General features: G+C 41.9%; 21 protein-coding genes and 1 pseudogene across 22 annotated transcripts; 12 read left to right on the forward strand and 10 right to left on the reverse strand.

Annotated features, from left to right (window-relative positions):
- Positions 1-12,399: 12,399 nt before the first annotated feature.
- Positions 12,400-100,845, reverse strand: LOC128713834 (uncharacterized). The gene is made up of 5 exons (XM_053808704.1): positions 100,345-100,845; positions 95,693-95,812; positions 21,156-21,368; positions 17,190-17,635; positions 12,400-13,774 (listed from the first exon to the last, which is right to left on the reverse strand). Exons 1-5 carry the CDS (start codon positions 100,843-100,845, stop codon positions 12,400-12,402), a joined length of 2,655 nt encoding a protein of 884 aa, XP_053664679.1.
- Positions 100,846-103,309: 2,464 nt separating this feature from the next.
- LOC128713791 (uncharacterized) lies at positions 103,310-109,778 on the forward strand. The gene is made up of 7 exons (XM_053808660.1): positions 103,310-103,606; positions 103,732-103,791; positions 106,018-106,700; positions 106,927-107,219; positions 107,290-107,519; positions 107,596-108,454; positions 109,138-109,778. Exons 1-7 carry the CDS (start codon positions 103,310-103,312, stop codon positions 109,776-109,778), a joined length of 3,063 nt encoding a protein of 1,020 aa, XP_053664635.1.
- A 679-nt stretch (positions 109,779-110,457) lies between these two features.
- LOC128714231 (U3 small nucleolar ribonucleoprotein protein IMP3) lies at positions 110,458-111,003 on the reverse strand. The gene has a single exon (XM_053809107.1). The coding sequence runs from the start codon at positions 111,001-111,003 to the stop codon at positions 110,458-110,460; it is 546 nt and encodes a 181-aa protein (XP_053665082.1).
- A 641-nt stretch (positions 111,004-111,644) lies between these two features.
- LOC128712846 (alpha-amylase A-like) lies at positions 111,645-113,947 on the forward strand (annotated as a pseudogene).
- Positions 113,948-114,041: 94 nt separating this feature from the next.
- On the reverse strand, positions 114,042-116,859 carry LOC128712847 (uncharacterized transmembrane protein DDB_G0289901-like). Its single transcript, XM_053807716.1, has 5 exons — positions 116,613-116,859; positions 116,382-116,564; positions 116,199-116,318; positions 115,324-116,143; positions 114,042-115,260 (listed from the first exon to the last, which is right to left on the reverse strand). The coding sequence occupies exons 1-5, from the start codon at positions 116,857-116,859 to the stop codon at positions 114,042-114,044; spliced, it is 2,589 nt and encodes an 862-aa protein (XP_053663691.1).
- A 2,016-nt stretch (positions 116,860-118,875) lies between these two features.
- LOC128712134 (uncharacterized) lies at positions 118,876-122,080 on the reverse strand. Its single transcript, XM_053807030.1, has 4 exons — positions 121,974-122,080; positions 121,716-121,856; positions 120,080-120,463; positions 118,876-120,010 (listed from the first exon to the last, which is right to left on the reverse strand). The coding sequence occupies exons 1-4, from the start codon at positions 122,078-122,080 to the stop codon at positions 118,876-118,878; spliced, it is 1,767 nt and encodes a 588-aa protein (XP_053663005.1).
- A 7,034-nt stretch (positions 122,081-129,114) lies between these two features.
- Positions 129,115-133,399, reverse strand: LOC128712117 (general odorant-binding protein 70). The gene is made up of 4 exons (XM_053807013.1): positions 133,292-133,399; positions 129,568-129,786; positions 129,290-129,482; positions 129,115-129,212 (listed from the first exon to the last, which is right to left on the reverse strand). The coding sequence occupies exons 1-4, from the start codon at positions 133,397-133,399 to the stop codon at positions 129,115-129,117; spliced, it is 618 nt and encodes a 205-aa protein (XP_053662988.1).
- A 10,526-nt stretch (positions 133,400-143,925) lies between these two features.
- LOC128714723 (2-oxoglutarate dehydrogenase complex component E1) lies at positions 143,926-156,401 on the forward strand. 2 transcript variants are annotated; one of them, XM_053809603.1, is made up of 9 exons: positions 143,926-144,015; positions 144,086-144,226; positions 144,292-144,495; positions 145,462-145,579; positions 149,630-150,120; positions 150,189-151,804; positions 151,865-152,009; positions 152,077-152,231; positions 156,302-156,401. In XM_053809603.1, exons 1-9 carry the CDS (start codon positions 143,926-143,928, stop codon positions 156,399-156,401), a joined length of 3,060 nt encoding a protein of 1,019 aa, XP_053665578.1. The 2 variants fall into 2 exon arrangements, with proteins under 2 accessions (XP_053665578.1, XP_053665579.1); XM_053809604.1 differs by lacking the exon at positions 145,462-145,579 and adding an exon at positions 147,035-147,137.
- Positions 156,402-159,202: 2,801 nt separating this feature from the next.
- Positions 159,203-159,697, reverse strand: LOC128711557 (RNA-binding protein 8A). Its single transcript, XM_053806438.1, has one exon. The coding sequence runs from the start codon at positions 159,695-159,697 to the stop codon at positions 159,203-159,205; it is 495 nt and encodes a 164-aa protein (XP_053662413.1).
- A 508-nt stretch (positions 159,698-160,205) lies between these two features.
- On the reverse strand, positions 160,206-166,188 carry LOC128715866 (iron-sulfur clusters transporter ABCB7, mitochondrial). Its single transcript, XM_053810784.1, has 7 exons — positions 166,060-166,188; positions 164,005-164,179; positions 162,236-162,644; positions 162,009-162,163; positions 161,762-161,928; positions 160,510-161,691; positions 160,206-160,445 (listed from the first exon to the last, which is right to left on the reverse strand). The coding sequence occupies exons 1-7, from the start codon at positions 166,186-166,188 to the stop codon at positions 160,206-160,208; spliced, it is 2,457 nt and encodes an 818-aa protein (XP_053666759.1).
- A 17,265-nt stretch (positions 166,189-183,453) lies between these two features.
- On the forward strand, positions 183,454-188,158 carry LOC128711957 (uncharacterized). The gene is made up of 4 exons (XM_053806847.1): positions 183,454-183,588; positions 187,470-187,544; positions 187,613-187,866; positions 187,963-188,158. Exons 1-4 carry the CDS (start codon positions 183,454-183,456, stop codon positions 188,156-188,158), a joined length of 660 nt encoding a protein of 219 aa, XP_053662822.1.
- Positions 188,159-189,756: 1,598 nt separating this feature from the next.
- LOC128713971 (protein bangles and beads) lies at positions 189,757-193,207 on the reverse strand. Its single transcript, XM_053808845.1, has 3 exons — positions 193,130-193,207; positions 191,619-191,750; positions 189,757-191,190 (listed from the first exon to the last, which is right to left on the reverse strand). Exons 1-3 carry the CDS (start codon positions 193,205-193,207, stop codon positions 189,757-189,759), a joined length of 1,644 nt encoding a protein of 547 aa, XP_053664820.1.
- Positions 193,208-196,627: 3,420 nt separating this feature from the next.
- LOC128712848 (collagenase-like) lies at positions 196,628-197,461 on the forward strand. Its single transcript, XM_053807717.1, has one exon. It carries the CDS (start codon positions 196,628-196,630, stop codon positions 197,459-197,461), a length of 834 nt encoding a protein of 277 aa, XP_053663692.1.
- A 2,087-nt stretch (positions 197,462-199,548) lies between these two features.
- LOC128715311 (collagenase-like) lies at positions 199,549-200,370 on the forward strand. Its single transcript, XM_053810194.1, has one exon. The coding sequence runs from the start codon at positions 199,549-199,551 to the stop codon at positions 200,368-200,370; it is 822 nt and encodes a 273-aa protein (XP_053666169.1).
- A 679-nt stretch (positions 200,371-201,049) lies between these two features.
- LOC128712850 (brachyurin-like) lies at positions 201,050-201,898 on the forward strand. Its single transcript, XM_053807719.1, has one exon. It carries the CDS (start codon positions 201,050-201,052, stop codon positions 201,896-201,898), a length of 849 nt encoding a protein of 282 aa, XP_053663694.1.
- Positions 201,899-209,927: 8,029 nt separating this feature from the next.
- Positions 209,928-210,767, forward strand: LOC128715300 (collagenase-like). The gene has a single exon (XM_053810182.1). The coding sequence runs from the start codon at positions 209,928-209,930 to the stop codon at positions 210,765-210,767; it is 840 nt and encodes a 279-aa protein (XP_053666157.1).
- Positions 210,768-214,304: 3,537 nt separating this feature from the next.
- LOC128715307 (collagenase-like) lies at positions 214,305-215,126 on the forward strand. Its single transcript, XM_053810190.1, has one exon. It carries the CDS (start codon positions 214,305-214,307, stop codon positions 215,124-215,126), a length of 822 nt encoding a protein of 273 aa, XP_053666165.1.
- A 1,624-nt stretch (positions 215,127-216,750) lies between these two features.
- LOC128712851 (collagenase-like) lies at positions 216,751-217,569 on the forward strand. Its single transcript, XM_053807720.1, has one exon. The coding sequence runs from the start codon at positions 216,751-216,753 to the stop codon at positions 217,567-217,569; it is 819 nt and encodes a 272-aa protein (XP_053663695.1).
- A 3,407-nt stretch (positions 217,570-220,976) lies between these two features.
- LOC128712853 (brachyurin-like) lies at positions 220,977-221,825 on the forward strand. Its single transcript, XM_053807721.1, has one exon. The coding sequence runs from the start codon at positions 220,977-220,979 to the stop codon at positions 221,823-221,825; it is 849 nt and encodes a 282-aa protein (XP_053663696.1).
- A 918-nt stretch (positions 221,826-222,743) lies between these two features.
- Positions 222,744-223,565, forward strand: LOC128712854 (collagenase-like). Its single transcript, XM_053807722.1, has one exon. The coding sequence runs from the start codon at positions 222,744-222,746 to the stop codon at positions 223,563-223,565; it is 822 nt and encodes a 273-aa protein (XP_053663697.1).
- Positions 223,566-229,046: 5,481 nt separating this feature from the next.
- On the reverse strand, positions 229,047-239,680 carry LOC128714795 (uncharacterized). The gene is made up of 6 exons (XM_053809675.1): positions 239,557-239,680; positions 236,200-236,340; positions 232,495-232,642; positions 231,873-232,420; positions 229,525-229,724; positions 229,047-229,304 (listed from the first exon to the last, which is right to left on the reverse strand). The coding sequence occupies exons 1-6, from the start codon at positions 239,678-239,680 to the stop codon at positions 229,047-229,049; spliced, it is 1,419 nt and encodes a 472-aa protein (XP_053665650.1).
- A 9,491-nt stretch (positions 239,681-249,171) lies between these two features.
- Positions 249,172-249,938, reverse strand: LOC128712855 (uncharacterized). The gene is made up of 2 exons (XM_053807723.1): positions 249,812-249,938; positions 249,172-249,731 (listed from the first exon to the last, which is right to left on the reverse strand). Exons 1-2 carry the CDS (start codon positions 249,936-249,938, stop codon positions 249,172-249,174), a joined length of 687 nt encoding a protein of 228 aa, XP_053663698.1.
- Positions 249,939-288,358: the final 38,420 nt, after the last annotated feature.

A 288,358-nucleotide genomic window follows, 5' to 3' on the forward strand; every position in this document is an offset into this window, starting at 1 on the left:
GCAGTTAGTAACTGTTCGAATGGGTATCGTCAGCCGTGTGTGTACCGATGGGCGCGAGTTGCTGAAGTGAAATGTTCAGTCAACTACGGACAACTTTTCCGAGCTCACGCACTCACGCTCTCGCACAACTTTTCTCACCCTCTTTCTCTCTTTCGCTCTCGCTCCCGCTTTTTTCTCTGTGTTTGTGAATTTTACAGAGCTCTCAGGGCAACATTAGAGATTAGATTAGAAATGGGAGATCTTGAATCTCGGTCGTCGATGTGTGGAATGATTGGTAATGGTAGTAGTGCTATAGAACACGGTCCTCATCAGCCACTACTCTCATCCCACATGGTGGTGTTAATGAAGAGTATAAGAAAAAAAAAACTAAACAAGCAAAAACATTTTATAGCAATAACAACAAACTGTTACAATGTAATTGCTTATATGGAAAGATGAAAAGTAAACGCATACACGCACACAGCATTTGATTTTGTTTTACAAATCTTAATCGTACGAAGCACAATAAACACTTTTCAAGAAAGTTATCCTCAAACCTACTCTTACTGTATCTCTAACGGAAAGAAGGAATAAAAGTTTTCCCTTTGTAAAACGAGCTCGTATCAGCTCACGTGTCCCTCATGCAAACATAAACATTCCACATTTCCTAGGAAATGTAAGGGATGTTAGTGGCTGAGAGTATTTTTTTCCTCCCCCTCCAATCACCCTCTAAACTTTCTCTCTCACTCTCTCACACTGTAGCAGTTTGAAGTCCTTCCTACAGGACACACAGGACCTTCAGAATCAACCAGAACCCTTAGTGACGGCGGATGGAAGGTAGGAAGTAGAGTGGGAGTGGGATACATTAATGCCACTTCCTCCCTTCATCGATTCTTGCCGTCTTCTTGAGGCTCAAAGTTTCGGGTTGTAATTACTTTTTTCGATTAGAACTTTTTGGATTCCCTTTTCCCCATTCCATGATGGGGAGCAATGATTATACGGATCATGCCGAGGGTTCGATTCTTGCTTTTCGCTCATTCGCGATTCGGAGAAATGGAACGGACGCATTTTTTATCGTTTTCCCACTTTCCACACACAAATACACACGCTCAGTGGAAAACTTCACTTCCAACATCACGTTCACCACGCGATATGCACGATTGCTTTTTGGAAAGTGTCATAAAAATGGGTCCCTTCGGGACATTTCTACAACATTCCCGCAGAAGCACAAAACATTGCTCCATTCCCTGTCCGATTGTAGGAACTTACACTTTGTGTTGGACACATTCACTCACAAACTTCGTCCTGCCAACATTTCCCACTGTGAAGCACATCACACACTTCATTCGAATTCCAGGCTCAGTACACTTTTCATGCATTTAACGAAAGTCATTTTCATTCCATTTCAATCTGATCAGTGTGCTGGGAAAAACTGTATCACTTTAATATCCCTTCCTTTTTTTTGGTTCTGCCCCAACAAGAACTGTTCGTGTCCCTAGCTCGCTAGTGCCCGTGCCAGTATGCTCGGAGTAAAGCTCACTCGCAAAAAAACTCAGCGCGAGTCACTCTCACGTCACGAGTGGCGAGTAAAGCGCGCTCACACCATCACCCGACAACGAGGCCATTAGGTCGCGCGAATGCATTTGTCTCTTGCCACCGATTGTTGGGGAGGGATTGGAGTTGGCAAAAGCAAGAAACGCGAGTATCCTTTTTTTTCTATTGACACGGTACACTGAGTGAATGTCCCTCCCACGATTGAGTTCTTACTTATCGCCATCGTACAAAATGCTTTTTGCCTGTAAGAACTCGTCACACTACCGTTCTAGTACTGTATATACCGATGATTATTTTTAATCCAAGTAAGCTTCTTTTTGAGGATGTAAACTTTCGCCCAATTGGAACTCACATCACAACAATCATCACATCTCAAAATTCACCAAACCCTGACACCAAGCGTGATTCTACCCAACAAAGTCTTCCTTGCTTCTGTAAGCAATTGTCTAGCAAACACACAGAGTTCGCTGGTTTTAGTGAACGGTGAACCAGCCCCGTGAGAGTGCTCGATTCACGCACACTAGCGCCACCATTTGCGCACGCGGTCTGTGCGCCCCCATCCATTTAGACCGGCAATCCACCGGTGTGCACGTGAGCCAGCAACGCTGGTCTCGCTCTCGGAGAGACCACAAAAACATAAAAAGAGAACAGGAAAGAGAAGAGTAAAGAGAAGGAGAGTGTCTAGAATGAGCGAGATATAACGCGGTTCCATCAGGTTCTAGAGCACGGTGAGACATTTCTTCACCACGGTCCGAAGCAGTTAGCACCACACACCAATGAATCCGGACGGCAAACAAACACAACACACCAGCTAACACAGTGCACTTAATAAGCAAACCAACACGTGAGCAACACGAAACCGCGCAAAAACAATAGTGAACGGTGCAGTACCACTGTGCATGCCACGAGCTGCCAAACCGGCCGCTATAGTGATACCAGCCTACTATGCCAAAACAGCGACGCTGGTACCAGTATGGAGATGCGTGTAGTGTGCGTGTGGCGGTTACCGGGACACTAACGTCACCTTGACGCTGATGGTTGCCGCGAACCGTTTTGAATGCCGGTGAGCCCGTACGCGTGTTTGATTGTGTTAGACAGTGATCATGTGGCCTACCGGAGTCGGGCAATGCGGTCGCACATACGCGATGTGTAAGACTGTTGGTAATAAGACTATTGCTCAATTAGCAAATGGTTTCTTCAAATGTTTTGTGTATATTGGCGAATAAAATAGTTAGATTTGTTTATATTGTTTGTAATTTATGTCACACAAAAGGTTACTCAAAATAAGGGTTTCCAATACGTTTACAATGTTTTAAATTGTTTTAAATCTAGAATCATTCTACAAATTGTGTACACGCGCTTAAGTAAACAAAACGTCGCATGACAACTTCGGCACCACGCGGACAGTTTTGGAAGCGGGAAATAAAAAACCCAGATTAGACTGGTTGTGTTTGTGTGTGTATAAGTGAGAAGATCGCGGACCCAGACCAGTCCGGTAATTGTGCTATCCTAAGCAAAAAAAAAAAACCCCTCCGCAACTCCATCCCGCTACTGTCTCACGACCTCACAAAACATGAAGATAACGACCCGGGCGGCCAACGTGGATTCTCCCGCACCGCCTTCAAGACACACACGCGCGCGCCCTTATCTGCCACTCCGCTGGAACCGAACGTTCTTCCAAGCGTGTTTTTTCTTTGCTTATGTTGAACAGTTGCTCTTTCACGGTCTCTTCTGGCTGCCTTTCGGTTGTTTTCGGTCACACACTTCAAACGGTCGCTATTAACCTTATTCAAATTTCGTCACCTAAAATAGGCAATAATAACAACAACAACAACAGCACCACACATAAGACGTGCCCTTTCCTTGGCCCATCGATAACCACCACCATATGCGCACACCCATGTCGGTAGTTCCTAAAGTCATGCGTGCCATGGCGTCTAAATTGATGCGGCTTAGAAAACTACTTTGCTTTGCTTCTTTTAAATAATAAAATATTGAGTTAAAAATAGCCTGTAGAAGGATTTTAACTTATATTAATGCTATTAATTATTATATTACATAATTATACTATTAAAACATATCGATGAGTAATAATATTGCTAATATTATTATTTAATAATTAAAACATTTGTCAATAAATAACCAAGAACGCAACAAAAAAAACAATACAACTGTGATGCATCTTTAACTAATACAAGCGAAAATTATACGAATAACATTATTCTTTGAAAATAACAAAAGTAAACCATAAATTGGCATGGAATGAAAACAGAAATAAGGCAGTTGAAAGTGCTTGTCTCCAATGATTAAATTAACAATTAAGCAGTTTTATTCTTACAGCTTATTTATTATTTATATTGTTAATGTATTTGTTTAAAATTTTTGGAGAAAAAGTATAAAAATGAACAATCAATACGCTTAAAATAATAATAATAACAATAATAATATCCAATATCCAGGATCTAATAATAAATAATAAAAGGCATTGTGCTGTTGATATGAAAGAATTGTTAAACAAATAAGTTCATTTTTATTGATTTCTGTCATATGTGTATATTAATAATTAGTAAATATTACCAAAAAACTAAATAAAAACCCCAAGAAGGAAACAAACAAAATTCATTATAACCCGCGTTATTTCAGATTAAAAAACGAAACAATTTTTTTTTAAATCAACGGATTATGAACCATATGCGTTCATTTTTACAGCTTCTTTTTCAATTTTATACTTTTGTCAAAAATCTTGTTAGAACGTTATAGCAAAACAAGTATATATTCGTACTCCGTGTATAAAAATCCATATGATTAACACTAAACTGTTATCAAAATTGGAAAAAATACTTTTTTTCTTAAAAAGAATGAATTGTTAACCTATTAAATGATTTATTTTTATGTGTTGTTGTGTTGTATAACACGTTACACTCGTTTATGATACATTCTTTCTTCCATAATTTTTTATTCTTTTTTTCAAAACATCACTTCAAAGCATAGTTTTTAAAATTGTCTTCTTTCTTCTTCTCTCTTTTCTGATTTGTTTTCCACCTATCCATCAAACCATCTCATAGTTTCTACTTTGATTCTCTCCTTCCTTCCCTTTTCCTTTAATTTAGTTTTGCATGAGAGTTGTACTTGTTCTAGTTTGATGTTTCGTTTCTTCTTTCTGTTCGTGTTTTGTTTTCTATTACCAACGCACTAAACACGTTGGCAATAAATCATACTTCTGGTTTGACACCTTCTTTCATGTGGCTGCTCTGTTCAGTTCTTTTTCCGGCAGCGGATGAACTGAAAAAAAATCCATTTTAATATCCTCAAGTAAACTGTAATAGTATTTTTAATATGGCAAAAAACACAATTTTTCGAGAAGTTTCCGGCAGTTGCATACATATACGAACGTAACATTAAGTAACAATTTTTCATTCCCTATCGAATGCATCCCGAATGCGCATACCATTTCCATACGCAAGTGATGAACGTTCGAGGCAACTAGTGCATCGAGCATCTTTCTTCCCATTTGCTTCACAGCTTTTCAATGTCTTTTGCATGCTATTTATTTTTTATTTTTGCTAAGTGTATGCAACTGGTAGTAAGTTACCTCGTCGATGACTTAATAGTGTCGCCATCGAAAATAAAGGCTGAACTGTAACGAATGCATCCTCGTGGAGGTTGGATTTTTCATTTTCTAGAACAATTCTTTGTAAGTTATGTAAAAAAAGGGAGAAGATTCAAAGCCAAATAAAGACCATTGAAATGAAAGGACAACTAAACCGTGAGTTGAAAGAAAAGAAAAAAAAGTGATTTGTTAACCTCTTTATCATGAAGGTTGGTTGAAATGTTAATTTTTTATACAAATTTGTTGATGTTTCCAATGTTTGACCTTTACCATTTGTGTCTTTTGGAGCTAATCTTTTTTTATGCAAAAAAAAACACATAAAAAGGTGTTCGTATACACACACAGAAAAAAAAACTTATCATACAAAACCCCCATCAAATCAATGATCCTCGGTACAATCGACACATTACCGGTACGTTTGGCTGCACATGCGATAAACTTCTCCATCTTTGGCGTGGCAATAAAAACAAAACCCCCTTCCGTTCCATTCCCAAGTGCCTTTTCCCCCTTAACACCATCCCTAATCCGCAACGGCATTACGGAATGCGCACCGTTCGGAAGTTTTTGTAGAGTAAAACAGTTACAACAGCAACAAAAAACCGGCCAATCGTTACCGGCTGCCCACCGAAAACATGATGCCCTTGTTGTGGTTGCATTTTTTCCACCCTTCCACCCGGGCATCGTTCAGGCTGGTGTGACGCAAGAAGCGTTACGTTGCAATTTCCAACCAGAACCTCCGAGACCCAGACCCAGCCGGATCGTGTCCAACAGTGCTGTAGGTTAGGAAAACAGTCGACAATACGATAAGCGTAGCACCTCCATCTCGCACCGGGTTGGATGTGGCGGTTAGTTATTTGGTAGACAAAAAAACTATTTTGCCACACACTAATGAATGATGATTGGCGATCATTAGCCGTTGAGCCGGTGGTTGTACTGAGCGTAACAATAGAGCAGTATCATGTGTTATTTCATTGCATTGGATGTGCGATTGTGTGGCACTATTCTAAGCATTTGTTTGTTTATTTTTGAACATAAAACCAGAGGAAACACAATCACAACCTCAACTAGAGCAATGTTTTATCTCTAATTCTTTAGCTCTTTTAATAACATACTTTTATGAAATTTCGCTTTAATTCTACTGAGAAAAGTAAGATCATTCGTGCATGAAAACGCTATAATCATTGCCAAATACGAAATACTGCCTAACTGCGTTGCAATACGCATAAACATTCTCTAGTTCACAGACCGGTTGTCTAATGATGAACGTTGACAGCAAGAGCTCTGTTTCTAACCGCTTCTTTAGTATCGACAATGTCAGGGATGCGCAACCATAAATTATTCATTCCGACAGTTTTTCATGCTGTGGTGGAAAAATATTATATCACAGCATCATTATCAACCTTAGTTGATCCTTATAAACTTCAAACTAGAGATATGATGTCAATCACAACCGCAAGTTCCGGCATCGAGCATGCATCTTAACAATTTCGGTCCGTCAACGTGTTCGACACTTCGTGAAGTATACTATGGCATTTTCGAAAATGGTTTTAATGTTCATTCCTTGCAAAATATGAGAGGGCGATACAATTATTGCGCATTAATAGAAAATATCACATGCAATGTTACCTAGTCACTTAAGGCACAAAGTCTCTATAAAACTCTCTATATAATTATGCGGTTCACCACAGGTTATAATAAAAAAATAATTTTCATTGATTATTAGTGGCAACTCGCGGGACCACTTCCTACCAGTACAAAATTAAGTGTGAAATGAATCGCCTAATTCTATGTTCCCTGTTCTTTTATACCTTTCGGGAACTGATTGCTATCTATTGCGAAACGAGGGAATCGCGCATGAAGAGGATGTGTTGGCTTCCGGAGTGTCGGGCTGCAAGAATGCGTCTTCTTCCGCAGGGGACCTGCGTTGAACGATGACTGGTGTCGTGTTGTATGGGGCTAGCCTTCTGACGAACAGATGAGAGCCAAGCGATAAAGAGTGCAACCGTTTCCGTAGGGGAAAAGTTCCAACGATCGGCGATAATGTCGTCTAGCTCCACTGATCGGATGACATGCAGACGAACGGATGTGAGTCAAGAAATGTTGATACGATCACACGTGCAACGTAATTATATATTGTTATTGAAGTAAAGGGATTCCAGCTGACAAGTTTGTTAACCGGATTTGACCGAAACTGACGTTTCTCTACAAGGATTCCTGAAACGAATTGACTTGCTCTAAAATCACTCTTTATCCTGAAATACGCAAAAAAAATGTCGATGCCGATAATGTCGATAAATGTATTGTAAAGTGTGTGACATTTAAAGGATCATATTTCGCACTTTATTTTTCAAACGATTCAATTTCAATACCAAAAAAACGTGGACGAATTGCGTCGATTCTAGATAAGTTTGACAGCTCGTGCAGTGTATTTTGAGCATGTCAATTTTGAATTGATTGAATTGAATTAAACAAAATTTTCAAATCATCCGAACAAGAAATATGATTTTATATATTGTTTTATAGCATTATAAAAAAATATCGACGATATATTATGAAATTTCAAAATCAATAACAACATAAACGAACAAATTGGATAAAACCTTTAATATAATAAGTTTATGGTGGATTCCGCCCTATCCCATTTATTTTTGTTATTTTTTAGGAAATTTCATAATAAAATATGTAATAAATAGTGTTATTGAACTATCGTAGGTACGTTCTACCTTAACAGATAACTGCTAAACAAAAGCCTATTTTAAGAACATTTAAACAAAAAAAGAAACATTCCACGACCTCGCAAAACATCGAATTAAATTAAATTCCAAAAAATCATTACATTAAACAGCAAAACTTTACGTAATTAATGTCGTTTCATGACTAAAAACAAAAAACAAACAAGAACAAAATAAAATGCATTGTATCTAAATCAAGTTGTTCTTCCCTGCTTGTAGCATTTTGGCACGAACGATTTATCAAAAAAAAGGTTAAAAGAATGTGTGTAAGCATTAGAAATGTGAAAAAGAAACAGAAAAACAAACCAAGAAACGAGCGAACGAATAGAGACCGCAACCAAAGCGACCATATTTTTGACCACCGTCTACCGACTGTCACGTGAGACTCGTCCGTCATTATCATCCCCCAGGCCTACGGTACCGGCACGACATGTCCCCTCGATATCTTCCTCTCGGGAAAACCACCCAGTTCCACGAAGTCAAACGGGAGATCAGCTCAGCCTGTTGCTCTCCCTCTTGCTTTATCTCTTTTGGAGAGAGAATGACGAACTTTTTTTTTTTTGGTCCGTTGATCAACAGGACCACTTAAGCCAATAACTTAAGCCAACCGAACAAACAACGCAACCGTCTCAGTGCGACGCGCGTTTCATTTGCGTATGCGCCGCCGAGCATGGAAGAGACTTGCGCATCATCGCATATCGCGTGCGTTTTCGGTTTCGCCTGCCGAAAAGATTGATGCATCATCGGTCTGCTATTAGGATGCCGGTGCGAGATCATACTTTTAAAAATAATATTTTTAACAATTCCCTGCGTGTGTGACGTCATTGGCGTTGGTTTTGGGTTTTCTTAGGGTTCTTAAAACTTTTTTTCCTGTACGCGTATATTGCATCAAATTCTGTTTTACATACACTCCCGCATCCGTACACACAGTTTGTTTGCTTTGGTACGGGCTAACGTTTGCGTTACCTTGCGGCACATGGAAAATACCCTTACACGGGGGATTTTCTTACCCCGATTGCCGATTGGAATACAATTTTAAGCCGAACAAAAAATGGAACCCCCTGCGCTGGTAAGGCAACCACAGCCACTCAACGTAGATCGCGATCATTAGCGCTGGAGAGTGACAAAAACACATCAACGACCACGTGGTTCGCTGTTGGTTGCCGTTACCAACATCATCGTCTAACTGACGGCGCCCTTCGAACGACCTTCGATCCCGGTTAATGCTGGTTGCGCGTTCATTAGCCACGGATTCGGGGCCTGCGTGTGCGTTAAAAGGTCTCTCGTTATTTATACTCTCGCGTTGTGCATATCACTTCACGGCTTGTCTTCACGGGTTGTCCGCGGGTCTGTGCAGCTTATGTGCCCTTACTGGTCAAACGTCATCTTACGGGTTTCCTGCAAGCGAACCGGGATAACCGGGCGTTATTTGTTTCATTCAATATTCCACACGAACCCGCGGAGCACTATCCGACAGCAGTAGCGCCACCGGTTTTGATAAATTATTCAGCAGCACGTGGTTCGCGGTAGTACAAACGCAACATTCGATGGCAGCTATTACCAATACATTCCGCTCTGTATCGAACGCACACATTCGCTTTTGCGACGTTGAAGGCGGGAAGAAGATAAGGAGTGTTTCTTAACGCGATGCACGCGCTCGTCATTTATTCGATGATGGATTGTCAGTGAGGGTTAACCCTTACCTATACCACGGTAAATGGTATTTGATTATCGCAATGTTAACAACCAGATTACTAATATAGCTACAAAATGGAAACTAATATTCATTCCTTCGCTGCACATTTCATAATGGCTTTACAATTTAAATAGCAAACGCACATATCAACTACAACAACCCGTGGCATGCAGGGGTTGAAATCATTCAAAGCGTTAGTGTTGAAATATTTCACTCACGTGTAACGCTTGCTAACGCTTCACATCGAAGTTCGCTTCCCAAGTTCACAACCAAAAAGGAATGTTTTCGACTAGAGAAATACAGAGCTAAGCAAACTCGAGGAGTTAGAAAATAGAAGGAATTTCAAATAATCTAGATAACGATTTTATACATAGTAAGCGATTTAATATAATAGTTAGACTTTTAGATATACAAACATTTACTTGAGAAACAATTGTCATCTGTTGCTGATTTATACGAGCAAAATTGTACAACAAATGCGAAATTGCTTTACGTTAAAAATTAAAAACCAACAATTATAAATATCTTTTACGTGTTTTAGGTATTTTCCTTTATTTTAGTGTTTGAGAGTAGTGGTTGTGTTAGCGGCAGATGGTAAGTAAAGTTTTTTTTTATCGTACGTTGGATACCAGACGCTGCCCATATGTACCCCAACGATTGTAATATAATAGAGTAGCTGTGATAAAAAGTTAGATGTGTTTGAAATTATGAACATCGGAATAGTGTTGCTGCCCCAACACTATAAGTTTGTATCAGTTTTTTTTCAAAATGTTAGAAAATAGCGCATTCGTTAAAAGTTACCCTTCAGTACAGAGCATCCTTTCATAACGTCAGATTATTGTGTATCTCACACAAATGCGCAAACCGCTACACGGAAGCCGTACTAATTTTCTTGATTTTACAAAACACTGCTTAACATGACAATGTTATGGCTGTAGAAAGAATTTATCTTCAAAAAAGAAGGAGCAACATAAAACTTGTATCAAATGGGAAATAAAAATCTATAGTTTTGTACCATAAAATATGGAAAGATCGTTTGCTAGAAGGATGCACAGGCGTTTAGTTTACTCCCCTGGTTCTGGTTTGATTATCGAAACAATCATGTAGTATACCTTCTTTTCTATCGACTTTACTTAGAATTTTTGCATTGGTGTTCTTTAATTGTTTGGTTTCCTAATTCGCAATTTTATCAATTTGTCCACTTGTTTCCTGTGTTTCCGCCTTGTCACTTTTTTATGTTACTTTGCATCACATTTTAGCATTATGTTGCCGCGTTTGATTGGTGCATTTTTATAAGTTAAATAGCTATTGTCCTCTACGTTCGGTAGCTGGTGTTATAATTTGCATCGAAACAAACTGTTATGCTGCTTGTTCATTCACGTTTTTAAATGCTGGACGTATTCGTATATTGGTATACCGACGATCATCTACATCTAACACTACCGCGCGTTACGCATTTTTCGCCATTTTGTCTATTTCTACAGTTATTTTTATATTTTTTGCTGGTTAGAAAACTATTTTACTACTTTTTCCATTCTCCACCATTACTGCGGTAGCGAATTACGACAATTAATACAAACGCGCTTCAATAATTGCAAGTTTAAAATTATCGCTTATGATGCTTACGAATGTACTTTAGAAAACTCATAATTTAAAAGCAGGAATCTTACATTGGAAACGAATTAACACTCTTATTTGCGATATAAGAACATAAGAAAAATCAATGAGTGGTGATCTCACCTTCGACCTATAAATCGACCATATTTTGGAAGCCATGTTGTGTTAATAAGTATATCCGTCTGCTTCTTTCCTTTTTTCTCTTCAGCGTTCAATTTTTTATCTTGCATTCACATCAGCTTTGGTTGTGTTGTGTATCAAACAAAAACGAAACGATATCCTGCGCTTAACGGACACGTTTATCCATATTTCATACAACTCTTACTTTATTTATCTTCCATCAAAATCTTACGTTGGTTGATATTACTTCGCTACTATATTCGCGTCATACTCAGAATACTTTACGTATCAAGTATAAGGGAGCATATCGTACCAAGGGAGGTATGTGTGAACCTCACGCAGTTAATTTCCCTAAATGTACATTTGCATATGCTAGAGCTTGCAACTCCATCCACTAGTAGTATCCTGCATGTATAAATGCGGAGAAATAAACAAACCAAATTATAACTCGATTTACTGTTTTCATCGCTTTCAAATGTCTCCATTGCGATAGCTCACTCAATGCGATCTTCATTTAGCAATTATGACGGGTAAAACGAATTTAAACTGTCGTGTAGAAATATAGTTCATTTGCAATTTTACAACTCCTCTGTAAAAACAGTCCTCTATATTTAATAAGGATATATTTACGGGATAGCGGTTGTTGATATCAGGTTTAATTAAATGCAATGGATAATCATCCTACGTTCGGGTATAGATACAATATTATTGTTAAGTATGTGCCGACTGTCTCTTTCGCATTTGTTCTTTGGAAAGTATTTAAAACATTCAAAGGTCAGATATGAAGGACCTCTAAAAAACAACAAGCGCAAAGTGCAGTCCACGTTGTAAATTATATACAGAAAAGAAGGAAAACTGTACTACTAAACAGGGCAACGTACAAACTGAACTGAATGGTACAGGGTACAGGCAAATAGACCAAAAAACTTACAAAACTACAAACAGAAAAAGACATTCCGCCTCCTAACCACGACGCGCTCGGAAGAGATCCGAATTCACAGTGCACAAATGCAGTGGGAAAGAAATGCGAGGAAACCTACGGGGCGACGGCGTTCGGTGACTACACCACCTTCCGGTCGCTTCTATCTCTGCTACACCCAGAGAACCCGGGACACGGTATCGGTTTCGCTGGCGTGAATCTTCAGCTTCGGTGGCACAACCGGTGCCGAATCCCAACGACGATGGTTGATAAAATGCGTATGATGCTCGTAGCTGGCCGTTTGCGTAGCACGCAACGGGGATCCACTGGATGCACCGGTGGTAGTAGTACTGGCACCAGCAGAAGAATTGCTGCCACTCGATGGAGTCGTCGTCGCTTTGACGGAAGGTGAAGACGGAATACCCAGCTTGTTGGCACTGCCGTTAGCGTTCGTCGCTGCTCCGTTCATGGCCGCTGTTGGGATGACAGTGTTTTCTCGCAACTCGGATGAATCTTCGGACACTCCGTAGCCACTGTTGATGCCACCGCTGCTTCCACCATTGCTGCTGTTCGTGCCACCCTCGTTCGAGGACGTGGAACCATCGCCAAGCGATCCATTACTAACACCGTGATTGCTTCCCACCGAGGACAGCATCGTCGAGTTGATCAACGGCAGCCCAATTTCCTGGAACGAGTTCATCGAGCTGAAACCACTCTCATCCTCCGCCGAGCTGGATATCATCATCTCCTTAATCCGCTCAATGTTGGCACTGTACCGATGGGCCGGATTGTGATGATGGTGGTGGTGATGATGATGATGGTGGTGCCCATTACCACTGATGCTACCATTTCCAGAGGTACTACTACTACAGCTGCTACTACTGCTACCACCTCCACCAGTTCCTCCGCCACCTGAACCGCCACCACCAACTCCTCCGTTGCTACCACCATTAACACCACCATTCGTTTGGTGGTGCAGAAGATGATGGTGATGCGCCAACAGGAGCGGCGGCGACGGACGATCCGTATTGTCCTCATCCGTTTCCGTCTTCGTGGAGGACGATGTCGAATGTACCGAGTCGGCTGTACTGCTCCGTACCGATAGCCGACTGCCGCGCAAGTTTAGCTTCCGATTGAAGCCTACCGTACTTCGGGTGTTCACCAACGGATGGTTTCCTACCCCACCTCCACCACCGCCTCCCCCTCCTACTCCACCGTGTCCATTCGAGACTCCCACGGTTCTACCACCTCCTCCATCACCTAGTCCGCCGCCGGTTCCGGTAAGTGTCGGTGTGCTGCCGAGCATCGCGCCGGAAGCGGATAGACCGACACCGGTGAGCGTGGTGCTGCTGCCGCAGCTGGATGCCGCCGTTGATGCCGAGATCAGGCTGTCCAGTGCGTTCGTTGATTGGGCCAGCGTCGGCTCCTGTGTATTGAGCAGATTCTGCACCGTCCGCAGCAAACGGAACGCCTCCTGGGCCAGCTTCTCCGGGTCAACTTCGTTGCTGGAAATTGGCAGAGTCTGGGTTCGTTTCGGTGAGCGTCGCCTAAAAGTAGAAAAACAAGCCGGTGCAACAGGGCACAAGCGCAAGACACAGAGACAAGACAGAGATACATTAGTACATTGCTACGAGACAAATAATAGCTTTCGACACCATCGCTCGAAGGAATCTCCCTCCGCCAGTGCCGCCAGTGGTTGCAATTGGATAATCTGCTACTTATGGGAATGGCGGGCTCGAACGAGGAGGGGGGGTTGATTTATATTTGAACTGATTTGCTAAAGATATACGACGATCGTCACCATCGTTCTCGCTTGACACTCATTCCCGTCGCGGTCATTGCAGTTACGCACGTATCGGTTACCAACGGGCCCGAAGAGTATCACATTTCTGACACACGGACACTCTTCTTCAGAGAGCGAAAGTGTTGGTCGTAAAATTACCAGCCGCCGACATCTCCTCGGGTACTAAGAGGGTTACCACCTTCCGGCAGCAGTTCAGACCAGTTGACAGACGACTCAATTGGAGCGCGTAAATGTGTGTTAAAAATAAGAACTGCACCAGGGCGAAAAGACCATTCCACTTACTGTCCAGCCCAACCGCAACTGGATTGTATTGCCAATCGAATTAATTGCATATCGGTCACTGAAATACGAACCTCTGGCAAAATTCTTCGCTTTCAAAAACAAAACTCTACTCAAAATAGCATTACGTCTAGTAATATTGCTCATTTCACAAAACAAAACGTATCATAATAAACATGAGTTAGTTTCACCGTTGCTCTGCCTCAACTGTGACACACTCGCACAAAGCCCATTAATGTCGCGCGGGAAAGATGTTATTCATGTTGGAGGTGTAAATAAACAGCTGATTCTATGGAGCAAAAGCGCGCGAGGAATAATTCAATCCGATCGTCAACATAATTCCAACCGGCAGGAGTTTGTCAACAAACGAAAATTATGTGCCCGGTGCATCGTTTGTGGGTCATTTATCGCAACGCTTACGAAACTTCTGTCGCTGCTGTTCCAACGATCCACAGCGCACGTATGTGGGGAGGAATGAGATATTCCACATACGGACGGATAAAAGCGCTCGGGCCCCCACAAACCAATGTTTGCTTACATTTCACGACGATCTTCTCAACGTCGTGGAACGAAACTACCCTATATACATAGTTTACGATACAAACAAAACGGCCAAATCGCCCATGTCCGGTAGCATCCGGTAGATAGCGAGCCGAGGAAGAATGTCTGGAAAAATCTTCCCTCGGATCATCTTGGCGACCTGCTGAGGGGATATAGTGGATAGGGGAGCTTTATTATTGACGATCAAGTGAAATTTATCACCGACCGACCAGCTAAAACACGTAAATATATGGACCAGCATCTGTGCCGCACCCTTGTCGTTTACTGACCACGGGATGTTCCCTTCCAACACAACTAGCATTACTGTAAGAAGCAAAAACAATCGAATAGGGTAAGAAATCAAACAACATCTATTTGAATCACAGCAAATACCGATATGCCACGCGACTGTTCTGTTTGTGTGAATGGAATAACACCCCAACGCTCATATCTTCATTTTTCATTCGCATAGCGTTCCACAGTTTTTCTTCTGGAAGAGTGGCAAAAGATGATTTATGTTAAACATCTCAAAACATGCAAACGCATACGGAACCGACTCGCCGGTTCCAGGTAATCATGAAACATTGGACGATGGCGGCGCACGTACTGTCAACCTTTGGCGCATCGAAATTGCTCAGATTAACACCGCGTTAATGGCGGAGGCGGCATACTACCGCGGACTGAATCATCGATGCGTACACGGCAAACGCATTCCGATTGCGTTCGGGAACGCGAATGCATGGTTCGCAATTCCTATACACACACACACACCCGCTGCCAGAGAGTAGTGTTGATCTTCTTAAATCCTTCCCTGCTCAACTGGCGTTTCCTGCGTGGGTAAGCGCATGGATGATATAAGGGCGCACAACTCCATGATTGATGATGACAAATCGATTCGCACGCAAATGGTCTGCCACCGTACGGACACCGAGCCGTCATGCGGTGGGTTGTGGTAGATGTGAAGATAATTTGGTCATCCATCCCGGGGCCCAAGATTTTAGCGGCTCGCGATGCAATGCCCCTATTTCTGGTTGCCTTATGCATCGGGGTTCCGGCAGGTTTTTGGTCCGGATGTCGTGGATTTAATGGTTTGTAATGGATTTGACACAGTGACCTGCGCGTTCGGACTGGTCGCAATTTTTATGTTTGGGAGACTGAGCAAAAGATCCTCCTGGATTTTGTAAACAATTGCTCATGTTCACACATCATGACTATATTGCACAGATTAGACCATTCCATGACCAACAGGATCGGAAGTCCTGGTCTTTTATTGATATTGAACTTGTAACCCTGCAGTACTTATATTGGCAGCATGTACTTATCAACTTCTTCATAACAATCGCAAAGTGCACCAAAAGCGATGCCTCAACTGAAACTCACAGCTAATGAAGACACACCAAAAACCAGTTGCATTAACAACCGTTAATCATGTGTGTGTTTTAACGTCACCGCGTTCAAAACAAACCTTAATCCGTCGTTTAAAAACAAAACCATTGTAACACAACGCGACGGAAGATATCTTCCCGTTTCGATTGCTGCCACGTCATCGTCTCGCGCGAGAAACGGGCACCGATATTTGGGATCCATGGCATTGTCCCACATGCACATTACAGGAAGATGAATGCATCTACACAACGGAAAATAATCCAACAATTTCTCCTAGCGTGGTGATAGTTTCCCTCCGTGGAATTTCTCGACCCATCAGCAAGTGCCGAATTTCTAGGCGTCAACGACAGCGACGACGGCGACGACAGGCAATTAACGTATGTGTCCAATAAATTAGCACCCGATTTATGTATTGAGACGTTAACGGTCGAACCAGGCGTATTGCATGCATCCCACCCCAAGCAGTTCAGAGCCTTGGTTCGGTTGCCCACCGTGCATAGTGAGAACTCCAAACAATCTGACGTGCTTAAGAAGAAGCTCGCGGGATATTGGGGCCAAGTGGTCTATATCGTTTTTCCTTGATTTTCGGTGAGATATACCTTTGCATCTTTCGATCAAACCGAACTTCTGCGTGCAATCTTCAGGAATTTAATGTTTTGATTCTTACAGATATTGGTTGTTTTGTAGGCTTTTCACATATGCGAAACGTGATTCATTTGGAACACGAGGTGTCAAGTGTCACATTCATACCGTTGGAAGAGATCGGTAGTGATTATGGTAGCTTATTGGTTTTAACGACTAGAACTAAATCTATATATAGTTTCGAATAAAAATTCCCCGTTGAATCTTCAAGCAACTAATAATCGAACTGTAATCTGGCTGCTCCTTTTCTTAGCGATTACACCTGATAGTGTTTAAAAATGATCGAACGATCGGTTGCTCAGGATGCTTACCAGGTAAAATCTCTAAAGGTGCTATAGGAGCTGGCAGGTGATGGCGGAACGATACAATCGTCCTCGTGAAGAGTTGACGGTACGGCATGCTGATTCGCTGCCGCCGTTGCACTGTTGATCAACGTCAGCGATGACGGTTGGTGTTGTTGATGGTCTAGGCGCCCATTATGGCCCGTCGTTCCTCCCGCTTTGGTGTACGGCTTCTGTTGAACATCGACCAGGTTGGTGCTGCTGCGGGCCCGCGGACTACTCGCACTGCTACTGTCGGAGTCGTGCTGGTGGTGCTGATGATGGTGTTGCACACCGCTCGTTTTCGACACCTGTAGCACGCTCTTCGATCGACCGATCTGTCCGCTCTGCAGCGCATCCAGGGAGCGGTAACAGCGATCCAGAAACCGTACAACTTCTTCCATTACGGCCCGGTACATGTGTCGGCTGGAGTCGACCTGAATTGAAGTAGGAAATGGGGAGGATGTTAGTGCATAAGTCACGTTTTAAGGAAGTTGATTGTGGTTAACCTAACATCTATTCCGGCGCGATTCACAATAACTGAACGGCTAAGTGACGAACCATGTTCCTCATTTAATCGAGATCAACTGTGGGCTTGCAGCGCACAATCCGGAATAGCGTTCTGCCCTTTTGACAAGATTTATGAATGTTCTAGAATAATAGCATCAAGATACACTTTGCCACTGAAACATGTCTTGTGTTTTGAGGAATAAACATAAACATGGTTCTAATAACCAATTTTTTTTAATTCCAATTTGTAGAAGCTATGGTAAGAAAAGCGCTGTGCACAGAAACGTCTATATTAGATTTATTTTCCTTCGATTTTACGGTATTACACACGCAACCATTCTCCATTTAACTTCTTGTACATGTTTGTTTCCAATTCCATTCTCTCACTGCTGCAACCATCATTCTCACCGGCCTTACCCTGCGTTAACCTAACACCATTACCACCATTTTCCAAACAAATTGGTAAACTTTCGAGGATTTGTATATGGGATAGAAGATTTGTTTTCCGACTACTTCAATGGACTGTTCCATTTTTTTCTGTGTCTCTTAAAGCGGTTGGACATGCCATTGTAGCGTATTGGGTGGGGGATGAAGCTAAACATCGGATAGGATCAAAGTCAGAAGACGGAGACTCATAATGTCGTCGTCGCCGTCGTCGAGCAGCAAACACCAAGAATAGATCCAAACAACCAAAAACATCAGACCAAGCGCATCATAAATATGACGCGTGGTGGTAATGCCCAAGAAGCCATTACACACGCCCCGGTACTGTTAGCAAGCGCTACCGGAATAATGTTTGCATGGGTGAAGAACGTCTCGATTTTACAATGACTCGTACCGGGTGTTTTATGGTCGGGAACAAGTTTCTTACACCAAACAGAGATATCTCTTTGTTTGGCCTAGTTAGGAAGATGACGAGATGCGATGTTAATGAGTTATTTTGGTGCTATCGTTTCACCTACCACAAATAATACAGTTTCCTATTACATTGTTTTAGTAACCAGCTTTATCTGGCTAACACAGCTTCCTCATAACCGTCGAATCATTGATTCTGGAACCTGCTACACACTGTCACCGGTATGTTACTCTTCCGACCGAGAGCTCCAAAATGTCTTTTCGACATTATTAACGACATCTTGCCAGCATTTTACCACCTCCCCATGCTTAATGTCTACACACGCGCATATCCCCCGTCGCATACGCTCTCTATCATACTGTCGCAATAGCTACCGATCAGTAATTAAGCATAAATGGAGCAGAGAATCGGGAGCACATTTTTCCAACGGTGTCGCCGTCTGCCGCGCAGCATCGCGTCTCCATCAGTCACGGCTAACGACGTCGAGTCTATCAAGGTAATGGAGGCAAAAGTGTGATTCGTGTGACGGCATGGTGTGCACACTTGTGCACACAGGCGGTTCAACTCTGGAACAAGGATACAATCACCGCCGAGACAGTCGACAGGTTCAGCTGCCAAGCTTCAAATACCAGCAGCACTTCCCCAAACAAGCAAATACAAGCATTGCGCGGGTGGATAGTGAACTTGCCAGACCGTGTAGATGAACCTCAAACCCTTCGGAAGAAGTAAGAATCATTTCCTCCCGCACGACTGTTTGTTAGAAACCATCTGTTCCACCAAATCAAACACTAACTGTATATCAACCTTACCGCAAATCGCACTGCACCACGGCCACATTCCGGTGATTTACGAACTTGCAAAAACACTCGATGTGAAGTTGTTCTCCGTCCCGGGGTGAGGTTGGCAAGTGAAAAATTGACACAAATGCCCTTTGATACAGAGCGTAACGCCGTAGCGCAACATTGCGCTCCAGCAACGATTTTGTGCGATTGATGTGCAGCTACTGATACCACTTTTGCAGCTTCGAAACCTATGGATGAGATCATGCGATCTCGGAGCTACGCACTGCCGGAGAAGTTACATTCGATTTGAATGCACATGCAAAACACCTGATGTAATGAAAATCGTACAAAATAACATCGAGAGTACATTTGCCTCTGTCATCAAAGAATTCCAGCCTCAGCAGAGGATACCGGTAGTGTACTTCTTGAGATACATAAACACAGCTGAGTAGATTATGATCTGATCGTTACGTTTGCATATTTTTGGATTGTAATGAAATATCGCATATTTGATGAAAGAAATACGATTGATCCTAACATTCGGCTAGCATTTAATTGTTTCCCCTAACATGTTAGTCATAAATATTAGCACTAAACATATGGTAGACCAGCAGTAAATTTACTGCGGTAATAGATCTTTTTAAAATATAGAACGTATATACGTAGAAAAAGAGTTAAATGGAATTTTTAAATAGCCATTTTTGAACATGATGTGAGCCATTAAAGCCATTAAACTAATAAAAATCCAAATTAACTAGATGGAAGCGATAATGGATGGCAATGGTAAAAACGCAAATCCAGCTAACCTCTAAAATTGTCCCTCGATGAATTACCTCCCTTCATATGCAGATGAAGAACGGTAAACAGTGCAGTGCTAATACCCTTAGACCAGGTTTGTACCTACAAACAGATGCCGATGCTGACCGAGATGGCCAACCGACCGTTGAATCACTGAACCGCGCGCACTACAACAAATGCCGCATCACGCTACTCCGGGGGCGACCATATTCCCATCGTTCAACCACCCTCTGTTACGTACTAATGTCACCGGTTTAAATAATAGAATCATTTACTGCTGATGCACAACAAAGCTACCTGCAGCTGCTGCCACCCTTGAATGCAATTGCGAGTTGTAGCATCGCTGGTCGAATATCTTAATCAGTGTATCGTGGCTTTGGCGCCCTTGGTAGAACGTTACAATCCCTTAACCGAAGGTTTCTAACCTCGCCAATTTTCCAAAAGCTAGCCCTACACAGCTACACAGCGTTAGTCTAATTAACTACGTCACTGCCTTACGATGGCATGATGGATTTTCTTTCCACGCATTTTGGTCATGATGAGGGGTCCCCGTCCGTCGGAGCTTAATTACGAAATCCTATGGCTGTGTTAAACTATGTCGTTGCATATCTCGTGACCAACACGACTGTTACAGATCGTTACTTAGGCTAACACCGGAGCTCCCCGGCTCTGCAGAAACATTGCACAAGGGCTTTAAAAGATGAACACGACGTTTTGTAATTCAAATCAATACCGAAGGGTTTGTGGGGTACTTGGACATGCCTCATTATTGATCGAAATCGTTTCGAAACAAGGCCCTACACAGTGTGCAATACGAAGATTGCCTGGTGACAGTATAAATTAGATTTGTGATGTAAATGTAGTTAATCAATCATTTTGATTCGAGTGCCAGCTTTTGTTTTACGCCAAATTTCCGTTTTTTCCAAGTTTTACGACTGCTATTTTACAATCTACAAGAATAAAAATAACACACAGAATGTTTTATCACCAAGAAACTGTATCATTACATACCTGCTTTAATTGCCATTGTAGCGTTTCGACTTGAGTTTGCAGGATCACAGATTCAACACTACTGTAACTTCCACCGTTCGGGACTCCCATGCCCAGCGTTGAGAGGCTTCCGGATCCACCACCGTTCAGTATGCCGTTGATCGCATAACCGCTACCGGCACCACTGGCTATGCTAACGAGCCGTCGATTTTCCTCAATCAGGTTCTGACATTCCTGCAACAAAAGCGAAAGATAAACGGGAAATTTAAGTTAGAAAAACTTTGGATCTATCAGATGGAAACAATTACGAAAACCACTTTTTACTTTATTTACCAAACAATGATTAATTCCTTTAGTAATGGTTAGAAGAAATACTACACACAACATGTGTGTATTGCAAAATTCAACAAAGCAGCAAGAAATAGATACAAAAGAGTCACTAAATCACAAACATGTCACGTTTCTCTTAAAACTGTCCCAATCTCAAAGATTGCCGAAATTAGCTAACGTTGCCAAAAAAAAAAACTAACTGATACCAAAAAGACAGCAAATAAATTTCCACCGTGGACACACACGCAACGGTATTCTTGCATAACAACTTCAAAGCAGAGACCTTAACCTCTAAGGCCACACAAGGCACATATGCTTAGCACACCGCTGATTAACCGTACCCCCGCCATGTGTGTGTCGTGTGTCATCGTTGTACCCGTGAATAATTGAAAACTCTTTGTTTGTCTAAGCATAACATCCCACACGCACGGTTCTCTACATGATGACGGAAAATTTAAAAAAAGGCGCACTAAACCTCTCATTTGTTCTACCTGCAAACGATGTGTTTCGCGTGAGAGCCTGTTTCGTGTGCTGCTTGCTTGCAATGGAACCAACCCAAAAACAAAAAATTCGCACAAATTCGAAATCATCCGGTGCACAAGGTGCCGTGTCGGTGGTCGAGCCATGGCAGACTTTGGCGACGGTCACGCTTGCCAACGGATACGACTGCAACAAATTTGCATCTAATGAGCGCAACACCGTAGCAGCGTACGATTGAAGTTGCTCCCTAAACTATCGCACCCGCATCTGTGAGATCAACCTGACGTTTAGAGAGAGGGCAGAGAGCAGAAGGAGAAGGATGGGATGTCAGGCGGGGCGATCAATCTGATTTGTCGCCTGGTCCGAATTCGGAGGTGCAACAAATCGGACACATGACAAACTTGCAGTGATCCGCAACTAGAGGTTAAATTGTGAAATTAGAAAAGGTCAGGAAAGGTCCATCGAATTCAAAATCGCATTGCGGACATTAAAAACAAATAAGTAACTATAAGAATGGAACAACATTGTTTGAGAAATGTATAACTTTCAATAAAAATTGTGAACAGTAAAGTAAAAGATAAAATAACAAAGGCGATCAAATGCAATATTAATTGAAATTCACACAAAACATGAAACTGTGCCTATTGAAGAATCGTTTTAGTATGAACAATTTAAAAAGAAACAAAATCATCGTCAACATCTGGCGACTGAACTGGCCTAGACTGCTGTCTATCATGTGTCTGTAGAGAAGAGCAAGTGTCAAGACTGCAAAAGTTCATGCATCGATAGTGATTAATTACAACAAATTAGAATATTTCCGCCAAAAGCAGCAGCGCAGTGCACCTACGAACGAACGGACGATGCTTCATTCTGTTCATCTTTTATGGAACCTTGCATGCAGGCGGAACGCTTTGCCCTGGGATGGGGGAATTTATTTTAAAATTTCCTTCCTTTAAATCAGCCAAAATTAATTAGCTCGTCTTCTGCAACTTGAACGCGGACATTCCATTCTTGAAGTTCATCACCAGCGGTTGCATAATCTTCTTCGGCGAATGCTTTTTTATTGCAGCGCGTTTCTTCCGCTTCGTTTGCTTCCTTCTACTTGAAGAATATGCTATCATTCCAAGCGATTCAGCAATTTGTCACCTCGTTGACAGTTGTCACTATCAGAAGGACTAACTAAGAAGCGCATGTTGCCTATGAACTATATTCTTAATGATTTAATATACTACGATCCAACAAGAATAGTGAAAATCCCAAGTATAACATGTATCCAATTATCTAACTGCCGATAAATGAATTAAATTTAAGTTGATGTTTATTCTTAAGCCATACACACGAAACAACAATCACAACCATTACGACCCAATTTGTTGCAGACACATTGCATAATTGCAATGTACCGTGACGCGTGCAAAGGAAAAGGAATTTTGAAGGAACAAGCAAAAGGAAGAAATCGTTGTTTTGCCCATTCTTTCTGCGACCTTTCTCCCACGGATAGTGCGAACAACCCACCGTTCAGCTCAAGCAAGCAATGCACATTTCTCATTCCTTCTCCGACGGGCTGGCTGAGAGAATCGTGTTTCGTTTGGATTTGTCCACGCACCATAAACTTGAAATTATTTCAATTATTTACCACAGGAATGTGAGCGCCCCCTCTCATTCTTCCCATTCGGTTTTCAGCCGATGTTCTAAAAAAGAAATAATTCCACCGGGTAAAAAAAAAAACGACAGGCCGCATGAGATATCGTGCCCCAATGTGGCGGGGAAACACCTTTCGAAACATGTAATTTCTTGATGACCTTCGATGGACTGAAACAATGAACCGTTCTTGTCAGTGTGCGGTGGACTTTCCCGCCGGTTTTCACGCGACTTTCACATATCATTTCATTTCCGTGAAGGCGATGGTCATACCGCGGATAAACACACAGTAATACACATCCCCTGGACAACCTAGCAATCTGTCCCGTCTATCCATCTATTTGTTCCACCTTCAATTCACTGCGGAAAGCGGCCGTAGCAAATTGAGGGGTCGGTTTTGTGACATTTCTCAACGTAGAATTGATTTTCTGACATACCCTGCGGCGTGCATCGCGACACACGTAACCCTGGGGATAGTGTGAATTGTCATGAAGTTCGATTATTATGATCAACACCGATACTAATACGATCGTTCCCGATGAATATAGGAAAAGGTTTGAGAGTAACGTGATAGCAATCGTCAACGGTCGTAACGTTAGATAAACTCCATTCCCGATTCAAAAGCAATACATCTGATAATAGCAACAAAAAAATCATCTCAACTTATCATCAAAGACATCTGGAAATGCTTCAATGGTTGGTTATATTTTATTGTAAAAGTGAAATACGATAATGGATCTAGCATTTATCCATTTCAAAGCGAATGGAATCAGATGACGTGAATTGTACAGAAACATTTATGAACATTGCGCGAGTCGCAAGTGAACGGTTCTTATTGTGTGTCACGATACAGGCGTTACTTAACTTCACTTCACGAATGGAAAATCTTCAACGATTGACACAATACGAGATTCAATTGTACTTCGAATATTAAATGACAATTGAATATATATGATCATGTGTATAGGCGAATTATTTGCTGTAAATGTTGTTTGCTCAAGATAGTCATAATTTTCATTGGAAATTCAAATAAAAGTAGATATAATCAATAAATTTATTAATCTTGATCATACTAGGGTTGAAAGTTGCATTATTCCTAACGATCGACCAAACGCAGAACCATTTTTTGTAAGTTGCAAGAATAAAGTCTGAAACATAGCATTGAATGGCTTAATTTATTTATCCTCCGAGATATTATAAAATCATCATCACTTTCGTTTGATGTTGTATTCCAGTGTAACTTTATACCACTCAACGAACGGGAGACGGCCGTAACTGAAATATTGGCGATCAACCAACACAAATATACTTCGAAAATTCACAGTCTTTCTAAATGCATGAATGAAAAAAATAAACCATCCAGCCCTTTTGCCGTGCACCTAAAACCGGAAGATGGTTTCTCTTGCCGGGGTAGGCCCAGGATATGGCAGCGGCGATCTCCCTGCCCGAAAGTGATATAGTACAGCTTGGCTGGCAATAAATTTTTCACCACCGTCGGTCATCTCACCTTCTTTCTTCAACGCGAAAGGTTTGCGGCGTTTGCCCCGTGTTTCGCGGTTCACGGGGCCGCCAATGCAATGGCCCCAAAAGCTGCCTACAGGGAGGGTAGCTAATGGGAAGCGAGGGGGAGGATTTTGCCACGCACTAATTTGCACGATCGCTGCTCAATATATCGGCGAAAATGGTTTGTTATTCTGTGCTCGTTTGGATACGATGCGGAAGCATACGTTATTCCGTAATTAGAAACGCGTTCGAATCTTCCTGGATCCATCCGGCGAATGAGCGGTTCAAACAACATCAATCTTCGATTGGTGTGGCTGCAGACTGAGTGGGTTTGATTATTTTAACGCTTTAAAATAACAAAACTAAAACAAGTAAAAAATAATCAACCGACTAAACCGATTGGATTCATTTAAATGCAAACTAAACCTTCTCAAAGAATAAAACCTAAGAGTAAAATTTGTTCGAAGTATTTCCAAATTGATTTTTTATACCTACATTTCGAACATTCCCATTGCATTTCTGGAGAATGCAAACTCTTCTCCATATTTCTACCAAAGGTCATGTTTTTAAAACACCTTTCACAGCCACAAAATGGCGTATGCGGTGTGTTGTTGGCAGCACTCAATCGGTCAACCAATCCACTGCCGGCAAAGCATGTGGAAGTGTGGAATTATCATGCGCGTATAAAGTATTTTGTAAACAATTTGGAGACTCCCTCTTGCAACGCACATCGACCGTAACGCAGTTCCATTGCATTGCAAAAATGTATTTCATGTGCCATTCCACCGTTGCTTAAACTTAATGCTCTTGCAGTAACGATAATTGTATTGCATTCCAACGCAACACCTCATACGTTTTACACCAATGCGAAAATTGTTGTGTTTATTTTGAAAATTTGTACAGCTAAGGAATGCCGAATTTATGTATTTAATTATTTTACACAAGAATTGTTAGGCATACTAATTTTTAGCAATGTAAACATATGTGTTTAAAAAGAAGCTCCATTTTGCGTAAATCAACAGCATCGTAAGAAGCACGATAACCCCTAGAATACGAATACGAAGAACAAAAATAGAAGGTTCTCATAAAATACACGTTTAACACCTCAAAAATGCACTTATGAAACCACCTCTTCGGCATTAACACGTACTATACCACACCATTCAGCATTAATCTCGCGCACCATAAGGAGTTAGGCGATTTATGTTCATCGATGAAAATGCACAACGACCATGCTGACAACAAGTCGGCAGCGTGACCATTCGGCCCCAACACCATGTCGGCCACAAATGCGATATGCTAAACTTGGCAAAGCGGTGCTATCATCGTCAAACAAATGCTCCAACACTAATGCTACTCCCTTGCAGAGAACAGAACAGGCGTGATAAAACGACGGTGATCTTACACCACCGACACTGATCCTCTCCGCCACTTCTGAAGATATTTCCCGAGCAGTTGTGGTGACGAAAAAAGGGCGCACACGGTGCAGTCGGCACCAAAAATAGTGTAACGAATCCGTGTTGAGTCAACCACTATTCGCGCATCAGGAAGGCGATGAGCTAACAACACATTACTAAAGACCAACAAACGCTTGAAACTCGATCCATGACCAAAAGAATATACACATTTGATAACAGTGGTAATAGCCAAACAACTAAAACGAGTTCCGTTACAATCTTAAGACAACACTGTACTAAACGAAACTAGAAGGATACCAATGTCTATGACAGTAGCGATAACAAAAGGCGCAAGATTTGCCCGCGTAACCACAGACGATGATGTAAATTTCAGGACTAAAATAGTACGACTAACTTGTTCTGTAATATGGTGTACTACTTTACTACACAACAATAGATTTAGGTCAGATCTCAACATCAACATCGTGCTCTGCTTCCAATGAGTAAATGACTGCTGTAAAAGGGGAAGTTGCTTGGCAAATGTGCACCTGCATAATGTATTTCAAATAAAGACCTTCAAAACTTTGAAAAGAAAATGTAGTTTGATAACTTATCGTCAATTCGAAAATCATCCTTTGATAGTGGGTTGAACATACCGACATACTGACGGACACAAGTTCAATGGTATTGAGTGACTAAGTGAGATCTTTTCCAATTTTTCCAATATATCTAGAACTTTCCAGTACGCTCAATATTTATATGGTTTATGAATCTCCAAAGCTAAATTGAAACCTCTACTGCATATTTTTAATCATTTTTTTAACCTGATGAAGTCATCACAGTGATTCATTAATTTTAAATGTTTCAGAAGCAAGCATACACCCTGTTCAACATTACTGTTGAGCCAACCCAAAATTACCACGGACTCCTCAGGTTCTCGCCACCATCCTGTACTACACTCGACCCAGTCGTTGTGCACGCGACCATTGAAGGAGTTTCGTCCACTGAAGAAAAACCCCCCGGGTGGGTTTGGCTACGAATCATCCAGCTGAGACAGCGGCCATTGCCAAAGGTATCACACACTACACTTCGACGAGGAGGTCAGTTTCTGCTTCACCGGTTTAGTAGGTCTCTCGGCAAAGCCACTCCGTTAGCTTCGAGTATACACGCCCAAACAAAAGGCGTTGGCGCTGCCCGCTGCCGGACGACGAAGTAATGCGCTTCGCCTCATCCTGATGGCACATGCTAAGCCTGGGCAACGAAACACGAGTGTAGGTCTCGTTGAATGTGACGCTTTTCCTTGGCCATGGACCGCACTTGGTCGTTAGGCTACTAGACTAGTTAGTTAGTAGCAAGTCTGCCTCCTTCTGCTTCTGTCTCACTACTGTGCAAGGTGATTGAAAACCTTTCGACCAGCGAAGGGGGTCTTCCTCCTCTTCTTCTAAACATCTTTCAATGCTGACGCATGCTCGTGTTGCGTAGCAGCAGTGGCACATCTTCAGCACCCAGGCAACGGAGGAGGAGCAGCCCGATTCACCACCCGCCATGATGTATTATGGAAATGGATCCAGCCTTCAATTGATTGAATTGACAATGGAGAAAAGCGAATATCTATCTGACTTTGGCATTGAGGAGTTGTTGGGTAATTAACGGACGCATTAACCTTCACTTCAAAATCGACAGTTCAACTTCGGTAAACGTGAAATTAACCCAATTGTTCACGTTTGCTACCAACTTCCCAGTCGTAGACGAGACAGTAAATATGTTTAAAGTATGCTTCCGAATAATTTTTGACTAGGTTGAAATATATTTGCCATCTTTTAATGTTAAGCCATGTTAAGTTTATGTTATTGTTGTCTAACTGATGAATCCCATGCATCACCAATGCTCGAAATCGAAAAGAACATTTTGCAATCCAAACAGAAGAAGACTTTGAACCATCATGGCGCAAGATATTAACACATCTTTACGTACTATCGCAAAAGGCGCCAACTGCTCCTGAGAAATGGATATCAATTAATAAATTCCACCTACGGATGACATCTTGCTATTTTTTCCAAACGGATTTATCTACGGAACCAGCGTGGAACACGTCAGGAGGCGTAAAGTGGTTTCCATTAAATAAAATAACATCGTATATGGGTCACGAGCAATATCATAACCTAGATTCGGTTGCATAAACGCTGGATCTTCTATGTGTCGCAACCAAGACAAAACACCTTTGCTGCAAGTATAAAAGGGCAAGAGGAAGGTTTTTTTTCGTAAAATTAAAAGCCAACAATTTTATCATCTTATCAAACTGAACCTAAAACATTACAGTAATATGAGGAACAAAAAGAAAAATGTTCATATAAAAAACACACACACAAGCAACGAAAATGGAAACAAAATTACGAAAGCGAAGGTGTTTTTCGAACCAAAATTGCGCACTCTCGAGTTGTGGTTTACAGCCGGTTTACTTACGATACACAGCATCACCTAACCACGGTGCGCCTATAAGCTGAGCTCAGCAGGAAATACTGCACCGTTTATTAATAGTGACAAACGATCATCCCTAATTTGTGTCATTTTCATTAGTCTGCATTGCGATGGGATGGGTGGTAAATTCCTGCAGCAGCGGCAAACCACAGAAACCGATGGGACGGGATCGAAGAACGACTCGGGCTGGCCGGCTGTTGCTATCTCGCCGCACGGAACCGGATGGGATGATGTTCTTGAGATGATGAAGAACATATGCGCGCTTACTTTGCGGTTATTCCATCTTTACACTAGGGCAGGAACGGTACAGCAAGAGTTAACCTAAATTCTTTGGCGATCCCTGACCCATCCAAAACGAGATTGCTGGGATGACATTTTAAAGCACGAAGAATGAACGCCAAGAAACACCTCTTTACTATGTGATCGTACATCGCGCGATCGTAATGAAAGTTTAGTAAACATCTATATAAAAAAGGTACATATTTTTTTTTTTATAAGAGTACAATCGCAACTGTATACTTTCACTCTTTGTAGGTCACGTTAAAGGTATCCTAGTGTTCATATTAGGCATTTAAACGCAATGATAACCGATCGAAAGAAGACGAAAATTACCTTCCCAAAAATACCGTAACTTCTTCGAAACAATTACGAAAATTGCGATCATTATCATGTAGAGGAAAAAAAAATCTCTTGTGCCTTCTTTCTTCCTCAACTTCCGCACATTTTCATGCTTGGTCTAGTTTTCCTCGCGGGCAGCAATGCGCAAGAATTTGCGTGAGCGGTGTAAGAAGAACGGCGGAAAAGCCAACCAGCACAACATTCGAAAGTGTCGTTGAACTTGAGAAGCTACAAGCTCGCAACGAATAGACATGAAGCTTCCCTTCCCCGGGTGCGGCGACAATAAGACAGGGCCAGTGTTAGAAGAAGCGCTAGACGGAGCGACAAAAAGCGGCGCGTGCAAAACTATACGAGAACTTGCACTTCACCCCATCCGCGCGAAACCGGGATGTGCCCCGGTCCGGAACAGCTATGACCCTTCCCCTTCCTTGGTTATGGTCTGTTTGTGGCAATTCAGCTTGACACGCAGCCCGTTTTAGAGGTAGTTAGAAGCATATGAGGGAGAACCTGCGTGCGGCCGTTCAAGTGGCAACCAGCCAGTACGCCTTAAGCCGTGATTTTTCGTCGGCACACGACGATCCAAATAATCACGGTCACGAATAGGTGAGTTCACAGCTATTCGTGGAGCGTTCTAGCCTTTCGTACAATCTTCTTTCATAATTGCAGTTAGTAGATGAATCTTTCTTTGTTATGCTAAAGGCTTCACCCGTTGGAAACACCTGATATATTATGCGCAGCTTTAGAACCGTGCCACACCTCCCGCGATTACCTTGAAAGTCGATGGCACACATATTGCTGGAAGCTTCAGATCACACGTCACGCTCTGTTGTGGATTATTTGTACATTACAATTTGGGCCTTCTCTCTACCCTCTGTTTGCGTTAGCGTGTTCAAAAGATGTTTCTCTCGGGTTTTATTGTTCTCATTATTGTTTACCATCCCTCCCCAAAACGGTACCTCTTTATAGCTTTGGTGTTTGCAAACCGAATTTAAGCTCTTCGACCATATCTTAACTCGTCCACCCATCATGCAACTGTACAAGGAAAGAAATATGATGTAGCGAGATAATCGTCACTAACCGGCAGCTATAAAGTAGCAGCACTACTGCCCCGAGTATGCCTCTCTACACAGGCACAGAGGTCGTTAGACGAGCCACACTGGTGAAACCCATCGATCGATATGTAAAGCGAACTTAAGATAATCGGCAGATAATTATATCAGGTTCTCGCGCGAAATATAATTAACAGATCAGCATAAAACGAGGTTGTGTGTGCATGCCGAATACACTAACAGCGGGCAAATTTCCTTATCCTTCCCCTATCCCCATCCCCTCCCCTCCAAACATCGCAACCCAATCGATCTAATTGGAAGAGGTTGGAAATCTATCTCGTTTGCAAGCTGCTCCTAAAACCCTAATCATCATCCGCCACCGATTGCACAACACAATACGCACTCTCGCAGTCCGTTGTGTTGAGCAGATTAAAATACGTTGAATAAGAGCACGTTGGTGGAGGTATATGTGGCACATTTTCGGTGCTGGCAAAATTTCTCCTCAATTATGAACCACCTTTGCTAGCTGTTGCGGGTACGAAAGGTAATATACACACCCCGGCAGGAAAGCAATACATTGCTGACCTCGATTCCTTCTTTTTTTCTGCCGGCCTCCGACAATTGTTCCGTCGCTCCAGGCCAAAAACGGCCAAGAAACACCAGATCAGACCACCGTCGAATCGAACAAATCCCTACAAATCGGCTTACAACGACTGGGAACACCGCCATCCTGCACCCAGTGCGCCAGAGCGCGCAAGTGCTCACGACGCTTTGAATAAATCAAGGTTCAAGAATGTCTTCCCAATCGCACATAACACACAATGGGTGAATAAATTTTCACTTCCAGCTCTGGAGCCACACAACGAGCGCGTCAAGCATCCGCTCGCGCGGTTAAGGATGATCAACTCATCTAGTTTAATTAATGTTCGCAGGCAACGGGCACGGTGAGAACTGGCGCAGTACACCAACCGTACCGACCCGGGGGGAGCATGATTTCGTGGCACATGATCGAAACTATGCGGAAAATCTCACAAATGAATGAATGAAACGGTGTGAGTATGGAAGGGCACACCGAAGACATACATCACACGCCCCAAAACAGAGACACACAAACACGCACCCGGCATGGGGCGATGGCAGACAGGCACATCAACTCACACGCGTTGGCGCCATACACCTAGGAAGTAGAACACCTTAGGGCACCTTCTTCTGGCGGGCGCACTCGCGCATGTGCACAAGGCACGCAAAAGGGGGGCACCAGAGTTTCGTGTACATAAATACCATAAACAGTCGAGGTCACAAACCAAAACTTTTAGGAGGGGAGTTTAAAGATTCTCAGTTCCCCCATCGCCTCTCACGCTGTAAATAATGCAGGTAATTTAGAACACTTCTAGACTAACACTGGGGAATGAGAAAAAAGGCTGTGAGAATCTGTTGGATTAATACGAACCTTGATCCGAAAGTGAAGAATCTTTTCCATTGAAGAACTCGTTAAGGTCATGCTTTAGAATTTCACAGATTTGAAACCATGTAAACAACACATAAGTTGAATTAATATTTTTAGGTTCATGTACACTAAAGAACCGGATAGAGCCGATACAATCACTACATTTTCAACATTTTCAACGGTTTCGAAATAGTAGGAACTTCGTTTAACTCATTGTAAGTAGACAAGACACAGTTATTCTCGCAGCTAAAGAAATTTAATTTCGCAACACAGCAAGCAAACAAACAACTCGGTTTCTCCTGTCTTTAATATCGATCATCACACATCTAACGCACACTTATTTCTCCACAAAATACGCGAAGATCGTCAGATCGCTCGAAAGGCTCGGGTAGAACTAGCATTCCACTAGCAAAACCTCAGATTGCTCGGTTGGTTGATGGCAAAAATAACCCTAACTATCCCTACCCGAAATTCTCGGGAAGAAATATGTACGTCTTCCCGGGTCCCGCATGACGTCCACCGTCCCAGCTCAGTTGACCACGACCGGGTTTGATGGCCAGCATGAAGTTTTATAACATTCCAGCAATCAAAAGAAGTGAGCGACAGAGAGAGAAGGCAACTTGACCAGCCATAAAAGACGTTTTGGAGATGTGGAGAAGAATGTTTTCTTCGATGGATGGATCATAAAGCAGAAACATTCGCATTTTTTTTGGCCGAGTAATCGTTACACGAAAGAAGATTTGTACATGCATTAAGCAGTAAACGGGAACACGAAAAGTCCTGCTATGACAACAGCGTATATAAAAGTAGCAATTACATCTTACACTGCACGAAATTGATTTATTTTTGCAGTAACAATTGTGAATCAGAAAATTTTAAACAATTCCACACGAATTTGTCCTAAAATGCGTAAAGACAAACTTAAAAAATAAAAAAAAATATCAGAATTGCTTAAAAAAAAAACAAACATCTACTGCTGAACTTAACACTAAAGATTCTAAAATTGCATTGCAGCACTTAACAACTTCTTCCAATTTTATTCGACGATGAAACTAAGTACAGTTAACGGAATTTAAATGGCTCAATCTTCTAAAATCAACAGTAACTCAATTGTTCCCACAATCTGCTGCCATGTCTAAAAGATACGGTTATGAACTAATCACACTCATATGACACACTCCGTTAAACGCACTTCATTTAAAAGCAGAACATTGCACACCTCAAACATATCATCAACCACTATGACATCTTTGCTACGCGATTAATGATGATACGGAGCGTAATGTCACCCAAATTTATCGATCGATCGAGGCTATTTTCTTTGACGTTAACAATTATTATGTTCGGTTTATTCACCGCATTAATACGTGCACGTTTATTAAACGTAAACCACCAAACAACACACACAGATATTAGAATTGGAGTTCATCTTTATGAATGCTTTGCAATAATCGTAGCACTAGGCAAGGATATTCTCACATTACTATTTTGAACAAACTACTCATTCAACTACATAAACTGTTAAAACCATGAACGGCATATACGGATAAAAACACAAATGTATGTTACTGCACCTCAAGGCACTACTGACCTACTGACGAAAAGAACTCCGACGGAGCTTACATTCGGACCTCACGAAATTGAAATGGTATTTATTATAACGTGCGACTCTGAAATATGCAAAACGCTCTCACCGTTGTTCACCTGCAGACCTCAGTATGTGCCCACTACACGCGCTACCAGAGATCACGATCCTTCGCTAATCTGGAACAAGTCCAGATCATCATCCCACTTCACGCCAATCTTGGGTGAAAGGTTGAAGCTATCTCCTTCTGGATCTCACCTATCTTTGCATACTGTTCCTTTCGTACTCTTTACTCTCAGGTATCTTTACTTTTTTCTTCTCCTTTCGATTATGGTCGTTTCTGTCTCTCACATCTTCCCAATGTCAATGGCACAAAATCACCCTATATCAATTAACCGTCGAGTTGTTTATGGACTTCGCGTGTCGTGAAGAGTTCCAGTGTTAAACTTCAATCCCCCAACCGAAGGCTAAACATGTAGGTAGCACACGAAAGCCACACCAACAGTACCCCAATGTCCGCGACCTGCGGTGTTGTCGGTCGATAATTTTTCAACGAGTAAATTACCCACCAATGATGGTAACTCGATGCGCTCCGTGTTTTTGCTCCACTGACCAAGATGGCAGAATCAGGCTGTACTTTGACGAAGGTCGTCCAGATTCTTCGTCTTTCCCGAGCGAATGCTGTGGGAGGCCCCGATCAGCGTGCTCGATCGGACGATCGAGAGAACTACACTTCTGTCCGTAACATCTTGCATCCCGCCGCCTATCTGGAGACCACCAAGATCTCGAGAGCAATCTAACCAACTTATGGCTTCTTTTAACGTCGCGCCGCATGGGTAATGCCCACATACGATTGGCTTCGGTGTTGTGCTTCTCAAGCGTTCACCCGCGGAGCTACCCCGGGTGCTGATGTGGTGATGGTGGCTTATGCTTGGGCCATCGCTTCTTCCACTCATTCGTAGCCCCAAAGCGGTCAGCAACTATCCGCTGCATCGGGTATCGACTGTCGACGATAAACAGCGCTGTTAATCGCGTGCCAGCAATTTACTGTAAAGCCACGGGTCAGATGGCCCCACGCGTTCGGCGAACGAATCTAATGACTTTATAAAGCGATTCTTTTCCAATTAGGTTTCCCAAAAAAAAAACTGAAAGGCCAGCCAGCTGACTAATATGGCCTTGCAGCTGTTGTTGGTTGCTCATTAGAATATGGTTAATATGATTCAACGTACATTAATCTCGTTTCTTGGAGTGGTGCACACGAAGCATTGAATGTGACGGGAATATATTAAAAAAAAATCTAATTACTAAAATTCATTCCTTCCATTTATAACCGTCGTTTTTTTATTGTGCACAAAGCTAATTTATGAAGCACAACGTCATTTTACTGTAGTTAGGTTTGATACATTCGCGCATTATTGCGCGATGACATTTGATGAAAACATTAACTTTACGATTTACCTTTACATTTCAGACGACTGGCTCGCCGAGTGTGCTGAAGCATAATTTATTTCTTCACACTTTTCTCACTGAACGAATAAAAAAAAACACCTTCGATAGCTATCCTTATGCAGCTCCGAGCGCATTGCTTTTTAACGCACACAAATTAATCATAATTAAATCCACACTCGTCACCTAGGCAATTTCTTCGATCCCTATGCACCAGACGCGTACCCTGAACTCAACCATCTATACCGACAGCAGCACCCAAGACCACCAGGCGCAGCAATTGAGCAGGAAAACAGTCCGCACTGCCGAGCAACCGAGACTAGAGCGCCGTTCACTACTGAGTTATAGGAAAATTATGAGGATAAATATTTACACCTCTAATTAGCGCTTGTGCCGGGGTTGCGTCGGTTCGGAAAAAGGCGAGTACCGCTATCATCAACAAGTCCATTACACTCGGCGCAGAGAAACACACGTGCGCGCACGCCATAGCTGCTGATGATTTTGCTGCCACACCAAACAAGACAACAAACGTACCGACCACGATCGGGTGATGTGCTAAGCGCACCCCAGCAGCAGTTGGATTTAGCCTCTACTCCTCTCAGATTGTGCAATTGGACCAGCAAAAGTGCAAAAGGAAGAAAGGCCACAGGTTTGCGCGTGCAATTCAACTATTTTAAAACGTGCGCTTTTTTTCTCGCCAATCATCATCATCCCGAGCGAGAGGAACCACTATGGCTTTTCCATCGGAATCAGCATACGCAATCAGGGGAGGGGTGGATTTCCTACTTTAATGAGGGAAAATATAAATCACACCCTGGGCTGGATGATTGATAATTTACGTTCGAAGGTGCTATGGAGTCCCTCGGTTTAGGGCGACACTGTTCATCATCAACTGTAAAAGCTTCCCGGGATTTCCGTCCTACACCGAAACTGTCACCAAGGGACATCAGGCTCATTGACATGCAATCGAATGGTTCCGGTTGAAGACATAGCATTCAAAAATGCTTACCAATTATGTTAAGAAAACGTTTAAAAAAAGATTATTCTTCTTTTTACATCTAAATTCCAGTTCTTTACCCTTGACTTTGCCACATACAAAGCAAAAGAAACGCATCGAATTTGCATACGAATTCCAAACCAACTGACGATGTTTTTTTTTTTGGCTAATTTTAGTTGTTGTTTTCCTTCTGACTTTTTTTTTGTCGTAGCGCACAATTTGTTTATTTTACACTTTCAATTTGTTTCATTCACCCTGAATTTCTTCAGGTAGCATGCAAACACCGCAAATCCTCTGGAACACAATGGTGTTCGGTGGTACTGCAACGACAGCATTTCGCCACCCCCGAATGAACATATGTACACGCATTGTCGCACATTCACCAAGCACGGTTAATCGGTGCCTTCAATAATTTAAACACATTTGCATACGTGTCTACGAGTACGACCTGTTTAATTGGCAAACAACCTCATAAACACTACGATTATTGGTAGACAAACGACGAATAAGGTATAATTGTGGCAATAGACTTTACCGGTTCTATTTTGAATTGCGTTTTTACTCAAATAACAATTCATATCCAAACTTTGATTCAAAAGCGTAATTCCAAACAATATTCTTGAAATTATTTGGCTTTAATAAAAACTTAATTAAAGCAATGTTTTGTAATAAGCGCATCGAACCTTCAATTTCAACTAGTAAGGCGTAGTACACTTTGAAAGTTTCGCAGAATGGAACAAAGACTTTTAGATTCCTCTTTATGATGAACTTCTCCTCAAATTTATGACATTCAAAAGACTATTCAAAAGTCATTAACGTTAAAGGAAAGTGGTGTCGCAGTAAGCTGAAGGTGTACGTACTTCAAAACTTTAAAGGCGAATATCTCGAATTCAATTTCAACGTCAAGTGGAATCCATAGACTCAAACATAGTTTATTCGATTTAGACCAAATGGCGAGTTACCATAAACCATCCAAAACCAGCATGACTTATCACGACAAGTCAAAGGATATAAAGGAACAAATATCGATTTTTAGAAAATAGTTGCCCAATACTACCCAGAAAATTTATTTTATTAACCGGAATACTACAGAATAAAATTCATTTCTGTCATATTTTTACAGTTTTTTATAAAAAAAAATCCTCAAAAAAAAATACAAAACCAGCTAAAGTGTACTACCCCCTTAAGTAACCTCACAGCAAAACTCGCCGGAAACCTCAAACATCTCAAACTGAGCAAGCCTACACCACCTGTCACAGTTACCGGTGTAAAATCATACACGGAATACCTCCGTAGGCTGAATAACCTGACCATCCGACGTGCGAAAAAGATAAATGAAGCAAATAAAACGCGAAATAAGCTTAACACTAGTGCCATTTTTGGAACGGTCAAGAACATCGCTCGCAAAAGCAAGGAAGACGACTTTTTTAAAATGCAACTGAACTGCGAGTGGAACTGAAGCATTAATAGGCCAGAAATCAACGTTGAAAAATAGCACACTGTGAACTGAAGATAGTATATTTATAGATCCAATTATAATTCTCCGGAACTTGTATTGTTAACGCATTTATGTTCGCGTAGTCTTGGTTTTCCATTTTAATATGCGTCATTCTTTTCGCTTTATGTTGAATAATTAACAATTAAACGATTTTTTATTAATTTCAACTATTGTGTAACGCAATATTTCAAACCATTACACAGGTGCTGCTGCTGAATGGTTGAATTTTAAACCATTTTTATTTACATTTCCAGTGCCAACAGTTTTGTTAAGGCATTGTGAGTTTGGCGCGGACACTCACAATAAGCACAATTGAAAACAGAAATCTATTTCGGTGGTACAACTGCACAAGACAAACGAAGGGAAAACTTTCGCTGATTCATTCAAAATAGTTCAAAAAAGAACCCACACACCCCCAAACACACACCGATCTACACTCTAATTCATGATTTTCACCCCCGGCACATGCCGAGTTCCGATTATCGTTACGTTACAATGCAACAAGCGTCATCATCAGTGAACACGGATACATTATTGCATCGTAAAACGAATTGTGTGCTTTTTCTCCCATGCGTGGGAGGTGCGCCTGATTTGTACGCGGTAAAAGTTCATGCCCTATTCGGGACCGCTGGTGGATGAATGGCAAACAAGAGAGACACAGAAGTGTATTTTTGCGGAAGAAGAAACCACAACCAAACAACAGTCATCCAAACATTCGTAACGTAAACAATAACAAAACCCCAACCAGCAAAAGCAAAACGAGGGAAGATAGCCAATTAATTTACCATTGCCAAATTGAGAACTTAAAAACCCATTAAAAATTGAATGAAACGCATTCGCCGGATGCATCCGCTTTGTCGAAGCAGATATATGATGGGTCGCAACAGCGAGAAGCTTCAAATATCCGAAGCAAAAATTAGCCGGTGCAAACATTGGCCAGTTGCACTTTTCCGGAACCTTTGCTTCCATTTTTTGTTTGCTGATTCTCGTTTATTGCTCTCGTTTTCATTGCAAATTGATGAAATAATCGTATGAATACATTTTGAGCAAACAATTACAAATGATCCGGCTGCTTCTTTAATGGCCATTAATAGTTAAATGTATTTCAACCAGAGATAACTTTAACAATAATTGATTCAAACACAAAAACGATTCATGTTACTCTCATGTCTTTACCGCCATTTAGTGTGTGTTAACGAATTCCGTCAACATGAAACATGCGTTTCCAAATGGTTTGGAATATGATCTTAAAGCTAGATAACTCTTGACATTATCTTGCTACTGGTACAGTAGGAACACGTTTCCTACGTCCACAGATTGCACTGATTCGAATTTTATAACTTCGAAAATTGGAATCCAAATGGTCATCCGATTAGGGGTGTCGGTTTAACGACCGAACATGTTTCGACCATCGTAAGTCAGCGGAGATCGACGTGAATATTTATGACTTTTTTATTGGTCACTGGCTAACACAGTGACATTCCCGCAAAAATTGAATGATGGACAAAAATATGGCAGCCTTTTTTGTCATCTGTAACAGATTTCGCCTGATTGGCGGATTTTTTTTTTTCGTTGTTACTCATGATATCTTTTGGCTTAATACATGTGAGACATTGTGCATGCAAAAACTCGTTCAACTTGATGTGATTGATTATGTTTTGAGAGTTCACACCTTTTTAAATTTCCTGCTGAAAGATCAAGCTCAAGGAGGTAGGTGTGCTTTAACCTAATAAATATATATTTATTATGCAACGTTTTGAGCTAGCAAAAAAAAAATATTTGCAACCCAAGAAATAACAACACAATAAAAATACATTTACATATTTTTGTGTGATTTGTGCAAGTTATCTGTTCAAAGATGGGAATTAAATAATAATAAAGAATTTCACCAGAAAATTATTAAATTTAAAAAATACTAATAAAACAAACTTTAAAAAACATGACGTGACATAATCATTACATTGAAAATAGAAAACGGACAACAGCAACTGGAACAAAGTAACAAAAGTGAAGCTATATTATTAGATGCCCCATCGCGTACACTCGTTTAGGTTTGATGCAGTTTTGACATGCAATGCTAAAAGTAAAGCTGTAAAATCAATACTCTGCACCGTACGACCTGTCCTAATGACCAAGAAACTGTCATGCGAATGGCAAAAATAAAACAACTGGGTCACCCAGTATTAAGGGTGCATCTTTCGAAGTACGTTAACTTTAACATATATGTATGCCCTCTCAAGAATAAGTTCTTAATGCATCTCAAACATAATTTCAGAATTCGTCTTTAAAATAAAGAAATATGACTAAACAAACAATTCAAAAATATATCAAACTTTGAAGCAAATAAACAAGAAAGATATAGCACACTGTCATACAATTCTTTTACATCTCTTGAGATGAAACCTAATTCCTCAAACACGATATACCGCATAATGCAACTGAATGCAACACCGACAGATCCATGTTACGCAACCTCCCAACGAGGAGACAAATATACGCCCGTCAACGGATCTGTTTGGTCGGTTACTTCCTAGACGGACAATACAACCCGTACCAACAGCACAATGCAGCACCTACTATCGCCACAATGTGTCAACGGATTGTTACCGGGCTGCGCCACTCGACCAGAAGGGGTATCCATTGGGGATATAATAGGGTGATTACAGCCGAACCGCAGGGCAGCCGCCGGAGGTATTACTAACACGGTTACACCTTTCCGTTGTTTGCAGCGATAAATTAAGCCCCCCTCATTACAAGGGTTGTAATTATTTGTTACATACTGGTTGATTTTCTTCTTTTCCTTCACTGTAAGGCGCAGCGCACCAATCTTCCTCAGCGTGACCAGGTCAGGGAGATGTAGCCGAAGTGCTCAATAAAGTGTACTACTATATTTAGCAGCGCCCTGGGGGTGCTCCTCCATCAACAACATCTATGGCCGGATTTTAACAGTCGGCATAACAATTGCAGCACCCTCACAACGCGTTGTGCGGATTGCAGGATTACGGAGAGAGCCCTACATTAGATACGGTCATTTGTTATAGTGCATGGTGCGCATTGCAGTTTTACAGCTTGGCATCGCAATCGAACAAATCGGTTTAGATGCGCAGATCATAGATTATGCTTACTTTTATAACAAGCCAACCCAAAGAGGATTTTTGAGCGAACCAAAGATGGACAAGGACATATCCTTTTTCAGCATTTCCAATATTAAATCCATTCCAGTCGGCTATTTACGAGTAGAGTTCCAATTTATCAAACTCCTCCACAACACAAAATTCAGTTCAAAAGTAATGAAAAACGCATATTTTATTCTGTCCAGAGAACAACCCAGTCATGAAATAAATCGATCTTTGGTGCACGGAGGACAGCAACTTACCAAAAGACGAGCCACTAAATCGTGGGCTCCATCACCACCAACGATACGCACTATTGCACAAACTCGCATACAACTCCTTCTCGAATATCCCTCTTCACCGTTTCCGTATGCGGGGTGATAGAAAAAGACTTTGCCGCTGCCGAATTAGACGCGGACAATTCATTAATTAACTGGCCATACCCTGTCGAAGCGGTCGCCAACACGAACACCTGCCGGTACAAAATGAGTACGGTTGGACAGGAGCAGCACAACCTCCTCCTACCGGCCGTACCACCATCATTCGATTGGCGTGAAGGTGGAAATCGATTAATAAACCCATTCGCCTATTAATTCTTACAACCACGTGCTTTCTGCGGCCTGACGCCACCCTAAGCGAGGGGAAGATGGAAGCGCCCGTCGGTGGGTAAACAAATTCACCGACAGGCCACAATCACAGCGAACTGCGAACAATTTATTACCGCCAACTGAGGCGGGGGGTTCCTCTCATTCAGCGCATTTCAGTCACTGTCTCAATCGAGGGTCGAAGGACGTGATAGTTTTTTGGAACTGAACTTACGGTCCCCGCTCGCTACAAATGTGTATTGCGGCTATTTAGACGCCTTAGACGTGGGTTGAACAAGCAGCGCCAGCTGACCTTGAGTACCGTTTTCCTCCTTTCACAAGAATGCACCACGGCGTCGAACACGCCTACACAGCTTAATTTGTACAAGTTACGCATTAATGAAAACTTATTCTTCCATCATATTGTCCGTTGCTCTGAACGTTATTCACTCAAGTAAGGTAGTAATAAATGACGAATAAGGTTTCATTTTTAACTAATTAGTCTACATTTTATAAAATAAGTGTATTTTTTAGTAATATGGTAGTAATATTATGTTTTTGTATTTAATTATGTGATATTTTTAAAAATATCATCCGAAATCGAAAAATTCCTACAAAAAAAAACAAGCATTATAAGGTTCTCTAAGAACTCCTTTATCTTAAGGGGCAGGATAGCAAAAGCATCGATGAAGCCGTTACGACAAAACTTTGACAAATTGCTCTCGATTAGTGTTTATACGTCGTGCCGCCTTAAAAGGGCAAGATTGCTTGGACGCTCGTTCAAATTTCAGTGATACTTCAGCTACCGAATCAATCCATATTTTACCGAACGACATGCTTTTTCATCACTTCCATCCAAGACCGCGCACACCAATAATCGACCGCATTGATCTATTCCGCTTCGTAAAGCGGATCGGATAGTAATCTTTCTCGGTTGTTTCATTTCGCCGTCCTCAAAAGCCGACATCATTTACAGGCTAGCAACGGGCGGGCCAACCAAATCGGCAGAAACATATCGTCAGATTAAGCACACTAACCTCATCGCGCCCACACGTACACAACCCATTCCCCGTTGGTATATGGACCCAATGCCGCACCTTCACTGACCTCCGTGTCTGTTGGTTAGCTGCAATCTCCGCTCGGTAGAGGGTTGTTGTTAGGGCCACAATTGAAAGCTGTATCCCGCTGAGAACCTGCCCGAAATGGACTACAACAAATTCGTCGACATCGAAACTGCTGCCGAAGAGCATACATGGTCTGTCTTGGGACATGGTCAGACAAGGGCATATGGTGACCCATATAATTTAATTATATTATTCGATATAAAAAATTGGATATTTTGCTTTCCAAAACCTTATAATTAAAAGAATTAGATGAGAAAAAATAATTTATTTCGAATAAATCGTTTTTCGTATTGTGATGTTTTATAGAACTTAATTGATGAAATATATAATTTATTTCTCTTCTTTGAATTTAGCATTGAAGTAATAAGTTTGTTAAATTAATAATGGTTTAATTATATAAAAATATTCTACCAAAGAGTGTTAATCCCATCCAGTTCAGTTTGCAAAAGTTCCAAAAAGTGATACTCATGTAGTTATTTTTAAACATGATGAATACTTTAGAGAAACCTTCAACAAAAAGTTTGAAAGCAATACGAGTTTGGTGACAAACGAAAAAAAAAATACACTCCGTAAAACACGTTGCAAATGGCAGCTCATTGCTTTCCGCCACATTTTGCATACTGCAATCGCGAACTGTTTTGCTTAAAATTTATCGCTAATGGCTTATTCCTCTATCCATTCGCTTCACTAATGTTTTCACGGTGCAGTAAAAATCTTTACGCAAAACTGCTTCGCCTTTTCGTATGAATAAGAAAAAAAACTAATGATTTATGTATGCCGTTTTTGCCCGCGATACTACTTTCTTCTACTGTGCACCGCACAGCTGAATCACTGAACCAATTGCGCGATGATGATCAATCGGAAGTTTCCCCGTTTGCAAGGGAACCAGGATTGCACAGAAGAAATGGAGAGTTAAAAACTAGTTTTGCCTTATATTAGCAGGTAAAAACACTTTCCGCACGGTGCAAATTCATGTAGCAACACCCCGGGGTGCCGTACACCAAAGCCTTTTGCCATTTCCGACACCTTTTCTTGCGCACTCTGCGCGATATGAAGATAGTGCCATCAAGAGCAATTTTATATTTTATAAAAAAGAAATTAATGCACAAGTGATACGAGGAGTTCGTATTCTACCCCATGAACGTAATGCGATACGCCACTCTTACTCTTTCAAGTGAAGCCGTATAGATGGTGCCGGCGGCAGACCCAAGGTCTATGGCAATGGTAACCATAGGTTTCACTTTCCTAGCTTATGATAACTGAGACATGGCCGGTGTGATAACTGACACGCGCTGCTCGAGCGTCACAAAATGGTTGGCACAATTTATGCACACGCCAACAAAATCAAAACACACGCGCGAGCTGCATACAAGCAAACCGAGAGCTTAGGTCGTCAGCCAGTGCAACTTTTACGCTTACATTTGCAGATACTTTAACGATTGCTATGCAAAATCGATTAGAACTGTACGCATCATCAGCAAGTATAAGACCAGAGGAGAGAATATTATCAACGAACAAAAGGTTCATGCCTTGTGTTTGATTGAATTGATGGATATGAAAATCTAACAGACATTATTATTCAAAAGTTCGCAAGATCTCAATTACATCTAACTTTTGGAAGATATAACGAACAAATTTACATAAGTAGTGTTTGTTCTAAAAATAAACAAGAATTCCACTTACTACTACTATGCATTAATGAAGCTGCCAACTAATCATACGCAGTGATGCATTCCCGTGAGAGTGAACCACTTCATTGTCCTAGAATGCGGAACGAGATTGAAAACACTTCAAAACATTTGCACTAAGAACCGATGGCCGGTTTGCAATATTCTTCCCGAGTATTTCATCAGCTCTATCAATGATGCACATTTCCAACTTTGCCGCTCAAGAACGTTTCATACATATTTTTTTATTACTTCTTGCGATGTCTTCCCATGGCCTTGAAGCGTGAACACACTAAGTGAAAGCGTGTTAGTGTTCACGGCTTGTGGCAAACCTAAGACGGCAAAAAAAGAGGCATCACAAACGACATTAATGCAGACGATAAAGTCGACAGGCGTTAGCGGCCACCGAGAGTTCTTTGTGCTGAAAATTGAAAGTCGCGATTTCGTTCCGGCATGGTTGTAAGTCGTTAAACGATATACATGGGAAACATGTACAAGCCGGCACAAAGAAAGGGCAAGAATCTTTTCCCGAAGTCTTTGTACAACCAGCATTTGCAATAGAAGCGTCTATGGTTGACGATAAATGTAGTTTGAAATGAAAAGCAGCTCGACACGATCAGAAGCAATTGACCAGGCATTTTGCCATCATTTGCTAGTACACCTCAGCGTTCCGCACATATCCTGCATATTCAGACTTTCCGAAATGGTGCAGCTATCGTTACCACCAGCATGATAACTTCGATGATTCCGGCAAACAATGTGCTTTTAATTTTGCATATAATGGAAACCATCTGCCTGTCGTTCTTCTTTCCACTAACGCCCGGCAAAGAAATTCCATCCCAGACTCATTACAGCACCCCTGCCTGAAGCCGTGCCACCTTCGATGATGCACATGTACGCCGGCCCGCTTCCCACAAATCATTATCGTGGGCACTTCATTTCGCTACTCTTTCCAGACCAATTTAATGAATTACTTCCATTCCTCGCACGATACTCTCATGCGTGAAATCATCATCAGCAACCTGAGCGAAAATATAACCACCGGATTGTGGGAGAACACGGAACTGGGCCTGATCTTGGAGGGTGTACAAGAACGGATCGGTGCGGTCATCGGTTAGTTCTATAAAATTGCTTTTGGATCCACGTCCACCGTGTCGACTCCACACCATTATCTGATGTTTTCGCTAGTATGTCCAATAGAAGAGAATTTCCCGGGGGTGCATTGTACTTGCTGGACGTGGATCATAAAAGCTGTAAAGGAATGAAAGAAGCTAGAATTGTTGGCCATCCTCGCATTCGCTAGGGTAATGCTCAGCTGCAAAAGAAGCGATCCGCAACGATTGTAACTATCGTAATCTTATTTGTAAGCGTAACGGTCCTCCCACCCTGCTGGTGATGTTCCCCGAAATATAAAATATTGCAGAACTTTTTTTGGTTTGCATTTAGCAAACGTAAAATTGAGAATCGTAGCGTGCAATCTCACCGATTGGTATACAAACAATTTGCCAACATCATTGCCGGTTACAGTACGCGCGGGTGTCTTCTACTTCTATAGACCAATGCCTTTACCAAACGGTAGGCGCATTTCCGACCCTCGGCAGCGGATATCAAATTGTTATGCATCGCAGGTCTTGCGTGAAGCCAATGTACACACAAACACGCACACATCGACGAAGCACGTTCACCTTTGCAGCGTTTGGGCACCTCACCATGGTGCAGTACTATACCCGGTGAGACCGGCAGGCTACTGCTTGCTAGTCGCTGCTGGTTGATGAGAATTAACACCCACCTACGAATCGACCACCTGCCAATCGGCGGTAGACAGTACGTCTTGCTTAAGTTCTCCCACGAACCACGGGAAATGGGCACCGGTAGATAATCTGGCTGTTGGCAAAATTTATTCTACCTTTTTACGGTTTAGCGTTTCTAGCCTATTACAGCAAACGTTTTTGAAATTGGTTCAAATATTCAATACGGGTTAGCTAGAACATAAAGCAAACATTAAACACCCGCATAAATAAATGCATTAAAACACACGGTAACGAGGGCTGAACTCCACCTCTCGTTGCACTGCTTTGTTCCCAACCAATTTCTCTTTGAACGCACACAGAGTTATTGGATTCATGGCAAATGTAGACAGTTAAACATTCAGTAGCTTATCGATAGAGTGCTCTAAATGTTTGATATCATACCGCATTACCGGTGCATTTCGTGCACCTGCACTACGACATTGCTCCAACGCTCCGAAGCCAGCGTTGGACAGATAGTGACCAATAAAAACTGCACTTTGCCACGATTTAATTACCATTTCCCGGCTGATTGCTTTGGCTAGCGTGTTGGCACATCGTATATACACCCCCATTTACCCTATCTTCATTGTCCAAAATATGTTACAGCAGTGGTCTTAAGGGATTTGCAGAACGCAGCTAGAATGTTTAAATCGTGCAATTTTCTAATCTACCCTCCGTCACTGTAAAGCGCACCAACGAGTGTAGAGGTACTAACAACCATTGCAGAAAATGAATATCCCCACCAGAAAGCATAATACATTCATGGGTTTACGACTATTGCAGTGAATTATCAAGGACATGCTGATGGAGTTACACTGGAATGTCAAGATAGAATTATTTATGGACTTTTATCAGGACACCTTAGAATAGATTAAATGACCAAGAGCGTGGTAGCGTTGTTCTAATAAGAACAATGAATGCGTTCGTCTGTGGAATGATTAAAGACAAATTTTCATTTTCATTCGTTTTTCCTAACGGGATAAAACCATTTTAACAAATTGAATATACCTACATAACATATAAAAATATATATTTTTAAATATATTACATATCAAACAAATTGGTTCGAATTTTGAAAAGTTAAAAAAATAATGCATACGCAATGTTAAAAAGTAGTAAACTATGAATCAAATCTAGGAACATCTGAACAATACAATACAGATACAGAGCTGATGAAACGTATTTGTGTGAACTAATGTAATTGCAGTTACAAATGCATCTTAATTGCTTTTTTATTTAGAATAGCCAGAGTAATCAAATAAAAAATCCTGGATGTAATTATTTATAAATGATTTATAAATGAAGCACATGAAAACACAAAATAATAACCAAACAGAGAAGTTATAACGTTATAAGTAGTGATGTACTGAATAATAATCCAATCGGCCAAACGACTATGAACACAGTCGTCGTCACGGTGTTATAAGCAACCCCAAAATGTAAGACCCTTCAACAACAGCTCTCGTTTAAAGCTGTTCTTAAAACGACAATGAAGATGACGTTGGGTACTTCAATGAAGACCGACCTTATATACACGAAGCATTACGATGCGTACTAATTAGAAATTACCCTAACAAAGACATCTTTAAACACCTGATGCAAAACCAAAACGATTAACCTTCACTAGATTATATGCTACACTTGAGCTAATGTGCGGTGGAGTGTGATGAATCATTGCCTCCAAAGCAATAGAAGACTGGAAAGCCCTAAAGAATGTAACATGAAGGCACTTTGGAGCGTATCCGGTAGAGTATCTGATAATCTGAACTATTGCCTAAGTGTAAGAGGCACAATTGGAAGCATTCAAAGCCGCATTGTTGAGCTACATTCTCTTTTAGAAAATATGTTGCATTAACTAACTATTAGCATATTGTTATGGAGTTTTTGCCGTATGATCAATTTCTTGACTATACGTCAAATGTATATGTTTCAAAGTTGCTAGAATCTTCTAAATTACACCATTGAAATGGCTTTTGCTAATAGTTTAATCTGTGGTAATCAACGTCGAAGGAAATTATGGTTTTAACTTCAAAAAAACAAAAATTACCACACCGAACACTACCGTTCACCAACCACCAAACGACCCGTTTGCTCCGAATAGATGCATGCAATTCGTACGCCGGTAATCTGATGATGCTGCAACATGGACTCTCACGTGCCGAAAATCGATGATCCAAGGCAGCTGTTGCAATGCCCGAAATTAACCCGTCACTGTTAGGCTACTGGGCGAGATATCGTTTACCCTAAATCGCCCCCTATCATCGAACACCACACCAAACCACCACGAATCAGGGAAGCAACAGAATTCCAACTGCACTGCTATAAATTCCAAACAACCGAGGCTAATTTTAAACTATCCCCCCGCAAACGGGAAGAATTCGCTTGCACCAGACGAATCAATCCCTAGGGAAAACCTGCACTAGTTCGATTGACTCGACTCGATCGAAACTCTTGTGCAAGAGAAACCAATACACTTAAGCTACCACACCAGACAGCTTCCTCCCATCATCATTATCGGGGATATTTGGGTTGGTATTGCAATATCATAATCGAACGATGGAGTCAATTTGATCAATTTCAACGGACGACCACTCTCTCTGTGATATGCAGGGACGTGAGATGAAATGTGTCGGGTTTCAGCTACTTAGCAAGTTTCATGAAATACTATGTTCTTCATCATTGAATAGCTATAGCTTGAATGTATTGAACCATCCACGGTATAACACAACCACAAGTCGGTCCCTGTTAGTATTGCACTATGCAGGAACCTGCACCCTTACCATTGATTATTAGCTTTATCTAAGGGTTTTGCGAAAGGCCAGTTAGACTATGATCGATTGTGATCGAATAAAACCACCACTCCGTAATGAAACAAGGAGCACACTATTCCAAACCTTCTCTTCTAAAACTTTTAGCCAGCCCCATCAAACGTTATACTAGCGCACATTCACCAGCCTCCACGTAACTTCTATTTCTGCCAAAGGGCTAGAGTTTGAAAAGCCATTCGAAAAGAATTGAGGAAATAATCAACACTAACAAAACAATACGACTGTAGCACAGGGCGCGCACTGGCCAGGTCAACTCCTGCTTTGGATCAAACGTATCGAGGTCGCCCAAATGGATGCACAAATGACGCTCGTCGTAATCATTTCCTGCCGACGAGACAATCACAGACAAGGCGGCGGTAGTAATACTGTATACCGCGTACAGCACGCCAGTTACTTCACCCAAAACTGCCGAGCGAGCGAGGAAAGCTGGAGAGAACAGACTATCAGAGGTCATCAGATGATCGGATAATTGCACAGTAGAATTGTTATGCAACGTCCCTTACTTTCAACCATACTAAGGGGACGTAATCTGAACTAGATAGATCGACAACTGTATGTTTCCGATGCCATCGCACTGGCCATAGCGTACACATTTCCACAAAGCACGTACCTGGAATTAGAAAAAATAAGAGAAAAATATATTACTAAAGTTAGCAAACATTGTGTCAGAAACATTAAATATTCAACAGCAAACCAGAACCAGTTTCGCGGCGATTACTCTTGAAGTAAGTGGCAGACAAACGCAAGTTTAATTTCCATCCACGTAACAAACACCCAACGATTATCCACTTATTTATCGATACAATTTAATTTAACGGGCGCGTTTGCGCAGTCGCATCGGCACTCCTATCATTTCGCACGCAAATCGTTCAGACAAACTTGACAGCTTTCCTGTACAGACACTGATAATGTGTATATGTGTAATGCCAACCGTTCAAAATATTGCTCCCAATTGGAAGTTGATGTAGCTTTACGATTTTTGAAGGGTAATAATTTTACAGATCCAAACACGCACGATCACCGGTCGTATTAAAAAAAAAACAACTTGGTAAGCATCGAGCGTGTTAAATCTCCCCGAGGTAAAGCACACAAACAAACTAGGGCAACCGATTTCCACGCGGTTCCGTCGTAACAGCTTTTCGAAAAGCTGCACATGCTGCAAAAACCGGCACATCGGTATTATTAGCACATCATAATCGAGCTCTGTTCCAATAGCCGTTTTTAGTGAAAAATGTGCGTAATACGATGAATGGCGTAGGAACAGCAGGAAGTTTGAAACATAGTTTTATGATAGCCTTTATCGCCGATAATGATGCAAATCGTAGCAAAATCATGTACAACTTCATCTGAGCGACGGAACTCAACTAGGAATCGAAGAAGAAGAAAACACCTTCAATTACAAACTTAAGCGTGATTTAATGAACTCAACGTCAGCAAACACCCAACTTACTCAACATGTCACACAATTACGCTCAAAATGTTTCAAGCGAAAACTGCAAAGTGTTTGGACCCTAATTTGGTGCAGCATAATTATAAGAGCAATTATTATCGATAAATGTCTAAGTTTACGGAAAATTGCTTTAAATGGCTTTAAACTGTAACTTAAGGTAGATTATAATTATGTTCCTAAAACATTAAACTATTATTTGTGCAACGTTTGACAGAAAAACGACGTCTTATCCACTACACCTTACTGTACGTCGAATAAATGTGACTGAATAGTTTATGCTGGACTTATGAAGACGTTTGTCGTTGTACAAGACATAAAGATAAAACACCGTTGTTGGATCATAAAACAGTGATAAATTTGCAATCATGAACCACTTACATGGCGAGCTCTCAGGTCCTAATGAATTCAATATTACAATCTCATGCGTTTTTTTTCATTCACCTTCACAAGCTGTATAAGAGGCGAATGAAATACACCTACTCATGAACCATCGTAAGCTCCAGTTTAAAACGGTATCTTCTTCTCCTGGATAGATATTCTGCTGCTTTCCGCCGGATTTTCGTGGGAGTCAAAAACCGTTGAGTTTTCACCGCCAGAAAACCCGTTTGAAATTAGACCAAATCACATGATAGCAGTTTGAGAGCGAGAGGGAGAAGCGTTCTGTTGTATATAATGATGGTTTTGCGAAACTGGGCAATCACGAGATCCACCAGATGGCACCACCAATTTTTAAATTCATATTTGAAACAAAAACACACAAGAACCTGCTTCAAAATAAATGTCACACAAGCAAGCCACGTGAACCCAGAAAAAGGGAAGAAAACATCACGTAAAATTTAACATGTATTCCAACAACAACCATTTACAGAATTCCCACATTCGACCGAAGAACTCATTAAAAGACAAAAACAGAAAACGATACCAAAAACCCGATTGTTTGTTTATCATGCAATGTTTTCCGTGCGTTTATATGGTCATAGTTACTTCGCCCTGTCGTTGGTAGTCATTTGAACAAACCTCCATCACCTTTTACCCTTATGTTTTGCAGTGCCCATAAGACAACAATAAGAAGGCAAGGTAGATTGCGACTATCAACAAACAGTCGGACATTAAAGACATCTTTTCCCCCCGCATGTTTGGTATCAATCAGCACTTAAAACGATGATGTCTAGTTACGGAGAAACAACAAACTTCTCCTTCCAGTTACAATCACGATGTATTCCATTTCCTTTCTGTGGGCCTCTGTTCCCGCCATCATGGATGCATAATTATGCGCTCAACATAATAATTGAAAAATAAGTCAATGGAGGGAAAACCAAGCATGCCGAGAGCTTGCTGACATGCTGACCTTCTCCGGTTGGCCCCCTCTTTTGTCACAGACAGAGGAAGGAACGATTTGTTGTCGTATTTTCCCACCCAATCAACAAACGTAATGTTTCTACCGCATGAGGGTTTTGTAAAGGGCTATATAGTTAGCCCTTAGCCTACTGCTTCACATTTTCTACCGACTGATCATCATTAGTCGTAGAAGATATTGGCCAGCACATCAAATTATTCGATCGTGTGTAGGTCGTGAGAATTTTTGTGTTAATTATTATTTTAAAAAATTCCCTCTCCCGTCCTTCTTTACTTCCATTTTATCCCTCTCACTTATCACAGGTGATAATGCTTAGTACAGTCAAATGTATTGCTTATCAACGAGTTGTCTAAGTTGTCCATATAAAACGTTAAAACACTCAAACAAATCGGGTCTGTATTTCATGTTCATCAATTAATGTTCCTCGTTCCTCGCAACTTTTTTTTACCCTTAAGAGAAAATATTTTAAAAAATGTTAAACGATCGTGTCGTTACAATTGGAACACTTTTTTCATACCTCTTGCAGTGATGACAGGGTAGATGTTTTACCCTTATGCGTTTTGGGCCCATACAGACAAACTCGATATGCCAAGGCCAGGTTGGGTTTAACTGGTATTCGCCATATATTGCAAAATGTCGAACAGGAAGCAATCGAATCTGGTCCGTAGGAACTGTTCTAAATATGGATCAGATGCAGACCCAGTGGGTAACTTTGGTAACATCTACTACAGAAGAAAAATAGGGTAAGTTGTTCAAATTTCCCAGTTATGTCACTATTTTAATATCTTTTTTTATATATTTAAACAATCCGCCTTCTTTCGATGCGCAGGTTTAAATAAGTTATGCAAGCGACCAAACTAACAAAATAAAGGTTAATAACATATCATCATGCACCATAAATCGAACCGTAGCATTGCAATCCATTTTACCTTTCGCTTTCGTTTCGCGTCATGTACAAACATCTAAATGCTTTGTTTGGTTTTAAGATTAAATTGATTCGCTCTTTCAATCAGTCTCAGACCACCGGAAAGGTCGTTCGGCTAATTGTTCGTATCCTTGGACGTCGGGTGAGGGGTGTAACCACAACCAACCGCCGTTTCACGGATGTTTGTACTGGTGGTGTATGGCACGAGTTTTCACATTTATCAAACCCCTGCTCAACCATTTTGGCGTATAGTGGGTAGCCACATAACTCACATCGACGTACACATATGGCAGCAGTGTGTTGTTGCAGCCATTTTACCGTTCGCTTTACGACCAATCCGTCATCGATTGTAACGATCACTGTAAACAAAACAAAAAATACAACCCACCAAAGTCAAGTTCGACCGTTGGACCTTTGCGTGAGGCAGGAAACTTTTTCCTCCAGCGGGCCAAACAAAATCTTAACTGGAGGCGTGTGGGGGTGGGGTTGGTAGGGAACCAAATGATTATCGACACAAAATATACAACACGCTTCACCGGGCAAACACACACACATACACGAGGTGCGAGAAGCTTAACGAAATTCGAACAAAAATGTAAACAAGTAACACATTAGTGACGATTGATAGAACGTTCCACACAAATTAGTGGACCTGATTATTCTTTGTTTTTGTCTCCCCCAATTGAATGTAATTATTTTTTTTCAATAATACTAAATTCTGCAGATATTATTTACCGATGAAGTGTCAGATTTTTCATCAACCAATTATATTTCCACTGCCTCACCAATGATACGTACGAGCTTGTTTTTTTTTTCTTCCATTCCTTCTTACGGAGTGTCGAAAATTGCATAACGGACGAACCTACACAACGGGTTCTCGAATTGGTGAGGCGAAACGCGATGGTAACGCATTACAAACCTTTAGCCATACCCGGCCGTCGAATGTTCTCAATTAAAGCCGTTCGATTGTTGAACGTTATTCAAAAATTTGGCGTGCAAGAAACTGTTACTTTTGTGAAATACAACCTGACCAAACAAGCCTATTTGAACAGCCTTTTCTAAGCGCTTGAAATGGTAGAGAGAAAAAAACAAAACTCGATCGCAATTTCGAGACGGGGAAAATTTATGAATACACTATACCTCAAAAATGTATTGCGATGCTTCTCGTGTACGAAAAAGATTGGCGAATTTTGAAAGTGGATTCTTCAGTTGACAGCTGAATTCGATTGTTTTCACATTGCAGACATGAAGCAGAGGCTGTCAGATCGAAACTCGCTAGACTATCCTATCTCAATCTTCATACGAATTGAAATGCAAACATTCGTTCACGAATGCAAATAATCAGCTACAAAAGATACTCGTTCCGATCGGTATCTATGACATGCACAAAAACAAACAGTTGAAAACTAGATCCAAATATTGGGTGTACAAGTAAGTTTTAAGCATTTTTCCTGCAGGCGCTTGAACTTTGCAATCAACAAATTTGCCATAAGCAATAGTTTTCAGGACAGGTTTACAGCCGGTAGCTGTTAGACGACAAGTTTCACAGGCTTCATTTAATGTTAACATTTTAAAACATGACTTTGGCGCATCCTGTTTGTTAGAAAAATATGTTTTTATTTGCACCGGAAAGAGTTCTTCGAACAAGAGGCACATTTAGGCTACCAAACATAAGCAACACTTACGGGAACATTGCAGCGAAAACCGCTATGTGTAAACTAATTTCAGCATTAGATAGTAAGAATATGTTCAATTAGATTAAAATCCGTTGAACAAAATACAATACAATAATATACAACAGAAAAAAAATGTTGTACAACATTCGGACAAATTTATGAATTCCATCCCAAAGCAAACCCAAGAACGAATCGAATCAATTCTCAATAATTTTCTCGACTGGAAACAGTGCATATGGTCAATGCATGAGTTTGAATCCGGCGAGATATAATTTACAAACCACTATTCTACAAATAATTTGAAGAAAATGTAGTCTGGAGTAGGTGCTGGTCCAGGGGTTGCTAAGTTTAGTCGATTGAGCTTGTTCTGCTTGGAATTGCCTGTTTTTTGCCCAACGAACTTGGCGACCCAAGTGGAGATGTCAAAGAAAATGAATGAATTTGCATTCATTAACCAATTCATTAATACAATAACATATTGAACTATTGGTTAAACCTAATCTAATAAGTCAATACTGTAGTACGAGAGTATACCTCGAACTTGAATAATCTGTTCAAATGGAAACGAATAATATAAAATATTTTTTTTTTTTTAATATCCATCTAAATCATGGCTCTAAAACGCGATCGAATGTTTCGATTGAAAATCTTTTCTTCGCGATGGATGGTGACCTAAATTGCGTCTCTCATATTTATTTACACTCTCTTTTCTGATCTGCGCCTTAGCAAATGATTTCAAAACACAATTCTTCATTAATAAAACAAACTTCAATCAACACTCCATCGTCAGAGTATCGATGAGCGGTGTGTATACCGGTACGTTTCATTTGCAATGACCCAAAAGCGTACGCTCCATTCGAACCACCCTTCCAAAAAAAAACGCACTAGTGCTTCACCAGAACGACGACCTCATGCGACACTAATCTTCGAATGTTCGCTGATTCATGAGCGATAGTATCGCCCGGCACGGCACTATAGAGATAATCCATGAGTTACGGGCGTAATTTTAACTTCTTTTTAAATCAAGACAACAATAACAAGAAAAAGTGTGTCCGGCTACATGGGTTTTGAAATGATCAACCCCTTTCAGTTTCATTTCAGTGGCGCTATAGAAGTGCCACCATCGATACGGGGTAAAATTCCCTTCCCAAACAGTGAAGGGTGCGAACACACCTGATCTCGTTGACAATTAGTTCTCCTTTTCACTAGAAGTAAACCTGCAAAATACGTCATTTGTCTAGATGCGAACATAATCGTACGTCCTTAATGTGTTTTTTTTTTTCAGTCGCCACGCTAAGCTATAGAGAAATTAAAGAGGTTTACGCTTGTGTCAAATGAACAATTCGTGAGTTTGTTGCTGCAGGAGATGAAACAAAGAGTAGAGACAAGATTCGTAACTTTGTGTTACAAAACGCTTGTGATTATAATATTGTAATTTTATGTTGCAATAACATATCAGGTGCGCAACAAATGCTCATTCACGCAAGAGTCATGGGAAAGAGAACATAAAACACCGTCCCTCTTTATCGCGCATCTATATATTCCTCGCTCGGGCCACATTGTCTGCTTGATCAGATCAGACGGAAAAACGTTAAGCTTGAAATTTACAACGGTGAGGAATTGCAAAAAAGAGTCCATCTTAAATTAAAACTCCATCTAATCGCTCATTCATCTGCTCCAGCATCATTAACCCGAGCGCTTCTATTCATGTGACATCAAGTTGCATCAGAGCCATTCCTTACTCCCTGAGCCGAACTGCTCCAACCAAAGATGATTCGCGCGATGTGAATCCATGGTACCCGTGGATATGTGTAACTTGCCGCCAATCTCTTGTTTGTCTGTCCAAAACATTCCTCGCCCAAATCCGTTCGCTCAGTACGCGCTTCATTTATCTTGTTTTTTCCTCCTTCAAAGTACATCTACATACGACGATGTACCCGAACAACACCCGGAGGTCGTTCGAGAGTCAAAATCAAACCACTTGCCTTGACAATCAGTTGACAGGAAAGGAAGATGAATGTTGGCTGTGGCATTTACGAGCGCAAACAATGAGTTGATCCGACCGATTGCCCATTTTTCTCTGGGTTGCTTTTCTTCGGTGGACACTTTTTTCGCACTGGAATGCTCTGAATACCAACCGCCCTCTATAACTTCGGTACCCTCATGGCTTCAATGGAGCCAACTGTCAACCGCACTGCTACAAGAAGTGTAGCCAATTGAACTGACGGAAGCACCTTCTCGCGAACGGGGCGCGCGCAATGCGAGTTACGTCGTCGACGAGTGGTGATACAAATTTCTTCCAGCTGTATTGTATACCAACGATACCCTCATCTCTACGTGCAGTGGAATCATTACCATTTTTTGACGAAAAAAAGAGAAAAATGAACCCCGACACGATACGTTTAATTTTGCAACCTGTCACCAAACCGTCGCACGATTTATCAGACAGCCGCCCTAAAGACAAAACAAACCAAACGGGGAAATGCAATCAGACAGAGGGAAAATTGTGGCGCTCTGTTGAAATATAAAACAAACTGCAGTAGGCAAAACGCAGGTACCCCGGCATGCATCCGGAGATTTCCACCGGAACACGGTGGAGGTCGTCGTCGTATGGAAAAAAACTGAAACACAACAGCGGCATAAATTAAGTAAACAAAATTGTTACAGCGTGTAAAAGAAAACAACGGCAATGCAAAACAGACAAAAACCAGTAACTAACGAAGCCCGACAGTGAAAGTTCACTAGTCCCCGGCGCTGGTTGCGGCCCGTGGGGCTTGGCAAGCAAACGACGGCAAGAACGTGAAAAACGGTACCGGAAAATTATGCATTTCCACCTGCGCGAATTCGACGACAGATGACGTCGCTGCTGATTAGAGGGGGGTGATGCCACTACCAGCCGGCGCGATGTAAGAAATGAAGCGGCATGCACTAAATGACGGTTGACGGCGGTGTTGACATTGACAAGAGACGGATCGGAATAACGCCAGATGCGGTAAAGGAAAGGTGGGAATGAAAACAATCGGTAGAAGATCGTTGCAGATGATGGACATGTGTAGAGAGCTTGGAAGATATCAAATTGTTTAATTTTTTCTTTTGAAGTTAAAAACAATTATATTTTTTTATTTGTTTTCGCAGCAACAAACTTATAAATTAAAGGGGTATTTACAGAAAAACTCAATTTCTTCAAATCGCCTGACTATCTATCCATTCAGCTACTTCGCTATGTCTATCGGCTAGCGAAATAGAAGAAAAATTTGAAATAATTTAAGTATGAATGCTAACAAAGGATGAAGTGCCTAAGTAAAATGAAACTTAAGTGGAATATTCAATATACAAGCTAGTAAACCAGATAACATCAGATCCGTTCAGTATGGTCCTGATCTTGAATATCTCGATTTTAATAATTTTTTAATTGATATCTCATAGATAAACCACTTCAGTAAAGATCAAATCATCGAGATTATCTGCAAAGTGAGTTGAAATATCTTTCCACTTGGAGTGCTCTCTGGATAATCTAAAGAAAGAATTCCACCCGACGTCCATTACAGAACCCCACTGGATGAATATTTGCCTTTGAACATTGCGTCAAGATATTCTACTAAATCCGTAGTGCAAAGTGCCAATCGTCATTGCGGCATGCACACACAGCTTGAAGGCTGGAACACTCAACGCACAACACTTCGGCTTTAAATAAGTACGGTTTAATTTTAGCTACATTTATTACCAAGATTTAGCGAATTCCTGACTGCTGCTACCTTCGGCTGCTACCGAAAGCACCCACCAAGCGCATCTGTTTGTATACCCCATGTTTTGGATGTGTTGTGTGCTATTATTGTGTTGTACATTTTATCGCCCTTAATTTTATGGTGGGGAATTTTCATTTCTGCCCAACTCTATCCAAACACTAGGTAAAATCAGTGTATCGATTGTTTCCAACAGACAGGCCTCATACCTCTTATGCGGGTCGTATATTTCAGAAAATAGAGTGCATGGTTTCACCTCAAGAAAGAGGTCACACAAAAACCATGCAGAAGCGACGTGTAGGCTGCGAGACGTCCAATAAACAACTTGCTGTAAGTTCATTCTTGGCACGGTTCTTGATATTTCTATCTCTTTATCACCAACTCTATCAAATGGGATAATTTTGGAAACGGAAGTCGTTAAAAATGGATTACAATAGTGCTATTAGAATTGTCTGAATGATTCATTCGTATAAATAAGTATTTCTTATTTCGGTTCCCTAGATTCCCCGCTTTCCCTTTGTCTGATCGCCAAATCTGTTCGCAGATATTGTGAAGCTGAAGATTCTCAATGTTTACGTTTTGAAAAGTTGCAATTAACACAATTATACAGTTCTGTGATTAACAGTACAGTGTTACGATACGAATTAATCAATACGACTAAACTTTGCAAAAACTTGTCTATTGCATAAGAGCACATTTTTCGTATAATCCAGTCATAACCATTTACGAACATCTACTTCAAAGGAAAATCAGTACTCAAACACAAGACCACCCAGCAGGTAAAGCAGTCAGATTAATGGCAAGAAGCCCTGTGGATAATTTAGTGCATTTTTTGTGGAATATTCTTATTTTCACTCAAACCATTTCGCATGTAGCGACACGTAAACGTTCATCTGTCGGAACGACCAAGGGAACGGTTTTTTCAACTTATCTCACAGACTCCAACAAGCAATTAAAGCATCACTCTGCCGAATATCTGCACCCCTAACGTCACGGTTCGTTTGGCTTCCCGGTAGATCTACAGCGTCCATTCGATGTGCTTTTATCTACACGTTACACCAAGACAAGTGCGTCAAGGCACAACTTCCACCACCTGCCGAACCCCAACCGATCATAGACAAACTTCACGCAGCGCACTGTCTCCAATAGCGCGGTGTGATCAGGTTTTCCAAATTATGGCAATTAAAAGGAACACTTCCCAAACGGGGGAGAAAAAAAACCAACGACGACGACTTTTTGCTGCGTGTATTTTCTATTACATCTTTACTTTTAGTTTCAAACCGTTCATTGGTGCGCCAATACTAGCGGGAAGTGGGAGGGTGTTAACCGAAGACATGCACTAACCATCTTCGAGGCAGTGGTGCAGCAGTGGTCCTCTCTAGATAGCAGATTTCGTAGCGACTCATTAGCAAACGATTTTGTCGCACCGAAATGCGTGAGAACTGCGGCACGTTAAATGTAACCCGACGATTGTTCCGAACTAAATTACGACAAATAGAAAAAAAAACACGCAGGTAAATCTTCATTTGTAGCAACGAAAAAGATCATTAACGTTAGCGGGTGAAGAAAAAAAATAAAGTAATGAATTACTCTCTCCAACATCCGGTTGTTTAAATAATCTCAGACTTCCCGAAAAAAAATGAAACGGAAGAACACCAACTTAAAATGTAACCTTACCGACAGATATTCAAACTGCATAAAAATCGAAAGGAAATTAATAATACAACCGATAGATGGCCCAATCAGATTGAACAGTAGAATCAGTAGTACGACATGATTATGTGCTACTTTGTCAGTAATCCCGAAAGATAACGTTCTCAAAATTTGATACTGTACAAAAACTTTCCAATTTGCTTCTCATTACATCTCGAATGAGCTATTTAAAAATGATGATGAGCACCGAGTGAGGGAGACACTTACTCAACTGCATAACACACTAGGCCCACAACACTAGACGATCCTCCAACGACATTTTTTTTATTTCTTCCCTTTCAAAGCTTCTTTTGCCACAAAGCCCTATGTGCCGATCATTATGTTTCACATTATGCTATACACATCGCACATGCTCTTTCACTCCCATCATCACAGACAACTCCTTTCGCAAAGAAACACTCTTTCACTTGTGTAGCAGTAGTGAGTGTATCTAGAAGGTGAAATGTGGCGCTGCGGAAAGGGCAAATCATTTCATCCCGAAGAACTGCCACAGCTTCGACCGCCTAGTATAGTGACTGAATGAAAATGAAAGTACGAGAAAAATGGATGCAAACCGGAAAATTAACCAGTCGCACAATTGGTTAGCGAAGCTTTGTAGTGACTTCCACCAACTTTTTTTTTCTATACCAACATGTATGGTATATTTTCTTCAAAATATTCCATCTACTTCTTGACGTTAACGAGCTATTAAAGTCTTGAATTGACTAAATTGAATTTGTATTTCTCCAGATTCGATTGTATTTCAGAACATTCGATCTACAGCTAAACTAAACTAGAGATCCGAATTTCAACTCCAATTTATCTCCAGATTCCATTGTTTGTTTTTGTCACTTTGTTTTTGTCCAACATTGTTTTTGTCACTTTTTTGTTTACGTAAATGGAAAAAAATATAAATATTTAAAACCGTATACTACTAATGATATAAATAAAATTATCGCTTTGTATCAAAATAGCTATTGATAATTCAAAGAGAACGAACATTAACAATAGTTTCATTCAAGCGGTGGAAACGTTGAACTTGACCGTGTTCAAACTTTCAATTCAATTTCCATGTAAAATGACACAAATTTCACCTTTTCTCCGTTCTTACTACCGTACGAAAGTTGCCTTCCGAAACACATCTGGCTTCTTCCCACGGAAGCAAGTGGTTACAACGTCCAAACAGACTACGTGTTTCACAAAACACGAACCGCTTAACATGCGTTAGCAGCATCGTAGATAGACATACAACGCGCGCTCAAGCCCGAACGAGGAAACCATATTTTTTTGGGAGGAAAACACTCGTTCCAAACCTTCCCAACCTTCAATGTCATTTTAAAGCTCAAATGAAACAAAACACAAAGACACAAAGAGAAATAACACAACATCACTCAAATGCAACGGATGCAAAAGGTAAAAAAAAAGCAAAGTTGCTTTGCTGAGAGTGGCAAAAAAGGGAATAATGAAGAAAGTATCAAGATGAAGCAAGAGTGCAATGAAATTAATGATTGAAATTAATAAATTGCTATGTTTATAGCGACTCCCTCTCTCACCTTGGGTTTTCCTAGAACTGTTGCAAAATCTATTTAAGGAACGACACATTTTAAAAAAAGTCCAAATAACTGAAACGTGTGTCATGACAACAATGCGTCCGATGTCTTACGGGTGAAACTCTCCGAGCCCTCAACCGATGAGACAATAACTAACCTTCCTTCGCACAGCACCAAATCGCTATTTGGCAATTGTAACGTGCTGCAAAACGAATTGATTCTATTTTAAATCACAAACCGCTAAACCGGGAAAATGAGCAAAACGCACTTTTCCAAGTGCAAGTTACACAATCCGATCGATGCGATGAATTGTGTCTGGAAAAAAAAGTGTGGTTTGTCTATTTTTACCAAACAAATCGGGTATATGTGCGTGTGCATTCAAGTCGGTTAACGACCTTAAGAATAAAACGCACAAACACGCAAATAAGCGTTAACAAATCAATGTGCATGCACTCCCAAAAAAAAAACATGCAGGTTTTCTCCGAAAAACACAGTACCTTTTATACACAGGCTTAAAAATACGTGAATTTCAATAACACGATGATTGACACATCCGTTATAGTTTATAGCATAAAACTCAAGCAAAGAACAATTTTAGCTTGAATGTTGGAAAATGCATGCTAATTTATGTTCAATAAATTTGTTATATGTGTTGTCAGTTGTCATACCAATGTTGTCTTTTAAAATAAGGACTGCTAATGATCATTATTATAAATTGAATAGCTTAATATTGTCAAAAAAAGTAAATCTTTACTTTAACTAATAAACTAAACCCTAAAAATATACGAAACAATAACAATTTAAAACATTATTCTGAACTTCAGTAATAAAAAAACCGACCAATAACACATAGCCCATTACAACCGGTTAACCACTTCGTCCGTGATGCAAGAATCAATAACCGAATTCGTGTGGCAAGTGTTGGTACACAATTCGTTTTTGCCACAGTTTCACCGCATGCCACCTAATGCTCCAAATATTGACGCACCTTCTTCTCTCAGCGGAATAATATAGTGCCACACACATCCGGATCACATTTCAGATGACGGAAAGGTAACGTGCATCAAATACCGTGATGACCTTCGTAGGGGATGTGGCACATTACCACACCGCCACATACCGTTGGAAAGAAAATGATCAAAATTCCTCAAGGGCTTTGATGTCTCTTTCTCATAATCCACATCGGGTTGAAAAACTTTTTCTTGCTAGCCATCGTGCGGCCGCGTAGAAAAAAAGGTGTTTGGAACAGCGGAATCACGAACAAAAGACACAACACACACCACCACGTGCGCTTTCCTTTATGATTTCGTCAAACACCGGACAGAGGATGACCAAAGACCCCACCCGGGAAGGAATGAAGAGGAAGGGGAGGCAAGATGATGGGGGGGGGGTCAAATATTACTCTTGACGAACATCACACGCATCTAAAAGCCATTATCAATCGTAAAGTGCTAACCACCAACAACAACAACAAAAAAACAACCCCAACAGGATATCTCAACGAAAACCGATAAGATCACTAGACACAAGGCACAACAACCAATGTGTTGGGGTGGGGTGGTGAAAAGGCATAATTTTGGCGGGTGCCCCATAACTCGTGGATAATCTTCTTTGACAGACTCATCAATGAAGGTGCATTATCGCGGAAGGTTGCGACATACCAGCTTCCTGTCCGGTAGTGTTGTACCTCCCTGCGGTCGTGTCGATTTTGTCCGAAGAATTCGTACCGGTGTTCGAGCTGAAGGAAGGTATGACGACTTTGTTCACACTGAATATATTAACGAAAGCTATTAAAAACGGTTTCCGTTGACACCTCCGCGGGCACTGGTATGTTAGAAATCATTCAGCAAATTGAAAACATGAAATTCAAACTACTTTAATGTACAACAACATGGTTCAACAATTTTTAAACGGCAAAAGGAAGCAATTTAATGACTCAGTGTCAAACTTGAATTAATTATATATTGAAGGGAATGATCTACATCAAATATATTATAAGCAGCTTATTTCATAAATACTCAGACAGCATGGTTGAAGAGTAAATTGAACAAGCCGATGAAAAATGATAAAAAAAAAACAAGAAACACAACCACAAACTGTTAAATTCAATTAAACAATGCGCTACTGTACTCGAAAACCAAAAAAAAACACATCGACATCGTCAACGCCATCAAATTGAGCCACCTCCAATCGATTTTGAACGGGTTTTGTGTTGCACTTTCAGTGCCAAATTTTCTTCACACCCCCGAAAGGGGCGCACGATCGAACGTTGTTTTACTCATTTGTTTTACTCCCTTTCGCTATGCATGGCATTTTATGCGCTTGGAAAAGCTGAATCTACAGTTCTTGCACTTACACGCACACACACCTCGGGTACACATTCCTGCAGGCCGCGTTTCGTCAAGGTAGAGCAGAAAAATGTACAACACACCCAACCGGAAGCAAACGAATCCCGGAACATTGGAACAAACCCCTCTCCTTTTGGCGATTTGTTTTGAAATTGGAAAAAACAGCCATGCTACCAAGAAAATAATTTGGTCATCTCACCATGGATGGAATTTATTTTTCGGTGTTAATGGGGCGCCAACATCATCACGGTTGGATGCACCGTCATCCGTCCCCTATGGGTGGCCCTTACACCTCCGAAGACAACATTCCAAGGGAAGGTGTTTACTCGAATGTCAGCACCCGCTAAGACGTGCTGAGATTGGGTACAACAGTATTAATGTTTACTAGTAACAACATAACAGAGAACATGACTTAAATATTAATTAAGTACTTTCTTTAATAAAGAAAAATAGATTCAACTGAATAAGAAACTAATATCAAATGAGCTTAATTATAAATATTGTCAAATACTATCCGACCTGTATAGAGCAAAGGTCTCATTCCTGACAAAATTTGTTTATGTATGCAATATTTAAGACGAGTAATACGAGTTTAGGCTGATAGTAAATACGAACATCCTGTCACAAATGGGCTCCTACACTGTGAAACGAAAAACAATAGCATCTTCTTCATCAAAAAGCATTAAAATATCAACCTTTAGCCATCCTTTCACAACAAACCACAACCTGATATGGGAACATGATACAAATTCCATGCACTGCTAACCTCAAATGATACATCACTCAACAACTTCCAACACACAGTATACGATACACGTCAAGATGACAGATGGTGCGACCCAAAAGACATGGGAACACACCCATTTCACATCGAAAATCACACCAATCACCACCTACTGACTACATGCGGAAATGGATCAATCCCACCGTACGACTCCGTTTCTTTTAATCTCATCTTCAGGGTTAACGTTGGGAACCGACCGAGCTGTGAAATGCAGCCGCAGCTTATGTTCCAGATTTTTGCCAACAGTTTCAGCTCTGTTTTTCCTATATGCATTATCTATTTTCTGACAGTTGCGTGGGATCGGACTACAACTAAAACACTCAAATGCATCCTAAATACCAAAACGATGGCCCGATGGTTGGGAGCGGCATTTATCGCGGCACCTGCAAAAGTGCAGAAAATGGGTTGAGAAAAATTCGTTCATCATCCATACCACACTTGGGTGAATGTACGTACGACCTCCGTACGTAGAGGGAGCAAGAGCCAGAGAGGGATGGCTCAATGTAATAAGCAGCTGGTAAAATGGTTTCGTGCTGTGTACGCCGATACCAGAAGCTGCATCAGCATTGATAAACACAATAGAACACAATGTGCAGCAACCCAGTACGGAGACCCATTTCTCAGCCCTGAAGATGATACGAGCCATATAACTGGATGTGGTGCATCTTGGATGACGATCGTTTTGCAATAATTATAACCTTACACACCACGGTAACTGCTGAAAGGTGAGAGCATGATACGCTAAATGCTTCCAAAATCCAGAACAATGCAAAACGGGTGCTTTTGCTGCACCAATTTCCCAGAGCCCTTCACCGAAAAAGCAGTGCATGAAAGCCTCGTCGACGTCACACACATTGACAGAGATAATGCATGGCTGAGAAGCAATCTGCCCGCCTCTTCTGTGCATGCCTGACCTGCTCACAGAACATTTACGACCAAAGGTGTGCTGCAGCAACAATACAGCATAAAATGTAGTTCATTGTTTCCAACCTGCAGACCAGCGGATTGATGGATTTAGAGCCGGCTATGGCACTTTAGCTTAAACTGAAACAATCGAACAGAAACGAACACTTCTTCCCAGCCGGCAGCAAAACACCACGCGACCGAGAACATCGCGCGCCTTTAGACGAATGGCTCTCGCTGGGTGAAATGGATCGTAAAGATCAAACCATTTTCAATTTACTGGCTGAAGAAACTGTTTAGCGTTTCGAAATGGCTCATTAAGCAAAGCGTAAGACGAGCGAGACACACACACGTTTCTCTTGCCATTGGATTCATTGCGAAGAGCCTAAGTCACACGCGTGCATCCACAATCCGAGATCAGCAAAAGAAAATAATACCGAGCCGCGAATCAAACACTCGTGCAACTATCAATTACAAGAGCTCCAAGTCTTTCTAACGGAAGAATGATTTTCTTTGCTATCGATAGAATACGAACGGACGAACGGTACAATTTTGCACTTTGCTCTTTTACGTCCCGGTTTACACTTCCCTTTTTTCCCCTAACCAAGCAATCCCATGTACGATTTATTTCACAATTGAATTTTTCCACCCAAAAACAATACGGAACAGCAAGAGCAACAGCGAATTGAAATGTGAGGCTTCTTCTCTCTAATGCACACCGCGACGATCATCTTCCCGAAACAAAACGGTAAATGTAATTCATCCACGCGTCCCGGGGCTGAAGATCAATACATCACCACCCAACCATTTCATTTTCGAACCGACGAAGACGGATTCCTTTTTCTTCCCAGTCTAAATAAATAAGAAAAAAACAAAGAACTGAATGTGTCTACAGATCTACGAGGAAATCGACAATCACGCTTGGAAAAATTACGTCGGGCAAAAATACAATTGAATTCGAAACAAAACCAAAAAAAAACAAGCACGAAAAGCTTTCCAAGCACGTCCCGCAGCTGAAGGAAAAGCCATCGTCATTCGGACACAACGTAAGATTTGTGTTTTATCTGTGTGCCACTCACTCTCCCAACTAAATCCTCCCTTACCCCTTACTTCGCATTCTTCTCTCTACGGGGTGCGCGAGCAAGTGGAGCATAACTGAAAGAGCGTCCCTTATGGATCTCGCTAATTTCTTTTCCCTCCAAAACTCGGCAGTGGCATGCCGGATTGCCACTCCGGGGGACTGCGAGATGATCCGACCGTAAGGGTGTGTGCTGTGTGCGGAATTGTATGGTGCGGTTACGTTTGCACTATTGTAGGCTGCGGACCAGCAGGTTAACAACAATAACCTTTCCTCTCTATTTCTGTTTTTCCTACGGCTTAGTGTTTTTCGCGGCCGGAAAAATGGCGGGAACTTCGAACATACAGTTATTGTTTCTCGGTCGTGATTGGGGTAGCATCATCACCACCGGTTGGGGGTTTTTTCTCTTGCAGTTTCCGCGATTGATTTTCGATTTATGATCGCTTACTACAATAACAACACTCCGACGGGTGGGAAAACCGAATGATGATGATGATGATGAGGCTCATCAGGTTGTTCCAGTAGAAAAGTTTGGATGTATTGGTATGAAGAAAATATATCTCATTACCTCTTAACATTTTTCCAATGCGATCATGTTTAAAATCTTTCTAACAGTCTAACCTTTCTCAGTGACAATAGTACGAAGACAACCATTAAAAAATACATTAAACAATTCACACCTATCTCAGCACTACACCAACGATTCACAATGCATGTCTCAGACGAATGTTTTCTTACTTGTGAAATGCACTTTGGCACTAAAATCCATTCCAAATGCACTATTTCTGCAACACTTGACTGCTACTAAACCACTTGGTTCACACTATCTGAATGTTGAAATCTTTGAGCACGTTTCAAGAGAATAGGAAGTACGACCTACACACCCAGGTGATGCGTTTTATTTTCACAGACGAATCCACTTGGCACGTGCTACCAAACAAAAAAAAGGACATGGTAAGCAATGAAGCCAACATGAAAACACACCAATTGTTATCACTGTTCCTATGTGAACTATTCAAAGCTTCAAAGCGGCCTTCAACGCTGGGGTAAGATGTTATTATGTGCCACGGGTCTATGAGTTTGTTTTAACAGTGCAAATAAGCCCTTAGTTATTTCCAGAAAGACGACCTGACCGTATTGCTACGGATAAGACTTGTTTGGACTGACTGTTCAGCTTCGGATAGATAAAGTCAAAGAAAATCAGAAATGACAGGTCTAGTCCACTTGAGGTTGTTATGCCGGTAATGAAAATGGTGATCATAAACTCTTGTAGAGTTAGCGAATTCAATATAATTTGCTCTGAATGCTTTTAGTATGCCAAAACTAACCTGAATCTAATCTAACTATTAGATAGCAGTTAATAACAATCAATATCTGGTAGACGTTCTAAATCTACTAAACACCAAATAACGAAGATACAGCTCAAAAAGTTAACTCTTGCCCATGTGGAACACCTACTTCTCGATGAACTTTTTTTTGCAAAAATTATTTTTGTCTATCGCTATTCGCATCGTAAATCTCCCCTTTGAACAATCACCAACAACAACGTTCCAAAATCTGGTAGTTCTAATGTTGATAGCTTAAGGACAGCGCTCTTTTTAACAGAAAATTATTCAAGATTAATGTAGTAAATAATGCCCCACACACGTTGATTGCCTACGTTGAAAAATAGGTCTAGAAATAGAGGCAAAGAACCTGGCCACTTTGCAATCGTCGAATCTTGTACCTCCATGCAATCATGGCGTATGTAAGCACAGACCAAGAAGCCGTTGCACCATTGGTAAGGCGATAGCTAGGATTAACAACATGAGTTAATCCACCGTTAAGCCACAAATAAAGCGCAATCAAATCGATCAACGAGCGAAGTAAATGTGCGGTACGCTTCTTTCCGAGCAAGTGGAGCCGCCGGGGGAGGGAATTTTGATTATGAAAACGTAAGTTATAGTGAAAAAAAAATATTAGAAGCGATTAATGAATGCACTTTTATGCATGAACATGCACCACACACACACACCACCGCAAACCGCGCATTCGCTTGTGCTCTTCTCCACGCATGTTGATTAATTGCAGAATGTGTACAGCATACCCAATCAAGATCACTTTTCCTTTCTGCAAGTTTTTATTTTCTTGCTTCAGGATCCCACCTGCCTTAGCTCGGAAGGTGGCGGGTTCGCATACACATGTATGCATGTAATGCATAAGCCTCGTGTGCGTTTAGATTGCCATCCAGCCTACACACAACGGTTGTTAGTGTCGATCGAATGATTGAACGGTTTCGTTGGCGCCATAGGATGGATGTACACGCCAAAGGCGTCGAATTTAATTGGCTATCTTAAACGAAGTACGATTAATCGTTCAAGTCAAGTATGACAAATCATTAGCTTGAGAGTCATATAGATAAATGTATCCGCCACTTCGATCCGTGTAGGAGAATTTAATTAAATGCATGGAAAATGAAACTACGATTGACTAAGGACAATATTCATTTCCCAGAAAAATTAAATTAAAAAAAAAACATTTAAACCTTAAACAATTTAAAACAATATTCGTAACATACACATTATGATGTAAATAACGTAACATAACCTTTCCTTCAATACTGGCGCACGACAAGAGTTTTAAAAGTTACCTCCATCCACATCATCAAATGCACCAACGTCATAACAAAAGTCCCAAAACACGCTATGATCTCCGCGTTCTACGGATTTGGCAACATCAAGAGCCTGCGCAGAACGATCCATTTGCAACACATCATGCAGACATTCGATTACTGACGAGAGACACGAATGTGCATTCAATTGAAAGAGTAAAGGCTGCACTTGCATCGGTCTACTGCAAAGCTTTCCGTCGAGTGGTCGGCCATATGACGAGGCTAATCGAGTTTTCGATCGGGAAAAAGCTATTACAGACCCAAAAAAAAAAGTTTTTCCAGGAATGTAATCTGGACAGGAAATGTTCATTCGATGGCTCTTTGCATCTCCTCTTTGGCAATTAACTTCATTTTTGGTTTGCTCATGATACGTTTTGGTAGGCATTCTAGTGCAGTTTCATTTAGTTTCACAGCAGTAATGTATGATAATCGTGCCGTACAGTTGATAAGTTCGTTCAAATGTAAACAATTTTACTCTGCCGTTGCACAGAAAACCATACAGAAACAATATTCAAAGGGAAATCATTATGCTTCATCCTACTTCCGCTTGGCTTTCTACGCATCGTGACTCGTGAAGGAAGTAAAACAACGTACACACATAGAATATGTCACGATCGGAAAAAAGGCATACCCCTCTAACGTTATAATAAAAAAGGTTCACCGTACGCGTGGAGCAAATGCATAGCGAGCGCAACAAAGGTTAGGCTTTTTAACGAGCGGACGAACAGCGTTCATAACCGGTGCGAGCAGCAGTAGCATATAATGAAGCATAGAATATTCACGGTGCATGAAAAAAAACGGTACACGTAAGCCTTTCCCCAAAACGATTGTCGCATCATGGCACACCCTTGCTGTCAACCTCTATTTAAATTTGAAGTTAGATCACCGATGAGGGAAAAGTTGACATTGACTGCATTTTAAAGCTACACAGTTATGCTGTTTGCCTTTTTTAATTCATATTGGTTAGTAACGATAATGAATCAGTTTCATAAAATTATTTATGTTTAAACAAAATTTATATTCTTGAAAAGTTATGATACTAATAATATTCTATTATCTCATTTTGTCGTTCATATGTCAAATTGCGACGAATTGGTTTACTTTTTTCAAAGTTTTCTTTTCAATATGGTAGTACAATTTGAGAAATAATTCTGGAATAATGTATTCGTTCGGCTAATGAGATTTTAGAAAATCAAAGTATCTATTGATGATCAATTTTGTGAAATTATTATGCGATGGGTTTTGTTTTATCACACGTTCTGTCAAGACCAATTTGAAAGACGAACGACAATAAAAAATCTCCTAAAGGGTCTAGAATTTGCTGAAAAGTATAAAATAAATTTAATAAAATATATAACCATCATAAGCAAAACCGATCCAGATCGTATTCTCAGCGTCCAGTTTCATGCCGCCATATACCATATGCTTTCGCAATGTCCGCTCGCAGCATAAAAAGTCAAAGGCACACGGATCCTTACGTTTCTAAAGCCAGATGTTGATTCTTACCTAAAAAGAGAAAGAAACAAAAGGAAATTTTATCAATCTCAATCAATTAAAAATATCTTGGATACTACAAGCAATCAATCAAGCAATGACAATGTTGAAATGTATAGCATTTAATCTGAGTTAATTACCAATCAATCATGAATGACCAATTTAAATAAAATGAAAAATAATTACTTCAAAACCTAGTTTATAGCTTTCCAAACACGCGAAAAAAAGCATGTCGTATTTATATTTTTTAATTTTAATAGCGACATAATCAAGGTTTTATCATACCATTATCTGGATAACGTTTAAACAGTACAGCACTTCATACCAAGTCAATTAACAAAATGTGTTTGATGATACCCACTGCCGATCCATACCGCATAAACATGGGATAAACCGCAACTGCAGGTGCTTAAGCTGCATCGTAAACAAGGATAACTACTTGCCCTTGCTTGACTGACTCCCGCCAAAAAGGCTGGCCCATTCGGGTTCGGCTGGCAAAACCCAGAACGTTATGGTTTGCAAATGAAAGCGTAAATTATTATTAACATTATTACCGTTTTGGAGATGCGCTCGTTCGCCGCACACTTCACTCTTCGTTGAAGTGCCAATGGGGCTGTCGTTAATGGCTTCCTCCAAACGGTAGCACTTTTACTCAACGAAGGAGAAAACTGTGTATCTGCATGCGCATATTAATGGCTTTAAGTTGGTGCATCTTATTCCAACATCAATTCAGTCCCTCGAAAGGTATCGGTACGATGAACATTTCATAAGACTTTGAGCTACATTAAGAGTCACTCTTTGCTTTGCTAATGAATCATAAATGCCCGTTTGCTACATTTCCCTTCTTGGTGTGGTTTATTTTCACCGAAACATAAAAGAAATTGAACATACTACCACCTATGAACCAATTAGCAGAAAATGACTTAAAATACTGCAAATGTTTCTTTTAAATAAACCTGAATGTTTGTTTAAGCAATCCGTTATATGCTGGTTCTTAACAAACAGAGTTGTTTCAGAAATAGGAAATATGGAACTTAAAAGCCTTTATCGTGATCTAACTGAATGGTTGGCTATAGCAAATCGTTTTATTCGATGTGAAATCCCACACTCAAAGCGACCTTCATCCTTAACACAAGCTCATTAAAATCGAATTACCAACAAACAAAAGCAATCCAGATTCCCCTACATCATGGATCGATTTTCCAACAGCTAAGCAAACCCGTGTTTGTTTGAGCCAAAGCTTTTCCGGAAGTGCGAAAATTTCTTTCCCCATTTCAAACCGCAACCGGAATGTACAAACGTAGCGCACTCCCACAGTAATGTGGCTAGAGTTTAACCCAATTTAGTAGAGGTCACGTGAAAAAAGTTGCACAGTACGAAGGCGAAAAATCAATACCTCACCACCAAGTGCAGCAAAAGCTAACCCAACACACGGTGACGTTAAATGCAGGGGCTTCATTCGAACTGGGCCAGCAAAAATCGGTCAATTTCACTCACCTTGCGAAGCGTACCCTACGAAATAGTACCAACATAATCATCTCTCCCTCTGCCTGGCAGTTTTCGGTGCAAAATAAAACTAGGAACCGCAACGTTGCACTTGACCTTTCATCAAAAACTGCGGAGAGCAAGTTGCAGCTTTCACCAAAGCTTCAGCACACTACCATTTTGATTTCTTATGGTGCAATAAGGGGGATTCTACGTTCCCAAACGATGCTAGATCACGAGTAAATGATTGGTGTGAATGATATTTTACCGTACATATATGTCTCTACATATGTTTCTCTCTTTCTTTCCCTCCACCATGCGGGGGCCGACCTTTAGTCAGTGATTGAAAAACGTGACTAATCAGTGTTGTGTTTTAATTTGTATCCTCCTGTAACAGGATAGGGGGAAGCCTTCAAGAAGCCTTATTAAGTCCGGCGGTACTCAGCTGCATCTTTAATGGGTATGGCCTCATACTATTGAAAGCCGGAAAGGATACCGACAGAGAAATTACCATTGAAGTTAAAGGCTAAAAATATAGACTTGAAGATACATAAATAGCAATACGTCCATCATGACATGTTAAATTATGCATAAATATTTGGAACACACTCACACTCCAAATCTCCAGTATTTTGACCACCACCAAGCATTACTAGTTTCAATTCTGCAATGCTTGATGTGTGTTCATAGCAACAGAAGCAAATTATTAACAACCAATAAATAAGAACATCTTATTCACCGAACTATTATTTCGTTTTACTTCTCCCATACTGACGGGAAAGACATGCTTAAATATAAGCTACAACACATCACTTTGATGCATGGTCACTGGAAGCCTGCAGGCACTGAATAACTTACCAACTATCGCCACTTAGTACGACTTACTGCTGAAGAATAGATGACCTCAAATTTGCCTATTGACCTAATTTAAACATTTTTCTCATTGCTTTCCATTTTTACAACGAATACCACATACACAACACTAAAAACAAATATTGAGCGGAAATTGTTTTACACATTCGAAAATTGGCTGAGAAATATGTGTTGGCAGTGGCGCTCAGCGCTAACGCCACAAACCGGCATCGAAACCAAAGCGATCGCATCTGAATTTATGTTCTTCCTCTTTCGACATTTGTTGAACGAGAGCACAAACGTCGTCGCAAACCGACCTCGAGGAGAAGAAAGAAAAATCTACCACCGGATGCATACGCGTATAACGTTTCGATTCCGCTCATCATCCATCGATCGTGCCCTCGACATGCAACTCTATCTGCATATCCAACTAGAAGAAGCTGTAATTTCTCAATTTCTTTCCTTTCTGAACCATCACACATCTTCCCATCTTCCGAACGAATAGAAAATTGGTGGACGAAGGGAAGAAAAAAAGAGAGTGTCCGCTACCGCATCAACATGTATTTTCCTCATCCCGTAGAAAGGGTCAGTTCTTCTCTCGGTCACGATGTAATTTACGATCGGCCCACACGAACGTCTGCTAAACGGAGGAGTGAAGAAGTTCCTCCCCTGGCGTGCGGAATAGACGGTTGTTCTTTGATTTACGCGATTTATACGAAACCTTCGCCAAAAACCTCCTCACAAACACCATCCCTTTGCCGTTCACCCTCTGTCACACACCCAACCCACGGCACGAAACATACCGATTTTGCTCCCAATTCCAACCTTGTGCCCCATCATCACACGACCGACCTCGCTTTCGCTTTTTCGATTCCATCGCAGCTCGCTAGATTCGGCCAAATTTGGCATGTCGAATGTGCAAAATCCAACCCCAAAAAGCAACAACCGGCAGTAGCGATTTATTGCACTGCCCCAGTAACATATCCACCCCATTCCCGGTGACGAAGAAAACACACGGTTTGGGCCAGATAAACCACTTATCTTCAAAGGAAGCATCGTTCGTCGTGTGCGTGTTTTGTCACTTTCCGATTAACCGCACACAACACACTCGACACTTTCAAATCATAGGAAGGATTCAAAAACACACATCCAATACATCAACGGAGAAGCTGACCCAAAAAAAAAGCGACCGGAGCGTATGGCATAAACTGCAGAGGCTTTAAAAGGCGACAGAGTCTTTGCAGCATCTTTGCGGACTTTTATGGTGCCAGAGATGCTAGGCACAGGTATCGGATGGCATCGTTGCTACTCGGTTTGCATTGCTACAACAACCGACAAACCGCTTGATTAGTTTTACCTTTTACGGAAAAAAGGTGAAGTGAAAACGAGGGAATAAAAAAAAACGTCTCGTACGGCTCATTTGCATTACATCATGTGCGCTCTCCGCTATGTGAAAGATTAGAGGTCGCGAGGCTTGATGTCATTTCGGAGCACCAAAAGTAGGTTGAAGAGATTTTATGACTTAACATGTGATTAAGGAAACTACACTGACACAGAAAGTACTAACAGAAAGAAAGCACAAGACATAAACATTGGAATGCCTGTATCTTCATTACAGGATGCAATATCAATTTCAGAATAAGGACACCTGTTAATTTCGGCAATTCTTTCGCCATAGAAGATAAGATAAAATTGAAACATTTAGCTTCGTAAACCAATTACTGTTTCAACGAGTTTAAAGATGTAACTAATTGGGTGCGTCGTACCCTATTTGAACGAGTTCCCCCCAACGGTCAACGAAATGAAATGAAATTACAAACTTTTAAATTTCAAATTTCAAATCATGTCCAAACCGAAATAAAAGACCAGAACCCACACAAACGGCTCAACAAAGCAATTTTGGTTTTATCACGATCACCGCTAGAAAAAATCCCTCTTAAAAAAACACCATTGTACGGCAGCAGCAGCAACATTCGTTGATTCATTGGATAACTTCATTCGCATTTTACGACTTCTAGACGTGACTTGTCACCTAAATGCAACCTAAATTCGAAACCGAAAACCGAGCGTGAAAGAGCGAGAGAGAGAAAGATACACAGCCATATCCTTTCGTGTTTCTATGCGGACAACCACAATTAATTGTTGTCTTCTAGATTTCAGCTTATTGCGGAACACCACACCATCATCCCAACATACACAACAGGTTCCACAACTACCAAGGTTCCGTACATTTCGAGTCTGGCCAGTAGGCTAAATACGAAGGAAGGTTAGAAAGGCAGGGGGGCCAGTTCTTCTCAGCACACGGTGGCATAGCATATTTTATGCATAGCGTGTATTTTACACGTTGCAGTATCGTCGTTCATAACCCGCCCGTTCTCTGCGGTTCGGAGCCACTCGTTTTCCCATGCTTGTATAACAACCCGCAGTCACCCCAAATTGTCCAGCGTTAAATTTCCCTTTTCTACGGGGGGAGAACTGGCCTATCGCACACCTAGCCGGTTGTGGGTGATTTTTTTGTTTTAGAATTCTAGCATAAAAAGTGAAACGGTACCATCAAAGACTTCCCTTTCTATAGAGTTCACAGGAGCGTTACTCTGTATGCATACCGGTAACACGAAGTCTACCCCCCCGATGGGTAGACAGTTCTCTGCATGATCGCTACAAACGATAGGAGTGATTCATTCTTTTTTATTGTAAAATAAATGTAGAAATGATTTATGACATTTACACAATTCTACTTATGTTATCATCGTCAAGTATCTCAGAGCAAAATTAAATTCATACAAAAATTTTGAGGTTTTTAATACATTCACATTCTAATCCTGCTAACTCTCGAGTTTCACCATCAGAAACCATGTGAGAGGCGTGGATAAAAAGTCAAATAAATGGATTCTGGAATTTGATGGTGAGATTAGCGCAAAAAATTTAAGAAAATCAGATATATCACTGGAACGTGGAAACGCTAATGCATTAGAAGCAACTAGATGAAGTTGGCTTCACAACTCCGAGCTGTAAAAGCTATTCCATCAGGACAAATGAAAAACATCGTGTTATGCGTATCTTCGAGGTCCGTTTCAATAGTGTACCGCAGGGACTTCCTGTAAAATACTGCAAATTATCCAAAGTGTAATTCTTCCTCGATGCAGCACAACACGCACGATGTGGTCGAAACAAATCTGCATAATTTATGTTAATTGATGGCCGATCAATCATGTTTGATCTCCAAACGCCATATATCTGGGCTCCGACACAGCGACCATCCCACCCCAGGGTTTGGTAGCAAAACAAAACCATTTCGGATACGAGGAAGAGACAGGATAGAAAATTACTCTCCCGAATCTATTGCCCACCCGAGCGTATAACAATGGTCGATTAAAGTAGACGCGGGAAGCACACATCGTCTAGGGTTTGTGTTCCTTTCCGCCCAGCGACAGATACACACACAAAAAAAAACGCTAAAAACCCTAATAAAATGAAATCATATCACATAAAAGGGCTCTTGCTGGTTGATGCACAACCGATTGCATCACACAACCGCATCATAACAGTAACTGATTCAACCCGCAACACGTTTTTTAATAACTATTATCTACCATCAGTTGTTACATTTTTATCTACAACCATGTTACGATCTGTTTTATTTCCCAAAATTGACCTTTGTGTGTGTTGATGTTGGAGTTTAGATGAAAAATATTATAAAACCTACCCTCTTGGTGAGGCACGCGAGTATCAACATTGATTACTTTTCTCTTCGGACAATCAATGTGTAAGTAAATCGTAAGGGAGCTCAGGCACCAACAGCAACAAAAACTGTCCATTTTACAGTAATCGATTCAATAAATTGCCGTCCGAAGGTATCATTAAAATAAATTGTTCAACATTATGCGACAACTGGAGAAGCCTTCCATGTTTAGCCATACTGTACAGAATAGCTTTGCAACACAAAAAAACCCAACACAAGCAGCGGATTGCCACAGACGGTAGGCAAAAAACACACACACACACTAATGTCAGCCCAGATGCATGTCTGCGTACATAAATCTTCACCAGCAAACGATTAATCAAATTTCAATTAAACCCCCATGCTGCAACTAATCCAGTGGACGCGGCCAGTACGTACCCCCAACAGGAAAGCTCTCATGTTGCAGCAGAAGAGAAATTGGCCAAACTTATAGCGTTCGCAGTCGGATCGGATGGAAATAGGAACGGAACATGTTTCGGTACATGATTTCCTACATTTCTTACCGAAACCGCCATCAAGCAGGGCGCCATTCCGCACCTTTGCCGCTCTCCAGGGGTACACAGCATCGGTGATAATGTCGCCAGAGGTCAAGAGATTAGGAAATACTTCTCTCTTCCACGAACACGGGAGGGTTGCAAGCGAGTAGTGTTAATGGGAAAAGTTTTTCCGCTCTGCGTGGTGTTGGAAGCGAAAAGACGATGCTACCGCGGTACGCTCACTGCAAGATGAGGCGCGCCTGCGATCTCGTGGACGAGAAGTTCAGCGGGGCAACTCGCCTGCCGATGCCACTTACTTTCCTATGGGAAGGCAACGATATCCCCCACCCCCCACTCACCAACTGACTTATGCTGTGTCTATCTATCCGCGCGTTGTGCTTAGTGTTGCCGTAATCATTCCACTACCGGGGAGTAACGGCAGAAGCACCATCGACGGTAGTGGCAATGATGACAACAACAAACACCCCTACCGAAACAGTGCGAGTGGCTAGAGCTGTTTACAGCGCGCCGCGATCGTTAGTTTGGTGTTGTAATACTTTGCTTACACCTCTCTACTAATCCTTTCCCAAACCCGCCGCAGTACCAAATCTAACTTTCACAAGACGCACGTTCTATTGTTCCGCCACACACAACACGCAGGAAATCGATATGCCGCCGACTCGTCTCCGGTACGCGTCCCTCGCTCATCCCCCCGCGACTCTTCTTTGGGGAAGTTTTTCCGCCATCGGTCGATCGTATCCCCCCCCCCCCCCTTGCCGACGGGGGTTTTACGGGTGTTTTGAAGAGAGCTGGCGTTCCGAGACCGAAGCGGATGTGAGCGGAAAATCTGGCAAAGCGCGCGTTAATCGTAACCTGTGAACTCCGGGAGCCCGTAAAGGATGGATGACCGCATCGAATTCGTGACACGATCGAAACGCCGTGCGCATCCAAAAATGTTGTGGATGATGATCCACCATTATCAAGCTTATTGTGGTATTGAAACGAGCGGTGTCCCGATTACATGATGGCCAGTTCCGGATGCTTCGGTGGTTTTTTAACACTTCCTCTCTTTGTACAAACAAACCAACGCGAAGGCTCGTCTGGTCGAGGCAAAAGCATCGAACATTTCTATTTAGAATGAATGTATCAATCCGAAAGGAAACTTTATTAAAAACCAACACAAAAAAAGGTAATTCCCCACAAAAATACGTTAAAGGCGCATGAAACTACTGCATTCTTCTCGCTTTATTTTGTAATTTTTTTATTTTTTGGCTCACCTTTTTGGCTTATTTAAATACTTCAAACATGAGCTCATAATTCAAACTAGACCACTGACGGGAACTGACTAAAAAGTGGCCGATCGATAATATTTTATATATTTAATATTAGACAAAATCTTTAAAAAAGAAATGAAAATTAAATGCCCTTAATGCCTTACAATGGTCATAACAATGGTCCTATAAAGACCGTATTTTCTGGTTCACACCTTTACTAATGGCTTTCTAGTTCGAACTTGTTATTTGTGAATATTTGTTATTGTGGTGTTCTAGCGAAGTTTTTACAAATATTTTTAACATATTATATATTTTCTTAAGTAATTTTAGACATAAACAATTATCCAACCATTGATCGTCTATGTTTAGAATAACTACTTTCTCATTTCTGCAACCTTAATAACTTCACTCTCTGGAGTTTTTGGTTCTACAATTTCTCGTTTTTCTTTTAATTTATTAACCCTGTATGCAGCTAGATTATTAAACATGCCATAATTCTAAATAAGATTAAGTTAAATATGTCTTGTGAAGCACCTCTACCATTAATTCCACGAGTGTACCATAAAGTAAGTTGTTCTACAGTGGAGTTGTTGTTCTTGAATTCCTTCACGTAATTAATTTGAAATTATGAAGATGAAATGTTTTACTAACGTAGAAAATAAACCTCAAAGAACAATTACATTCCTGTAAACCAAGCTATACATACGAGTTAGATGTATTTTTACAAGCATAAAGCATCATTGCTTAAAGCATACTTCACTTAAATCACTACATAATATCATCCGCTCCTTCAATAGACTTCATTCATAAGCCAAACGAGGATTTCTATGCATGAGCGGGGGTGTTTAGAGCGGTAACAAAACCCTCCGCTTTGCTGTGGCGCCGCAACGAAACCGGTGACAAACAGTCGGCCGGTCGTTCGTCTTCGCGGTCGGTGGCCGGATAGTTTATCTCGCGTTATGCTGCATTCAACTGTCGGAAGTCGGCGATTCCTGCCATCTCAGACATTACCCGCGCGAAGCCTTGCAAATGAATCGTAACCGTATAGCGTTCCACGCGCACTCCTTGCACTAGCACGCTAACCACAGGCGCCGTTGAATAGTTAACCGCAAAACAAGCTCCACAAGGCAACAAGAAATCGCCAAAGTTTGTAGAGCTAACCAAGGACTTACGGGAGGGTGGAGGTTGAATGGAGCTAGTTGATGCGGGTGTGTTATTAAATGATCGAAAGTGTACTTTAACGTTTCCCACTGCTGTGCCACCTTACCGACACAGCTGCCACGGCGGGTCGTTGCAAAGCGGGTGGAGAACTGTCGATGCTGCACCAGAGGGAGATTAAATCTTGGCGGCTTCTGTTGACCTGGCCCGTCCTGTTCAGGAGAAAGCATCAAGTGGCTCTGCTTGCCTAGGACGGCAGACAGTCCCCGTGCACGTTTGCATAACAACCGATCTATTGTTATTCAAATATGTTAAATAGCGTGTCGATGTCAGAAAAATTTAATAGCCCTTCAAGTGTAAAACTGTTCAAGAGGCTTATCTAATAATGTAACATGCGTCTCCGTGTTATAAAAAGTTTTATATAGCATACAACAAATTAATAAAACTAATTCAAAATTCTACAACACTTCAAGGTGACAAAAAAGGAATGAAATGTACATCTGAATCTCGTCAGACGAATCGGACACGCGAAACTAATTAAAACATTTTTTTCTAGAATACATCAGTACATTCTTCTACCACGCGAAACATATCACATTACATCCAAAACTAGTTGTATATCATATTTCACTAGAATTATATCACAAAATCAACACAGAGATCAGACTCAGAAAGCTTTTGTGGTTTACGATCTTCAAAAACCCAGAGTGTTGTAGCTCAATTTTCTACATCACACAGACCAGCCCCGTCTGCGGTGCATCGAAATCGGCGCCAGTACATTTCGTCGTCCTAGTAAAAGAATTCAATAAAAAGATGCTAAAAAGAAAGATGGAAAGTGGCATGGTAAACTCACCATGGCGACATTTAGACACGTGGAATAATCAGATCAAATATTTCCTCCCTTCAATTCGAAACCATCGCAGCATTAGCAACATCATCGTGGGTGGGTATACGACACCCCCTCCCCCTTTCTAACCGCCTCCATTTCAAGGTGCATGCGGTTGTTAATCAGCAACACTAAACACTGTCAACCGTGGCCCGGACGGCTATTGCCGCGCAGTGTTGTCTCTCACACGGGCCCTTCGGAAATCACTTCTCACAACAAGCCGCTGGTTGAGATGCGTTCTACTAACGCATTGAGATTTTATGCGATGCATTTCTCGCCCTGCATAACGACACCGTACCAGTGCCAGTCGCACCAACCGTTGCATGAAACGCGTCGGCACATCTTGTCTTGGCGCGGTGACAATAATGGCGCCGCATCTCATTTAAATTCTTTACAGCCCGCCGGATAAACGCCACTGACAGTGATCATCGTTCCGGGTTGTACACGCTAGATTGGGGCGGTTCTCGGCTTTCTGATCGGTGAATAGTCACTGTTTGTGCTGTAAAAGGATTTATATAATCCTTTCATATTTTTCTTTAATTTTTGATAACATACCCCACGGAAAGCTCGTTGATAAACGAATAAAAGGAAGGCGTGTCTTACAAATCCATTAGTTCATTCTGGCGCAAAACTTTATCATGAATAACATATTTTCCTTCAATGCTTATCGAAAACAGTTCACTATTACCCGGTGGTAATAGTGTTCGCGGTGGTTTAAGCGCATCGCATTATCGGAACAATTCAAACGTTTGCCATACAGCTGAACTCAAAAGTTGTGAGAACAGCAGTTGGAACCGCTTCAATGGTTCCAGCGAGATGTTGCAACACGTTTATCGAGTAGCATAACAAGGAAGCCCATTGTGTACCCACGGAACCGACGGTATTGTGGCGGGTATAGGTCATGACAAGCTGATGAGTTGCAACATTCAGTAACTGGCAGAGAGCTCTCGTCACACCGGCGAGTGTACGTGACTTCCGGCATCCACAGTAGCGCAACGGACAGAAAAGGCATCCACAGACGGTGGAACACGGTTCTAGACATCGACCAGACAGACCGCAGACGGATAAGGAGCAACCGGAAGAAAACTTCACCGAAAATATCATCCAGCAAAAGAAGGTGAGATGTGGCTCAGACGATGTGATGGCAAAGTTTTCCGACTATTCTTAGGCGAGACGGTGGGTGAAAGGAAGACACAACAACGCACGACCGACACAAATGGCACATAAAACATCATCCTTTGCGCTAAAATGCTGCTCTCACTTCCCATGGAACCGGGGGGCAGACACGTCCGAGAGAGAGAAAAAAAACACACACCCACTGAGACGAGTCTTTCTTCTCGGGAGGAAAATCAGACACGAAAAGTAGACTATCGCCCGAAAGGAGGAATGAAATGAACGAGTTCCCAATTTGCTGATTATCTGATTTAAAAGTTTGTTTGGCATGTTCTTCCACTGACGCGGTTATTACGTGCGAGAAATAGATAAATGATGTTCAATTTCCACCTGATACACAGGGGAATAATCTACTCAACTACCGTACACTATAAGAAAGTTTCACACACTGGTGATTAAGATTAAGAAGTGATATCTTCTTAAATTGAATGTCAAATATTGTAGGTACCTTCTTGGTCTATTGAAAATGTCTATTTTGGGAAAGTTGTCATATTTCTTAACTGTTCAATTTAATTACTGCAATAGTTAGCAATATTTAACAGTAGAAATTGTGAAATATAAATCATCTCGAGCGCAACATCTCTCTAAATTATCCGGAAGATACAGGGTTGGCAATAGATAGAATCTGACGAATGCAACTGTGACGAGTCTGTTCGTGTGATTCAGTAAGTTGGATTCGCCATATCCTATCTAATGTAAAACCCTGTAATGTGTAAGTGGCTCTTACGCTAGCATAGTTTCAATCAATGCGGCCCGCGGACTGAAAAGTTTGGAGACCCCTGGTCTAACCGAATGCCATGGCACGACACTATCGGAGCCATGGGACCAATAAGAGCTCTATCATAAACTTCTAATATAAAATGCTCGCAGCATAACAACTCATAAATTAACTAACGAAATTTAGAATTCACGACGAAAGAAACGTAACATCTGTAGAACAAATTATGAACTACAAAAATTACAAAAAAAAACAATGCACATTGGTACATTTCATATGAAGTCATTTCCAATAAAGCATCCCATAATATGCATCATAAAATTCCAGTGCAACAGCTTTCGCCAATATCAAACGGCCACCGAAACGAAACTACCATGCAAATAACGTCGGAGCGTGCAACATTGCTTCTTTCTATAATCCTTTTTTTTCATCCAGCGTCATAACTCCCCAACGAGTACCACACGAGTTGAAAAGTTAGTTTCGTTTGTTTTATAGAATCGATTTAACACAACGTTGTTTCCGTCGTGTGTTTTCCATAATATAGAACCAGCAGCTACAGCGAACCCAATTTTAGACGCTTCGCAGACCCACAAAACACATGCGAGACGTCGTGGGCTCTCTTGCACGTGGTTTAGTAGGCGCACGTGGCATTCAGCGTTTTATTTGTTCGTTAAAAACGGCTACAGATTAGCCAACACACCTCTACACCTCTATTCCCATTCCCACCTCCCCGCTGGACGTTGATGCGGTTCGATAGATTTTTTATTGCCCATCAAAAAGCGCAGCATTTGCTTCGCGTGTCGGGGTGGGTTCTGCTGCTGCATAGACGCATCCGCGTGTTCATGACAGCATCTTGACACATTGCCAACCTTTGGGAGCGAAAAGCCACGGTTACGGCCGTTTCGAGGCTTAAGTCGATATGCTTTCGATGTCTTTTCTACATTCTTTTTTTTTCCTCCACTTTAAGAGTGCTTGAACAAGACCAAAATTCCGGAAGATGGTTTTATAACACTCTCTGACGTATCTCATCTCGGTCGGTCATTCAATTTTTTAATACTTCTCCTAGGGGATGCATTCTTTCATTATATGTATAAAAAAAACACGAGACCATAAATCCATTCTAGATCTCTTGACTCGAAGGTTCTTGATCTATGCTCCACTGTGTCCAATAAACCATCCCCCTGGACAAGACATAACCGTTGCACTGGGCGAGACTCGTGCCATTCACACTTCAAGACACTGCTGCCTCGACGAACCCGAACCGACCTGTACACGCGTCCAAATCGGGTCGACTTGGGTATGAGATAAGCCAAAAATAGAGAGCTATCTGAGTTCGTGCTGACACTCCAACGTATACATCGGGCACACCGGTGCTTGCCCGAGCGCTACCCAAGTCCGGTACGTCCGGGAGGAACCTCTTGCGTACAATTCTTCCTTTAACGCAATGATGCTCTCGTTAGCGCGCCCCCTCCTATAAACTCGCGCGCAATCACGCACGCGATCATTCGGACGCAATGCGGCCACTAAAACAACATCTGAACGATGCGGCTCGACGGACTACTACTGCCGCGCGGAAAATCGACTACTGGCGGGATCATCCACCAGGAAGTGAGACGTTTCTTGGGAGGTGTTCCGGCGGCATGCGGGGGCATGGTACGGCGGAAATCGTACTCCCATACGCGGACATATACGCGCATGATCTCTTACTTTCGCCTTCCAAGAACGAAACCGGTCTTCGGACCAGCGGTCATCTTTCGCGTGCCGTGTGTGTCTGCGCGCGTGCGCTCACGCAATGAATATTTGCCGCGCTTAGATGCTTGCGCTTGGGTACCCCTCTCCCCGGTATGTCCAGCCGATTTGACTCCCTATATTCCTAGCGATGGATATTTTGTGGCGCTTGTGCAAGCGTGTGGCTGTCACAGCTGCAGCATGTAGGAAGCGGAGTTGTTGGGGCAAGATTTTATCTCATCGAATATTTCTTTTATTGCACTTCTTCGTCTGCAACACAAATACACACACCATGGCGCTTCCGGGGAATCAGCAGCCCACAGCTGATTGAGTGCGCTCCACAAAACCATCCCAAACAAATGTATTTATTTTTTTCCTCCCTATTCTCCACCAACTAAAGCATAAATATGAGCTGCCTGCGGAAATGAGGTGCGAAGGAGGCGTGTTTCATTCACGTACAGATATGCATCGAGCGTTGTTCTTCCGAAACCAGCTTTACTACGCACACACGACACGCACGTTGAGGCGGGGAGACCGTAGATCTCGTATCCACCACACACGCCATTTCATTGATTAATCCGCGAGATCTTGAACGGACGTTACTGCCTCTCTGTACCACTTTCGAGGCAATGCTCACGCAAGCATTGCCGATGTGTGTAAAATGTGTTGCCGAATCGGATGTAGAACAGGTTGATTGGCTGGAGGCTGAGCCACACACATAAGCAATGGTGATTTTGTTTCCTTCCTACACGCGTTCCTTCACTATCGAACATGACTAAGCTTGTAAGCGAAAGCTTGGCCGGACGTGCGGTGATGATATTTGTGGAGGTTGCATGAAAGTGTACAACTTTTACAGCACACGGTATTTTATGGCAATTTTTACATTTATTTTAATTTCCGGGACAAAATTTATCCACAATTCTAGAGAATTTTCGTATTTAACTCTTTGCAAATGGATTTATCATTAAGCATAACCACTATACTGGGTTTTATTGTTGTTGTCGTTCTTCAATTACAATCAATATTGCAACACTCTTCTGCTTTATCGGCAAAATAACCTCAAGAGGTCTAGGCCTCCCACATTCCTGACTTTCTTTGATTTTATTTACCCGAGGGAGGATTGTCAGTCCTGCGTACGGGGGATTGGTCCGGATAGGATTTTGGACCGGTCCTATTGTGTGAAGTCCGTTACCAATACACCGCCGGGTCGCCCCATATATTCAATAATATTGCAATAATATACATTTCAATATCCCTTTCGTCTAACAGAAGTGGTAGCATTTGAAGAAAATTCTTTTAACTTTTTTTAACCTTAGTAAAAGTTTAAATTTAGAAGCCATAAAAAACACATTGATTTTTCCCACAATGCAATGCCAATGCTCCAGATGATTCATTACCATAACCCCAAATAAATCCATTTCTGGTCCGTCTATATTTCCACTCCGGCACCTCCATACGGCATTATTTGAAGATTCAAAATGAAAATCGTACAAACTCAGACATCAGCAGACACACACACAATCATTAAACTCTAAAACAAGACACGGAAAGTTCATGTACAGAATTTATAATGTCCTGCGCATTGCAGATAACAGGCCGCGCGACAAATTCATGGCTCGGCCGAATGAAGGGAACGACAAAACGGAAGCAAACGAAGGTACATTTTTGGAACCACCGAGACACGTTTAACAATGCCAGAGAGCAAAAAAAAAGCCCACAATGTGACTTTGTGATTTTTATATAATTATAACAGGATTTCGATCTGTTACAGCACACACTTACACAAAAAAGGAAAAAGCATAAACGATGCCAAATGTGATAATTAAATCGTTAACGCCTAATAATGTCTAGCGTTAAAAGCGAAAAACGTCAATATCTTAGATAGCGCGAGAAAATATCCTGCTGGCTGTAGATCCCGGTTCGGCAGAAGTAGTAATTTCCTCTGATGAAAAGATAATCGTGCTCATTCGTTAATAAAATGACCTCCCCCCTCCTCCCTCCCCTTTTTTTTCTTGTGTGCGCCCGAATTCGCCTCCGTTTTACGTCACCTTCACCACATAAAGGCTGGCTGAAATAGGCCATCGTCGGTGAACCTAAATATTTCCCATTTTCCCATCCATAATAACCCAATCTCAATTCCCATTCATTTCTCCTCTAACTGTGCGTCCTTTCCCAAATGGCCATCAAAGCTTAAAGTGTGCATTTTTTGTGGCAAATTGAAAAGAAAACACAACATGATTGAACTAACCATCTGCAGATACATAAATAAAAAAGCGTCATAATAATTTAGAAAAAATATATATACAGACATGGGAAATGCTACTAGCACACCTGAGGTTGAAAAGATGTAGGAAATTGCGATCGAGATTAGCTTAACGATTGCTAATGAAAGACTATCTAGAGCGGTGCCCTAATCGAGGATCGCTAAACAGTGTGTGCTACTTTGCTCGGTGCGTCTTGGGGCGTGATTTATAAGGGTCTAAGGTGAATGTTGCCTTATTCACCTCCTGGAACCACCACCCCCATTGGTAAGAGTATTTTCAGTGGATAAGATAAAACGGATAGGAATATTTAATAATCGAAAATTTCATGATACGAGTAAAATATCGCCCAATTGCACTATGGTGCGGCGTAAAGTTCACTACCGCATACCAAAGATCGCGCCTAACCCAAACGTGCAGAACCCGACCCGGGAGAGGAAGTTCGAAAAAGATCGTCGATTTAGCAAAAGGCGGAAAGAAAGGAAGAAGAAGTCAGCCCCTGGTAGACCCCGAAACAGCTAAATGGTCATTAAGCAATCAATTTTCGGAACGCAGCGGACCAACGGTATGCCCCCATAACGCTCTAACAATCACTTCCTGATTGATGGAGGAAAAGATCGTTACCAGAAATGATGGCTCCTTTTAGGCCAAACCCGCCCTCAAATCACCTCCACGGCCATCAACGGTTTGCCCCCTCTTACGAGAGAGCCCAAACAGTGACCACCACCATAGGCCACAAAACTGGCGCGCGCGTTTGCCAATCAACTACAGCACACCTAGGACAAAGTATCCAACAGTACCCCCGTCTCTCTCATGCAGCAATGCAAAAATGCACCACCACTACCCCCTACCCTCCCTCTCTCCGCGTGCTTCTAAATCGATCAATCGATTTACGGGGTACTTTGCGGCCGTTTAAGCACAAAAATTGTTCCTTGGGACGCATTTAGATTGGGCTAGCGGGCCGGACCACGTGTGCACCCCACACCACCCCTTGGATGAGGATGGTGGTGATGATGATGATGGGCATGGAATCGAATTGTTTCACCGACACAACAATGGTTCAAATTGCAAACGACCATCAACGCCGGAGTTGCAGTGGACACGGGTTTAGGGGGGAGGGGGGGTCTGTGAAGTGTTCGGAATCGAGATCAAAGGTGCTGACCTTTCGTCCAATTTTCGATTGTTTCGCTCCATCATCTCCATACTTTAGGGTCCCTTTCTAATGGGATGGTGGTGTTTTTTTCTGTGCAGAATTGTTAAGACAAACTGAACAGTACACTGCGTTGCATGCAAAACTCCATGAATGAGCGAACCAACGTGTGTAGAGGACTGGCTTCACTGGAGTGGCATCCTCCTACTCGCACTCAATGTCATAAAACTTTACTACCTTTTTTGCAGCAAATGGAACATGAAGGTAAAATGGTTTACAACTGCTTTCTTCACACCATATTTCACGACTTCCTAACGTGACGGAGAGTCAGGCAGGGTTTTTAACCGTTTTACCGGTAAAATATCACTGTACTGGTGTATAATTCACTGCTTGCTTGCTGAAATTACATTAGTCTTATAGCAATAAATAAATGGATCAATCATTTTTATGGAATGCCTCAATAAACTCTTGTAGTGATGATAATCTTAAAATGGATTGTCTAACTCCATCACTGAAATCAATTTCTGGAGGGTTTTGAAGTTCTGAAAGATTACATAAAATCCTGGATGTTCAGAATTGCTCAGTAATAGCACGAAATGATCCAGATTGGTGGGACTCCGGACTCAGAAGTAACATCAATTCTTCGCATAACTCCAGTTCTCAAAATAACGCTTGTTAGCCAGAAAAATGCATTCAATAATTTGGAAGTTCGTTCGTGGTTGCCTCAGAATTCAGAGCTTCAAGCTCCAGAATTACAACAGACATGGTATCCTCCCATAAGCTGCGGGGCCACGAGCGTTGAGACTGCGTCTCAAACCTCCTCAGTCACTCATTTACCTCAAAAAGTCATTCAAAACCCAAAGTCTTCGTTGCCTCTTGAGGATTCCCTCAATTTCAATTCAGTGACGACCTTACTGGATTTGACGTTGACAACACATAGTGTGTGATGAGTAAAATGTTTTTCATGCATTTTTATTTCTTGTTTCTACTGTATTTTTGTTTCAATTTTATGGAAAATATGGTCAACAAAATTGTGGTTTGTTGATTAAAAACTAAATCATCATTTTCTTAATTACAGGAGCTTAATCCATCAATAATATTGCAGTTGAAAAGTATAAATCCAATTATAAAACATGTTCACAACTTTTGTCACACATTGTTCCAAAAAGTACGTTGCGGAGACATAAAAACATCATACCGTACGCCAAAACATAGTGCTTGTACAATCATAATTACGCATAAAACACTTTCAGAATGTAGTTACATTCATAATAGTACGCAAAAAGTGAACTTGCATATAAAAAATAAACCATTATTCTTTCGCCATACCATCGGCAGATACAACAGGTTTTGTTTACATTTTGAGCTGCTGACTGGCCGAATCTGTCAAAAAAGTATCAAAAATTTTTGAGACTTCTGTAGATGAGCCAGATTTTCCTCAAAACTCAAGTCACTCAATGTTTAGAGTTTTGAGGGAATCCTCATCGTTCGTGGCCCCGCAGTTATAGATTCTACACACAGTGAAAGGCGTCAATAGTTCCAGGAACTAGATATTAATTTTATATGTTTATAAAACTTGATCCCTTTAAAAATTCCTGTTGTAAAACGCAAGGTCAATGATAGTGTAATTGCAAGTCGTTAGCAGAATTTCCACTAATAGAACATTCCGGACGCGTGTAGCGTCGTATTATGCAACGAATTGGAGCAACAGATAGCGCCCAAACCTCAGGATAATAACTATTCGTGACGCGCATGGCGCGCGATACCTGCGATACGAAACATAAACTGCTGCACCCAACAACACACAACCACTGGCAGGTGTTGTCTTCGTGTAGACTCTCGATCACACGTACGTGCTTAGCCGTGTTTAAACAATCTGTATCACCCCAACACATCGATATGGAGCGACGATCTTGGTGCCCCTCAAAAAGCAGCGCGCGCGTCGCACGCAGTGTGCGTTTTCCTTTGCAGTAATATGGCGGTGCGCGCAAAGCTATTTCCAGTGGTAACAGCACAGGGAACGAGAGATAGAGAGAAAAGTGGCCACCCATGATTGTTGATGAAATTGGCGGTACTGCGCTTACACTACTCCCCCCCTTTCGGGGAGTCACTCAAGCGAAATTGTAATTCTGGCCACCACACTACTGTCAGCCCCGAACACAACACAGCTGGGCACTGTCGCGTTTTCGACACTTTGCGCGTCTCCGTCCCGGTAGTTTAGCGATCCGCGCACAAGCACACACAAACACGCACCCCACTTTTTCCACAACATATGCTCGGGCACCAACATTTACGCACATGAAATGCAATTTTATTAAATAAAGGAGAGAAAAAAAAAACATCCAAAAGAATCCACATGTGGCGGCCCTCCCCGTTGATGATTTTGGCCAGCGTAAGCGAACACTCATACAAATTCAAGAGGGGGGTGGGGTGTGGTGTGCATCCACACATACACAACATCGAGAAGCATTGGTATGATATCAGACCGCCACAAACCCATTCCCTTCCTGCACGCAATGCGGCGAACGTTCCGCTCGTTGTTTAACTAAGCCTATCTCGAAATCAAATTCGACACAGATCGATGCGCATCAGCGAACATTCACTGTCGTGAAACATTACCCCGCAACGGCGTGGGGGACCCGGACGATCGACGCTAGTGGCGGAAGGTGCAGCAAAAAGGCAGGTGTGAAGGGCAGTAGTAGCAGATCGGGAGGGTTGGAGGTTGGGCAGGGTTCACCTGGCCAGTGGCTGGCCAAGTGCAGAAGCTCAAACCCCAAACATCGAAATTCCGACGGGAGCACCCAATGTGGTTGAAAGAATTATTTTTTGTTTATTTTTTCTACCCTTGTTCTCCCTACATTCCATGGTCGGTCGGGTTCTCTCCCTTTAAATAAGTGAATGTGTTGTTTCATCGAGTATTACTATTTACAAATTAAATTTAGTAGTTTCCAGCATTTAGATTTTTTTAAAATAGATTTAGATAGATTTTTTTAGAGTGAGATTTAGTAGTTTTTAACATTTAGAACTGTAGAATAGTTTGATAAGGTTTCGAGGGTATTTTCATGATTTTAATGTTGTGCATCATAAATCAAATTTATTTTGAACAATCTGCGTTAGGAATAACATTTAATAATAAACGATATTGTTAGATATGTTTTTGTCAGAATGTAATTTTATATTTTTTATTTCGAGGTAATTGAGAACGCTTGGTCCGTGTTTCCGCGATATGTACCAAAAATGGAGTAACTCATATTCGCCGAGTCAAGTCCGATAAGTATGTAGTAAATAAACGATTTAAAATACATATCAACTCCAACTACCATACTACAATTCCAGCATTTTATGTCTTTATTCTTCTCGCTATTGCTCAAGATCTGTATATGTGTGCAGATTTCACCTGTGCTTTAAAGATGACAGACACAGGTACGCCATAGTCCAGCTGATACACACCCAGAAGCGGCGGCACATTGTTTATTTGAGCATTCACTCGTCGTAGCAGTCGTCGCTTCCTTGTACAGCACCAGAAGACACCCGAGCCGTAAGCACCCGCTGCAGTGGAGCGTGACCATACGCCAGAATCTTGAACCGCAACGATCAAGATCGTACCGGTCGGTGATGACGGGTGGTATAGAAGCATCTCCACCGATCCTTTGCTTCGCCAGTACTGCGCCATTCCCATATGTTTCGCAACCTCGAGGTTTTAATCGAAAGACCCAAGCGGTAACGGTGTAACCAGCCTAGAAATAATACATCATGACCCTAGCAGTGCACACCCAACATAGCCACTCGAAAGATGTCTTCTCCTTGTGCGCGAGATACAACCAGGTACACTACCACCGCAGGATGGAGGATGGACACCTCGCCTGCATCGATTACCACGACTTAATTACGAAATCATACACCCAAAACGGCATCTCTTTTCACGGAGATCTTTGCATGGGGAGGAGTACAGAGCGCGGGCGAACTTTGGCAACCGCCCTACCGCTAGCAGACATTCGAATTCCAGCGAACCTGGACGAAAACCTGCCAAACGGTAACTCCACTCCAGTTCCCGATCGCTCGTTTCGAAAATCCGTGGGCAGTGCAATTGGGTGTGCTATGGATGTTAAAGGGGTGTCTCTCTGCCACCGTCAAACGCTTCTAGCAATTTATCTTACGGCCTCGTAGCCCTTCGATCTCGGCGCAGATTGTCGGTGTTAGGTGTTTTCCTAACCACAACCCCGCGAACGTCCAATGCTATTGCACCATCAAAACAACAACAAGTGCACCCCCCGAGAGCAAGGATTCGTAAAGCTAATAAAAGCCCCCGGTGTCTCGGCAATACCGATGGCAACTCGAGACGACACGGGAGGTCATTTGCTACTTTCTAGTTTCCAGATTTAAGCGCTCATTGCATTCAAGCTAATCGTGCCACAACACCTCGGTGGGACAAGACTGATGGTACACGGGTTTCGTTACACGTTGTGTATCTGGGTGCAGTATTGAGGGCTTCACGACCTGAAAGTGGACTAGTCAACCCTTAGCCAAGGACATCGCAAAACGATCTCACTTTGTCAAGGGGGGCACGGGACGATTTGTTTGTCGACCAATACCGTGGGAACGCAAGCAAACGTTTCCGGGTCTTTATGGTTTAGAATTTATTCTAGGTTCCTGGTCCTGGTTGTTGGTTTATCTTTAACTTTCCTGTTTAAAATTTATGAATAAAAAATTCAATCCCCAAAAAAAATCTTGTTTTTATGGTTATTTCTAATTTTGCTTGCAACTATTGCCAAATAAACAACGTGACAAAGAAACACTGAGCACCAAAGTTTGCAGAGATTGTGACGCCAAGAAAACCAGGCTACGTCTACGGAACTTGGCAACCTTTAACCACAAGTTGGAATGTAACGCCCATTGACAATGCAGAAAGGATTCACCAACTCAACTTGAGCAAGAAATTCAATTGAACGCAATTTCTAGCCATTATAAAGAAACCGTGCCAAACCCTGTTGTGTGTGACCAAACTTTAAATTTGCTCCAATAATTTGCGACGGCTTCAAGTTGGCAAACGGTGCGTTGCCATTTACTTTGCTCAAAAAAACTGGACACAGCTAGTAACCGTGAGTTACGCGATATGAACGACGTGTTTGTATGGACAGTTTTATTAATATAAAAATCCATCCATCAAACCTCCCCAAAAAACCCGACAGGAAATCGTCGACTCTCGGTGGGCAATATTTTCCGCGTACGAACCTCTACACTCGAAGGCACCCTCTCTCTAGTTAGCGTTTGTTGAACCAGAACATCAATTCAATTATAAACGCACACGCACGGGCCCGGCGAACGGTGCCGCGAAATGGAACACTATCGATAGAACTTATTTTCGATTCAGCGATACGAAGGTTAAGCCTATTTCGGACTCCCCGTCGGAGCCACAACGCGCGTTGTCGGGGGCGAGGAAACATCTTTTTTTGTTGTCGCTGATCACAGCCAGTTCGGTTTTTTTTTTCGTAGGCTTCTTTTAATTAAAAGGCCTCTCGCAAAATAATGCTGCGCAATCATTTTTCGTTCATATCGCAAACTCATCCGGATCGTTGAAATTTTCCGCTTCCACTTCCTGGCCTGGCCTAAAACCGATGGTTAGTGTGGCCTCTGGCCTGTCAGTCACAATCTGATTTATTGCACTAACTAACAGCACACACACACACACACACACGAGCGGTATGGCATAAATTATCACCATTCCGATGTTTCACCCCACCCCCTAGAGTACGCAATGAAGGGTTTAATTTATGATAAATTTACAATGACCACTGGTCAAACAAAAAAGCCAACAACAACAACAAACCATAAATGGGCAAAAATTTCGAAAACGATTCGAAGCATACTGTCTAGGCAGGTGATATAGACCAATTATCTGTACGAATTGAATAATAACTAAAAAAAAGCTTTTCCTCACTGGGTTTTTTACCTTCAATCCCTTTGTAAGAAAAATCAGATCGAATTTGATTTATGGTCGTCCAATCGTGGGGCATTCATGATGCCTTAATAAATTGAACCCGAAACCTTTTTAGAGCCGGATGTTTATTGACCTTCAGAGCTCAGATCGTACAAGAATGTGCCTGTGCAGCTCCATTTACCATTCCCATCGTGGAAAGAGCTACTAATCAGCAATTAACTTATAAATGTGATTTCTATGTACGAAATAACGCTGGGAAAAATGCAGATGCCAGATAAGAAAATAATGATGCGGTGACTTGTAATTGAAGGTATTTAGGTGGGATTTTTAAAGATTAGCTAGCAATATATGACCAAAATAAAGTACACAAGTTAAATTTGCCGTTGTTCGGCTACGTTTTCGAGCAGTTCCTTTGAGTACTACAGCAGATGGAACTACCTCGGACCTGATCGATGGACATAAAAGAAACCACACAGTGGAAGCTAGGCATTAATGATTTCAACTATAGACATCATTACAAGCCATTGAATCCTCAGCGTATGAGGCTCCGATAACAGGCTTCAACTTCAAGAACTTGAAAAATGGAATGCCTCAAGAACTTCCAATAAGGTATGGTTATGACTGTACCGCTTCTCCGCCGAAACGGATTTAATGTGTATTAGAAATTAAAATATGCCACTTCCTTCGATTCAGAAATTAGATCCATGTTTAGGCACAGGTAAGTGGAACGACAGTCACCTGGTTTTTTTTTTCTTCTGTTCCGCAACGTGTCTTTAGTGGTGGGCGAAAAAAAAACTGCCCCCCGAAAATTACGAACAAACCAACGTACGAAAGCTTCCGAAAAAGGCGTGGTAAAATAAATCACCCGCAGATAATCGCAAACAACGGTACCCATACCCCTTATCAACCCTTCTCCACCGTACGAAAAAAGTGGGGGGGAGAAGGGGGGGAGGGTGTAAGAGGCGTGATTGCAAACCGCAGCTAAAAGGAAGATTTTAGCTTCTTTGACTATTTTCCTTTTACGCACGAAGCAAGGCAAAAACTCACAAGTTGGAAGACCAACCAAACCCAACAGAGAACAGTTTTTAAGTTAAGTTAAGAGTTTTAGTGGAACGGTGGGTGTTTTTTTTCTCTTTTAACAGCAAACGGCACCGAACGGTAGTGCGAAAAACAAAGATACGAAAAACAAAGATACGAATACTTCATTGCAGGTATGTGGGGCTCTTCAAAAATTACTTAATTGGTAGTTCATTACGCCCAACTGTGGTCTCGTTCATTCGCTCTCCTTCTCTCTACCCTTCTACCCCCTCGCTACGGTTACTAGTGGACCGTGAATCCGTGCATCGGGAAAATCGTCCACCCCGGGTGATTGTGGGCCCGCGCAGCCGGCGAGCGTTAATTTCGCGCTTTTCCAGCTCTCTTTTTCGTCTCACTTTACTACTTTGACATTGTTTTCTCGGATGCGGTGCTTCCTGTGCGCGCGATATCACAAGACCAACCCCCATCCATCAATCCTTTCCCACCCCGGCTAGCTTATGGGAAAAAAACCGGTGAAAAACAATACAATTAACGTACAAACAAACACGAGGCATAGCAGCACCCATACTGAACGATCGTGGAAAAATGATTCGGAGAGGGTGAAAATGACGCTTCGTAATCAATCGAACGACTCCAACGCGAAGACGCTTCAATACGTAACCTACAATACACGGTAGCACTCCTAAAACCTGATACACAAACTCAACGAATTGAAGGCGATCTTGAAAATCAAACACCAAACGTTGACCGAACCACTCAAAGCCACAAACGCCCAAAATAAGATAGTAAAGGATAAAAAAAACAAAATTTCTAAAAAACGGCGAATTACGTACGGAGCACACGCGTTGTCGATAAAGTAAAGTTGTCAAAGTGCAAAAAAAAAGGAAACGTTCCTCTGTTAAGAAATGTACAAAAACGGATAATTTATATCGAACAACAGTAGCAGGCGCCACACACATGATCAAAACAAAGAGCAAAACCAACAAAGAAGCAGGAGTAGCAAAACAAATAATTCGACAATTCGATATCGTGTCAAGGTTGGCGTGGCCACAGCAAGTATAATAACATAACACAAGCAACCCGAACATTATGCGCTCACACTTTGCTGAACATAGCTGTGTGCGGTTTGAGACGAAGCTATTTATCGCGGGTGCACGATCACTCAAAGCAACAAAAAAAAAACCGAAAAGAAATCGACCTACTGTGAGTTCGTGCGCTGAAAGATGCGATTACAATTAATTCGCGTCAGTTGTTATCATTAAATAATTTGTACATTGCATAAGCAGCACAAACCACCCACCCGCCCGGTTGTGGTCGGTGCGCTTTGCGATGCTTTTACGATAAAAGACCAAAGTGCTATTTTTCATGCTTGTTCGTGTGTATATGCGTGCGCGCTGGAAAATGCGCTGAACAGTAGTAACCGTTTTCCGAGTACCGGTGTGGGTATAACTTACCTTGCGCAGACGTAAAACTTCTATTTCGTTGGCTTCGATGGATTTTCGCGCACCGAGCGTACCGTTCGACTTTAACGTGATGGCTCGTTTGGCGGGGCTACTGTTGGCTGATTTAATGTCCTGCAAAGATATATTGGAAATGTTTATTGTTAATGAATATGAAATGGCTCAGGTATATATGATCTATATAATCAGTTTTAGAGATCGAAATCATAGTATTTTAACTACTTTTAGTAACACTAGGAGATTGAAGGGGGGCGGGGGAGGGGGGGGGGGGGGTTAACGAACCAGCTGAGGTTCATCTAATGATGACGAATGAGACAGTAGAACTCCAAACCCCCAAATAGATCCAAACTCCAAAACTCCAACAGAACCCCAAATATATACTCTTAGTTTGATTAACATTGACTTGATAATGATTACCAACCTTTATCGTCTAACGTGTAGCATGGATATTTCGAGAATGATCATTCATTTTCAATTGATTCATTAAAAGACTTTCAAAAGATTAATGAACCTTTAAACATTCAACAATTCTTGGAGATTAATAATTTGCCAGAAGTCCTCAAGAAATTCTAAAAAATCATGAAACTCCAAACATTTATTCACTCGTTTTTTGTAACTATCGATAAAACTATCATAATTCGTATTTCCTTAATAATTCCTTAACAAGCTAAAAAATTGAAATGAACATCTTGAACCTTTAAAGATTCATGGTTCTTCTTAATACAGTTTCAGAAGCATCAATTTAATGTTTGAGATAAATTCAGATTCTTCTGACTCAAATCATCTAATTCACACAAGGGGAAGTATTTCTTTGCGTTTTCCTTAACCATTAACAAGACATTATCAAGAGGATGAACTTCATTTGATGGGAACTTTTGTATCCTGTACGGGCAAAGTCCAAGGGTTATTCTGTTTGTCCGATTGCCTAAATTATGGTTAAACCCGCTTGACCCGCTCAGTTAAATCAGCACAGGTTGAATGAGAAAAATCTCACTATGAATGAATATGATCTCAACAATCTAAAGCATACCCTATTTCACCAAAAGAAGATCTTAGATCGGCCGATCGTAATCCCATTCAAGCAGAGTGTGATCCCAACCCTGTTGTTTCTCACTGAACTAAGCTTCAAACGCGATTATCTCGAAACCATATTTTCATAGTTGGTGGGCAGTTTAACTCAAAAACGATTTAACGCCATGTATGCAATCTAAGTCTGATTACCGACAGTATACGATCAAAATATTATTTTAACCATTTATGCCCATTTCAAGATAGTCTAAAAATCGCACATATTATGAAGAAAATTTGGGGAAATTTACGGAAAAATATTGATTTTGTTCTATTTCCAACGGTACGACCTCCATTATATGCATCTTTCAGGAGGTCGCTGTCGAAGGGGCCTGGTGCAAGAGCAAAAGGAGTTTCCATTTGCCAAAGGCAAATGTAAGCAAAAACATGTGTAGCCGGAAAACGTATTAAGATTTTAAGTAATCTTTAAAAAAAATTCAATCTTTTTTATTTTTTTCTTATGTACGTCAATTCCCTTTAACCTTGAGAACATATTGTGACATTCGTGAAGTATGTAGGAACATGGAATTAATGATTGCATTTTAACCCTGCCACAATATTAAGACACCCAAAGATAGAATAACTAAAACAAAAACAAATCTTTCGAACAAAATTAAATACAAAACCATGTGTTTTAGTATTTAACTGCCTTTCAAATTGCCTGTATAATTTAAACTATTATATGTTTATAAAATTTCGCAAATATTAACACTTTCTTGAATACTCAAATCATTCAACTTCAACTTCAAACGAATGGTCCGCTTTCAACCTTCCCCAAATTCTTTTTAACGATGTAAAGAATGATTCCACACGTGCTCCGGAGCACACACTATGCTCGGCAGTAATGGCGTGTGCGATATGCACAAGCCATCTTTTTCACCTCGCGGGTCTCTCTCTGTGACCGCGCGTGCACTCGGAAAAAGCGACACAAAATTGCGTTTCTATTTTTACTGCCGGTGCAACGTTGTGCGCCCTTTTACACACACACACACTACCAAAAGCAACCCCATCTAGCCGGTGGGTCTTCAGCCGTTCTACTCCCTAAGTCCCGCAGTCAATGTCCACTGTTAAGGAAATGGAAAATTGATGATGGGCACGCATTTGATGAAAGTGACCGAAAATAATGCGACCTCTGCTACGAAAACGACAACAACGAAACGTAGAGCAAAACAAAAACCTATAAAACGCTTATACAACGAGATTGCTATTCTAGATCGAGTGCATGCTTCGCATTCCTGCAGATGAACCGCTCATATTACCAAACAAAAACAAATCAAGCTGGTGAAGCTGCTGCAAACTGCACATTCTTGTTGCATCCTGCTAATGTTGCTTCTGCCTTTCCACGGACGATGTAAAACGATATGCCGCTTCTCTAAGAAGGCATTTTGATCACACCGTTGGTCATTCTTGCAGTACTGCGCTGAGAGTACTACTTCCAAATATAAAATTCTCACAGAGTTCATAGCTCTTAAGGCTTTTTTTCAATATCCAGCTAACCTGTCCATGATTTCAAGTGACCCTGGGAGAGTTAATGCTTGAAACACCACAGAACAAATTGGTACCAAGCTTTAAAGAATAAAAAAAACTAATTAGAATAATCCTTCCCTGCTCATCGGCACACAGACACACAATTAAATCTCCCCACAGCTGCAACATGAACGTTAACCCACCCGGGTCGCATGTCTTCCCCAAGAACAGGGCTGCAAGGAAAGCGATAATAACATTACTAAAATCGCAACATAAAAGAAAAGAAACATCTAAGAAGGGCTGTTGATATCAGATCAAGACACCATAATTACCACCGATACGGGTGCGCTGTGCTTGGCCTTTTTTTCCCACCGCAATAAAGGTGCTAATTGGCAGAGGGAACCCCCCAGAACAACATCACAAAAACGCATTTAAACGTTAAATACCTTCTCTTCTCTGGCGCTAGAGAAAGATTGAAACCCGATAGGTATGCTAAACAAATTGATCTAGCTAATAAGAATGTGTGAGGTTTGTTCGTTTCTTTTGGGTTTAGATGCTGAATGTGCAGCCTCTTCATTGCAGACATGGGGAGATGCCAATTATGTACGTAGAGTGTTTCTGCGCTAATTGTTTGTAATTCATTCATTCGTCGATGGGAGTCTTCATGTCTTCATGTCCCGGTGTAAGGTGCTCAGAGAACCAAAAAAATTGATAGGAAAAATTCAACCTGGCTTTTGCCAAAATTGCATAACTTTCCTACAGGTTAAGGAAAAGGCCCAAGAAACAGTCTGATACTAATGATGATATGATAATAATGCTAATACAGTTGGGATACTAAACAGTGATCTCAATGTCTCTGAGATCGAGCCTACAAGTAAATCCAGAAATTATCATATCCTGATGAAGATCGACAAGACACGACAGACACAGGAATCGGCACTGAACTCAAAAGCGTTTGAACTTGGCTACAATCCAGAATAAACACTAAATTCTACTCCAGTTTCATCGGGAATCGGGATCCGAGTAGAATCCGTCAATCGTGCATCTATTCGGGAAGTCCCATCACTGCTCCTCTCAGTCAGAATCCTGGAATTCTGAACTGCCAAGAACTGCCTTACGAAATAAGTCAGAAGAACTGCCCAGTAATCGCTACTTTTGGACTTCGTTACAGAAATTCTTTGTTTACCGCATGCGTTCTGGAATTCTAGCGGAATCTTCCTTAGTAAAGCTTTTAGACCAACCAAGAATTAATTCACTGGGAAGAAGTTATGACTTTTTATTTGATAAAAGATATCCCACGCGTGGTGTAGACGAAGATTCACAAAAATAAACTGCCCGATATCACGGAGACGAGATCTTGTGTTCTTTTACCAGAACTACCACAATGTCCCCTCGGGCCGTAAGAAATATCCCAATTACTGAATCTTTTTCGACAGTAATATCTTCCCAAAAAAAATAGTCATCAGGTGGAGTCCACAATCAATCCGCAGAATGTAGAATTAACGATATCAAAATAAAAGTTGTGGAATCTCTCTCGTTAGATTGGTCTCTGAAGTCTTCCCTGTTCAGAATTCTCAGGTCATGCTCGGGACTCAGAAGAATTCTCCGATGTATTTAGAATACACTTTGATGATCACACTTCGATCAACCTCCTCTAGTAGTTCAATTGTAAAATCTTCAATCAATAGGGATATCAACTTTAGTAGTAATGTAGAAACAAGGGCAGATGAAGGCTCCTAAACAAAAACGGAATCAATGTAACTAATTGCTCCGAGATCCAAGAAAATTATGTGCGGTAATCGAACTTCAATACTAAGCAATTGAAAATGAATATTTTACTTAAGTAACTAGCTTAACGGAGCAATAGGAGACAAATGCCAACGCCGATAGGCTAAATTGTAAACTGTTTGACAACAATAAATTTAAATTCTAAACATCCAAATTGAACGTTCGGAGTGTGCACATCCCCGATTGTAATGGACATGCAACATTCCAGTGCCTCCGAGAACGTTTAGCTACAGAACATAATTAAACCACCGCTTCTCTACAGCAAAGGCCAACCCTCCGGAGAATGTATACGCCACATTCCTTTCATGCCTGGTCCGACCTACCTGTCCCTTGGCGTAGTTCCAGAGCGTTTTAACAATGCCACCGTTGCTGGTCTCGATTCCATTCAGCCCGCCCAGCGACGCCGCGTCCGGATCGGGATCACTTTCACCGCGTGACACCGTCCCTTCGCCCTCCTCCTCATACACGGGCGAGGCGGAGGATGGCGTGCCCATCATCATCATCATTTGGTGCGCGCCACCACCCCCATCCATGTCGTTGCGATCGCCAACACCACCGATCGGATCGTAATTTACATCAAAATCCAGCGACCGGGTAAAGTGCTGTTCTGCGCCCCCGTAAGGTCCGCGCACACCACCGCCACCCGGCGGACCGCCCGGCCCTTGGCTGAACGATAGCGACCGGGCGAACGAACTCTTGAAGTACTGACACGGACCACCTCCGCCACCGCCGCCACCGGTTGACGTGGTCAGATCGAAGCCGTTCGATTTCTTCGGTATTCGCACCTCGTTGCTTTGCAGATGGGTTTCGATTGTTTTCGACATGTTGAATGTGTTTTGCCAGGAAACCCTGGGGATGCACTCCTTCAGAAACACAACGAACGGGGAACCCGCACACACACACACGCACGCACGCACGTTCTTCTCACAAATCACCACCTCGTTTTCTTACTTTTTTTCTTGTTTTCGCTAGGGAAGCTCTTTTCCAGCAACAGGGAGCGAAACAAATATCGCTCAACGGACACTCTTTCATACGCACACCACACGGAACAACGCTTTGCGACGCATCTTGACAACGAAAAAGAAGACCACACTTTCGCACACAATTGTACACAATACACACGATTGCGATCGAAAAACACGCACGCACTGTGTCACAACGGTGGAAAAACTGAACCAGTTACTACTAGACGACTACTACGCAACGGCGTACAACACACACACACTCAATTCCTGGGAAAACAAAACGAATCTACCCTGTGAGAAAGGAAAATATTAACAAATGCTGAAACCACCTGAGGTAATCGAAGGAATCGCAGGAACCTTTGGACGTGTATCTATGGAAATCACAACTTTACTTCACTGTAGGCAGAGGACGCCATAGTGCTAAACACTACTTCGACGGGCAAGCGATAACCATTTTGTTCGTTTTTTTAGACGTTGCACATTTTTTGCACATCGTTTAGGAACTTTTTCATCAAGTTTACACATTACGTGTCTACCATTACACAAAATAAAACCAAGAACAATACGATTGTTTGTTCAACGGCATGACGGTTGGGTTTTTTTTTAGCAGGAAACGGTTTAAAAGCCGGTTCTTTTGTCGGTCAGTTGTCACCACTACTTTTACAACCCGGCAAAGATGGTAATGTTGAGAAGGACACTGCGCTGCTGTCGCACACTATTGTACAATATCACTTCAATGCTTTTTTTTTTCAAATGACGTACGTGGTATTCCCTACAAACACACACTCTATAACAGTTGCTATTGCATATCTCTTCCCAGGAAAGCCCAATAACAGTTTGATCATTATTGTCAGTAATTGGGAGTGTATTTAAACATATTAATAAATTTACGATAAAAATCCTGTTTTACTCTTGTGAACACATATAAAAAGGTTCAGATATGATTGATTTCGATTAACAAGATTTCGCAAACGTCTGCTGCTTCCAAATCGATCGGAATGGGAAACCCAACACACGGCACACTTGATTGGCAAGACGGCGTTTGGGGCTAGTCGATCGCGTGTGTCCTTCGGTCAGAAGCATGCACGCGCACCGAACCATGGCCGTTTTGGCTACCGAAAATGCAACATCATCGTCTCATCAGTATCATCATCATCATCACTAGTCATCTGCATTTTTGGATGAACCGAAAGGATATTGCACACGCGACAATCGTTCACACTAGGCGTTTGGAAATCACACACACTCGCACCGTTCAACATACACGAACGATAGTTTTTGTTACTTTTGCCCACAAAAAAAAAATCACCACTACGAAAATTTCCTCACAACTAGCAAACAACTCGCTTCCAGGAAAATGTTTTATTTGGCCGCACTTTCGCTTACCGGCTTCGCTGCAATCACGCACGTACGGTGCATTGGTGTGATTCCTCGCAAGTCAGATGTTGTTGTTTGAATGCTGTGTGCTGAGCAAATCGCGAACAGCGGGCCCCCTCTGTCTGAATTCTGGCTACTACCCAGGGAGCAATCCCGTTGTGCGAGAGCGCTTCCATCGCCGCTGTCGCGAGAGAGCGTTTGTGAAGAGAATGAACATCGGAAACCCGAACGGCCCCTTCCTCACACTTCGCTCTATTCGAACACTTCAATCCTACTCTTGGGCCTCGTTCCGTACAAAATATTATTGGTAAATATGACGTGTACAAACGTATAAATGTGTTTAAAAATAAAACAATATGAAATTATTGCGTTTTATGGATTTTTTTCATTCATTTTACTTGTGGATTGCTTCAAAATTTCAATTTTCCCCTTCACGCCGGTTCGTTCAAAGCCCATCTGTCATTTGGGACTGGGCTGTCAAAATGCATTCCCCGAACCAACCTGCCAAATAACCATATTCGAGAACGTGAAAAAAATCTTTCACCGTGCCCATTCTGCGTTTACAAGATTTTACCTACAGAAAATACGTGTTGCAAGACAATTTACCGCAAGAAAGAAGTAGTATTTGCCGAAGCTTAGTGCATCCGCTTAATTTCCACTAGTGGAGCGTGTTAATTCATCAGGTAATTGGCGTTTGGTGCAAACTTTTCATTCGCCTTGGCGGCGTCTATAGCACCGGTGTTCCGCCATATTAGAATTGTGAATTTCTACGATTTGCAATTTGTTGTGAGCTTAGAAGAAGAAAAAAAGCACTTCGGAACATTTTATCTGTAAATCGTATATAATTGAACATGTTTCTTTTTCTTAACGTCTAGCGTACTGTTTACTTCATTCTGCGAGGAGTGTGAAACGAGAAGGAAGAAAGTGAAAAAGGAAGCCTCCAAAAATGGTTATACGTGGTGTGCGGGGTGGTTACCACTCGCGGGGTGGAGGCTCACGGGGAGCTGGACGCAGCACGTACCATGGCGGAAGTGGATACCATGGTTCGAACCATCATAACAGCAGCAGCTATGACAACCGGAACGATAACCGAAACAGTCGGTATAGTAGCAGTGGTGGTAGCGGTGGCGGTGGCGGTGGATACGATTCCCGGAACTCGTCCCGGTACGAATCAGATTCAAGGTACTCTCGGCACGAGAGTCGCAACGATAACTACAAGCGTTCGAACTCTTCCAAGTACGAGGTAAGTGGCTGTCTGACACCGGACAGTTTGTTAAAAATAATAAACCGTGCCCCAACCGAAACGGTTGACATTGTGACAGCACAATAATGAATATTGTATCTTTTTCCCCGTCGTTCCATCGCCAGGATAATCGCGACCGTCGTTCACCGGATCGGAAGCGTCCTCGCAGCGATCACAACACTCAGGTAATTGTGGGCGCAAAGTATTGATAATAGCAAATCGACTTGGCTATAATGTTGCGAATGTAAGGACCGCGTTGTATAAGCGAAATGCGAACGCAAATCAATGCTCAATCTCAATCTGCCTCGAATTGTTAGCCTTCTGCAAACATAGTTTTCGGTACGTCTGGAAAGGTTAAACGCCATACTTATAGCGACAGTATTAGTGACATACACATAAAGCACTAGCTTTTTTCCAATTGCGGGAAAAAAGTACCTTTTCAATCGTAATTTTAGTTTACCATAGCCACTCAACCCCCTGCGTAATGTATTAGAAGGCTTGTTTAACCGATACCTTTTTTGTACACAAATGCCTATTTCCTGTCGTGATACATATTAATTGATGATACTTTTCTTTATTTCGCGTTTAACATCAAATCCGTAAAGTTATTTCCAATGAAGAAGAGACACGACGTTAAGCTGCTACAGCTGATGATCATTTGAACATAGCAAGCAAAAAACGGGGAATGGATTTGTCTGTAGTGGATCCTTCCTAGAGAACGAGGTTCTGATCAAGCTAAATAACCCGGGCATGCAACCGGAGCAAAAGGTACGACCCCTTTGACGGTCGCATATGCCTATTCGTGGACGATACCGTACCGTAATATCGTGTGTACCGTTTAGAGCGGAAATGAACATTCATCTAATGGCGGTAGGTTCCCGGGCTGACGAGTCGGTTTTGATAATGCTGCACGTTGCTATTGGGAAGCAGAATGAAAAGAGACCAAGTGGAAAAGATTGTTTTCGTTATTACAAACAGCGAAAGCTTCTTGGTGCAAAACGCGCATTCAAGAAAGCGAACGATATATCAAGATGTATGCAGTATCAAAGGTTGAATCCACACAGTGTGTGAGAGCGACAGAATAATGGCCGCTATTGCTGCAGGGGAGCATCGAGCATCTTTGGCAGGAAGGAACTGATCACAAACGCATCCTTTCCCGTCGTAATCGTTGTAATCGATATCGAAATTAATTTCAACGTAAAAAGCAAAGGAGCGTTGTATGTCGAGTGTTTCTCCTTGAGTTTATCTTGCATTCATCTATTTTCCCAGTTCAACATTATAAACAGGCGGCGTGTAGAGAACAGAAAGAACCGTGCTAAAGAATGCCGCAGTAAAGGCCAATGATCCCCGATCGCCCATCGATCGGTTGTTGCACGAGTTGCTCCACGGAGAAGAAAATCGCCCAACTCTGCAGTTGTTCTCGCCGTGCATATTTTTTCTTTGTACCCTATGTTCCGATCCGATGTAACGTGTCTTGTATCTACAGATTTTTCTTTCCGTGAAATTGTTCACTCACACACCAGCAAGTAGAGCATATCTTCATGATAGCAGGTGGTTAATGCACATTTATCGATGCAACAAGTACAGAAGGATATGGAAAATGGTGACACGAGAAAACTGGTAAACGATACAACACAGTTATTCATTAGTAGGACCTTCGCATGCTCCTTGATAGTCTAATGCAGCCGGTGATACAGGAAACTTGTTGTAGCTATGTGCAATGCTGTTCGCGATGGTGCTGCATGTGTTAAATAACAGGAGGAAATGAACGTTGAAGCGTAATGATGGCGAAGGTGCAAAAAATTCACTGTTTGAAAGGACAACCATAACATGAGACGTGGAAAAATATGTGGGAGATAGAGCAAAACAGTGAGTCATTGGTGATCGTAACATCGATAAGCAACACACGTAGTAGAACACATGGCCATAATAACAAAACTGACTAGCTCTCTTGAGGTACGTTTGGTGCAAGCTTTTTTTACGAATGTATTAAGCCAAATGGCATGAATGTCGGCAAAAAAGCTCACGCGTCGCAGCAAAACCAGATCACTTGCGAAGCTAGCCCCCATGGCTAGTTAATTCTCTATCGCTTATACCTCTCGAATAACCAACGAATTGGTGGGTTTTTTTCGTCCGTAACAGTATTGCATAAACAAACCCAACACCAAAATGGGGCCCATTTTAATCAAATCAAAGATCAACTTCCCTTAATCTGACATGAACTGATATTCTAATGCCAAATCTCTTCAACCAATTCACGAAATTATCCATCACATGAATGTACTGTTTGTGTGTGTCGTGGTTTAATGCACGCAACGGAATGCACAAACTGGGAACAAATCACTTCGTCGATGAACGGGATGCCATATGATGCAACGGTGCGCGGGGTATCCTGATGGTGTGTATAGCAGGGAGGAAGCTCGCGACGCGATTATGGTAGCAGCGGCAGCGGTGCTGTTGGTGGACGTGGTGGTGGTTCGTCTAGCCGGTACCACGAGGGAGGCAGTTCCAGCTCATCGTACGATAAGCGTGGCAGCAACGAGCACCACTCGTCGTCGTCCGGTGCCGCCGACAGTTCGAACCGTAGCAAGTTCGATCATCATCGCAGCAGCAGCAGTGCCAGCCGTAGCCATGGTGGTGGCGGTGGTAGCGGCGGGGGCGGTGGTGGCGGCGATTCCGGTAGTTCTTACAGGTCACGGGACAACAGCTCTACCAGCATGGGGCCGCCACGTTCGGTGGCGATGCGGAGCAACCACAGCAGCAGCAGCGGCGGTCGTTCGATGATGCGCCCACCGATGGGAGGCGGCCATCGGTCACACATTGGCGGTAGCTCACTCATGGGCGGTGGTGGAATGCATCGCCGGGGAAGTGGTATGATGCGGGGACGGATTTCGCACTACCGCTCCGATGGCCGGCGGGGCATGCTGACGTCACGCATCATGGGTGGGCATCACCGGCCGACGGATATGCGTCCAATACCGATGCACAACCGACGCTTCCCATCGATAAGAGGTCGTGGTGACATGCGAAGCCGTATTATGGGTGGCAGCGATGTGATGTCCAAACGGACGTTTGATATGAGGATATCGAAAAAGTACGTACTGCCTTACATATCGAGGGGCACCATAATTCTAGACCAGTGATGTCAAGTTCCTTTTGTTTGCTTATAAAATATGAACAATTTTATTGGCTAGCAAGTGGTAAAAACAGACGAATTTCTCGATATTCCTTCGATTTTGAGAAGTCCTTATGTTTGTCATTACTGGTCTAGATATAGGAGTGAGATTTGATCATTAATACACGTTATGAAGGTCCCACAGAGTTCTCTACAAGCGTGCGCTTCAGGCCGCAAAGGACGGATACGATGAGTCGGCGTCCGAAAATGATGACGACGACGAAGAGGACGATGGTGATGATGTCGAAGCGGCACCATCACGAACTAAAAAGGCCAAGAAAACTGACGTTGCAGTAGAAGATGAGGAAGAAGAGGTGGACATTAAGGAGGAAAAAGGTGAACTATGGGACGACGATGACGATGCTGGAGATACAAAGTCCAAATCGTCCGCACGTAATGAAGAGGAGGATCATGACGAAGATGATCCCAACAATACTGGTACGAATAATTGCATTGTATTTTTAACTGCATTGTGTTGTAAATGCTTAATGTTTTCCTTTCCCTATAGCAACAACGATCGGTGAAGACGGCGAGGAAAAAGATGGTGTAAAAATACCAACACCGGTAAAGAAAGCCACCAAGAAAGAAGACGGAAAGGATAGTGCGGAAGGAGACCGTAAGGCTTCCGACGAAGGATCGGCAAATAAGCGATCGACTAAGATCAACACGAAGTACCGGTCGTCCAACTTCATCAAACTCACGTGTGTACACTGCAAGATAAAGTGTGTAACGTTCAAGGTAAGCGGGCCGCGAAGGGATAGTGTTCCTGTAAAAATAGTCTATTTAACTTATTCATCTGTTGTTTTTTTTGCAGGAGTACCAAACGCATCTTTTTACACGTTCCCACAAACTTAAAATGCGCACGTTGGCTCTTAAGTGCCGGGAGCGTTTGCTGGAAATGCGTGCCGCGCAGCGAAATGCCCAAAAGGACGAGGATGAAAAATCAGACGACGGCACAGGAGGGGAGGAAACGAAGCGTCCTGGGTTCTGCATGCTGTGCCGCCTGAACTACCGGCAACAGCGCGCCAGTCACCAGCAGTCCGAAGGGCACAAGATGATGAAGAAATTCCTGATGCCGTACTGCAACATATGTAACCTCGGCTTCAAGAGCCCGATGGCGTTCGAAACGCACCGTGCATCTTTGGATCATTTGAAAATTAAGGCACGCGTCGAGCGGTACGCTTCGTCCACGAAGGGAGAAGAGTCGGGCGAAGAGCATCCGGTTGATACGGGCGATATAGACCTGGACAGCTTGACCATCGTCGATGAGGTTGGCAAGGTGGATGAAATTTGTGAACCGGGTGCAGGTGCGGAATCGACACCCACAAGAAAGCGTGGCTTCGGTGATGCCGGTGGTGGTGGTGCTCGGGCCGGAACGGAGGATGACGATGACGAGGAAGATGATGATTTTGATGAGGACGATGAAAATCAAATGATCATCGGTGCGGAGTACGTGAAGAACGTACAGGTGCAATTCTGTGAGCTGTGCAATATGTATTTGCCACGGCGTTCTGTAGAAAACCAGGAACGGATACTGCGCGATCACTGTAAGAAGCGACCTCATCTGAAGCTGTACATACGCTTCCGGAATGATAAGAAGCTACGCGAACAGGCGGAGCGTATCCACAAGAAGAAGCTGAAGGGTGATAAGGAGTCAGCCACAGGAACGAAGGGTAAGGCGTAACAAAAATGCTGGTTGATGCAGGGTGTTTCCGGTGCCTAGTGGTAATCGATGTACTTTTTTTCTAAATAATTTGAAACCAGTGATACAGACCGCCATGTCCGTTTCTGTGCTAAAAGCATCAGTCCAGTACAATTGTAACCATTAAATATTGTTGTTCCACATTTACTTGATATCGAAATATGGCGATTTCGACTATCCGAATCGTTTTTTTTTTTCGCGATTTCCTGTAAAGATATCTGAAGTGAAAGGTTTATGTCGATAAACCTTCACACGATTGGAACGGTCCAAAACCCCTTCCGGATCAATCCGCTGTAGCTAGGACTACGCTACCGGCTACGTGGTAAAATTAAGTCTAGTAAGCCAGAAATGGTAGACATGACCTAGAAGGTCGTTGTGCCAAGAAGAGAGAGAGAGAAAGAGCTTCAACGACACCAAAAATACGCCGAGTAATCGGTGCCATTCTACTCGAGACATAAAAATGGATATAATTTGTGTGTGTGTCATCTGTACGATATGATTTACAAAACTTACCAAACAAAATCTTAACAATCCAATCAAAACGTGAAAAAGAACTATCGGTTACCACTACGTTTCGTACACCCGGTGCTTTTAACTATCGTAATCTTAACGCATTGATTCATGAGTACCAATAATGTCATTTTATTTTCACAGGTGATGAAAAGAAATTGAACGATTCGACTGGAACCACCGAATCAAAACCGTCTACGGATAACACTAACACAGCCAGTACCAACCCGAATGAGTCTGGTTCGATAAAATCCGAAAGCGATATCAAACCGGAAAAGAATAGTTCCGCAGGAAGCGATGCTGCTGTCACCAACGCAACAAAAACAAATGCTTCCAACACCAGCAACACGACTACGGTAGCGCACGATGCGGCCAGTGTTGATTCAAGCGAAGCAAATCTATCGTTCGATGGAAGCAATAATTTAACCGCGCTCGGTGGTGCCGATGTTCCCGTTACGCTGACAGACGAACAGGTCGACAAACTGATGTGGCAGGTGGTGGACAATGATGACTTGGGCGATCTGTTGCGTGACGTGCAGGATGACGTCGAGGAGGAAGATGACGATAAAACGAACCTGGAGCGCTACGATAAGTTCCGGCATACGGAAAAGAACGGGCTGGAACAGCGATCTGATACGGCCGCTGATGGTGTCGAGGATGAGGAGGAAGGTGAGACCGGCAAATCACAGAGCGGTGCGGGTAAAAAAGGGACGGCTGCAAACGGTGGTGCGGATGTGGCGGCGAACGGTGAAGCCGGCAAAGAATCGAAATCGGTTGTAGGTTAGATGGATGAACGGTGTAAACTTGCAGCATAAGGAGCAACTATCTGCCACGAACGAGCCAAAGCGGTAGCGGATTTGCTCGGCAGACTTATTACGATAGGAGTGCACAGGGTGCGTGTTATGTTTAGTGTAACAGTATGAGTGTACCTTAGAGGGAAACATTTTGCAAAATTAACACACGACTAGAATGTTACGATTATGAGCAGTAATTGTTTGACGCAAGTTATTCAGTTTGCTATCGTTGCAGTTTGCTGCGTCGGCGGTGTAGTTGGGTGTGATCCACGTTTCCACGAAATCTTCCTTGAATATCAGTACCGTATTTAAAAACGGCTGTCCCTACAATATTATACTAAACTTTCCGCCTAAATACACCACAAGAAGCGTCACCGGTATACGGAGATTTACGTTCGCGTTCGTTTGTTTGAATTTAATTTACTCATTTAGCAGTACGCTGAAGGAAGCAATGAAAAACAAAAGGTGTGAAGGAGTGATTTTATTTAATTACTGAAACGTGACAAAAATATTCTTTGTGGTAATATTATGCGCAAAAACTTACATAAATAACAAAACTATAGAACTATCGCCCTTTTCTTATTTATAGTGAAAGAATTCGGATGAATGATTCATTAGTGAGTGAGGACAAGCCAAAGCGCTTGCTACTTACAAACAAATCGTACTGTATTTACATCTCAAAATCATCTCTCATATCGTTATACTCCATCAGATGCTTCTGGATGGCGGAACCGTCCACCCATGTGATGAAATCTTCCAGCGTACGGGGTACCAGAAAGGCCGGATCCTTCACAACCTCTACACCGACTCGCACGTGCCCGTGCTCGACCATTTTCGTCGCGTGCGTTACATTTTCCGACATTTTGTTTCTCACCAGCACGAGCGGAAGCCGGCGACGGCAGAACGATGATGCGCTGATGGTGCTTGCATTCTCCAGATCCCACTTGGTCGGTATCACACCCAATACGTAGAGCTTCTCCAGTAGCAACGCACTCAGCTCCGTCCGGAACGGGTGCTTTTGATCGATGTCAGCAATCTTTTTTGCTAGCTCACGAACGTTCCGAGCCACCTTGTTGTAAGCGGTGTAATCTTCACGTTTCTGCAGGTGGTACTTGCGCATCACCTTGGATTCGTGCAAGCTGTTCGTTTCCTTCCAGTTGAAGAAATCCACCTTCTTGAGCAGCTTTTTCTCATGGAATTTCAATTTTCGCACCATTGTTGGGGTAAGTTTGTTGTTACTTTAACAGTCGAAAACAGAGGCTTGATTACGTACAACTGAACTCACTTTAGAACACGCTTATTTGTGGATTGTTTTACGCATTGTTAATAGCAAAACAGTCCCAGCGGCACAGTGCGGTGTGGAATAAAAGAGACCAGAGAAGAGAGCGAAAAAATGTAAACAAATACATGAGGCAGCTTGGGGTTGACAGCTGTCAAACTTGTTTTCCCCTGCATGCTCAGCTCAACTGTGGTATTTGGCCACAGCTGAAAGTGTACTGTGGTATCACGGGTATTGATTGAAAAGAGAATGAAGTGGATTGCTAGATTGTAGGAATTGTACAAAAAAATTGCATTGTACTACAATGTGTAATGTGTTTGTTCTAGCATAAAGATTGAAACGAAACTGGCAAGCATTCTAATTCCTTCCTCTACAAGGTCTACTCCGCAGGTGAGTCTAGTCGTTATTATTCAATTTACGATAGATGAATGATAAACACTGTTGTCTCATTGGTGCATTTCTCCTAAAATTAAAACTTTAAAGCAATATCATTACCGTCTATCATCGGTCCCATTGCTTGTAGTTCAACACATCTCAACCTGTGCAAACAATGAACGTGTACCGAACCAGCATGTGCTATGTTCACTATAAAACCACGTGTAATAGCGTATCCGTCTTTTAGTACCATTGCCAGATCATGGCAGCGTTTGGCTTGATAGTGTTGCTAATAGTGAGCTCGTATGCCAATTTCAAATCAGCGTACGGCCTACAGTTAGGTCCATTCACCATACCATCACTCGCGAATGGCGGTGCATTAGGATTTTCAAGCAGCCTTCTGAGTGCTGCACTCGATCCCCAATCGAGACGAGTTTCATTTGTAGCTCAAGCTCCCCAGCTCGGTACCAACAGTGGATCTTCATCATCGAGCTTAATAGAAAGGTTTACCAATCCTTTCACCAGCTTCCTGTCCAGCCAAACAAACACACTCCCGTTCCAATCGCCATCGATATCACCATCGAATGTACAAATTCCGGGAGTACCGGATTTTGCCAACATTTTACGCTCGTTTAGCAACGTTATTCCCGACGGAGTTAGTCGCTTTCAAAATGCAGCAAACGCGTTCGGAAGTCTTGCCTCAAATGCTTCGCGATCTTTGTTCAATCCCTCGGCAATTCTCAGCCAATTTTCTACACTAATTCCAACAAACGAACAACGTGTTTCACTATTTCCTAACTTAGCAAATGCATTGAAAGTTAACCCTGTGCAAAGTAGCTTCAAGCTGACATCGGACGCGGAAGTGAATTTCTCGTCGGAAAATATTGAAACACTTACACAAGGTCTCAGTTCGCTTGCCAATAGCATACCTGGTGTTACATCTAAGTTGTCCAGCCTTCCAAACATTTTGGCTCGGGAAGATGCGACCTCTTCCGTTAATCATAACGATCCTCACTATTACCCAGGACGTCATGTAATGGTACATCTGTTTGAATGGACATTTGACGATATTGCGGTGGAGTGTGAGCAGCTTCTCGGACCTGCCGGATACGGTGGCGTGCAGGTGTCGCCAGTGAATGAGTACGCGATTGTACCGAACCGCCCCTGGTGGGAAAGGTATCAGCCCATCTCATACACGATCAACTCGCGATCAGGCAACGAACAACAGTTTGCTGCGATGGTGCGGCGTTGCCAACGTGCTGGAGTTCGTGTGTATGTGGACATAGTCGTCAACCACATGGCAGCTCCAGGTGACAGTGTTCCACTGTACGGTACTGCAGGATCGCCCAGTGATCCTGCCAATAGAGACTATCCGGCCGTACCGTACAATGGAACTCACTTTCATGCTGATTGTACCATCAACAACTATCAGAATGCTACGAATGTACGCTACTGTAAACTGAGCGGTTTGCCGGACTTGAACCAAGCGGAACCGTACGTGCAGGATCGTATCGTTGAGTTTATGAACCGACTGATCGCGCTGGGTGTGGCTGGCTTTAGGATGGACGGCAGCAAACACATGCAACCGGAAGATTTGCGCGCTATCTATAATCGATTGAACTTCCTCGACGTATCATATGATTTTCCAATGGATACCGCCCCTTTCATCTACCAGGAGGTGATCGATCTTGGAAGCGAAGCTGTAACTGCGTAAGTGTTTCTTGACTACACTTTATAACGTTCGTGTAATGACGTTTGCTCATCTTTTAGCTCCCAGTACACCGATCTTGGGGAAGTCACCGAGTTTAAGTATTCTCTCTTTATCGGGCTTGCCTTCCGTGGCAAGTTGGAAGCTTCCGTATTGCAAGCACTTACCAAAAACAATGCAACACAGTTCGGCCTAACACCATCAGCATCTGCACTGGTGTTTGTTGATAACCATGATAACCAGCGTGGACACGGAGCAGGTGGTGATTCGATTCTTACCTTCAAGGATGGTTCAAAGTACATCCAAGCCATCGCATTCACCCTGGCCACCGATTATGGTACTGTGCGATTGATGAGCTCCTACAACTTCACCGACACCGACCAAGGACCTCCTGCCGATGGGCGGATGAATATCTTGCCGCCCGGTTACCCAACCAGTGATGGTTCCTGCCGAAATGGATGGATCTGTGAGCACCGCTGGCCAGTAGTACGACGTTTGGTTAGCTTCCGGAGTCTGGTAGCACCGGCACCACTGACGGATGTTCAGTTTACAAGTGGAACATTTGCCTTCTGTCGTGGTAGTGTGGGTTTTGCGGTATTTAACTCCGGTATGCAAACGTACGACGGTGTATGGAAGTCGTGTCTACCTGCGGGCGAGTACTGTGATATAATTTCCGGCGAACGAATCGGTACAGACTGCACTGGTACTCGAGTTCTTGTGAATGAAGATGGTACGGTTAGCCTAACGCTTCCAGCCTTCTCCAGTATTGTGCTCGATCTAATTAGGCGCGTTTCTTGAGTGTAAAAAGATCAAATCAAACCGACAGCGGATTATGAAATCGAGTAATATGTTTTATTCTGCGACATTTGATACATACACCTATGTACCTTCTTCACTGCGCTAAACGACGGTTTGCGTTAGTAAACAGTCTTGCGCCAGCTACATCTCCATAATCTCCGAACGTAGTTGTTTGTTCAGCATCTTCATCGTTTACGGTGGTGTTTTCATCAGCTCTATCCTCTGAGGCTGAACCAGATCGACGTGTTGAACCATTCCATTGACCATTATCAAAACCATTTGCAGATGGACTTCTAGTAACAGGGTTATGTGTAGTTCCCTGATTACCGAAGGATCCGAATCCTTGTCCTGCTTGGCTACCAAATCTTCCATCAAAGCCTCCAAAGGTTCCCCTTGTGCCGGAACCGGTTTGTGCTCCTTGATTGCCAGAAGCTAACGGGCGTCCATCAGCTCCCAAACCTGTGTTAGTTCCTCCGAAAGTACCGCCTGCGCCTCCACCCAGTTGTGATCCTTGATTTCCGAATGCCAATGGCCTACCGTCACCTCCAAAACCTGCACCTTGAGTTCCTGCTCTAAGACCGGTTTGTGTTCCTTGGTTTCCAAAAGCACGAGATCTATCATCACCTCCAAATCCTGCAGTAGATCCTCCAAAGTTTCCACCTACTCCAGAACCTGCTTGCCCTCCTGCGCCTCTTTCAACCCCGAAACCAGATCCTCCAAAGTTACCTCCTACTCTTTGTCCTCCCTGGTTGCCAAAAACTCCGGCACCTCCAGCACCAGTACCAGATCCTCCAAAGGTTCCTCCTTGATTGCCCACAACTCCAGTATCTCCAAAACCAGAGCCGGATCCTCCAAAAGTTCCTCCAACTCCTTGTCCACCACGGTTTCCAGCTCCTACCCCTCCAAAACCAGTTCCAGTGCCTGCAAAAGCTCCACCTACTCCTTGATTACCAACAACTCCGCTATCTCCAAACCCAACACCAGACCCTCCAAAAGCTCCTCCTACTCCTTGATTACCACCGGCTCCACTATCTCCAAAACCAGCGCCAGATCCGCCAAACAATCCAGTTCCAGTAGCACCACCGGTTGCGGTACCACCTCCACCTAAGCCATTCGGCACGGATAAACTTCCCCCAGTTGGACGAAAGCCCATACCTGCCCCAGCGATGTACTGCATGTCATTGCGGCCCGCTTCATTATTGTAGGAAAACGATCCCCGAACGTTACCTGCCTGATCGGCAGTTTCTTCACGAGCTGCGTCCGGTGTTTGGTAGCCAAAGCGATACGATCTGTCAGGCGAAACAGTACCATCCCTAGCGATATTTGGAGTGCGTGCTCCGAAGGGTTGGTAACCACCATCCGCCACACCGGCGTACTGCAAATCATTTTGTCCGATTTCGTTACTGTAGGAGGGCACTTCATTCTCGGGACGTGTCACCACCTGTTCCACAGATCCGCCCAGTGGGGGAACAGTTGTTACCGTTCCATCCGCTTGAGATAATCGCGCTTCCAGATCGTTGACACCAACTGATTCTGGTGATCCTCGCACTATTTGATTGCGATCAGTAGTAGAAGCAGCAGGAGCAGTAGGCTGTGCAGCATCGCTCGCTTCTGTTGATGCTTTCGGTAACCCAACAACGGCAAGTGAACTTTGATCATTTGCACCCGCATCAACACCACTTCGGCTGGCCCAACTGTTTGGAACTCCATCACCGGTCCTGGTCTGTTCGTCCAAACCAGGCTGGAAGGTTGTTTGTGGCACTAATGGTAATCGCGCTCGCGAATGAACCGACTGTGGCCCATACTCATCCGGACTAGGAACACCCACGCGGGAGTCACCGATACTTGACCGCAGATCTACATCCGGTGCAGCATTGAAGGAAAAATTGTGCTTCACACCATCGTTCTGGAAGCCGTACGTTCCTTCGACATTTCCATTGCTGTGTCCAGTTTCTTCGCGGGAAAAGTGCGGTGTGTAGTAGGAAAAGCTGTAACTTCCGTCCGGATTGATGTGTGCTACCGGAACCCGATAAACGTAACCATTACCGTGCCACGGCCATCTGGCTGCACCGTAACCACCGTAATGCGGTGCTCCGTAGCGCCATGGTTGAACACCATAGGTTGCGGGTCGACTAGCGTGATAATGTCCACCTGCTCCAAACCCTGGTCCGGATGATCCGAAAGATCCTCCAAAAGCTGTAGATAACAAAGGTGTTAACATGCAGTTATTTAGTAAACGCACTTTACCTACCATTAGCATCAGTAACTGGTCTATTAGCATGATGAGGAGCAAACTGACCAAGACCAACATTAGAAGCTCCAAAGTTGCCCGAATTTCCTTGGTTGTTGTAACTAGCACCACCTTCAGAACCTTAAAAAGAGGATCATTCTTAGTAACAATCACTTTAACGTTATATTCAACCGATCGCACTACCTGTCGCTAAGTGAGCTCCAGAATTGATTCCACCCGACTGCTGAAAACCTGTTCCAGCACCTCCAAAACTATCACTGGCTGTGGACACTCCTCCTGCTACTCCTCCCAGAGCTCTACTACTATCACCACCCGTCCATTGGTTGGCTCCAATGCCCACTGCTCGATCCACTCCACCGGAAGCTCCTTAAAAAAGAGATCATTTGCAATGCCAAAAAGGATTCCACACTGAACGATCTGCTGTACTACCTCCACCTGATTGACCTTGGAAACCACCAGCTCCCGCACTCCACGATCCACCACTAGCGCCTCCTGAACCTTGATTGCCTACAGTGCCTGCGCCACGTCCACCAAAGTAACCCGCTCCTTGATAATTCGCGTTTGGTTGCAGATTCCAACCATATCCTTGCTCTGTTATCACACCCAACATCAACGAAAGCACCGCCCAGGTAAGCGTTGCATGTACGTAACCGTGCGCCATGGTGACGAGAACACTGAGCCCAGCACGCTTTGTTTGCACTGTACCGAAGACACTGTTTGCTACGATCATGCTGTTGAGTGTTTTTATAAGCGATTTGCAGTAACGCACTCGATCGATACGGATGTGCGTTAGAGCGTGTGTGTGTGTGTCCACACTAAAACATCTCCATGCTAATAATCCCAACCAGATGACTTAATACTTGAGGAACCGGTATGATTGAGTTTGCTTCGTCTGGTTGGTAATCGTGTCAAACCCCCAGTCGGGATTTGTGATATAGGGCAGATCATTCAACCACCCCCAAGTTGTGCGGGTGTGATCATCTGTATGAATGTGTGTGTGTACTGCTATATCATAGAATAAAACATCCCTTGCGGCATTCGTCATGCATCTTGGGTAATTAACAATTTCTAACATTCTTAAAAGCCGGTTCCGTCTCTTACACTTCGTCACGTCACGCTACTCCACAAACGAACCGCGCGACCGCTAGCTGCTAGTTCCCTTTCGACGGTCTATAATTCTTTGGCATTGCAACGTGCACTATTAGCACAGTAATTGGCCCCGCTGCCAATTGCCCCGGGAGTTGGGAGCTGCCTTGCGGGACGGTTCACCCGATTAATCTTTGTGGATCATCTTCGTTAATACCGAAACAAAATGAGGGAAGGTTATGGCGCGCAGTATATAATCTAATAATCCCTTCGATCGATAGATCGATCGGTAGTTTGTAGCAAAATGCAGCCTTTGGGGACGAAGATTGATCGATCGCATTGGGAAGAATTGTGTGTTTTTTTTTCTCTAATTTTACTTTCAAGAACTGCAACCGAACAGTTGATTATGACTCTTTGGCGTAATAATACAGGATCGTTAATGGATAAAACAATACGGGAGGTAGCCTTGCGGACGTTACCAGTCACCAAAACGGGTGGTTTATTGTTGTGTTGAAGTGGTTGTAATTTAATAATTAACGACAAATCCCCTGATTACTAATGTCTGATAATGGGGTTTGCTAAGTGCCGATAATTTATACCCATGTGAGTTCCTGGATGCGAAGGCTAAATGGAAATTTGATTTTATTATCAAAAAAGTGCAACAATCTTCCCAGATGAAAAGCGATAACAGATAAAACAACTGATGCACGTATCACACACAGTTATGATTCTGTACAAACACATGTTCTTTCAACGCCTTTCGTATCCTTATCTTCATCACCTACATCCGTTGGCAGCCATTGAAACCGAAGCGCCCCTAATGTCATACGAATTCATACATTTACTACCACGCCATTCAAATTCGCCCAGCCTAACAAAGCGACGTAGTGTACTCGTGTATTGATCGATTAGTTCGTTGTTGGTGTTTTTTTTTACCTTGCCTTCCTATATTTGCTTCGCATTCGCGAACTTGTACCATGTTGGCGCATCGATTGTATTCAAATGCAATGTGTGAAACAAGCGGACGTCTCGCTGCTGCCCGCTGCTATCGCTTGCCCACAGCAAGCTGGCGTGCTGTTAAACATGTAAACTGATGAATAGCTTTACATATGTACGGTTTTTGCAACTCTCTAATTGAAACACACGTTTTTTTTTTTGCCGAACCGGTCGGGTAATTGATGCTTGTTCAATCTGTCAGCCGGAACAGACAAATTGGCGATTGATGGTGGAAGGTGTTAAAAGATGATGACTGAAATATCAGATTTGTGTTGTTACAATGTTGCAATTGAATTTTCTCGTTTTCATATCACTCGTTGGATTATTCTGAACAGATGAGTCCTACATGTCGACTACTTTCTTGACATTTATTTCTACTAATCCAACACATTACACTCTCACTAAACACATCCAGGATCAAATATCTTTATTACAAAAATTATATATAAATAAGTAAAAGCTCATGCAAATAATTGCTGTTAGTTTAAAACGCATTCGCATCCGATCGATTGATCGACTTTATTTCTATAATACTCATGTGCAATAATTTATTTACATAACTAAAGCTCTTCGTTCTATGCGCAACCGCTCGAAATTACCGTCGATCGTACGGTTTTCTACCACCCGATTTAGCCTGCGCCTGTGTATCGCGCCGCAACGCGTCCCCGGGCGACGGTGCACGGCCACCGTACGGTAGCAGATCAATGTTCTGTATATGCGCCCGGACGGAGGCACCGGGCGCGAGTCCCACGTACCAATCGCCCACGTTCTTTATGATCGTGGAATCTTTCGCGAAATCACGCCAATCCTTCTTGCGGTCGTCTTCGAGCTTCTTCTGATCGTACGTTACCTCGGGAAAGCCGGAAAAATCGTTCGAATTGTAGGCGTTCGTGCCGGTTGCCGATTCACCGAAGGTTGGGTACGGTGCGGGACCGGATGGACCGCTCGAGATGGCCACATCGAACGGTCCGGATAGGGGTGGTTGGTCGTGATCGTGATCAGGGCCACTACTAGGACCACCAGGACTACCCGACTCATAGTCGTACTTTGGTGGAAGTAATCCTATTATGCTGTCATCTCCATAACCTCCAAGATCATGGTCCGAAGGATCGTCCGGAAGTGGGTACTTCTCGCGGGATGCTTCACTCGAGTCGCCGGATGCAGTTGGTCGATCCGTTGTCGGTGGACGCAAACTTGGGGAACTTGTCGTCGGACGCTTGTTGTCGAAGTCTTCCTCATCGAATCCTTGCCCCGTTGGTCGACTACTCTCCGGATAGCCCGGAATTCCGGGTTTAGGTCCATCCGGATAGTTACTGCCCGCACCAGACGGACCCGTAGGGGGATCATACGATCCACCTGGAGCTGTTGGACGGTTTGCGCCACCTCCGTCGTATCCACCAGCCGAAGGACGTGCCACGTGATCATAACCCGCCCCCGACGCACCGGGACGCTCGCTGGCCGGACCGGAGGGAGCGGTCTGGTATGAGGGATTGTTATTGTCCCCGATTTCGCTCTGTTCGACGTGATTGATGCCAAAGTTAGGCTGCGGTAATCGATGCGTCCCGGCGCCAACCGTGCTCTGTACCACCTTGTAGCCGATACCGGCCCCAGCGATGTACTGCACCGTTCGCTGCACACCCTTATCATCCAGATAGGAGTAGGAACCGCGTGTCACACCATCCGGGCCAGTCGTTTCCGCTCGTCGCTGATCAGGTCCCACCGAGAGCAATCTGAAAGGAGCACCAAGGTGTGATAAAAATAGTGATCTTACCACATTATCTTCATCCCGTTCAACTCACTTGTACTGGCCAGAACCGCTCGGGCCACTCTCGAACGCGACCTTTCCGCGCACCTGCTTGTGCGTCTTGTAGAGTGGACTTTCGTACGCGATCGTGTTCGGTGCATCCGGTACGGGGTTTGCTACCTCATAGCCAGTACCGGAACCAGCGGAATACCGCACGGAATGTTTCTCACCCACGTCATCGATGTACGTGTAGAGACCGTTCACACGCCCATTACTGTCCGATCCTTCCCGTCTCTGATAGTTTCGTGTTTTGAACTGGAAATCATAGCTTGGATCATCGTACGGGTCGGCCAGCGGGTCGTCCGGTGTACCGATCGGGCCACGCTGCACTTGTGACAGGCTCTGTTTGCGATGGATTTTTGGTCCTCGGGCACGAAAGCTATTTAATTAAACGTATAAAAATATTACCAAAGTTTAAAACCGAAAATAACCCTCATAAAAAAAGAACCAACAAGGGGGTTCGTCGCTTGATGTCTTTTGTTAGGGAAATGGGTTAGCTGATGTGTGATGGTTCTTTAATGAGCTAATATAAACCTGTAGGCAATATGTTTTTTTATAGTATTAGTTAAAGTAGAGCAGTAAGGTAAGGTACATTTTATCTATTTTGTAATAACATATTAATGATCAAGAAAAATAATTTAAGAAGCAGTACTAAAAACTGAAGGAAGATGTATGGAGCTTGTTAAGGTCTCGTTTGTGTGAGAAGACAGCGTTTAGCTTCATCCATCAAAATCTCATTATTAGGTAGACACTTCAGGGGGATCTAAATTTTATCCGAATGACACCATGACCACTCAGTCTGTTCTAGAACACGGAAAACGGAGTCATCCGCAAGATAGCCCAAAATTGGTTGATTCAAATGCATAGCTTTCGTTTGGCATCTTATTTGTCTATTTTTTTTTTCTTCGAGCAAATACACAAACATCATGCAATGAAACTTTATTAGAAAGCCAGTAAAACGTAAATATACTTTTCAAGCAAAGAAAAAAGGTTCGTCGCTTTCCCCTGCGTTGGAGTCTTTTGTGCATTGAAGTCTCTCCAAGCTGTAAATTTGAATTAAATTTTAAACAACCTCAACGCTCGATATTTACCCTCTAGAATCTAGAATTGGAAGAATTGACCTTAAAATTATCATACTTTAATTTTTTGAACCATTCTCAAAACGATTGAACAATTAAGCTAAACACTTGCTATGGAAACCGTTCCATTCTGTCGGATTTAAACGTCCCTTCAGGCAACAATGCAAAACTATCGGTTTCGGGCTGTTAAGAATGGACAAGACAAGCATAAACAACCAAATATAAAAAAAAAATACGCTCCCTTCAACACAATTGACCCCATCACTGTTATAAACCCATCCTACACGAAGGTCAACTCGCACAGGCCCGGATCATTCCCACCGCGGCGGGCAAGGCATTCTCAACTCCCTCGCCACACACAATCGACCTGACCTGTCCTCGAAATAATTACGCTTCTCTTAACGGTGTGATAAATGCTAAATTAGTATCTCACTTCGCCGTGGTGCGTCTCATAAAAATTCAAGTTCATCATTGAGACACCTTTCACTTGTTTTCCCTTTTTTTTTTTTTGGTTGGAGGGAGATGATTTTTTTTGTGGGCTTTGCAACTTACCCGCGCGGTCCAGCCGTGTAGATCGTTTCCTCGACGCGCCCCGTGTCCGGTTGGCGGCTTCCGTAGCGTCCCCGTACGATCGTCTTCGGGTTGCCGCTCGCCGTATGGTAGTGGGCGCCGGGTGTGTCGGAATTTTTCAGGCTTCACAGGACACGCAAGGAGCGAAAGACGGGGGAAAATAAAAGCAAATAGGACACAATTTCAGTAACGTTGCAGTGGGAACACATGGTGCGTTACAGTTTGGCTTCTGTACACTACCCGAACGCGAACGAGCCATCCGAATTGATGTGATTGAAATCCGTCTGATCGGAATGCACTGGCAGCAGATGGACAAGCACCACACTGACAAACACAACCACCTTCATTGTGGCTTTAGTTTTTTTTTTTGCTGTATCACACTTTAATATGCTCTAAACTATGTTTCGTTATTATCTAACGCTTGGTATTTTGTTTTTCCGCAAATTTAATTTCCATTCACTCTCTGCTTTATTTTACACTCCAACTGGACAGAACTATTAACAGCATGTTTCACGTGTAATGTAACATTTATTCGCACAGCTCATACATTTTAGCACTTAATCCTGTTGGGGTTTTTCCTTCTTATCCTTTTTGCTTATTACACCGAGTGTTTCCACCCACCGGGGGAGGGGTTGCAAAATCTGCTTTGCAACTGCACTGTGCCAAACCCAGCTCAGCCGGTCAACTGTTCGGTGCGGCGAAAAATCACACCTCTTTATATACACTTTGACCTCACCGCACAACGTACCAGCCACCCACCAAGCGGTAATGGTGCTTTTCCGCCCCAAAAACAAAGCAAAACAAAAAAACGATGGAAGAAATATTAAAAAAACCCCAAAGGTGCCTGGGCACCCGGGGTGGAACAATAACGAAACACCCTCTAGTGAGAGAGAAAGATGCCACCCACCCTGATGAGGATGGCGCCTGTGTGTATTTGTTTTGCGATCGGAGCCAGATCGGACCGAACGAGCCAACATGAACCACGTGCCTTGGCCGGTTGTTTCTAATTTCCCCCCGTCCTCCCGTTCCGTACACCCAGTTATGGTTTCGGATTCTTTGGGGCGAGATTTTAGATTAAGGAACAAAGTCAGTCGGTTATCCCTACTGCTACCACCATGCGGAGCCGTTAAAGTCTTTGGGCGCTAAACACGCATGCGCATGCGTGTTGATTAGATGGTTCTATGACGCGTTTTGTGTGCCAGTGCCAGATGCAAGGCGGTCACCATTCACCGTAACCCTACCGGGTCCCCCGGCGTTAACACAATGGCGGACCCGGTGGCGAATCTCTACATTCCCAGCCCAAATCTAAGCTCACCCTCTGGGGGACGGGTGTAGAGCTGCTGGTGGAGGTGGTTGCTCGATATCGATCTTTATTTTTCGCCTTCTTCGAGCATTTGATCAAACGCGGTAGGATAGACGAGGGAAGCCAACGGGAAGGGACGGTACGTGTGCAGGTCATGATTTTTGCATGAATGCGTCTTGCTTGACTGTCCGAATGAGTGGAGTTGTAACGAAGGTACGGCGGGTAGTGTTTGTGTGTATGAGTGTGTTTGTGGTTTCATTCATAAAATGCTTATCTTTATGCGCAGGTGCTCACTACAGCCATAGGGAGTCGTTAAGAGGAATGATGATTTTCTTGAAGGAAGACGCCTAATGTGCATTTGTCTACGAATGTTGACAATTAAACGTAAATCGTATATTCTTATTTCGTCTTGAATTCAATGTTTTTATTATGCTATTGATGAGCTGTTTTTATGTAACTTTATACAGAAGTTCGAGTAAATTTCTTTTATCTTCATATTTCACATAAAAAGCTAAAGTAGCTTTCTAATTTCATGAAACTAACTCATAATTATAAATATCCTTTATTAATTACCTTCGTATTCAGGTTTTCATTCTGATCTTCGATTGTCTAAACCAGTGCAATTGCTTATAACTTAATCAAAAATGTCTTCTACGACTACAAAACAACAATGTTTGAGCAAAATTTCTTGCTCTTTATTGGCATAAGAACTGTAAGAGAACTAGGCCTGAATGTCTGGTTTTCTATGACTGTTATTTAGCTGTAGCTGGATAGTCAGTCCTGCGTACGGGGGATTGGTCCAGATGGGATTTTGGACCGGTCCTGTCTGGTGAAAAACGGCCCCGCCGAAAAGTCTTACCCCTACAACATCGGCATACCCCCAATAAGTAATATTAGACTATGAGATATACTGAAGTTTCGCAGTTTTGAGATCGATTTGCGAAGCTGGAATCTCTGAAGGATTTTTGTGCAAGTTGCCCTGAAATGCCCTGATAGATCTGTATTAATTACCACCCAGCTGCATATTTTATAAATAGAAATAGAAACTTTTCGAATGCAATGCTGTCAGTGTGTCAGTCGTGAAAGCTATAAACAGACGCCAATCCAATTCTAGCTCGACATATTCCAGTTCAGCTTGCATAGAATTCAGAAATTACACAAACTCTGTCATATGACTTCTTATATAGTTTGTGCTGTAATTAATTACTTATGATAGTAAGTAATTCTTAATAGTAATATAGTTTTCATTCTATATTCAGCTTCACTTTGTGTCATTCCAAGAGAACCAGGCGAATAACTTCCTGGTAGAGCTTACTAGAAATATTTAACATATTGCTGAAAACTCATTGAACTTGAAGAAATGGTTTATATAGTAGTAGTATTGATATAGTTTAAATCTGTGATTGATTTACTTACTTTTCTATTATTATTTAAACCAAACTAAGTAAATAAATGAACATTTTCGTAACAGAAGATGTTTGATAATATAATTTCATTTATAAATTTAATCCAAATTATGAATTTCTTCTTAATTTTACCACGAAACCGGATATTCAATCCTTGCTACGGGGGTGTTTGTTTCGTATGGGATTTTTGCTCGGTCCAGTCGTATGAAGATCGGCGCCGCTACCAATGCGCCACCGTACCGCGCCATATAATATACCTATACAAAATAATATAATACAATACAATAATAATATCAAGTATTGATGTTTTTTATTACATTTTTTGACAATATACCTTCAAGAGGATCATAAAATTTCTGAATTCGTTAGTGTTGATATGATCAGTCCTTCAGACTAAGAATTTTTCAATTTTCAATTTTTTTTACAATAAAATTGACAATTATTTCAGAAATTTCTTAAACAGTACTAACACTTAGTAGATAGTTCAAAGTACATTCAAATTTAATTTAAGCTATAATAATAATACCTATCACCTGTCTGTCGTCAAATACATCAACAGTCACATGTGACACACTACCAAGCCACAGTCTGCTCGAACTCATGAAACATCGATGCACCTAGATGAAGAACCGTCAAACCGTTGACCACCGGCCACAATGTTTTTATGTGTTCGCCTTCCCGCTCCGAAGATACAAGTCAAGGGCAACCATCATAATGAAACGGCCCGCTCATGGGCGGGATTTTTGCGTCTTCAATTGTTTCCACGCGATCACGATCGCGATCTCCCCCGTTTACGACGCCATAGTGCGGACACACCGAACATTCTGCGGGAGAGAGAGACATACCTGCCAGCGAATAAGTTGGTGGACGATACAGAACTGAAACCATGACCCATACCATCCGACAGCACCCGGGGTGAGTTGGACGAGACTCGCGTGGCACGTGGCATTGAGGGCGTTTGTCGGATTGTCCGATTATTTTGGCAGGATTTCCTCCTTCTTGCGTTGGTGGACGGCCGTGTGGCGTCGGGTTCGGGATTGAAATGATTGATTGTGGCAGTGCTAGTAGTGGTGTAGTAGCAGTTGGGACAGGTAGTGTTTGCTAAATTTTCGTACATCCGAAATGTCTGCGCTCGCTCACAGCCCGCATTAGGACTGACCAGACAATGGTCTCCCGAAGACAGTCGGATTTTTGTGTGAGCGCGTGGAAGTGGTTGGGTTTTGGGTGTTGATTTTGAGTTTTCCACCAACCGGATGGTAAACCATCCGGTGCTCGTTTACAGCAGCAGTACGTTATTATTACCCTGCCCATGCCAGGTAGTTGCCACGGAGGCAAGAGGGGGCAAGAAGGCGTTACTTGTTATTAAAATCAGCTGATGATTTATGACTATGAAATGATCCCTCAGCTTGATATGCAACACTGCTAAACCGGACGTTCCAAGCGTGAGTGATGGAGATTAGCAGCTGTTTCACAGTTTTGAGACGACCGGGTGACGGCTTTCGAGTTGGATATTCATCGCATCTTCGTCGTACGCCACGATTAATATGATAAAGTTAACACTCAGCGGTGATAAGATCTTTTTGGAGAAAAAAAAATCGTCAATTACTAATATTTGTTTGAACTTTAACACTCGACGGTTGTTGTGTCCACGAAAATTACAATGTCGAGAAAGGTCAACTACTGATTTCTTTACAAGCAAATAATAGCATTTAACAATGTAATTAGTCTTGAAAAACTATAATATTCTTTTTTTTTTCAAATGATTTTTTTTAGCATTCAAAATCAAAAACCCGAGTGCGTTTAAACAATCTAAACACCTCATCACACACGTGCAATGCATTTCTTATTCAAACGTATTACTCTTTCGTTATCTTTTCACCCTCCTCTTCAATGTGAGTCATGTGAGTGAAATTGATTGGATCAAATGCACTTAAAACGGGCTCGAGATCGTGAGTACATTACTCAAGCTCCCGGGAGATGTTTATGTACGATTAAACGAAGCTGATTAATGCATTTATAATTTTGCAATATGTTTATTTATGATGGTCAAAATCACTTAAACTTTCACGCGTTATTGTTAATTAATGTTCTGATTTTAGGTTCCGCAGAATCGTGACTGCAATGGCTTAGTAATAAGCAATATACATGCAATGGGGGTTGCTTTACCGCCTTTGGTACGGTCAATTATTCTTTCGGTTAGAGGCCATATGATTTTTCCCTTGTTCCTGTTAAGAACGTCTAATGTTATGAATATTCCCCTGTTATGTTATGACATGTTATGAATATAATCTTTTATCCCAGTCAATCTGAATCAACAACCAGTAAAAGTGGTAATGTTGTTGCTAATGACATGACCAAATTATCAGAGCTAAATGATTCTCATATTTAATTCAAAAGTAAGATCGATCGAGGCGACCGGTGGTGTATTGGTAGAGGTACCGATCTTCACACGACAGGACCGGTCCAAAATCTCATCCCGACCAATCCTCCGTAGCAAGGACTGACTATTCGGCTACGTGGTAAAATTAAGTCTAGTAAGACAGAGATGGCAAGCATGACTTTAGAAGAGAAAGAGAGAGAGAGAGATATCGTCGTGCATCTTAAAGGGTATGACAGCTCTTCCATTACCATAGTACGTATCCGAACCCAAAGAGCATTTAGTCCGGAGTGCTTTCTTAGAGTTTGGGGTTTTGGGTGGAGAATTTTCAGGATACTGTGGTATGATAAGATGATCGCTATACAAATTGCTATTGATAACTCTTTGCCGGAGTTGAATGAAATTTTTGAAAGATATCGAAGGTATGATCACCAATAGACCTAATACCTAGTGGCCTCACACTGACTGTTGATCTCCGGCATTAAGTCTTCTTGATACTGTTTGATCTACATAAATTATGTCTAAATCATCAGGACTTACATTCGATCATGTCTTTGGACATGATCAAACTTTGTTTGATGTTGACATGATGCTTTGGATTATGTCTTTAAACATAATCAAGGCTTTGGATCATCTTACAGGGTTTTCAATTGAGCAAATATCAACCAAATGGTGCTTTTCAAGATGATGTGGAAAATTTGGAGATTAAAGATTAAAGACTGTTGTTGTTTATTGTTGTTAAAGAGACTTTGAACTGGGCAGCTTCATTCGCCTCTGCGATTAAAGACTCTTTCCTGTATTTTGGTTCTTGTTAAAAAGTAAATTAATTTTCAACATAGTTTGCTGAATCGATTCCTCCTCTACGTTAGAAAGCTTTCCATAAGATCGATTAAATTTTGTAAAAACATAACCATTCTAAAAAATGGAAGAAATTTCAGATATACCTCGACCCGTTTTGGTAAAACTTGGGCAGATTTCATGACAATGAACTTTTTTTCAAAATAAATGGGTATCGAAAATTCAATTTTCATCACCCTAACTGTTGAAACACCGGAAATGTAACGGCTCCCCGCTAAAATTCGAACGATATTTTGCACCGGAAGGATTTAATTGGATAATGCCCCCGCGAAAAATCGATCCCTATCGTGTACGATCTTGTGCGCGGTACAATGTCAACCATTTGCAACGCCGTTGCGAAACTTCATCGCTTACCATTCCCAGCGATTAGCGGTTTACGGGTTAACCATTTGCTCTTAGGATCTTTATTGGACGATGACAAATTGTTGACCATGTCGCGCGAGCCGAAAACCCGTGAGAACAATGGTAGCGGGTGAACCTCAAATGCAATTATTTGTGTCGGATGCGATCGTAATCGTGTTTCACGTACCGAGCACCGTTTGCGGTGTGTTCTCTGCAAAGATTGTTTACTTAGCCACCAGAACCCATTGTTCATCGACGGTGGCCATGAATTGTGGTCGTTCTTGAGGAAGCTTGCGTGCAGTAAAATGTGTTCCTTGCTTTCCTGTCCTGGCAGGGCTTATTAAACACAAAGGTGGCGTTGAAAAAATCTGTCACTTGAACTGTCAACGAGATTTTCAAATCTTGAAGGTTGCCAAAATGTGGTGAAACCCTAAAGAATTGGGTAAAGAATTGATCATATTGAAATACATTTAGAAACGAAAGATTCAGAATGTGCGCGTAAGTTTCAAATTATTGCAATTTAGATAATGAGCTGAAAAAGTAATGTCATACCGGACAGATGTTTCCATTGTTACATCGCTTCCCTATTCGTCGAAATTTGCATGAGCGCCTCGTAAACCATGTTTCCTTATGCGTTAAACTGTCCAGCTGATTCGTCATTGTCTTGACCTTTTAGTGGAGTTAACTGAGGCATAGCTAATTAGCATTTTAATGAGCACCACTGGTGCTCATGTACGCTGCATTTAAATACCTTAACTGTTTCCATTTTCCTCTCGAAACCATGTCAGTCACTGGTGCCAACAACACCGGAAAATCATCAACTGATGGGCATTTCAAGTGGAGATTTTTGTTGAAATAGATGTCTTACAAACTTCCTCACAACATGAGACGTTTTGTTTTGTTAATTCAGTTTTAATGTTTGAAGTTAAGTTTAATTTATTTTATCATCATCTGTTTTATTTATTTTTTCGTTTTAAAACAACATAAAATCACATTTCTTTTCCTTTCGCCAATTTCATTAACCGCTAGCTTAAAATTACTATTAAACCTAACACCGATGATAAGGAATGTAACATTTCTCAATTTAAAACCCACTTAATGATCATTCTCCGTCTGGCCGCTGCAATAGTCCGTAATCATGTCCGAAATGCAATCAAACACATCGAACGCGACCTCACACTGTTCGAAATTCTCTAAAATATTTACCAAGAAAGCAGACCGCTCGTTAATATGATTCGATGGTTCGAGAAAATCGAATTTCCCCACTTACCAGCTGCATCGTTTCGTTTGATCTGATACTTCTTCGACGTACCCTTGAGACATCGATCAACGCCCCGTAGTGTGGCCATAAAGTAACCATGCTCATTCACGCCATCCGTGTACAGGCTGACCAATCCGTCCAGGGTGGGCCAACCGTTTTTATCGATCGCATTGTTTTTCTTGTACACACACTGCATCAAACACTGCAAGGTGAGCGAAATATGTAACATTGTGCATTATTTAGCTTTTAAACCGTGTCCAATGCGTTTGTTCGTCAACGATTCTTACGCCCGCAATCCATTTGTCCTCGTGGGAAACAATTGTTGGGTGGGAAAAGTCCACTGTTCCCTCATCCGCATCTCGCTTCCGGCGATCGTGCCACTGTCCGTGCTCGGCAGTGAAAATCTTGAGCGCATCCTCGATCAGGTTTGATTTGATCTCCTCCTGGCACTGGTGGATGACCATGTCCACTTTCTTCGAGACGGTTGGTTTGGTGAGACATCGTTTCTAGCGGGATTGGATGAGAAGAAAAACAATGGGATAAACTTTTGTAGTTATGTAACAATGAATTTAATGTAAGCGTTAAAACGAAATCAATGTAATGGGCATATATAACATAGAAGAAATAAGGAAAATAACCAAATCGATCAATTTAGACACAAATCGGATATTGATGAACTAATTTTTAATTTCAAATTCAAACTTGTAAGCTGTTCATAAAGATCGACAATTTAATGACACATGTATGGTTTTATACGTAGATTTGCTCCCAATAAGTTACCTCAGCATATAGCATACTTGGTAAAACAGGATGTAACAGCACGGTTTGGTTTGAGTTCAAATCTCTACTAGACCGTTCTCTTTGGTTGACTCTTAAATCAAATCTCCTTTAAGGAAGTAGTACACTCTTTGAGGGTAGTAAAAAGCATATTTTTTTCGAAAATTATAGTTAATATAATAAAGTTCCTTTATATATCTCTCTCTTTTTTCCTCTCTTTCTCTCTCTTTCTTTTGCTCTCTCACCCTCTTTCTATCTCTTGTTCCCACAGTAGCATAACGTAGTTTTGAGATAAATAATCGCCTTTGAAATTTAGAGGTCTTGCACAAAGCGCAGTAATATACTGATTTGCGGTCTGTAACTTTGCAAAACGGCAAGTTGATCTTCTACGTCAGATAAAGTAAACAGAAAAGTAGCCATCTTTCAAAAAATTGTTTTGCTAAACAGCTTATTTTTTTAATTTTTAGACAGTACTACCCCCTTAATCTCGTCCGATTAGAAACATAAACCTGTTTAGCAAAAATAACCATCCGTAATTCGAATCCTATTTATACTGAGAAATTAACTTCTCTTTAATGCAACTTCGCAGTGTTAAACCTTCTTCTTCATTTGGGTAAACGCTCTGAATGGGATTTGGTATCAATCCTGTCGTACGAAGACCAGCACCATTTGGTACCAATGCACTTAGTTCCCATTATTCTCCCATCGCCAAGATGTATTTGTTCGAATCGTTCAAAACAAAATGCTAAGACGAGATACACGCTGCATAATACCAACCTCATCAATCGAAAAGGTTGCATGTAATCACTACCGGTTCATGATTACTACGCACCGTGGAGGAAAAACGTCACCAAGCGTTTAAGCACGAAAAAAGTTTCACATTTTGTTGGCCGTTGTTTTAAGGCTCCCCCGGTACCAGACCAGTAGGTAGAAAACTCGTTTCTGTCCATTTTTCCCCGCAAAAGTCACTAGTGTCGTCGTGCCATTTTCGCATACACGACTTATTATTGCGCTTCCTGTAGATTGGACGGCGACACGAAAAGTGGTCTTACGCGCACAAGTCCGGTGGATGAGTTTCCTTCCATGGTTCGTTAGCGTGATGGAGGAGAGTTGTGTTGAATTTTTGTCGAATTTCGTTAACCAGCCACGATCATTGAAGCTCCATGGCGCCCTTCCGTATGATGTAATGTACTCTACGGAGGTGTGCTCTTTCGCCCGTGAATGCAGTTTTTGGACAACACAAACTTTGTGTGACTAAAAGTCGTTGATGCGCGATGGATTTGTGAAAGTAAAGAAAGGCTACCAATTGATTGTGGCTGCTCTTATCAGTACAAACATTAAACCTAAACCCCTTCGCAAGATTGTCCTTGAAGGGAGCCAAACATAAGCGAAACTATTTAAACGTTTTGAGTAAAAAAAACCACCTCCGGCCATTTCACTATCATCCATCCACTGGTCAAGGTGAGTCGCTTTATTAGCGATCGAGCTTGCGTCCGTCGGTGATCCACCGGTAAATCCAACGGATCTAAAGCAGTAACGGTTCACCGGTGCCAAGGTTGTTTCCATGTTGTTCTTTTTTTGCCGTTTTGTATGTTTATTTGTTTCGACAAAAGATAATGGAGCAGGGTTCGTCAAACGGATCGTGTAGGATTTCGAACCAATGCGAAATGTTCATAATAAAGATCGCTTTCGGCACATATGTGGACGTACGATCGTTTGCGTGTTTTGCATAAATATACGCACGCACCGCGACCAGCCAGCTGTTGGTGGTGCAAAAGATGGGCTTAGGGGTTAACATCTGGGTGGGGCAGTCTTGGATCAGCTTGTGGAGGCACATCACAGCGATGGCTAAGACCTTGCAAGCGCCACCATCGAACGTTGCCTGGGTTGACTTTGAAAAACTGTTCGACGGCGGAAAATGTGTTACGAAAGCGGGGGTAAAATTTGAGGAACCGATTCCGACATCGAATGTAACTGTGAGCGCAACCCAAATCGGAGCAATCAGTAGAAAGATAGGATGGAATGGAAAGTCGCACAAGAAAGCAGTTTTGCTCTACATGTTCGCTAGGATCAGCAATCAAGATCACTCTGTTTGATATGTGTATTTTTATCGTTATTTTTGTGATCTTGCGTTTCGCATTCGGTTTTTCTTCGTATGAGATATTACGTCAATGTTTGCCGATAGTTTACTATGCTCTCAAACTATTTCGTGTGTTTCTTCAATCATACATACAGTTTATTGAATGACTTAAAAATACATTCAAAAGTATATACGAACAGACATTTATCAACTATAGTTAAGAAACTAATCATAAGTAAGAAATGAGTATGTCAACTAAACGTAAAACGCTTGAATGTGGAATTCGCATGAAGCAAGAGAAACGAAAATTAAACATGAGAAATTACATAAACATTAGAAATTAAACAAGAGCTATATTAGAAACGTAGGAAACTTGAGAAAATTTTAGAAAATCTGCATACAAAGCATTAAAAAAAATGGCCATAAAAATAGCCTTTTTTGATAAAAAAATACAAATTTGAAAAGTAATAATAGCAAAATTATTCTAATCAACTTTAATGAACAAGTTTAAAAAAACACACTTGAAAACTAATGGAAGTTAATAAAATTTAATAAACTAGTCACAAAAAATACAAAAAAAGAAACTATTTCCACTAACTTCAATAAAAATGTAAAATATAAAACATTAGAAAAATATTTGTGAAAGTACCCAATGCTACTGATTTCTTTTTAAATTAATCATTATATAAACAAATCAAATAAAAGAAATACGAATAAAAAGACAAATTAATGAATACAAAGTATTATAACCAACTATAGCAACAATAACAACATGAAACATACGAAGTATGAAACACATGTAATTGAAGATGATTATAAACACGATAATGAAAGGAAAACAAACCAAAGAAAATTTAAATTTTATAGAAAAGTTATAACATCTTTTTTTCCAATAGAGTTCAACTTTTGCCATATTTTACATGAATTTCACCTACTTTTACTCCACACACTGTGCAATATTCCACAATACAATTCGACACAATGCCGTAAACCAAACATTGTGCAATTTTTCCACCGCGACCTCGTGAATATGAACCTCCAAAAAAAAAACCCCACATTACCCACCCCCTTATTACATGCCCCAAAATTACATAACAAATCACGCACAGTAACCGATCGACGGTGGGCAATTGCGAGTAAACATCGAAACTCACTTTCGGTGCATCGGCCCGTGCCGGGTGCAGCATCAGTTCGCTGCAGGCCACAACGACCCACAGCACCAGCACTACCGTCGAACCCTGGAAGGAACGGTTTCGTCTCATTCCCGGTACGTTGAACCTTACTGGCAGCACGAGCGCTTCCTTTTTTTTTTGCTTTTCTGCGTGCCCCCGGAGCTACGATACTGCGCGCAATTAAACACCCGTGGTCAGTTCTGTTTCCTTCACTTTGGCACTTTTACTGCACTGTCTCGAATGCACTTTATCGCTGGACTTTCCTTGCACACCGGGTTCGGAACGCAACGAGGGAACGCTTCTTCGAAACGAACCTTCCGGCACGGAATCACGATCACTAGTGTGTGCTGCCGCACACGCCGAGTGAGAATCCTGATCGCCACTGCTGCTACAGGTTAACAATTTCACTTTCAACCGTTCCAACCACACACACGCATCGGCTGAGTGTATGTGGCACGATACCGAGACGTGTGTGTGTGTGTGTGTGGTTATTTTTTCTTCACCCATTTTCGGGTGTACGCATTTTGTGCACGCTATCGTAACGCGTAGCACCGTCTGTATGTGTGTCTCTATTTGCTAAAGGGGGTTGTGTTTTCTTATGTTTTTTTGCGCCCACCATCATGGGGTGGGTTACGATCGATGGATCAGGCAGCGTAGAGAGTAACGACTGATCTTCATCGCCGGCGCATCATGGCGTGTGGCCACCTGATTTGGAAGCTTGTCTCAATCATTGACCCTCTGTACGGGATAATGCAAAACTCAAACAAGCGTTCCACCGTTTGCCGGCGTTGACAAGCCCCCATACGTGGCGTAGGTAGGGATAATCTACGTACGGTTTACAATACATTTTGGAAAGGAGTTTGCAATTCTGGCCTCCCGAGGTTTCATGGGGCACCAGTGCAAGAAGCCTTGAGATGGGATACTCCGTACATATTCGCACGATGCACCATGAGTTTACCAACCATGTTGCGTCCGCACTTCTGTTTGATTAGAGAGACATTGCGCACGTTGCAATTAAGGTTCGTTTTATAACACGGCATCGTACCTGGGCTGAGGAAATCCTGAATAGGAAAGATGTCCATGGCGTATTGGAGGAGCCAGATATGCAGACAATCTGTACAAGAAATCGTTGCTGGGGACACGGATTCACTTTCTTCTTTCCAAAAAAGAAGCGCAAAGCTTTATTGAACATTTTGCTGATGTTTTGCGTGATGGAAGCCAGCTTATTACCCGGATTGACAAACCGTTAACATGGGTTCGCTGTTTCAATAGCTCATCTGTTGCAACGCCATCGAAGATGCGCAATGTGTTGCATTGCAACAAGAAATCAATTTGCAAATTTTTTGTTGTTGCGTGACTAAAGAGTTTTGCTGGTAGTTTTGGTTTAAAATAAAAACACACGGGCAAACTAGTTGATCGGCAGAGATAGAGTTTGTCACTTCATTAGCAACTCCATAGTTGAAGTATTTATCTGGATTTTAAACACGTTAATGGATGTACGTCATGAAATCAAACAAATTCGCATATGTACTATGTCTAAAGTGAAAAATACCACACAAATGAAATCTTCATTGTCGTTGAGCGTTCATTGTAAAAAAGAGATAAAGAGAGATAAAATTGATAAACACCCGAGTTATGCGAATTCGAGATACGCTAATCTCAAAATTTTGCCAGTTCGTGCATGTGGAAATATTTTTTATCATTTGTCATATTTCACATTTTCCCCAAAATGCGTTACATTTTAATATTATAAACATCCGTTTTAGTAAAAAATTTCATCTGATCATAGAAATAAACATAAAAATATCAAATAATAATGTAATTTGTAACGCGAAAAGAAGAAATCTGTCAGTGAATTTTGAATATAAACGATATTTTAAAGGAAATTCGAGTTACGCGAATTTCTCTGGTACGCATTATTCACGTAACTCGGGAAAAGACTACGGCAAATGAAGACATCATGGAAGAATAAATAAATAACTTTATATAAATTAGTAACAACCTTTGACTAAACATGTAAAATAAAACAGTCTCATTTACTATGTACGGCTCTTTTGTTTGTTCCTATTTTTTCGTATCACGTGAAGTAATTCAGAATTAAACGTCTTGAAATATTTTCAAATGTCTCGGCTCAATCTCGAAGCTACGATTTACTCGTGTAAATTCCGCTTCAGCGTCGAAATCGCTGGTTGGGGGATACATTTCCAGAAGTCAACCGGACCGTGTATACTGCCTGACATAGCACGCTTTCAAAAACAGAAAAGCAACACAAAAATCCCCGAACTGTCAGATTCAGCGAAGAAGAAGCAGAAGTTTTGTGCGTGCGTGCGTGTGAGGTAAAGGAAAAATTTCTTCTGCTCCTAGCTATCCCACAATTTGCGTTAATTCTGCAAGTATTTAAACGTCGTTTAGATAGTTTCAACTGTTGAAAACGTTACTCGTAAGACTGTGCGTGTGTGGTGGAATTGTTTGGTAATGGGGTGGTCCAAATAAGTTACATTATGTAATGTGGAAACTACTGCCGGAAAAGGACAATCGAGAGCGGCTGCAAAACCATGTGTCCTTGTGCTGAATGCACCAATAGGTAGAAGCAATAGTACGCGCGAGTGTGTATGTGCGCTTGGCTAGGTGTGCGAAACGTGCAGAAAATGTGGGCCAGTGTCGCATTGGCCGGGGTGTGTTGCACTTCGGGTGACTAGCGCACACTCGCATTCGTACAGTGTGATGCAATTAATCACATTTCACCGGCTGATGAAACCACAGTGGCTTCGTGGCAGCAGCGCGCCCGTAGAGCAATCGAGAAAACCGACCGTACACCTGTATCGGAAAACGTCACCGTACGGCGCCTTTCACTCGGATGTAGAGTGTGCGGGACGTGTGTGTGTACAGTTTGGTTGGAAGCGAAAAAGAGGGCCTGCTGGAGGGTATCTGGGGCAGTGATATGGACCACAAGTACACGTGGGAGAAGGCTGTGTGCAAACATTTGCCCCAGCAGGCGAAAGTAACAGAGGGCATGAAAAGGGGATTTCTGGTGGAAATGTTCTTCCCCGTTGGTTGTGTAATGTTCCGATGTATAATACGCTCACAGACAAGTTTTTTTTCTTTCTTGTCGCTTTTTCAGGCTAAAAGAGAAGATTCGTAAATCATATTTGGTAGAAGATAATGGCGCACTAAGCCCCTCGAAATAGCGGTTCCATACAGCACCGAATCGGACGATTGATTAATGAGGTCAAAAGTCCTCCGTTTTCATTATCGCCCAGCTAGACGAGCCTCCGTGAAAATGGATGGTGGTTGACTCCTTCGGACACAGTCCAGCTGATAAGCGGCCAAGATTCTGGGGGTGCGTTTGCGAAAGAAGAGGCTGTTCCACATGCGCTCGATTGTTTAATGAATGCCCTTCATCACCCATCAAAACACATTCCCTCCGTGATGCTGGCGATGTTCGATGACTGATTATGTCGTGTTCCTGGCCGGCTGTAACCGGTTCGCGGTGCCTAACAATGTAAAGCGAACATCAGATTGAGCGATTCGGATGGAGTGATTGCCATTACGTGGAAGTGTTAATTTTATAAGGACAATTTATTGATCCTGACACATTAAAAAACACTTCAGATTGGGCAGCACGACACGACAAAAGATGATAATTGGCCACCGTCGGTTTAGTGTCGTGTGACCGGGCAGTTAGTTGGGAGGTGGAAAAAGGTGACACACAGAGAACAACGTGCATTATCACCTTCCATTCTGGATGAATCTAGTTCACGAGAGGGAGGGACACACAAGTACAGGCAAACCGTAACTACGCAGTTTGTCCACATCCACCGATCCACCACGACTGTGGAATGCATATGGGTTGAAGTCAACGGAACGATCGTACAAAGGTTTTGTCACACGAGCGCGTTGATAAGCGCAACGAAGATTAAGGATGATCTTTACGAAACGTCCATTACCGGAGCCAATCATATGCTGCAATGTTTCTGTGTTTGTTCATTAGCGTTTTACTCGCCTTTTGCTGCGAGTTGTCGTTATTAAACTTTGAAATACCAAAACGTCCTTCAAATCTACCGGCTTTGTCTGGCCGTGGCATACATACTAGAACGATTGGTTATTGTTCTCCGATTTCGATTCGCACAGCAATCTTCAATTATGCAAACTAAGCATGTTGCTGGTGCTGTTGTGTAAACAAACCAGCATTACGGTCAAAATACTTTGTTAAGCGAGGGAGTATTTGCTTGTGGAGGGATTTAAATGTATTTAAAACAGTTTGTGCTATTATTAGCAGTTGGTAAAACAGAACCGAAGCTAGCAGACTAGTGTGTGTCTGTGAGTAATTGTTGCTAAACGCTAATCTTTGTTGCAGTTGGCTATTAGACAAGATAGGATTGGGTCTGCACGATGCACGATGTTAGTTCTAGTTCTAGAATTTCTTTTAGTTCTTTATTATGATATAGTTTATTTATTCCCATAATAGTAGAAGGTTCATGTATGTCTTTCGGAAATTTGGATCACTAACTGTGCTGAATTTCACATATTAAAAAATAATTCTGGAAGACTTTGGTACAATAATTGCCCAGATGTTATGTAGTCCGTTATAAAATTTAAGAGGCTTTGTAGTCTGTAGTATTGAAGTTTCTGACGGTTCGAATCGTCCACAAATCGACCAGACTCTAAACAAGAGGCAACAAGTACCTAATCCTTCTAAAGGATCGAAAGTTATTATTTATGTATATAATTTTAATTATTACAACTTTCAAAGGTTACATACGACAAATATAATATCTTCAGATGTATACAGTTCAGTCGCAAAAAGCGATCCAGATTGTATAATAATTTCAACGAACTTTAGTAGTGTTATAAAACCTGAAACGTCGACATTTTCTACAGAACTTGTAAACTCTGTCTTTATCACAATCGGACGTATCGTAGCGGATTGTGCAAAAGAAAATCTATTGCAAATTGTAAAAAATATGCGTATAACTTTAACTAAATTTTAGGACAAAATGGGGGAAGAGTACGAAATGTTTTGAAATTCGTAACTCTTTATTTGTTTACCAAGGAGTCTAACTGATTCAATTGAATAACAATAATTGTAAATGTTAAGTTTATGAAATATTTAGAGAATACGCCAAAGGAAAAGAGGCAAACGTCAACCAATTGGCCCAAAATCTGTATCAAATGATTCAAAACAATTGCCTTTTTACGATCCACGATCGCGATCATATCCCAAGCGGACGCATTGATCACGTTCCAATTTGCTCTCAATCATTATGTGAGCTGGCACAGAAAATTGCAACATGTGCATGTTGGGTAGTACCCCAACATCACCTTAGATACTGCAGAGCGGTTTAGTGCAACCATCAGAGACTTGTCTTAGTACGAAGTCATTCGTCTGAAGGAACCTTCAACCGGACCAAGTTACGGTTGTACGAAAAGGAAGAGTCACTTTATTGTTTTATGGATTTTCTTACATCAACCCAATCCCGGTTAGTTGGCTTGAATACGCACGCAAACCTTTGGTGGTGGACGTAATCTACACCCTCCACCCTTCGCTGCGGTCCGAGACAGTAGGGCACGCGGACATGTGTTAGTACATTGTTGTGTGCTCCGTACGGTCGGCGGGCCCGTATCTATCTGTCTCTCGTGGCCAAATCATCGTGCACACAATGCCAGTCACTCGCGAGCTGTCGTTGCGCGAACATTCGTAAAGTCCGCGACAGAGCAAGATCCGTTCCTTCGGTGCAGAACTCGCCGTGAAAGGTACGTGGTTGGTGTTTTGAGTGTGTTGTGTGTCCTTCGCGGTGGTTAAAAAAGCAATATTGTAAGGACGGAGCGCACGTATTTGAAAACCACCTTCACCCCCAGTGTGTCCAGTTCAATGATCTAAAACCCTAGTAGTGATGATCGGTTATGCGCAAATGATCGTAGCGCCAAAACTGTTTCCAAATGTGATGCATAAAAGTGATTGGGCATGGAGTAGTACAAAGCTAGATAAATGGCGTGGCGTGTTGTTAGGGAAATTTTCACGTGTTACATAACGGAAAAAAGGAATGCCCGCCAATGAAGTGGAATGAATTGGGGCTAACGATGTAGGGAACTGAATGCCGATTGTACGCTGGAGAAGTACAGTTCATGTGACTATTGGTTGAAAAGCGGCGAACAAATTATCAAATTGCCTTGAGCGATGGGTGCTGCGATGGCTCCGAGCGAACCCAGACTAACATTGAATTTACCTTCTGCGATTGAAGAATATCGTTGTATCGTTTGATTTGTTGCTCTCTTCGCTATCCATTGGCATTCTGTTACCACAACGAGAAGTCCGATCGATCGAACTTGATCTGTCTTAGATAACCCCACACCCCAAATGTGAAGGTTTTGCGATCGCTGATTATTTGCTCGTTTCCAACGGTGAACCGAAAGGCCCTGCCTTCCCTCGACTCCCTGAAAGGATCTCGTTTCTCGTCCGGTGTTGATGAACATGAAGACTCTTTGAAGACGGTACAAAAATAGAAATTGTGTTTTTAGCAAAGCCGGCCCGTGTTGCCGTCTGCCGATGGTGGTTGGCCCGGATTGTTTTGGGGGTTTGCGAGATAGAGAGCGGGTGTACTGTGTTAGTGACCGCAGATGTTTTGTTTTTAGCGCAAGGTTCGATGGTTATGCAAAATGGTGGCCCCCACCGCACACGCCGTTTTTCTTCCCTAGAACATTCGGATTCTTTTCGGACGCTCGTAACGGTTGGACCCTTACTGAGAGACATCTGCCGTACTTCAAGATTTCAATATTGGATATCAACGGCTGACGTCTGGAGCACTTTATCTAATCGTTGAAGGTTGTTATTGCTGCGTACAATAGGCATGATGCTGGTGAACATTCCTCCAAAAACGTCAACTTTCCTTGCCCTATCCCGCGAAGCACTGGTCCATTCCCGATATCAAACGGAAACACAATTTAAAATGCAATGCCTAGAGGTACTTTATCAGATTGTGAGATGGGAACAGCGAGCTCAGGGGTTTGCGGCGCTCTACGTTGGATGATAACAACTTGTGACGTAAAACCATGGACAACACCTTTCTTAATTCACGTGCCCTGGCGCTGAATGTAACAAACCACCCTATCTCCAATGCGTGCAAATCGAAAGTGACGCTTTATACGTGCTGATTTTTATTGATTTCTTGCCAATCCTAAGACACGTACCATTACGGCGACAAGAGGAAGGTAGTTTTCAGTAGAGAATTCACCTTCGCCAAAAGTTTACGGGGACAAGGCCAACCCTACCGGGCGAACGGTTCCATTTCGGATCACTTAAACAGCGGGTGTGTTCTGGGCTTCTTCCGAAAAAAGTGGAAGACCGTCAAAAAAAACCGGTTGTTGCTTTTGCGAATCAATTCCGCCGAAGCAATTGACTTCCCCATGAGTCAATGATCGCCAACCTCGACGGGAATTTGATCCGGTAGGGGAAGCTCCAAAAAACCGGCATGCACACGCTGGGAGTCAATTGTTAGCGAAACAGGTTTTTGGTACTCGCAAAATCCACAATTCCAGTTCTATCCGGTTCGATTCCATCTGAGCGATCCTTAATGATCACTTTTCAGACTTGCCTTATATGCTGCGCAAAAGCTTACCCGGTGTAGACGGGGAAACAGTTTTTGCTGATGCCGAAACATTCCTCCCGACGCGTTGCGCGATGACAAGAAAAGGAAGGAAAAGAAAATGTGATGATGCGAGTGAATCACGTGCTCCTGCTGATTAGCGAATGCGCGCGCCTCCGCAGTGCGCCGTTGCCGCGTGTGACGCATACAATCTTGCGCCGCATGTAGTGCAGAAAAATGTGTGTGCGCGCGCGCCTTGCAAAAGCGTGTGTGCGTCATCTGATCGGTGGAACCGGCACATGATGTCATCGGCGTATGTGTGAGTGGTTGGGAAGCAGATGTTATGACGAAACGATGCCGATTTTACCCTTTATCAAACATGATCGGTACGATCGATAGGCAACATCCTGGATGAGGTTTATCTGCAATTGCCAAAAAACATAAAACTGCTGATAACAAATATCTTGTTTTTTTTTGTAGGAAGTTTATGCATCTGTTGTCAAATTTACGACGTATTGTTTCTGGCAATGTCGACCGGATAGATGACGATATATGGTACGATACTGCGCAATAGGGGGACGTCTCCTTCCGGCACATCCTCAAGGATAACCTGTTCTTAGCGAAATGGCGATAATTATACACACACTCGATCGTGCAGGAAAGTTGTTCTTCTTGGAGCCGAGTGCCTTGTGCCGTGTCGTGACATTTCTATTTCGCTCTATTGACGCACGACGTTTGGTACGTTGGTTTTCCAATTGCTAGGTTGTTTCGAGCATGCATTTCGGTGTCCATGCTCTGCGACCTTGATCTTCGTCCTTTCAGTGCCATTGAACCATAATACGTATCTTATGCGCTACGGTTCTCCTTTCGACTGCTTCCATAAGTAAACAGCAGCTAATTAGCTATCCATAAACTATAAGACCATCCCATCCGGTTGATAACAGAGGGAGCACAGCAGGTTGATATCGATTTCAATACGGCACCCAGTTGACACTGCCCGCCGCTGGTTTGTTCTCCCGTACAACAACAATCGATACATAGAGTAGGGAGGGAGACCAGGCCCGGACACACCAGGGTGGTGTGCAAGTATTCGCGTGGTTCAATGTCAAGGTCGCACACGATAGTCTCGCACACTACGGAGCAACGGTTCGCGAGAGTGTTCTCGAGGCTCTTCTTTTCTACCGTCACGCGATGTACACACCCTGTTGTTGAGAAGGGTGGGGCAGCTGGGGAGGGTGAACAGTCGTGGCAGTAAAGAGAGAAGGCTATTGACCATCATCAGCCGCACCGCCCACCGTTGTTCAGTCGATGTTAATGTTTTATTTATAACCGAACCGAACGTAAAACCGTGCTAGAGGAAAACGTCCATGTGATTGAGGGAAAATCGTGCTGAAGTGGCCAATGTTTGGTGGTATTATCGTTCCAACGTTGGGGACCTGTAGCCGTTTAGTCGCGTTACCAAACATAATTTGACCTTTGTGTGTGTTTTTTTAAACGGAATTTGCGAATGATTACGTAATCGTATTATGAATTCTTTTGGTGTTTTGCGAACCTTTAAGCGATTAAATTGCAATGAAGCAGTTTAGTGAAGACTTTTTGAAGAATTACTTCTTATTTCAAATTCTTCGCAGGTTTTCTTTTATGGTGTTCGGTATTTTTTAATCAACAAACGATCGGCGTACACAAAGAGTTGTTTTATTACAACGAGAACTTCGCTCCAATCCGCGAAACACGTGTTTATTGTCGTCCCGAGCTCGTAAATTCTTTGCAAATAAGCTCGTAAACATTGAGCAACCGCCAACCATCTGATAGTGGATCTGTTTTTACGTGTTTTGCTGAAAATAACATTGAATATAGTTTTTATTGTAAAAACTGGATTTAAAGTATCAACCAGTGTGAGTTAATAGCGCTTTGTTTCTTCAATGTAGTTCTATTAAGTGTCCGATAAGAGAGGCTGACCGTGACCAAGATTGTTTTCATAAAGCCCTAGACAATTGGCAAGTGTGGTGCAAGCGTTGTGGAAATTAATGCTTTGGCTAAGTCGTTTCGCTATAAATCAAAACGAATAGCAAAACATTGAAATTAAATGAATGTTATCATAATGAAGCATGATTTGATAATGGGTTAAGGTTAAGATTAAGGTATCGTGATGCTTCCTTACCCGTGTTCCATCAATGTACACTACAATACACAGATAAACCGTGGGTAGTATTCACCATTTAATGCGACAATGTTGATAGGCATATATGGGGGAGTAGTACAATTTGGAAGCATTTTAGAAAATAAGGTTATTTTCGGTTCGATTAATGAACACCATGAACATATATTACGATTGAAATAAAATTCATATGTTTATTCTGTCGTTTTCCGGTCATAACAATTATTTTCATTCGATAACTCTAACGCAGACATGCTAAATAAAATAAAATGAAATCGATAAAAGATCTCTAATCTCCGATAAACGCGATAAAAATAAAATATAACATAATCGACATATAATAACACAAATAATCCATATTTCTTGTCATAGCACATACAACTTTTTAATTATGATGAAAAATTGATTAAATTTAGAAAAAAATCCCGGCTTTAAAACACAAAACTGGGGTTTAAAACATTAAAACACTTTCGATAAACCTTTTTAAAGTTTTGAATCTTTTGCAATCCTGGAGGATGTTTTTTCAACGTGCAGAGCGCACTACCTCCTTAATTTTCCAGCATACGCACAGTTTGCATAGTACATGAAAGTGTAACTTTTTCACCGATTACAACGTAGTAGTCCTGAAAATATGATTAGGAGTATATTGTCATAATTTTGTTTTTGTTCATTCCATTCATTTGAGTATCTGAAAAAAATTAATTGTAACTTGTCGGGGTTCTTCCTTCCTATTACAGAATCTGATCCAAATCGTCGTCCACCGACGCACCGTTTCTTCGGTACGGGTCACACGGCATCTTCCGTCGTTTAAATATTTGGACTAGTGCCTCTCGCTACCATCTCGCTTCAGAGGTTAGACAAAACAACCTGTCAAAATGCATCGCGCAAGAACAGCTCTCCATATGGTGAACCCGATGGGTCAGCAGAACTTCGGATCGTTTCTGCTGAAAAAACCAGCATCGAAGGTAACATTGTTGTGGTTTCGGCAATGCGCTGTCGTGAAAATTAGCTGTGCAAATTGTGCTTTTTTTACAGCTTACCACGGAACTAGTTGCAGCTTCGTCTGTGAAACTGTACAACTCCGCCGCAGCTGAACCATTCCTGAATGGTTCCTCGTCAAACTACATCGACGATATGTACAATGCCTGGCTGCGGGATCCGGCTTCCGTGCATGCGGTACGATAGAGTGCGTGAAATTACTGTTACGTCTTAAACTAATGAAACATCTTCGATCATTTTAGTCCTGGGATGCATATTTCCGCAACAATTCCTACGCAGCACCACCGAGCTTAGCGCCAGTACCGAAGAATCATGTCCCCGCCGCACAGTATCTCGGCAGTTCGCTACCGGCCGTGGCAGGCGGTGGTGTCGCCGTCGGTGGACGTATCGACGATAAGCTGATCGATGATCATCTTGCCGTGCAAGCTATCATTCGTAGCTATCAGGTAACCTATCCATTATGAACCATAACTCCAGTCGGTCCTCGGTCCCTTACTGCTCCTTGTGGAATCCAGATCGTCCAATTTTCGCCAGAAATTTGTCACTTGTTCTCTCTCTTTCTCTCGTGTCATGCGTCCCATCCATCTGTTTCTCGTTTATACCTTTCCCATTTATTCTTGGCGGCCAGTTAAATTGTTATTAAAAGTGTAGTACCTTTGTATCCCTCTTCCGATGGCTTAGGATAGCTACTTCCCACCTTAAATCCTCCTACCCGAAATATTTGTTTTCTATTTATTGGACAACAAGTTGTAAAAATAACCAGTGCTATGTAATAGTTATTTTTATTGCATTAGTTTATTTTGCAATCCTCGGAAGGAGTTTTTTTTTTGTTCGTTTTATCGTTTTATACATAGCTGCTCTAAACATTTTAGTTTATCTAATTTAAAAATGATTTTTTTGTTTATCTGCTAGCAATATGATACGGTTTACGTAATTGTGATTCGGTCTAATTGTTTTGCATGATTGTTCACGTCAATATTTCTGTGAACTTTTAACGAGATTTTCCAAAGTCAGAAATTCAGAAAACATCGTTTTTTCACACCGATTGGTGGATTCAATATGGCGTACCATTTGAAACATTATTAACATCAAACAACAACAAACTATATTTTGAAACAAAAAAAAAATGCATCAACACATATATCAAAAAGCGGAACAATCGAAAAAAGTAAAAATCATTTAGTCGTGTGGGAACTTTAACCAACATCTTCTGCCTGTAGATTGGGTGTAACCGATTACATAATCCCCAGAAGCGAGGCCAATGCTTGTTGAATCGTAGGAAAATGCATACGATCGTTTTGCCCTTACTTAGAAAACCGAACCACACGCATATCCACATCCAATAAGCGCATTAACATATTCTATATTTAATCACCAAACCTTCATCGAAAACTACTTACCCCCCTCTGCAGTCCCGTGGTCATCTGGTTGCGGACATTGATCCGCTGGGCATTCTGAATGCCGAAATCAACCCGGAGAGAGCGAATCTGCGTGCGAATGAAAAAGTTACCCGCAGTTATATGAACTTCGGTAAATGAAAACGCCTTACTTACTTCTACATATGTTTTTTTTATCTCTATTACCTCCCGCTAATATTTACTATAACAATTAGCTTCGCCTCTAATATATTAAACTTGCCTTTAGCATTTAAGCTTTAGTTTAAGGAGAATTTGCTTAACAAGTCTTCGATTTTTGGATTGAGATTCGGATGATGCAGAGAGGAAAGCTTTAATTAGACCTGAGATAGCAAGGCGGTTGCATTCACGGGATATTTCAATACCTTTTTTATCGGGCCATAGATTGGGAATTTCGCGAGAATTTTAAACAACTCTTGGATATTGTAGTGTGAATGGAGTAAAACAAATAACCTATTGGGAATTAGAAACGAAGAAGTAATCAAAACAATCTACCCAACAAACGTAATGGGCACCAATCACTAACCTGCTAATTATTGTTCGAGTGACGTTTTTTTCTGTACTATTTTGTGAATGTGTTACTATTTGCGATGGCATTATTTGTCTAGGACAAGTTGAAAGATGTTTTAAATAATATTGATAAACTTCAAACTGTTCGAACGACGATGGGTTGGATTGACAAAGAGATCTTTCTACTGTGTCCCTAGTTGAATAATGCATTGTGGATGTTTTGTTTGTGTGATTATTTTGTTCTGTATTTGTGTTCATTGTGCATTGCTCTACTTACGTAACGTTTTGTTTGTCCTGTGTGCGTGCGTGCAAATTATCGTGCTGTGTTTTGATGCTAAATATCTGTGTATTATTGCCGCTTTTCGTTGCAAACACTTTGGTTCTGTATATCCTCTCGTTGTAAAACATTTCCCTCCTTTCCCCAACGTTGTGAATCTTCCCTTCGGTTGCCGATTCGGTGACACAATCGTTATATAGCAAATTTCTCCAACGATCTCTATACTTCCGAAATGAAACATGACCCAAAATAGTAATATCGTTTACAGCCCATGCAAATATGACTGATTTTTGCCTTTTTTCTTCATTCCATCCTTTTTCTCTTTCTCTCTCTTTTGAAATGTGTGCGACACTTTGCTGTACTTATGTGTACAAAATCGACCGGACACTTTAATATGTAAAAAATAATATATGTTTACAAATCAAACTCCGTTCTACCATCCGTGCGTCTGGTTTTGTCATATACAACTTGTACACATGCAAACTTAATTTAACCACTCTACGCTCTTCGCTACGATTTTCGTAACCTAACAAAACTTCAAAAATTTTCTACTTTATGTGCACCACCACCCAACGCCACCACCACCACCAACCACCGCTACGTGTGTAATTATGATGATCAACAATTGCAAACTCACCTACCCACGGAACTTCACACCACAACCAAATTGTGGGGCGGTTTTCCGTGGGCATTCACATTGTGGTGTGCGCGCGCGTTTGTGTTCTGCGTGTAAATGTGTGTGTGCGTGTGTGTATGTATGTCTCTCTATGTAATGATGTATAGATCAGAGGGCATAACGTAGCCCGTCTTGACCCGCTCGGCATCAATAGTGCAGACCTGGACGATAAAACTCCGCCAGAGTTGCTGTACTCGTCCTACCGTTTCGGTGAGTATCGAACGCGGATCGTCAGGAGACCTATGTAAATGTGTAGAGTCGTAAGCCACCTGGATGCCCACCACCTATACTCTCCTGCTACTCACGCGTGTAGGGTGTATCAATTCATCTCACACACCATCTTACGCCACGCCTGTCTCACTGTATTTCCCGAGTTTTGTGTTCTTTTTTTTCTTATTTCCGTTTTCAAACGTTGCTCTCTTGCTCCAGTTATCATCTTACCCACACTACACGTTATAAGGAAAACATTTCATTTGACGGTCATTTTTTCAACCATGGTTTACTGCTAAAAACATGATCTCTGTCCATCTGGTTGTTATCGATTTTCTTCTCATTTCAAACAAAAGTTGTGAATGAAGAGTATTTCGAGAAAAGTCATTCGAATCATTAATCGCCTCTGAAAAAATTCATGAATCTCCAATGAGGTATGATTGAACGTATTTTTATTGTGTAAAGAATTTTGGAGGTGGAACTTTGGAACTTATCCTTAAGTTAGAACCATTTCTGGATTCTTTTCAAGTTGAAGGTGAATATGTAAAGGTATATTTCCATCTACTCAAGCTCGAGCAAGGTGGAATCTAGTTTGTATCACAGGCATTTTTTATTCAAAGTCAACTTCATCTTGAAAAAGATCTAGAAAGTGGTAAATATTTCTCATCTAAATTCCTCGAATATTCCTCAATTATTCAATTCTTACCAATAACTATTCTAATTTCCAATTCGTAGAAATCAATTAATAAGTAATTTAAGTTTTTAATTGCTCAAACTTTGAGATGCGTACACGAAACATGATTGGAGAAGATAAGAAATAAAAGTGCTCATAATCCTAAATCGTTCTAGAAAAATCTTTAAACTTGAATGATTCGATATTAGTAGAGATTCAGAGTTACTCATTCAGATTCATGCATCTGAATCAGATTCATCCAATGTCATTTTCAAACGTACCTTTTGGAGATATGATCATGTATTTCGTATTGACTGTCTTGAATAAAACCACGCTAAGCTTGAGCCGAACCCAAATAGGCCAGTAACAAAAAATGCAATTACTGTTTTTTTTTTGTGACGTGAATTTGCCATTGAACAATGGAACTTAATCTCAATTATGTTTGATTTCTGATTCTGTTTCCTTTTCTTCTTTGAATGCCATTTTTTTCCTCCATACTTTCATTCGATGTTTTCCGTTTGAGCATTTGTTTGTGCACTTTTCATTTCCTCGATCATTAGTACACCAAAGGATCTTGGAGTGTGTAAGCAATGAAGATCGTCTACTGCTGTTGGGGATGAGTAAGGAAGAACACCACAAAACACAGTAGAGCATGCGCTCTATCTACTTAAAGATTACTCTATTTCAACTTGCCAATGCTTATACATACTTTGTACATAATAGAATCCTTTTTTTCTGTATGCTTTTACTTCAACTGTTTGTTTGAGTCATATTTTTGTTTGTTTCTATTTCGTGTATGCTTTTTTCTTCCTGCACTATTATCTCTTTCACTTAGTTATAAGCTGCTTGCACAGGCTGCAGCACTACTTTGCTTTTTTTCCTGTATATTTGCTTTGCTTTTTCACAATTTTATAACCAGACAGCATACTAACAAACAAACTTATGTCGGGCGTGAATTGGAAGCACAAAGTCATACCACACAAGCTCGCGTGTTTGCCGAGTGTAGTAACTCTGATTTGATGCATTTGATGCAACTTTTCTTACTTCCATGATCTGTTTTCTTCCCTTTTTCTTTCTATCTTTCTCTATCAATCTTTCCTTTGTGCACCGCTTGGGAATGTACGAATGCAGTTCTAAAGCTATTTTCGTTGCTTTTACGCACAAAATTTATTGGTAACCGTTATTGGCACGCAGTGCACAGGATGCTCCATGCCTGGCTAAATAAGATCTAAAACAGTACACAAAAATAGGCGCTAAAACATAACATCCCTTGGTAAATTTTTCCGTTCTGGTTGCATTGATTTCTTTACTTTGCGTAGATTATTATCGGCTCTCATCTCCAACAACTCATGAAAAAGTTATCCGAATTTCAATCTTTTTTTTACAATACTCCTTTTGAAGTAACGTTGAACCGCAATCTGTGATGTTTGGAAGTTAAAGTTTTGCAATTGAACAAACGCGTGTTGACAAAAAAAATGAAGCACATTTCAATGCGAAAATAAACATGTTCAATTCTTGCAACATTTTAATTATTCTCATCAGGACAGTAGAATAGAAACACAGACGTAAATGAAAATGAATAACGACATTCGCTCAAGCATACCGATCAACGCAGTGAAAAATTTGTATGTTAAATGTTTGTTCATTTGATGCAATTCGTCCACGTTCAAAATCGAGATGCGTTGTTCGGATTGCTTTCGGTGCGTGGTGAATTTGTGTGATGTGAAAAGTACGGAGGATGATACAACGCAATTACTAATACGTATAAGTTTTTCTTCTATGCAAATTCATGTCCATCGTTGATGTCTGCGTAAAACAGAGGAAGCTGACATGGAGCGTGTCTTCAAGCTGCCGAGCACGACATTCATCGGTGGTAAGGAAAAATTCCTGCCCCTGCGGGAAATTCTCGGCCGGCTGGAGAAGGCATACTGTAACAAAATCGGCGTAGAGTTCATGTTCATCAACTCGCTAGAACAATGTAACTGGATTCGCGAGCGATTCGAAACGCCCAACATTATGACCTACACGAACGAGGAGAAACGTCTCATTCTGGCCCGTCTGACGCGTGCGACCGGGTTCGAAGCGTTCTTGGCGAAGAAATTCTCGTCGGAAAAGCGTTTCGGTCTTGAGGGTTGTGAAATCATGATTCCCGCGATGAAGGAGGTTATCGATGTGTCGACCCGGCTGGGCGTGGAGTCCATCATCATGGGTATGCCGCATCGTGGTCGGTTGAACGTGCTGGCCAACGTGTGCCGCAAGCCACTGCATCAGATCTTTACGCAGTTTGCTGGTTTGGAAGCTGCTGATGATGTAAGTAAAGAGGGGGGGGGTTTAAAAAACTGGAAATTGAGTTTGATTTTCATTTCATTTCACCCTAGGGCTCTGGCGATGTAAAATACCATCTGGGTACGTACATTGAGCGGTTGAACCGTGTGACGAACAAGAACATTCGGTTGGCCGTCGTTGCCAACCCGTCCCATCTGGAGGCGGTCGATCCGGTCGTGCAGGGTAAGACGCGTGCCGAACAGTTCTACCGTGGTGATGGCGAGGGCAAAAAGGTGATGTCGATCTTGCTGCACGGTGATGCGGCCTTCTGCGGTCAGGGTGTGGTGTTTGAGACGATGCATTTGTCCGATCTGCCCGACTACACCACGCACGGTACGATCCACATCGTGGTGAATAATCAGATTGGTTTCACAACCGATCCGCGTCACTCGCGTTCATCCCCGTACTGTACGGATGTGGCACGTGTTGTCAATGCACCAATCTTCCACGTCAACGGTGACGATCCGGAAGCGGTAATGCATGTTTGCAAGGTGGCTGCTGAGTGGCGTGCCACCTTCCATAAGGACGTTATCATCGATATCGTGAGCTACCGCCGCAACGGACACAACGAAATTGATGAGCCAATGTTCACGCAACCGCTAATGTACAAGAAGATCCGTGGTACGAAACCTGCACTTGACATTTACGCTAATCAGCTTATCACGGAAGGTGTTGTGACGGCTGAGGAGGTCAAGAGCGTGAAGGATAAGTACGAGAAGATCTGCGAGGAAGCGTTTGAGCAGGCAAAGACCGAAACGCACATCAAGTACAAGGACTGGATCGATTCTCCGTGGTCCGGCTTCTTCGAGGGTAAGGACCCGCTGAAGGTTGCACCGACCGGTGTGATCGAGGAAACGCTGGTACACATCGGTAACCGATTCTCGTCGCCACCCCCGAACGCGGCTGAATTCGTCATCCATAAGGGTTTGTTGCGTGTGCTGGCCGCACGTAAGGAAATGTTGGAAAACAAAACCATCGATTGGGCGTTGGCTGAAGCGATGGCGTTCGGTTCGCTGCTGAAGGAAGGCATTCACGTCCGTCTGTCAGGACAGGACGTCGAGCGTGGTACTTTCTCACATCGTCACCACGTGCTGCACCATCAGACGGTTGATAAGGCGACATACAGGCCGCTGTGCCATCTGTACCCGGACCAGGCCCCGTACACGGTCTGCAACAGCTCGTTGTCTGAGTTTGGTGTGCTCGGATTTGAACTTGGTTACTCGATGACCAACCCGAATGCGCTCGTTTGCTGGGAAGCGCAGTTCGGCGACTTCAACAACACCGCACAGTGCATTATTGACCAGTTTGTCTCGTCGGGACAAGCAAAGTGGGTGCGCCAGAGTGGTTTGGTGATGCTGCTACCGCACGGTATGGAAGGTATGGGACCGGAACATTCGTCGGCCCGTGTCGAGCGATTCCTTCAGATGTGTTCGGACGATCCCGATTACTTCCCGCCGGAGTCGGATGAGTTTGCCATTCGGCAGCTGCACGACATCAACTGGATCGTAGCGAATTGTTCGACCCCGGGCAACTACTTCCATCTGCTGCGCCGTCAGATTGCGCTGCCGTTCCGCAAGCCGTTGATTGTGCTGACGCCCAAGTCGCTGCTGCGTCATCCGGAATGCAGGAGCAACTTCAGCGAGATGACTGATGGAACCCAATTCCAGCGGTAAGGAGTATGAAGGTGTGCTCATGAAATCATCGCATTAATGTTTTTTTGTGCTTTCAGATTGATTCCCGATGCATTGACCGCCGAAAACCCGAACCAGGTGAAGCGTGTAATCTTCTGTACCGGTCGTGTGTATTACGACTTGCTGAAGGCGCGTCGTGACCGCAAGCTGGATAGTAATATTGCGATCAGCCGCATTGAACAGGTTGGTTTCCAAACACTAGCAATGTATTGGTAGAAGCATCCTTACAATGCAAATAATCCCATTTCAGATTTCGCCCTTCCCGTACGATCTGGTGAAGGCTGAGTGCGCCAAATATCCGAACGCTGAGCTGGTGTGGGCCCAGGAAGAACACAAGAACCAAGGTTGCTGGACGTACGTGCAGCCACGCTTCGACACCGCGATCAACTCGACTCGTGATTTCAGGTGAGCATTTATACCGTTGCATATGATCTTTTACGGTTACGTTTTCTTGTGTTCGTTGTCCATCCATCTGTTCATTCCTTATGAAAATAATACACAACAAACAAATGCATACAGCAAACACGAAGACACACATACACATGCACTAAACAAACAAAACTAAAACATTCCTTTGGTTCGGATTAGTCGGAATGGGGTTTCTACTGTACTCGCTCTCCACCACCCTGTAGGATGTCTGTTTTCTTTTGAGATGAAAAACAACATCGTTGCTCCTATCTACGGTTTGGTTGCAGCATCTTTCTTGATTTATTGGTATAAACAAACACATACACTACATACAGGACATAAGCATACACTAAACCACCGCCTCCATTCCTTTTCCTCCATCATATCATGTTTGTCTACGTTCCATGCTCATCCACTATTTGAATGTTTTAGACAAAACACGTACAAAAAACAACCTTCCTACTTGAATAGGTAAAAGGTATTTCGTTTCTTCCTGCTCTGCACCCCTTTAGTACTGAACTGCTGTGCCACTTGTTTTTCTCCTATTTTTCTTTCTCTTCCATACTCACCAATAAAAAAACTTAATTCTTTAGATGAAAAGCGCACCCTTATTCTACTACTGCACCCCCACCGTATTGCTCTCTTTGCGATGCTCTCTATTTTCCTTTCTATCACTTCGTTCCCTATGTCTGTTTCTTCGCTCTATTTATCTGTTCTTTAATCGTATGCTAGTAGAGTTGCGCATTAGTAGACGGTACCGTATGTAGTACACAATTGGCTGTAATGCGATAAGTGTTTCAACGGAAATTTCACCCCTCAATCGATTGTTCGGGGTTGTGGTGGGATGCAAATTGAGTGACGGATGCACTGATATACGGGACAGAAGGAGCGCGCATACCTGCTTAACAAAAGTAATAGTTTAAACAATTTGGCCATTTGTACAAACATATCCAAAATTTTAGTTCGGTGATGGGTTTAAAGCTCTACAAAATCTACTACTTAGCCAAGAATAGTAAGAAATGCAAACAGGCTTATCCTTCACAGCACAATCGATTAGGAACTTAACTTAATTCGTGGCAATTTGGGAGTTGGATTGGAGGATTGGAGGAGTAATAATAAAACAAAATAGTTTAATCAATTGCAAGAAGGTCTTCTACTATTCACAGCGTTCTTAAAATTGCTGGAAGATATTTATCGTTCTCTAGAAAAAAATTTCTCCTAGGAGATTCTCCATTGTTAATCTTTTCCTACTGCGGAAATGTTATTCATATATGTGGTGTGTGCGAGTTGTTGTATGAGAGTTCTCTCAAACGAGAGTTGTATCTAGTTGTCAAGTAACAAATGAACTTTACAGTGGAAGTAAGAATTTTGCCAGTCAACATTTAGTTGACGTATTATGGGCATACGGATTTGCATGGAAAATTGTACGAATAGAAGTGTAAGGCTATCGGCCTAGAGAAACCAAATTTGTCTGTAACATACATAAAGATATCGATTGTCGCCTTCTCTACTTTTTTGGAACCTCCTTTTTGAAAAAGGAAGGCAGCACCATCTATTGAAAACTGCCATGAATTAAGTTAACGTACTAATACAAAGTATTCAATCAAACAAATTTATTTAGTCACTCACTGCTGTTCACCACTTATCGTTATCATTTCGGCTCGATTTTAGAAAACGACATAGAGTTATTTTTTATGTGTTTTTATAATCTTGTTTTGCATTCCAATCAGTTGATAATAATGTCTCTATTTGCTAATAATACACTTTGTGACATCCCTAGTGTGTTGAACCCTTTTTATTTGTAAGTTTTTTTTTATTATGTTTGATTGATGTTTGGTTTGAATAGCAGTGATTTCTTCGTTTTTTTTTTTGTGTTATTTTATTAAACCATTCGTTGATTGTGATAAGGTAATGAATTAGGATTGTTCTCTAGTTTTGACGATAAGTTGCATTATCGCATTGGAATATTTATTTTCTTTACACTACAAAATAAGTGGTAGTTGCATTCGCTTTCAAGCTACCTTAAGTTCACCTTAATCAGCGTAAAGCGAAGGCGAAAAATGTTTTCCTATCTTATCCCGTTCACCCATAACATAAAATAAAAAATGCTTCACACGATTTAAACGAAATTGAATTCGGACACAACAAGCAAAAGCAATCGACCAACACGAGGCCCTCCCTCTCGTTCTTCATTTTGCAGCGTCGAGGGCGACGAAGGAGCAAATGAAGGTGGTTACAAAGATGTGTTTGAAGCATACAAACCTAAGAAACGGCCGTCGACCGCTGGCAGCGATACCCGACAGGAGCCCGCGGCATCAGTGCATTCGCCGCCAAGCGTCACTAGTACCACCACTACGGTGCCCGCCGGAACTGACGCGCCCTCCGCCAACTCACCCAAACCCCAAAGTTCTTGGTTTAGTCGTTTGTTTGCCTTTGGCAGCCCGGATACTGCCAAAAGCGCCAATGCTAGTGCCGCTACTACTACCGCCACCGCCAGCCCGGCGCAAATCCAACAACAAACACAATCCTCCACATCTACATTCCCATCATCCACCCCCACTAACGATAACCGTAGCCAACGTGCCAATATTCATAACCACAACCCTACTCCTCATGCCCGTATTGACAGCGTGCAAGAAGAAAAGCTTGTGCAGCAGAAAACCGGCCAAGGATTCAATATCCCGCAGGGTACATTTAACTCTCCGACGAGCGGTTCCGCGGCCAGCAAGGGTCGCAAAGTGCGAATCTCATCGCGACCACTTAGGTGAGGGGCCTCAAAAAACCAAAAAAAAACATACACAGACCCAATCTCTCTCTTCCTACTAGCTACTACTACCCGTAATAATATGAATATTATAATGTAGCCGCAACAGCTGCAGCATTAGCGAGCGGCTACTGCGCTGTTTTTGCTTATTGCTATTTAACGTGTCAACCTTGCGCAGTAGATTGATGTAAAGTTCAGTAAATTCGGCAAAACATTGTTCGTCATTTTGCTTTTGCGTTTGCGAATTGTTTAAGCGCTTTCGTGTTGCAGTTATGTTTGTTTCTTAGTATTATCATTTTTAAAACCATTATAATCGACTAGTTGAAAAATGCTTCTGTGTGTTATTGTTATCGTTGCTGCGCAATGTTAGCACTTCGTGTATTTGGTTGCTCTTGTCGATTTTTTCTTATTATTTTCATCTTTAGTTTTCATTTCACTAAAGATTAATTGGCACTTATATATGCAATTGGTAGTGCATTAGTTTAAAACAAACAAGCACTTTGTTTATTATTTCTTCTATTACACATGTGCGTTGTTTGTTACAAACTATTTTGAAATTAATTTTTTTTTGTTATTTTATAATTATTTTTACCACTGGTATATAAGTTTTGTTTAATTAATATAACTAACTAACACTAACGAATAGTGTAAAGTCTTATTAGATAGTTTATTTTTTAACTGTTAATTATTAGATGTGAATTTTAGATAACCATAGTTGACAATAGTAATTGTTTTTTTTACGTTCTTTTACTACCACTCTTACTACTAACTATTTAATGCTTTTGCATCTGTACAATAATCCGCTTTAATTTGTGTGACAATTTTCCCCTGCCTGCGTGCTTAATTTCCTGTGTGGCATGGGTTTTCTCACAAGATATGCTTTTTACTTTGGCAGTAACCATTGTCGCGTTGCATATACTGTCAGTGAATCCATTTCTGTTTTACACGCAATATACACTGTTACCACTTTTCGTTACTCGTTCGTTCAGATTCAATGTTGTGTATACATCCCACCCCATATTACAGCGTGTTTTCCATGACAATCGTAACTCCCAAATTCATTTTTCCATATATATATTTTGTGTTTTGTATCGAATTAACAACCACATATGATTGAACGATGCATTGTTGCTAAATTTGCTCTAGAATATTAAAGTTTCGAATGTTTTACCATTGTCGTCTTTATGGTTAAAGGAGAAACACTAACTTTTCGTTTCGTTTGACTTTTCCCTATATTTTTGTCTTCGGCTGCAACGACAACGACAAATGTTATGCGATCTACCCTACCACTATACCCACACAGCTATGTTGGACGTCCTTGTGGTGCATCTACCGCCACGGGCTCGAAGGCCCAACACATGAAGGAATTGAAAAATCTGCTAGACGACGCGATGGCCTTGTAAAATGGTTTGTGAGAGGTGCTGCAAAACACAAGATTCGGTCGTGTTGTGGGTTGGTAACTGCTGAAGGAACAAACCAAAACCGCGCAGGTCCCTACGCAGCATAGGCAACCTCCGACGAAAGCAACCAGCAGACGAGCGCGCGGCGATGATCTTTTTTTTTGTTTGAAATGAGGTTTCCTATCCCTTTGCTCGATAAACGATAACACACAAACGACCGACAGGGACGGCACGAAAAGCGGTTTTATTTGTCAACCGCCGGACTATATTCTACGATATTACGAAGTGTAACAGGATATCCTTCAACATCCTACGAGGACACGGGGCAGTATGTATGGAAGCCCCCGCGGCTGCCTACTGTTTGCTCGGTTATTTATGAAGTTTGGCGCTAGTTTTAGTAGTTCTATTTAATGCGATAGGTGCGAAAACAATGAAACATTTAACCTTTAACACGTTATGAAGTGAATAAAATCAAACAGTTGCGAAAACGGTGTGAGAATACACAAAACATGCGAAGCTAAAGCTTGTTTGTTAGCATCAGTGTAGCAGCAAGTGCGGGTATTTTTGTTTTGTTTCACCAACACAGAGATCCTAACCGGCACTCCCTAAGTGTAATAGTTTTCTAGAGGAAGAAAGTGAAAAGATGAAGCTCATCTTTGAAAGGATAATAGTAGTTTACATGCAAACAATACATCAAAACGCAAGCACATATGCGTAACATATACATACATTTATTTTAATTAATTAGTTAAAGTGAAAAAAAGCAACAGGAATAGATAATTATGCACCTTGCGGCAGAGTTGTCGGTGTGTCCGCTTGGTTTGCTCACAGCAAATAAAGCCACGGCATACACCGGCATATTTATTTATATACATTCATACGTTTTTTCTTCTCTGCTTTTCCTTTCACTGTAACAATGAATGAATTTAATGATCTAGTAAAACCAGGCTCACTAGCACTGTTTTATTCTGTTGTTGATAGGTAGGAATGAGCGGTGAGGTTGTTCTCGTCACGTGTAGATTGTTGAAGGATTCAGTGAATTAAAAAAAAACAACAGTCTGTTGCGCTCAATAAATGCACAGATGGAGTAAAAGTGTTTTGTTTTATTTTCTTTTTCTCATCTCGATTTAGTTTAATGTTCATTTAACCTTAGTTTTATTTATGTTTTGTTCCTAATTGCTTCTTAGACTGATGCGCACAAACAAGGTGATTATTGCTCCTAACCATGCAGTAGTATAAGGCGCCACTAACATTCAGCTACATACCTACAAGTGCTTAGAAATATAACGTTGGCAGCAGCAAACAGATGTAATGAAGCGGGCAGATCCGTTACAGGGCGTTACCAGGGATTAGGATCTTCGTAGAAGGAAGTCGTTTTTCTTCTTTCTTTGCAATACTATTTAAATGAATTACTCCCCCTGCTAATGGCGACGCTACATGTGCGCTGATAGATAAAAAAAAAACAAATTGTATCATGATGAAATCGATTGGTGCTTTCATTTTAAAATGGGGAAATTTGACAAAAAGAATTCGTTGAGTTGCAACGTAAACTACTTAACGATTGGGACACAAACGTTATCAATGTGCAAACTGATACTAAATGATAGAAACGTACATACACAACAGTAAAACGTTAAGCAAATGTAGAGGTCTCTTACTCGCGGGGACCGTAGTTGGAAGTAGTACCATTTTAAGTCATCCTTCTTCCTCTTGCTATACTAACCAGTTTCGGCCAGTCTTTATACCGGTAGCGTGTTAAAAGTCGAACCTGAGTGCAAACAAAATGGACAGTGCAGTATTGGAAAAAAACAGAGTAAACTCTCTTTCTCCCTGTCTCTCTTACGCATAGAATATTCACACGCACAAAGTGCTTTAAGTGGTTGTAAATACACTTCTTGTTAGGAAAAATCGGGAAAAAGAACACAACCACACTATATGTGTGGAATAACAGCGGCACTGCTTAATAAAAAAGTTTCCATGTAAAAGTGGGATGATAATGTTGCGCAATGTGTAAGAATATATTTTGGATGCACTTTTTAAGCACTACTACACTCACCCTAGCACTGAGTTCAACTGGCACAGATTTAAATGAAGCATGTCTAACTTATGATACGATACAACAAATATGACCCTTTATGACACGCTGATGGGGAAAGTGATAAAAGGGACTAAAATAAAGCAGAACATAAGAAAATAGCACACGCGACGGTGTGTTCGATGCCATTTGGTTTGGGTTTTTGATTGAGAAAAGAATCACGTTAAACGATGACATTATGATAATGCGCTTCATTTTACGATTGCAGCTTCGTCGGTCGAGTTGTGTCGGCGTCTACGGCTACCGGTACGAAAGCAACCAACAATCGAGAACACGATCTACTGCTGAAAGATGCCATGAGCATTGGAAAGCCTCCGAGAAGGATGCCTCCTGCTAGTGGTACACTACTGCCAGGCCCAAACGGTTCAAGCGAAAAGCGGATTGAGAAAATCAAACGCATCGGGTTTGCCTCCTTCTTGTTCTAATGCGAAAGTGAAGATGATCCCTGGGGTAGAAAACATTAAACAGCTGGAAATATAGTCTCACCGAACGAGGTATGTTTGGTAGTTAGTTGTTTAATTTATTTCATTCAAATTTTACATGAACAATATATGTTCTATCCTCTACTTCTTTATTTCCTGGGTGTAGAACACAATCGACAAACGATTCGTGCTTGATGAGTTCCTGTGGTTTTGCATGCATGTATGTTTTACCTACTTAAACGATAATTAGTAGGTTCGCTGCTCCGCTACCCGTCTTCCTTATTCTCCTATCGTCGGCGTCGTTCGGAAGATTTTTTAAGCTTCTTTGGTCCCTTGACGAAGCACCAGTCGACGGAAATCGTCTGTCCAAGTACCTCCGAACCGTTCAGTGCTTCTTTCGCCGCTAGCGCTTGCTTGTACGTTTCGTACTCCACCAACGCGTAACCCTTGAGGAAGCCGGTCCGGCGGTCCAGATTGAGGTGAATGTTTTTGATGTCACCGAACTCGCAGAACTTCTCCTGTATGTCGTCCTCCTGCGCTTCCTCGTGAATCGACGTCACAAACAGAATCCATCCTTCGACCGATCGCTGTGGGCCCGGTTCCGCTTCCTCTTCGTCGTCCTGCATTCGCTCGTAATCGATAGTTTCCCGGGGAATGCTTTCATTGCCGAAACCGCGTCCTTTCCGTTTGCGAGCCTTCTCCTTCAGTCGGGCGATTCCCTGGTCGCCATCTTCGTCCACCTCGAACTCCTCGTGGTTGTAGATATCGAGCACATCGGCCATTGTGTGTTCAAATGTGCGTTTTAGGGCTAGGATTTTCACTAAACTTTTGCTCCACTCCGCGTCGTGGTTGATGTTTGCAAACTTTCTCCGAATCGATGTGTTTTGACCGATTTGACAGCTGTCAAACGCAACAGACAGCCCGCGGGTGTACCGGATGAAAATGCTGTCGGTTGGTGCTGTGAGTTCCCATTTTCAAAATTAAAATTACGTTTTCATCCCGCTCTCAATCCAAAATACATAAACGTGGAGATTGTACTGTTTGTTTGTATATATTTTAGTTTATCTGTTCATTTTCACTGTACACTTTACATAACAATCTATCTAATATAGTCGCATTGAATCAAAATAATCACCAATTCATCTATTTCTCCACCATCCTCAACTGTTCTACTTGTGGAAAATTTCGAGGCTAAGTGAACATCAGTGGTAGGGTTTAAAAATAGTTAACAATGCTCCCCGTTAAATCTTGCACCTTTCCGGTGGTATAAGAAGACATCTTCTACATTCGTCACTTTTTCTCGTTATCATTCGGTTTCTTGCTACCAATATTGTACAACCGATTCTGTGTGTCCCACAGCTTTGTGTAGAGACCTCCGCTTTTTAGCAATTGTTCGTGCGTCCCACGCTGACCAACGCGCCCATTCTCAAGGACTAATATCTCATCCGCATCCATCACGGTTGACAGACGGTGGGCAATGCAGATGCTGGTACGATTATCCGTTGCCCGCGCCAACGCTTGAAGGATGTTCTACAAACGGGAGAAAAAAATCCGTAAAAATATCGTACAACAGCTATGAGGCATTACTACTCACGTGTTCGGTGATCGAATCCAAACTGCTCGTGGCTTCGTCGAATATAAGGATAGGTGAATTTTTCAAGATTGCTCGCGCTATCGCTACCCGTTGCTTTTCACCACCAGATAATTTAAGGCCCCGTTCACCGACCTGCGTATCGTACTGTTTGGGCCATTGCTGAATTGAGTCGTGCAGATCCGCCATTCGGGCAGCATCCTCAAGCTGTTCCTGTGATTTCGACAAATCACCATAGTGGATGTTGTGTCGGATGGTATCGTGGAACAGTACCGAGTCTTGCGGCACAACCGCGATCGCCCGTCGTAAGCTCTGCAGATCCACCTCTCGGATGTTTTGTCCATTGATCAAGATCTCACCCGTACTGGGTTCAAAAAAGCGGTAAAGCAAACGCACCATCGAGGACTTCCCCGAACCAGATCCACCGACAATGGCTATCTTCATACCCGCCGGGATGGTAAACGAAAGATCCTTAAAAATGTCGTTACTATGGGCATACCGGAAACCAACGTTGCGGAACTCGATCGAGGCCGTCTCGCGTCGCACGTCTAGCGGTGGCGCATTCACACGGCTCTGGATCGCACTCTGGACGCCCATCAGCGTAAACATTGTGCGCATGTCGAGCAATGCCTGGCGGACCTCGCGATACACACTCCCAAGAAACCCGAGCGGTATCGACAGCTGAAAGAGAAGCCCATTCACCATCACCAGATCGCCAACCGTCATACGGCCCTGTGCGATCTCGTTTGCCGCCATCACCATAATCGTGCTCAGGGCCACGCTGAAGATGGCATTTTGGCCAAAGTTTAGCAGCGCCAAACTGGTGCTGGTCTTCAGACTAGCGTCTTCGTATTTCTTCAACACCTGATCGTAACGATTCGCTTCGTACTGTTCGTTGTTGAAATATTTTACCGTTTCGTAGTTGATCAGCGAATCCACCGCCTTATTGCCCGCTTCGTTCTCCGCCTGGTTCATGTAGATGCGGAACTTGGTACGCCACTGGGTTACCGCGAGCGTGTACGCACTGTACACACCAACGCAACCCATCGACAGGGCAGCGTAGGCCATGCCACACTTGACGCCGAGTATGCTTGACACGAGCGCCAGCTCAAACATGGTCGGTACAACGTTAAACACCATCGCCGTCAGCACAAAGTTGATGCCACGCGAACCGCGATCAATCGTCTAGGGAAGGAGGAATAGAGAGGAACAATTATTTGTCGTTACACTGTTCTCCGGCGAATGTACATCATACCTTCGATAGCGCACCAGTTTGTTTGCTGAGATGAAACTGTAGATCGAGATTGTGCAAATGCAGGAACACATTGGTGGCAATTTTGCGTATCGAATGCTGGGCAACGCGTGCGAACACTGCATTCCGTAGCTCGTTGAACCCAGCTGCACCGGCCCGTGCAATACCATCTGTATGAGAGAGTGTCCAACCCCGGTAGAAGAAGTGCATTAGAACGGGAAACACAGTAACCTTTTCCTTACTGTCTTACATCCCAACAGCACGGAGATCGTTAATGCTGAGGCGGCTTGCGGTACCGTGTCCATGCTCAGCAGATTCAGATTATCAACGCCCATCTTAAATAGGAACGGAACGCATACATTCAGCACCTTTGCTCCACCCAGCAAGCTTAATGAAATTAGAACCCTGAAAAGGAAATTTAAAGTAAAGTCACGATATTTTCACGTTCACGGTCGAGGTTTTGTAGCTTTTTCTTACCGCTTTCGCACCATCGCATCATCCTTTGGCCAGATGTAGGTCGCCATCGCTTTGATCATATCCGTCGCTTTAATTTCCGGTCCATCGTACGTGCCGATCGATTCGCCCGAAGCCGGATGGTGCCCTAGATGAAAACAATGACGAATGGGTGGTGGTTGTTTCGTGAATGGTGCTTGCAGTGAGGGTTGTGATAGGAGGGAGACCCCGTACGAAGTTATGGTAGGTGGTTTCGCTAGTTGCCCCGTGAGCGGCGATGATGAATGCAACCGATAGTATCGTTCCTGCTGAGCTAGCTGTGGGCGTTGCCGTTTCGGGGCGTGGGGACACATTTCCTTCGCTAAACTACCCGCTGGCAGTGAGTCGCTATGAATGGTTCGGTTTCCCCAAGATGGAACACCACCGAGGGGGGCTGTGAGGGATTCGATAATTTCGTTCGATTTTCATATTTGCGTTAGCCGAATGTGGGTGGGTGTGTAAAATATTCGGCGCGAAGGATCATCATCATGTTTTGATTCGAGTTTCAAATAGCAATAGGAGAAAGGAGAGAAAAGAAAGAAAGAGGTACCAGAGAATAACGTAACACCCCATTCGGAACGATGTCTTTCGACTCAAAACGAAACGTAAAATGTACAAACAAATAACACGCAACGAAGTTCTTAATGTGTGCATTTTCGACTCACAATCAGCTTGTGGAACGTGGATTATGTTTGAAAATGTTCGTGTAAATATAAACAATGTGGAATGGTCACAGCTCTGGATGACCCTTTGGAGTAACGTGTGTGCCAAATAATACAAATGGGAATTGGCAAACAAATCGCATGGTACTGAGCAAAGCAAACAATTAAAAGGCAAAACGGTCTACGAATGTATTTTGCAAACAGCGGATTAATGTTAAATGGCGAAAGAAAATATTAATGAAGATATGAATGAAAGAAATTTAGTTCGAATCCTATGTTTTGTAAGCCTTCTAGCGAAAAATGCGTCGTACCCCTATTGGCCAGCTAGAACGCTTGCCAACGCTAGTTTCGAAATTATTGGATACGATTTGTGGTTCACTCTAAAACGGTCTTTTCTTCATATCCGAGTGCCATTGCGAGGATTGGCTGATTACCAAAATCTTCAGTAATTCGTTCACGAGTTGCCGTAACAGCAAGCTCATCTACTTCAGATACTCTTCCATTGTTTTGTCCGATTGTTTTGACCTCCAGGGTGAATGACGATATCGCTTTGGGCTTGATCTTCATCTTTAGAACTAAAAGCTCATTCTCCGGATGGAAGAAGGAATTATAGAATTCCAATTCGGCTATAGTTGACGTTGCCGTACCTTACAATGTAAATCGTTTTCTCTCTGGTGTAACGTCTGCAGATTTCGTAGTGAATGATTTGAATTCACTGATATTTTTATCCAAATTTGTTTGTGCACAGTAAGATAACTACAAAAAATGAAACAATGCTGGATTCTTCATTAGATGGTAGGGAACGTTTGTATGTTCACATACTAAATAATAAGTTGTATGTATTATACTGTAGTAGGTTAGTAATTTTATTTTCTTTTCTCGATATAAAACATGCCAAAAGGGATTCATGTATTTTACTTCAAAAAAATGCAATACAGTAATTATTAGCTAATGCATCACGAGGGTTAGTAATGTGGAAGGCACAATTTAGATGTAACAATTACATTACGCGTAGGTGCTGGTTAATATTCTTGAGAAAACTAAAATTTAAAATTAAATAATTATTGCTCTATTTGGATGCTTTCCGCTTACCTTTCTTCTTCTTTTGGAAGATGTTCAGGAGGGCATTTTCGGTCGCTTGCTGGTTACTCGTCGGTTTCGTATTGGTGGAATAGCTTCGCCTTTGAGCCCAAGGCTCCAGCAAGCTTCTTCTTTTCCGGTTGTCATTGTACCAGCTAGCGACAACGACCGCACTAACATGCAGTTGCTAATTTGTAAAGATACAAAGCAGTTTAGGCAAAGGAAACAATCGCACAGCTACTTAAAAGCTATTTTTAATTTTATTCAAAAATGCACCACACTCTCGACGGTACTCCCGGTAAGCGGTTCCGGCAGGACTAAGCTCCGGCAGCGTGTTTAGTCCTTGGACGCTTTGTGCGATTTCCAGCAGTAAAAAATCCACCAGACGAAGGGCTATACCCCGGATCGGTTCGAGCGGTGGCGTTGATGCAAATGCCACAATTTTCATGTGGTGAATGTTACGCTCCAGGAACAGAACCGTCAGGCAGACGGCGAGATTGTGACTCAGCAGATCATCCGCCACGAAAAACAACTGCTCGTCGAGATGGTGATCGGCCAGAAAGCGATATTTTTCACGTGGCAAGCGCAAACAGCGTAACTCCGGATCGTGCTTGATGAAATCGTTAATAGTGCCAATGGTAAGCTCTACAAAGTCGTCCGGATTCGAGGGAATGGAAAATCCATAATCGAGCAACAATTTGGTGTTATTGTGTGGGCCGTAACTGATGAAAATTTGACTACCAGGTTGGTATGTCGTATCGGTGTGAAGGTTGTAGCATAGCTCCAGCGGTTGTTCCTTTAGCAAGCGATCGCGTATCTGTGCGATCGATAGTGACAGTTCGCTCTGTGTTTTCGTACCACACTGGTGGTTGAAAAAGTCCAGAAACGGTGCCAATGCCATGGATGGTTCATCTGCTAGGAAATCCTCAAACATTGATCCGGACGGTAGAAAGCTGTTGATCATTTTCACTGCCATCGGGTCGAGGAAAACGCTCCGCGTGTTAACCACGAAGTAAGCCCATTTAAATTTTTCCAGTTCGATACTGTGCCTGAAGTCCTCGCGCAGGACGGAATGGATTTTCTCCACCGCGCTCTTTATCTGACCATTTTGCTCCACCATTCTTTGCAGCAACACTTCCGATAGATAGACCAGCTCTTGCTTTGTGCAAAAGTATGGATTCGAGAAGCCGGTTGGAAGTGATTGAAGATACACATCCAAGCGGGAGCATTTGCTTGCACACAAGTAAAACGCCAGCAGGGCCTGAAAGGAAAGCTTTTCCGACGAAAGGGCACTCTCTTGCAGAGCTACCTCATCGAACATATTGCGAAAAGCTTCATCACGTTCGAGAACATTAAGCCCAATCATGGCTTCGTACGGCAGGGCTATCAGACAATCTCCATGCCCTAGCGCTTTCCGTGAGTATAATCCTTTGCCGGTGTTTTCAAAGTTGGCTATTCTTAGCGCCGTTTCATTCCTCCATCCCAGTCCTTTTAGCCACCGAAACAGCGCTATATGTTCCACGCATTCTTTGGGATGTTTTGTGCGTTTTCTTCCTTCTTGTCGGTGTATCGAGGTCATTCCGTCAGCTGTCATTGCGTCGTGATTATGTAAGGCCGGCAGCTGTTTGCAACTCCAAGCGGACGTAAGATATGGCCTTGACCGTGAGGGATGTGTTGGATGTGATTTTTTCGCCTTTCTTCTGATAAGAGATAGGTCTCTTTTGGGTCACCTTATCAGAAATATCGGATACGTGCAATCGGTGGCGGTTGGGGCAGAGAGCGAAAAGATGAGTCACGGCTGAAATTGTACACAGACCAATTATCAGTCACAGATGGGGAAAAGGGAATTAAAATTTGAAATAAGAAAACGGCAAACAAAACATTGCAAGTCCCATATATTTTCACTCTCTACCACCATGCCTCCACCGATACACTATCGTCAGTAGAGCAGAGCACAGGATTACGCACTACGCGAGAGTACCGTCGGCTGGTGGTGCTTGCGACGCTGTTCTAAGCGTGGTAAGGAATAAATCGAGCGTGAAAGGAATGGATTCGTTCCACACTTACCCGTGCGTGAAGGCGGCAATAGTTTTCACACAGTGGATGATGATTTTTATACGAAAGTCGTACACCTTCCAGCAGGCTGCGGTTCAATTGGGGAGCTTGTTTTGATACAACTTGCAGCAGCGCGGCCATTTTTCAGCTGACGTTTCGTACTGACAGCATACTTTTTGCAAACCGAGCTGCGATGACAGCAAAACGATAAGTTTCAGGAGTTTCGATGTTATTTCGAGTCAGCTTTTAATTCTCAGCTTGACCCAAAGTTCAATGATTTGTTGAGTTGTCAACCTGTGTGTGTAGTTTGGCTGTTAAAAGTGACAGCATTCAATCCATCAAAGCATAAAAGAATAAGCCACACGCTTTCAACAGCCATAGCAATTTCCTCGTAATCAAAGTGCAGGTTTTAAACGCAATTTTTCCTCAAATCCAGCTTGATTTTATAAGCAATGTCCGAAGAGCTCAAGCGCGAACGTCGAACCGGTGGGTTTTATCGCCGGGCGGCAAAGTTCTTGAACGTGGACGCGTCCGGAGAAGTTAAACAGCCAGCGCGCCCTAGACGAAAAGGTAAGTTGAGTGCTGTGTGTGTGTGTTCACTCCAATTGCAAAACGGTTCCATTTTTTTTTTTGTAAAAAGCCAAGCGCATGTTGTTTCGCCTCCGAGTGCAGAAACCACACTCCAGCAGCCGGCGGTTACGGAAGAGTCGTTACCGGTGGGTCCGGAAGAAACGTTAACGGTGGAACCGGTAGTAACCAAACCGCTCACCGATTATCTACGCGAGTGTGACAGTTTATCTGGCGTCAGCAGCGTGGAAGCGGGGAACACGCGCACGTTCGACACAATGCCGCTTGTCGACGGGATCCGATATTGGGCATTGTCGAATAACGCAACACATCGGTCCATCGACATGGTTTTGCAACTATTTAGAAGAGCTGGCGTAAGCGTGCCTCTAAACGCCAGAGCTTTGATGGAAACCAAAACGCACGCGTCAAGTAGAATTGGTTAAGCTTGGCGGTGAGCTCTACTTGTACGAAGAATTTCAGAAAATTTTGTCCAGTTATTTTAGGTAAGCAAAATTATTATCAATCATGCATAGTATCATAGTTTTCGTCTGCTGGTTTAATTATCTCTACATTTGTTTATGTATTTCAGTTTAGATGCTCCGCCTGCGATTCAGCAGCTCACAATCACACTGTCGGTCGATGGATTGCACTCCAGTTTTGGCCTGTGCTTTTCGCCGGCAACGAGATGCCGACAGTGAAGCTAGTAGCGACGGCAGCCATCTATTGTGGGCTCTTAAGGCCCACAAGCGCGGAAATGTAATTGCGCCCGGTGGTCGATGAGCTGAACGGCCTTATGCGGAATGGTATGCATATATAACCGTTGGGGATCGTGGCAAAAAAGCGGACATTCCTGCCAAGGCATTTGAGAAAGGTAAGAAAAATTATTGTTCAAATAGTTTAATTTATGATAAGGAATTGGTTGATGAGAGTGACACTAATATTTATTTTGACTTTGCCAGGCGTTGTTGGTCACACCGGTTGCTGGAGCTGCCAAAAGTGCACGGTGCGGGGAGAATTCAACCTGCAAAGGCTTACGATGGTGCGGCCATACAAGCATACCCCGAAGCACACGGATCAGGGGATCCGGAATAATGTTCCGGCGGGACACCGGAAATACGATAACCGCTGCTCGAACTTAATGCGTTTGCCATTGTCGAGGACGCCCCTGTCGGTGCCCTACGGGTACAACGGACTTCAGTAAACGTTGTCCAGTTATTTTCGGTACGTAAAATTACTATCAACCATGCATAGTAACATAGCTTTCGTCTGCAAGTCTAACTATCTCTACATTTGTTAATGTATTTCAGTTTAGATGCTCTAGCGGTTCAGCGATTCACGATCACGCTATCGGTCGATGGATTAATAGCGGAGCGCTCCAGTTTTGGTCTGCGCTCTTCGCCAACAGTGGAGCTAGTACGGCAGCCATCTATTGTGGGTTCATAAAGCCCATAAGTGCGGAAATGTAATTGCGCCCGGTGATCGATGAGCTGAACGGCCTTATGCGGAATGGTATGCATATCACCGGTAAGGATCGTGGCATAATCGCTGACACTCCTGCCAGGTCATTTCTGGAAGGTAAGAGAAATTATTGTTCAAATAGTTTAATTTATGATAAGGAATTGGTTGATGAGAGGACACTAATATTTATTTCAACTTCGCCAGGCGTTATTGGTCATACCAGTTGCTGGAGCTGCCATAAGTGCACGGTGCGGGTAGAATTCAACCTGCAGAGGCTTACGATGGTGTGGGCATACGAGCATACCCCTAAGAACACGGAACAGGTGTTCCGGGGTAATGTTCGGGTGGGACATCGATAACCCGATACACTGCTGTTCGAACTGGATGCATGCGACATTGTCTGGAACGTCCCTGTCGTTGACCGGCTGCACCTGTTATACCCCGGCAACTGGCAGCGGATGTCGATGGAGTGGCGCGACGGGAAACTGGTCGCGCCGATGGGAACCGATTTCATCGTCCCTAATACAGACTGCCGAGCCCTGTAAAATGCACCGCAAGCTACAGCACATAACATATTTGGACTACTGGATCTGGGTTCTGAACATGCGTTCATTTTTCAATATTCTTCCTTCATAGTGTTAAAGGCGCATAATCAAAGTGGCGCACGGATCAAAGTGGTCAATTACGGATAAAATGCTGGACAAGTTCGCGAAGGAATTCGAAACGGTTCACGTCGTAAGGTTTATGACTTTTAACGTTCACAATTTGTTGCATGTGCACGATTAACTGCTTCGTTTCGGGTCATTATCTGCCACCTCGACGTACCGTTTCGAAAGCGTACTCCAGCATTTGAAGCGTTTGCTTGGCAGTAGCTGCAGCAGATGATAAATCGGTTTTCGGAGTTCGGAATACTTCGGGATACCAAAGCCCCCCGAACAGACTATCAGTTATCCTGATTAGACCCGAAAGGCCGACACGTGAGGCCACGTTTCAATCTGCAGAACAACGGTTGGTATCTGGCCACGGACGGCAGCTTTGGAAAACTACATTCTGCTGCAATGGGCATGGATGTTGATGCAGAGAACTGATTGCGATCGGACAGAAACTGGACCGGAAAATAGTATCAATTGGTGATACTATGGGCTCGTGCACAATGTTCTATAAAGCATGCATTTCTGTCGAGCAGTGGTGATCTCCAGTGTTCGACGGATCGAGATCGTATCGAAGTTAGTGGTAACAAGACGTGCGGGAGAATGTACGTCTGTGCCACTGCTTCACACGTTTCGGGACGAATGACAATTGCATTACCGTGATAGGTAAGCAATTTGTTTGTTAACACACCAGCCTATGGATTCAACTATCTCTGACCAGATTGTGATATTTATTGTTACATCAGACCATTACTGAAATTGTGATATGTTTCAAAAGATAAAATACAAATAAAAGATATTTGTTTCTTATTCGTGTGGCCTGTGCTTGGTTGTATTACAGTTAAAAAAATAATAATAAATACAATTTTTGGTATTGCGAATGAAACATGAGTTTGTTAATGTTTGTTGTTATCTCATTGTTGCGTTGCTTATTTTTCTACACTTTACAGCTTTCACTGTTTTACATTAAGGTTTGGTATGTATTATCACTTTGTTTCGTTTGGTTCCTGTTGCATTACTTATGTTCCTATATTTTACAACCTTTAGTTTTGTACAGAAACTTGGTCCTATCATTTTCTGTCTTCTATTTATTCATTTTTACAAGATGGCGCATTGCATTAAATGGAAACAATTAGTGCAAGGCATTTCCTCCTTGCATTATGCCTTTTCTCGGGCAGGCTCGGTTCTCTACTCCATTCGATTCTATTCTAGATATCTATTCGTTTCTTTTCGTGCAAAACATTATTCTACATGATACATTTTTTAGTTTCCATACTCCGACAGAACAGATGTGATCGGTGTACTTTCTCATCGAGGAAAAAACCCTCTTCTCGGCCGGGTCACGGCTAAGCACCAGTCCAATGCTTGCCGTCGCCGTGCAGAGTTACCGAGCGCATGAGTGCACTCAGGAGTACAAGCAAGAGAGAAGTAGAGGTTACTGCGGATTTTTGTATGGCGTTTGGTCGAAATGTTCCCATTGGGAAATGTTTAACACCAAAGCTACCGAGCAAGTCATATGGCTGAAAAAAAAACAAAGCAATTTTTGGCACCTTGAAGGCCATAACTCTTGGATGATTTATGAATCTTTTAGGATCCATGCATGCCTGTAATGGAGGTTCAGACTCATTCATTCGGTTTGAAAATCCATGCACTCTCATTGATTAGAATTAATCTCACCCAAGACTAATTCGGCTAATGGATTCATGAATCAGATTCACCTAACACCCAATTACTTCTACGTAGCTATGCTTAAGAAAAGACTTTAAAGAGTATTTAAAAAATAATTCAGCGCTTCGAAATTGCTCATGAAGCAACCATTGTTTAAAACAGTTGGTAATTGTAGTCCTGGTCTAAAAGCAATTAAAGAAGCGGAAGTTTGCAACGTATTTGCTCTTTCCATGCTAGTGTATGACGTTGGAAGCCTTACAAATAATTTCCCAAATCTGCTAGTTCTATTCAACAATAAAACTGATTTAACAAATGGTTAAATTTTTCACCCCAGGGAGGACAATTTCAACACAAGTTATTGTATCTAATGCCTAATTGAGGATCATGTAGTTACTTTTCGTTACTGAACGTTTTTAATTCATTCTGCCCATTAATAAAATACTGATCTGCCAATACGGAATGAGTATTCCAACGAATGCATTTATAAGCTAAAAGCTGAGCAAAAATACGTCCGCAATAGTCAGCAGCGCTACACCGCGCAGAACACCTTCAATCATTTTCCCCCAATCAGCAGCAGCAGAAGCAGCTCAGCTCTTGCTAGCTCTAGCGCTCTACGCTATGCTCTTCTCGCCGATCACGCCACCCCTTTACCAACAGCACTGCGCGCAGGTGATCTAGCCGTTGCGAGAGACGGCAGGTTCGAAGCTCCACAGACTGAAACGCGCGTGGAAGTCATCCGCAAGCCATTGTCCGGTGTGGACGGCAGCATATTTCGTACGCTTGGCAGTAAACAAAATGAAACCGTCCGTCCGGTGAGGGTGAGTGCTTTCTTTCGTTTTGAAATTAAAGCTACAAAACTGGGGTTCGGAAGGGTTGAACACAAGAAAAAAAAAAACAAAAAAACGGGGGCGATTGTGCATTGGTGTGCGGGCACGGGCAATTTAAGCGTGAAGTGTAGTGTAGTTTAAAACGATCACGGTGAGGCAAAGTTTTGATGAATGTTACTCTAAAGGGAAGATGCTATCAGAAGTGCTTTGAAAAACAAATAGTAAAACAGTGTAAAAACGTACAAATTTATTTGCAATAAACAAAAGTCATTATAACTGTGTCTTTATTAGTGGAGTGTGCGAATTCTTCAAAGTGAAGTGCTCACGAAAACATACAGACGAGTGAGGTTAAGCGGGTTAAGAAGAACCTTCTTTCGCAGTCGAAATAAAATCGTCTACCGTGTTGCACTGATAAGGATTCGCTCGGTTTAGTTGTCGCTCGTCGCAAAGCGAGAAACACGTGCAACAATACCGCGAGTGTGTGCGTGTGATGCCATTCGCCGATGTAGGTTTACCGTGTGCTTCCAGCGAAAGGGAGGCGATCACCCCTTTTTTCGTACCCTAAAACCAACGACACAAGTGGCTTCTTTCACATTCTAACAGACGGCCGTCTTTCAAAATTCGTCCAGCAAAGGCAAACAACACAATTTTGTTGGTTCCGGATGTGTGTGGCGTCTTTCTTCGACGGTCGAAGCTTTCTCGAAAAAAAAAAAACCCACCCCATGCATCCGCACTGCTCGCGATCGAGGAAACTGTGCCAAAATAATGGATCGACAGTAAAACTCTTCACCTTCCCCGAAAGGTTTTTCGGACCTGCTCTCGATGGGTTGGATGTGTTTCTCGGGGTTTTGTACAAATTTCTCACCCGGCCCGGGGGAAATAAATTAAAAAGAGGTGCGAAACTGGGTGCAATTTCCCGTACGTGTAAGTATGCAATTTTGGAAACATGTACATACCGCTCCAAAATTGGAAGTTTGTGATTTGGGACAGAGGGCTTTTGAATATTGGTAAATTGGCCTTAGACCAACGAATGTTGGTGAATGGGGGGTTGTTGGTAAAAATTCACCTTTGCACCAGGCAGTTCGGGATTACTTACGGTTACCTTACCACAATCCATACCCCCATTACACCGGGATTCGAGATGCAGAGGTACAGAATGCACGATCACGCCGCGTACTGTGTTGATCGTTGTTTACTTCTCCGGGTTTGTCAGATGTCTGCCAATGCTCATCACGAAACCTAACTGTACGATCATTATGCGCTGCTTACCTTATGGTGCAGTGGAGAGATGCGGATTCGGTACATTTGCTGGGGTTTGCTATTTTTACGCGCAACTGTTACGCATCTCCGTACGTTCTAAGCAGTGATGTTTATTTGATTGCGTTCGCTACCGAGTAGTGTTGAGTGAGATTGCATTAATGATACTTTCTTGGCACATTTTTTTTGTGATTTTTCTTATATACAGATTGTGAGATAGTTTAAAATATTTCAGTTTTGTTTAGTTCGGTGGAGTTATCTTTTGCTAATTTTTGACACATTACTTTACTAGTTAATATTATGTTGTTCTGTATAAATGTTTCCTTTTTTGACTATTTAATTATACATCACGCGATGTTAAACTCCTCACGAGTACTTATACATTTTGAAGTTTATATACAGTTAGCATGCTCGAAAAAAGCACGATTTTTTTGCGTTCTCCTACAACTGAAGGTTTCCAGAATATCTCATGAAAATTTCACATCAATATACCGACAAATAACGACTCCATGCCTCAAAGAGGACACCGCCAAAAAGTACGAAAATACAAATTCTCAATGTTCAAACGCAAATTTTCTCAAAACAGCGTTTTGCAAATCCAGAATTTTTTGAAGACCTGCAAACCGATTGACTTAAAATTTTCATCAAACATTCGTTGGATGATTTTCTAGTACTTGTGTAAGGATTTCATTTGTTTCAAAATGAAATTTCTTTGTTTTTTGGAAAAAATAGTTACGCATTTTCGATCGAAAATCGCATTTTTAACTTTAAACGTTAGGTCACTGATTGAAATTTTCAATCCACTTTATGACAAGTACTAAATTTAAGTGTCTTCTCACTAAATATGTTTCATTTATTGGATTCCGAGCCAGTGGGTAGTTCAAACTCGATTTTTTTCACAGCAATCCAACGAAACTCCTGAAAATAACAATTTTACAGTTTAAAAATGTACAATTTAGTGTAATTTTTAATTGCACCATAAATAAACAAAATAAACTCTACAGCCCCAAAATACACACACCATTTGGCTTTGTGCTACCACCTTCATGCGTACGATCAGCGTGTTATGAGATTTCCATAACGGAGCTGCACAACTCCGCGAACGGATGCGCGTAATGATGAGATCAATTTGCATATAATACACACTGCTGCCGCACTTCCTACGAGCAACAGCTGTTTGGCGTAGTGTATATCATATTCTCGCCAGTTAGAATCATTCGTACGCGCGGAGTTTATCAACCTGCCGGCCTTGGTGTGTGTGTGTGTGCATTGATAGAGCTTCAAGCGATGTGATACGTTCCTTCAGGCATCATTTGCACTGTCCAGTAAATAGGGATTGTTTTTTGAAACTTTTATTCCCATTTTGCATATTAATGGACCCGCGTACGTAAGCCAAGAGAACGATGGTGGTGTATGCACACCCAATCGTTCCGCTTCCCCTTCATTCGGGGGTGACCCACATCCGGTGTTCCGAACCCTTTCTTACTTCACTTGCCACCACGGCTTAACTCATTCTCAATTGAGCGTTGTGCCGTTTGTTTCATTTTTGCCACGGCACAGACCGTCAAAATATGGCTCGGACGCATCAATCCCTTGCCCCGAACGGGGCTCGATTACTCCGTTAGCTTCCGATAGAGTGCAATAGAGTGGAAGCGATTTGGGCTGGCCGGATTGAAGGTAGGTGTAGGTGGTACAATAATAGGCCAACTATCATCCGCTATTCGTGCGTAACATGCTTAAGTATTTGGGGGAAGATTAAGTTCCTAAAGTAAAGTGTGTGCATCAGCAACAAGGAATGCTTGTTGCTATGGAATGCACCTTCTTGAAGAGTAATTTGAATAATAACAAATTAACCTGTTGTTCTATTTTCAGCGTTAATTTAAATTTCAATCCGGTTAAAGATGCTCACCCACCTTGTCGTTTAGAATTGGTCCCACATCTGCTTATGCACTATGCAGAATTAACACAAAATACGTTTGATTATTTATTAGATAATTTTATTAAATAATAATCTTAATGATTTTGATAAAATGTACTGATAAATTAAAAATGGAAGAACATTGTCTTTTAAACGGAGACTCTCATTGTATCTCTTTGACTTCGAAAATATTTGATTAAATCATTATCTGATGATTCTACATTTTAATGCGTTAAATGACTTCATATTCCTGTGGTTCAATGTATCTTGCTCGTGTTGTTTGGGCCAGGTCATTCATTCCGCTCCGCACAAACCTTATTTGTGGCGCAAAAGACGACAAAGCACATTTTATTTGGCGAGCGTATCAGCGCGATGGTTCGCTTTGCTATCGTTATCGGACCGTGTTGAGTTGCGGCAATTGAATTGAATCTGATAAGAATCGCACGCACGCTCAATGCTCAACACATTGGACGTGGTCCGTGTTTTGTGCGCTGCGGGCAACAGATGGTCCGGTGCGGTGGTTCAGATTTTGCAGGGTTCGCTATTTAGTGGATGCTAGCGTTGTGGATATTAAGTGAAAATTAGCTTGCGCGATCCCAGTGCGTCGTGCTTAAGCGTTTTTTGTATCTGAATCTCGTCTGGGTGGACCTGTCGTAGATAGCTTTATCTAATAAACGTAGTAAGACATGTTATGATCCTGTCGGTCCGCGAGAAGAGTTAAATGAAGAAATGGGGCTCTAATATAGGGATTAGAAGAGTCAGGTTCCATAACTCTGAGGTTAATTTTGAAGATGATGTCATCTTAAACGAACTACTCCTTCTTCTTTATCGGCACAACAACCTCAAGTGGTCTAGACCTGTCATTTATAGCTTTCTGATTGATCCGGATGGGATTTTGTTCCGTGCCGTTCGTGTGAAGATCGGCGCCGCTACGACGCAACGAACTTAATTTGGTTAATTCGCTTAACTCGAGATTGTTTCTAGCTTGATTTCGTCGACCATGGCGAGACCATGTTGGGTTCCAATTGAATTGTTATTAACTGAATAGTTAAAACACAAATGCAGCTTCATTTACTCCCCACCGCAGCAAACAACCCTGCAGATAACACGCACATTAGTTCAGGGTTCACCTTCACCCCCGTTGGAACGTAGTGCCAGTGTCGAATCGCAGCTGGAATGATTCACAACGACCCCACCGCAATAGAAGCATTATTATACCTCGTTCCATTCGCGCTTCGTTATTCGGCCTTTTGAGTATCCGCGCGGGTGTCTGGTGATCTTAAGCCGTTGATCACCGTTGATCGTGAAGAGAGTGAGAGTTACCCGTGCACATTTGCTGGGCCGTTTTAGTAGGGTGTGAACAGGTAAATTCCGCGATCATCCACCGAAAAAGGTTCCGATGAGTCAGCGGTGTTCGCTTTCATTGTGCGTAATGATCAAGCAATGAGGGAAGATTTCTGTGACCAAAAGTTACACACAACGAACGGAGCCGGACGTGTTGCGATCGTTCCCTTCCAGGTTAAACGTCGTGTAAAAGTGAAGCTTTTATTTAAGTTTCGCTCTGTAAAAGTCGTTAGATTAAGCGCCATTAAAAAAAGATACAAAATGGCGGAAACAAAACAAAACCATCGCCGGACAACAGTGACCCACATTTTACCCGTGCCATGTGCCACCGGGGCAGTTGGTTTTGTGAGCGGGAGGGGATGAAATAAAAGAGAAAGAGACTGTACTGAAACAATGCACCATATCTGTATGGGATTTTTTGGCCAAGGAAAATGGGTAACAAATCTTCACCGCGCAAAGAAAAGTGAAACGGGTTTTCGCGAAGCGTGTGTCGGCTTCGGTTCCCGTCGAACCGTGACCGGAAGTATGAACGGCAGGCGGACAGTGTACCACATCCCCCGGCGGGGAGGGTGTGCAGGATGTTAAAGACGGGGCTTCGCTTGCCTGCTGTCTAGTTGGAGCTTTTTTTTCGAAACTTCCATCTAATGTGGTGCAGTGTCATGCGAGGTTTAATGTGATCGTATCATTGACGCGGTCAAAATGTGGTTGTGATGTAGTAGTTTCATACGGCGCCATCGAAAGGTACAGCGGTGTACAATCAGAGCTAATGAAGGTGGTACTTGAACGATAAGAAAAAAAAAGAACAATTTCTTATCAATTGTAAGGCATATTTTTGTAGTATGGCACGATAAAGTGAAAGATAGCAGTGTTGTGTGTAACTGAGAAACTAATGATTCATTTGTATTTGATATCTCTAACGCTTGTTCGTGGCAACTCGGCTTAAATTGCAACACAATTTTTCTTACCGGAAAGGTGAGGTAAAGTAAGGAAAAATCGCAACCGGTCATGTGGAGACTACCCAGGAGCGAGTAGAAATAATTAATTCATGAACCACGTGTGTAAACGGAACCAAAATGCAGTAAGAAGAAAATGTTTGGGGTTCGTTCTCTACTGTTTTTCCCTCTCTTTTGCTGTATCTGCTTTATTCTTTATTATTATTTTTATATTTTTGGGTTCCTTTCGTAGCTTTGTTATTTTTTATTCATCTCTTACATTCTGTTTCTTGTTCTTTTTCCCTCTTTTCAATGTGCACTTGCGAACTTGCAAGTGAGTATGGCAAAAGAGATGGAGTAAAAGATGGTGCAGGCGTGTGGCAGCTTTGTTCGTGCCTTCATCGTGCAACCATTTTACATCGTGTTTCGTGCGCAAAATTCAATTCATTACTAGCCGCCAATTTTGTTGTCTGTTTTGTGCGTTTGTGGCCCACATCTGTGCCGAAACAGAAGGAAGCATCGCCAGCAACATCAATTGCTATGCCTTCACGTAGTGAACGAGTGTTTTTTTTTTATTTATTCCTGGTGCCGTTTTGCTAACTCTAACATTATTTAGGGGTTTTGTCCAGGGGGCCACAAAGTAGCAATTGGTGCGCTTTGTGTGGCGATGCACACGATGAGGGTGTTGAGACGAACCTATCTTGTGGAAAGAGGGATGCGGGCTGAAAGAGTTGAGAGTCGGGTGTGTACCCCCATCGCTTCAGCGGGCGAAGAAACACTTTTGCTTCATTTTCGATTTTTAATGGATCGATAATGGGCCCCAAAAGGGGCATAATTGATAAGAAAGTGTTCAACACCTTTTTCAAACGCTTCGTCGCTTCGGTTGCGATGCGGTTTTTTGTGGGGAAGTGATATTTTTTTTTCGATATATAAGGGTTGAAAGTTGATAGAAAATAGGGATGTAAGAGAAAAATGCATTTATATTATGCATTCATTCGATGGTTTAAAAGTAAAAGGAAGTACAAAATAATGTTTAAATGCGTTATGTGAAAAACAAAACTCAACCTACCAATAGAAAACAAAAGGAGCGAGAAGAGTACGTAAAAGTAGGAAAATTGTGGTATTTAATATATTTACGAAAATAGTTCTGATATCTTGTAATGTTTAATAATGTTTCATTATTTTGGGGTTATTTTGTATTAGCTGAATGTTTAATGCAATTTAATACTTTCTTAATACATTACTTCTAAATTTGGTAACTTTAAACAGTTTTACAGTTACTTCCGAATCGATCTTCATTTATTTTTTTACAATCGTTTCCATCTTTGGTTTTTCCTTCTTTACTTTGTTAAAGGTTGTTTTCTTCTGAGCTTTTTTATTTCATTTCCACATTTTATCACCCGACAGTGTTAAACTTTTATCGCGTTACTATCGTATCACTCAATTTGGGTTGTAAAAATTGTTCGTTTCTACTATTTTACGATCGTCTGTAATTGATTGAGTTGATAAGTTGCACGCGTGTTGCCAGTAATGATGTCTCTTTTGTAATGTTTCGTCGTGGGTGTAACGATAAGATAGTGGGAGTGACATGGGAATGTTGAATGATCATGCTACAAATTGTGCTCACGATAAAGCCTTATTTTCCCAACCATCAACTGGTCCCCTAAATCTATCTTTGGGGGTGAAGATGTGCTTACAAATTGATAGGAAATGGGTCAACGCAAGTCATCTAATTAAATGCATTATTTAAATCAAGAAGACAGCAACACCGGTTGTGTTTTTCGCGCCCATCAATCATTCCGTCCATCCGATCGCCTTTCAAAGCCCGGACACGTTCGATGCGGACAGTTTAATCGTTGGGAGTAAAAGTAAAATTATCCACGTAATTAATAGGAGCATATATCTCCGCTTGAAAGGGGATTTTAAACGAAATGGATTAAATTACAATTAATCTGCACCGTCTGCATTGCGAGATAATGAGCTGGCAAGTGATTAGCTTGAACGCAACCGGCAAACCGGATGACACAACAGGTGCATTGCGTTACTGAACCGTGTGTCCGAAAGTTTCCACCTGGGCACGTGTGCAGTGAAGCGGGCAGTGAATATATTCTAACCGTTGGTGCGGCGGAAGTATAAATCACAGAGGGAAATGGTTTCGGTCTGCAGCCGAACCGAAGCAGAGGCAGGGGAGCGGCTCGGTTTTCGATTTTGACAGCATTGGATGGGATCGATTCACTTTAGTCGGGGGCGCGTTGTGGGGCATGGAGCATAATTTGGCCCGCCGGGTACGTACAGCACAAAAATTTGTAGTTGGCAGCGTGCCAACGGCGCGTCTCTAGTTGGGAGGGAACGTGCCTAATATTACTAACTGCATTCACAAACGAGCCAATGATTCAGTTTTGTGACGCGAACGTGTTTGCATGTTTTGCTCGTTGGTTAAGTGTGAAAAATAACGTGGTACAAAAATAGCACTAGCGTGTTGGAGCGTAAGGAGGACGTAAATGCGAAGGTGCAGAATAAGAATTACTGGCAGGATCATTATCATACAGCTGTAATGAGGCCCAAAAAATATATGAACGAGTTAAATAAAATGTATGTTTTACAAAGTTTTTAGAGATAATAAAATGATTTTTATTATGTTTAACTTTTTTGCTTTAACGTAAACTATTACAGATTTTTTCGTAAGATGGAAAAATGCCCCATTCAACGAAAATAAACGGCTGTTTACGAAAAATCGTTCATTCGATACGTCATTTTATAAGTCGTTCAACAATAATGAAAATTGTCTTAAGACACATCTAATAATACAAATATAGTGTTATCACAATTAATTGACATTTGACAATTGATATTAAATAAATGATTAAACACATATTTTTATCCATTGGATTTTTGCTGCCTTAATTCTGTGTGAAGGTCCCAATAAATATGTGTTAGTATTTACATTTTTTTGTTAACGAGATGACTCTACTCGTGTATAAACACATTGAACAAACTAGTAGCAGTATATTATATATATGGCTTGGTGGCAAGATGGCACCGGCGCTGGTCTTCGCATGGTAGACACGATTCCAAAATCCCATCCAGACCGATTCTCCGTACTTGAGACTGGTTATTCGGCTACGGGTAAATAAAATCATTGAACACCAGGAATGGCAGGCCCAGACCTCTTGAGGTTGTTGTTGCCGATGAGGAAGAAGTGGCAGTATATTTATGTCACACACTGTAGGATAGGCGGACGGATTATCCGTGAGTTAAAAAATGACAGCTAGTAGACAGTAGAATAGTTTGAATTTTTTAACCATTTGGCCAGTTGACCCGAAAGGAACTTGAGAGTTTTCTATAAAGAGTTGTTCTAGTTACACTTCCTGGAAAATGTTCAATAATTTCAATAAAATAATTCAATAAAAACTAATTACTTATATTAAAAAAAACATTTGAATGCTTAAAGCGTTGACCTGCCAAATTAATATTCGATGATCATACAATAATGTTTATGTTATCCGTGAATATCGATTAACCTGCATGCGGCCAATCCACAGTTGCCCGGATAAACGACGATACACTGTATTTGATTTTGATTTATTTAATTTTGGGAGATAGAAAAATGTTTTCCATTTTCAAAACAATAATTTTGAATAGTTTCATTAAAAAAGTAGTTTATAAATAACCGTGATAAGGGAATAAAAAAAATTCTCTGTTATTAACAAAGATTCATATCCCTTTAATTCTCAACAATGTAAACTATGATCAAAATTATAGAAATGGAAGTGGCATCTCATGATGTAAAATTATTGTTTGTCTTAAACACTTAAACAGCTATTTATGTGTGTAATTGTCGTACAAAATCCAGTCACAAAATTGGACAAGTTGCCCAAAATAGAAACCATATTTATGTCCTTCAACTAGCTGCAGCTCGGCTGGCCAACAAAGGCTAATTTTACAGCGGGCTTTTCGCCCGCTTCCCATTCCCACTCAACAACATGGCCACAAATTCAATGCACAATGTCAATGTGAATTTGCGAAACGAAAAAAAAAAAAAACAAGAATTGAAAAACAATTTGCATCGTTCTCGCCTTTTTAGCTTTTCCGTACGCTTCCGGTGCATCGTTGCAGCCGCGTGAATCATTAGCATGTCGCGTGGCGTATGGCTGTGTGGTGGTTTGACGGTTTGTTCTGTTTTCGTTTGTTTTGCACGCGAAACAGACATTCTGTCGGGCGAAGGAAGTAGCGCATAAGCGCGACAAAAGAACAATAACTACTTGCGCACTACAAATCACACCGGTACGGCCGCGAATGCACCATGGCACAAGTTTCTCGTGCTTTTGTGTTCCTTTCCCGATGTTTGCGTTTGTTGCATTACCATACATACACACGGTGGACGGGTTAACAATCGTACGGGTAACGGGTGGTGCATTTTTGCACGCTGTAGCTAGACGTGGCCTTTCCTATTCGGAAAGGTATTTTGGGCAGGTTTGCACAGGTGAGGGATTTTTTTGGTTGAATGCCACTTGTTCGGTTAAGAGATTTGTATCATTTTTGTGGGTTTTTCTACAATTTTCTTGAATAAATGAATTCATTGTAATTTAACTCACAAAAACTCTTGTATGTCATAACAATATAATCTTCTACATTCCCCAAACTATTGTTTTACTCTCCAAAAAAACCCGACTTTTGTGCTCAAGTAATAAATTGTAAGCCATTTCTTTAATCTCTTTTGATGTTGAAGTTAAACATGTTATGATAGATATGCAATCTTTCCACCTTTTTAGAACTTTTGTAGTGTTAGCATGAAATTGAGAAGCATTTTACATCACACTTCACACATTCCAATTATTCTTGAAAAAAGTTTAGCAAATAGCTCCATACTTGCTGATATCTCCATACTCCATATCTGCCATATCCATCCATATCTGCTGAGCTTGAAACCCCTGTAAAATAGCCGTTGTAATGGTGATCGTGCGAGACAAACACATCTGGTGCATATTAAATTTGTATGACGGGAAAGAACTTTATTAAAAACTGATTTGCAGTGAAAAGAAATGAAAACTTCAACAAGAAATGGTACAATTCTGCTTGGTAGACTAAGTGCTAAGAGCTGTTTTATACTTTAAACATGAAAAAAACTGTCCAGTCATCTTGTTGCGCTAGAACTTCCATAAAACCCAAAGCGTATAATCATCCGATATTAAAATTATAATGAATTACTACTTAATGTTCTTCAGCAACTTAAGATTCACTATCAAGTACACCCTTTTAGCGAATGAACAAATACAATCAAATGAAAGGAAGAGTAAAGCCCTTTATCATTATAATTTTCAAGACATCGCTACAATGTGCAGCAAAGCCACCAAAAATAGTGAGCTTTCGTTTTGCTCCCTTGCGTGGCCATATTGGGCGCTACTTCCAACGACCAAAAAAAAAAAAAAAACTATCCCCCGAAATGAATAATTAGAAGGAATCGTAAACAAGCTGACGCACTCTCTCTTCTCCACTTTCTAATTCATTGTACAAAGTTATACAACGTAGTTTGTACGCTGTAAGGATGGGCTTAGCAAGTGTGTTGCCGGCCTTTTTTTTGTGCGAATGCGTATATATTTTTATTGAACCGGCAACCGGATGGGTACTGCTCGAACATTTTAATGGTTCCATATTGACGTGTACCGTTGTGGCTGACGACTGAAAAGTTAACAAAACACAAAAATGGTCCTCCACTCGTTCGATTCGCGAACGCAGTGTTACTCGGAAAAGCATTAAACGGTGTACGCAGTAAAATTACCAACCCAGCGCATACGGGCGCCTTACGAACGGAAATGAATTAAAACAAGATGAGCCGTGGTTGCCGTGCGCACCTGTAAAGCTGTAACCCGCCCCTTAGGGAAAGCAACGGTGGAAAAAAGGGCGGAAAACGAAACGTGATGATGATGAAAACAGACGAAAAATCAACCGGTGTGCTGGTGGGACCGTTACAGCTCACTGCACACCGAACGGGCGGCGTAGGTATGTCATTGCCAGATTTTGTTTTCATCACACTTTTCCGACGTACGAACCGAGGGCGAAGAGATTTCGTGACATTCGCTGCGGAGTTGCACCACGAGTCGGACATGCCGCCTCGGTCCGCCTAGGCAGAGCTTTTGCTTTCGTTCGGCAGTGCACGGTTGGAGGGTGAACGGATCCAGCGCGAAAAGTATACAAACATAATTTAAATAATAGCAGTTTTCCAACCGGCAACGTGCGTGTGCGTGGGCTTTTGCAAGGTGATTCATTTGTTGTGTTTTTCGTTGTATTTTTTTTTTATTTGCTTGACGCCGCAAACATCGTGCGCGAGTGAGCAATCTGTACGCGAATTGCGCCACAATTACTTCGCGTCACCGGTTCATAATGCTGCAACCGGGCCGCTGCCGCTATGCTGTGGATGGTTGAAAAACTGATCGGTCGGTGTTTTTGTCGTTGAAAAAAGTGCGCTTTGTTGCGGGGACTAATTAATGTGCACAAGGTTCATCAAGGGATGAGCAGTCTGTTGCGCGTAAGGTGTGGTAAAAGTATAACATTTATTTAACTTATTAATTTTATTACAGAACCGATCCGTCCGTCGATCGGTAAGCGAGCAGACGTAACCGAAAGTGAGTGAATGAACTGTTTAAAGTGATCTTGTGCCCTGTGAAGCAGAAATTCAAACCGAAAAGCAGTTAATGATCGCATTTAAAGGGCATTAAGCAGTGCATGTGTGTGTGTGCGTATGAGTGTAAAAAAAATAAAACAACAACCGGGTGTAGTATAAAACCATGTCTACCAAAATCAGCAACGGAAACAGTGGTGGGGCCAATCCCGCATCCAACACAACTGCCAGCAACAATAATAACAACAACGATTCACCGGACGTACAAGTGACCGTTAAGGATCTTCCGATCTCGTTTAAGGTGAGTCGATAGGCAAAGGGAGAGACTGCACCGGCACCGTGGAAGCGTACACGTCGCTGTCCACTGGGCCGGAAATGGTGATGAGCCAAAAGCTACGGTAGGGTGAAATCATGTGCGATGTCGTTCCGCTTCTATGCGCTGAGGGATCCCAAAAACACAACCACTGGCACATACACTTTGCGCTCAAGGGTGAAATGGTTCTGGATGGGGAAGGTTCGTTTGGATGGTATTTTTTTAAGCCCACACCGTACGTTTAAAGCCCTCTCGTTCGCTTTGTTCTAGTTTCGAACATCGCCGTGCAGTGGAACCACGGTGGTGTATTGTCGATCGTCCGTCAACCGTGAACTTCCGTTCTGGTGTTAGACGACGCAACTTGCCGGAAGTTGGTGGAATAATGTAGTTTTGAAAATTGTTTCGAGATGCTTTTTTTTCTGGTTTGTTGTGATTCCTGCGGATACAAAAAATACAGCGTTGAACAATCGTTTCGAGATCAGAAAACCATTCATCTATATGGAATAATGGTTAATTAGTTTCGAGTTTCAAAGTAAATAATTTGTATCATAAATTGCATGCTGCGGGGTGCAATCACATGCCTTGTTTTCAACAATTAAAAAAATATAAATTATTTTAGAAGGACTTTGATATAACTATAAGCGTTTTGTTAGTAGACTTTGTAAGGTTCTATACCTGCAGTAAAATAAAAAAAAGACTTCCAGCTCTTGTTGCATTTCTCACGTTGTATTTACAGTGTTAGTATTGTTTGAATAATTAGTAACATGATAAAGGTTTAGGTACTGCCGGGATCATCAACTTCAAAATCGGGAGAATTGGTTTTATCCAAAAAATGCCATAATGCCTTACTGATTGCATAATTTTGGGGTGATGAAAGCCACTCTCTTGGACGTTTTTCTCATGTTTCGGAATTATTTCTTTAAATAATCTTGTTGTTGTTTATCGACACAACAAGCTCAAGATCTTTAAATCTTGCCATTCCTGGCTTTCTTTGATTTTTTTATTTGCCGTAGCCGTACAGATTGGTCCGGATGGAATTTTGGACGCCACGTTCTATTCTGATAAAATATACACAAAAATGAGTACTTATTTATTTTATTCACGATTCACGATTCACGATTCACCACATTGCTGAAATCTCTTAGAATCTTAACGTATGGTACAATTTACATCCGTTTGGAGGTAGTGCCTTCGCCGAACAGTGAAAGGGCACCTTATGCGTAGTGTACTCTGACGAAAAAAAAATGTTAAAAGGTATAAACAATTATGGATTGAGAACTCCATGTGGAAGTGTAGGATGGTTTACTGCTGTTCGAACTGCTGATGAAATCATGCACTGCTTTCGATAAGTAATTTTAGGAACTTTTCGCCCGTTTGTGAACGCTGGCAAATAACCACAAAAATATAATACATAACTATTACTGTAAAAGGAGGAAAAATCAAAGTTGAGCAATTTACAACCTTTTGAACAACTTGCAACAGTGCATCACGAGCTATAAAATAAGCTAAACGTATGTCTATGCCATAAACGCTATTTTCATGCAGAAGTGCACCGCCGTACCTATCGCGTATTCGTTATGCGCAGCTTGAAGCTTTTAACACCCCGCTGTACTACATTATATCTTAATTATACAAAACCCTCTCAAGCTGTTTAACCATCATTTGATGCATAATAGCATCAGCCGTTTCCTTTATCTTTGCTGTGGCCGCTCGGCTCACATTATTCATATTCGGGACAGTGTGCTTTCCGAACAGCTAGCGTTACATTGAACGATCGCTTTCGACAAGTATTGACCGGGTTTTAGGTTTGGACTTCCAACTGATTCTCATGGGCGAGGATCCGTTAAAAGGGGGTTTGGGCATGGGCACGAAGGGAAATCCAAGTTGCAATATAATTTCATGCACCTTTGTACCCTTTGTTCCACCGATTCCGGGTGATGCGTTGGGTGATAGGCAGGGAGAGAGCCAACAAGTGGAAACAAGAGGGATAGGGCGCTCTAAAAGGGCTAAATGAATGATCCGTCGCTCGTGCTATTCAAACAGCACGCGCTATTGTCGGTGAGATTAATCGAACCGTTTAGATAAGGAGGGCTGGAGTTGGAGAGGGCTGAGGATTGGTTTTGATGAGCCCATGGGGAAGTTATGTTTATGCGTGTGGTTTTATTAGCAATGTTTGAGGGGCAAGTGCATTCAGTTAACGGTTTTGAAACGAGGGTTGTTAAACGCCATTGTGATTGATTCTGTTAAAGTACTTCAAACGAATGTACACCGATAAGATAAAAAAGGGTATTAAAATCGTGTTTATATCCAAAGAAGCTTCTATCGTTTGAATGTCTATTGTTTGCCAGATCTTTTCCCCTTTTTTAAAGAAAAAAATAGATTTATGTCATTTTAAACCTTATTTACAAAAAAAGAAAATAAATGTACATGCGCACGCTAACTGTTAAGGAATAGGCATGGGCAATTATAAAGCAGAAAGCGAAAAATATAATTTTTCATATTCGACCTATGTCACAATAAAAAACCTTAAAAAACCAGTGCTAGAAAAAACAATAAAGGAAGAAGTCCTATATATACTTAATTGCTATATCTTAGACCTACATTACCAAAGCTATTACTAAAATTAACTATATTTACAAAAAGATCTCTAATGAATTCTGAGCTGGATTGCGAGGTTTGTACGTATCCTGTCTCTGATAAGTGGTATTTGAACTAATTTGTGGAGGTGGTAGGTGCTGTGTCTAACAGGCAAGTTGACAAGTTGAGGATCATTTTAAGGAACCCTTTTTTGAGCTCATTTGACCATACATTTGACTCATCTAATATTGCTGGCAGTTCGACCTGCTTTTTAAAAATGAGCTTATTCTCCATTGTTAGTATTCCATTTCTTTAAATTATTAGATACAGACTCATCAGTGTCCCTAGGACTTTTGTTCTAATATGGTTGATGTGATGTTTGAAAGAGAGTATGCGGTCGATCATAACGCCAAGCTAACGTACATGCGGGTCCCATGTGATCGCATGGCCTTCTAGTTTAATGGATTTAACTCTGCGCCTGATGGTGGATAGCTACAGATTTTTCCTACAAGGTAATAGTTTACCACAATTTTCGAGTCATGAAGGTATTTTACGAATTCTAACGCTCTTTGGAGTCCAGCGTGTAAACAAGCTAGATATTTCTGTTGACATAAGATGGCATAAAGAGTATGTTCTATATCACCATCATAAAGAGATTGCTGAGTACTATTATCTGATTAGAACATCCGTCGTATAACAGTTATACAAGAGCGGTCCCAAGATGCTGCCCAGTAGGAACATCCATCGTATAACAGCTATACAAGAGCGTTCCTAAGAGACTGCCCAGAGGTACCCTGGTCTTGTTTTCATAAGAATTAAAGTGTATCGAACCTAGGTATACCGCCGATGTCCTGCAGCTTAGTTAGCTTTGTATCATTTTTATAAGATACATCGCGAACCATTATCAAACGCTTTTTCTACGTTTAATAAAGTGATTGCTGTGGATTTTCCGACAAATATATCAAAGTTTAAAATATTTCACATCCTCTAAAGCTGGTAGGATGTCGAATGTCCCTTTATATACACAAACTGAATTTTAGTTACGGTGTTATTCACATCGCAATGATCTTCTATCCTAGCATTTAAAATTTTCTTAACTATTATGCTACGAATACTTAGTAAGGAGATTGGTATAAATGATTATTACCTGTTATGTCCAATATTAATCTGAAAGTTAAGCCATAATATATTTACGTTAATTATAAGTAATTTCACATGCTTGGACGAATTTAAATTCTTCTCTGAAGAGAATTATAATAATTTTTTAACATATTTATTTATTCCATTTGAAGGTCAAATATCTTGGAAGCCAACCCGCTACAGGACTATGGGGAATCAAACACACGAGGTTACCGGTGGATCATTTAGTAAGTATCTCTGAATGACTCACAATTTATTATCTCGATTTATTAACCAATGTTTACAAATTCCTCAGGTCAGCGTTGCCAAAAACTTGCCTCCAAACCGAATTCTTCCCTTCTGCAATCTTACTGTATCGCTCGACGGTGTGAAGATTGAGTCTATCACCTCAAAGCTAACGTCGGTGTCTAATTTTACGATCGATACGATTTCATATGGTGTGCAGGACCTGGTGTACACGCGAGTTTTTGCTATGATCGTCGTTAAGGAGAACTACAACCTGAAGGAAAAGAACCCATTCGATGTGCATGCGTTCGTGTGCGATAGCAGGTAATTAAATAGCAAACGTATAAAGATCTCTGTATCTTACATATGTGGTACGTAATATTCACTATCTGTTGTTGTTTTTCGTTTGCTTACCTTCAGAGCGATGGCGCGAAAGTTAACCTTCGCCCTGGCCGCCTCCTTCCAGGACTACTCGAAGCGAGTCAAGGATGCGGAGGATAAGAACGGTGGCAGTGGTGGCGACTCGGAGAAATCACTGCGAAAGAAGTTTGCCATTGATCTACGAACGCCCGAAGAAATGCAACAGGACATCACAGAGCAGGAGACGGAAGCGTGATTTTTACAGGGATGCGGACGCGTTCCCAAACGTCCATCATGCGAAAGAAATGCTGGAACGCTACTAGAACTAGAACAACAAACCAACAGAACATTCACACGGGACCAACCTGAGTGCAAATCCTAGTCCTTATGCTAACGAGCCAACTGGAGGACGCTTTGGTTTAGTTTAACCTCCAGTATCCAGTCCACGGTGCCGAATGGAGTCGCGCTATTACTTACTTACGTATTGTACCAAATGATGCTTTTGTTTATTTTTTTTGTTTCTCGTCCGTTGCGTCTGCCGTACCGTTTGCACGGTTTTATACTAGTTGTATAATTTTAAAAACGAATGATCACGAAACATGCTTCCTAATGAGGTTTTACGAGATGTGTCGATGTGCGAGCTAGTTGGAAAGAAATGTTGAATAGGTAAATAAGTTTAAGAAAGCTAGAGGCTTCCGCTTTCTAGCTTCATTATTGCAAGCTACCGTGGCGATTGATTTTATTTCAATAAATTTTTGTGAGTGCAAATGTTGTGTATTAGTTTTTTTGCTAACATTTAGCTGTATTTAAAAAAAAGGTTACAGGGTGTTTCTCCAGATTACTAAAAGTACGCAAATATCCACAGATCTCGGAATGCTTAAATTCGAGCAATTATTTGCTAAATGAAATGAGTTTTGAGATAATCTTTAGTTAATCATAATTTTATTTGCAAGTTGAGGTAAGGAAAATAGCATAAATGTAATCGCGTACATAGTACCACCCCTGTATCACTCTTTGTTTTCTTCTTAACCGGCACAACAACCTCAAGAGGTCTAAGACCGGCGCTGCTACTAGTATAACACCACCCCAAAAAATTCTGCTCAAATCTAATGGATCTAATTGTTTACGTGTAAAAATCGATACAAAACGAAATCTGCGTGTATAACACCATCCCTTTTTTCGCTGTACGACGCGTCATAACAAGTGGAAATACTGTCTATTAAAACGCCCAAAAGTATGCAATATAAGCACACGTCTATATCTACAGTGATGCGTATATCTTTCAGCGAATTATAAAATTAATATCGATACTCGTTAAAAAATATAGACCAACGTTTCAAGGGCTTTTCAGTAACCAATTACTGGCATTTCTCAATGCAAAAGGGCATTCATGACCTTTGGAACTTGGGGTAGAAATTAATAAAAGAGTCAGAGTGTAAATGGAAAAAAACGATAATTAATTACTTCCACTACAGTGCATAAGAACCTATCTAAAAACAAGTGCATACTTTCAGGCGTGTTGTATTCGTTTGTACAAACCATTTGACCAACAATAAGTTAGTTTTTCTCGTAACATTCACATACCGATTTTCTTTTAAATTACACTACAATGAATAGTCGTGTTTTTAAAAAGTTTATTTTTAAAGTCGTTGGATTGAATTTGACTTCGACAGAAGCTCCTTGCATGATAAAGCACGTACAAGGTGTTTGTTTCGTTTCGTTTGAAATTGTAATAAATTAACTTACGCTAAACGGTCATGGCGGGACACCGTTGGACCGCGCTGGTTCTACCGGTGGACCTACTTAACCATCTAATCAATGCGCTCGGCAATATGGGCGCCCTCCAGTGGAACCTCACTGCCGCGATCGGATGGCGTCGGCTCGGAAGAGGAACGTTTTTCTTCGCCGAATCGGTGGGCCCTGGGTGACGGCGTCCAGATGGAACTCGGTTGATACGATCAGCTCGGGCAGTTCAGCACTGTCGTTTGGTCGGAGCGGTGCCATCTCCTCCACGATGGCAGGGCTTTCCATGGGCCGGTCCTGTTCTTTAGTGGGTGTGTCCGCTTCAGCTCCCTCAAGCTTGACGTCAATCGTTTCCGGTTCAGAAGCAGGCAGAACCGTTTCGTCCGCTTCCACGCTGACGGTGTCAGCCGTTTCCGATGAATCATCCGCGGTGGCAGCGGAACTCAATTCCGTCTGTGGCGATAGTTCGTTCACCTGCTGATCACTTTCCAACGCTGTTGAGCTTTGTTCACTATCGTTGACTGTTGATGACGCATCCGATGGCATTTGTGGTGCTTCCATATCGGCTGTGTGTGTGGAGTGTGATTCGGGCAAGACTTCGTTGTCTTGTTGGTTGGCTGGTATGAACAGTGACGGTGTTGGGTCTTCTACTATCTCGGCAACAAGCGGCTTCAGCACATCAGTCTCTACAGCAAGATCATGTACGATAGGTTCTAGCTCTTCCACCATCTGCACGGCATTCAGAAGTGAGTCAGCTTCGTTTTGTGTTTCGTTCTCCGTTTCTGGAGTTGCTGATGGCGCAAGTTCATTCGGAGTACCTTGCGTGTCCGTCTCCAATTTTTCAGCCTGCTCATCTGCAGTAACTTCCTCCTGGGATGCTGTGTCGGAGAGCGCTACTACTGACGATGGTTCTGAGGATACAATCTGTTCGTGTTCCTGCTGTTGCTGCTGCTGAATTACATCATCCATAACTTCGACCTCATTGGATTCTTCATCCTGGTTCGCAGGATCAGCACTCGTTGCCTCCAAAGAAACAGTCAATGTCGAGGGTTCACTTTCATCCATTACTTCTTGAGCTGAATTTTCTGACGATACATCGCCCTCCTCCTCAATCGGATCAAACAGGTCAGCATTCACCTGATGCTGTTCCGCTTGTTCTTGTTGCTGTTCCGGTTCATCATTCAAAACCTGAACCGATTCTGCTTGTTCAGATGGCTGCCGTGTGTTGTCCTGCGCAGCTTCTTCACTGGGTGCAACAACCTCAGCCGCGTGGGAAGGAGCATGTGGAGCTTCCAGCTCTTGAACTGGAGCTGTCTGTACCGGTTGCTTGCGGTTCATTTCTTCCACTTGCGGCGCTTCTTCGGCTGCCTCGGAACTGGGAGCGGATGGTCCGTAGTCTTCGCCATCGGGGTAATACTGTGCGGACTCTTCGCAGGGATAGCCGAGCTGTCCATCATGGACGCACGTTTGATACATTTGGCTGAAAACAGTGCGTTCGGCACAGATGAAGCTGAACCGGGCATTATCTTGGCAGCGATGGAAGATCTATTGGAGTAACAAATGGTTGGAACATTCAATGGCATGGGACAGAAAAAATAGAATCAACAACATATGTTATAATTATGGTACAATTTGTCAAATTTGACAAATTTGACTTTTTAGAAAACCTTAACGAAAAATTAGGTTCATATGAAGAGAGTTCACATATAACGTTTATAGATTTTTCCACGTTCCTTCCAATTATGAGGTCTCATATAACCCACAGCAAGGTATTAGGGCGGAAAATTCAATCCTCAAAAGATCACCTTTCACTGGCCGCATTCGTCGGAGTCGCTTTTCGGATTCGAAGCGTATAATTTGGGGAGTTTTCCTTTCTTAAGTGTATCTCCCTTCATTGCTCATCCGATCTGATTCCGTATTACCTTCGCTGCTATCAATCGTTCGACAACTCTTTCCCTGTTCCCGTATCTTACCTGACAATCATTGTCCATATCGACGTAGAACCCATCGGTACGGTTGGCGCACGCAAACGAGTGGTTAATATCGTCACGTATCTCTTCAGCCCCGGCCGGCAGCACGTAGCTGTACACTTTCACTTGTTTGCTCTAGAGGCAGAGAAAGAGGGTGGATTGGAAAGAAAACAAAATTGTCAATTAAACTCTTACATTTTCATAATGCACAGAGCGTAGCTGTGAATTATCAAATTTGAAGATAATAACGCGATCTGCTGCGGCAAGGCGCCACCTAACGCGTGAGGTGCCGTGCGTACGACCAACCAACGAAGGGTTCGATGGCCGTTTTGAAGGGCCAAAAATAGACATGAAAGTAATGCCTCGTGATCGTGGATGGTTGGTGCGTGTGTGATCGGTTTATTAGTCTTTCGGCGGAAATTAAAGGTTTAGGTAATTAATTTAGCTATTTATTGCTCTTTGGGAACAGACAAACTAACGATTCAATAGCTTGTTCATTTTATATTCATACTTATTATGTTTAAAGTCGAATGTGTTTTGTGCCACAGATTTTACTTGAAGTTTAATGTTGAATATGTTCTATGTTTTATGAACTTTTGCACGGTGATCGCGGGAAAGATGTAAATGATTAAAAAACCAATTTATAAGGGAGGTGTAAGAATATAGAGAGCATTAAGAACCGGTGTAGATCAAATATCAAATGTCATTCAAAAGAAATCGAACAAATGATACCGAGTATCGTCGAGGAGTACAGTATGTTGTATCCGATAAGGTTGATGGAATGTTGAGCGCTGGTTTGATAGATATGTTTGTACAATTCTATTAATCAATCCCAGAACTTGCAAAAGGATTTAAGGACTCATCTGTATTGAGTAACTCTTATTATAATCAAGAATCGGTATGGTGAATTAGAATTCATGAAAACTGCTGGATAATCCTGGTCGTGGATTTGCTATAATGATAAGTCTATTTTTTGCTTTGACACTTCCATTTCTGGTTGTTTGGTTCTGATATTCTCAGCATGCTTTGTTTACATTTATCCATCTTTTGAAAGTGCAAATGCATCAAATGTTAGAACTGTGCTAATGGGGATTGATATCTGTTTTATCATGTGAAAGATCATGTGGACCAACCAGTAAAGCGTTTATAATTGTAGTCAATCATTTTACTAATTTCCTGCCTTAGTGCGTTGACCCCTCAGTTGAAGAAATAATACATAATAGATTTTTATCTCTACTTTATTCATGAATCGTTAGCCAATTCTCCTTGTAAAGTGATAAACGATTTTAATTCTCATGTATACATTGTATAAACTCATTAATTTTCAGTATTACTTGAAGGTCATAAATGAATCCACAAAACTTTTTCTACAACCCAAAGCCTTCTTTCTAACGAACGACAGAACAACGCACATTACGCGGCGCGACCATAGACAACAGGATGCGAATGGAATGTCCGGTTCTATTCTGCTTTCGTGTTTTGTGGTTTAGAACTATCCACAGTGAGTTACTCACCCGGCTCGGCAATATTCTGGCGTTGGCAAGCGCTGCCACAAAGAGCAGTACTGATGCTAACGGAACTATTCGCACCATCGTGGCAGGCAGCAGACGGACGTAGACGGGGATCAGATTTTGTGTTTCGGTGCGTTGTGGCTGCTTCTATTTCCACTTGCGTTACACGTGAGCTCACTTTTGGTGGTAATTAATCCTTGATTGCTAAAAGACTACAACTCAGCACTGCACATTTTCTACTCGGTGTCTGCAAAACAACTGTAGCATTAATCTATCACTTGTGAAGAGCAGGAATTTTTCTTTCTATTTAATCACTTGTACGACTCCGAAAACCACATTTTTATAAACACGTTATTTTGTCCGAATGGAGTTCAGAATGCAGCTGTACCGTTTTATCGAAAAAATGTTTCCCACCCTTAACTAAGGCCAACGCGACTGCACCACGACCTCGTCCAAACGAAACGCGTACGTTCGACTGTGCTCTCACACGTGTACGGGAAGACTCCAGCCCGGTGCCCGGTCAGGTGCAGTATGTGCGGAAAATTTGTCAAACACCTCCAATTTATAGTGAAAAGCTGTCACTAATCGAAGCCGCGGGTTGCGGTCGCGTGTTTGGACGCGTCAAATTCGAGCTTCCCGCCCCAAACCCGACGTACCGAAGTGGCATGACTGATCGTGAGGACGTGGGACTTACCACCACCAACAAATCGCAGTCCGCACGCCGAACATCGTAGTCGTATTGGCGGTCGTCATCATCATCGTCGTCGTCGGTATTCTGGCATCGTCGTTCCTGTCCGAAGTTCAGTTTTCACCTCACCTAAATATGTTTGCGCTGTAAAGAAAACTAAAACACCGGTGTAAGAAAACGAATAGATGCACACATACGTGTGATCCCACCCGCACACGAGGTGAAGGAAGTTTGAAGAGAAATGTGCGATGGCAAGACTTTTATGCATGCAGGCAGCATACGCTAGTGCCCGGCCACGGATGCAGGCATGCACCCCGGTACACCGCCACATCAGCCATGGAAGGAAGTGACCGACCGTGGTGGCTGGATCGTTCACGAACGGTGGACCTCGTCGTGCTGCAATATGTCGCGTAGGTCTGCCGACCTTTCGATATTTTTGGCGCTCGGCTTTTGAGCGAGAAAATTGGCGCTAGAATTAGAACGCTGGAACAGGGCAGTGGCATAATCGATGAACTTGACTCGGTATATAGAAGACGGTCATTTCGTAACTGGAGGTATATTTATGCAGTAGTCCAGTAATAACTGCAGTTACTTCAGATCGTTGACAGTGCCAGTGATCCCACACTGGTGTTGATTCGTAAATACGGTGAGTAGATTTGGGCGACAGGACAGAAACTGTCTTAGTTCCTCCACGTACTAAGATTTAGTTGGAAAAGTTGGAAAACTAAAATTCCTTCAGGGAAGGTTTAACAGAAAGATAATCACAGCAGCCTTTATTGTACTAAACTGTAGAAATTTGTACTAAAACTGTACTAAAGATCCACTTTTTTATCAATTCCTCATTAGCTTTCCTTGAAATGTTCCTGTGTTATGTCGATATTTAGAAGCTCAAGTTAAACAATAAAATCACTACAGCACCCTGCGTGCATACTAATGGAGAAAGTGTCCCTTCGGTTATAAACTTTTAAAAAGCACCCAACGCAAACACAGCTAGAACATGGCCATTCAATTACCCGTTGCACTTTGCACATTAATCAATTGATTTGCAAGCACAGTTGGACATCGAGGCTTCGGTGTTGATGTAGGAAAACAATGGTGTATGATTAAAACTAGAACTGTCCGCACCTGGCATTAGATCGGCGATGGTTCAGGCCAAATGTGGCGACGGTGCAATCGTAGCGCACTGTAAGGGAAGTGCCCTAAAAGGGTACACTCGTGCTGCTTTGCTGTGATGGATGCACTTCACTTGCATCGGAAGTGACCTACGCCGCGGGGGAAGGCGAAAAAGACAGAACAGAAGGACTTTGTACCTTATGGGTTTCGTTTTTGCAACGACGCATGGTACAAGAAGTGTCCACCGGTACATCTTTCCCAGCCACAACACCAACATGCTACATCTAGCCACATAGAATGAAGAATGTAGTTTTAGCACTCATAAATTATTCACCCAGCGGTCCCGGTCAGGAATGGACCGCGAGCTCAAATGTGACGGGTATGGCGGGTTTCGGTCGACGCCAGGCGGACCATCCCCATCCCGTACGCTAGAATCCCTCGCTCGCTTCTACCCGCGATACGTATCGATGGCAATTGGTCACTGTTGCGCGTCACATTTTGATGGCAATAATTTCATTAACGGAACATTTGCACACCAAGTGGCGTTTGCAGTGGCAGTGTAGCAGAACGTGGATGCTTTTATTTCTGGCTGATCGAGCCACGGTTTCGAGCGCCTTTCGGTGAACCATTGGGTACCGCACAGAATCACCACTTCCCCGGTGCCGGAACGGTCAACGGGTTTTGCATTGCAAAGAAGGTTTTTACCACCCCCCCACCTGACAGGTGGAGAATATTTTACGGGCCGCTATTTCTATATAGGTCACGGTGGGCACACTACGCCCCGGTATGTGGAGCAGTTGGAACGGTTTGCCTGGTTTTTATTCCGAGCACTGCAGAAATACGAACGATCAGATTGTTTCACTGGTGTTCTACCGTTTTTCGGTGCACATTCTCGTCGAATGCCTAAAGAGTACTCATTACATTTGATGGGGCGGTAGTAATTTCGCTTGATACGTCGAATCCTAATTCGTTTTATGGAAAGCTGGTTAGTGGGGACTGAGATATGAAGTTAAAATGGAGTTTATTTGGTTATAATGATGTTTTTACTCTGAGTTAAGTTAGTTCTGATCTGCTCTGGTGGGGTTTATTTGCCGAAAAAAATGTGACAGTATGACGAGATAAAAGTCAAACCAAAACCTTACAAACCAATCTGTTTTTCACCTGAAAGTGATGACTAACCCCACATAATTTTCTACGTTTTTATCACTGCATATGAAACATTGTTCGGAGGACAATGTTCAAAGCAATATTTTAGCGCTTGGGTATGGAAGCAAACTGTTAGGCGAAACAAAAAATGGAATAAGTGTTTCTTTAGTCAAGTTATGATAAGACGTTTTGCATCATGACTCGACTGTTTAACATCGGAATGTGGTAAGCTCTGCTCATAGCGTTATACTTTCTACATCCGTGTACAAAAGAATCGCCAATCAATCAAATGCCATTAGATAAGCCATTGCTTAATCTGACTACTATCAAGATAAAGAAGAAAAGCTTTAAAGATTTATGTATTACTTAGTACCTTATATCCGGATTTGCATTGGTTCAATCTACTCAATCAATACCCGGATTTTAGCGATATTGATAAGAAAAAACAAAATCAGATTTCTCATCATTCTCAGAGATTGAAATAAAAGCCAGTTAAACTTGCGAAACAAGTATCAGTTCTTTGAAAATCGGTGAAGATAAAGTACAGTTCGGAGATGCAGTTCTACACGCCAGTGCTTGTTGTGATCGGTATTGTTGGGGTATCTGCATTAGCAAGTGATGTACTCCCAGTAAGGACGATTGAGAACCTTGAAAAGGATCTACGATCCTTAGTGGACGATTCAAACAACCTTGCTACGGATGGATATGAAGTCCACACTGGACAATTCCCGTACCATGCTCAGCTGTATATTAAAAATGATGTAGAATCTGCTACTACCCTGGCTGCCGGGTCCCTCATCACACCGAATTACATCCTAACGCATAGAAATGCATTGTACAGAAGTATAAGCAACTACAATAGCACACATGGTTATGCGGTTCTGGGTATCGGCGATGGAAGGAGCCCACAATCGAAGCAGCAAATCAATTTCACCCAAGGAGGTGTGCAGCTACATTCCATCCACGACATCGCTACAGTTCGTCTAGATCATCCTGTTACCTTCACCAAGTTTGTGCAGCCGATTCGTTTGCCCCCACTATCCGACTCCCGCACGTATGAGATGATGGAAGGCACCAACGTCGGAAGCTATTGGAGCCCGTCGAGATTTTTACGTAATCAGATAATGTCGAACGATGGTTGTGATGCGCAACATCCTCATGCGTCCATTTATTCGTATAACATCTGCACGAATACATACGTAGGAGGAGCTTTCTGTACTAGAATGTACGGTTCTGGGTTGATCGTTAAGGATGAGAATGGGCCAATACTGGTTGGAGTTACGACTTTGGTTTTTGCGTGCGCTGTGAACTATCCAAACGTTTATTTACGCGTTTCGGACTTTCGAGACTGGATTAGCATGAACTCGGATTATGTGTTTGATTTTTAAACGAATCAGCGGTTGTTTACAAGGAAGCGTATAATTGGGATTGATATGAGCAATGTTTTATAAATGAAATACAATGATAATACTGATGCATCAAACTACTTTGACTTCTATGGTGCCATGGGGGTTGTGTTGGTGTAGCATGAAATTGAATGCACCAGTGGGAATCGAATAGGAAACAGAAGTATCTACTTTTGTAATATTGTATTTGTACAGCGCTTTGTGCTCATTTTGTAGTGTTGTCTTAGCCGTTCAATAAAACAGACGTGGCCATAAGCTCCACTCGTAAACATCAATTGAACAACCAATTAAATACATACTTGTTAAAAATATAGCACTAGTAAGTAAGGGGAGTAAGTAGTAGTAAATGTTAAAAAAAGGGTACCCCCTTCTTGTGTTCCTCGCAAAAGAAATCCCTCCTGAGGTAATCCGGCGCCTCAACAATGGTGTGAGAAATATCAGTAAATGTTATATATCCGTGCGCGGTTTCCTTTCCGAAACCAAAAAGCTTGTCCTACGTTTTTCGTGTTCTGTATGCGACTGTTTATTCCGTTGTCTTCCTTTTCTTAACTTTTACAATTCAGTAAACTTATCTAGGGCAATTCCGCTATCGTCTAATCCGTGAAACATTTCATGCAACCTTTCATGTAAGAAATTCAAACAAATAATTCCAACAAGTGGCTTTGGGAGAAAAAGAGAATTGTTATAGCACTGCGATAACGAATTACGTAAAAATTGGTGGTTCCCCATTGTCTGTAGGCTGATATGATTCTACCTAGACTCCGGATCAGATTAGGTTATCTGATTTTGGCTGGAATCATACTATAAGCCAGTTTTTTTGTAAGCGTTTTGACGTTTCCAGTCCTATCCGCTTACAGCTCACCATACAAATAACAAGCCAAGTTAAGGCTAGAAAAGAAGGATTAGATTGGTTTCCCAAAGAAAGCAGCTAACCCAAGCTCGACAAATGTCAAAAAAAAGAATTTTGCTAGCTGGTCTGAGCCAGGTGAACGATAGCTCATATACGTTAATAGTGATGGATGTTGCCGAATCGACTCTCTGACTGCTACTAATCCCTTTTTAGCTGTTCGTCATTATCTTACGACAGTCTAGTACACTAATACTAACGTAATCCCTAACTTAATCGATGTTCATGCAACCTGCAAGTTCCTGCAGCCATCTAGGCGCCAACACCAGGTTACGCCATGTTTCCCGTGTGCGAAAAATGTAAACAACTTTTTTTAACAAAAACAACTGAAAAAGGATTATTTTAATAATCATACTTTTATATTATTTCAAATGCATTGAAATAAAATTAAATTACTACACTTAAATTGATTTTTCTCAAGTTTACAGTTTACAGTTTACAGAACAGTTCAAGTTCTCAAGTTCTCAAGTCTGTAGTTTACAAAAATGATCCCTTGTGTCATTCTTCATGTTAAAATGCTATGTCCTTTACGAATCTGTACAGAATGACACAGTCTGGTACCTGAATTATTTGACAGATACAGGCTAAAAGCTTAAGCTTGCTAACTCTTGGTATGATCTGCCCCAATGGCGGAAAGCCGCGGTGATCTATACTTGTTCCAACTCAGCTTAGATGATCGGTTTTGCCAGTAGATTAAATAATTGGTATTGCTGATGACATCACACTAATGTTTCCCTCGCAATACTGCGACATAGGACACTCGTTCTACTTGAGTATGAATCGCTTATCGTCCCTCGCCGGGGATCATAAGAAGGTTTTAAGCTCCTTTACAATAAAAAAAATAATATTATGACGCACAAAAGAATCACCGATCAATCAAACGACATACGATCACTATCACGAAAAAGTAAGAAAGTTTCTGCAAATGTTTTCTCTGTGGGTTTGCTTTGTAGATTATTTACTTGTTACCGCACACTTCTTATATTCGCCTTTGTTCAATATATTATCAACATCAATCAATAAGATATTAGAGGCATTGATAGGCAAAAAGAATCAAACTCTGATTCCTAATCGGTTTCAGCAATTGCAATAAAAGCCAGTGGAGCTTGAGCAACAAGTACCAGTTCTTTGCAAGTCGCTGAAGTTGAAATACAGTTCGGAGATGCAGTTCTATTCGGCAGTCCTTGTTGTGATCGGTATTGTTGGGGTGTTTGCAATGGAAAGTGGCGTACATCAACTGCCAATTCAGATGATCGGTGATCTTGAGCAGGATCTACGACCGTTAGTGGTTGATTCAAACCAGCTGTCTACGGATGGATATGACGTCTACCCCGGACAGTTCCCGTACCAAGCTCGGTTGTTTACTGAGCGCGAAGGTTTAGGTGGTACTGCCCTGACTGACGGGTCCCTCATCACACCGAATTACATCCTCACGAGAGCAGGGGCCAGAAATTTAACCTCTTATGGATATGCAATTTTGGGTATCGGCGATGGAAGCAGCAAAGAAACTCAGCAGAAAATCAACTTCTCCCGAAATGCTACGCAGCTACATCCCACTCGTAACATCGCTACAGTTCGTCTAGATCATCCAGTTACCTTCACCAAGTATGTGCAGCCAATTCGTTTGCCCAGACTATCCGACTCCCGCACATATGAGATGATGGAAGGCACCAACGTTGGAAGTACTTCCGGACCACTGTTTTATTTGCGTAATCAGATAATGTCGAACGATGGTTGTGATGAACAACATCCTCATGCGTCCATTTATTCATATCATATCTGCACGAATACATACGTAGGAGGATCTTTCTGTACTAGAAGGTACGGTTCTGGGTTGATCGTTAAGGATGAGAATGGGCCAATACTGGTTGGAGTTACGTCTTTGGTTGATGGGTGCGCTGTGAACTATCCAAACGTTTATTTACGCGTTTCGGACTATCGAGACTGGATTAGCATGAACTCGGATTATGTGTTTGATTTTTAAACGAATCAGCGGTTTTTTGCAAGGAGTTAAATAATTGGGATTGGTATTAACAATGTTTTATAAATGAAATAAAATGATAGTACTGCCGCATGAAACAACTTCGTTTTCTGCTGTCTCATTTGAAATGTTGTTCAATGTAATCGACTTCTAAGATCCTACGATTGTCATAGTAGCACATAAACCAAACCAGTTGAGCCAAAGTGATTCCCATTGAACAATCCCCAAATGTACAAAGTTGATCCGCTGTTCGATGTGTAGGACCCTTAAGTAGAACTTGGTGAAAGATTTGTCCGACACTTCCTCATGTCATGTTGCGTTTATCAGGGTGCCAAAGTATCATCGAACAGCAACTGACAATAGATAAAGAATGAGTTACACTAATCCTCTGCAAAGTGTAAGAAACAAATTTCATGAATTTTATATCTCGGCAACATAGATTATTTTATCATAATTGGCCAAAATTTCGACGCTTTGTGATGGTATAAAAAATACTTCCATGGAAACAGCTGAATAATAAACGGATTTGTGTTGTTTGCCATTATATATTTATTTCTTATCAATAAATGAAAAGACTTTGCCGTTTGTAATCTGTTTGAAATCAGTAGAATATAAGCCAGCTTAACACGAGGAACAGCTAGTAGTTGTTTGTAATTCGTTGAGGTGGAAACAGAGATCAAAGATGCAGTGGTTCCCGGTGTTGATTATGTTTGGTATTGTTGCAGTGTCTGCGGTGGAATGTGATGTACCGGGATTGTCAGTCAGTAAAATCGAGAACTTAAGCCACAATCCGCGACCCTTAGAGGATGATGCGAAGAATCCAATCGTCGCGGATGCGTCAAATAAGCTGTCTACGGATGGTTATGTTGTGTTCCCTGGCCAGTTCCCACATCATGCACACCTGGATGTTAAATTTGAAGAAAGTGTTACAACTGCCCAAACTTCCGGATCCCTCATCACACCAAATTATATCCTTACCCGCGCGAATGTGTTTCGCATAAGTAACCCTTATGGATCAGCAGTTTTGGGCATCGGCGATGGAAGTGACACAACAATGCAGCAGCGTATCAACTTCACCAAAAGTGGTGTACAGGTTCATCCATCGTACGATATTGCAACCATTCGTCTGGAACATTCGGTTACCTTAACCAAGTTTGTGCAACCGATTCGTTTGCCTAGACTATCCGACACGCGCAAGTATGAGATGATGGAGGGCACAAGCGTTGGCAGTTTTTATGGACCGAGAAGATATTCACGTAATCAGATAATGTCCAACGTTGATTGTCATGAGCAACATCCATATGCGTTCATTTCATCATATGACATTTGCACGAATGCCTACGTAGGAGGCTCGTTTTGTAAAATGGCGTATGGTTCCGGATTGATTGTTGAGGATGAAAAAGGACGTATACTGGTTGGAGTTACGTCTTCAATTTATGCTTGTGAACTGAACTATCCGACGGTTTATGCGCGTGTATCTGAGCATCGTGATTGGATTGGTACGAACTCGAATTATGTGTTTGATGTTTAGACGAGTCATGCGGACAATGCTTGGAAGCAAATAATTTGATCTGATATTGACTGTTTTGCAAGTGTAATAAATTGTTCATTAACAGCATGAAACAACTTTGATATTTTCTTGTTTTTTTAACATAATTGTAAAACGAAACTAATTTTGAGAATTCCATACCACTAATAGGTAAACCATCGTAGCATTATCACATTGAGTGTTTTAGGTATTATTTTCAATTAGCATAATTTTTGCGAAACGAAATAAATAATCCACTCTTGTACGGCTTAGAACGATTCTGTTCTTGTTTATGAAAAGTTCTTTTACAGCAGGTACAATAAAAAATGAAAAAAATCCTTTCAAAATGGTCAAATTTTGACCACACATTACGTAGACTTTTCGCCCTCGCTTGTAATGTTTCTCTGAATGTATGATTCAGGAATAGAAAAAAAAACATTAACTATAGTATTCGTCGAACTTATTATGTCAAATGTCGAACTGCGAATGATTAAATAGTTACTCTGTTATTCTAGACTTTTTCGGTGTACATTCTTGTCGAATTTCTAAAGAACACTCATCGATGGGGCGGAAATGAATTGGATAGTAGTAATAAGAGTCAAAGAAGTATTTTAAGCAAAAGTCTACATGGTGATCTGGATTGCATGGCTGTGACGTCAATAAGTTGTCGAGAGGTAATGATTATAATTTTATAGACGATGATGCCCGAAACGATGTTTTACCATTTCTTAGGTTTGGCAAACCTTAGGTCTAGTAGGAAAATTAAGCCGTGGTAATCGCCTACTTTTCGACAAAACTAGTGAAGAAATGATTATTTTGAATTCTTTCATGACCACAAACCAAAAAGGGTGAATAAATTGTCACTAGTTTTTGTTTGTACTTTGGAAAGATAAAATTAATAAGATTAGAAATTAGAATAAAATACAAACACAAACAGGCATCAATTTTGTCATTTTTCTTGCATGTGTTTTTATATTAAGGATAAGCGTATTGGGTTATGCATGGCTAACGCAGGCGAGAAATGTCTTCTTTTCATTTTTAGGAGTTGTCCAACCGAAGTTGGGTCCTATTTTTATTCTTCCTTCCAACTGCTGGGAGTTAGGTTCCAGACAACTTTGCTTCCCTACTTTACGATTACTGGCAGAAGGATTTTCTTGTCGAATATCGGAGCGATTACTCGCAGAAGGTCTTCCTCGTCGGGGGCCGGAGCGATAACTCGCAGAAGGTCTTCTTCGTCGGAGACCGGAGCGATAACTAACTTTTCGTTCGGACATGCCACCGCTTTTATATTGTGCTGGCCATGTCTCGAACTTTCCTGTCTCCTTTCGTGTTTGATCCTGTCTGTTTTTTCGTTTGTTCGAGTATTCCTTCGTTCCTCTCCTACAAACAAGGATCTTATTGTTCTAGCTTTTACCGGTTGCTAGTTTGGGTTTACCTAGGAACAAAGGACTGATTGTGTTCGTCGTGTCCAGGCAAAACTTCCCAACTAGCAATTTGTTTAGTACCCTCATTTTTGCCTAGGTGGCGCTATTTTGTGTCTTGGCTATTTGCGATGCTCTGGTCGCCACAGTACTCCCCTCCTAGACCGGTGTTATTGGTATCGTAGTGGAATTACTACTCTTCGTTGTGATCTCGTAACGCCGGTCGATATGGTGTCGTCTTTTTTCCGTCGTAAGATCGGCGGAGGTGGGGTACCACTGGTGGTCGTATCGGCTGTCTTTGGCGATGATGGACTGGCCGGCTCTTGGTTTAGGGATGGCTGTTCGGTCGATGCGGGATGGTCTATTGGCGATGTTTGTCTTCGCGCTGGATCGGGTGCATCTTCGGTCGTATAGGCTGGTTTCAGGCGGTCGATAGATATTAACGCGGTTTGTCCATTTACCAGTATCCGGAAAGACTTTGAATTACGCTGAAGTACCCTGTATGGTCCCTGGTAGGGTGTAGTCAGAGCGGGTCGAACGGTGTCGTTACGCACAAACACGTGGGTACATTTGTGCAGATCAGCGTGAACAAATGTGGGTCGATTAGTATGCCAGGCGGTTTTCGGTGGTCGTATGCTGCTCATCGCTTCTCGTAGCATTTTGACGAAGTCGGTTTGGTTACCCGATGGTGGCTTTTGTGCGACGAATTCCGCAGGGATGGTGAGTGTTGTACCGTAGACGAGTTCTGCTGGTGATGCATTGATGTCATCCTTAAAGGTGGTGCGTAGTCCCAGCAAAATAAGTGGTAGGTGTTCACTCCATCTTATTGCATCTTTGCAGCAAATGGCTGCTTTCAGGGTGCGATGCCACCTCTCGATCAGTCCATTTGCTTGCGGATGATAGGCAGTCGTCCGGATATGCTTCGTTCCGAGTGTTCGCGTTAGCTCCTTGAACAAGGAAGATTCGAACTGTCTTCCTTGGTCCGTGGTCACGTACGAAGGAACTCCAAATCGGGCGATCCAGTGATAGAGCAGTGCCGAAACGACAGTTGGTGCTGTTATGTCCGGGATCGGAACTGCTTCGGGCCAACGGGAAAAACGGTCGATGATCGTCAAGCAGTAGCGGTTGCCATTGCTGACTGGAAAGGGGCCAATGATGTCTACATTGATGTGGGCGAACCTTGCGGCAGTTGCTGGATACGCTGTTAGGGGGCTTTTTGTATGGCGCCCTACTTTGGCTCGTTGGCAAGCGATACAGCTCCTTACAAATTCCTGCGTCTCTTTTTTTATGTCCAGCCAAACGAATCGTTCGGTCATCAATTTGGCTGTGGCTTTTGCTCCAGGGTGACTCAGGTCATGGACGGCGTGAAGAAGCGGTTTCCGGAAAGACTTCGTGATGTAGGGTCGAATTATTCCACCAGGGCAGTCGGCGTACAGCGATTTGTTGCTTCCTGGAATCGGTGTCTTCTGGAGGTGTAGGTCGGTTGACGTTTTCCCGCTGATTATATCGGCCAGTTCGGGATCGCTGGATTGATCTTCTGCCAGTTTTTCGAAGTCGATAGATGGTGTCACCTGTATCGTTTCGATGTGTGAAAGAAGATCGGCGGTGATATTCTCTTCTCCAGCTACGTGATGAATGTCGGTGGTAAACTGACCGATGAAGTCTAACTGGCGCACTCGTCGTGGTGAGGCGTTATCGTGTGTTTGCCGGAAAGCGTAGATTAGAGGCTTGTGATCCGTGTAGATCCGGAAGTCACGACCCTCCAACAAGTGGCGAAAATGTCGTACGGCAAGGTAAACTGCTGTCAGCTCTCGGTCGTAAGTTGAGTACTTCATCTGTGCTTTCTCAAATTTTTTCGAGAAGAATCCTAGGGGTTGGAGTTGGCCGTCGACGAGTTGGTGTAAAACGGCTCCAGCGGCGAAGTCCGAGGCGTCGGTCCAAAGCGATAGCTCTGCGTTGGGAGCGGGATGAGTCAATAGCGTGGCGTTCTGTAGTTGCTCTTTGCAGCGGTCGAATGCTTCGGTGGCTGCAGGCGTCCAAACTAGTGGTGTTTTGTCCTTCTTTTTGTTCCCCGGTGTCATCTCTAGCAGGATCCCTTGTGTTTCCAGGGCGTGTGGTAGAAAACGGCGGTAATAATTCACCATGGCGAGGAACTTTTTAAGCTCCATGATGGTGGCTGGCTGCTTCATCTCGCTAATGGCTTGCACTCGTTCGGGCAGAGGATAAATTCCTTTTGCGTTGACCAAATGACCCAGGAAAGCAATTTCACTACGGCCAAACTCGCACTTAGCCGGATTAATGGCTAACTGATGTTGCTCCAGACGCTGGAATAGCTGGCGCAGGTGGTCGTGATGTTGTTCCTCTGACGCCGATGCTACTATCATGTCGTCGATGTAGGGGAAGACGAAATCGAGACCTCGTAATACATCATGGATGAGTCGCTGGAACGTCTGCGCGGCATTCCTCAAGCCGAATGGCATCGTGGTGTACTCGAACAACCCGAAAGGGGTTGTGATTGCCGTTTTCGGGATATCTTCCGGATGTAGGGGGATTTGATGGTATGCTTTATGCAGGTCGATCTTGGAGAAAATGATCTTTCCTTGCAAATGCATCGTAAAATCCTGCAGGAAAGGTAATGGGTATCGGTCCGGGATCGTCTTTGCGTTGAGGGCACGGTAGTCTCCACATGGACGCCAAGTTCCATCGGCTTTCCTGGTCATGTGTAGTGGGCTGGCCCAGCTGCTATTTGAAGGACGGCATACTCCGAGCTGTACCAAGGACTCAAATTCCGCGCGTGCTGCAGCATACTTTTCTGGAGACAACCTTCGGGGACGTGCGAAGGTTGGTTGACCGGTAGTCTCGATGCGGTGTGTGATGTTGGTCCGTAAGAGTGTTCCAGGCGCAATCGGTACGGTCAGTGCGGGAAACTCTGTGAGTAGGTTGGCCATCGGAGAAGTTCCGTCGCAAACCTTGACGGTTGGCTCTTCTAGATTACGATCGGGCTCTCCGGGCGTCTGCAGCTTGGTAATGGCGTCCACCAGGCATCTGCGGCGAAGGTCCACCAGGAGGTGGAAATGTTGAAGGAAGTCGGCTCCAATGATGGCGGTGCCTACGTCTGCTATCACGAAGTTCCACAGGAATGCTCGTCGAAGTCCCAGGTCCAGGGTGTAAAGTGATTCTCCGTATACTTCTATGGGTGTTCTGTTGGCAGCAAACAATTTCATTGTAGATGGCTTATACGAGCAAGTACTGTGTTGGCGAGGGATTACCGAGACGTCGGCGCCGGTATCTATGAGGAAGCGTTGCTTAGTTCGTTGGTCTACTACAATAAGGCGATGGCTGGTGGTTGCCAATGAGTGGACTTCTCGCTCGTCGGATAATTGTCAGGTTGAAGGAGATGGCGTATTGTTTCCATGTCGTCGGTCTTTGAATGAGCAGGGAGCTCGGCAGTTTCGCGCCCGTTTGCCAAAGTTACGATGGTAGTAGCAAATCTCGTCCGGATTACGGGCTGGTGAGTTAGCCCAGTTACGTGGTCGAGACTGGGAGCGAGAACGAGAATGTTTCCGGCGGTAGGTTTGCCTCAGCACTTCTTCCAATCGTTGGCTTAGCTGGTTTACTTGCAGGGTCAGGCGTTCTACTTCCCCGCTCTTTACTTCCGACACGCTATGGTATGGTCCGGTCCGATGGTAAAGAGCGAATGAATCCATTACCGCGTCGGCAACCTTCACCTTCTCTTCCACATTATTCGCGGCGGCAAGAACGGCTGATTGGACGTACGGAGGCAGACGGCCGATCCACAGGTCGACCAGCGTAAGGTCCGTCATCGCTCCATTCGCTGTGCGTCGCATCTCGGCCAGTAGTTGAGATGGCTTGCGATCCCCGAGGTTCATGTCTGCTAGCAACCGATGCAGTCGACTTCGTTGTGATTTCTCGAAGTGTTGAATCAAAGCTCGCTTCGCAGCTTCGTAGCGGTCGGTACTAGGAACGTTTTCCAGAAAATGTCGTACTTCTGGGAGGATGCTGATAGGAATCTGCGTTTTGAGTATGTTGTAGCGCTTTAAGTCACTTCTCGGAGAAATGTTCCATACGTCAAACCAATTCTCTAAAGCGAAGAAAAAGGTGTGGATGTCGGCGGCGCTCAACTCGGGCGGTTTGAGCCGCATGGCGTTCATCGTCTGAACTTCAGAATCCTGCATCTCGGTAGTTGCGTCGTGCGTAGTAGATATGTCGAGCGTCCCGGGCGGCGTAGTGAGTCCGGTAGCGGGACTGGTTACGTCGGAGTTATCGTTCCTGGTTACTTTATTGTTTGGGCTATGCAACATAGCGGCCACGATCCTCCTTCGCTTGTAGCGTAAACACGGATGTTTGAATCAGCGTTTGATGATCGTCACAGTCCCGATGTGGGATGTAGCGCGGTGGTGTGGAACGGGGTGCACGTACGAGTCGACGTAGTACCTAACAGTGTTGGTACGAGACGTCGCGGGTCCGGGCCGGGGTGGTACGCTATAGCCAGGAAAGAATCGGATGGTTCCTCGCTGCTCCCGTTGATCCTCGGTGTTGGTATGGTGGTTCCAACGAGGGCCTTCTTGAAGGCGGGTTGTGGAAGGAATCACGTCGGGGTCACCAGTTTTAGGAGTTGTCCAACCGAAGTTGGGTCCTATTTTTATTCTTCCTTCCAACTGCTGGGAGTTAGGTTCCAGACAACTTTGCTTCCCTACTTTACGATTACTGGCAGAAGGATTTTCTTGTCGAATATCGGAGCGATTACTCGCAGAAGGTCTTCCTCGTCGGGGGCCGGAGCGATAACTCGCAGAAGGTCTTCTTCGTCGGAGACCGGAGCGATAACTAACTTTTCGTTCGGACATGCCACCGCTTTTATATTGTGCTGGCCATGTCTCGAACTTTCCTGTCTCCTTTCGTGTTCGATCCTGTCTGTTTTTTCGTTTGTTCGAGTATTCCTTCGTTCCTCTCCTACAAACAAGGATCTTATTGTTCTAGCTTTTACCGGTTGCTAGTTTGGGTTTACCTAGGAACAAAGGACTGATTGTGTTCGTCGTGTCCAGGCAAAACTTCCCAACTAGCAATTTGTTTAGTACCCTCATTTTTGCCTAGGTGGCGCTATTTTGTGTCTTGGCTATTTGCGATGCTCTGGTCGCCACACATTTGCAAAAGCAATTTAATTCATTTTTGAAGAGATCCTACAACCGTATTCGACGTACATTATATGGATGGAATGTGACATTAAGCAACTGGCGAGCGGAATATATTCTGACCCGTAGAAACCAACAGCGTGGCAGATCGGATGAACCTAGGGAGGTCCGGAGGACAACCTACATAAAAGACAGATCTGATCATATATGTCGGATTTTCGGACGATTTTTTAGCACAATTTTAACAAGCACGGTTATTTCACTTACACTTGTTCAAATTTATTGCCGCTTGTGTTCTGAGTCCGAATAAAAAGAGACGCTTCGTCTCGAACCCGCTCGTATATATAGATTGCGATCGCTATCGCCACCTACCGGAATCAACCGCTACTTCCCTGACGTACAGGGGTGTCAAACTGCTTTGACAATAAGAGAGCGACTAAAAAGAGCTACTCCATGCTACTTAGTGAGGAGATCGCTTTAAATCCATGGCGCTGCAAATAAAGCAACAATCTAAAGAAGGAACCTGTGATCAATCACATGAATGATGTCTTCAAGGGCTTAAACAGATCATAGAGCATCTTTTCTTTGCTCATGACCCTCGCCACTCGGCACAGAATATAGCGTTCTGGAGACTGCTCCTACACCGATCACTATCGACCAGCTTTTGTTGGTGGCGCACAGGCTGTGCGACACAGCCTTGAATCGAACAAGGCCCCACGCGGCCAGATAGTATTCCCAACGGTAGCAACAAGTTCCCTTTTCGAATCTCGGGGTATCCTACTGGTCACATAGAGTCATTCAAGCCTGTGGGCCTGTGTGAAAATTGGTGGTTCCCCTCTATCAGTGGGCTGATATGGAGCTACCTAGACTCCGTATTATATGAGATCATCTAATATTTTTGGTAAGGGGCCACAGTGATCCATACTTGGTATAACTCTCTGGAATGCAATGTATGACGGTGTCGTTATCTTGCGCCTGCCTCCAGGAGCTTAGATTATCGGTTTTGCTGATGACATCACACTAATGTTTCCCTCGCAATACTGCGGCATTGGGCACTCATTTTATGTGAGTATGAATCGCTTATCGTCCTTCGACGTGGGATCATGAGAAGATTTTGAGCTCCTTATACAATAAAAAAAATAATATTTTGACGCACAAAAGAATCACCGATCAATCACAAGACATACGATCACTATCACGAAAAAGGTAAGAAAGTTTCTGCAAATGTTTTCTCTGTGGGTTTGCTTTGTAGATCAATTACTTGTTACCGCACACTTCTTATATTCGCCTTTGTTCAATTTACTATCAATATCAATCAATAAGATATTAGAGGCATTGATAGGCAAAAAGAATCAAACTCTGATTCCTAATCGGTTTCAGCAATTGCAATAAAAGCCAGTGGAGCTTGAGCAACAAGTACCAGTTCTTTGCAAGTCGCTGAAGTTGAAATACAGTTCGAAGATGCAGTTCTATTCGGCAGTTCTTGTTGTGATCGGTATTGTTGGGGTGTTTGCAATAGAAAGTGGTGTACATCAACTGCCAATTCAGTTGATCGGTGATCTTGAGCAGGATCTACGACCGTTAGTGGTTGATTCAAACCAGCTGTCTACGGATGGATATGACGTCTACCCTGGACAATTCCCGTACCATGCTCGGTTGTTTACTGAGCGCGAAGGTTTAGGTGGTACTGTCCTGACTGACGGGTCCCTCATCACACCGAATTACATCCTTACGAGAGCAGCGGGCAGAAATTTAACTACTTATGGATATGCAATTTTGGGTATCGGCGATGGAAGCAGCAAAGAAACTCAGCAGAAAATCAACTTCTCCCGAAATGCTACGCAGCTACATCCCATCCACGACATCGCTACAGTTCGTCTAGATCATCCTGTTACCTTCACCAAGTATGTGCAGCCAATTCGTTTGCCCAGACTATCCGACTCCCGCACGTATGAGATGATGGAAGGCACCAACGTTGGAATGAGTTACCAACGCCCTGCCCGAGAAGGACCACTGATATATTTGCGTAATCAGATAATGTCGAACGATGGTTGTAATAAGCAACATCCTTATCGATCCATACTTTCTAATGAAATTTGCACGAATGCATACGTAGGAGGAGCATTATGTGGTGAAGTGTACGGTTCTGGGTTAATCGTTGAGGATGAGAATGGGTCAACATTGGTTGGAGTTATGTCTGCAATTTATGGATGTGACCTGAACTATCCTATGATTTTTTATCGTTTATCTGAGTATCGTGAATGGATCAGTACGAACTCGGACTATGTGTTTGATTTTTAAACGAATCAACCAGTGTTTCCAAGGAGGTAAATAATTGGGATTGATATGAACAATGTTTTATAAATGAAATACAATGATAATACTGATGCATCAAACTACTTTGACTTCTATGGTGCCATGGGGGTTGTGTTGGTGTAGCATGAAATTGAATGCATGAGTGGGAATCGAATAGGAAAGAGAAGCATCTCTTTTTGTAATATTGCATTTGTACAGCGCTTTGTGCTCATTTTGTAGTGTTGTCTTAGCCGTTCAATAAAACAGACGTGGCCATAAGCTCCACTCGTAAACATCAATTGAACAACCAATTAAATACATACTTGTTAAAAATATATCACTAGTAAGTAAGGGGAGTAAGTAGTAGTAAGTGTTAAAAAAGGGTACCCCTTTCTTGTGTTCCTCGCGAAAGAAATCCCTCCTGAGGTAATCTGGCGCCTCAACAATGGTGTGAGAAATATCAGTAAATGTTATATATCCGTGCGGTTTCCTTTCCGAAACCAAAAAGCTTGTCCTACGTTTTTCGTGTTCTGTATGCGACTGTTTATTCCGTTGTCTTCCTTTTCTTAACTTTTACAATTCAGTAAACTTATCTAGGGCAATTCCGCTATCGTCTAATCCGTGAAACATTTCATGCAACCTTTCATGTAAGAAATTCAAACAAATAATTCCAACAAGTGGCTTTGGGAGAAAAAGGGAATTGTTATAGCACTGCGATAACGAATTACGTAAAAATTGGTGGTTCCCCATTGTCTGTAGGCTGATATGATTCTACCTAGACTCCGGATCAGATTAGGTTAGGGTTCATTCAATTATTACGTAACGCTGTTAGGGGGGGGGGGGGGGGGGGTTCCTTCAAACGTTACGGTTTGTTACATAGGGGGAGGGGGGGTTCAACTTTATGTTACGTTACATAGAATAAGTTGTTCAGATGGCTAAATTATTGATGATTCTATTTTTCGTCATTCATCATTGCCACTGCTGCATAGTTTCGACCTCACTGGTTGGGTCTATTTTAGTTGTGTGATTTGTATTCGCACCTTTATACATTATACATTAAGTGTAAATTTCTCTTTAAATTTAGTCTCAGATTCTTCATTTTGTATCATTATTGTTTGTATTTGTATTTGGAAAGAAGAATGGCGCCATTGTCTCGAGAATTGTCAGGCCTTGTTCTACCTCATGATCATTACGGTACCATTACGGAACCCATGATGAAAGACTTCGAACTATTGATTTGGAATTAGAGAAAAATAATTTTAAGTATGCAGGTGAAACAGCTGCAGAAATATGGAACGATATAACATTCGGTGGATTCCCCGTAGTTTCGGATTATATTGACCCAAGTTCCTCTGAGTTATCGTTTGATTCCATACTTAGCTGTGATGCAGAATGGTGTTCATCACATGTACGCACTTCACAGTACTTTTTGCAAATAGTGAAATGTACAAATCGCAAATGTTGCAGCACACCCAGAAGCAGCTATTTCGATATAATGCCAACGCAATTAATGTCTGCTCCGATTCGCATCAATCAAACTGCAGATGGGATTAAAGCCGTGTACTCAAATTTTTCCAAAACGAGTGGATCGTTTGTTTCACTCTTCCTTAATAGCTCGATTAACACTGCAAAGATCCTACCTAAATCTTTTCCATCATACAAAGAGCTGCCATATGACCTATATTGCCCTTCATTACAAAAGGCGTTACAAAGCAGAGTTTGTAAAATTTGCGAAATATATCTTGCTTCACAAGTTTTGCTGAACCAACATAACCAAATTTATTCCACAAAAGATCGGTTGTTAGAATCGTCGTCACTGTCCAAACACGACGTAAATAAAAGTAAAAAGAAGGTGATTACGATCAAGGATCAGGAGGATATATGGTTGGGTTCAGATGATGAAGATTTGGGACACGTTGTAAACGATGATGCTGTCCCAATCGTCAGCATTGACCATCATATGCAGCCACTTGGCAAAACTTGTAATCTAAAAGTAAAACGTTTAAAAATCAGTAGCTTGGTGTTTTTTTTTCAGTATTATGTTCGAAATAAAAATGGAAGTTAAAATGTCGTAGATTTTTTTTGTAAAATAAAAAAAAATTACTGGTTATTAGTGGGTGGGGGGGGGTTCATAATACTACGTAATTAAATGAGGGGGGTTCATTCCAGCGTTACGTTTTGTTACAATGGGGGGGGGAGGGGGTCCAAAATTCTCAATTTTTGCGTTACGTAATAATTGAACGGCCCCTTATCTGATTTTGGCTGGAATCATACTATAAGCCAGTTTTTTTGTAAGCGTTTTGACGTTTCCAGTCCTATCCGCTTACAGCTCACCATACAAATAACAAGCCAAGTTAAGGCTAGAAAAGAAGGATTAGATTGGTTTCCCAAAGAAAGCAGCTAACCCAAGCTCGACAAATGTCAAAAAAAAGAATTTTGCTAGCTGGTCTGAGCCAGGTGAACGATAGCTCATATACGTTAATAGTGATGGATGTTGCCGAATCGACTCTCTGACTGCTACTAATCCCCTTTTAGCTGTTCGTCATTATCTTACGACAGTCTAGTACACTAATACTAACGTAATCCCTAACTTAATCGATGTTCATGCAACCTGCAAGTTCCTGCAGCCATCTAGGCGCCAACACCAGGTTACGCCATGTTTCCCGTGTGCGAAAAATGTAAACAACTTTTTTTAACAAAAACAACTGAAAAAGGATTATTTTAATAATCATACTTTTATATTATTTCAAATGCATTGAAATAAAATTAAATTACTACACTTAAATTGATTTTTCTCAAGTTTACAGTTTACAGTTTACAGAACAGTTCAAGTTCTCAAGTTCTCAAGTCTGTAGTTTACAAAAATGATCCCTTGTGTCATTCTTCATGTTAAAATGCTATGTCCTTTACGAATCTGTACAGAATGACACAGTCTGGTACCTGATATATTTGACAGATACAGGCTAAAAGCTTAAGCTTGCTAACTCTTGGTATGATCTGCCCCAATGGCGGAAAGCCGCGGTGATCTATACTTGTTCCAACTCAGCTTAGATGATCGGTTTTGCCAATAGATTAAATAATTGGTGTTGCTGATGACATCACACTAATGTTTCCGTCGCAATACTGCGACATAGGACACTCGTTCTACTTGAGTATGAATCGCTTATCGTCCCTCGCCGGGGGATCATAAGAAGATTTTGAGCTCCTTTACAATAAAAAAAATAATATTATGACGCACAAAAGAATCACCGATCAATCAAACGACATACGATCACTATCACGAAAAAGGTAAGAAAGTTTCTGCAATTTTTTTCTCTGTGGGTTTCCTTTGCAGATTAATTACTTGTTACCGCACACTTCTTATATTCGCCTTTGTTCAATATATTATCAACATCAATCAATAAGATATTAGAGGCATTGATAGGCAAAAAGAATCAAACTCTGATTCCTAATCGGTTTCAGCAATTGCAATAAAAGCCAGTGGAGCTTGAGCAACAAGTACCAGTTCTTTGCAAGTCGGTGAAGTTGAAATACAGTTCGGAGATGCAGTTCTATTCGGCAGTTCTTGTTGTGATCGGTATTGTTGGGGTGTTTGCAATGGAAAGTGGCGTACATCAACTGCCAATTCAGATGATCGGTGATCTTGAGCAGGATCTACGACCGTTAGTGGTTGATTCAAACCAGCTGTCTACGGATGGCTATAACGTCTACCACGGCCAGTTCCCATACCATGCTCGGTTGTATATTAACCGTGAGGGTATATCTGGTACTCTGCTGACTGGCGGGTCTCTCATCACACCGAATTACATCCTAACGCTAGCAACGGCCAGAAATATAAACACTCATGGATATGCAATTTTGGGTATCGGCGATGGGAGCAGCACAGAAACGCAGCAGAAAATTAATTTCACCCAAGGTGGTTTGCAGCTACATCCCATCCACGACATCGCTACAGTTCGTCTAGATCATCCAGTTACCTTCTCCAAGTTTGTGCAGCCTATTCGTTTGCCCAGCCTATCCGACTCCCGCACGTATGAGATGATGGAAGGCACCAACGTTGGAAGTACTTCCGGACCACTGTTATATTTGCGTAATCAGATATTGTCGAACGATGATTGTCAGAAGGAACATCCTTATCGATTCATATATTCTTATCATATCTGCACGAATGCATACGTAGGAGGAGCGTTCAGTACTAGAACATACGGTTCTGGGTTGATCGTCAAGGATGAGAATGGGTTAATTCTGGTTGGAGTTACGTCTTCAATTTATGGATGTGACATGAACTATCCTACGGTTTATGAACGTGTATCTGAGCATCGTGACTGGATCAGTATGTACTCGGACTATGTGTTTGATTTTTAAACGAATCAACCAGTGTTTCCAAGGAGGTAAATAATTGGGATTGATATGAACAATGTTTTATAAATGAAATAAAATGATAGTACCGATGCATAAAACTACTTTGACTTCTATGGTGCCATGGGGGTTGTGTTGGTGTAGCATGAAATTGAATGTATGAGTGGGAATCGAATAGGAAAGAGAAGCATTTCTTTTTGTAATATTGTATTTGTACAGCGCTTTGTGCTCATTTTGTAGTGTTGTCTTAGCCGTTCAAAAAAACAGACGTAGCCATAAGCTCCACTCGTGAAAATCATACGCCAATTGAATACATACTTGTTAAAAATATATCACAACGTAAAACCAAGTAGACGGAAATGCAACTTAATTCATGAGGAAATGCTTTTAAGGCCGCAGTGACCATAGTAGGAACCTTGGTTTAACTGCGTGAAAGACGCCCTCTAAGGCTTAAACAGATCATAGAACATCTTTTCCTTGCTCGTGACCCTCCGCTCCTTGGTCCAGAATATAGCCTTTGGACGATCTTTTGGTGGAGACGGACATCTTAAAATCGGGCAAAATCCAAGGGCCAAATAATATTCCTAACGCACATTGCAGGTTACCATACGCGTACCCAGCAGTGTTCCAATATTTCCAGATTACTTTGAATCGGATAACTTTCCATAATTCTGGAATCTACAAAAGCTGGTTATTCTGCCGAATTCCTGGGTATCCTGTTTGCGATATAGAGTAATTCAGACCTGTGGGTTTAATCGACACAACACCATAATCGTTTTGGAAAACTAATTTTTCCTTCCTGATAGTTCCTGATCCGTCTCTCCTTCTTCACTTCCTTCTTCACTAATGGGCAACGAGCAGTTAGCATGGTTTGTAGAAGTAAAGGTCCCCTGTAGACGCCATCGCTGCATTCGCGGAAAAGGGGCAGAGAGCCTTTTAGAAGGAAAAGGGGTGGAAATTGTTATTGTACTGCGATAACGATTGGCGTGAAAATTGGTGGTTCCCCTTTATCAGTGGGTTGATGTGGAGCTACCTAGACTTCGTATTATATAAGTTCATCTAATATTATTGATAAGGGGCCGCAGTGATCCATACTTGGTCCAACTCTCTGGAATGCAATGTATGACGGTGTCGTTATCTTGCGCCTGCCTCCAGGAGCTTAGATTATCGGTTTTGCTGATGACATCACACTAATGTTTCCCTCGCAATACTGCGACATAGGGCACTCATTTTATGTGAGTGTGAATCGATTATCGTCCCTCGACGGGGGATCATGAGAAGATTTTGAGCTCCTTATACAATAAAAAAAATAATATTATGACGCACAAAAGAATCACCGATCAATCAAACGACATACGATCACTATCACGAAAAAGTAAGAAAGTTTCTGCAAATGTTTTCTCTGTGGGTTTGCTTTGTAGATTAATTACTTGTTACCGCACACTTCTCATATTCGCCTTTGTTCAATATATTATCAACATCAATCAATAAGATATTAGAGGCGTTGATAGGCAAAAAGAATCAAACTCTGATTCCTAATCGGTTTCAGCAATTGCAATAAAAGCCAGTGGAGCTTGAGCAACAAGTACCAGTTCTTTGCAAGTCGGTGAAGTTGAAATACAGCTCGGAGATGCAGTTCTATTCGGCAGTTCTTGTTGTGATCGGTATTGTTGGGGTGTTTGCAATGGAAAGTGGTGTACATCAACTGCCAATTCAGATGATCGGTGATCTTGAGCAGGATCTACGACCGTTAGTGGTTGATTCAAACCAGCTGTCTACGGATGGCTATAACGCCTACCCCGGCCAGTTCCCGTACTATGCTCGGTTGTTTACTATGTTCGATGGTGCAGGTGGTATCCTGAATATAGGGTCTCTCATCACACCGAATTACATCCTAACGCTTACGCCTAGCAGAAATTTAAACACTCAAGGATATGCAATTTTGGGTATCGGCGATGGTAGCAGCACAGAAACGCAGCAGCGTATCAACTACTCCCAAGGTGGTTTGCAGCTACATCCCATCCACGACATCGCTACAGTTCGTCTAGATCATCCAGTTACCTTCACCAAGTATGTGCAGCCAATTCGTTTGCCCAGCCTATCCGACTCCCGCACGTATGAGATGATGGAAGGTACAATCGTTTCAGGATACCTTGAAACAATTAGATATTTGCGTAATCAGATAATGTCGAACGATGATTGTCAGAAGGTACATCCTGATCGAGTTATTCATTCTAACCATATTTGCACGAATGCATACGTAGGAGGGTCATTTTGTAGCTCAGTGTTCGGTTCTGGATTGATGGTTGAGGATGAGAATGGGCCAGTGCTGGTTGGAGCTCTGTTTTCTTATAACCTATGTGAACAGACCTATCCGGTGGTTTATGAACGTTTATCTGAGCATCGTGACTGGATCAGTATGAACTCGGACTATGTGTTTGATTTTTAAACGAATCAACCAGTGTTTGCTAGCCGGTAAATAATAGGGATTGATTGGAACAATGGGTTTAAATGAAATAAAATAATAATACTGAAGCATGAAACCGATTCGTTTGCCTGGATTATATGATTGCCGTACGAATGAGGTAATGGAGGATAATGGAGGAAATCGCTAAATATATGGCTGTACGTTGGGTTACCTTTGGAGTCAGATACAATGTCGTATGCTGTCGTGTCATGTATGTTGTCGTTTATTTGACTATTACACGAATAACAAACTCTTTATTTTGGAAATAATAAAATCGAAATGATATGGCCTGTTTCGGAAGCATAATAAATTGATCGTTAGATGCGTGAAATAACTTTAACGAAACTCTGTTTTTTTTTATCATAAATGCGAAACAAATCAAACCTCAAGGATCTCATAGCACTGCAAGCTAAACCATCGTTATATTATCACATTAAATATATTGGGTTGAGTGTTACGAACACAGTTACAATTCAATTAGCACTCTTTGTGCAAAGTGAAATTATGTAAAAATCTCTTGCATGGCTAGAAAGTTTCTGCCCTTCTTTACAGGGTTTAACAAGCCACTTTGCCGTGTGAATGGCATACTTCGCCGGTCTTCAAATGTATTTAATTTCCTAGGATGTATTTCTTCACGTTCATTCCGTTTACATGTCATTCGGATTCGGTTTGACACATGTGCATATAACACACACACAAACATGAACATATTCCGTTCGGAAGCGTTTGTGATGTGTAGTGGTGTACTTTCCCCCAAAAATCGTTCGCGAGCCTATTTATCACTCCACACTTCTTGGCCACTTTGCTGATGACCCAGTCTATGTGAGCGTGGAACACCAACTTGTAATCTAAAATAATCCGCTAGTACTAAACCTGTCGGGTTCTCTCGATTCTTTCCGTATTGATAACGATGGATGAGGATTGTCCAGTCCACCAGTACGCATTACCATGTAACTGGTCTTTTTAATGTTAAAAGCTAGCAGTTTATAGTTTAGCCAAATATCTAGAGCGTTTAAATCGAGATCAATGAGAGACTCTGCTTGTTTGATGTCCTTGTACGAGATAAACATAACAGTATCGTCTGCAAAAAGAGTAATCTCACAAGACTACAAAACCTGTTTCATGTCATTGATATACATGACGAACAAAATTGGTCCAAGAACACTTCCTTGCGGAACTCCAAGTGTGTTTTTTATAGTCTCTGATTTAGAGTTTCCAAAAAAATATTCGCTAAGCTAAACTATATATGACATCGCTAAATCTCGAAATCATCGAAAAAATCTAGTAATCAATAACTTTGAGCACGTAGCAATATGTTGCACTAGGTTTAACGCAACACAAAACAGAGTTTACTGAACTGCACTTGTTTACAGACACCAATCAGTGATTGGTATTCCAACAACCCTGGCATTCCAATCTGGTCCTGGTCGCATTTAGTCAGTTCACAGTCACCAAGCTATATTCATCTTTTGTCGTCAATTTTTACATTTGAGCAACGTTCGACGAATACGCAAACTGTCAAGTTCGTTCAGTGTGAAAGCGCTATTATTTTATACAGCATCAAGTGCACCATCAGGTAAACACCTGGATGTATCTGGATAACAACGATGCAATGGTTTTCATTGATAAAATGTCAACAGCTGGTAGAAATGGAAACAGCTGGTAGATGGTAGCAATTCGTTAGAGTGACCAAAAATCAAACCAAATGTGACCAAAAATTCAAAATTTTCTTAATTCCTTTTCCGCTTTGTGTTGTGCAAATTTTTTATTACTCTGTCCACAAAAACCTCGTGATCTCGTTTGGTCGTTCTACCAACATGTTCCTTTGGCGATATACAATTTGTGGAATCGGCATAAATCGTGTTTCAACCATCAAGGATCTCGGAGTGTGACTTGACACGAAACTAACGTTTAACGATCATTTGGAGTTTATTCTTGGCTAACCGCAAAGCCAACGGTATGTTGGGGCTAATTACTCGTTTTTTGTCAAATGTCCGTGAGCTTTATGTTTGAAGGCGTTGTATTGTTGCTGGGTGTGTTCGATCCTCGAATATGCTTGCGTTGTTTGGTCACCGTTTCAGTTACTGCGATTGTTAGGATTGAGCGGGTTCAGCGCAAATTCACGCGTCTTGCCACTCGTCGGTTCCTTTCTGGTTACCAGTCTGCGGCAATTCCCTCCTATCTTCATCGCTGTCGCTTATTAGGCCTTGAACCCCAACAACCCCGGCATTCCAATTCCCACGCGATTTTCATCGCTGGATTTTTGTCCAACACTGTTGATGCTCCTTTCCTTCTTTCACGCATTTCTTTATATGCTCCTTCCCGTTCCCTGCGTGTTAGACCTCCTCTATACCTCCTCTATATAAGACTCTCCTCCTTCCAACCAGGCTCACGCGTTATGGCCAGAATGATCCTTTCCTTAGAGCGCAAGTTGCATTTAACAACTCCCAGCATCTGTTTGACTATCATGTCCCGTTTTCAATTTTTTGCACCCTCTCTCTCTCTATCTCTTATCCTTCCCTTAATGTTAGTTATTAAGTCACATTGTTAAGCCTCTAAGGCAGACTTATGTTTTTTTTAATAAATAAATAAAAAAGAATACAACTATGTAACTTTAAAGTATAAACGATTTTACTCCCGGATTCGATTTATGCGGAAATTCAAAATACGTAGATCTTTTCCGGCTTATTGCGGTCCGCTATAATAACGTATCTCGGGGATTGCTTGTATATAAAATTTTCCGTCTCCTAACGGCCACAATCTTCCTACCTATGTTGACTACGCACACCGTTCCATCCTGGCATCATTCCGTACGACGTTTTATCTACCATAATCTTCGGGATCGAGTGCTATAATCATATTTCTTTGTCACCACGTGCTTACTACTACATTGCAGCGTTGTATTTGCAACACCTTGTATAGCAAGTTCCATTTTCACCACGTAACAAAATGGTGTGCAATTTGGGGTCTGTATTGAACGACATGTAATAAACGTCTCGTAGCTGAAGTGTCATTCAGTCATTCATACAAGAGATATACTACGTACAAAACCATTACTGTTATCACAATACAAAGAAAAAAGAAGCAGATGATAATAATTTTCGTAGCCGGATAAGAAACTTTTTTTTATCGTTGTTTACCAAAAAATCAATAGATTGTATTTGAAGCACTGATAAGAAAACTGCGATAGAATGTGAAATCTATGATTTCGCTTTGCTATTAAGAGTGACTTATCATTTCTTATCGGCAATTGGCTTACGGTACACATTTAACTTCGTAGCACAGCTAACACATGAATTCGGACCAGTAGATTATGGGGTACCTGACTAAGTGGACCAATTGAAAATATTTATTGTGAGATTCGGTGAAACTCGAAATACAGTTCGAACATGCAGTTGCATACGTTGTTAGTCGCGTTTTGTAATCTTGTAAAGGCTGCAGAAGGAAGTGACGTGCACGAGTTTCCACCTACCACAATCGAGAACTTTAGCCAAAATCCAACACGGTTAGAAGATGACGCTGAAAACCCACAGACTACGGAGATATCAATCAACCTTTCTACGAATGGATACGTTGCTTACCCTGGACAATTCCCGTACTACGCGCAATTGTTAATAAAAAATGGTGTTCAATCAGTTACTACCATTTCTACCGGATCCCTCATCACACCGGATCACATTCTGACGGTTGCGCAAGGCTTGCGAAAGCCCAAAACTCATGGGTTTGCAGTTTTGGGTAACGACGACGGAAGTGACACAACAATGCAGCAGCGTATCAACTTCACGCAAAGTGGTGTACGGTATCATCCGGAGCACGATATTGCAACCATTCGTTTGGATCATTCGGTAACCTTTACCAAGTTTGTGCAACCGATTCGTTTGCCTAGACTATCCGACTCTCGCACGTATGAAATGATGGAGGGTATAAACGTCCGAGGGTATACGACAACGTCGAGATATATACGCAATCAGATAATGTCGAACGACGATTGCCTAAAGCAACATCCTCAAATGGACATTTCTTCATACCATATTTGTACGAATACTTACTTTGGAGGTGCTTTCTGTAACAGAGCGTACGGTTCTGGGTTGATCGTTGATGGAGAGAAAGAACGAATACTGATCGGTATTACTATTTTGGCTTCATTGTGCAATGTGAACTATCCAATAGTTTATTTACGTGTTTCGGAGTTTCGCGATTGGATTAGTACGAACTCGGATTATGTGTTTGATGCTTAGGAAATTTGAAATGGTTCTGTTAGTAAGTAATCATGCTGGTATGACGGATGTTTTTTTCGTTAGACTTATTTTACCACATAGCAGGATATTAAGTTACAATTATTAACTACGGTCCGGTTGGGATTTCGTCTCGGTCTTGTCGTGTAAAGATCGGCGCCACTACCAATACACTACCGAAACGCACCGGAATTATGAATTATGTATTGTAAACAAAATATCGCGTAATATAAAAACTAACGTATGATAGAACTAATTAACGTATAATAAAAAAATACATTATACAGTTTTAATCAGAAATCATTACAATTGTGAAAGCATTTTTAAATTTAAATTCGGCTGACAAATAATGTTCCAAGGGCCCATTAACTCCCGCTGGGTTAACGAGTGCTTTTAGCGAGCCAAATTGCATACTTTCAGGCGTAATTCCAATAACTGAATCATCCTTATACGGACCGGCAAGTTTCTTCACGTATTTATGACAGGCTTTTTATGGCAAGTAATTACAAAGACGAACTTATCTAAGTTGTTGCTCGGTTTTTATCAAGCAATGGCATGTAAAATTTGTCTGATTGCTATAGAATCAATCAGCTGTAAATAAACTACGCGATGAACATGAGAAAAAAAAATCACCAAAGTAGAACAATAAAGTGTGAGATATTATGATATAATAAGGAGCTGATAAGAATATCACACTGAGACATACTCGGAAACATATGTTTTTATGGGAACATGAAACGAATAATGTTTGTCCATGCTTGTCTTCCCTTATCAGCTACTGACTGCCAGTACACTTGTTGTTTCTTAATAGATCGGACCACTGAGATATAAGCTTGTTGAGCCAGAGTAACATCTGCCAGTCCTTTGCGAATCGGTAGAGTTGAATCGGGTTACATACTGTTCGGGACATACAGTTCGAGAATGCTGTTCTTTTCGACAGTTCTTGTTGTGTTCGGTATTGTTTCAGTGTCTCCAATAAAAAATATCGTGCAACAATTACCGATGAAATTGATAGAGAACCTTGGCCAGGATGTACAACCCATAGTAGAAGCCTCGAACAACCTTTCTACGGATGGATACCTTGCCTACCCTGGACAATTCCCGTACCATGCTCGGTTGTTTGTCAACCGTGATGGAGTAGCTGGTATTATCTTGATTGACGGTTCTCTCATCACACCGAATTACATCCTTACGAGAGCAAATACCAGAAACAGAAGCACTTATGGGTATGCAATTTTGGGTATCGATGATGGAAGCCGCCCAGAAACGCAGCAGCAAATCAACTTCACCCAAGGTGGTATGCAGATACATCCCATCCACGACATCGCTACAGTTCGTCTAGATCATCCAGTTACCTTCACGAAGTTTGTGCAGCCTATTCGTTTGCCCAGACTATTCGACTCTCGCACGTATGAGATGATGGAAGGCACCAACGTTGGAGAACTGGTCGGACTATTGAGATATGTTCGGAATCAGGTTATATCGAACGAAGTCTGCAATGAGCAACATCCTCTTGCATACATTTCTTCATACCATATTTGTACGAACGCATATGTAGGAGGGGCATTCTGCAGCAGATCACATGGGTCTGGATTGATCATTGAGGATGAGACAATTCCTATACTAGTTGGAGTTACAACTTTAATGTACAAGTGTTCTGTAAACTATCCAGTAGCATATTTACGTGTTTCAGAGTTTCGCGACTGGATCAGTATGAACTCGGACTATGTGTTTGATGCTTAAGCAAGTTGAAAAGCTTCCGTTAAGACAAAACACGTTGGAATGATGTATTGTAAAAAAATGGGATGGTCGTGAATGTTTTAATAAACTTTTTCAATGTGTAAAACTACAATGTTTCATTTTTTGTTTATAAAATAAATCATTATTATTAAGAATTCATAACTAATTTTTAATCCTACCAACAAATAACGTTCGCAGTGCCCACTTAGTCCCGATAGGTTTTTGCGAGCGAAATTGCATACTTTCAGGCGTTAAAGTTTGGACCACTGAGACTTGGACCAAACGTTTGGAAACGTCGTGGACACCCGTCATATTTGAGTTATCAGATATTGTTGAACGATATTTGTCAGAAGCAACATTCTGATGGCTCAAATTGTTCGAATCATATTTGCACAAATGTTTACGTAGGAGGAGCGTTCTATGCGAAAGTGTACGGTTACAGTTTCGTCTTCAATTCATGTATCTGAGCATCGTGAATAGATCTGGATGAACTCGGATTATGTGATTGATGATTAGGTGATGTCACTTAAAATACATAGTACTTTGCATTGGAATTAGACCAAACACATAGACCAACTAGCATACATTACTACTAAGTCGATTATTACTAAGCCACAAGATGTCTTTGTTGGATATTCTAGTTACAGTTTGAATATTATACAACTATTTTTTTTTTAAAAGTCTGAGTTCTAGTTTTACAAGACGTATTCAAAGAAAAAGCAAAATGTTTCAAAGAATTATTTTGTATCATTTGGTTAAGTCCTTTGCTTTCAGCTTACATGGAATGAAAAGTGAAATGATCCTCACAAATAGAAATCGTAGAAAGATCATTAAATCCCCGTGCGTGATGCACTCAAAATCAAGCTCAAGTAAGCTACATTTAGGGTGTTAGTAATTACCCCAAACGTGATGTTGATTTGAATCCGTGCTGGACAAGCAGTTTGGGGCCGATTTCGCACTAAAGTTGATTAAAACGTTCTTCAATGTCGTTTTGAGCGGGTTCCAACTTAATGTCTATTTTCGCTCGTTAAGTTGAACATTTGTTTCACTTGGTTCGTTTCGAATGCCACTTGGTTTTTCTTAATTTTATTCTTTGCACATGAAATTAAGCCCTTATTTAGGTGCATCCCATGCCAAACAGGGTGCGAAGAATGTGACACTGACCATTAGTGCCGACGTGCCGCAACCGTGGTAAGGTGATCATGTTCGCTGCAATGAAAGTACCGACGAATTAATATTCTACATTGCTTTTATTTCCTGACCTACAGAGGGCATGTGCCTGAGGAAATGAAATGATATGCAAGACAAAAATAAAACTAATGGTACGAATCGATTTCGTTCATGAAATTGAAAATTTAAAACGAATTTAAGCATTGACGAATGGAACAAAAAAAAATGAGAAAAAAAACAGATCACCAACTTGCTACCATATTGATCAGTTATTAACGTCACGTGTGTTACCCGCTTGCTGATAGACTACCAATAGGTGCACGGTGTGGAAAGTAAATCGTTGCAACACGCTCTGCAATTCGTAAGGAGGTGTTAACCGTCCTTGGGGAATGTTGAATGTGGGCGAATAGTTGTTAGTATATTTTGTTAGAGTTCATGTTCAAGGTGCCAAATGCAATTGTAGCTGCAGTAGGAAGTCGTGATAGCTGTATAGAAATGAAATCGTATATAATCAGCTGTTGCCTTCCATGCTGCAGCATGAGACATCACTGTAACAGGTATAGTCATTTATTAATTTGACCTCGAAGTTGAGTGTTGAGCCCGTAACATATCTACACTAAACTTAAAGTCCGAACAAACGCTGTAGTATTTCTCTACATGGAAGAATATGATTTATTATTTTTAATTTACCTTTGATTTTCAGATGCTCTTGACATATTGCGACGCGAGTTGCCTGAAAAAGTTAGCAAATTTTTCCTTTTTATTTGCCAGCAAGAGTGAATTAGTAATAATCCTTTATTGGAGTTCGTCGTGTTTGACCTATTTGAAATCCTAGTTTCGCCAGTGCTCCCATTAACATCGTTTCATTCGACCGACTGCTCTTGACCGAACGGATTCAGCTGGAACAATCTCACGTATGCTCACGAAAATAAACGACCCATCCACCAGTAGCTTTACAATTGGCCATGTGAATTATTCATGTAATCAAGAGAAAATGAACAAAAAAAAAACCGTGAAAAGAAACATTTTTCGTCGCCCATGCCTTTCTAGTGGTCCTCTTATACGGTTGTCTGGTTGGCTTTCCAATGCAGCGATCCAACTCCCCCGATGCACATTGCACATTCCCGTAGCAAACGGGAGCGATGAAGCGTAAAGGTTTTGTTTCAATTAAAAACGCATAAAGCCTAGTTCCAATTGATTCACAGGTGGGTTTATTTTTATCACGCTGTGGGTCAACGTTTGGGAAAAGGGTGATGATCGAATGGGTCACGTACGCACCCGTTTGGAGTAGCTTTGGCCACGGTTCGAGCTTAATGTCTTCATCGGTGGACGTGCGGACGTGTTGCGACTGGTTGTGTGTGCCAATGGAACGACCAGGGTAGGGTTTTGTTAGGACAGAGGAATCGAATGGATGAAACAGTGCAATGGTTGTTGCTTAAAGAAAACGTGGTCAAAGATAAAATTAAGGTTCAATATAATAACACCCTTCAATCAATAAATTTTCAAATTACATGTGAGAGAGACATGCTTTTTCCATGAAGAATTCGCGTTTTTGTAATCTAAAATCGAGGGTTTTTTAGTTAATTGATTGCTGGGATTAAAGTGGTGGATTTCATTTAATCTTAAAGACATTAAAGTAAGCAAGATCGACTATTTGGAAATGGTTATGATTTTTTTAAGTTTTAAGTTTTTTTTCTTTTTTGATTTGCTTCATATCAAGTTCAAACGAACCCACTGTGTGACAAAAGAACATGCTCGTTTCCAACCTCATCCAACAACTTTGTCTCCCCTGCACCGCAGAGACTTTAACCGTGCTCTAGGTGACGAACCTGTCATGAATGGCAAAATGACAATCATGCTGGAATGACCAATTGGAATCCCTCTAGCCATATGCGTCAGCTAGGGCTGGTGTGTTCTTTCAACCAAGCCTAGTCTGAACTGTCCTCAACGACGGAAACACTCCTGCTCGAAATAGTTTGGTGTTCATACTCCTGTCAAACGCATCACTCGTACCAGAGGTAAGTGTCCCATACATACGATACAATGTATCGGCCGGTGGCTAACAGAACTACGTGCGTGATGTTTTACGCCGATACATGAACCAGCAACATAAAAATAGTCGCTGGATTTACGGTTCGCGATTGCAAAAATTGTGATTGGAATAATCAGCACGGTAAATGCTTGCGTGCGTTTGGTTGGACTTTCCTCGACCGCTTCGTACCAACATCGATGTTTTATCATAATAAGCGTGGACTATGACGTGCCTATGAGTTGGTTATTTTGAGATTTATGGCTTTATAAATATAACCATGAATGAAAGCGTAAATGTATGCAAGTATACCGTGAGATAGAATTGAAGTTTGCTGAACAAGTTTTTATGTGTGTTTATTGATTTTATTACACATTTATGGCTCATAGGCATAAATGTGCCAATAAAGCCTTAAGAAGGGAAATAGGGAGGGTGTTTAATGGTTGGGAGTACAGTGAGTTGATCTTATGCAGTGCATATTAAACTGTTTTCAGATCTCAAAAAGCACTATCTGGCCAAACTAATTTTACATAATACTAAAACTGTTCATCATCAATCTCTTGTGCTGATGAAGAACATCACAGTTTAATATTTACTAACTTTATGGTAGTAAAATCAAAGTTATATTACCGATATTTAAAAAAAATCTGCGACTATGAAAGATTTCAGCTTATTCTATTTCCAACATTGTTCTATTTGAACTCTTGTATAGGTTATGAACCAGACAGTGCATAATTGGATCTTTCAATAAATAAAGCTGCTCGTAAGTAAAAGCATTCCTAATGTCTCGATGCCGCTCTACTTTGTCCGTTGTAGAATGCTGGGAATTGTAGATGTTAAAACACACCACTCACGTGCGTAAGCTATTTTCATTGCTAAGATTCTCTTCAACAATATTGATGCTACATTTTTATCATCCTCTTTACACTTATATGTTCCTTGACGCCGTCTCCGATCGCGTCCTCGTCTGCTCATTCCAGAACGCGTTACTTCTTACGGCCAAAATGATCCATTACTACGAGCAATGAAATCATTCAACAGCTTTGCTCTCTTTTTTGACTACAACATCTCGATATCTGCTTTTCGGGCCCGATGAATCAACGATTCCTTGTAATCCCCTTTGTTAACCTTATTATATTTAAGATTAGACTATAAAATTACCTTTGGTAAGCCCAATGGGTGGACATATATATTTGATCAACAATCTTACGGTCTTTATACTAGGTCTACATATCAGTTTCCACACGCAATTGGGCGAAATCATTGTGCGACCATAATCTTTAACAGAATTGGATAAACTAGATTCAATTTGAATATAATAACACCAGGTGGAAGTACCCTCTTGTCGTATTTCACTAGAAAAATTAATATGCAATAACAATATGTCATTACTAAGAGTAATAGAAAAAAAAAACCAATTAATTGTAAATGCTTTTCGGAATATGTTATTATCACTTAAAGTAAGTACTTTCGGAACGATTATAACTCGTATAACACTTACGATGGTTCAAGTTACATTAACTGAACATTTTTATGATTTCTTGCTATAACTCTGGATTCGAAACGAATCTCCAAAGAATCATAAACTAAGTCGAACTCATTTGTTTTGTTATTTATTAGTTTTTGAACTTTCTAGTGATAAACGTACACTGTAGGTTCTCGTTTTACAAAGGTTCTATTAGCCTACAACATTAACATTAGTTCACTACAAACCGAAAAAGGAAAACAATTGAACAGAAACATCATTTACCGTAGCTAGCCTGCACACAGACCACACAGACAGCTGGCCGGTCCCTAAAACCCTAAAAAATCACCGCAACGAACGGTGAGTGACGTCGATGAGTGAGCAAATAAATAGCAATAAATTAACGGTTCAATAAATTAACGATCCAGCGTCCACCGTCCGTTTGCGGTGTGCTAATGTGCAGAGAGCTTGACGAGCTTTCACATACTCCGTTTAGCTTGATCTTGCTTCTTCCAGCCATCGCAATAAAAGGCAAGCAAAAGACAGACTGAAACCCGGAGCAGGGAAGATAACATTTTGCGACTAAACAATGTGCAATTTCCCTCCGCATCTCTGGGATGAGGTTTTCGAAATTTGTACAAAATTGATGAAGAATGACAACAGTGATGATGAATATGATAAAACATGAAGCTTGCCCTGTTTGCTAAGCGAAAAAGGATTAGCACCAGCATAACGAAACTGGGCCATGATTAGTTTCGCGGATGGAATATTGGGTGTTTCACCCATACTAGGAAATGCGTTTCGCGTTTGCGCCTGTTTATCAGTATGGCCGCTGCTGCTGGTATGCCATTGCGTGCGGATCGGCAAGCTGTGGCGCGTAATGGTTGCCGGACGGGTTGTACTTCGGGTTACGGTAGAGGTAGGGTTCATCGTAGCGTTCCGCACGATCATGGCCACCCTGATATGTGGGCTCGTCGTCATGGACACCGTGCAATGATCGCTTCCAGTAACCACCGAAGTCACCGTCGCCGTGATCATCGTAGTGATGTTGATGCTGCGCATGCTCGTAGTAGATCACCTGTAAGGAAGGGTGGAATGTTAGAAGAGTTGTTTTTTTTGGAGGAAATAAAGTTCCTGAATGTATAATGAAATATCAAAAATGAACTTTGGTGTGATAGCTGCAATTGCCATTCTGTTTGCGTGGATCGTATGTTGAATTCTTTTTTCCAAATATCCAACTAGTTCTTGTTTAAAACGTCATACAATTAGAGAGATCGATAGAACAATTTAACTTATACCTTTTGCGGAGAAGGTTGCTTCTTGAAGTCGATCCAGAACCGAGCGATGTTGATCAGCAGACCGATCAGTGCAACGGCGAAGAATTTCAGCTGTAACTTAAAGGACAAGATCTTCAGCAACAGCTCTATCTTAGCTTTTAGAGCAGCTCCCAGAATGAACAGCTTCATGAAGGTCTTCTTCTTCTTGCCCTTGCGCTTGCCTATAGCATGGGTGTGTGAGTGATTGGAGAGCATGGCGGAAGGAATGTAAGGAATAAAATATGTGTTTTTTCGCCAATCGACCAGTATCAAATGATATCAGATGGCAGAATAACGTATGGGAGTAGAGGAATAAAGACATAAAAATATGTTAATAAAACCCTGATCAATTCAATGTTCCTGTGAATGGTTGCGTTAGTACAGGACTACGGATTTCTACTGCGGACACGGTTAGCAAACTAAAGCAACAAATTAAGTATTACGCAAACAATCATGCTTTCACAATCTCGCTGCTCGAGGCACTTTTCACACAACAAAAGCACACGAAAATTAACACACTCACACACATACTGATACGAAAGCAAATGGGTTACATTTTGCTACGGGGTATGGAGGGTAACAGTTGGTTAGACGAGTTGGGGAATTTCTACTTCAAAAATGTTAATACGGTTAATTAAATCTATAAACCTAAACAAGCGTTTAAAAGCATCTTTCTTCTTCTAGGATAATGATTTGCGATGAGATTGTTTGTAGTTTACTTCAGTTCGTTCCGTTATGGATAAAGTGCTGATGAGATCTAGTAAATGATTTTAAAAATGTATCAAACACGCATGTAAATTTAAAATTTATGTAACAGAATATAAGTAATGGACGAAATGTAATTAAAATAGGAATGAAATGTTAAAAATGTATAACATAGTTGTGAGTATAATTTAAAAAAAGTCAAACAAGCTAACAATAAAAAACAAATTAAAGAAAAATAACAAACTGCAATGAAGCATCAACATTGAGTTTGAATTTGAATTTGAGCAAAGAAAACAAGCAAGAGGTAAAAACAAAAACATAACTCATGCAACAACTTGAACGCAACGAAACGAATCACATTACTGTGTAAGAGAATGAAAAACATAACAACAAAAAACGAAACAACAGATGAGAAAAAAAAAACAAACAAACAAATCAAGCGTGATACTACAAATGGCACAAACAATGAAACGCAATAGCACATGCAAAAACCAACGGATGGAGTAAAACAGGCGTGACTCATCTATTGATGCATGCAGGCGATAACGAGCGCCTGGCGGTAAAATGGCAACCATGAGTATGATCCATAATGATAAAAGCAAATGATGATGATGAGACCGGCGACGATGGTAATCGTGTGTGATGAATGAAAGGGAAGTGTAAATGATGATGAGTGTAGAGCGCAGGATGAGTGTGTGCTGTTTGTTTTTGTTTTTTGTTTAGTATGTCTAGCAATGATTGCACCACTGCGCTTAGTTTTCTTCTACGCGGCGATTAATCGACGTGCAACGTGCAAAGCCAAAACTGTCATGCCAAAGTAGTTGGGTGTTGTATTACTAGCCACATTCCGATTCCGATGCCACATGCATTCCGCCCCAGAAGGTGACCAATGGATTTTGAATTGCATTGTTTTTTTTTGGTTTTGGATTATTTTTTTTCAAGGTTGGTAGATTTATGCGATCTTTTGCGGTTTCTTCATCTTGATGGTGGTGTTGTTGTTGAATTGGTGTCGAGAGGAAGATGTTGTCTCATGCCTAAATGTGCTGTGTTTCTGTTCCTGTGTATGTACGAGTGAGGGGTGTATTGATTGAAAATAGTTGAACCATACCGTTTTTTTCGTTTGATTAGGTTTTGGAAGATTCACTGCCAGGAACAAAATGGTAAACAAAAATTATGCAATTGTCTAAAAACAATCATGACATATCATGATCGTCCGACTGACCATATTGCTTGCCATAAATTGATAAAATGAAGAAGAACTTTAACTTCGAACTTAGCCAATCAAACCGCAATCAGTTTGGGTCTTACAAAAGGTACAAAAACACTTTTCTCGTTGTCCAGTGATGAGGTTGGCAGTGTGAAAGTACCTGTCCTACATGGATCCCTAAATCCACTCGCTACTGATTGGCTACAATGCCACGACTAAAACATGAAACATACAAGGACGAGGAAATACGGAGCAGTACTCCGTATGGTAAACCAAACCAGGACCGCTACCCGTTCCCATACAATGGGTTGGGGGTTTGGGGTGGTGTCTGGGGGTTGGGTATAGTTGTTTTAGCACAAAATTGGACCCAATGTACTCAAGAAAGGCAAGAAAATATCTCGCCCGTTGGTGTGCGTACGTCGTCTGCGCAGTCCACCGACGTCGTCGTCATCATCGAAGCGAACGGCAGCTGTGGAAGGGACGGCTTTCGACGGCGCCACTATACGGCGCCCTTCGGCCATCGCCCCGTCCCGCCCGTCGCTCGACGATAGCGACTGTGGGTGATGTGGCTGTTGCTGCTCCTGCTGCTGTTTCTGCTGTTGGTGTTGCACCGCACTGTAGCCTGTAGCCGTCCTATCGCCGTCAATGGCACTACGAGACCCACCTCCATGACCAGCACTAGGTTCGCCACTACCAAACCCATAATCCAGTTGGTCACCCTCTTGCTTGCCTCTACCAAGTGCTTTATCCGGGCTGCCCGCCAAGCCAGCATAATCCACCAAACCATCCTCCACAGCAGCGAGCTGATCGCGGTAGTCCTCGTCGTCGGCGACCGCGCGACCGACGGGAGAACCGTCCTGGGTCGGGCCGGCGTTACCAGCTGCGTTACCTAGCTTCAGCAGATGATGCAGATGCGTCTTCGATGAGGCTTCCTCCTCCTTGCCCTGTTCCTTGTCGGAGACGTATCTGGAGGGATGGAACGTTGGTGTGAATAAGTAAATCCAATTACAATGCCTGGTGAACGGGTGTAAGGTACTCACTCATCGACACCTTCCGAGACGAACTCCGATAGTGCAGTGAGACCGGTTTCGATCTGCTGCATCAGAGTGGAGGGTTTACCGCGTGCAATCTCAGCATCACTGAGACCTCGGCTTTGTTGTCGTGCTGTTACCTCCTTGTCGGCCTCGGCTAAAAAGTGGACGTTGGGAAACGATGAATGAATTTGGAGGTAAATAATTAACACTATTAAAGCACGCTTGAACGTGTTAAAAAAAACTTTAAATTAAAATGATGGCCATTTCAATAAAAAATACTTTCCTACAAATTATATGTAGACGTATTTTGGATTTTTTTTTCCAGATTTAATTTATGTTAGTTTCTAACAGCAATTTTCAAATAGAGGATTCACATCACGCATACCACGGAAACTATTGATCGAAAGTGAATTTCCACATTCATGAAGCATGCAAATCGCTTTGACCTCATATCTCGAAATGATGAAACACTTTCCAACCGGGTCAACCACTTGATTCCATCCTCCTCCTCAAATAACTTTTCCTTATCTTTCCTCAACCCCGATTGCAAACCATGCGTGCCGATAGATTCGCGGAAAGTGGAGCCGTATTCCTGTTTTTACAGTTTGCTCCAATTCCTGATAGTTTGCTCGAACGAGTACACGATACGCGAGATACTGGTCTGCGAATCATTCCCGATCTAGATTCTATTCCGAGGGGCCAGTGGATGTAGGACCACCAGGAGACTGATCGTTTCGGGAAGAAGTCGTCCGAACCGGTTGAATACGGGGGCTCGCTGTAAGGCTAGTTTTCATGTGGTACTGCCCTTTTGCTTCGAGCAAATAATTGAAGCGTGATGACACTGACGACTTGTGGCTTGACAAACCGGTTACTAGGTTGTGGGACAGTAAAATGAATCTATGAAAGTGCTTCATCTTCAATTGTCACCAGTAAAACGAGTACCAGACCAGGAAAGTTGAACGAGATGCGACACGGGAAGGGTTCGTTGTTTATTCAACCGTTGAAGTCTTTTCGATGTTTCAACTTCAAATGTTTGAAATATTAAACTCCATGTCCCCAATTTCGCTTTTCCAACTGGTATGTCAAAGGTAGGAAAATTTCCTATCCGCATTCCAGCCAATCGGTATAGAGGAAAATATCTGGCAGCATGTGTTTGTTCAACGCTCAATTCCGCACATGCCGCAGTGAACATGGGCAGATAACATTGCTGTCGGATTAACACGTCGTTCGCCCGGAAAAGACATCGGTTTCTAACCCGTACGGAATGCATTACGGAAAATCTTCCTTTTTCCAAACCTCCTAACCGTGCTGTGGATGAAAAGCATTCGTTTAAGGGTTTACGTGCTCATGGTTGTGCCTAAACATGCCAAAACAAAAAGTCACCCTTAAGATGAACGTTAGAAAGACTATTGCAAGGCAGCAAAAAAAGTGAAAGCAGCACTCCGAGAAGCATCTTCCGGTATCTGGAATCTTCCTCGAGAATCGTTTCTAGTGTGTGGGGAGAAAGTGATCACGCTCTGGCCTGTTCAACTATTTCACCTTTCATTGCACGCCACAGAGGCCGTTGCTTATGGATGGTGCATTTGGCAGCGACATAATTGGGCACAATACGAAGGCTACCGGTATTGGCGCTGGTGTCTATCGCTCGCGGAAGATGTTCGTGGGAAGTGGCAGTGACTTTCCTTTGCCAAACACGACACCGGCACGATCGTCACCGTGATCGATGGAGAAACCAACAGGGATGACCTTTTTACTTCTGTTGCAAGCAAGAAAATGCTGCATCTACACGATTGAACCTTACTGTAATGCTACTGTCCGCATCCCGTCCGGTAGGTAACAGACCCTTTATCGGAAGACGCTTATCGTATGCGCCGAGCAGCATTGCCCAATGGCACGATTATTGGAATCGCTCGTCGGTCGTTCAAATAAATCTCTCCCAACGAGGGCGAGCGGGATGATGTGAGTGATGAAACGAGTTGCTTTTGCCCTTTTGCATGCACAGCGTTAGAATCCGCGAAAGAGTACGCTTGGTGCACAGGAAACGACGTGAGAAAGAAAAGGAAAATTCGCTGAATGAAACACGCTGAAGAAAATGAAATTTAATCCAAATGGAGACGACTGTAGAAAAAGAAATTCCGAAGCACACTTAGAGAGAAAGTTGTTCTTAATCGAAAATATTCGGAATGATTGTCAAGCAAATGAAATCGTTAACAATACGGACAACAATATGGACAAGAGGTTTAGATAGAAAATTTTGCTTCGTAAAGCAACGACAAATAAGAAGCAATTTTGTCACAAAAGATGAGTATTCTGCCACATCTTCATAGATCTTTGAGTAACTAAATTATTAGTGAAGCTGGTGATGAACTAATTTAAACGAAATAGGAAGAAACGGAAGACGTTTTCGCTTAATTACCGTCTTGAACCTACTCTGTGCAAGCGACGAAGGCACGATTTCCCACTAATAGTCTTCCATTTATTGGGATCATTCCAACGCAATCACTTGGACGGGTCATTTGCCGAAATTTTGGTGCCATATAATTAGTGCTTTATGGAGGTTTCAATTTTCCCAAGCTACAATGAATTAAGACATTGCAGATTACTATTTCACTTTGGCTTTTTCAGGTGCCTGTTGTTTTGCTTGTGGTGCGTGTTAATTATGGCAGTGTAAATTTTTTCGCTATGTAAGTATACGGGGGAGAAAGGATAATTAGTGGAAAGTGTAATGATATATTGGGCGATCGATATTGGCATTATTATGCTGAGTTGTGTTTGAAAATTTCGTGTGAAAATTGAAATTTGAAGATGATTTTTGTTTCTTAATTGATAATGATAATTATATCGAGAGCACTGAGTTTAAGCTCATTATCTACATGGTCAATCAGTAGGATGATACTGAAGAATAGGTAGGATGACGTGGAAAAAGGAAGAGAAAATTTGAAAGATATAAGAAAAATATAATGGTTTATGAAATGATATACTGTCAGTTATCACCACTTGAAAACCCTTAAATTTGTATTATATTCTTTTAGAAGAAAAGATCTACCTACTGCATTTATATTTCTCTTACAATTATTCTTTTTTTAATTCGTTTTGTTAAAGTCTTTGTGCACTTCATTAAGTTAATTGATACAAACAAGCTTCTACAGTAATAGTATTGTTTGACAAACGCGAAAGCGGTCATCTTTGGTTTTCTAACCGTTCAACCGAACAAATTGATCGATAAATCAATGCTTGAAAGAAGTGGGAAAGAAAACGCCACTAATGAAGTTGTTATAGCTCTTTATGCGGAGGCTGCCAGGGGAAAAAGGTCATTGGAAACCGTCCGTTACGGGTGGTTCACCCAAAACATCCGTTTTCATGGTGAATTACATAATTTCAAACCCCGTGTTGATCATCTTCTGCTGATGGTTCTACTGCGGAAATGATGCTTAAAGGGTATTGCGATTGAGCGCCTCGTTGAGAACATTTCCTCACGAGCTTTTCTTTTCCTCATTTCGCTTATTACGGAAAACGATGAGCGAAAGCGTAAACGATGCTCAATAATTTGCCGTTAGACCACCCTTTGCGAACAGTGCAATAAATGAACCATTCAATAAATTCTCCAGATACGAACGATAGTTTAGTTAGTTTTGAAAAACGAATTCAGACTCTAAAGCAGTGTTTTGGCTTTGGGAGACAGAAAACCGACCGACCCGTTACAATACTTACCGAGCATTTCCATCTTCTTCGCGTTTAGAATGTCTTCCCAGTTGCTGAGCACACGGGCCGCCTGTTGCCGTACACATTGGCCCGGGTTTGACTTGACCGCGCAGAGTGCTGCCTCGAGCAGGGCTGAAGAATCGACTGATGCTGGGAAAGGGAAGGAAACGAAAACGAAAAGTATCGTAAATAATAGCCAGTTAGTGCGGTAATAAAGCACCGCTCTTAAGCGAGACCCTCCACAAAGCCCCAAAGAGCGATAAATTACACCTTTTCTAGGTGGAAGTAATGAGACATCGTTGAAAGGGTGTTTAAAGTTGTGGTTCTTGTGGTTTCACTTCCAAGTAGCATCAACTCGTGTGCTGCATTCTCGAGCATAGCTACGGATACCTCTTCCAACCGTGATTTGTTCCATATCTGTGGCTAGTAGCTGAAGGGAATAAAATGTAGGTGCACATTTACGGCGTTTTGTTCCCATTTCTCGATTATGTTCCAGTTCCAGCTACAACCACACACGTTCGAATGATTTTGTCATCGTTAAACCGTGTCCACTAGGACGGCACGAAGCAAAATGTGATGTGGAACAAAATCTAAACGTTTCAGCAATGCTGAAGATTAGCAATAATTAGCGGATTGCACGAGGAAACAACGCGCGAGAAGCAACCGGATATGGACTATGACAACTTCTGTACACCAACCACTGGGTCCGGTTACTCTGCCGGAACACCGTTAGGCAACGGTACGGAAACCTTTTGCAGGCAGTGCGCACGATGATGTAAGGCAAGCTGTGCGAAGGGATGGCTGCGTTATCAAGGGCTGCGAAACGTGCCAACATCCCCATTTTTCCGTATGTAGGACACAGCCTTGCCTGGTCGGAACAGGATTCGCGCGAACGTAAACCAGCTTATGTAGGTCACACGCTGCGAGCAGATTCATCGCTCGGTAAAACTCACTTCCCAGTGCCTGCGCCACGATCGCATGCAAAGGTTGATCATTTTTGGCGAGATGAAACTCTTTCTCGATGATTCAGTATCAAGGTGGGCGAGCAGGAACACGGAAAGTGAAAGCGTTTAGTTTTCGTGTGGCGTCATTTTTTCAGAAAAGTTTAAATACTTCTGTTGTTCTGTTGATAGGGGATGGGAGACGGGGAAAGGTGTTGATGAGGAGACGAATGAGAAGCAAGTGATCAACCGTCCAAACTGGAATCAAAAGTAACGTAAAGTAATAGGACCTAATCTTAAACAATGAACCAATGAGACACACAGTCAATAACACCCAAGTGTAACTTCCGCATTCTATTGGAACGTTGTTGTGAAGCCGGCAATGTTCCGGTTCACTTTCTACAAATCATTAATAAATTGCTATGGTTGAATTCATTGTTAAATCGATGACATCATTTTTTGCCTTCTTTTTCAGTGGTCCAGGTTCGTCGCTTGCTCGCGAATTGAAGTTGTTCGATTGTTCAATTTTTTCCTGCTACAGGTAATAATGCCCTATTTTTTTTATTCTGTTGGGTGTAATGTTTCGTTTAAATCCATTTTAATTGGCGTTAAAAACACTTTTCCACATAATTTCATTCCACTTAATTCCATTTAGAGTGCTTTCAGTGTTTTTTTTTTCTTGGGTTTGATTTTCTTGTCTTGGCACCGCACCCGGACCAAGTCTGGGGTAACAACGCAGATTTTCTATTGATTTACGATTCACTTTCGTGTCGGATGGTTTTTTGTTTTAAATGTAGGTTTGCCGATTCGACTCGATGGCCAAGCTACGCAAAATGTAGTCGACCGAAAACAAGTTTTTCTCAGCCTAGCCAACCAGGTCAATCTATCGGTGGATGGAAAAGACACTGGAAATCTAGCAGAAAAGTGTGTGAATGAAGAATTAACCATTTTCTAAATCATTCATCTGTTTGAGAGGAAAAAAAACATAACAGAAAATGCTATATGATACAGGTTAAAGAAATCATCTAGCATAACTTATGCCATCATCGAGCTGTCAAACGTAGATGCAAAATGTTGCATCGCAACAAAGGTCTAAGTCAAGTCTGCGAATGATGGAATACGACCTTGAACTTTCCTGTCAACGTCGTTAACCGAAAGACATTCGATGATTACGATGGCCTTCCGTGTGCGGCCCCCCCACTGACAGATTCCTGAGCAGAGTAACCGAGGGTGTAGCCACGACCATTTGTAATACTTTCTCTTACACCAAATTTCGTTCGCCAAAGCCAACTCGTTAGGGAAGGAAAGAGAGAGGTCACAAACTCTTCAAAACAAACATCGATTTGTATGTACCTCCAAATCGAGCTAGTAGAAAGTAAAACCGCTCTCCCCACGACACACTATGGCGCGAAGCCTTTTGGGTGGTGTGAACAATTTTTTGTTGTCACAATTGCTTTCGGTCCATCTGTCCGAAAGCGGAAGCTACGGTTGATTTGTTTGCTCGAGAGATGTTTCTAACCAACGTACACGGCACGGTTTGAGCGCTCGAGAAGGAAGCGAATGGGAGAGTTAGAAGCATGTAATGAATCGGCCGGATCTTTCCGTTTTGCGTGCCTAATGCGAGTGGCATCAGCAGCAGTGCCAGTAGCTCCCATTAAGGGTCGACTAAAATAGCAGCACCGCTCTGTGGCGACCGACTGTTGGTGGTGATGAAATTAAGATGATTTCCTTCAGAGCGCCAGTGGAGACGCTTTATGGCATTAGGTTAGCTTAATGGCTCATCAGCATCGCGTGAAGGGAAATGGACGTGAATCGGTGGGCGATGGGTTACAATGCAACGAAAGGCAACGCAAATGATGCTTGTGGCTAGGAGCTCAACCGGCGGTACCGGTTATGGTATGGGAGTGCGATCAGTTTTGTTTTCTTCTGACCACAACGCCATCATCAGCGTTGTTTCAATATTTAAGATGCTGATTGCTGTGGAGCTGTGGTTTGGTTCCATTTGCAACTTGTTGCTATCATTTGTTATTGGCTGTTCAGTATAATTAATTTGTTGTTTGTTTTAAATATCCATTTTAGGCTATAAAAATTATCATTAAAATCATTTATTATTATTTCAAGTCAAGCAATCCGAAAATATCGTAAAGTCTCATCGATGTAGAAAGAAATATCTTTCTTCTAAACAGTAATAATATTGTGCTCCTTCGAAGACTGTAAGATATACGGCATATTTTTTAAATATTGCAATGGATGATGAAAAGTTTCATATAATTCTCCATGCTCCACGCAGTTTAAATCTTTTTTTCTTTTAATGCTGCATTCATAATTATTAGTAAATCATGTGCGCATCCTCCTAAAATTCAAATGAGTCGGAAGTGTTTCATCCGATCGCAATAGTCACACACGCAACGCTGCCGGCACTTACCTGATTTTTCCACTTTCACATCGGCACCGTGCTCCTGGCCCGAAACGGTCACTCCGATGAAGACGATCAGTGCCAACCCCACCGCCATCGGTCGCAGCTCGTTCCGCCTGCCTATGCTAACCATCGTACCTCGTTGCGCCTGCACACTTCCGCTTCCGATACTGCCGAGAGGAGTTTTGCGGTGTTTTTTGGCGCGACGTTTCCGATCGCGTCGCCTGTCGGACACATGTGCCGATGATCGAAAAGAAGAGCAAAAGACAGGTACGATAAAGTTTGGAGGGGAAAAATATTCGATACGAAGCATACGATTCAAAGGTGAACGCTATTGTTCGCACTGGCGGAGGGATCACACACGTGCTTTCGGCTCAGCGGTGAGCGAGACTTGCACACGCCGTGCTGTTCGTAAATTTCACTGGTAAAAAGCGGGTCAATTCAGTTATCTTCAAAGTATCCGCGGTGCGCATTGTCCGTGAAGTGCGTGTAATTGGTGGCCGAGTCTGGGCGGGGCGGGCGATCAACTGCCGCTCGATATCAGCCTAGATACGGCTGAACCCGTTAGCCGAGCAGCATCTGATAAGCGATCGTTCCGTTTTGGTACGAGTGGTTGAAAGATTTGTGAACTTCACTTCATCGGATAACCTTCAGAATTAAAATATAGCCCAATGGTTGTGCTCAATGCATTAGAGCACTTGAATTACGAGTGCTAACATCTTCTACAGAGTGGAATTTCTTGATCCACCAATTTCCAGACCAATGCTCCAAACTGTCCAAAATGAAGTGTTTCAGGGGCTGCAAATGCATTAGAGCACTTGAATTACGAGTGCTAACATCTTCTACAGAGTGGAATTTCTTGATCCACCAATTTCCAGACCAATGCTCCAAACTGTCCAAAATGAAGTGTTTCAGGGGCATTAGGTCAGCTGGGGGAAACCATTCGGATTAATTCATCTGGCGAGACGGAATATCACCGAGGCGAGACAAAAGCCGTAACGTTCGAAATGCATAAACATTCCACCGTACCAACACAGTCAACCGATTTTGTTTGGCTTCGGTGTGTTTTTACACAGGAAAAAAGGTTTTTTTTTGACACCAATTTCATAAATTTCTGTTCGTACGATTTGTTTGTGTTCGTTGTTTTTTTTCAATGTTTCCACTTGACACACGGATATCCAGCATCCAGGTTCACTGGCAAGGGAGAGTTTTTTGTTGCTCACCGCGTACACGCACACACTTTTCAAGGAGTCACCAGGAGAAGGTTTGTTGTTGGGTACCGATACCCTTCACACATAAATGCACTTTTGCTGCACTGTGAGGTTTTACAACAAAAAAGTTCAATCAACCACTTTTAACACTCGGAAACATGGCTCGTTTTGATACTGAATTGCGTAAAATTATTGCGCATCTTGCAGTGAGCACCACAATAACTGCGCCAGCCCGTAGATACGTACCGGTTCAAGATCAAGGTAATATTAAGCGTGCGCTGCTTCCGGACGATCGGTTTTATAGTGGTGCGGCTGAAAATAGCGCGTAAAGTGTTGGTGGATCGCGAGAGTGAAAGATACGCTAGGAAGTGCAAGTTCGGGAGAGCAAATAAGTGAAAGAGAGTGGAGCGAGCGAGCACTTGGCGAGCAGATTTCCGTTTTCGGCGAAGTGAACTGAGCAGGCCTGGGGGACGTCTTTCGTGCGTGCGGCTGTGGGGGTTTTTTTTTTGCTTCATAATTTTATCCTCATCGGCTCTTTCTCACCAGCTTTCTTCGCGTGTGGTGGTAAACCCTTTCGCTGAAGTGGTAAACCCCCAAGACTCCCTGGGGGAATTGCGTGAGTAAGTCTTGTGTGTTGGAACTTAGTGCGCAGAGGGTTATGTTAAGCTATCGGGGTAGAAGTAACATGTAGCTAAACAAATTGTTTAAAGTAAGTAAATTAAGGGAAGAAAAGGTCTGTGTTGTCAGTAACATGCATAATTTTGATTGATTGTTGAAGTATTGCTATTTGTAAGGGAATATCTATTAATATTTTGTGTATGCCTCTTGCCTGGTGGCTGTTAGTATGAAATTTATCAGACTTCACTCTGAGTGTTGGAGAGCCTGAGTTCAAACGCGAGTATCAGTTTTGAAGCAACTATAACAATGGAAATTGATTATATTCTGTGTAGAAAATTTGTTCAGAATACCAGATGAAGGTAGTAAAATGCTCCAACCTTGTCTGAAACCGATTCGTGACTGATGATAATCATTCTTTGACTAAAATGGCGAACCATAATCCTTTCACACTGAGTTTGAAATCTACAGTGCATGATTTTTTCTTCATAAAGCATCATAATGCTCATCAGTGTTTAGTCTCGAATGCCACCGATTGCGTGAAATAACGGGCGATTACTTTCTCATACAACACCTCACCCAGACGGATTCTCACTCATCGAGCGTACGCCGGCGGTACGCCTTTTTCCATAGTTCACTGAACAAGTGCCGCCAAGCCGATCCATCCTTATTTACTGCGAACGTGAAGCAGGTCGATAATAATGTTGTGCTTTCCGCCCATCAACGATCAACGATCGATCGCACATTTTTCGTCCCCATCTGCTGGAGTGTGTGTTGTCGGCGAGGGATCGCACGCACAACATGTTCCCGTCTCGATGGTCGGGGTTACAAGCCCTAGATAGGATGCGTTGCAACAAAGAGGGAAACTGGAAACATGGTTAGCAAGGTGCTATGTTAACAATTGTAAACGGCCGATGGTTGGTCGGAAGTAGCTCGATCTGGTCACGCATTATCTAATGAAACCGGTAGGGACAAGGTTTTACTTTACTTTTTTTATTCCTAAACAAAGCAAAGGGGAGTTGCGTTTTGTGGGTCAGTCTGGTTGTTCCGATACACTTTTTTTGAGGCCATGCAAGGTTTGAAATAGGCAAAAGCACGTGGCAAAGATACTGCAATTGCGGTTAGAGATTTATGCACTTAATTCAATCGTATGTTAAGCATTTTTAGGAAATACCAATTATATTTCATTAACAAATAATATAAAACAAAAAATACAATCAACGACTCCTTTTTGATATGAGAAACAACAACACAGCAAGTTAATGAAACCACGAAATCAACACTCATTATCGTCCCCGATCGAACAACTGTTCGAGACGATTTCAAATCCTAACTTGATAAGCAAATCCTGCCCTCGTCTGGAGCAAAACCACTGGCAGAATTTAAATTAGCTGCATAATCATTACCACCCTTGGGCACAGTGCAAAAGGCAACATTTCGAGTGAGGAAATGCTTAGGTGTAATTTCACTTCAGGCTCATCGAAAACCTGATCGAGTGGTTCGGTAAAGTAAACATCTCGCACTTGAACTAGGATTAATTTAATCTACCCGGTTGATCATGGAACTTCGATGATCCGAAATCAAACGGGGAAAAAAAATCCACCAAACAACGAACGGTCCATGATTACGATGCTCAAAACATCGTATAAGCTTTTGCTTGAAAGTGAAAGCTCGGAATTCGTGTGCGCGATTATGTTGCGGCGGATTGAACGTGAAATGAGCAGAGCGGATTGAGAAGACGTTCGCCGGGTTTTGTTGGGATTGAATGGTTTAGCAAAATAGTGTGTCATTAGAAGGTTGAATTGTTTAGAAGAAAATAATAAAATAATTTAATAAGAATTCCCTCTGATGTTTTTTTTCCTGAACATAAAGCAATTTTGAAAGAAACATTATGGACCTTGGGAAAAATATTTTAAAAAAATCTTTATTAATTTTTTGCAATTTATAAAATTGTAATTTTGCCATATTTAACATAACTAAATTAAACATTGTTGAACAACCTCAGGGGTGAAATATATAAAGATCGATAGTTTCAACCGACATTCCTTGTTTTGTTAATCTCCTTAACATTGTCGAGCAATTACATCCCACAATGAAACATACCCCGTATACCTTCAACGTGCTCCTAAACCCTAATGAAAAATAAACTCAGAAGAACAAAGAAAATTGCAAAAAACAGGCATCCAACCCTTGCAAAAAAAGGAAAGCCAGCCACCCTTAGCGTCGTAAGGTAAATGGTCAGTGGCAAATGGTAACGCAAGGTAAATTATCGAATTAGTGGCATCACGTACATACCGTTTATCAGTGGCCATTGTGATGATGCACATCGGTTTTGCGAAAGTGCAACCACGATCTGTGCCCTACCAGGACCATTTGTTTGTTTTGAGCGGGCAGCGTGCTTATGGTCGGTTTTATGTGTGTGTTCGTTGTATTTTTCAAACCAAAGGAACAACGTATCTTAAAGGTGGTAGCATTGGATGGGCAATATTTCTAGTGGTTGTGCAACAAGTTAAATCAAGCGTATTTTTATGAGCTCACACGTATGTATAGCTATTATTTGGCACTGTGCTTGGAGTGTTTAATGATATTTGTTGAGGGAGTGTGAGAGATAGCGAGAGAGAGAAAGAGAGATAGAGAGAGAAAGAAAGGTAATGTCCAGTGAATTACTTTGTGGATCATAAGGTTTGTAGCGTTTGACCAGCATAGCGATAATGCAATTTTAATTGCAAGTAGAAAGGGAAAGCTCGGTCAACGCTTGATAACGATAGGTAAAATGGGTCCTGTGTTGATTGTGGCTTTGCGATTTGCTATGTCAGCTAATGAGTTGCTAATTATCCTTAATATTTAATTAATCCTTGAAACATTGATTCCTTGATTAAAATATCATGAAGGTGGCTTGACGTGACTGTTGTTGCTTGATGACATGTTGTGTGCAATTATTTTATTTTTTCGAGTCTGGAAGATTAGAAGTGACCATAATGAGTGTATATAATCGCCTTTAACCAGGTTTATTGTCAGTACTAGTCTTGGGGAAATTGTTTTACTCTTCGCGGAACGAATCTATGTCAAATCAAAGATCATCCACATTTTGTCCATGCGTTGTCACTCACATATTGATTTGCGTAGAAGATGTTATAATTTGATCTCTAATTTCTATTCCCTCGTATACTTCTTGTTCGCAACTTCATCGCAGCTTTTCTGTTATAATTCCATTACTCGGGAATTGGTTGAATATTCAATTTCTACAATTGTTTGTTGCTTTTTACACAGCTTTTGTATTTTTTCTGGCACTTGCTTGCAGAAAAGTTGAGCATCAGGAATATTTTTATCCTTATTGTCGGCCACAGAGCAAACGTAGAATAGTGCCATGTAATAAAATGTACATTTCAAAATAAATATAACGAAAACGAATGAATAAAAAAGAGGAAATAAATTTCTCTATTAGAACCACCAATAGTGCTAATATATTCATCTTAACAAGCAAGAAGTTTTTATTCACCCAATAATTTAAAAAAATAAATCCATTCTGATTTTAACACATATATCAACCCATATTTGCACAATCCCGAAATCGGTCGGAAGGTCATTAAGATTACTCATCTTACTACGGTTAGTGAGAAGAATCCTTTCTCCATGTTGTGTGCTTTTTGTTTTCCCGTAAGCAATTCGATATGCTGTCGCCATGTGCACCATAGTTGCCATGCCTCCTCCCTTGCTGTCACTAGACCCGTTACGCTGAATTAGGAAAACATACACCGAGTGCGGAGTATTTCGCTGAAGACATAAATTTATCCAGCAATAAGATCCTAGCAACCTATCCCCAGAGCCAGGGAGAAAATAGTAAGAAAAAATCTAATCGACCGTTAATCTTCTACGGCCCTGCTTGGTGTGTGCGCGCACCGGTATGTTAGGGGAGTTTTTCCTACGGAAAGTGTCCATTTCGTGCTCGCATCAGGTTAGAGAGCCGGTTTCGGCAGGTTGTCTGAAGCCGACGAAACACATGAACTGTATGGTGAGATTTGAAAGTGGGATCGAATGTGGCTGGGAGTCAAAAAAAAAAAGAACACAAGACACGATTTTCCACGACTCGTCCGGCCCGTGTCACCGAGGGAGGCAAATCGAGGATGCGATGGGAGAATCATACCATGCTCATCTTCGGTAGGCGTGCAGTAAGTAAGGTCAGGGACAGACGAATCACAATCCTTCCAATGCATGCGCTTGGTGATGCAAAACTAAGCGGACATGCTGCACAACATCCCGCAGTGTGGTTCTGCTTGTAAAGGGGGCTGGGAATGAAAAATCGTGTCTCCCTCCCACCGAGCTGTCGGAGGGTTGGTTTTTTTTATGTTTAGGTGGGCCCTTTTCGGAATCGAATAAGGCAAGGCAAAAGGTAAAAAAGGCAACCGGCTGAAAGCACAATACGGATTCACTGTGGCCCACGGCCTATCGGCTACTGATCGGCGCGTAATGGCTTCGGAATGGAGTGGAAGCTTTCGGTAGAAAGCGAAATTATTGCCAGCTTTGGGGAGGTCGCACAGATACCTCACTATCGCGAAAACCCTTCGGCGTGTCCGGTGGGTTCATTAATATTCAATGTGGCGATGTGCGGATGACGATCGTTTCCGCTTGCGCAGACGTCCCATCTCGCTCGTTAATGTGTGTTTCGTTTGTGTGTCGGTGAGATTTTGCATTTTGTCATATTGATCGTGTCTTTTTCCTAGGCGTAGTTGTGTTTTCAACATTCCTTTCCTTAAATTCCTTCCTCTCAGCTCCTTTGCGTCTCAAGGGGTATCATCAGTACAGCAGTAGTCGTGTCATATGAAGGTATATTTCGATTGGAAGCACAAAGAGTTAGTGTTTTTTTTCTTGCTATATGTAAGGAATTTTCCACCTGCTTAACTAGTTTCGCCCGCTCCCGCCTTCCGCAACGAAGCGCAATCAATGCAAAAGGGAGAAATCCCGCCGACATTGCTGCACGAAGATGCACCGGGTGGAAAACTATTGTCAGTGTTTGATGCTAATCACCGCAGCACAATCGATATGATTTGTAGCCCCGCACAACCCATGGCTCAATCGATAATGAGTTAAGCGGCTGGCAGCGATGGTTCGCCGCATAGCTGCAAGGAATGCTTAAGAAGCATGTAATAGGGCCTTTCATTCGCAGTGACAGTGCGTCAAGTGGTATTCAATGGAAGGTTAATGAAATCTGTTTTCATTAGCTTCTTTGTGAGCCAAAGCTTGCGCATGAGAAGATTATTATGGTAGGAGGTTTGTGAATTATGTGATTGACTATGAGGGTTTTGTTTTGGAACAGTTGCAATTAAACATAATGTTATATGGAAGAAGTCATATTTCATATCATTATGGTACAGCGGTGAAATGGTCGATCCTTGCAAAACAAAGCAAACATATAAATGTGTTCTTTTTTTTTATTCAAATTGAACGACCAGGCCGTACTGCTTAATATATATTCTTATCAGATTAAGCAATTGTTCAGTAGTTCATGATTATTGTCTTGTCTTCTGGGTATCTCTCACCTGTTCCTGAACTCGGCTGTGCTGTGGTACACAAACTTTTATGGAATTTTAACTTGTTTAGATGTTTGTTTGTTAAGATGATAATAATTGATTCTGTCCTAGTTTAACCCATTTCATCCCATGCGTACGAAATCTTAATCCAAAGGGCATGAAGCTTTTGAAGCTAATCTAATTAGTCAAATTTAGTTTACTAAATACAGTCTTTTTTTCAAAAGCACTATTTTTACATCAGAAATTTTATTCATTGATATGTTATGGTTTAATAAACTTATGAATCACATAAATCACTCGAGGTTAGGATTTATTTAAAAAATGAATGTTTCAGAAATTATTATGCAAAACAGAATGAAATTAAGGAAAAAATGTATAATATTCTGTAATGTTATGAAAAATTTATTTAATGGTCGATTGCAATATTGTTTTATTTGTTTAATATAACTTCGAACGCCCATGTACCCCCTCATAGCGCATGTATCACATGGTTATTAAGAAACTTAAATCCTGATTAAAAATCAGGAAGATAACAGGTAGACGATGAACAACAAACAACTTGATGCAAAAATGGAGCAACAGCAAAAAATAGGAGCAAGCTTTTAAGAAAAGCGAATAATTCATCTTATTTTGGAATTATTTTATGACTTTTTAAAAACATTAACAAAAAAAGTCTATAACCAACAGAAGAAATTTAATTTATGAAAATACAAAAATACAATACAAAAATTTAACAAATTTCACAAATACAAAAATCAATTAGTATTTATTGTCAAGGAAAATTGTAACTCCAACTTATTAATTTTATATTTGTAATAATATTTGATAATTCTCAATGCGAAAAGAAAGAAAACAATAAGATATGAATAAAGTTATGGTGCGTTAAGGGTTACCTTGGGATCGAATCAACGTTAAACGCCTTACAGGTATGCAATTTGCATTGCAATGTATTTTAGTTGCGGAAATTGAGATTTATGCGAATGTAAACTAATGTATATCCAATATCTTCATTAATTTATTTACGAACGCTAAGCAAGTTATGTCATTTATTCAATATTTTTAGCAGAAGTTTCAATATGACTGTTCTTTGAAACAGTAAAAATTATTTCACAAGCTGCAATGAAAATTTCACGCTGCTCGATTCCACACTTCCGCATTGCCCTATTTGCATTACAAATCGTTCTGCCCATCGGTCTCCATATCCGCTATAGCGCTTTTTTCTGCTAGCCATACGGTAGTAAAAACGGAAATGGAACATCCAACTCCACCATCCATCATTGGTTTATTTCACAGAAAGAGAAAAGTCCCACCTGCAAACGAAGATTAGCGCTAATTCCTGCTACTTCCAGTAAAGCAAATGGGGAACGCACCTCGAAAAGGTACAGAAAAGCTTCCCGACTGACTGCGTTAATTAGACAATATTCACTGGGCTCAATAAAGCAGCAAAAACAGCATGGCATGGATTTAGGAGTGCGAGTTGAACTAAAAAACGCTTTCGTACCGTGCGTGAATAACACCCTGCAGAACGTCCCGCTAGGAGATTTTTTGTGTGCATTTGCTCTGTTCGTAGCATTAGCAAGGTTGATAAATCATGTGCGGAATTTATGCGTGTTATTACACTTTTTCTTTCGAAGGAGAAATGCAGCAGCTACAGTAACGACCACTTGGGGATAGACACTTCTTTCTTTCCAGGGATAACTTCCATAACGACGCGCATAACCGAAGGCATCATGAACCGCCATTATGTGTGGCTTTCGGGGTATGTTTAGTATCATTTTTATTAGCCTTATCTTCAAAGCCTTAAACGCATCAAACGCGTTAGCACGGTTACGCTGAGTTAGGTGTTGGAAGGTGAGCCTACGAACAGCGGCACGTGTCTTTTCTATTCTCGCTTCGTTCATCTTCATTGCTTCGTTTCACTCGAGTAAGGATGGCCTTGAAATCTATCTATCTCACCGTAAGCTTACAGATTAATCAGATCCTAAGTATCTTGAGCTAATTGAGACCAGCCCTGACGCAATAAAAAAAAGGCCAAAACACAATGGAATTAAATAATATAGTACAAAGGCTTGACGGAAGGCACGCGTAGGTCGAATTTCACTGAGCTGGTTTCAAAAAAGAAATAGGCCCTATTATTCCACTTTGCGCGCGAAACAAATAGGCCAATTAGGGTGGCCCCGGTTTGGGAAGTTCGGTAGTGGGATATTTTTGGCATCACTAGATCCATGCAGTGGCGGTGTGTTGGTTGGAGAAATAGAATGTCTCCCTCACTATCGTCCATTTCGATTCAACTGTCGCCATTGGGCGTAGATTTGATCAAGCTTGTCCCGATCGGAGATTAGAATTTTCGGGTAAAGATTTTCATCCTTGTCCGTCGCCGACGGCACGTAGATCGGATCCGCCACAGTGTCGCTTCGCGAACGATGGGCCGCCTGATGGTAGGTGTTTAGCACCGGTGGGCCATAGCTCGGGAAAACGCTTGGTGCTGTATGGTGCAGTGCTGATGGTGGCGCATGTTCAAACTCCAGCGGGACCGTCCCATGTTGGGCGTAGCCATCGTTGTGGATGTGCACGTGGATATTCTTGTCGGACCAACCGCCACCGGAACTGTATCCACCGTAGTGCTCGTGCGTGTGTTTGGTCTTGAAGAAAGCGATCACCTTCGCCATTGCCAAACCGATGTTGATCATCAGTATGGAGACGCCTACGAACAGTGTCTTCAGACTGATGGCGACCAGAAAGGCGAGCAGCGTCTTCATTACACCCAGGAAAAACATCACCGGAACGATCATTGCCTGCAGTCGTCTGATACGTCCAAATGTGCGAGACTCTGGGTGGGAGATGTAGAATGCAGAAGTTAGTGATATCAATCATTCTGAAAATGATCGTGAGTGATTCATTTAAGCTTACCAGCGATTTCAGTTCCAGAGTGACGTTCTTCGGTCGGAAAACTAGCGGCTTCGGCAGTGATCGTTGAGGTGATCATGAGGACCAGTAAGGCCACTGAGACCCACCTCTGTAACGTTATGTGATACATGGTACTCTGTACTCTAGATGACTAATTTATTGAAGAGCCTTTGGATCCTCTTCCCAACTGCCACCATAAACAACAACGGCACGAAAGTCACCACTGCTATTTCTTCAATCACTGATCTTGCCACTGCCAGCATCTACCGAAGACTGATCGTATCTCGTCCGTTGATCGGATGGACGGCTGAAGGTGCGTTCAGACTTTCTGGGCGTCTGCAAATGAGTCGAAATGAAAGTATTATGAGAAAGGATTCAACTTTTTTTTGGTGAGGGTTTTTGCCGGCTGCAACCGCAACCACGATAACAGCCGAAGAAAGTGCTCTAGAATCAAAAGTTGTCGATCCGGCCTGATGAAGCTGCTGTATCGATGCGCGTACACCCCGGGTTTCGGTTGGTGGGTTGTTTTCATTGTCGATCGAGTTGTAAAATGCTTGTAGCGGGAGTGTATACACAGTGCCGACCGGTCGCAAAAGGAAGCATAAATGGGAATGGTGTGTATGTTTAAGTGTGTGCGGTTTTGTTGGCGTGCGTTTGCTACGTGAGGCACAATTTAAGTGTGAGGTTTTTTTTTTATTCGTTATTTTCGAAACAAATGTCCGGATACAGATTTTCTAGGCGGTTATCTTTCTCGCTACCGAGCGAATGATGCATTTGGGTATGTTTGGTTTTGTTCGTGTTCGGATTGCGATATGAGTGAAAGTCCTGGGCCGAACGAATCCGTGCTGAATGTGCACGTTGTTTGTTGTGGGTTTGTGTTGTGTTTTACATTGCTGCAGCCATACCAGCGTTGCTGCAGTTGGCTGCAGACAATTACCAACCTCGCGATGCATTCTTCACTCTCATCAAGCACCACCGCAATCAATGATTGGGTGGTTGATTGCCGGTGAAAGATTTTATGGTTGACGAGCGTTAGTGTAGGCGAGTATGCGATTACAATGCAAAGCGGGGAAGGTGTTAATGTGTCAGTCGGCTACAGAAACAAACGAACTTTTTATGGTATTTTAGCAGTTTGAACAACAAATTTTAAATTTGTTGCCATAGTTTTACATATCACGAGGCTTTGAGGATGAGGTTCAGTAACTTCCTGATGGCGCCTAACATCTATTTACAACACAATTTTGCTAAGCGAAACCATTTGTAAATATTTTGGAGATTAGAGTTAACATATTTTAGTCTTTTTTGTATATTTTGATCATCAGCACATTTATTAAAACGCATTCTGATTCAATGTTTGATTCCTTTCACTCTCCGGTTTTGGGGAAAATGTGAATGAATTGGGAATTTTACTTTTACTTAAACAGGGCAGATTATTATTCGCTCATAATGAGAATTCGAATTCCTACACACACAGCAGATCGACCATGCCGTATGACTAAAGACGACCATTTTTGAAAGTTACCACGTTTAAATCGTTTTTGGAACATTTTGAGTTCCTGCATCAATTTTGTACACTTTGGAACGTTTTATCGGAAAGTGAAGCATTTCACTGAACACCACTTAAAACATCAAACCATAATGCGCCCCTTCGAGGGTGCTCCAGTTTAGACCCGGAGGGTTCAAAAGGCAACCCTTATTTACTCTCCTCGCAACCCCCACACGCACTAATGGGGTGGAGAATGTAAACACCTGTCCACGTTTCCGGGAAGCTGGAATTATGTGCCATCGGGATAACGCTGCACGTCACCGAGTAAGCAACAGTTAAGATAAATAGCTGTCCGATGGTACGGGAGCGTTTGAAAGTGAAACGAAATCGTTCACCCCATCACCGGGCAAATGTTTCGCCCAACGTGTCGTCGTTTGCGCCAGTGACAAAGGTCGAGAAATTATCCGAACGTCCCGTGTCTGCTTGCGCACGAGAAATGAACGCATTTTTCCGAGAAATAGTTTAACTCTTGACGCTGAGTAGAATGTAAATTGTTGTGAAATCGAAACCCTACCGAATGGAGATGATGACCGACGACGGATGGGACACCAGGTCAGTGGCGGTGTGATGACAGGAATGCATAGCGAATCATGCCACTAGCAAGTGTTGTCGGTTAATGTGTGTATTTTCATTCCCTTTCGCTGCTTGATTGATACGGGTGTGGTTTATAAAAGCATACAAAGTGACCAAGCGGTTAGATGGCAAACAAAGAGCAAATCGAAACGAGGGAGGAATAGAGTTGTTAGCTTGGTTAGACCGCCCTGATTTCTGTGTACAATCAAAACACAGGCAATGAAGTATCTGGAGCAGCAGCAGATATGAAGAAAGTTCAATCAATATGTTAAGATCTCTTTTAAAAAAGCTTTCCAAATGATTCATAAATAATGATAATTTGTTGCTAACGCAGTCAGTTAAGAAGTTTTTAATCACTGGAACTATTTCATAACGCTTGCAGTCCATCAAACCAGATTGTGCATTGATCACTTAGCGGTGTTAACGGTATAAAAGCCACACGAGAACAGTAACAAAGCTGAAAGCTGGATATTTACTACCAAAATCTCTGATTTATGTTTCCGGAGCTTGCAGTTCGATGAAACGAACTTCCAGAGCAGGGCCTTCCGAAGTATACAACCCATGGATCTCATGGCCATTGTTGATAAAACGAAAGCTAAACGGTACATCGGTAAGGTTTACGGGCTGATCGGTACGATTCCCTTCGGGCGTGTTATGTAATTTAATCGATCGGTCCGTTATCTAACCATGATCGAGCCACTAAGTTCTTAGAGGATCGGTTTTTTTTTATTGACAGTATAAAGCTCTATTCACGTTGAGAGTGGTTTGTTCTATCGCTTTTTTATGATATTCTTAATGAGCAGACAGTCGGAGCTGGATGTTGAATTAATTAATATGGGTCAAATTATAGATGCAGAGCCGTTCATTCCACGATCTTAGGTTCCGAAAATGCTGCCAATGTTTTTATTACCATAGTAGCACTATCTTAACACTTTTCGCATGTCTGCCTCGTGTTGTCTATTTGTTACTTTTATGTTTCGCGAATCACAGTTTAGCTTGAACATAAGTTGTACATAAGCTACAGTTCCTTTTTGTGAAAAATACCTTTAACTTCACAGTTTTTAATAGTTTCTTAAAAGATTTGCTTATACCGAAACAAAGTAATAAAACCATGATATATTGTTATCAACACTTAAAATTGTATCTTCTTTTAATATTGAAGATTACCGCTTGATTAGATTTGTTTACTTATGCTCCTACAGCAAACTACCCGATTGTACCATAAGTTTTCGTACTAAAACATGTTTGCAAAACCACTGCGGGGATATCGACTGTAACACTTACTCACCTAAAACCAGGTGTGCTAATTCCACCCGGATTAAATGTGTTACAGCAAAAAAAAATCTTATGTTTGCTTTTCGGGAACACGGGAATGATTTCTTCCTCGCTTTTTCAAACTCATCGGCACCACCGAACTAGCTCATTGATGCATGAAGCAACCTGTTTTGTTCTTCATTAAATGACGAATCACAGACACAAAATATGTTCGTATTCCGCACAGTTGATACGCACGCCAAACCACCCAATTTCGGCAAACGCGAACACTCGAACCCGGACCTTGCGAAACCAAACCGCTTGAAAACTGAGCTGCAACTGAGCAACGCGTCTGTCTCGAACATGGTCCGATCTTCTCCGACGCCTTTCCTTAACCTCGCGAGACGCATTTCGCTCACCCCTCACGATTAGCCTCCTATTGGGTTGGATGAGTTCCGCGGCGGCCGGTGGTCGGCTTACTTTCTTCGAGAGACTGGTGACTGAGTTCCGTGCGCGGAGGCTGAACCGTGAAAGCATTCCAGCTGGTGGCACGTGCGCTCGAAACGCCACCGTCAGATGGTTGGTTGGGTTGGTAGGCGAAGGTTTAATGAGTTACCGGTCGTGGAATTGCGTTGCGGGTGAATGGGGACTTGACTTTCTCCAAAGGTGCGTAGTGACAGAAAAGCCGTACAAAAATTCGTACGGTACGATCCACCTAGGCTTATAAACTAGAGGTTATAAAAAGGGTCGTATTTGAGTTGCAATTACCAAAGTCGGATCCTTACTTAATATATATCACCTTTCATAGAACAAATGTGATAGAAATGTAGAATCCTTATGTGTGCGGAATATTAGAAGATCTTCTCTGCAGATAAGATGTTGCTCAGCTGTTATTAAGCCTAAATGTATGCAATTTTTTTTTAATCGTCACATATTAGACGAGATATTTGGAGTTTCGGATGTTGTTAAAATGATCCACAACCAGTATTTTTCAAACAATTTTCAAACAACAAACTGGAACCATAGTATCAATTTCTAGTGTAACTCACATACTCGAAAGAGTTCGATAAGTGATTGCATACTTTTAGGCGTTAACAAACCAAGCCATCCAAATGATGACCCTAGGATCTGCAGGAAGTCTGCCTTAATTATTTTAAAACGAATTTTGAATTTGTTGTAATGAATGATTGAAATGATTTGTAAAAAAAACATTAAAAACGATTTTAATAAATACACAAAAATGGTCTGAAGAATGCGATTTTTATTTTTCATATCAATAACCATAATAGTAATATTAATTAACACAAAACAGAATCCAACTAGTTACAATACTTTTCCCTACCATTAAACGAAACGATGCATTCAGAAGCTTACACTAGCGGAGCGTGAGTCATGTAAAAAAAAAAAACACAAGAATGAAGCAAAGTAAACGCATGCGTTGTTTGAGTTTTCCATGATTACAAGATGATCGTGTCTCTTTACTACTCGCCACATATACGACACTCACTCTCACTCTCAAAAGTCACCAAACTGGCGGTTTGAGCTGAGGTCTCGTGATTGTAGATCTTTCTTTTGCACCGCGCAACAACGACAACTTTTCACCTTGTCTTCGTTCCTCGTAACCTACATAAGAAGTTACCGTTCCATTATCGGTGGTGTATAATTTAAGATGATCGCTGAAAAGAGCCGCAGCGTGAGAGAAATCTTCTTCGCTTAAGCAAAACAGTCTTCCGGTATAACCTTCTCTAGGGCCCTTCGCATTACGTCAAGGTACGGAATCTATTGCACGGGTTGGATTACAGCACATGATGGTGTCGTGGATGGTTTCGGGTTTATTCCCACCGGAAACTACCACCGGTGAGGAAGTCTAGTTCCGATTGCCTGAGCAATATCGTTCGATTCCCTTTTTTTATTTGTTGCACCGCGGTTAGACAAATTGACTAATAGTATAATCGATGAAGTAATCGATGACAAATCGGCGACCGAAAATCGTGATGTGACGAACAAGTGACGAACCTTAAATATGAAGAAATCCGTCAAACGACCATTTTGTGGGTTGATTTACGAGCTTTAGCAACGTAAACTAGCTTTTACTTTCGATGGAAACGGTCCTACCCAATGGGAAATAAATGAAAAGAAATGTCTCCTAACTGCCGAATGTCGGAAGCAGATCGATCGGATGAAATGTACGATCGATCACTTTCCTTTCCGTTTTTCGCAGGTACAATTTCGTCAGTACTTTTACTACGCATTCGAACCAATCGAGATCGAAACCAGCGGGCAGGGGATGAGATAATCGGTTGATAATTTTAAGGTGAGTACGCTAATTGAGGGAAAATGCTGGTTCAAAGGTTTCACTTTCAGCTGATCGTTTTGGGCCCGATTCGCTAATAGAAGTGTGTGTTTTTAGGTTAGTGTTGTTTCGGGTACGGTGTGTTATTATTGCGTTGCTTTCTTTCCCATTCACCCGCGTTGCATTGTTTTCGCCAGACGTCAATCAATCGATCCCGCTCAGTCCCGGATGGAACGAAAGTACATTAGTCGGCATTCCCGCTTCGCTCGCTTTACTGTTGTCTTCTGTGTTTCTGTATTTCTTCTTTCCCCAAGGTACTGCAATAGACCGGGCATGTTTTAAAGATGAGTAGCTACCGGCCGGCATTCAGCAGAAGCAACAAGTGCGCACGAAATATGTAAGTGAGATGAATGAATGAATGTGATTAAACAATTAGAGCAGCGAACCACCCATTTCGTGATGTTATGAAGTTTTGAAGGTTTTGTTTGGGGCTGCTAGTGAGGCAACATAACTTTTGGGCGCATAAATGGTTGCAACCCTAAATGAAGCCGGCGGGAAACTAAACTATGAGGTCAAACATGAGATTGGACTAAATTAGGCGGAGTACACGAACGTTTATGTAAACCGGCTGTGGGTCACACGTTTAAACATGAAATGAAACTGTAATTGTATGCATTGTAATAAGTAAATTATATTATAAATTCTTGTTATTCGTTAAAAATAATTTTTATAAATAAGGTTTAGAACCTTTTTGAAATGATCCCGTCTTTATTTAAGTAAAATTGCATCGCATGTCGTAGCATCTATTCGTTACCACCTACTTTCATAGAAATACGCAAAATAAATAAATCTAAAAGATTTCAATGTCATAAATATATTAGAGAATAAATTCCAACATCTTAATTAGTCAATGTATATAAGAGCTTTCTCTGATAAACAAAACAAAAAAAATAAATTTCTAGGAGGTATTAACAATTTATTTTATACTTAAACGTAGACATCATTGTGACATAAAATGTGTTGTGGTCCATTTTCACTATACAGCTCAAATAAGACAACACCGACAACGGTTGTAAAGATAAATATTAAAAAGGAATTATAATTAAAGTTGGAAAATCTTGCTCTCTATAGGCCATCGGCAACTGTGTACAACTGTTGGCCTGTATCTTGATTCGCTATGCTTTATCTGTCGTCAATCTAATTTATTCGGTATCTATCTGACCACCACTAGGTCGTAAACTTTTCGTTACACCCTCATCACTATGCTTGCAGCCAAACTTGCTTCAGCTCCACCTCCACAAAACTGGCCATAGTGAAGTCGCGCACACTCAAGCAGCAAAGCCGCTGGCGCTGAGTCCAATTTACTTTCAAGACACCATCACGCACGTATGCACGCACCAGCTCACCAACACGGGCGTAGTTTTATGGGAGGTAGCATGGCCACCAACAGTACCATTGTGAGCGATTGCACACATTTTCAAGTTCACGATCAAGTTCTTTAGCACATGATCGTCTATTTGTGGTACTCTCGACGATTACACACACGACGTGTTCTGTCATGTGGAACAGCTGGGTGTTTTAGATGATACGAATCAAACGATTGTCTGTATATTTCCAGGAGTAATTTTCAATTACGTTTATTTATCACATTTAAACAATCTAAATATCTTAAAACAAGTGAAAATAAACTTGTCAATAACTAATCAATTGGTGCAAGTTTGGATAATTTTAGCGAAAGCACAATTTTGTTGGTACCGAAACTTGATCCAACAAACGATGACGTCAGTATGGTAAGCGAAGAAAACTTGTCGCCACAAATCAACATAAACCGGTTGCAGCGCTGTGTTTCGTACACAATCTGAATTTTGGAAATATTCATTCTTTGACTATTGAATCTTCTACCGAGAACAGGTTTTAAATCGTTGTGGAATAAAGTCTATCCTAACTTTGGCTGTTGGTGGCGTTCGAACGTGGCACACATTATCATTTTTAGCATGTTTTATGAGATTGATTCGGTGTTTATATTATATTCGAAAATGCGTGGAGAATGTAGAGAAACAATAGTTAAAAAAGTACTTAAACCTGTTCAGATGGACTGCAAATAAAATTTGCAGTTTTAACGAGCAAGGAAAAATAAAAACTTATCATTGTATTCACACACGCTTCGGATTGTTACTTTCTATCGCTATCGTACTTTGGCGGCATTTACATAATCTGCCCTTAAAACAAAACTGTACCAACCTCTAACACAATTACTATAAACCTCCCACCAGTATCCATGAGCAGTATCAACGGTCGGTGTGGTATACTGTTCGCTCGGTAGTCAGCTGACGGTACCAACCGGTTGACCTTCGACGGCAAACATTCGGTGACATTGGCCATGTGAACCAGCTTATCACCACCAAGCGAACGCCAGTGTCGCCAGTATAGTTTTTCGGCCGCTTTTGTGAACGGCTGTGAGCGAAACAATGTGAAGATATTGTAGGCGATGCATCTTAACACTACACCGTCCAATGGTTTTGAAAGAAGAAAAACTATGCGTCAAAGACGATGAATGGTGCTTCATTACGAGTGACCTTTTAATGTGATTTAATTAAAATAAAAGATTTTGTGACCTATAAAAAGGGCTATCAAAGACATTGTTCTTATGAGGTGTAGAGTTTAAGCTATTTAGCAGGTTGGTTCATACAAGTATTTAAATAATCAAATATTTGTACTTTTTTTTTATTTCTAAAAGTGCAATGAACCGAAACATAAATTTAACTTTTATTACTTCTAGAAGATTAAATAATTCTAGATTAACTTTGGAATAATATTTTATTGACATGGAGAATATTGCAAAAATGTATAAAATAATTCAGATTTCCAGATATAAAATAACAACATAAATGATAAAAAATCAAATAGAACAAATTAGCATATTTGAAGATAGCACTAGCTACTAGAACTACCAATTGAATAACTTTGTCTTGCTCCGATTGGCAAGTTTAGTTTAGTTTAGATAGTTTAGTTATGTAATTGGCTGTTATTCAATAAAATTGATAGAATCTGATACGTTTAAGATGTTATTATGTTATAAGGTTTTGGTAAAGTGGAGGTCTCGTGGAAACGTGAAGGTTGATCTTCTTTAAAATCAAAAGATTTAAAAACTGTTGTAAAAAAAGGAGCATATAACTATATTTTAAATATTCTTTTGCTTCTTTAGGGTTGAATATCCTTGTTTGCTAATATACGCTCATAAAAAGTTATAATTGTAAGCGACACAAAATTGATTGATAAATTTATTTCAGCTTGGCATTAATTTGAATTTTCACCTACATCCTAAATGAGTGAAGTAATGAAGTTATATTTAAAATTTCTTTTCAATATTTTACCGATTGGGAATATAATAATTACGGAAAGAGCTAAAAACTAATGTAATGTTCTACCAATAAGCTGATGTATGAAAACACAGGTGTGAATCATCGATTGTTGCCTGCTTTACACGCCACTTACCACATTCCGTCGGAAATGGCTTCGCGATTGAATCATCGCGCTATCTGTCGAACTTCCGTCGATGGATGGAGTAGGAGTTGGTTCCATCGTTCAGTTCACTGCCTTTCAATTTGTCACATTCACTACGGTGCGCTAGCAGATTTCACCTAACCTCTGACAGGCTATGTCTGGGTTGCAGAAACTGTACAGACAAAGCCTAGAAGAGGCTAGATTCGATCTGTTACTAATGCTGCTTAATAATGCTGTCAAATCAGGTGCTCAATCGACATGCTCGCATACACTTCTCTCGCTTCTGTGCGCTGTAGCCAGGCAAACGCACATCTCTATCGGTGCTTATCATAAGTAACTTTTTAACGCGCGAAAAAACATGTGCTTGAAGTGAGGTAGAGAGTACGAAAGAACATAAAAAAAGACGAAGACGAAAAGACATAAAAATGAGCTAAAGAGAGTAAAAAAACGGTCCACCCGTAGCTGTCACAGCGTTTCACCAGACCCAAAAGTCATGGGATCGCCTTCGACTTTGCGTGGAATTGGTGCACCAAAAAAAAAGTACGACACAGAAGACTCCAAACCATTTTGGTTCACATTGCTTGTGGTCGCATCCATTATGGGAGGGGAATTTTCTTCCTATTTTGTTTTTCGTCATTTCGGTATCGGTTTGGTTTTGTTTTCGCTTTCCAAAACCGTCGCCAGCCGTCATGGTCGTTTGCTTTGTTAGTATTCCCGGCGTGCGGCAAGTTTGCACCCTCGCCGTGAAGATGGTTTGATAGCAAAAGCGTGTGCACGGTTAGCAAACAGTGCTCGTGTGAGTGTGTGGTACATCAAATTGGAAGATTTTTGTTTGTGTTTAATTAATTAAATTACTTGACGAATGTCTGCTGTGGTGCAGAGTTAAAAAGGTCGAAGAGACTAGGTCTAGTTAAACATTATGTGCTGATCTTATGCTGATCGAACGCATCGCGCTGTGAGATAATGGCACTTATTCTGGCATCAGATGTACTTCTCGTTCATACCTTGTAGACACACAACAAACGGTGAAACACTTTGCGCAATACACACTAGCTGTAGCACCACAACCCGACCTAGAGACCTCCAGCAGGGTCAGACACCATCGTTCGTTGGCCAAGTTATGGCGGCTACTTGTTTACCGGCATGTTTATTTCGAACGCAAATAACCAAAAAAAAAAAACAACTCATCATATCCGACGGTAAAAGACGGTACGGTGGTGCGCAACTCTCCTCACGAAAACATCTTATGCACACCACACCGAAGGGGAACAAAAAACAGTTTGTAAATGGTTCGTAGCAGGTGAAAATAATAGTCCACCATTTTGCGCCTGCACCAGCACCTGTGTCAACAGCCCATGTATTGGGAGCAGTTTTTTTCCACCGTGTAACGGACGGACTTCACTTATCATTACACACCAACTGGAAAACTATCGCACTTTACTCCCCATATGGCACTTTTCATCACTTTCACAATATTTTTGGAACACTTTATATAAGTCTTGCAACCAGCCTGCACAAGTTTGCGCCCGGTGCGAAGGGTCGCACGCACGCACCCGTACGAAAAACGGCGCACGCACCACGAAAACGCGTCCGCATGCGACGAAAACTGACGTTAGAGTGGAATTTTGCAGTGTTTGAATGCCGGTCTTATTGAAAATTTTCGACCTTGTCCGGGCGCTTAAGTTAAGCCGGAGTGTCGGGTTTTTGGTGGCTGGTGGGGAAGGGAAAACAAATGGAGGAAGGGAGATGCACGACCGCAGCTCGCGATCGCGATCTTTTTTTTTCTCTCTCTCTCTCTCTCCTTTTCCCTTCCATCTTCTCTTCGTTCTTCTTGCGTGTGCGACCGATCCGGATCCGAAAGTGGAGTTGAAGATCTTCCTTCCCTTCGTGCAACCGTTTATGATACGACTTCGGGACCGAATTGAGCAAGTGTGTGCGTGTGCATCATAACGAAGCCGGGCACAAGGAAAAGGAATGATGGAGACGTTCGTGTCTTTCCTGCAGTCCCCCGTTCTACACTGGTGGGGTGACTTCCAAAAGGCGCGGCCAGGCGTTTTTTGTTCGATCTTTTTTTTTCATATGTGACTTGTGTCAGGGGGGGCTCATGACTGTGTGTGTTTGGTTTGGCAAATTCAAACTCTTTTTCTTGGCCTTTTTGGCACATTTCGCTTCACTCAACGCCGGTTGATATTTTTTTTTATTTCCCTCGGTTTCGTTGTTTCGGTACGGTTTTCTATTTGGTTTGACGGTTCGTTGGGGTGCGCTTTGGAACGCACGTAACCGGTTGGGGTGCGACAACGGCAACCGGGTGGCAGTGGGTGTTGTGATGAGGCAAGAGAGAACCATTTTTTTGTTGGTCGTGCTGCACTTTTGGAATGAGCTGGTCGAGCAACCTCAGCCACCCACTTGAATGCTGCGCTTCGGTCATTGAAGAATACAGTGTGTGTAGATTGAATAAGAGTAACTTCTCTGAGTATGAAGTATTATGAAGGTTCTACATAAAAATGTACATGAAATAGCAAAACTCATAAAAAAATTAGCTATTGATTCAAAAATATACCACAGGAACCATGAATTCTTACACCAGTACCACCGTTGATCTTTTGGCCCTAGCGATCTTCCTTGGTGGTTTACTTCATAGGGGGTTTTCTAATACTTCAGAACTGCTCACTTCTGTACTTCCCGTTCGCTCTATTCACGTGCTACTCTAGAAATGGAAATGCAACACTTTCTGATCATTTTGACTTTAACTCTTCTCTTGTCTTGTTGTTTTAACCTCATGTTTGTTCTTCCCTACAGGTTTCCTCGTGATACCTTTTGTCGGTTATTCTGTGTTTTTCTTCATTTACGCTTTGAGTTTTATAAAATATTTCATGTCATCATATTTTTGTTAAATTTAATAGTAATATGTTTTAAGCTAGTATGTCGATAATAATTGTCAAGCTCCATGTTTGAATATTGAATTTGCAATAAACAGATAACTTAAAAAACTTGATTTGAGTGGAGAAGACGTGGTGATAGTGCAGATCATTTCGTCATCATCATCATCATCGTCATTTCGTCCGTAGCAGGAGAGTGTTGTATTGAAAATAGTATATTATCATAAAGTATTATATGTATACTATAATAACTGTAATCAATAATTATATTTATCAGTTAATAATGTTTAAAATGAATAGAAGACGACAGTGCTGGATCTTGAGCATTTTAGAGGACACCTATGGCTACCATAAACCACAAATAGATCGTAGCTAATTAGCTAATAAACCGGTTAAACATACTTTTTTGGACTGATAGTGTACTGCTGCCCGCTGGAGTATCCGTCGGCTGTTTGGTTGTTTCTGAACGCCAATTTCAGTATCGGCACCGTTGCTGGGTGACGATTCGTAGAGCGTTGAAGTTTTTTTTTTGCTTTGCGCTCCTCTCAATATTATTTATATTTTTTGCTACAAGCTCAAATTTGACCGTTTCTTTCATACCGTCCTGAGTCTGCTAGCTGGCAGGATGACGCGAGCCTTTTTCGAGGCGGGAGCACTGCATTGATGATTGGCGATTTTTTTTCCTCTCTCTCATCTGCCATACGATTTAGCAAAACGCCAACAAACCAATGATGGCGATCGGAGGATTGGATGCAGCAATAAAATACATCCATGGCAGCGTAGCGGAGAGCGTTAATTTCGGTTTTGTTTTGCGTTTTTTTATGGGTGAAAGAAAAAAAACAGAACGCTTACGGGATGACTTCAGTCAACGTATCTAGCGAGTGCAGTAAACTAACCAACCGACGATTTTATGGTTTCAGTTATGATTTTTGATCTAAGATCTGTAATTGATTTAGTTGGAAGAAGTTTTCTTTGAAATAGGGTGTAATAATAAGGAAATAAATAAATATAAGCATATTGTGTTGCAGGATAAAACATTAGGAAATGATGTGAATATTACATTGTTGCGTATTAATATAGAAATGACACCAATAGTTAAAAAAAACGAAGAAAAAATCCGCCGAAAATGTAAAAAAATTGTGTATAGAAAAGATCATTCAGACAAGATATTTTAACGCAAGATCATGGAAGTAAAATCAAGCTGGTTACTTTGTGCTTACATCCTATTTTACGCGATGCATTCGGCCAGTCGAGTTGCGCAGAAGGGTGGGGGTTTGCACCAATACCAGGAAACCCAATTTCGAGGGTTCCAAATGAAACCAAGAAGTAGCAAATTTTATTTTTATTTTTCAACCAACCCCCCCAACATACAGACCGACCAGCGATGGAGTGCGCGTCTGGAGTCTCGAGTTATTAAAAATGTATGCTAATGTGTGCTGCGGTGCGTTGTTCACCGTGTGAGTGTTCGTTTTTGGGTAGGCATGGCCGCCGTCTTCGTAGCGATTTGAGACGGAAATGAAAGAGACAAATATGCCCCATTCGAGCATCCGTCGTCCAGAGTGCATCGATAGTGTGGTGGATGCAAGGCGTTGAAGCGAGAAGCAATTGTTTAAATAAAAAACTGCGATAAACCACACCAAATGTAAGATAGCGTTTGGCAGAGTAGTTTACAGACAAGTGTTTCTGGGAGTGTTTTGTGGGTTAAGTAATTATAAAAGCATGATTGTAGTATTTAAGATTTGAAGACCTTTATAAAAAAGACATTTCTTCCATAGAAAAATAAAAATGTTAGGTTAGGACAATTGTTTTAACTACGTCTGGAATATTCCAAATTTTTAATAAATATTTCGCATAACATCGACTTCAAGTGCCTATTACCGGTACGATATAATTTAAGCAGTCAAACAAACCAAGGCACCCAAAAGTATCCCCCAAAATTCACGAAGACGCATGAAAGTCAAACATTCAGTACTCTCCGTTGCTGATTTTTGTTACCAGATCGTGGCTTTTAACTAATTGCAATTTAATGCCACATGATACGGTCGATCAGCAATTGCAAACAGCAAGATCAGCAAGATCGCAAGCGGACGATGGGCTACCACCCTTTTGCTGCAACAAAATCATCGACGGTTGCCTGTGGTTGCCTTTCCTGCTGCGAAACATAGAATGGCACGCATTCACCTTCCTGTGGTGATTCTTCCCAGAGCGTTCTTTTCCCCTTGAAAATCCGCTTTCCCATGCCGCTTGCTTCGCACCCTGCGGATGCACCGCAGAAGGATGTATCCAATGGAATGTAAGGTGCCCCGTACGCTTATGTTTGCTTCGAGCATGATGGCTTAGGATTTTTATGTAAGGCCTCCAACTCCAGAACGGTTCACCGATTGACTGCGCAGGGGTCGGCATCGAGACACCGTGAAAAATGGTTTCTCAAAACCCTATTAATCGACTTTTAAAAAGTGCAACTTTTCAACCCGGACGGAACGGGTCGGGACGAAGGTGTGCTGTAATGCGGGAATCCGGGAAAGGTGGATCCCTTTTTTTATTTCTTTTCTTGCGAAAAATTCCGAAACGATTTAGAGCCCTGGTTGATCGTTTTCAATGGATTCGTTTGAGCAGGGAGTTAGCATCATAGTAGGCTGAGAATCATTTTTCACCGTACCACTGGGATGCCCATGAGTGACGTCATGAAAACGACCGTATAATGTTAATGGTTTCACAAAGGATTTTAATTATAGCATTTTAAAAATTTCAAGCAAAACAGGTAGAAATACTAAACAAAAAAAAAAAACGATTTAAAATAATCTTGACCATCGTTACTTCGACACTGACGAAAGAACGTCATGTTCAAATAGTAAAAAGTCATAAAAGTAATGTAAAAAATAATAAAAAGGTTATGATTGAAAAAGTAATCTTTAAAAGGTAAAGATGCGAAAGATTTAAAAACCTTCCAGTACTGTATACATACAACAAAAGTCTTTTAAAGCAAACCATTTCTCGTGAACCCTTTTGCCTGTTGTTGTCTCATTTAGCCCGTCCGGCTGTAGACGTGCGGTTGCGTCCGGACCCAAAACTTAATCTCGCGATATTTATACCGGTTTTAGGTATGTAATATTTTACGATTTTGCATTCTGTTCGGTGAAGCTCTTTTCGCATTCGGATGCAAATGCATACGATCGTTCTCATCCCAGCTTTTTGGCTGTATCGCGTTATACGTAGTGTGAATGGTTTGGTGGCAGATAAAAGCGATACGGCAAGAAAAATAAAACGTTCGAGTGTGTTTGAAAGCCATACCGCTAAAAAAAGGGGGGCATATGCAATGATGAAAATTTATCGAAATGAAGAACCCGAAAAACGTTTCCGTTGCGTGCCCATCTGTGGCGAGGTGATGAAGCGATGATAAATCTTGATGTTCGCTTCTGCTGGGAGGAGAAGATTTCTTAAGGACGCAGATACTTGTTTGGTATCAGTTTATTGCATCGTACCGTGATGCTGTTGAGTTATTGTTTGTGGTACGGTGGAATATTTGAATATTTTGACAAAAACAAATACTATCAACATCAATATGGAGTCTTAACCAAATTACCTAACTGAAACATTAGGATTGTCCTGATTCTCAACGTCCAAGAGCAACTGATCAACGATAGAAATTGACGGAAAAGAGCCTCAAACATTAGTTTATTCTGGACATCAGTACTTCAGTAGTTTAAGCGATATGTATTCCTTCTTCCTTTTAGAGCCTCTTTCATAATTTCTGCTTACGACGCGCTACCTGTTGCAGTAAAGCGCAAGCTAAATATAACATAATTACAAATCACTAATCATTTCCATCTCCCTGCCGAAGTCATCGTTCTTCGTACCTTAACGACCTATTCGCATTTACCACCACCGTTTGGAAGGTCACCGCAAAAGCTGATGCAGAACCCAAAACTCCACCGGCGGCCGGGTGGGTACGGGGCGTGATTTTGCCGTCGACTAATTTGCATGCAAAACTTCATTTCGGCTGCGCGCGGTGCGCGCGGTGTTGCACTTCGAGGAGGTCAACCACTTCTCACGAGTGGCAACACCGACTGATCGGTGACGGGATGATGGACGTGGGGAAGGACGTGTGGGGTGGGATGTGCATTTCTTTATTTTATTTTTTGTTCGCAGCCTTCTGGTTCGGGTTTGGTAAGATGGGACCGAAGTGCATCATGTCCGGACGGGAGAAGAGAGTAATGTTTGCCTTTTTTTGCTTGTGGTTGTGGGTTGTTGGGCGACTGTGAGAAGTGATAGCCATTGGGTAGATTTTATCGCGGTTCGGTTCGCGCCCATCTCGATTGCTTAAGGTTGCGACTGCTAATTAACAACTAATTTGTAAGCCTGTCTGTATGGGGATGGTTTGCAAAATTGCTCGCTAGTAATGGAACTCGCCCGCGTCAAGGGCCTATCGTGAAGATCAATAAAAAATAGCATTGTTTAAGGAAGTCGCAAAGTGCACATATAAATACCCGTAAAAACGAGAACAAGACATGCAGTTGCAAGTGGAATACCAGTCCACAGGATCTTTAAGCTGATAAGCATCTTCAAGAATGCGGTAACACCTACGGCTGGCGTGCATCTTTATCCGTATTAAAGAATCAGCTATTATTTGTAAACTCTAGTCCGGTCGCACCAATTTCCCGCACCGAAGTGTACCACCCGACCGGCGGTAAATATCGAGCAAGAACTCGTTTCCGATAATCTACCCTCGGTGCCTGAAAGGTGACGAAGCCAAATGGGAACAGTTTCGTGCGTAGGCGCTTGAACCAGAGTGCCCGACACACGAGATGACTTTCGCAGCAACTTCACCACAAGCTCACCAGCGTTTGGATGGTCAAATTTGGTTCAGACAAGAGTCCCAAGCGTTGTAACTTTGCCTGGATGAAGAATTAGTGGTACAGTTGTGTAGCGCTACAGCATGGCGATTGAATGTATCAGCGCTCACCTTCAGCGCATAAGCACCTGGTGTGTGGTGTGTATTCGTGGCCACAGTCGCAACCATTGTCAGGGTGGGTGATAACATGATCTTGGCGGTGTAGCACTGAATGAAGGGGTGCTGTCTTTGGGCTTTGTGACACCTTCGCAACAAAAACGTGAACCCCTTTTGGCGTACCATGTCAATGACCCTTGAGAATGGATCGAGGAACTACGCCATCCGGTACGTTTCGTTGCGAAAGATGGAGAAGGATTTATGTACATTTTGGCTGTTAAAAGAACGGGATAATTGTTTACACTTTGCGGTGTCTTTCTAGATGTTTTGGTGGCTCACGAATGTGATGACATTTTACACAACGCGGTGACATGGGTCGGTGCAGGTGCATCTGGCATGTTGTTGCAACGGTAAGAGGAGTTATAAGCCAGATTAAATGGATGTTCAATAGCTTATATAGACGCTAATAGCAGAGCGCTTCCCGTTTACTACTAATTATTCCTTAATATTGGCATATTACGTTATATTATAGTAAGTTTTAGTTCATTATAGCACAGTTCATTATTGAGAAAAGATTCTTACATTATTTTAATATTTTAAGTTATTCTACTCTTATTCTATTATTCTTATTTTTTGTTTTAAAATAAGGATAGTTTCAGATACCGTGAGTTCGTGTGTTATATTTTCTTCTAGTTGTTAAATTAAAAGCTTATAACAAGTTCTTACTGAAGAATAAAGTAAGTTTATTATAAACTTTTATTTTTGTTTTCTTTTATTTACATCAAACACGTGGCTTGTTTACAAGTTTTAACCAACCGAAGTTTTATATGCTTCACTCTTTGCTTGGGTAATGCACTTGCACCAACCCTATACCAAGAGCCGTTTGATGTCGAAGATACGATAAAGCGCTGGAATATCAGCGACATTCCCTCTTTTTCACCCATCAAAACGGCCCAATGTATGAGATCATAAATGTCGAAATAAAAATAAATCACCTTACTGCAAAGCGGTGGAACTGCACAGGCATGGCGCTCTCTGTACGTGTGTGCGATCGCGCGCGCCATCGCGTGCAAATGACACTCAATATACGATGACAGTGGACATACAGGGTCGCATCAGATCATGGCACTGGAGAGGAGAGTCATCTTTGTCAGCTTTGTACCGCACAACCGTTCAGCTACAATCCTTTGTGTACCACGCCTTACCCATGTGCCAGCGTGTCGTATTTTTGTCGTTTTGAGTAACGAAATAAAACAAAAAACACAAATGCATCCATTGAAAGGGATTGGGAATGCGAGATGGAAGATGGAAAGGATGCAATTTGCTTGTTTATGTCCTACCATACACACCTGAAGTCATTGACCTTTCGTTCACCCACATTCTTTGCCACCCAGAAATGAGGGTGGCCCTGTTTGGCCATTGCAACAATCAATCGCGTTACGAATTGACTGCTGTACCGAATGAAGCGATGTAGGTTTTGCAGTTAATTAACGCGAATGTGGTAATCGCATCGTAAAGTGGGCATAGTCCCAGCGCAAACGGTTTGCAGTTTATCCGCAGAGTTTACGCGCCACAGAACGGAAACCCCTTCCCCGGTGGGACAAAATCTGGCCATAAAACATAGGACAAAACCGACGATGAATATAATTAAAATAAAAGCCATCCTTACTGGAGAATGAGCATGGTGCGGGGTTTGCTAGTAGCGCAGAGACCATTCGTAGTTGATGTGGCAAAAATAAAACTCCTCTTCCAAGGATGGTCAGACATACGTTTTGTACGGCCAGTGGTGGGGTGGGGCAGGCATCATCAAGGGAGTACATCCAAGACGTACTGAACTTGTTGCGCGAATAGAATACTTTAACGGTGCTGACGGTGCTCGTAAACGATCGAGCCCATAATGCACCACGAATAAAATGTTGCTTACTTTATGGAGGTCATTGAACGATGATTACACCCACCGTAAGATGGGTCGTCAGATCAAAACAAAGCTGATGGGTTTGTACATTTTAATTAATTTGTATGACAAGCTGTTGTTTCATTCCTACAGTTTGAAAAAAAGTTTTTGCTCCCGGTATGAATCTGTAGAAGGGAAGATTTTTTATCGATCTTCTTAACTCCTTGAAATTATTTATTGTAAAAAAACCGTTAGGTTTTATTTGTGTCAACTTCAAAACCTAATTCTTCCGGCAAATTTCGTATCATTTCTTAGAAGATTGAATATGCTCTCCAGCTAGGCGGGATACAAGAGATACCGTTTTAGGTATCCCTTTGTAAATTTTATGTTCTAGGTCTTCATTTCTGGGAAGGTTCGAAGCTCTAGGTCTAGCCTAAATAAAATTGATGTTAGAAAGGTCTTTTTAATGATCATAGGAGTTTTAGACCTCGAATATGAAAGTTTTAATCATTTTACCTTCATTATGAACAATGTCAGAAGACTACCCAACTTCTTTGAAAGGTATGAAAACATTCAGCATAAAAATATATTTTGCTTTGTGACCTTACATTAAACCAATTTTATTTGTACAAGAAGGCCATCACTCTGATCTCTACTCAGATGTCAAATTAAAGAGTTCAATCTTCACCTTATCTGTGTCAGTTGTTGATATGAACTTCATCTGACATGGCATAAAGACTGAAACCTGATATGCTTTTACTTGGCATCTTCCGGGAAAATAGAATCGTTTCTGACGAAGTTGTTGAACATGGTTTCCGCTTTGGGGAGGTAGATGTAGTGACATACAAAATAGATAAATAGGGTCACCGTCGCTTCCGTTTGTGCGGATCAAGTTGAAGAGTTGTTTTTACGTATGATCATGTGCCGCGATGTGGGATCCGACTAGGTGTTCTTACATTACGTCGCCTCGTATTATTTATAAGAAAACGCGTTGTATATATTTAGAAATGGGGGTTCCCGTTGAGAGTTCAGTAAAAAAGCCTCAATATAAATATTCTTCATGAAAACACATCAAGCAGTGCGTTAGCAACTAAGAACCAACTTATAACATAAACGATTCAACAGTCCGACTTGTATCTCCAAAGTCACTGGGAAGTTGAGTTTCAGCACTAACTACAGAGCTAAAAAATAGGTATAATCTACAGCAAATCCCTCACTACCGGAAATCATTTCGAGGCCTGGTGCGATTCGGTTTTGATTGCAGGCTTCATTTCCTTTCGGCCTTTCAGAACGCCGAATGCAACAAGACGCGAAGACAATGGGCAAGCAGCACAAAAAAATAACACACGCACAGAACCCTCCAGCGCTGTGGTCAATGCCAAAGTCAAGCAACGTGCAGGCAATCAAGCAAAAATGACAATGCACCGCAAAGTGCACGAACGGGTTGGTGACGGTTGTGTTTGGAATAACATCGGTGTATTCCGACCGAAACCGAGCGTCAACTGGTGGCGAATCACACCAACACCTGCAGTGATTCGTGTGCGTAACCTTCAACCTTTCGTGGGGGTTGATGAGTGCTAGTATTTGGATGTTGGTCCCTTTTCAATGTGAATAGTTGTACAAAATTATAGTGCAAGCTTGTTAAAACTCGGAATTTAGTAACAAAATAGAACGTCTTCACCAGATGAAGTATATGCACTTTAAAATCTTAATGTCTGGTGCAAATAGGACGAAAGGAATATTAAATACATCCTATATTTACTTAGTTTAGTTTATTAATCATAGTTCAGAGATCGTACAATAAGATGTTACCCTAACATTACCATCATGTTTCACATGTTTCAAGTTGCATACAATGTTGTACAACAGCAGAATTTTTTATATGATAGTTCCAGACTCTGAAAGTCCCAAAAAATAATGTAACACCACTAACTTTGCTCAATTGTATCATTTTCTACTGTCTTATCACATCAGATTTCAAAACAGCTACTAAGGTACGTAAAGTTTAACCGAACGCTGCATTAAACTCAGCTTTCAGCACGGAAATTTATTCATTAACTCGATCCGGCTGCAGTGATTTAGCGTTTTGATCATGCCAAAGATTGGAGACCTAAAGCTGGTTTTATGTGCTGTGAGTTTTTACTTCTGTTCAACCCGGGGGTTTCTTCTGCTTGGTTTGTCTATTGCTTTGGATTCTCCATCGCGTTCTGTTGGTATAAAGTGCTGCATTTTTTCTCGCATCTTCTTGCCTGTTTCGTGTGTGTGTGTGTACTATGTGACGAATAATCGCTGCACCGGCCAATCTGCCACGTACCCTTCCACTCACCTTGCCACCGAAAACGTCATCCAAAAGGGGAACCTTGCAGAACGCTGTGCTTCCCAGTTCTTTGTGTGACTGCACCACGTAACCTCATCGACACTTCCTTTTCCTCTTCTCGAGTTAAAATATTTTACCACCGCTCGATGCCATGCCACTTCTTCGCCAATCGTTCGATTCGGTAGGGTTTCCTATCAATTTAAGCTAACAGACTAGCGGCTCCACTCACCTTTTCCCGGCTGTGTGGTGGTACCAGTCTTCAGAAAAAAAAACCTGCAACACGAGCGAAGCTAAGCAGCGCGATGCCTGCACCGCGAAACGCAGCAAAACCTTGAGCTTCGAAACTGCGCACCGGTAACCTTGACCGATGCACGATCAAATAAAAATGTTTTAAATTTAACGCTCCAGCACGGTGGCAGGGGAGGGAACCACGAGAAGGAAGCAGACACCACAGCAGCAGCGACAACAAACCCCAGCTAACGATCGTTGCATTTGAGCAACGGGAAGTGATCAGGCCGAAAATGCAGGAACACTGCGCTGCTCAGTGAATAGAACCGACGCGATGCGTGGTTTAGGATTAGTCGCTTTTTGCATCTTGCTGCTGTTGTGCTCCATGAATGGTAGACGAGGTGAAGGTGGGCGCGCGGTGACGCAAGAACCCAGACATTTGGAGGACTTTTGTTTAGGGCAGAGACGCCCGAGATGAAGCCAAGCAGCACGACATCTCTCGACAGTCATAAACATACGGGAATACAAAGCGAGGGATGAATGTCAGCAGAGACGGATGGGCTTTAAGACACACTGCCTGCTTGATAGTGAGGGAGAAAGCAACACTGAAACGGTGTACGGTGCTGGTGGACAAACAAAACAAACAGAAGAACGGTGGTGATCGCAAACCTAACTCGCAACACACACACACAGTATAGGAAGACCCGAAACAAAAAAAAAGAAGCCGGTTACGAATCGCGTACCGAAAGGAGAGAATAGAAATCTATTCCACAACCATCCGCACCGTCCACCACACCGTTCCTGTCGAACGAAAACCGCTTTGGCTTCAAGTGGGCGAAGTTGATGCAACCGTGGTTTAAACCATAAAGTCGTTTCGCTGCACAATCCCCGTCCCGTTTGGATGGCGGTTGACACCAACACACGCGTACCACCGATTGCCCAAAATTTTAACCGATTCGTTTGCCTCTTTTTTAAATTGCCACCCCAAAACCACACACACACACACACACATGTGCAGCCTGAAGCGAAGGGTGCAAAACACATCATGAAACGCAGACATTGTTCGTGTAGTGGGGATGATGATTCCGCTGCCGAATGCAGAGAGCTGCACGGTTTGGAGCGTTACTTGCGGCGTGCTAAAAATGGCATTATGAAGAAAGAGGAATGGATTTCTTAAATACGTTGAAAAAAAAAAACATTTGGAAATTACAATTCAAATGAAAGCTTCAATAATCGGAACTTCATTAGAACGACAGTCTTAAATAATCTTAATTATTTTAGTCTCAATTCCACCCTCAATGTGTATTTTTCGATTGAGTCTATTTTTCACTGTGTTATTGACGAATTAACACCATAATTTCTAGGTTTTTGTTATAATTGATATCTTTTCATATTGTAAATGGAGCCGCCTGGTTTGTCACGTGTTGCTAAAAGTTTTGACTAGCGTTTTCACAGTAATGTTGGAAACAATAGTTGTAGAACAGATTATTGTGTAAAGTAGAACAGTGATTTTGTAGAACAGTTTCGTTTTGTTGCATTTTGCGTACCCGCAGAAAGACCGATAATAGGTCACGCGAGAGATAAAAAATATACAAGAAAAATAGAAATATAGAAGAAGTAAGTTTTTAGATTAAAATAATGTTAACATTGCTTAATGACTACTAATAATGATCTACCTATACGTTTTTGATTATTCTGTGCATGAACATATGATTTCATTTAAGAATATTGTATGAAAAAATCTCTAAAAAATATCTAAAATTTTTGCCACTCAGACCGGCCGAACAAAATGACAAAATAAAGTGTCGATAGAGCCATGACAAGTCCTTTAACGTCTTTTTTTAAACTTAAAAGCCTTTTTTCGTAATAACTTATGCAAAAATGATTGAAGTTGGTGAACATCTGAAATTGGTTTTATGTCTATCTCCTTAGGATTTTAATTCAAGGCACAAAAAATGAGTGTCCTATTTACTTTAGTACGGCGCTGGATCTTTTGGTTGTAGAAGTGCATTTTTTTATGTTTGAACCTCAAGAGGTGAAGGCCTCCCATTTCTGGCATTCTTTGACTTTATTTACCCGTAGCCGAATAGTCAACTCCTGCGTACGGAGGATTAGCCCGGCTGGGATTTTGGACCGATCCTGTCGTATGAAGACCGGCGCCGTTACCAATACAACACCGGCCTGTTCTGAAATAAATAGTAAAACTATAAAAACATTGTCTCATTTTTCATAAGGTATAGTTTCATACCGTTCAATAGAAGAAGGAAAACATAATACAATTCACCTACAAAGCTACCGATACCAAGCGATCAATCACAATACTTTTTTATGTCATATGTTTTTTATCATTAAACAACAACTGTTACGTGGATTATGGATCTTCTGGAAACCATACTCTACGACCTTTAATGAGAAAACCTCAGAACTGGTGATCAGGATTTCGGATTCCCAAAAGTCAAGCAAAACGCGAGCAAAATACTGGATGATCAACAATCAAAAGGGGGTGCAGGGGAGTGGGGGGGGGGAGGGGTTGTCTGTTTCGCGGTTTCATTTTATTGCCCAAAATTATTGCCCTCAGTCCCTCGATGGTGGCGGTCTCCCGAAAGAGCCCCATGTGCCGCTTCAACCGACTATTCTCTTCCGTTCGAGACATAGAACGACTGAAACAGACATAGAAGGGATGTGGACGCTAGACGACGCTGTTGGTTATTAGCTGTGGTGGAGCAGATTCGGCATGCTGGCATATGAAGCGTGCATGTTTACAGCCTTTTTTTTATTGGATTTCTGCAAAACCCACTCATAACTGCAAGTTTTGTTTCGGGCCTTTTCGGGGATCTTGGAAATGTGATGGCCCGAGCACCAAACGTTCCGCAGCATGGCGGGTTAGCTGCATGGTAGCTTGCATGGAATGGCAAAAAAAAAAACGCGGTCGAAAGAGCGAATGAAGCGAGTCCCGCAAAACAAACCGCACACATGCAATGGCCCAATGTTTCACCAAATGGTGAGCGCTAAGCAACCGGCGGAACGATCATCGATCAGGGTGAAAAAGGGCCATAAACGAACGAGCGAAGAACGGGGCACGATGCAGACGAACCAAGAAGAGGACGTCCTCCAGACTTCCTGGAGAACGGTGGTGCAGGGCAAGCGCTAGACGACCCACCCCGGGGTAGCTGTGAGTCCTCTCTATTCGGTGCTGGTGGTTGTCTTTGGGGTCACCTTTACCAACGCTAGCAGGAGGCTCAGGAGGAATAATGGTTCCTGAGAAGATTTCATAGACACCGGTGTCTGGGAATGTGAGAACTTTAGATAATAGGATCAGTGATATAATAGGTGACGAAGCACAGCGGGCTTGAATTGCACGTACGGGGTACGTGAAACGCAAGAGTTCAACGAATGTCTGGATGTCTGTCTGGAGCGGGTTAGCCGAAAAAGTCATTCAAAGTCAGATTTGGTCTGGTGCGCTAGATTTTTGGGGGCGAAAGACGCGTAAGAGAAAACAACTGCACTGCAGCAGGAACGAAGAAGAGCTGCGGTCTAGACTTTAATGGTTCTTGGTGTGTCTGGCAGGCTTGTTCCCTCTGGTGGCCCGTTCATTCTTACAAAGCCATTTGTGCGTTAGAATTTGCCAATGAACGCCTACATTGGCATATTTTTAGGCAAGCAATAGAGAAAGAAGAATCTAAAGACATTTCCTTTGGTGCGCCCGTGTTTCTAATGATCGCCAGGCGCTCTGGCTTTAAAAATTAATTTCGGTTATATTTTTGCTTGTTTTGTGTCTGGGGTCTTATTTCAGTAGACAAGCAGACGGCGAAACTATCCATAAAGAAAGCGAATAGAAGCTGTAATTAATGGGCATCGCAAGTTTCATGAAGTCTTGTCTGGAATCGATAATACGATCGTACACTCCTGGGAATGATGTCGATGGTCATAAAAAGATTGATTAGACAAATTCCTAGACAAAACCGTCGCAATAAAAAAAGGTTTAGTTAATGAGATATGCACCGGGTGGATATTGCGTGCTAGCTATGAAAAGTATTTATAAAGCAATTTAAAATTTATGGATAAAAAATGAATATCATTGTTTGACTTGATCACTAATGTATCAGGATAATGAGATAAAAGGAGTCTTGCTGGGAGAGAAATAAACGATTGACTATTTTTTCCTTAGGCCAACTGACTTCACCTTAGTAGAATAATTGTTTATTTGATATTTACGTTGATTAACTTTTAAAATTACGAACATATTTTTTAAATGTTTGAGAATCGCTAGTGAGGGGTAGGAATATGCCTTTTCCAATTGTCGCGAATGACAATTGCGTTTATACTCGAGTCGAGTTCTTCGAAGTATTTCATTTACAAGGTGTATACAGCCAAGATGAGAGGAGGATTTTTATGTTTGTTTGCAAAATTTCTACCAATTTGTCTGTTGGTTGACCATATTTTGAAAATGTTAAGTAAAATTAAAACTTTCCAATGTTTTACAAATAAACCTGAAGCACTTTGGCACGACAAAAACGGCGAGCGGCAATGCAGCATCCCATACGCCAAACAGCTGGCTGTCAAAACGAGCTCGTCGGACCCATCGCTCCAACACTCGATGCACCTTGGTCGGGGTAAAGAAAAACAGAGAGCGTTTTCGTTGTGGATAAAATCGCACTTTGCGTGTGTGTTTTTTTTGCGCGATTAAATCGCAATTTTAACAAACAGAAAAGCACGACTCCTGTCGTGCATATCTTGCAAACTTGCAATTCGTACATTGAGGGGAAGCGTGCGTCGGGAATATTATCTATCGTGCAGCAAATCAGCAAGTGTTTAGTTTATTCCGGTGTACGTTTGTTTTCCTCTTTCTCGGCCTCTTTTCTCGTCGCTATACCTTTGCTGTTGCATTCCACGAATGGTGCGCTATTGGCACTGTGCATGAGTGTGTATGTGTGAGTGCGCGAGTGCACGCAGTGTGAAGATCGGAAAAATCTAAACCGTGGTTCCGTGATTCCTCGAATTTGCGGTAGATGATTCGCGTCCTTTCCGTGTGATCCGGTGGGTGCATCGGGACAACCATCGTTTCTAATGAAGGTAAGTTGGTGGTGGAAGAAATAACTTTAGAGAAGCAATGCAAAAATGGACAACAAACTGTGTGTTTGTTTGCCCGGGCTGATGAGGCTGATATCAGGAACCGAATCAACAGGAGCAAAGAGTGCTGTGAAAGGGGACTTATGTATTTTTTTTTGCATAAAATATTTTTATATTTCTGCTCAACAAAACAAAAAGCGTTTTATAATTATGTTTTTTTTTGTATTCTCTTTTCGAAGGGATATTCTCATGAGATTGATTCGTTATCCTGCTTCCGAGCACATGATGTGCACTATTTCTAATGCGTCGAACACGCACACGCCTCCATGCCGTATCCGTTCTCTTTCGCACCGTACCAGAGGAAGGTAGGTGACGACCGAGATGATAGCAAACAAAGCATTCGGGGTTTTTTTTTCGGTGGCTCCTATCTCAAGGCTATATTGGATCTATTGAAAAATGCTTGTCGTTGTTTAGTGCCGTTATCTGAGCGATACTGTACCAATCGAGAAGCAGGCTGGTATGCTGTGTTCTGACGGGTTTGCTTGTATATGCGTTCAAAAGCAAAGCACAATTAGTATCATATACCTACAAGGGTTTATGGCCTTTGGACGTTGGGTTTGTTGAGCGCAGCTGTGCGACCGAATGATGGTTTATTCTGTACGTTTTTTAATATAGATCGATTCCGATCATTTTATATTTTTAATTTTACTTGTTCTTGAATTGTTCAGTGTTGTTATGAGTTAAGAGCCTTATCCCAGGCTTGCTCTGTTGATCACTATTGAATAAAATTTGTGATAAAATTAATGAAGATAACTTAAAAAATGTATTTTTAGACAGAATTTAAATAAAATGTCGCTTAATTATTTTTTTTTGTATGTGAAAATCGATCTCTAGATATTTTGAGTTCTGCAGGTGGTCAAATGAAAATTATGTTCTAGTCCACCGTTGTGGGTTCTTTCTAGAAAGCATTAAAAGGAAAGTATTAAAATGTCGAACCTCCGGGATGTCTTCTTCTTTATCGGCACAACAACCTCAAGAGGGTTAGGCCTGCCGTTTCAGTCTTTCTGTGACTTTATTTACCCGTAGCTGGATAGTCAGTCCTGCGTACGGGGGATTGGTCCGGATGGGTTTCGGTCCGTTCGGTTTGGGCCGTTCGTGTGAAGACCGGCGCCGCTACCATCATGCCACCGGGCCGTCCCAAAATGTAATGAGTGTAATGTACTGCTCCCGGGATATAATGGGTTAAAGGTTTTTTTGCAACTAATACTTAACAGAACTCTTATTAATATGATCTTTTTCATTCCATGTCAATATTATGGCAGAAAAGGTTTTCTCTTTTTGTCGCCATAATTATCTTCGTAGTTTTTTCTTTATTGTATTTAATTTGCAGTAATACGGTTTTTGCCGTATTATTAACACCAGTTGTGTTGAATATATTACAATTGGTACAAGTATTTGTTTTTACTAATACTAATAATCGTTTTTACTAGAATAATAAACTTATATTTACTTAATGTACACAAAAAAAGAAGTTTTTGACGGAAAGTTTCAATAAAAATGGTTAATACATTTCAATATTTGACTCTAAGTAGCTGGAGCCATTTGATTTCACTTGCGCGTTAAAATTTTATTTAGAATGTTATAAATATAATATTTTAATGCGTCATGTTACCAGTAGTGGCTAAATGTGAAATGAGCAAATATTATAGAAATCCTCCTTATATTAAGCTGCTGCACAGTAAAACGGGTAGTGTTATAATTTTATGATAATTTCAACATTTTTATTCATTAACATTGCTTGTTGCACTTTCTTCGAGCGTATCCCAAGCTTAGAGTCCTTTTGATATCAGTTCTGACTGAAAACCCACCGGAACTCGATAATGGAGGCCTGATGAGCGGTTTGTATTTACCAATTCGCCCTTGATGGTAAGTCCCCGCGACGGAAGGTTTCTTTCCTTTTCCTGGTGATGTGCCGTGGCACACAGGAAGGGCCATTTACCCCCGCGCGTTCGGCCATTCTGACAAGCAACACCTGGAAAGAATCGATTCATTCCCCCGTTGCCAATGGCAATGTTAATGTTTTGTGTATTTTCTCTATTATTGCACCGTTGTTTCGTTGTTTCGTTGTTATTACTGTTTTGTTGTTGTTATTGTTTCGAGCACCACAAGGAACGACCAAAAGGTCCTTTTTTGGTCGGGACTTCGTTTGTGTCAAATAATGAATCCATCCGGCCCGCGGACTCGTCTCGCCTAGTTTTGACCTGGTGGAGGAAGGTTCGGTAAATCAAACGTCGTCCAGCATAAATATTGAATGTATTAAAGCATTTATAATTGATCGAAACCCCCGAGGTTGGGGCGGAGCAGGTGAAGTTGCCGGAGCAGCTCACAATGGCGAACGGTGGGACAGAAGGGATTCTTTATTAAATGTTCACCCGCGGGGGGCGACTGTTTGTCGAGGAAGCTCGATAGAGACACCGTGCGGTGGAACCAATCAGGACATTATGGTATTGGGTTCATGAAAAATTTGAAAAGCCCACAAACGATCCTCAGCCCATTTGGCTGTGTGAAAGTGTCGGTATGCGTTTTTGTGTCGAGCTCTCATTAGTCGTGAGGTGAAGGAATGTAGTCTAGTTTTTTTTGTATTACGGATGAGTTCTATGGGTTCAATCATTTGCTAGACAATAATAAAAAAAATAATATTGCCTTTTTGTGTTGGAAAAAGGTTTTATTTTTCATCATTGGGTCTTGTTCTTCTTTTAAGGTGTTCGTGGTGTACCCAAATCAAGATAATTAATTTCTAATCAGTTGCTACGTGGTTCTTTTGATTCTTTTATAAATTTATATAAAACAGCATTCTATTTATATATAGTTTTTTTTTACATTTTGTGATTTTTGAGTTTGGATTTTTCTTACATTTGCTCTGCATTGTCTGTCTGTCTATAAAAAGATCATAAACTGAGTCTGTGTTTTCTGAGAAAAAGCATGTACCTTTTCATAGATATTTTCAACTGTCTAGAATGGCTATTATTTAGATTGAAACACTTGAATTTACCGCCGTATTTGCATGTCCGTCTGTCAAGCTAAGACCATACCAAAGGTTGATCCTTCATGTGAGTCACGCTTTTCCACGTTAATGTTGCACCTTTTGCTTGACTATTTAATTCCAGCCAAAGTAAATGCCAAGGGAAGCATATCGTTTATTCCGTACACTCATTTCCAGACGTGGATGTGGAATTCGTTGTGTAAATGAACGCCAAAAATCACTTACCCAACATCGAGGGCGTAAGAACACGGCCGGTTGATTATACGCTTTCGTTACCAAGTGCATCGTTCCTTGCGAAACTTCGCTGGAGATCGTACCACGATCCCCCTTGCTCTGTGGGCAGTAGAGGTTTGTTTGTAGCGTTTGTTAAACTCCCGGGTGTCATCAGCACCAGGGATGATTTCGGTACGGTCCTTAAAGCCAAAAAAGGGCACAGAAAGCGCAAGGCGTTCGCCGGTAGCTGTAACAGGTGTAATGAATAATGTAAATCGGTGGCATGCTTTTATCCGACCGAAAAGGATTGGGCATTTTACGACCGAGCGTCCAAATGTGGCAGCTATCGAAGGTCCTGTTGGGAAGGTAAAAGTCAAAAGCTATTGCTCTCCTTCATTATGTTCTAATGCTAGGTTTTAGTTTAGTATGTTCGGGGACCAACTGTGGAATACGAGGAAAATTGAGTACCCTAGAACAGTTAAGAGCAGCGTTTGCTGCGGTCAATAGGTACTTGTATTTATATATTAATAAGGTAAGAGAATTAGAGTAACAAAATTACAGACTATTTGTACTTTTGAATGAGATTAATCGTCCTTTTTCATTAATCTTTCAACAAAGCCATTTTTTCCCTACACTGTTGCACACTCGAAGGAACGTTTGATAAGAATCTTTTCCATTGCATGTTTCGTAATTAATGATATTAGTATTTTCCGGTTCAAAATAGACTTTACAGCCGTTTTTTTTGTTTGTTTGTTTGCAATTTTATTATCCTTCGTTTCGCACGTCTTAAGTGGAATAAAACTTTGCCAAATGTCTTACGCTGACAGTTTCGCACTGTGTGCCGTAACGGCACGGAACCGGAATGTGATTCGTCATCGTGACATAATTATAAGGGTAGCGAGAAAGAAACGTTGCAGCCCTGCACTCCTGCTGATGCTGAACGAAAAAAGACAGCAAGAAAAAAGAACTCCAAATCCTTAGCACTAACTAAGGTTTCTTCATTAGGCGATAAGTGAATATCGAACGTGCCTCAGAGTCATGCGACAGACAGGCAGGTTGCCTTAGGGGAGGGAAAGTGAACATTTCTTTCGCACTCCCTATTTCCTATTCTCCTATTATGATGGATGATGGTTTACGAAATGAAATGTATTTCATACATAAACAGTGTAGTTTATCTAAGCTTAATTATGTACGGCAGTGTCCCAAACGCTGTGTACACGGATATAGCACAACTTGCGGGCGAATTTAAACCCTGCTACGGCAGCGCAACGGGGGACAGAAGTAGAAGTTTTGTACCGTTGCGATGCGATATCACGCAGAAAAGTTTTGCCTGCGAATATTTAAGTAAAGTCCTTACCGTAAATGTTGATGATGTTTTTGTTTTGTCAGCTTTTGGAACTGCACAAGGCCTGCATATTTTATCGCGTGTTGTGTACGCCATGGCGGTGGGTGGGTTTTGTACGGAGATTAATCATGCATTAGTGATTCGTGTTGTTATGTAGTTTTACTTACTTTTAGTCTAAAAATGTACGCATAGAGAGAAGAAATTATTTCACTTCATTCAAAATGCACCCAACATTACTGTAGGCAAAGTGCCTAACTTATTGAAAAGTGATATCCAAACCTGTTATTTATTAGTTAAGTATTTAATACATTTTATTATTCTTTAAACCAGGGGTCGCCACACTTTTCGAGAATAGGGCCAGATAGTAGAAACAATTTTGAAGTTGCGGGCCACACACTCCAAACGAGGTTTTTGGCTCATGAAATAGTTTTTATCGTGAGTGCTTTGTTAACTTTTCTTGTAAATCTTCCATTCATATTGGTTCTGCTAGGGTTTTTTTTAATAGCAATGGTTGCAAATTGTGTGCAGTGCATTTTTAATGTTTTATACTTTTTTACATTACATTGTTGCTTGATTAAACATCCTTAAAATAGCTGCGGAATATAAAAACCAACGTTGCTGATCGGTCGGTTTTTGGAAGCACTGTTTTATGGTACCGATAATAATTTCTTTAAGACATAAGTTTTCGATTTATGCTTGGAACAACTCGTAAACGAAATTGTCTCAATTACCGCATGGGTACTCAAGTTCTCGTTGAAGCAACTTTAGTAAGCTTTCAAATTGGTCAAGATTTAATTGGTCGACATTCACTGTGACAGACGGCCAAATAAATTTTGTAGGAAAAGGTGGTCAAATATGACACATCTGATGTCGAAGATGTTTCACCGACAGGTTTTGTTCTGCCGACCCGTACTTTAAACAAATATCCAATTCAAAATTTGAAGTTAAGAGTTGTAATACTTTGCTTTTAAGTGTTAAATAGAATTCTTAGGATTATCCATTACTCAATTGTACATGTTTCAAACTAACAAAAAATCCATCGATCTAACCTCTTCTTTCAACGGTTCCATGTCCATAAAACCATGAAGAGAGAAACAATTTTATGCCGAATGGAAGAAAGCATTTACGTGTGTGTGTGTGTGTATATGTGTGGGTTTCAACTAGGAAAACGTGCGAATCGACTTGCCACCGAATAGTGAGACATTTCGATCATCCTGGGCCGATACCATGACCTTGACAGTGTTCTAGGAAAAAAGAGGTCCTTTTCATGCCATGCGACAAACCAAAGGCAATGAAAATTAAACAAATCGGCAGTTATGGTAGTAACGGGGTCCGTATTTATTATGACGACCCCGGCCGCGAGCTTACGAGAGCTGCAGTAGTTCCGGGAAGTACGCGCGTCGTTACCGTGGCACCCATGTTTGGCCCATTCCCAACCGCCACCATGCATGCAGCTGGCAGCAGGGCGGCAATTTGCCGGTTCACGATTTTCCAGCTTTGTGGTACGGTGGCGCACGTTAGCTACGGTGGCGATGCGTTTTGTTGGGGTTTAATTGACTTTTGGCTTTCTGCGAACGTTTCGAAGACGACGCGCACGCCGATGGAGTAAAAGTAAAGCGGTGGGGAAATGGGCAGGAAGGGAGGAAGGATGACGGGCAAAGGAAATTCAGAAAATGGTGGGAAAACCCCGTTTTGTGTGTCCTGCGTCGATGGGATGCGAAACTCATCGCGGTGCACATGGAATGTCCGCAGCGGAGTCGCGTGAAATGGAACCATAACATGTGATCATCGTGTGAAATGTAGCGCTATGGTTATGCGTTGGGTTACTGTTACAGTGGTTGCTGAATAAGTAGGTTAGGCTTTGTGTTAACTGATGTTTAGTATATTTATTTAACCGGTCTTTTGAAACATAAACTCATTTTTACATTACATGGATTTATTTTATGGTATTGTTATACCATGTAACATTACACGTAATCCATCTTCGTTTCGATGGTAATTTATTCAAACCATCGTCATACAGTAGTATTCCAGCTGGTTCCGAATTTTATAGTCAATCACTTGTTTGAAGCCATCATTGTCGAACTTAACTGCCGAACCAGTAATTGTGCTCTAGTCACGAGAGGGACAAACCCTTAACTACATGTAGGGAATTACGCTACCTCGCTTTACACGCGACACGCAATTGTCCTGCCGACAAAGGTCTATTACATCCTGTTCTGTTGGGTAGTCGCTACCGCCAGCAAGAAGGGGATCAAGGTGCCCTGTTTGGCGGTCACGGACGGTTCTTCGCAGGTTCATGGTAAATGATGAAATCATGACTTTGGTGAATGAAAAAGAACCAACGAAGAAGGACTTCGAACAAAAACAAAAAAAAAAATGCCGTCACCGGATAGTATCGGTCATAGCATATTTCCGTGCGGACGCGTGGGTGGTTTTCCTTCTCAGCTGACACAGCTCCGTTTCGTTCGCTTTTCAACCACAGTCACACACCGCTACCGATAGGCGGTATGCCGATTCCGATGGTGCAAGCTCTGTGCTGTTGTGTATTGCTGCATACCGTTCGCATCCATTGCGTCAGACAGTGTGGCCCCCCCTAGGAGGGCATGAGTTTGGGTTGTATGTAAGTCGAGGGCGAGATGTATAAATTGCTATTACTTCTGATTTGATGGGTTCGATGCTCACTTTAATGTAGTAGGAAATTCGCTGTCCAGCAATTCCATTGTATTTGTGACTGCTGTTTGTATCCTTCACCTTGCCTGTCGTATAGATATGTTCCTTTTTATTTGTTAGCTGTTATTTTTTTCATTATATTTTGATGAGAACAGATAGTGAGTTGTGTAGCGTTCGTCTACAATTTGGCATGAAAATGACATATGCTGTATGAATGTGTATTAATTTAGATAATTTATATTTTATCAACTTAATATACTTTAGTGCTTAATATTTCTTTGAAAAGCGAGCGTCAAATAGCTAGAAGATTCAATAACGACTTTAGACATATTTATCCTTTGATTAGTATGGGATACATAAAACCGAGTTAGAGTAGTGCCATGCTACAAACCATTGAAAAAAATTTGATCGTATATATTATAAGAATGTGTTAATTATTTCCATGAAAAAACAATATTTATTTTAAAAAAACAATATATTAAACAATTTTTAAATATCAAACAAAGTAAAGAAATGCTTTCAAAACATAAATTGTTATGTTAATGGTTTAGTTTTCCATGTGTCTTTGAACCATTTCCAACCAATCGATACGAACTGCGCTGAACAATTTCCTAGCTATTGTGTGAGTTGGGAAATTTTGAACGAACCCGGCAAAGTATGGACCTAGACAATCCTACACTTTCGCACAACAAAAACTATAGAATCCTTTACAAACAGCCTTTGCTGCTGTCATTGTTCCAATGTCGAACAAATGCCCGAACCCCCACGTCACGGTGTCACGGAACGGCAACGTGACACAAATATCATCAATCGTTGATTTTCTTGCCCATTTCCTGTCGCCGCTTTCGGACGCCATTAGCGACACGGCAAAAGACCATAACCGAAACCAATGTTCCGGCCCGAACCCGCACCCGAAGTGCAGGAATTCGGGATTTTATGCACGGGAATTGAAGCTCAATTCGTGGAACAGCCCTCGAGCGATCACATTCCCCCCGGAGCAAATGGCACTGTTCGGTGGAAAGGTGTTCGTATCGTTCGTGGGTGAGTGTGGCCATTTTCCGATCTTTTGCGTACGAAATTATGCAGAAATGATGATGATGATGATGATGATGGCACGGTGGCTGAATGCCAAAGTTAAAAAAAGAGCATCTCATTAATTTGCATGGTGTTTTTTTTTGTGCGAAGAATGGTAGAGAAGTTTTGGGAGAAATAGCGGCGAGAGGAGGGATAAATAAACACAAAATGTATGCCAAGAATGAGTCGTTTGCTTTCTGGCCTTATCGTTATCGCGGTAGTTTGTTGCGTTTGATTGCTGGTTTACGTTGGACGCGTTATTTTACGCTTAAACTGTGCTTGATGTATTCATCGAATGGTAGTGACAATAATTATTTGTTTGTTTTGTTTATTAAGGGTAATTAATTATAAAAATTGGAGATTAAAGAGGCCAAGTTGATGTTGGCACCACCAGCAACCCTGTGAACAAATCATAACTTACGTAGGGATGACGTTCAAATAGGTGAGCGCTCTTTCAAAGTCTTCCAAAATTTCACCTATCTTTTGTCAAAAGTCAGCACCGACAATAACATTGATGTTGAAATACACGATAGGGTGTCAGTGGTCAACCGATTTTTCTACAGTCTGAAGTAACTTCTCCACTTAAATCACCTGTCGCGACGAAGCTAGTACGAAGCTGGGACTATATGGAACCTATATAGTTCCAGTACTCACATATGCCGCTGAGACATTTACTTTGTCCAAAACGGACGAAACCCTCTTAGCCACGTTCGAGAGGAAGATGCTCAGAAGAATTTTTGGCCGCGTATGTGTGGAAGGACAACGGGAGGAGCCGCTATAAAGACCAGCTCTAAGAGCTGTACGGCGAACTCACTATCGTACAGCGGTATAGACTCACCTGGCTTTGGTGAGCGTGTTACGTCATGAGAATGACACCGAACAACCCAGCCCATAAAGTCCTTTTAGATCGTCCACATGGACAGAGGAGGCGTGGTAGGCCCAAACTGAGATGGAGTGATAAGTCCGCCAGAAAGGCCGGGATAATGGATTGGCAGATGAAGGCGCTCGACCGTGAGCGGTTTAGAGGACTCCTAAAGCAGGCCAAGACCGTGAAGCGGTTGTAATTGAGGGAATTTAAGTAAGTTAATTATAAAAATACAAATTAGTTAATTTATTGTGTCAATGTTGTAAGTAATAAATAACAATAAATATTTTTGTACTCCTGCCCGTTTTGTTATTCTACTTTGATGAAGTACGTTGCTCTTGTTGAATAAGTTTGAAGTAAAACCGAATACTAATTGCTAGAAGTATAAAGTTTTACTCATATTATACGAAATAACAACAAACAAAGTGCAGGTAACAAAGCAAGAAATTATTTACGCCTGTTACGCTCTCACGAAAGCCATCACACTACTAGCACGTGTCGTTTGCCTGTATGTGACCGTCGTATTTTTTGCTGAATATTATTTGCACTAACAGCACGGGGAGAGTAAAAAAAAACACCAATCTTTACCAACCTCAGCTGAGTAATTGAATCTTATGATTATTGCCAAAGTTTCCGCTACAAATGTGCTGCTACAGATTGGTACTGTCGCAGGCAATCTCTTCCATTCGTCCCAAAGTGTATACGTGTAACCGTTGTATGTGTGCTCGATTTTATGGTGCCGCATATGAGCGCATGTTCATGAAAGTTCATGAAATCATATCTGGGGGTTTTTATGACATTGGAGAGTTGTTAAACAAACAAGCAAACAGAAAAGCAAAGAATAGCAATGCAGAATATTCACAACATCCTCCCAGGAAGATTTCACCTTCGAAGAAGAAAAGCAAATGGAATGGCTTCCTGTGAATGTAAATTGTTCATCTTTTATTCGGCGTTTCTCACTATAAAGGTTTTGTTGCGTTGCGTTTCAAAAGACGGTTAAAATGGGTGATAACGCCCAATGACGGCCGATCCATTAGATACCATTTGCGCACAGTGTGGCACGCTCGTCCTGTCTTAAGCAACGAATTAACATGCATTCATTATTGCTGAGTCGCTTCCGTCTGCAACATGAAGTAAATGGATTTCATGAGTAGATAATTTTGCCGGTGGATGTTCTTTCCGCATCTTTTATTTTAACAATATAAATCCCATGAAAGAAATGGGATAACATACCCCCATATCAGACGAAAGAAGGTGTCGTGTTTGAAGGAAACTCTGATACGACAACACGGCAGCACGAGGTGTGTACGCTGCCGGAGGGCAGAAAGCGCTGGCCGAGTGACCGACAGGCCGACAATTTCCCTTGCAGATAGCCATGCACACAGGTTCCGGTTGGCATGTCTCTTCCGTCTGACACATTAATCGTGCACGCCGACCTTGGCAGGTGTGTTTAATATGCAAATGTGTGTGCCTGTGCCGGCTGGTCGAGCTGTATGTGTTTAGCAGTGGCGGCGGGAAGTGAGAAAGACTTTAAACATTCTTTTTCTCGCTGAAACATAACCCGTTGAAGGATGCTTTAGGCACGTGAAGGACAACAAATGTGGCTCACCTTTCCGTACGACTAAAGCAAGGATGGAACGGTACGCTATAAGCATAGTGGTGCTGAGTGTGGAAAAGGAAGTCCAACTTTCTCGTTCTTTCCTCGGCACGGTGCGTTAAATTTTACATCGAAAGTTTTGGTACGCGCGTGTTGGTAAATTACGTCCGCTATCTGATTGCTTTGCTTCGTCCCGCGTGAAATCTGGTGAGCGTTGTTTGAAGCAATATCCGCCAGCATTTACCCTCGATCGAGCCACTATTGTAGCCGATAAGTTGTAATTGAAAATGCGGCATGGGAGGGGAAAAAAAGGATAACAAAACGGTTCCCCATTTTCCGTCTGTTTGACTTCTTAATTTCATTTCTCCGGACGCTCAGTGTTGGTGTTGGTGTTGCGTCCTTGTGTTGCTTCATTCGTTTGCATAGTCTAGGACAGTGGAAACTTTTTCAATTCTTCCATTTTGTACGCCATGTTGCTGGTCGTTTTTGTCAGCTACCTTTTTTTCTAAGCTGAAAAACTGTAGCCTTAGGAATTTGAATGCTTCGATATTTATCGCACGTAGAACGCGTACTATGAAAGCATTGTGCCTGAACCTTTCTGTCGTGATTCTAGGAATGTGATGCTTTTCTTTGCACCTTGAAGTGGTTCTTGAAGGAAAAAGTATTTTTTTTGGCTATGTTTATTATATTTAATGCTATGCTTTGCTAATGCTATGTTTGTTAGGAAACAGCTCAACACAACCGTTTTTTTGTCCGCTGGGAAGAAGCTTCTTCTGGAGCGATTCATATAAAATACGATATAAAAAAGGAACTTTGCCAAAGGATTCGCTTAAGTTTGCAAAGAGTATTTGCAGTTGTTTCTATAAATGAGCGGGTTCTATTGCGTTGTTTCTTAATGGGTGCAGTATTCTTAGAACAGTTGTAGTTAAAATCTGATAGACTTGAGGTGAACGTAATGATGCCGAGATTCTGTTGTTAACTTAAGAATCGCCTCTTGGTTTTTTGGTAATTAATTTGAAAAATTTGTTTCATATGTTTAATATACTTAGTTGTATAACAGTACTATAAAATACATTGTAAGTCATGAATTAAACAGTAACATGTTTTTTTTTATTTCTTTCTTTTTAGGTAAGCAATCGATTCTTTTTGGGAACTGGCACTAAAACCATCGTAAGCATCTGGGTATTTCGCCGTAGGATTAGAAGGAGCCCAGTTCACATCATAACGTTTTTAT

The sequence above is a fragment of the Anopheles marshallii genome, chromosome 3, assembly GCF_943734725.1.
Source record: "Anopheles marshallii chromosome 3, idAnoMarsDA_429_01, whole genome shotgun sequence".
Taxonomy (NCBI): Eukaryota; Metazoa; Arthropoda; class Insecta; order Diptera; family Culicidae; genus Anopheles; species Anopheles marshallii.

What these genes read in the sequence shown, in the direction of transcription:
- LOC128712847 (XM_053807716.1), bottom strand. Translation starts at nt 116,859, where the DNA reads ATGGCGCACGGTTACGTACATGCAACGCTTACCTGGGCGGTGCTTTCG. An exon ending in TGGAGCTCACTTAGCGACAG is followed by an intron (nt 116,319 to 116,381) that starts GTAGTGCGATCG and finishes CCTCTTTTTAAG; the next exon opens with GTTCTGAAGGTGGTGCTAGT. An exon ending in ACCAGTTACTGATGCTAATG is followed by an intron (nt 116,144 to 116,198) that starts GTAGGTAAAGTG and finishes TGTTATCTACAG; the next exon opens with CTTTTGGAGGATCTTTCGGA.
- LOC128712850 (XM_053807719.1), top strand. Translation starts at nt 201,050, where the DNA reads ATGCAGTGGTTCCCGGTGTTGATTATGTTTGGTATTGTTGCAGTGTCT.
- LOC128713971 (XM_053808845.1), bottom strand. Translation starts at nt 193,207, where the DNA reads ATGGTGCGAATAGTTCCGTTAGCATCAGTACTGCTCTTTGTGGCAGCG. An exon ending in CCAGAATATTGCCGAGCCGG is followed by an intron (nt 191,751 to 193,129) that starts GTGAGTAACTCA and finishes CTCTGCCTCTAG; the next exon opens with AGCAAACAAGTGAAAGTGTA. An exon ending in ATATGGACAATGATTGTCAG is followed by an intron (nt 191,191 to 191,618) that starts GTAAGATACGGG and finishes TTACTCCAATAG; the next exon opens with ATCTTCCATCGCTGCCAAGA.
- LOC128712134 (XM_053807030.1), bottom strand. Translation starts at nt 122,080, where the DNA reads ATGAAGGTGGTTGTGTTTGTCAGTGTGGTGCTTGTCCATCTGCTGCCA. An exon ending in GATGGCTCGTTCGCGTTCGG is followed by an intron (nt 121,857 to 121,973) that starts GTAGTGTACAGA and finishes TGTCCTGTGAAG; the next exon opens with CCTGAAAAATTCCGACACAC. An exon ending in AGCGGTTCTGGCCAGTACAA is followed by an intron (nt 120,011 to 120,079) that starts GTGAGTTGAACG and finishes TGCTCCTTTCAG; the next exon opens with ATTGCTCTCGGTGGGACCTG.
- LOC128715866 (XM_053810784.1), bottom strand. Translation starts at nt 166,188, where the DNA reads ATGGCCGCGCTGCTGCAAGTTGTATCAAAACAAGCTCCCCAATTGAAC. An exon ending in GATGCGATGGTGCGAAAGCG is followed by an intron (nt 162,164 to 162,235) that starts GTAAGAAAAAGC and finishes TTTCCTTTTCAG; the next exon opens with GGTTCTAATTTCATTAAGCT. An exon ending in TGGATTCGATCACCGAACAC is followed by an intron (nt 160,446 to 160,509) that starts GTGAGTAGTAAT and finishes TCCCGTTTGTAG; the next exon opens with AACATCCTTCAAGCGTTGGC.
- LOC128713834 (XM_053808704.1), bottom strand. Translation starts at nt 100,845, where the DNA reads ATGTCGAAAACAATCGAAACCCATCTGCAAAGCAACGAGGTGCGAATA. An exon ending in GGAACTACGCCAAGGGACAG is followed by an intron (nt 95,813 to 100,344) that starts GTAGGTCGGACC and finishes ATATCTTTGCAG; the next exon opens with GACATTAAATCAGCCAACAG. An exon ending in TACAATGGCAATTAAAGCAG is followed by an intron (nt 17,636 to 21,155) that starts GTATGTAATGAT and finishes ACTTCAATTCAG; the next exon opens with GTCGACTCCAGCCGACACAT.
- LOC128712853 (XM_053807721.1), top strand. Translation starts at nt 220,977, where the DNA reads ATGCAGTTGCATACGTTGTTAGTCGCGTTTTGTAATCTTGTAAAGGCT.
- LOC128714231 (XM_053809107.1), bottom strand. Translation starts at nt 111,003, where the DNA reads ATGGTGCGAAAATTGAAATTCCATGAGAAAAAGCTGCTCAAGAAGGTG.
- LOC128711957 (XM_053806847.1), top strand. Translation starts at nt 183,454, where the DNA reads ATGTCTACCAAAATCAGCAACGGAAACAGTGGTGGGGCCAATCCCGCA. An exon ending in GGTTACCGGTGGATCATTTA is followed by an intron (nt 187,545 to 187,612) that starts GTAAGTATCTCT and finishes CAAATTCCTCAG; the next exon opens with GTCAGCGTTGCCAAAAACTT. An exon ending in GCGTTCGTGTGCGATAGCAG is followed by an intron (nt 187,867 to 187,962) that starts GTAATTAAATAG and finishes GCTTACCTTCAG; the next exon opens with AGCGATGGCGCGAAAGTTAA.
- LOC128714795 (XM_053809675.1), bottom strand. Translation starts at nt 239,680, where the DNA reads ATGGTTAGCATAGGCAGGCGGAACGAGCTGCGACCGATGGCGGTGGGG. An exon ending in GTCTCGGAAGGTGTCGATGA is followed by an intron (nt 232,421 to 232,494) that starts GTGAGTACCTTA and finishes CCATCCCTCCAG; the next exon opens with ATACGTCTCCGACAAGGAAC. An exon ending in AGCAACCTTCTCCGCAAAAG is followed by an intron (nt 229,305 to 229,524) that starts GTATAAGTTAAA and finishes CCTTCCTTACAG; the next exon opens with GTGATCTACTACGAGCATGC.
- LOC128712848 (XM_053807717.1), top strand. Translation starts at nt 196,628, where the DNA reads ATGCAGTTCTACACGCCAGTGCTTGTTGTGATCGGTATTGTTGGGGTA.
- LOC128712855 (XM_053807723.1), bottom strand. Translation starts at nt 249,938, where the DNA reads ATGTATCACATAACGTTACAGAGGTGGGTCTCAGTGGCCTTACTGGTC. An exon ending in CTCTGGAACTGAAATCGCTG is followed by an intron (nt 249,732 to 249,811) that starts GTAAGCTTAAAT and finishes TCTCCCACCCAG; the next exon opens with AGTCTCGCACATTTGGACGT.
- LOC128715307 (XM_053810190.1), top strand. Translation starts at nt 214,305, where the DNA reads ATGCAGTTCTATTCGGCAGTTCTTGTTGTGATCGGTATTGTTGGGGTG.
- LOC128712117 (XM_053807013.1), bottom strand. Translation starts at nt 133,399, where the DNA reads ATGAGACGAAACCGTTCCTTCCAGGGTTCGACGGTAGTGCTGGTGCTG. An exon ending in AGGACAAATGGATTGCGGGC is followed by an intron (nt 129,483 to 129,567) that starts GTAAGAATCGTT and finishes CTCACCTTGCAG; the next exon opens with TGTTTGATGCAGTGTGTGTA. An exon ending in CAAACGAAACGATGCAGCTG is followed by an intron (nt 129,213 to 129,289) that starts GTAAGTGGGGAA and finishes TAAATATTTTAG; the next exon opens with AGAATTTCGAACAGTGTGAG.
- LOC128712851 (XM_053807720.1), top strand. Translation starts at nt 216,751, where the DNA reads ATGCAGTTCTATTCGGCAGTTCTTGTTGTGATCGGTATTGTTGGGGTG.
- LOC128711557 (XM_053806438.1), bottom strand. Translation starts at nt 159,697, where the DNA reads ATGGCCGATGTGCTCGATATCTACAACCACGAGGAGTTCGAGGTGGAC.
- LOC128715300 (XM_053810182.1), top strand. Translation starts at nt 209,928, where the DNA reads ATGCAGTTCTATTCGGCAGTTCTTGTTGTGATCGGTATTGTTGGGGTG.
- LOC128715311 (XM_053810194.1), top strand. Translation starts at nt 199,549, where the DNA reads ATGCAGTTCTATTCGGCAGTCCTTGTTGTGATCGGTATTGTTGGGGTG.
- LOC128713791 (XM_053808660.1), top strand. Translation starts at nt 103,310, where the DNA reads ATGGTTATACGTGGTGTGCGGGGTGGTTACCACTCGCGGGGTGGAGGC. An exon ending in CGAACTCTTCCAAGTACGAG is followed by an intron (nt 103,607 to 103,731) that starts GTAAGTGGCTGT and finishes TTCCATCGCCAG; the next exon opens with GATAATCGCGACCGTCGTTC. An exon ending in GCAGCGATCACAACACTCAG is followed by an intron (nt 103,792 to 106,017) that starts GTAATTGTGGGC and finishes TGTGTATAGCAG; the next exon opens with GGAGGAAGCTCGCGACGCGA.
- LOC128712854 (XM_053807722.1), top strand. Translation starts at nt 222,744, where the DNA reads ATGCTGTTCTTTTCGACAGTTCTTGTTGTGTTCGGTATTGTTTCAGTG.
- LOC128714723 (XM_053809603.1), top strand. Translation starts at nt 143,926, where the DNA reads ATGCATCGCGCAAGAACAGCTCTCCATATGGTGAACCCGATGGGTCAG. An exon ending in TGAAAAAACCAGCATCGAAG is followed by an intron (nt 144,016 to 144,085) that starts GTAACATTGTTG and finishes CTTTTTTTACAG; the next exon opens with CTTACCACGGAACTAGTTGC. An exon ending in CGATCAGCCGCATTGAACAG is followed by an intron (nt 152,010 to 152,076) that starts GTTGGTTTCCAA and finishes ATCCCATTTCAG; the next exon opens with ATTTCGCCCTTCCCGTACGA.